The sequence below is a fragment of the Macrosteles quadrilineatus genome, unplaced genomic scaffold (genome assembly GCF_028750875.1).
Source record: "Macrosteles quadrilineatus isolate MER2022 unplaced genomic scaffold, UCM_ALF_1.0 Scaffold_1__1_contigs__length_201487025, whole genome shotgun sequence".
Lineage (NCBI taxonomy): Eukaryota > Metazoa > Arthropoda > Insecta > Hemiptera > Cicadellidae > Macrosteles > Macrosteles quadrilineatus.
In genome coordinates, this window is record NW_026542594.1 from 32,993,023 (window position 1) to 33,281,380 (window position 288,358).

At 35.7% G+C, this 288,358-nt stretch overlaps 3 protein-coding genes across 4 annotated transcripts; 1 reads left to right on the forward strand and 2 right to left on the reverse strand.

The window, feature by feature from the left end:
• Positions 1–4,991: 4,991 nt before the first annotated feature.
• LOC128982183 (protein pellino) lies at positions 4,992–142,095 on the forward strand. Of its 2 annotated transcripts, none has more exons than XM_054401249.1 (10): positions 4,992–5,086; positions 37,748–37,852; positions 44,457–44,586; positions 52,936–53,037; positions 70,841–71,035; positions 104,639–104,827; positions 110,079–110,177; positions 122,106–122,321; positions 139,383–139,501; positions 140,347–142,095. In XM_054401249.1, exons 1-10 carry the CDS (start codon positions 5,067–5,069, stop codon positions 140,459–140,461), a joined length of 1,290 nt encoding a protein of 429 aa, XP_054257224.1. In that variant the 5' UTR covers positions 4,992–5,066; the 3' UTR covers positions 140,462–142,095. The 2 variants fall into 2 exon arrangements, with proteins under 2 accessions (XP_054257224.1, XP_054257229.1); XM_054401254.1 differs by lacking the exon at positions 4,992–5,086 and adding an exon at positions 16,822–17,383.
• A 27,612-nt stretch (positions 142,096–169,707) lies between these two features.
• On the reverse strand, positions 169,708–172,022 carry LOC128995771 (uncharacterized protein K02A2.6-like). The gene is made up of 2 exons (XM_054420792.1): positions 171,803–172,022; positions 169,708–171,191 (listed from the first exon to the last, which is right to left on the reverse strand). Exons 1-2 carry the CDS (start codon positions 172,020–172,022, stop codon positions 169,708–169,710), a joined length of 1,704 nt encoding a protein of 567 aa, XP_054276767.1.
• A 23,011-nt stretch (positions 172,023–195,033) lies between these two features.
• Positions 195,034–195,750, reverse strand: LOC128995780 (uncharacterized). Its single transcript, XM_054420801.1, has one exon. The coding sequence runs from the start codon at positions 195,748–195,750 to the stop codon at positions 195,034–195,036; it is 717 nt and encodes a 238-aa protein (XP_054276776.1).
• Between the last annotated feature and the right edge of the window lie 92,608 nt (positions 195,751–288,358).

Here is a 288,358-nt window from a genome sequence, read left to right on the forward strand (position 1 = left end):
CAGAATATGTCTATTACCCCCCTCAGAAACCCCCCCCCCTTTTATCTATCCTATAACCAACACATAGGTGCATCAGTGTAAATTACGTTGACCCACGTCTAGATTAGCTGGAGATCTGAAATTAGGCACTATTGTAGGTCTTGCGTCCTTTTTGAAAAGTGACATTTTACAATAATCACCCCCCCCCCCCCCCCCCGTAATATTGAATTCTCCCTCCCCAATGTTATTATTACAGGTGCATCGGTCTAAATCACGTTTACTTAGGTACTTCTAGATTAGCTGGAGATTGGAATTTGGCACGATTGTAGGTCTTACGCACTTTTCGCAAAGTTACATTTTACAATAACCCCCCCCCCCCCCCCGAAATATCAAATTCCCTCCCCTCAGATATCAAATTGTGATTCTTATGGGGATTGCGGGACGATGTCGAAGTTGGACAACGTTAAACGTGGACTACGTTAAAAGCATACACCGCCTCAATCGGACAACGATAAAAGCAGAAAACGACAAACCTGAATGTGTCCAAGCTTAACGTTGCACGCAAACGACAATCCTGGAAACTTAATCTGTCCAACTTTAACGTTGTCTGCGTGTGTCGTTGTCCAAGTTCGGCGCGGTCCTGGAATAACCTCGTAAGTGACCGACTTTGGTAAGCGGATCTAAACCGTTTAGAAATGTACTAGAGACTTGGACAACTTTACATTAGTGTACAACTTCATCTTAAATTAGCCATTACATTTTCAAAAGTCCCATTTTAAATGTTCAACCCCTCAAAATCCAACATGGTGGACATCTGAAATAACATAACACTTGTTTTTAAACTTCTATAACTCAAAAACGGGTTTAGCAAATATTTGCTAGAATATTCATGGTCAGGAATTAAACTTACTACAAAACCCTTCTGGATATTTTCCGACAATCACACACCCCTTCAACCCCCCCCCCCCCCCAATAAAAACGCCCTACTTCTAAAGTTGTATGACATTCACATTCCTTGAAGTTTGAGGTGGTTTTATTTTTTTAAATTACCTTTTATAGTCCTACTTATAATTCTCTCAATTTTGATGGAAAATCCTAAAAAGACATTTTAAAACTCTTACACCCCTCAGAAAAAAAACTAAAATGGCGGGTTTTCCAAAGATTCTAAATTTCTTTTCTGAGCACTAGACCTACAGGTTTAAAGGTCAACTGTCACTCATTCATATACGTGCTAGAAGACATCTCATCTATATGGACCAGCTGTCCCCAATTTTTTACTAAAAACGAATGTAGGTGTGTGAGCCAGTCACAGATTGCGCTAGTGTCTAAAACTCTATTTTGTACCTTATTTTTCGTTACTGACATAGTTGCTGGGTCACACAGTTGCTATAGCTCATAATAAGTCATTCCATCAGTTTGACTTGGTAAAAACCATCATGTAATCGGCAGAAATCAGTAATTTAGATCAGCGCAATCTGTAGGTAGCTCACATCAACTAAGACAAATTTTATTAAAAACCTGGCTACAACTTTAACATGGGGATGAAGACATCTCATCTATATGGGACCAGCTGTCCCCAATTTTTTACTAAAAACGAATGTAGTTGTGTGAGCCAGTCACAGATTGCGCTAGTGTCTAAAACTCTATTTTGTACCTTATTTTTCGTTACTGACATAGTTGCTGGGTCACACAGTTGCTATAGCTCATAATAAGTCATTCCATCAGTTTGACTTGGTAAAAACCATCATGTAATCGGCAGAAATCAGTAATTTAGATCAGTGCAATCTGTAGGTGGCTCACATAAACTAAGACAAATTTTATTAAAAACCTGGCTACAACTTTAACATGGGGATGGAATGAGGTGCTAGATACTTGACATCGGGTAGGATAGCTAGACTGAGGTGCTAACACCCCATATACTACATTAAAGGAATTTAGCATTTTAAAATATGTACCCCCTCAACTATGAAATGAAATGAAATGAAATGAAATGATTTATTGTCGTTAAAACTATGTACAAAGTTCATGACAATCGTCAAAATAAAAACAAAACAATCAAGATTGCTCTGGCAACTAAAATATCTAAAACTCTAAACCAAAGTACTCTTCATGTTTATACAGGCAAGCCTGGGTTAGAGTAGTTTTTAAAACATGTTTGAATTTTAAAACACACGGGTTTTTGATGGATGCAGGCAAGAAATTGTACATTTTTACACCTTGGTACTCAAAACTATTTTGAGTGGCTGTATACTTATGCCTTAGTGTAGACAGATTATCTTTTGATCTAGTATAGTAGTTGTGCTGTTGTGCACATCAGATATCTTTTCAAAGTGAGAAATGTTTTCTTTTACATACAACAAACTTGCCAAAACATACAAAGATGGAAATGTGAGAATGTTAAGACCCACAAAAAGGGGCTTACAATGTGTTCTTCTATTCACACTACAAATTAACCTCACCGCCTTCTTTTGTAAAGTAAAGAGCAACCTGTTAGCATAAAAACTGTTGGGCCACAGTGAGGTACCATATAGGACAAATAGCTATGAATGTGACCATAATATATACAAATAAGGACATCAACTGAAACAGTGGATCTAAATAAGTGCTCTTATCATAAATATGCCTTTTACAATTTTAGAAGCTACAAAATCTACATGTGAAAACCACTTCAAGTTTGATTGCAAGTGAAAACCCAAAAACTTCAGAGTGTTTACATCATTACCATTACTGCTAAGACTATGCTAATAGTTAGGTCTTGAGTCTTATCAGCATTAAGACATAACTTGTTTGCATTACACCAGTCATTAATAACAGCAGATTTTGTATCCAATGTATCTGTAACCATTCATTCAAAGAGTTACCCCGTACACATAAGGCCAAGTCATCAGCAAAAAGAAAGCTTTTTACAGATAAGTCATTAATATTACAAGGTAAGTCATTTATATACAGTATAAACAGGGTAGGGCCCAATATAGAGCCTTGGGGCACTCCGTGGGGCACTCGACAGGTCTAGAATAAGTGCCGTTTAGATAGACTTTTTGCCATCTGTCACTGAGATAAGATTGAAAGAACCTAACCAAAACTGCAATCAAGGTTATAGCAAGAAAGCTTATCCACAAGGAGATCATGAGCCACTGTGTCAAAGGCCTTAGACATGTCGTACGATCTAAACACTATGCCACTTTTGGCCTCTAAACTTTGAAAGCAATTTGATATCAGTGCCTGGGTTGCTTGGACAGTGCTGTGTTTGGGCCTAAAGCCAAACTGACTACTTGCTAAAAGGTTACTATCCTCAAGATACTGAGAAAATCTACGATGTACGAGATGTTCCAAGACCTTCGACACTGCAGGGATAATAGATATAGGCCTAGTTAGCAATAAGATTTTTAGGCCCCTTTTTATGGACTGGTATAACCTTAGAAATCTTGAACTTGTTTTGGGTAGCAGCCTTGTGTTATACAGAGATAGGTATGTCAAAACTTCACTTATGTAACTAGAAGCTAACTTCAAGATGGGGACATTAATTCCGTAAATATCTAAACAAGAGCTAATGTTGAGACTGTTTGATGGCTGCATACACCTCTTCTACAGTAAATAGTTCAAGCCTAAAAGCATCGTTGTCCTCAATAGTCGGAAGAACGTTGCAAGAGGTCAAATTACTTTGATATTGCTCAGGACCATTAGAAGAGGTGGGAACATTACTTCTCAGGTTTTCAACACAGTCGACAAAAAGAGTTCAGTCCATCGGCAGTTAGGCAGTCAGGGATAGACAAAGGCTTACTATTACAGTTGCTTAACTCATTAATGATTGACCAGGATGTTTTAGAAATATTACTAGAGTTTTGCAATAAACTGTTGTTATGGTCAAGTTTGGCTTTCTTGATTTCTTTGCGGTACTGCAACTTTAATGAGTTGTACTTAGTTTTAATTTCAGCAGTCCCTGCATTACAAAACAAAAAATATAGCCGGTCCAGCTCATTTTTCATTTTTACAAGTCCTTGATGATACCACCTTTTGTTAGGTTTGTTGTTAGAACCGACTGTTTTCAAGGGAATCGAACTATTTATTTAAGGCCCACAACAGTTTGTCAAAAAACACTTTGAATTTAGCATTTAAGTCTAGGCTATGGTCATACAGTTCAAACCAATTCAACTGGCCAAGATAAAAATGTTAAAGAATTCTGAGGATTTAATTTCCTAGTAACTTTTCTCGGTAAAGAAATTGGATTAGATCTAATAATTGGACCCCCAACAGTTCTTGAACCACAGTCTCTCATCGTTGTAAGTACTTGAAATCTTTCTCAGTTACTAGTCATCGTTTTGAGATTTTCATGGACAAGATGTGAAATTTTCTACAAAACCTTCTAGAGTGTTTTCCAAAAATTGTACCTCTTCCTGCATTGTAAAAACTAAACTATAATCTCCTAATGACGACTAACAGCTAGGGGGCCTGGGGGCGGAGCCTCCAGCAAACCATAGGCGAGGTTTTATTTTTTTAAATTACCTTTTAGACTTATAATTCTCTCAATTTTGATGGAAAATCCCAAAAAAGACATTTTTAAACTCTTACACCCCTCAGAAAAAAAACTTTTAGTAGTTGGATTACAGGACGACGCCACCATCCCAGTCCATAGAAATTAAAACGCTACCATATCCAATCTATAGACTAAGCGAATTTCAATCTGCCCTGTCAGATTTTCAGTTTACTGTAAAATCGGAAGCATTCGGAAGCTTGTCTTTAAATGTGTAAAATGTGTTTTATGTTGGTGACGATTGTGCGCTAGTGTTGCCTTAATTTTCTTTACACTTATTTTAGTGTATGGGTTGTGATTCTGTGTTAGTATTTGCTTATAATACTGTACTGGATAAAAAAAACATTATACATTCTAATAAAATAATAAGTTAATAATTCAACTTTTATAGTGTATACTGAATAGATCACTCAAATTGGCTTCAACATGAATCCAAACTCCAAAGCACCACTCCACTGCACTGCCACTGACTGACACTGACTCGCACTGACAATCGAAGATGATGGTGGTGGACAATGTTGTCAAGCTGTTTTAATTCTTCATATGATAGGAGATTATGCCAAAATCCAAATACTTGTGAGTATTCTTCATTATATTTGAATAATATTAGAAGATAATTTGATATTATTTAAATTTTAAAATATAATATGAATTAAATGTGGATAATGTATTCTCATCAACAACAATTTTTATAGAAGCTTATAACTTAAGTAGCCTAGACCCTAGCTTGTGCATTGAAGTAAGTGGCTATTAACAGTTAATACCTCTGAGCTGATAAGTTCTTAACTTTAAACAGTAACTAGACAGATTACACCAGTCCTATTGGGTAGTTAAAAATTGTTTTTTTCACCTAGGCCTAACTTCAAGTTCATAACCTATTAAAAATATAAATTCTAACAGATTTAAAGAAACAAAGAAAACCGATTAGGCCTAGGCCTAACTTAGAGCCTTTAATCCTAGCAGTGGCCAATGTTAGAAGTGGGGAATGGCCAACCCATTTTGGCGATTTTGCAGACCATTTTTTGAAAATTCGTAAAAATTCAACTGTACAAGTAAACCTAGCCAACCTCATATTCATTTTGTTCGGAAAGAACAGGAAAATCTAGAAATAGTAATATCATAATGATTTAGTCAGTGTATTTTACCGGAAAAGTGGAAAAAATAAAAAAAATTTGATTTTTTTTGTGAAATTTCAAAAGCGGCCTCGGTAATTTTTTTCCTATGGATTTTTTATGGGAAATTTATTATACACATTTTGTAGACAATCTACCCTACATAGAAATATATAACATGTTAGGAAAATATTTTTACCTACGACCGTTTTTTAAAGTAGCCATTTCAGTCCAGTTCTTAGAATTGAAAAGTTTCACTTTACAGCTGTTTACTTTCATATCAGCATAGTTTCATTTCATATCAGCATACATTAGTTTCATTTCATATCAGCATAGTTTTTCTCATATCAACACAGGTAACGGACCAATGAGGTTCAAGTATTGAGAGAAAATAATTAACTTAAAATTGTAATGCTTCGAACGTCAACTAATCAGCTGATCAGTTGACCAATTTAATTGTTGATCCGACTTGTTCATGTTGATACTCACGTTTTCTTAATTAAGTTGGTGGAAGTCCAAAAATAAATGAAATATTTGCCGAATTGTACCTGATACAATATTATTTAGGGCCTATGGTAAGAATGCTGCTAGCAATGTAATATTTAACGAAGTTTAACAAACTTGTAATTACAGGAAATCAGCTGATTATACAACAAGTCGTTGCATCACTTTCGGTGGCAATGACAATACACGAAAACATGACCTCTCTAAAAAGTTATCAGTAGTGATTGTTAGTAATTAAATCCAGATTGATAGTAATTAAAAAACGGTCGTAGGTAAAGTAGTGTGACGCAACTCGCGTTAACAGTCTTTACGACACTCGTAGAAGTTTTGTGAAATTTCATAAATCACACAAACAGTTTGTGTGACTCGCCAAGGCTCGTGCCTTAAATTTTCTACTCGTGTCGTAAAGACTCACTTAACGCAATCGTTGCGTAAACTACTATTTTTTATAAGTTTTTGGGGCAAAATATAATGACAAACGGAGAACCAAAAAAATTGAAAACCGTTTAGTGTTAGTTTATGTTGTAAAAAGTTATATAATATATATGTATACTAATAATGATCTAGGCCTATACATGTTTGTAAAGCTAATGAAGTAAGGAATCAAAAAAAGTCATAAAGTTTATGGTAAAAATAATTTTTTACCTATAAACATATGTATAAAATAATGTTTTTATATTTTAGCGATTTCGTGAGAAAAAAAATTCACAGTATTTGGTATGTTGATACTCGCGGCCTACAACTACAACCTACAGGCCTACAACTTTTGTAGAAAATTTTTTTACTTCAAACCAACATAATAATCTCGTAGTGTATTCAATTACCTACATAAATATGTATAACATGTTGGAAATATTTTTTTTGTATGTAACAGGGATATATTAATAGGCTGGATATATTAGTATAACCGCAAATCCACAAAACAGTGTAAACTATACAGTGTTTGTGTTGTGAAACATTAGGCCTATGTAATATATGTATAAACTAATGATGATATGTACACATTTCTAAAGCTTAATGAAGTAAGTGTATAATGGTAAAAAGTTATTTTCACCTATGATTATGTGTCTATTTGAGAATGTTTTGAACTTTTTGCGCATTTTGAGAAAATGTAGTGTAGGCCTACAGTATTTACTATATAACTTTTTTACCAAATTTTTTACCCACAAACCAATATAAACATGTTGTAGTGTATTCATTTACCTTTATAAAAATGTATAACACCTTGGGTATAGGCCTATCATTATATAGCATATATAGCACGGCAAACTAAAGTCCGTCTCGTAGGACTACTACAATCTCTGAATGTCAGAACCGTCAATTTTGGACATGATGCTAACAAAATACAACCTTTTATGAACACTATTTCACACAATTCAGTAATATTTATGCATAATAAAATGCATGAAGATTACTGTTATACACACACACAAACTTCACTAACACTAACACTACAAACTAATAACGTATTTAGTAATAAATCGCCGATAACACGAGAACGAACACTCACCGGCAACAACACAAACAAACAATGGCGAATAGGCCTACAAGACAGCTGACAGACTGTAGCAGTAATGACTCACTTCCGTCGTCTTCATGCGAGCATACAGAAATAACCCTGAGTGCAGGGCTGCCACTCTCTGAATCTATATTTCTTCCTCTTCAAAATGACATACTATATGACTAGTAATAATAAATTACACTGTATGTAATTTGTATTTTCCATATCGTCACCTGACGACCATTGGCCATTTGTTAAAAATTTCAAAAACAGTACCGTCATAAAATCGTAAAATCGTATCGGTTGTGCCATCAATATTTCGTTCTAAATATCACTACCACAATGAAGATAAAATCAATGGCTATCCAGTGGTACCACCCGCAACATCCCAAGACAAAAATTACCCGAGCAGGGTAATGCCAAACAAGACGTGTTTTGCCAGTTCCCAAGTGTCGGCTGCAAAAGTTGTGCCGCGCCAAAAATTCATTTGATTTCTAATCGTCGTGACATTGTTATATACCTGCTACAGGGTTTGTTTATGTAATAAAATGAAAGTTCAGAATGTGATCTTTCGAATGATATATATATTATTCTCATCTGAGTTGATTAAAAGTGTTTTTTTACCGTTAAAAAAATTTTGGCCCATATCGTCACCAGACGACTTTGGCCATTCTAAGCATCAACGTCATATCGTCACCAGACGACGATTGGCCACTGCTAGGGTTAAAAGCACAGAGGAGTACAGACCCTATACGCAGAGATTGATCTTGAAACATTACTAGGGATAGACTTGCCACACTTAACTTACACAGATATATTATTAGTCCGGAGTGTGGGAACTGTTTATGACGATTAGATTAAGGTATCTACAATCTTAAAATACCATGGGAAGAGAGGGAATCAGGTCCGCGACGTAGGAAGAGGTGAAGGAAGTAGTAAGGTGAGCAGTGTGGAGTGTGGGAACTGGAAACTGTTTGTAGCAGTTATATTAATGTATCTGCTATGCTGAAATGCTATGATTAGGGATGGAAGCATGCCCACGACATAGGAAATGGTGAAAGAAGTAGTAAAGGCTAGCAGTGCGGAGTGTGGGGAATGTTTTGGCAATTTGATTAACGTATCTAAAATACTAAAATGCTATGTCAGGTAATTTCTTTTAAGTAATTTCAGGTAATTTTTTTTTTTTTTGCTCTTTGTTAATTTAGTAAGCCTTTGAAAAATCTTCGTAATCTAACCAAGGAAGGGCTTGTGATGATGAACCACAAATCAACAGCTCAGCTTTCTCATTATTTTAAGGTTTAGTGTTGGTTTCCATTAAAACCCAAGTTGAAACACTATCAATATAACAAAGAAACTAAATTGATTACTAATTCCCCTGTCCTGTCCACTTGCAAGCATTCAATTCAATAGCTTCTCTTGTCACCGGTACCGTTTAAACGTCGTCTGCATCTAGCGATTTTATTTTATCTGACAGTAATCATAGAGTAGTAAATTAAAGAAATGAGAGCCAAAAATGTGGATAACGCTCATTTAATGGCCTCTATGTCCACACAACGTTGTAATGAAACGGCTGCAACCAGCTGTTTGAAGCCAAGAAAGTAGGCCTAATTTTTTTGAAAATCTCAGTTTGAAAGAGGTTGTTTCACGTAAGGTTGAGGTTATGATAAAAATCACTATCTCAAACAAATGTTAATGTAGCGAGAAAAGTAGCTAAAATTCCGCTACAACTACTTTAAAAATGTAGCTAGCTACAGCTAAAGCTGGGAGCTGGAAACCGGTTGTAGCAGTTAGATTAATGTATCTGCAATGCTGAAATGCTATGAGAAGGGATGGAAGCATCCCCACGACATAGAAAATGGTGGAAGAAGTAGTAAAGGCTAGCAGTGCGGAGTGTGGGGAATGTTTGTGGCAATTTTATTAACGTATCTAAAATACTAAAATGCCATGGAAAGTGATGAAAACAGGTCCACGATGTAGGAAGTGGCTTAGGAAGTAGTATAGTATGAGCATAGTGTGAGAACCGTCTGTGGCAGATAGATAAATGTATCTTTAATCCTAAAATGCTTTGAGAAGGAAAGGAAACAGGCCCCACGACGTAGGAAGTGGTGAAGGAAGTAGTAAAGGCTGGCAATGCAGAGTGGGGGATCCGTTTGGGCAGTTAGATAAATGTATTTAATACTTAAATGCTATGAGAAGGGAAGGAAACAGGCCCCACGATGTAGGAAATGGTGAAGGAAGTAGTAAGGCTTGCAGGGCAGAGTGTGGGAACTGTCTTTGGCAATTACATTAATGTATCTGCAATCCTAAAATGCTATGGGAAGAGAGTGCAACATGTCCACGACGTAGGGGGTGGTGAAGCAAGTAGTAAAGGTAAGCAGTTTTGAGTGTGGGAATGGATTAATGTATCTGCAATGCTAAAATGCTATGGGAAGAGACTGTAGACTGTAGGTTAAAATGATTACGAAGCATGAATCGATACATATTTCGATACATGCAACCGTTTACAATATAAATTTACCCAGTTGACAACAGCTGATTTTTACTCCAAAGAGGCTAAAAACAATTTTTACTCCCTAAAGAGTAAAAATGCTACTTTAGACCAGCAACGCATGTATTAAAAACGACTGTTTTTACTGCAGTATGACAAAAACAATATAATATGAACCCTCGATGACTCCGCTCCCTGATAATTAGACCAATTTGTTACAAGGCAAAAATGTGGTTTGAATTCACCTATAAACTGTAGGCCCCTTAGTTGCCTTTGGCTGTATGGGCTAGTTATTAACAGCTGTGTCTAAGGAATATGTCCTTAGTCCCTTTCATAAGTAAAAGGTTGGGCCACTCATCCTACACTCATCTCCATTAATTCTTGGCTTAAAATACCTACATTGGTATGGTCGCCATTTCAAAGTAAAGTATTAATTTATTAGGTTAGTTTAATATTTGGTTATAATTAACTCATACACTAAAAGTTTGTTAATTTAATAGATTGTACTTTTATCACAGGTTAAAATAGCCTATTGCATTTTTTAATTTTATCTTTGTATGGATTTCAAGCTTTTTACTTACAACAAATGTCTTGAGTATTGGTTAATTTTGAGGTAAAATAAGATATGGGCTAACAAAAAATGTAAAATAATACAATATTAAAAGCCCCAGCCAACGTTCATGACTCCAGGCTCCAAAGTAACTTCTTAATGTTTCAAAATGTTTGCAGACGACTAAGCTGTGCACGAAATCACCGAGAAGTAAAATATTTCTCGGTGACGAATGTAAGATTGCATAATAATCAAAGACCCTCGTTATAACACGATAAATTTGTTACCCTAGTTCGTTATCATTGAAGAGGCGTCTAACGAAATTAAATGATAACAGATAACAACATATTATTAATGACATTAATGTTATTACTTGTTCAATACAATTATTGAATGATCGATAATACATTTAAATAGGAATGAGCCCCAATTTTCGGCCCCACTTGTCCCACGAGCCTCTCTGCTCACCGTTTCCCTCTCATAGGTTCGCGGGCCCTGCTGTTACGCCACTGGGGCCTGGGGCCAGATGTTTTTGGAAATGAGCAATAAAGACTCCCTTCTACACCCTCCGCCCTAGCGCGGCCGCGCGCCCAGACTAGCTGCGACTACTGTAAGCTGGCGTGATTCGATTTTGTTTTAACAGAACCTAAGCACAGAAAACATACTACTATAACCCAGATTGCCAACGGCATGGTTTAAAGTTTAAACCATTACGTGTTTTGAGAGAGCTTTGCCTGCCATTCCGTAGGCAGCGCCACCAGCGTTGCCATGCAATCCAGCTCCAGCATAGCAACGCTGGTTGCGTTGCCTACGGATTGACAGGCAAAGCTCGCTCAAAACACTTAATGGTTTATACCATGCGGTTGGCATTATGGGTTTATTGTAGTATGTTTTCTGTGACCTAAGGGAAGACTATGTTTTATCTATGAGTTAAAAGAAAATAGTGAGTTGTGGGTTAGGGATGAACATCGATCGATAGGTCAACCATCGATGTTTACCGTCGATGAACCGATAACATCGTTGCGAAAACATTGATTTTTTCAGTTTTTCGTCTTTTTTGTAATCTAATTGTAATCAATGGAAAACATCAATACCTTAATAAGTGGCCAAAACCACCCATGTTTGACGAAAACATCGATGTAACAAAAACAAAGGTAACCTACCATCGATGTAAAAAACATCGAATATCGATGTTCATCCCTGTGATGGATGATCTTGTTTGTACTTTATTTTGTTTGACTCGACGTTCTGTACCCACGAGCACCTCAGCTTCCACTTGCACAGAAGGCCTTGGAACAGTTCCTAGCATAACAGCTATTTGTGTAATAGCTTCACTGTATATCTTTATTGGACCTGGTTAGATAGTTGTTTCTTTCAACAGTTGCAGTTGCGGTTGCGAACTGAACGGTGCATTATTATTGTGATGTTGTAAAGGTGTTTGTTTACTTATGGATTTATTGGTTTTGACTTGAGCTGCCTTAAAGGTGTTTTATGATTATGAAAATTTGAGTGTGCTGAAGCTTATTTGTTATTAAGTATTGACAATTAAATGTTTTGCGTGCATGAACCATTTATGAAGTTTTAAATGTTCACTTAACCTATATTTTCGGATTCCTCAAAAAAGAGGATTTGGAGTTGGCGAAAATGGCGTCGAAAACCACGAAAACGGTCAAATAATAATACACATTCGAGATTTTTTCTTACCATGACCTTGATTGATTGCACCAAATTTTATTACTGATTATACTAGTATAGATGATTGTTTTTAATTTAAAAAATATAAATATATGCTGCGGGGTGGGGATCGCGTCATGTTGCATTATTTTTTTAATGCAACAGAACCCTGCATTACAGCCCAAAAGCATTTTTCAAATTACACATTTATCAATTCAGTTTCTTTAAACAAAATTATAGAGATTGGTTGAAATGCAAATAATTTAATTTAATAGATTGTACTTTTATCACAGGTTAAAATAGCCTATTGCATTTTTTAATTTTATCTTTGTATGGATTTCAAGCTTTTTACTTACAACAAATGTCTTGAGTATTGGTTAATTTTGAGGTAAAATAAGATATGGGCTAACAAAAAATGTAAAATAATACAATATTAAAAGCCCCAGCCAACGTTCATGACTCCAGGCTCCAAAGTAACTTCTTAATGTTTCAAAATGTTTGCAGACGACTAAGCTGTGCACGAAATCACCGAGAAGTAAAATATTTCTCGGTGACGAATGTAAGATTGCATAATAATCAAAGACCCTCGTTATAACACGATAAATTTGTTACCCTAGTTCGTTATCATTGAAGAGGCGTCTAACGAAATTAAATGATAACAGATAACAACATATTATTAATGACATTAATGTTATTACTTGTTCAATACAATTATTGAATGATCGATAATACATTTAAATAGGAATGAGCCCCAATTTTCGGCCCCACTTGTCCCACGAGCCTCTCTGCTCACCGTTTCCCTCTCATAGGTTCGCGGGCCCTGCTGTTACGCCACTGGGGCCTGGGGCCAGATGTTTTTGGAAATGAGCAATAAAGACTCCCTTCTACACCCTCCGCCCTAGCGCGGCCGCGCGCCCAGACTAGCTGCGACTACTGTAAGCTGGCGTGATTCGATTTTGTTTTAACAGAACCTAAGCACAGAAAACATACTACTATAACCCAGATTGCCAACGGCATGGTTTAAAGTTTAAACCATTACGTGTTTTGAGAGAGCTTTGCCTGCCATTCCGTAGGCAGCGCCACCAGCGTTGCCATGCAATCCAGCTCCAGCATAGCAACGCTGGTTGCGTTGCCTACGGATTGACAGGCAAAGCTCGCTCAAAACACTTAATGGTTTATACCATGCGGTTGGCATTATGGGTTTATTGTAGTATGTTTTCTGTGACCTAAGGGAAGACTATGTTTTATCTATGAGTTAAAAGAAAATAGTGAGTTGTGGGTTAGGGATGAACATCGATCGATAGGTCAACCATCGATGTTTACCGTCGATGAACCGATAACATCGTTGCGAAAACATTGATTTTTTCAGTTTTTCGTCTTTTTTGTAATCTAATTGTAATCAATGGAAAACATCAATACCTTAATAAGTGGCCAAAACCACCCATGTTTGACGAAAACATCGATGTAACAAAAACAAAGGTAACCTACCATCGATGTAAAAAACATCGAATATCGATGTTCATCCCTGTGATGGATGATCTTGTTTGTACTTTATTTTGTTTGACTCGACGTTCTGTACCCACGAGCACCTCAGCTTCCACTTGCACAGAAGGCCTTGGAACAGTTCCTAGCATAACAGCTATTTGTGTAATAGCTTCACTGTATATCTTTATTGGACCTGGTTAGATAGTTGTTTCTTTCAACAGTTGCAGTTGCGGTTGCGAACTGAACGGTGCATTATTATTGTGATGTTGTAAAGGTGTTTGTTTACTTATGGATTTATTGGTTTTGACTTGAGCTGCCTTAAAGGTGTTTTATGATTATGAAAATTTGAGTGTGCTGAAGCTTATTTGTTATTAAGTATTGACAATTAAATGTTTTGCGTGCATGAACCATTTATGAAGTTTTAAATGTTCACTTAACCTATATTTTCGGATTCCTCAAAAAAGAGGATTTGGAGTTGGCGAAAATGGCGTCGAAAACCACGAAAACGGTCAAATAATAATACACATTCGAGATTTTTTCTTACCATGACCTTGATTGATTGCACCAAATTTTATTACTGATTATACTAGTATAGATGATTGTTTTTAATTTAAAAAATATAAATATATGCTGCGGGGTGGGGATCGCGTCATGTTGCATTATTTTTTTAATGCAACAGAACCCTGCATTACAGCCCAAAAGCATTTTTCAAATTACACATTTATCAATTCAGTTTCTTTAAACAAAATTATAGAGATTGGTTGAAATGCAAATAATTTAATTTTTGAGATTGTAATTTTGTTTAATGTTTTTGAGCTGCCCTCTCCATTATGTGCTTCAGCGGGATATATAGACTACCAATATTAATATTTTCTTTGCTCTTATTTCATTATTGCATCATCCAGTGGTGATATTGCAGCATCTGAAACATAACTAAAGTATCTTTGATTATAATATACTATTTGTAAAAATCAAATTAAATAAGGTTTTTATAAGTATTTAAAGTTAAATTATTGTTTTCTTAAGTCAGTGTGTCAGAATGATTTATTGTAGTCCGTGATCCTTTGGAACATGAACAGCAGGCGGCTGGTAGCCCTGCTGAACACAGGGCCGTCGATGCTCTGTCGCTGCATGGTGATATATTATCATATTTTTTTATTAAAATCAATCATCTATTCTAGTATAATCAGTAATAAAATTTGGTGCAATCATTCGGGGTCATGGTAAGAAAAAATCTTAAATGTATAATATTATTTAACCATTTTCGTGAATTTGGTGACATTTTATGCCAACATCCTACACTTTTATTTCAATTATCATATTTTTTTATTAAAATCAATTATCCACTAGTACAATCAGTAATAAAATTTGGTGCAATCATTTGGGGTCATGGTAAGAAAAAATCTTAAATGTATAATATTATTTAACCATTTTCGTGGCTTTGGTGCCATTTTACGCCAACATCCTGCACTTTTATTTACAATTAGTAATACAATTTGGTGCAATGAATCGGGGTCATGGGAAGAAAAATAGTAATTGTGTCATATTATTTTACCATTTTTCTGGTTTTAGCGCCCTTTTCGCTAAGATCCTGTACTCTTTTTTCAATTTTCATACCTTATTAAGAGCAATCATGTTTCCTTATATTATCAATAATAAAATTTGGTCCAGTTTAAATAGGGTCAAGGTAAAAACACATTTCTTATTGATCACATTATTTGGCATTTGCGTAGTTTTTACCACCAGTCAAGATTACTTATATTTATGTTTTTATATTATTTTATTAATGCATTTTAATAATTACAAAGTAATTCTTATAATTAAATAGGTTATAACCTTTTTTTAAAGCTTAGAGTTTTAGAAAATATAAAGTACGGGATTTGGAGGTCTACTTGTGCAAAGCACTGACTACTTCGTAGGGGTAAACTCAAATGTCTGGTGGAGGGGGAAACTTTGGAGGGATGACAGTTGGTGATAGCTATCTTCACGGCCGTTACGGGATTACCATACGAGTCCGGTACACACTTTTTGGACGAGCTACGTACGATAGTTTACGCCATACTACTAATCTGTACAAATCCTTATATATTTCCTCCAACTAAAGGACCAAAAATCACTAGTCATAACCTCAAAGAAAGGTTATGTTAACCACTCATAGCCAACTAAATACAGTTTCAGTATAATCAGCTGATTGGTGTCCGGTAAAACTCATTGCAGTACAGTAGTACGCAATGAAACCCCATTTGAATAAGCTGGCGGCAAATAGCTGTTTTCTGGACTAATTCCTTGCGTGGGAAGTTCATCAAAATAATGTAGTGTGGCGTAAAACCTTTTACGCCACACTACATTATTTTGACGAACTTCCGACGCAAGGATTTAGTCCAGAAAACAGCTGTTTGCCGCCAGCTTATTCAAATGGGGTTTCATTGCGTACTACTGTGCTGCAATGAGTTTTGCCGGACACCAATCAGCTGATTATACTGTATTTAGGTGGCAGTGATTGGTTATAAACAAAAACATTTTGACTAGTGATTTATAGTCCTTTAGTTGGTGGAAATATATAAGGATTTGTACGGATTTAGTAGTATGGCGTAAACTATCGTACGTTACTCGTCCAAAATGTGTGTACCGGACTCGTATGGTAATCCCGTACTCGACTTCGTCTCGCACGGGAACGACCACACTCGTCCGGTAAACACTTATTTTCAGGACTAGTAACGTAATATACTATTACATATTCATAAATCTATCTGTTATTTTCATTTCCCCTTTTCTTAGGTTACAATGTCCAAGTTGAATTTATTATTTAAACCAATCACGTACTTCAAATAGGTACAGCTGACAACTGTAACAAACCACAACTTAGTTTAAGGAATGAATAACAGCTACAGCGAATAGCTGGGAGAAGCTAATACACATAGGAAGTAACAGTTACCTCGGACTGGAAAGTGCTCCAAGAGCTTTGCGCAAGCTGAGGTGCTCGCGGGTACATAACCAGAACGTCGAGTTTTTGTTTGTGACACGATTACTAGAAAAATACTTGTGACTTGTAAAATCGTAATTATTTATTGTGTGTTTAAACTTAAAGTCTCAATTTGTCTAGAGTGATTTGTCACTAATAATTATTTCATTAATTGTCATTGTCAAACTTTGGTGGCTCGACGAGTTAGCGTTTGTGTGCAGTGTTTTATCGTAATATTTAATTGTGTAAACATGTTGTGATGTTTATTAGAAGTGAAGGAGGTTAGTTATTGAATGAGGGAATAAAAGGGATAGAATATGCATCCATGTTCAAGATGTATAATCTTTAGTCAATGGTATTTAATGTTGGTGTAATCAATAATAGGTTAGGATACGTGAATTAAGTAAATGTTTTGTGTTTTACGTTAATAAGCTACCTAGCCTAGGCTAAGTTAGTTGAACTTCGGAGAACGACCTGAACGACGAGTCAATTCTTGGAAATCGAGCAGTCATTCACTTTCATAAGCCTTTGTGTCGGGTAGATTTTACACTGAAGTCATTCAAGCTATCCGGCTTTCATCAAAGCAATGGTCATAAGGTAAATATTTTCTTACAGTTTGACCATTGACTATGGGATACAGAAGTTGTTTTAAGTTATTAATAGTCAAAGGTTTGACTTAAGAATAACACATTGTCAACAATCATATTTAAGTTAGGCCCTAAGCTTAAGTTAATTTATAGGCCTAGCCTATAATGGTAATTATAATATTAAAATGTGAAAGTTTGTGCGTTTGCTTGGGGCTCAGTAGTAGAATAAGTAACAATGCCTAGCCTAGGCCTAAACTTACTGATCAGATTGGGCTGAAATTTGGTATGATGATAGTTCATAATTACCGATTAACATTTAAGTTAGGGTAGGCTTGGCCTATTCTTATCTCAAAAATCCTTTTAGGCTCCGCCCCAGTGGCTCAGGAGTTTCCCATGGTTAAGTTAGGTACCTTATGAATACCTAAGTTACCGGTAGGCCTAATCATAATATTTAGAAAGAATCAAAGAATCTTGACAGCTGATTAAGTAAAGTAGGCCTAACTTAATTAAAATAGGCCTAAGTTGTATTCCTATGTACGGTAAGTTATGTATGGGTTTCAAAAGCGCTCATTACTTAAAATATGGTAAACTGCCCAAATATCAAGACCTTAACGCTCCGAGTGTCCCTTGTTTTGGCCTTAATGTCTGCCTATTTTTTGCTCATTTGCAAGGTTTTATTAAAACGGATCTGAGAAGCTTGAAAACAATGTTAATTATACTGTTCTATATACCATTTTGTTTGGAAAATCATGGGCTTCAATATTATACATAGAACATAGCCTAAGGAACATTTGTTTAAAAAAAAATTTTTAGGTAAAAAAAATACTTAGGCTATTTTGGAAAATTTTCAAAAAAAATAAGTTTGCGCTCAATGAAATTGTATAAATTATAGGCCTATAAATATTTGAAAATAGCCACTTTGTTCTAAATTTTATGAGGATTACAAATAGGCCTATAGGCTATAATAATATAAGGAAGTAGATTTGCAAATAAATAAGTTATGGGCAAAAAACAGATTTCAGTACATAGCGTTTAGCTAAGAATGCATAGCCTAACCATAGCTAGGAATCTGGCTGATAATTTACATCAATATCACTAGGCCTACCTACTTCTTCAGGATCATCAACCAGCCCTTCAAAATCACTTAAATCTTCTTATAATGCACCACGTATATCACTACTTTTGATTTTTACCACTAAAACAATGATAAACGTAATAAAACACATTAGTCATTGGTCCGAGGTTAACCAAGCTGTTTACAAATACGCACGTCAGCTGTCTGCTACAATATTTTCGGAACTAAATTGAATAGCGCTTAGAGACAGACCTCCGGAGAAAGCTCTGAATCTGTCAAATGAAACGATACCTAACTCGATCCAGTTCAATCCGATTTTGTCAGTCATAGAGCCTTCGGCGTAAACAGTGTTTGTGAGTCGCTGCAGCGACACAAAACACTACACAAAGTGTGTTATGTGTCGCTGCAGCGACAAATAACACTCGGAGGGTTAAGAACGGTTCTCTTGAAAATGTCTTCTAGAGAACAAAAAAAATACGACTTCAGGAACTAATATTTCTTACCAATATAAGTAATTGTGTAGGCCTACAATTTTCTCAACAAAATAATGGTTTCAGGTTGTAGGCTATTATGACCAAAAAATGTATTTTCTACATCCTTTTTTTTATCCTTTTTTTATGAACACTCAATTTTCCTACTATATCCTAATTCCGTGATTCACGGAAAAATGTCCGTGATTTTTCAGTCAAAGTCCGTGATACAGCAATTTTGGGGCTAAAAGTTCCTAAAATGACCAGCAACTGTAATATTTAGGCCTAATATACATATAAATCTGAAAATATAACCTCAAACACTTTTAAATTGTACCAGCATATGACGATGACAGATGAAATTTAGGGATCGCCGGAAGACTGCCCCCCCGGACAACTACCCCCCCCAAGCAGGTTCCTACGTCATGTTGACGTCAGAGATCGAGGGGGCAGTTTTCCAGTCACGGACACTCAAGTTTCGTTGTAATACTGTTCTAAGCTAACCTAACCTAACCAACCAAACTTGCTATAAACGACACCCTCATACTTTTCAATGACAACGAGAGACAAATCAGCTTACTCCAGGCACACTTGAATAGATTCCACAAAAACCTACAGTTTGCCCTTGAAATTGAAAAAACTAAATCCATTAATTTCCTAGACGTCACCATTACCAGATACAACAGCCAATTGCAATTTAAAATCTACAGAAAACCAACCACCACAGATCAGACGATTCATTCATTACCTACCCACAAAAACAGCTGTATACAATAGTTTTGTCCACCGCTTACTCTCCATCCCAATGAGTACAACAGATTATAACGACGAAGTAAATACGTTAAAACATAGCAGTCGCCAATGGCTATAACAGTTTCCTGATCGACAAACTGATAAAAAAATGCAATAGAAATTATGATAAGCCACACGATAAGAGTAAAATATACGTAAGTGCGAACTACGGTGTCGTACTGAACCACACCTTGACTAAAGAATTGGCTAAGAATGATGTGGTCGTATCTTTCAAAACTAACAATAAACTGTCTACTATCGTCAAAGAACAACAACCGTCTAGAACTAATACAATGGACAAAACAGGAATTTACAAACTAAAATGTGACGATTGTCCCAATTTTTATGTAGGCCAAACATCAAGATCTTTTTCCACCAGATTTAAGGAACATATGCCAAAGAAAAATTCCAAATCAGCGTATGCAAACCACTTAATTTCGTCCAACCATAATTACACAAATATTGACAATAATTTATTAATTGTACAACTCTGCAATAAAGGACGATACATGGATACAGTTGAGGAGTTTGAAATCTACAAGGCGTCAAAAGAACAACCACAGAATATATTAAATGAACAATTATCATTTGAATCAAACATTATCTACAACACCGCTATTCATATACACAATAAACAGAAAACAAAGGAACGAGATAAGGATAACATTGGAGTAGGGGTAGGGGTCAACGCTGCCGGCACGTGACAGTTGCGACTCACCCTCAACCGGCGCCATATCACGAGTGTTGTTACCGTCGTCTGGTCGACCAATATTAAATGTTTCGTGTTTCCGTGTGTTATGTGTTTTGTTGTCTAGCCTATTTATTATTAAACTTTTGACGAACTCCACTGCGAGGAATATGAAGACTAGCCTACTTGACATTCTTCTGACCTGATGATGTGCTCCATTCGAAGCATGAAACAGCTGTAGTCTTACTAACTACAAAGGATCATTTTGACAAACCACTATATAGGCCCAGACTTGCTATAAAATTTCAAAATATTCCCCACATGACTTTTCTGCTATCAAACGGAACTAGGCTACTCGAATTAAAATTATAATTACATAGCATCACATTTTGCTGATGGGGGTAGTACTCCAGTCGCGGACACGGCTACCATATTGGTTAGTTGGCAGATTTGGTGACGTCACGTTTCACCTTTGGGGGGGGGGGGTGGTTTTCTGGGGGGTTGTATTCCGCATCCCCAAATTTAGATGTTTGTAAAGAGTAAGAAAGAGTAAAGATCATGCATCACGACCATAGAGGCTACACTCCAATAAACATATATTTTGTTGTTGCTTCAATTTTATTTAATAAATTACTTTTATCGAGATTAGAAAAGAAGGATTGTTGACTAAATAATATAACAAAACACAAGAAGCAAGTGTGAAACTAATTTATTGGGAAATCACCAATAACTTTGTCACCAAACGATAACTAAACAAATCACAGACAAGACCAAACTATATTGGATGAATAATTTTAAAATAGGTACCGGTAGCCCATTTAACAAGAAAATACATATGATACACTCCACTATAGAAAATACTATTTAAACATGAAATGCATAGCCACCAATGACTCATGTAGTAGGGAATTGGGGTGAGCTCTGGTATGTTGGGCGGAATTTTTTATTAGCCTACAACATCTTGAGTATTGGTTGGTATGCCACCAATGGTATGTGACTCATGTTGGGGGGAAATTGGGAACTTACTTTGTTTTTCTTTTGATGGCTCATCTACAGACCGAGACCTTTCTTTGGACACCTCTACCAAGTTTCTACGCCCAGGTGTTCTCTCAAATTAGTGGAGACAAAGTTTCCAATTAAATATTTAGATTCCCTTATGTTAATCTTATGGGAGAAAACCCAACTTTGATGGAAGATCCTGCCCAAACTAATAAAGATTTCAAAAAATTAAAAACTCTTTTTTGACACTTAAATAATCAAAATCGGTCTAAAAATGAGGGAGGAGTTTTTTTCACAAAAATCGGCTTAACGTATTATATATATATATATACTAGCTGTGTGCCAGTTCTACGCACGGGGATCTTATAGTAGTCAGTTGAAACCTTATTATATAAAGAACAGCAGTAGGTTTGCATATTTTCAGATGTACTCTGGCAAAACTATTATATATAAACCTAATATACATATAAAGAAAAAGCAAAACTTATACAGTAAGACATCAGTTAAATTGAATACTACTGTAATAAATAAGGTGCAACACTAACGATAACTAATTTGTTAATAGTTATGTGTTGGTACGTAAAAATTATTTTTGTTGATACTACCGGTTCTAAGGAAAAAACAGTACCAAAAGCCATCGTTTACAGTTAAGAACTATAGTATATCCGACCAATTAAATGTGTTAATCCAGTTCCGAGGCTATTGATCTCTCTTGGTTTTGGATTTTCTGACAACAAGTTGTCGAAAATCGAAGTTATTTCCCATTAATTGCATTATTTGTAAACAACTTTTAATGTAAACATTTTGGTGACAGTTTGAACAAAACAACCTCGTCCAAACAGCTTTTTGTTATTTAAAAGATTGCGTATTCTATAAACTATGTTTCGTATGTAAGTTAACATGAGAAGGAAATGTGAAAAAATCACACAATGTTGTGTTTTTCAACGTTTTTAATTTGATTTCCTAAGTAGGTAGGCCATGTATTGTAGGGAAAAGTACAGGTATCAAGGATCATTGTCGAATAGGTTGTCATGAATAATTGGGTAGGCCTACTACGTACCCAATATATAGTCTATCGGCTTTTTGGCTGTATGGTCCAGCGATTGCAGCACATAGCGGTGAGTGGAAACCGAAAGTGACACATTGGAAAAGCGAGTTTAGCATCATCCGTAAACCGGCAAACCTCTGTTACAATCATCCACTGAATTTATGATTTTTCACTTTACACTTTACACAACCACCATTGAAACGCCGTCAATGAGTGAAAACCTTGTTAGTAAGCTATTGGCGACGACGAGTTTATAAATGTAAGTTTCCAGCCCTATACAACACTGATTCGAGGTCTTTTTCCTAGTTATCAAAACTTCAGAACAATTTTATACACAAAGAATCTCTAATTTCATCTACGGTTACAATACACATTATTGAACTTTCGATTAATTAAATCCTTTATGTAAGGAAAATCGTTTTTAATCTCACTTGGTTTGGATTTTACTTTCAAAACGTTATTGGAAATGTTTGCGGTATTTGTAAACAACATTTAATGTAAACATATCAGTGACAGCTAGAAAAAACAATCTTGATCCCAACAGCTGTTTGTTATTTCATAGATGATTATGTGATGGATATTGGGAGAAAACTCGACAAAAATCGCATGAAATCGGGTTTTTAAACACCCGTCATTTTATTTTAAAAACAGTGAGGCCATATTTTAATGGCTAAAGACAATCTCGCCAATCCAGATGGATCTTGATAGGTACTCTCGTTTTTCAGGAGAAGGCCGTGTAAAATGCCTCTTGGGCCGTAACAGACAGACCGACAGACAGAAATTGAGATGAGACTTGTTTCGGCTTCTTAAATGTATAAAACGGAAAAATAATCTAAAAACTTATAGTACATGTACTGTACTATAATGTACTATATGTACTATACCATGTACATGTACTGTACATGTACATGTACTGTACATTTTGAGCAATGTACAGACAAAACTCTAATTTTATTTATATAGAGAAGACTAGCAGAGTACCCGTTCTTCGTACGGGGTTGGCTTATAAGAATAAAATGCTTATTGCAGTTATACTCTAGCTTTGCGTTTGCAATGGGGGAGGATAAGGCTTGAGAGAATTTGGTTCTTTATATTTACGGTATGCTATAGTTGGCTATTACAGAAATAGTATAGTATATACAGTAGCCTATAGTATTACACATCTACGACAGCCATTCTGTTCTACCCCTGCACCTGAACAATATAAAACCCCCGTATTCACATTACTTAGGGCTATACCTAGGGTTTGAGGCATTACCGCGGCATATTAAATCCATTGGTGTTTTGGCAAGATTTTAACCCAGGACCTCACAGACCAAAGTCCCATCTCTACCACTAGACCAGCTTGCTCCCCATAAACATGCAGATTTAAATAGCAAGATCCCCATAAATCCCCATAAATGCACTGAAGCAAAATTAATGTCAATCATCATTAGTTTGGTTTGATCAAAAGAGATTTTGTTACGATTCCTGGCTGTATAATTTTGTGAAGACTGTTATTTAGCCTACAACAAAAGTTGACAAAAATCTATATAAATCATCAATCCATCAAGACAAGGTGGAATGCACCTGGCACAAAGTTGTATAACTGGCTTGTATGGCTTCACGCGAGTAATGAAAGTGTTATGTAATCAAGTGATATTCATTTTGCTTATTTTTACTAACAAGTAAAATTAGTAGGCATAATCTTAATCTTTTAAATAACTAATAGCTCAAAAAATACTTAAGAAATGTTGCAGTTTTCAATCAGAAAGTGGTAGTCTATGTATTAATACGCAAGCAGTTTTCTTTTCACAGTCATAACTCAATAACGGCTTGATGGATTTTAAAGTTTGAGGTGTCAAATTAAAGGTATTTTCACGTAGATGTGCAAATACGTTTTAGAATATTTAGAAAGGGCACTTAAGTACACTTAAGGGCTAAAGTTTGGAAGGTGGCGCTCTCTGTTGACATTTAATCAAACTCATACCCCTTTGTTTACAAATAACATATGTACATAGTTTGAAATAGTTTTTAAGGTTAACCACAGACTGCTAGCTGCAGGACTGCAAAGCTGGAATTTATATTTTGTTTCAATCTGTTAACTAAGTCGGGTTCATAATGAAGAGTTTCCTATCAATACTAGACAACAAAGTGTTTAAGAATAAATATTTAATTCTTTTTGTCTATGGTTAAATTGATTTACCTAACATCGTATTTTACTGGTTATCATGTGGTTACAGTTCGATGTGATGAAGTGAATGTTTAAAAGTGATTATTCACAGGGCAGTTATCCGTTACATTACCATATTATCATGTAATTTACAATGTGTATCAAAATTACAATTCCTTTATAGTGTTTTCTGTTGTTTGGTTAACTTTCTTATTTCATTTCAATTTAAAATCAAATGCCGCCATTACGACGAAGAACTGTGAGTGGCTGGAGGGAACACGAACATGACCGCTTGCATCAACCTTTCAATTGAACATTTGATGGGTACATAGTGGTAGTACCACAGTTGTGATAGTCCAATCTCGGACAAATGTACGTTAAATGTTTACATTGTAGTGGCTTACATATTTTAAAGCAAGAAAAAACTGGCCGAGACAGTTAAGTTTTTACTCTTTATTGCCGTAAATGAAAGGTTCGTTTACCTCATTTGTGCAATTCACCATACCTTCAGGTTCTTATTGGAAACTCCCTATCTGAAAATAGGACTGTGAGACTTATATCCAGAAATATTTTGGATAAAGTTCGTCAATTCAATTCTGCCTTTACCATGGTCAGCTCCGAAGCTCATTAAGATGAGAAAGTTCCACAAAGGATCTAAAATTTTAAGATCCGTGACACGTTTTACCACTGAGTGGGTCCTCTAATTCCTCAAGAAGGTGATGATCCTGAATACGCACAGATATATAAGTAAGTACGAGATGTTACTAGAACCCAAAGGAGAATTAAGCACAATTTAAAAAAAAAATTCAATGAAAAAATATGCGGGAAATAGGGTCACAAGCCAACCCATTTGCAAATCTTTGAAGACTGTGGCAGACATTATCTAGGGGCGAGAGCTCCGAGGAGTCAAGTGAGATTCTTATGTACATAATAAGAGACAGAACAAGTGTCTTTCCTCACTACAATGGTGCTACCTGTGTAGATGTCGCAGCAATTTTTAAAGCTGAAAACAAAGCACCACCTGGCCAAATAAATCGTATAGGTTTTTCTAACACTAATAATGTTAAACCATATCCATTCTAGATCTGTCGTTAGATCCACTTGCTAACCCTCTTATGTTCCCAACCGGAGACTTGGGTTGGGACCCCTAATTTAAACACGCCTAAAAAAGAACACATCAAAGAAATAATTTAACAATGCTAGAATTTAATGCCAAAGTAGGGAGAGAGAGCATCTGGGAAGAAGTCACCAGGAAGGAGAGTCTACATGAGAGCAGCAATGATAATGGTGTGAGACTTTTGAGTCTTAGCAGTTGCGGGAGACATGAGAGTGATGAGTACGTCCTTCCCAAGAAAAGATATCCATAAAGTTACTTGGACGTCACCAGACAGAAACACAGCAAACCAGATTGATCATGTTCTCATTGATCGGAGACACTCGAGAAACATTACTAATGTACGAACCATAAGAAATGCAGAGATGGGCACAGACCACTACCTAGTCCTAGTTAATATATGCCAAAGAATAAGTGTTAAAAAAAAATAAAAAACAAAATAAAACTGTACAGAATGATACCGACAAACTTAAAGATAAGAAGATCGAAAGAGAATTTCAACTAAAACTAGCAAACCGCTTTGAGATATTAGAAATGTTAGAAGAAGAACGACAAGGAAAGGAAGTAATAGGAATAGAAAAAAGGTGGACTGACATTAAAAATACAATTCAGAAGAGCGTAGAAGAAGTATGTGGAAAAAAGAAAAGAATCAATAAACAGCCTTGGTTTGATGAAGAATATAACAGAGTGGTAGCAGAAAGAAGAGTAGCAAAAAGTGCATAGCTAAATAACCAAACAGAACAGACCAAAGAGACATACGTGTGTAAACACAGAGAAACTGTAAAAACTCTGAGACAGAAAAAACGGAAATGGATAAACAAAGTACTGGAAAAGGCAGAATCAGAATCCATTTATTGTCATTTGTCAACATTACATTGCTATAGACAACGTCAAAGAACATAAGAAATACAGTAATATGCAGTATAAAAAGAAATAGTACAATTTGTCAGACTAACAGATATAACAGAGTAAAACATAACAAATAAATAATTAACATTCAGCAATAAATTGTTATAAACTACGAAAATTAACAATAAATCAACTACAACCACTCACCAAAGCATCACTAAATTAAAGCTCATAACAGATCAAATTAAAATTTATATGAACAAAATTCATCAAGAGAATAAAAAGCTTTGCTTATAAACCAGTTTGACAGTTTCAATTTAAATTGTTGAATTTCGAGGTTTCTGATCTCTTGTGGCAATTTATTAAAACACTTAATTTGTAGATATTTATGACTGACTATTGTTTTCCGCAATCTAGAATAGGGTGGAACAATATCTTGTGCTCTTCTGGTGTTATAATCATGGACCTTGTCAAAACATATAAAGTCACTCTGGTTTTCCTTTACATGTACAAGATTTTGAAATATAAAAATGCAAGGGACAGTCATTATATTGTAGTTAATAAAGCATTGCTTGCAGTCATCTTGATAAGGTAAATTGGCCAAAATCCTTACTGCTTTTCTTTGCCAAGCAAAAACATGAAGAGCACCACTACTATTTCCCCAGAGCATTGTGGCATATAACAAATGGGAGTGAAAATCGCTAAAATAGGTATTTAACAACATATTTCTGCCAACACATTGTTGAAGCTTGCGTAATAAAAAACAGGCCCTTGAAAGTTTAGAAACTACTGAGTTGGTATGAGATTCCCATGTAAGCTTCTGATCTAGAGTGATACCCAGTAATTTAACAGGCTTACAATCTTCCTCTGAGTCTATTTTTTTTAAAGTAAAACAGATTGTTTCAGTCTTCTTGGCATTGACTGTAAGGCAGTTAGCATTAAACCAAGAACTGGCTAATTCCATTACTCTGTCACTGTGTGCTTTTACATTTTTTAACACTTTATCAGTAATTATAAAAGAAGTGTCATCCGCATATAAAATGGTTTTGCAAGGAATATTGCCGGGCAGATCATTGATATAGATTAGAAACAGTAGTGGACCCAGAACTGACCCCTGTGGAACCCCAGCAAGGACCTCCTGAAAAGAGGACTCAAAGCCTGCCGATGAAACCTTGTGCAATCTGCCACAGAGATAAGTTTTAAAGAATTGCATCTGCATATCATCTATACCATAAAATTTTAGTTTGTTAAGAAGTGTTTCATGTGATATACTATCAAAGGTTTTGCTGAGGTCCACAAGAGTCATATTAACATAATCACAATTTTCAAAGCTATTAATAATACCAGTTACAACTTCATTTAACGCCTTAGTTGTGGAACGTCCAGGTCAAAAACCAAATTGGCTAGTACTTAAAACATTATGTTGATCCAGAAATCCTAAAAGTTGGTTCTTTACACATGATTCTATTATTTTTGAAAATACAGATACAATACATATTGTTCTATAGTTATCAATACATGATCTGTCACCCTTTTTGAAAAGTGGTATACTCTTGGACATTTTTAAACAATCAGGAAAAAAGGAGCAACAGAAAGAAAGATTGATTAAATAAGTTAAAGGTGTAACAATATTAGCTGCAATATGTTTGATAACTCTGTTACTAAAACCAAAAACATCTTCACTTTTAGAAGGCTGTAGAGATCTCATTATTTTAAGCACTTCAAGCTCACTAACATAATGCAAGTTAACAATAACTTAAATTACCTGTATTTATTAATTTAGTACTATCATGTACTTTTTTTCCAATACTTATATAGTGATCATTAAATTCATTAGCTGAAATAGGTGGAATTGGATTTTCCCGCTGATAGTAGTTACCAGCTTCTGACTTAATTAGGCCTACCTGCCATGCAGCTGAACACTTATTCTTAGAACTTTTTATCCTGTTTTCATTATGCATGATTTTGGCCTCCTTGATTTTGGACCTATACAATTTCTTTTTTTCTATGTAGTAGTTTTTCAGTGTCATGTTATTTTTATAATTCGGTACCTTTAATAAATCCTGCAACAAGATTACTGTGCTTCTCATTCTTCTTAAGTTATGGTCAAACCATGAATGATTATGTCTAATTTGTTTCCTTTGTTGAACTTGTTTACTCTTTTTCGGACAAATGTTACTATACACTGTTGATAGTTTATTTACAAAGTATTCAAATGCAAGATTAACATCCTCAATACCATACAACAAGTCCCAATTTAATATGGAGGTTGCTTCATTAAACTCGTTCAAAGTATCATCATTAAGTTTCCTATATGAAATATTTACAGATTGGGGAACGAGGGAAGACACATTAAATTCAAAGTCAATAATTGAGTGATCTGAGATCATAACGTTCAATTTACATGATGTACATAGACTATTATCTAAATCAGTAACTATATTATCAATACAACTTTAGTTTCTTGTTGGGAATTTATTTACACATTGAAGGTTAAATGACTTTAAATGGTTAACAAACATTACAGTATCTTGGTCCACATCTTTTAAAATGTCAATATTAAAATCTCCCCAAGTACAATTTTGCATTTAGGTTTTTTTCCTTGCACGTAGCTTATAAGATTGTCAAAATAAGTCAGAAATGTTTTACAGTTAGAACTAGGAGTTCTGTAAACAGATATGAACACCACCTTATACATATTTACATATATACAAGCAGCTTCAAGGAAACCAACCTCCGTTAGATGAGCAATATTGATCACCTCAAAAGAAATGTCATCCTTAATAAGAATAGAGGCACCCCCATAAGCATTCTCTCTGCAAAATGAAGCAGCCAATTTAAAACCTACTGGAACATATAAGGAGACTTCCAATCTGTGCAACCAGTGCTCGTTAATGAGGGCAATATCACATTTAGTATAATCTAAAACAACAGCTAATTCATTCAATTTATTTCTTAGTGACTGAACATTTAAGTGCAAGACACGTACACTGGAATTAGTAGGTTTTGGTTTGGTTTTGTTTGAGATACCTGGTGATTTGCATACAGATCTGCTGTTTAAACTACTCTTAAAATTAGAGCTTAAGCTATCAACCTCATAATGCATCAAGTTGTTAGATGATGCACTTCCGGTGGAACGTTTCCCGATGTAGGTCCTTCTGTTGACTGCTTAGGACTTGCCATGACGTCTATCAGTGCTGGTTGCTTGCTGATGTCCTCGGTTCCCGGTGATGATGACGGAGTCTGTCTCGCCAATGAGGTTGCTGCTTCTTTTATCTTGTTTGCTAGCCAAATTTTTCCCTTATGGTTTAAGTGCATTCCATGTCTTGTATGGAGGTCTCTACTAGCTTTGCTGGCTTCCACCAGAGTAACATTATCAAAGTCTCCACAAATACCATTAAGAATCACATTGGTTTTTCTTGTTTCTACATTCACACAAGACCATTCTACCAAGTCATACCGATTAGGAAGGTCAACCAGGATAACTTTTCGTTCATGGTATTTTTTTAAAGTCTTAGTTATGGAGTCAATGGCCAAGTGTGCTTCGTTACAAGATACATCATTAGTGCCACAGAGGACTACTAAAAAATCATTTTCCCTCAAGTTTTCTCCATCGATGTTTTTAGGGTTTAAAACCTGTTCAGCTCTTCCCCCAGGTTTAACAAAGCCAACTGGTTCATATGGCTGTTTACTTTTGTTAATATACCATGCCAGATCCTTGCCATGGCTGTCCGAGCAAAGCAACATTCTTGGATGTGCAACTTTCTCAGCTTCATCATCAGTGTTGGTGGTATCAGTGGTGATGCTACTAGGTACTAGATCTTCCTCTACAAGAGAGAGAGCTGCAAAGGGATTTTTGGTTGCAAATGAAGGACTAGTAGTGTTTTTGATCACTGAAGTTTTCCTCTCTATCGATGTACCACTTTTTCAAGAGAAAAAAATCCCTTTGCAGCTCTCTCTCTTGTAGAGGAAGATCTAGTACCTAGTAGCATCACCACTGATACCACCAACACTGATGATGAAGCTGAGAAAGTTGCACATCCAAGAATGTTGCTTTGCTCGGACAGCCATGGCAAGGATCTGGCATGGTATATTAACAAAAGTAAACAGCCATATGACAACTTGACTGAAATCAGAATGAGAGTTGCTGGCCAAGTCTGATCTTGGAGTATGGGCCAGTGTGGTCTGAACCTTGTTGGTGAGTGTGGGAAAACATGTAAGACTTTTTGACAGCAAGTTCTCTTTAGCTTTTAATTTAGTTTGTAGTTCTGTGTTGTCTTTCTGTAGCACTTTCGTTACTTCCTCCAGACTTCTAATTGACGACAACATTTTGGACACTTCTTCCTTGTTAATTTTGCATGTCTTACAATGATTGTGATAATTAGCATTCTTTCTGTATTCTTCCCTTTCTTTGTCGCAGAGTTGAATAAGGTCGTCTTTCTGAGATTGTACTGTTTTTAGCCTAGCTTTTAAACCAACAATTTCTTCATTCAATTGTTTTTCTATATCATCGCATTTTTGTTTCAGTTCTTCTATTTCCTCGTCTTCATGCATAATTTTGTCCTCAAGCTCTAATTCGCGAGAAGATTTACTATTTTTTGTTTTGTGTAATTCTTGTTTTAAATCTTCATTTTCATTTAGAAGAGCTGTCCCAATTTCAGCAGCGATGGACAAAGAAACTTCTAAGTCAGTGTTTTCAACTTCTATAAGATCATTTTTATTTACCTCAGTGGACTCTTGCTTACAGGCTGGACATTTCCAGTTTTCCAACTCTTCTTTTTTTAGGTCTTTGACAACCGAATATGTCAAGTTAATACATCGCAAGTGCACCCAACCTTTACAAAGCCCTGTGCAATATATAGCACCATGACGAACGTACCTTCCACATTTACAACAGTTGTTATTATTATCAACCATTATTGCTGTTTTAGAAAACAAAATGGCAAAGTTGAAGTCTTAGAAATATATACCAGTTCCAAACACAAGAGTGAGATAAGACATATAGTAAATCTGTCCTGAGTCTGTTATCATAAAGTACACCTGGTCAAGGTTGTTATCTTATCGCTGGGCTGTGGATTTTCTGTGGTCTGTATAACAGGTTATGTCTAATGTCTATCTATACAGGTTTAGACAGTTTTCGTGTGTCTTGTTTGTGTTGGTTTTGTAATAAAGTAGTTCTGATTTTAAAGTTAAATAAACTAGTTTGTAGAAATTGTATTTAAACAGTAATATATTAAAACAATTTATTAATAAAAGTTTCTAAACCAGAAAACACATTTACGATAACACACTAGTTAGGTAAGTTCAATGTCAATGCTATACCATAAAAGTTCAATAGATTTTTAGGATTTTTTCAAAATTTAAATTGACTTACACTGGAGATTAATGGATTATTTCCTTTAAAACCTTTCCTTAAACGTTTTAAACACTATTTCAGTACATTTTAACTGCACAAAATAATAAATTCTTTGAAAACTGGGAGCTTAAAAACAGTGATGCTTCTAAAGGAGTAGTAATCTCCTCAGACATAGGCAGAACAAGATAGGACAGTAAATAATACAAGAGATTTCTATCGATCTATCAGATTCTTTAAAAAAGGCTACAAGCCAAATATCTATGGAATAAGAAACAAATTTGGAGAAATTATTATCCAAAAAGAGAAGGGCATGGAAGTATGGAGAGAATATTTCCAAGACCTCCTAAATGGAGAAGTACAAGAGAGAGATGAGGAATTGCAAGAGACCTATCAGAACGTCCAACCCCTGATAAACAACCCTACATTAGAAGAAGTGGCCAATGCAATAAAAGAGTTAAAAAACAATAAAGCACCAGGAGAGGATGGCATTAAAGACGTTTTTATTTATTTATTTATTTAAAGCAGAAGTGTTAAAAGCGGAGGGACAAGTTAAAGCGCAACAAGTTCACAAGTTAATAAATAGGGTATGGGAAGAAGAAGATACTCCAAGTGAGTGGAAAGAAGCCATTGTGGTGCCAATCCACAAAAAGGGGAGCAAAAACGACTGCACCAATTACAGAGGCATCTCCCTTTTAAACACAACTTATAAAATCCTATCGAAGATAATACAAATAAGATTAGAAGAATACACATCTACTATAATTGGTGAACACCAAGCTGGTTTCACAAAGGGAAAGTCAACAACAGATCAAATTTACATATTAAAAGAATCAATAGCCAAATATCACGAATACAAGCAGTCTTTCTATTGCATCTTCATAGATTTCACTAAAGCCTATGACAGCCTTGACAGGAATAGATTATGGGAGATAATGGAGAAACAGGGAATACCCAATAAGCTAATCAGACTCGCAATATTAAGTGTAAAGGATTCAAAATGTAAAGTTAAAGTAGAAGGACAGTTATCAAAGGACTTTAGTGTCAATACCGGCGTAAGGCAAGGAGATGGGATGTCACCAATGCTGTTTAATATCGCCTTAGAAGAAGCATTACAAAAAGTTAAATCCTCAGACATAGGCATAAAAATTGGAAAAACATTTAATATACTAGCTTTTGCAGATGATGTAGCCATAATGGCACACAAGAAGGATGATCTCAGAGAATTAATTAGAATATTAGTAGAAGAAACAGGAAAATTTGGCTTACAAATTAATGACAGTAAAACAAAATTCATGAAGTGCGGAAGATGGGATGGTAGAGAAGAAAATGATGAAGATGATGATGATATCTTACAGATAGAGAGCCACTCTTTTCAGTAAGTAAATAGTTTTCAGTATCTAGGAGTCCTATTATCAAACAACAATAATGAAGAATTGGAAGTAATAAACAGGTTAAATTCGGCTAACAGGTCCCTCCATGCATGCAATAGATTGTTAAGCTCAAAATTATTATCCCACAACACCAAATTACGTATTTATAAAACAATAATAAGACCGTTTTTACTGTATGGCTCAGAAACATGGGCAATGAGAAAAAAAAATAGAAAAGAAAATTATAACATTTGAAAACAAGGTTCTCAGGAAAATATATGGCCCGACGCTCGAAGATGGAATATGGAGAATGAGACACAACATCGAGATTAGAGAGCGCTATAAAGACCCTGACATCATAGCGGAAGTCAAGAGCAGAAGATTGAGATGGTTTGGTCATATTTCGAGAAGAGAGGAAGACTCCACTACGAGAAATATACTTGATAGAAACCCCGAAGGCAGGAGACCACGAGGCCGTCCCAAACTTAGATGGAAGGATCAAGTACAAAAAGATGTAAGAAGACTGGGAAGGAGTGAAAATTACACCAAAGACAGAGACATCTGGAGGCAGTGTGTGGGCGAGGCCAAGTACCTCTTAGGGTACCAGTGGCCACTCCAGTAAGTAAGTAAGTAAGAATAAGAGTATTGATGGTTGGCGTCAAGAGAGGAATTGAGCTACATTAGGTCAAAAGCTCACTTTACAGTGTGTGGTTGACATCTTCGTGCTCATAGAGTGCACCCGCCTACTATACATAAGAGATAACCAAAGCAGTATGAGAGTGAATGTAAATGTAAATATTGTAGATTACTTTTATTTTTTTAACATCATAATATTTTTATATTTCTATAATCAGTCATATACATTATTTTAGAGTGACTCTTTGATTAAGGTCTTGCTGTTTATGATTTTTGTTTATTTTTTTAATACAAGTTTCAGTTTTTGCTCGATTTTGAGCAACGGGTTATCTAGTTTAATTAAAAATCCTGTATGGTAGGTCTATAGCGATGTAAGAGAAAATAGATAAAAGGCGTCTTGTTAAAAATCTTATAGGCCTATGACATTATTTGTCTTTAGCTTTTTATTAATATACAAGAGGTTCTACCATAGACTAAGCAAGCAACACAAGTAGACTCCTCATCCCATTGTAAATTTTGAAGCTTGTTTTTTGTGTCTAGTTCATGTACGTCCACACTGATTGCTGGGGTAGACAACATTTTGTTTCTATTATTTTAGGGCTCTTTTCATGATTTGTGCTTTACTATTTGGTTATATAACTAGGAGACCAGTTATTATTTATGTATAAATCGTTTTATTTGGTTAAATGAGGTTTTAAATGACTAAAATAACAAGAAACAAATTGTAAACAAAACATAACCTCTACAGTTGGACGTACAGAACTAACAATAAAATTGGCTTCAGCTGTTCCATAAGGATGACAAATCTTCTAAGGGAGTATGATTTATCTATGGTTCTACCCACGAATTCACGGGTGAACAGAAGCCACCATTAAATTAATTTAATCAACTTTGACTTAATATTTCATTTAAAGGGCCCAAGTTCGATAAATTGTCATCTGAAAGGATGTTAAAAGCAGTGGAACCTTCATACCTTACGTCCTAAGGTGGCCGAGGTTGTACCTGAACTCGCAGCTCTCTTTCACGGCGTCTTTAATAATTTACTTTTCAATGAAATTGCGACCTGTTAAAGATCGGTGACAACCACTTGGAACGAACAACATATATGGTGTGTTAATCTCATATTCATCGTGTTTCGAACACCTTTAATCACTCACTTGTATCAAACCGCTAGAAATAGCTTCACTGTCCATTCGCCGCACTTCTTTTAAGAACATAAAAGTAAATAATAAAATAAGTAAACAAACATGTAAACAAACAAACTATATTGTCAATTGCATTGGCCAGCTGTTGTTCACTAAATTAATCGAATAATAATTTCCAAAACATGCAAGGCGTAGCCCTTTGGAAATCAGCCTGTGGGGCAGAGCCCTTAGGGAGTTCGTCCATATCAATACTTTTCCGCAAATCTACACACTCTAAGCTTCATTTTGATGTGCCATATGCCTATATTTCTATTTGGTAAATGGCCTTAACCGTTTACATAAAATTTGATTGTAGCACATTAATAGATTTCAAGACTCACATTGAAAAGTAATTAAATAATTTTGTCAGCTGATTTGACCAATAAAGTTATTCTATGATATTCAATAGCATTAAAAAGTTGAAAGGTTTACCAACAGGGTACAGCACTATTATATATTTTTCCATTGTGATTACAGCTAACTTGAAGTAAGCAGCATGAAAAAGCTGTGATACACTATGAGAACTGTCAAAGTAGGATTTTTTTACATTAATGTTTATGTTTTTAATTTAATACATAATTTGTGATATTGTGTGAATGCTTGATAATTTACTTTTTTATATGGTTCAGGTGCAGGGGTAGAACAGAATGGCTGTGGTAGGTGTGTAATACTATAGGCTACTGTATACACTATACTATTTCTGTAATAGCCTACTATAGCATACCGTAAATATAAATAACCAAATTCTCTCAAGCCTTATCCTCCCCCATTGCAAACGCAAAGCTAGAGTTTAACTGCATTAAGCATTTTATACTTATAAGCCAACCCCGTACAAAGAACGGGTACTCTGCTAGTCTTCTATACTTATATACCTAAACTTTCCGCCAACTGCCACTTATATTCCTAATATGCCTAGCCTATTATGGAGAACATGAAAACTGTTGTAGTTTACTTGTTTATGGATATATGTTGATAAAATTTGGCAAATTTATTTATTTCATCCTATACTATTGGCGTTTGGTCAAAAAACCCTTTTTACCTTCCCCGTAGCAGCAAACCTAAGCACTTGTTAAATCTAATGTTATTTAAATTGGTATATTGAACTGCTGATCATGAAGTTATTTATTTAAATTGGGAATAAATATGTCTTAATTATGGAAATATTTTGGAAATATTTTAGTAATAATGTAATCAGGCAAGTTGAAATTCGCTTAGTCTTCAGTTCAGTTCAAAGTTTTTACTTCATTTTTAAATGATAAAATCAAACCTAGACAAACAATAATTTACAACTCTTGGTTAATATTACGGTTTGAATTAAATAAAACATGTGATCTTGCTTCTAAAAAGCATTGCTCACTTAGCATTGATTATAAAAACATCTCATTATAAATACTATGTGAACAAACAAAAACATTAACACTCTTACTACTTAAACAAACAGAAACATACTTAGCCCTACTATTTATAGCTCCTACTATTCATGCACCAAAGGCAAGTGCATATACAACTTAGTTTTTTATTGTTGTTTTTAAATTGAAATAATTGTATATCAGATTAGAATTAGGAAATTTAACATCATTCAAACAATGTTTATGTCAAGGGTAGGCTAAGTTAAGAGGAGCTTGGTTGAAAATAATATAAATGTAATGACCATGAAACGCTCGTTAAAAGTTATTCATTATTAGAACATAATGTGAAATCTACAGGAAGTGTCAAAAGTTATAATATAGATATAGCCTAGTTATGAAATTATGATTTAAAAATTTGCTTAAAAAGGTAAATGGTGTGAACAATATTTCTCTCAAAATGGCAAAAAATATACAATTAATTATCTCCTTGAGAAAAAGTTTCAATTTTTAAGGTGTGTGTCCTACTCTAAACACATGTTAAGTGTTCAAAAATGTTAAAATGATTCAAGTAAATGTGAACCTTATAATTTCACAATTTTTTTAAACCAAAATCTTTCAAATACAATCATTCACATTAGCAAAATTTTAAATAATTAATTAGGGTTAGATACAGCAACATATATACAATCTCACTTATTTTATAAAATCAATAATCAATGAACCATCAAATATAAGAATAAATAAACATGTCACACGATTGTAGTGAACATTATATGCCTATTTATAAACCAGCTGAGGAATTGTGAATTAATGTGGTTTGACAGTTCAGCTTGTTTACATTTGGATGGCATAGCAAATTGCAAACATTGTATGTGTTCTCATGGCAGCCATGGAGACCAATCAATATTTACTTTTAAAATCCTCACCTCAGAACTTTTAAAGCCAAAGGGGCAAAGCCCACGGTCAGTATCAAAGTGTGAATAGTCCTATAATGGTCCTTGGTATGGTAGCTATTTTGTAAAATTTAAGCCCAGTCAGTTCAGTAGTTTATGCGCCTATTAGTAACACACATACAGACAGACACCACTAGATTTATATAATAGTATAGTAGTATAGATTGATTTTTCTTAGTTAACATGTTGTTGTTCACAATTTGTATTCGTGGTTAAAGTGTGTTCCTTATGTTATGTGCTTAATCTGTACCTTTAATATTAGTGAGTAAAGTGGTGTATAGATTTCATAACCATTATAACACGCTCTGTTGCTAGTTATTACTTATTTGTATTTTTCAGATCGGATGGCACAGAATCCCCTTTGTTGGAAGATCATCACAACTCAACACAACACGAAGATAAACCAAAACAACTAGTCAAGTATGGTGAACTTGTTATACTAGGGTGAGTAACTTATTAAATGTGTTTGCCAAACTATAAGTGTTTTACAAAATAACTCAGGTCAATATAACTGACTTAAAAAATATACAACAATTATGATACAAAAACAATGTGTATGACAAAACAAAATTATAGATTATATACAATATTTTACATCTTTTTCACGTTTCTTTTCAAAGCCAGGACCCCAGCTGTTTTAGGTCCAAGGGGAGATCATTGTAGGCCTACATCTTTGGGACAAAGTAAGAAAACCCTTTTATACCCACTTCTAGGCTTACTTTTGGAATCTGGAGCAAGGCGTTTTGCCGGGTCACACGCTGAGTCATCTCCCTACGTGCCATAAGCCTTTCCAGCAAGTACTTAGGCTCTTGCTGAACCAAGACTAGGGGTCTCAATCCAGGGATCCCGGCCTGAATTTTGATACCTAGAAATCCCGGGATTGGTGACTTTTAATCCAGGGATTAACGGGATTGCAAAACCTATGTTTATAATATTTTTTTTGTGAATTTGAGGACTTTTACTTACAGAAAATTAATAATACCCCCGCCGCAGCAAACCTGCAGACTTAGCGAATTTCCATTTGCCTGATTGGATTTACACTAAAATGTTTCCTTAAAAATATCACATTTGTTCCCTATTTAAACAGAATTAGTTTAACTAGTACTTAGGTTTGCTGCAACAGGGAGGGTAAACAAGTTTTTTTAAATGTAAAATTTTAAAAGGTACTGTAGTTTAGTAAGAAATTAATGTATTTTCCAAATTTTATCAAAATATGTTCATAACAAGCAAACTACAACAGTTGACTTATTTTCCATAAGAATAACATGGTAATTTTAAAATTACAATTTTTTTGAATTTTATCCGTAACAATTAGGCGCATAATAACGCTTCAATATACTAAATTATTTGTTTTTTTAAGCTCTACAAAATGGTTTAGAAAGAAATTGTGAAATTTTGTGTTTTTAGGGTCAAAAATGGGAAAAACCTATTTTTACCCCATAAAATCCCCCATAAACCCCCGTTCCCATAGTCCGATCATGCTGGTTCGCGAACTCATTCAAGTTTATCCCGCCTTACACCTTCAAACCAAATTTTATCAAAATCGGACAAAAATTAGTACTCAAGTTATCGTGTGGATGGACATATATATATATCTATATATAGATATATAAAAATTTGAACGAATGGGGTTTTGGCCTCTGGGGACATCAAAATGAAAAAGTAAATCGGTCCCGGGCCTAGGTCTTACCATGAGACCTACGGTAATAGCTACTTCCCTATAGGGAAATTCGCTAAAAATAGTACATTAAGAGGGTTCCCTACCCCCACCGAAAAACGTTAGAAAACCGCTTCGCGCGGTATCATATAGCGATTCTAGTTTTAACATTTAAATTGTGAACCAAACACCATTTTGTACATAAAGAGTGGTTCTACTAAGTTTGCTTTTAAAAAAATGTCTATGCTTACGCAATCAAGGGCACCGACTTGTCAAAGTTAGTGAACTTTAACTGTAAAGTTCACTAACTTTGACAAGTCGTTGCCCTTGATTGCGTAAGCATAGACATTTTTTTAAAAGCAAACTTAGTAGAACCACTCTTTATGTACAAAATGGTGTTTGGTTCACAATTTAAATGTTAAAACTAGAATCGCTATATGATACCGCGCGAAGCGGTTTTCTAACGTTTTTAGGCGGGGGTACGGAACCCTCTTAACACTTGAAACACATATACTATTTATTTTTAGGACGATTATATGAAATGGTATAAGTAATGATCTTTTTTTATTGGAAAATTTAATTATCATTAAACTCAATAGACGAACGAATGTAGGCCTAAATATATGTTTCAGTTTTTAGACGATTTGGATTTACTTTCTGTAAATGTTATTACATCAGTTAGAACTTAATTACAGTAGGCCTACAAGTTATTTCGAGTTTTACTTTTGACATTAAATGTAAACAACGCAATTCGTGTAGCAAACATAACATTGCAATCGGAAATTTAAGTATTATTTACATTGAAGCCATAAAATATAACTATAAACAAACGATTATAATCTCATTATTAAGATTGCTTATATTTAGGGTCTATAACTTTATCTTTGTATTTGGTTATTAGTGTGGTGATTAAATTTCTTACGATCTAAAATTACATTTTTCATACACACGCTATTACATAAGCAGATGGTTTGTTGTTTTACAGTATCTTTTTTGTTTTATTGCTGTCAGTCAAAATAACATTTTTACGCTGCTACTCGTGATTCTTCCCATTTTATCTTTTTCAAAATCTTCTATCTTCAAATTAAGAGTTAAGTGTATTATCATCAGCCCATAAATTTTTGTTCCAAGATGGTTCGGCTTTACTTTCTAGAGATAGCACCTTGTCACTAAGTACACTAATCTTACTTTTTGCAAGGGAAAGTGCTTCATTTAATTTAAACTATTGTTATGCTCATATAGTTTAATACTAGTTTCTTTTTCCGTTTTTAACTCACTTAAATCAGAGTTAGTGGCTAACTTCGCAGCCCTACATTGGAGTACTAGATCATGTAACTTGTTTTCTAAATTACTTATTTAATTTTTGAGAAGTGTAACTTCTTTTTCAACTTCGTCCTGAATTTTAAACGAGTTGTTCATCTCCTTCGCTCTCAGTTCTTGTTCAACGCCAAGTTTAGACTTTAACAAATGAACTTAAGCATTTGCAGATTCCAAGCTTTCATGTTGTACATCAAAATCTAAGCTAAGATTAGTTTTCTGCTTTAGCAACTATATACTAGAAACAAGGTCACTTAAGTCTAAATCAGGATGGTTAGCTGTAGAAAATTTTATTCAAAGGTAAGAATTATTATTACATTCTCCATATTGTCATCAAGTACATCCCTGGATTGATACCAACTTCTTGTCATTACCATTATGGAAAAAAACGAATGTAAACTCCCCTGCAGTTCCTCGAATAGTTGAATTTCCTAAGCGCCTTCCGTTTCTATGATGATGTAGAATTTCGACTGTGCGACGCTAGTAGCGTTTGCTAACTTGCAGGCAAAAGATCCGGCGGCAGTTATGCGCTTCCCCCATCGAAGTATATAACACAACTGGAATTTTAGGTCCGTGTTCACGAAAGTGCGCCGTTGTGGCAGCCTTCCCGCACCACCATGGGGGACCCAGCGGATTTTAGCCAATTCATCGAATAGTGCGCGAAGTTATTAACTCGCTCCTAGCATTCAACAACAAAGATAAAGTACAATAATGTTTATATATTCGTAATCTGCATTAAATGCAGAATCTAATGGTATAAATAAATTTTACTTTTGATTTAAAATAGAATTTCCATAGTTAAAATGAGTTATCAATTTTTACATTGCGACATGAAAAAGTCAGTATGCGAGGAAGTATTTTATTTTTGGGTCAGAAGAAAACTGTTAGCGACAAAGTTGTAGTTGAAGAGATGATTTTTAACATGTGATCGAGCAATTTGCAATTAAGTTTGTAGTTTGTTTGTAGTATAGTGATTAATAGCGCGACGAGGTTGATTTTATGTCCCACCAACCTCCTCAGTCCAGCAACATGTTTGTGCTACTCGATCATTGTAAAGCTAAATCAATTTTAACCTTTTTTAATAGTTGATATAAGTTAAAGAATACAACTAACTATTCTATTGATGTGATCATATATTTCATTTATTTGCAGAAGATAAATATCAATAGGGTCTACCCACACCGGGCTGCCGCCCATGAATGAAACTGTCAGGGACACAGTTTTACAAAGCCGTTTATTTCTCCAATGCTAGGGACATTATGAATGAATGTAACAAAAATAAGTTAGGTGTAAGGATTGAAGAAATTGGTTTTGTTTCACAACATGTAATGCAACCTTTGTACTATATTTAAGCACGATTGTGGGCAGTAAAACATATTCTTAAAAGTACTGTTTAGTATTATTAACCAAACCCTTTTCTCTTATGTGTGATGATATGAATTTTAAAACATACCTATACAGAATAACAATGACACTCAAAACACGTTTTACTAATCGTGTGTTTACAACATTATACAAATACTCATATTGTCAAAGGAACACGACTAACAATTTGATTTGTAAATTTATTATTCAATTTTTGTGATTGAAAAATACTTCCTAGGTCAATTATTTGATCTGAGCCTTAATATTTGAAATTTCTCATTAATTACCAAACAAAGCAGATAATACACGATCCCTTGTTACATTTAAAGAAAGGGGGATTACCAGTCCCTGTCCCTGTATCAATAGTCTACATTTTATATTTTAATTTACGGTAACATTGTATGTAAATAGTTTACCTAGAAGGTGATAATTCAGTATTTAGTTATGTGTTACCTGTAATAAAAATGAATTTAATATAACTATTGGTTGTACTCAAAACGTTTCTGGGAGTACCGTAAACGTAAAGATCAGCGGAACCAGTGAGAACGGCCCGCGGCACAATTTATAAATAACCTCTTTGCGTTACTAATTACTCCATTACACACGACTAGAAAATTTTATTTGAAATTGCTTGGTTATATGCTGGAGATCATCTCATCAGCTACAATTTTCTCGCTTGAAGTTTGTTTCTGACCAATACTGTCAGATTCTGCGTTTAATGCAGATTCCGAATTTATAACTTTAATTGCAGTCAACCTTTTGTATGCACGGCCAGGAGCGTATTAACAACCGCGTGCGTGGCTTGAGGAACTGACATATCTGCGTTGGGTCCCCCATAGTGGTGGAGGAAAGTTACCGAAACGGCGCGCTTTTTATCCCACATCTCCTATCTACCCGGTGTTCCAGTTGTGTTATATACTTCGATGGCTTCCCCCTGTGTCACAGGCGAGCGCCTTCAGATGTAGTTTGCAGCAAATCTCGATTGTATTCTATTCAGTATTCGCCTGAATTAAATTTGAGTCAATGAGTCTGAAGAGTGATTATATCCTGACAAGAAATTTAAGTTTAAGTTAAATCTTAGTAATTTTAATTTGTTTTGGAACAATTTGCAAATTTTAGAAAAAAGCATTTACTAAAATGTTAGATGGCGGTACATTAAGATACAACTTCAGATTTGTTTGTATAACCAAGTTCAAAGTTTTTATTTGTTTCAAAAATGTTCTATCATACCGTAGTGGATTAAATCAAACACTAAGTACCGGGAGTCTGAGCCTTGCTCGATTGTGGTTAACAATATTGTAAACATACATTTTATGATACACGACAAAAAACTTTATTACAAACTATAGACTTTTGATCGCTGAAATAATAACAACTCTGTAATGTATAAGAACTAGTGGTCGTCAAGTGGTCGAAAATTCGACCAAAAACATGTAATGTTCTTCTATTGACTATTGGATACTAAAGTAGACATCCCATCTATATGGACCAGCTGTCGCAATTTTTTTTAACACAGTTGTGTGAGCCAGTCACCGAATGCGTGTCTTAAATTCTATGTCCTACCTTATTTTTTGTTGCTGACAAAGTTGATGGGTCATAACAGTTGCTATAGCTCATAATAAGTCATTCCATAAGTTTGACTTGGTAAAAACAGGCTTCTACATTACAGGTACAGGCTTCTATATTTTCATCCCACGCTGTAAATAAAACATCTGATTGTAATTTCTTCCATTTGTTTTGATTTTCTGTTTATATTTCGTTGTTATTTCGTCGCCAACATGGCAACCCATAAAGCCCATGTTAATTTTTTAAATTTTCAAATCCATTTTTTGTGCTTATATTTGAGCCTATTTTAATTTTTTAATGGATTCTGCACTTCTACAAGAAAATATATTTCTAACGGTATGCATAGAATTTCCCTACGGTGGTGCACACGAGCTGAGGAAAAAGGTTTTAAAGAAACATGCTTGCCTATTAATATATAGATAGATGCAATTGAACAAAAATAAGATACACTTGCTTAAGTTTTAAGTGATACTCGCACAGAATGTTTCTCCCCTCTAATCATTGAAACCAGTTGTTTGACTTTTACGCTCACCAATGACAGCAGATGATATATAAACTAAATCATACTTCAATTGCTTTTAACAACAAATTTTTGCTTTATCGCTAATACTTTAAAGAAATTGAGATTTTGTCTTTTTTTTATTGGGATTTAGTATATGGTAATACAGTAGACTCCCTCTTATCCGGACACCTCGGGACCAAGGCCAGTCCGGATAACGGGTTTTCCGGTTAAGCCGATGTCCCCAAAAACTCGTTAAAACGGACTGTTTATGGTGTTATTCGACTTAAATTTAGGAAAGCACTGTATAGACATGTGATCACTGGTCTCATATCTTTCCCACGAGAACAGTAGTTTCAGTATCACCCACTTCCTGCCGATTTAGTCCGGTTAAACCAATGCGCTGATAAAAATTGTCCGGTTAAAGAGATGTAATTTCCGTCGAGTGTAGTCCGGTTAAACCGATGTCCGGTTAAAAGGTGTCCAGTTAAAAGGTGTCCGGATAAGAGGGAGTCTACTGTAGTTTGATGCCAATTAAAACCTTCAGATGTAATTAGTTATTACTTGGAATGTCTCAGTACTTCAGAAATTAAGTTCTGGTGGGATTTTAACTAAATAATATGTACCATTTATTATTTTTCTAGTTATAATGGATTCCTACCCAGTGGTGATAGAGGTCGGAGAAGAAGTAAATTTGTTCTTTATAAAAGAGCCACACCTAACGGGGTCAAAAGATCAAGACACTATGTGGTCAACACTCCACATTCATCACAGGTCTGTATCTCAGTCAATCAGCTTATAGTGTGGTGGCTTAGAGACAATATCGGCAAGGATCGTGACCTGATGGATTAAAGCTGCAGCTTTTGCACATTTCTTCCATACCCTAAATACAAACAATTTATGGGGGGGTGCCCGATTTTTAGGTCCGCCATCTTGAAATACGACGCCATCTTTGTTTTCTATAGAGGAATTGAATTATTCATTGAAAATGGCATAATATCACCCAAAAGGACACATTTACGCCATTTTGTATATAACATGTTTTGTTCACAATTAAATTTGCTATAAAATGAGATAAAAACCACTTCGATAACTTAAATAGTCTTGAAGATATAAACTGTTAAAGTTTAAAATTTGATATATTCCTCTACGCTACATGTAGTTTTTGCTATATATCACCCAAACGGTCAACGGTACGTATCTGTTATTATGATATATTTTATTCGTAATTAAATTTGCTACAAAATGAGATGAAAATCTCTAAATTAACTTAAATAGTTCGGAAGATATAAACCGTTGAAGTTATAAGCTTCTTTAATTTCTGTATGCAATAGGGCCGTGATTCTTAAAAGTCCCCGCGCTTTGTTTTTTCTGTACGTATTGCGTCAGAAGACTGCAGATTCACACATCAATACTGGACCTAAAATAGTACTTTTTAAAGTACTTCTTGACTTTTTTCGCCCAAGGGGGGTCGGCCCACAAGGAGTAAGTTGAAAATCTTAAATAAAAGCATAGGCCATGATGCATATCAAATTAAAGAGATTTACCTGTAGAACGCGTTACCACAAACTGCACTATAAAAGGACAAGTGGGTCAAAAGTTGTACAATTTTATAGTTTTGCTTATTTATTTATTAATTAATGGTCAACACCATTTCATCTCATCTTGATGAAGCTTGGAAAGTTCCCTCGGGGTCTTAAAAATGGTAATGTGCTGACCGTTTTCAAGAAAGGTGACCCATCCGTCAAAAGTTATCGTCCAGTGGTGGTACAACCTACATTGGCTAATATATTTCCAGCAATTCTACTTCATGGACTCTCTTCTTCTTTGAACAATGTCATCGTGCCCTATCAACATGGGTTCAATAAAGGGCGATCTACCTTGACCAATTTGGTTCTGTACCAGGATGACATAATGCAAGCCTTTTCTCGTAACCATAAGGACGATTCTGTCAATTTGAACCTATCCAAGGCTTTCGACCGTGTAAGTCACACTTATCTCGTGGCAAAGCTTGGTGGATTGGGGATCACTGAATCATACTCGTATGATTTGAGGACTATTTGTGGAATCACTTTTTAACAATGAAATTTGCTGGAGCGAAGTCTTGTAAGATTGAAGCTTCTTCTGGTGTACCTAAATGATCTCTACTGGGACCAATTTTATTTTCAATATTCATTAATATATGGCTGACGTTGTCAAAGATTCTTGACAACCGGGTTCATTCGCTCCTATTCCTCTGATAAGACCACCATTTTGAGAGAGATGCCTCAGGGCTCTGTTTTAGGACCTACCCTATTCCTGCTCTTCATTAACACCCTTCCATCTTGCATATCAACCGCCAAACCAACACTATTTTCTGATGACACCTCACTCTCCATTTCCAGCCGCACCATCAAAAGCTTGGAGTTCACTACCTTTCGGGAAGCAATTAGCTTAATCGAGTGGTTTGATTCCAACTTTATCTCCGTCAACGCCGAAAAAACCCAACTTTTGCACTTTTCTATTTCAAAGAGACTCTCTAATGGATTCAGCCTACTTCTGGATGACACAACAGTTCATCCAACTAACAGTGTTAGGTTTCTGGGACTGACACTATATAAACATTTTGATTTCTCAGATCACATTAAGCAGGTTTCAAAAAAGTCAGTTCTGGAATTTTTGTTCTACGTAGTTTAAAGAACACATCTACCTTCGAAGTTCTAATATCCGTATATTACAGACTAATATATCCTCATTTAGCGTATGATATAGCCTATTCCTATAGCGTATGCTATACCTATATGGGACTATAAAATTTTAAAAACTAAATTTCTATTTAAATTCCAAAAATCGGCTGTACGAACAGTTTTATCTCTGCCCAAACGCAAATCATGTAAAAAGTTTTTCTCAGAATCGAAATGCCCCCAGCAGAACATCAATGGAATTTCAATGTGGTTTATGCAAAATGGAATGCTTTTGAATGAATTCAAGTGAATGATAGTTTCATTCAACAGGACCCCAACAACCTCTCTTTTTAACTATTCAATAAATGGGAACTTATTAGATCCCCCCTTATTAGATTTGTGCACTTGTTAGATCCACCTCTGTCAACGACCTTGGAGTATCATTTACATCATATCTCAACCCTGATGATCAAGATAACAGGTTAACAAGGAAAGCAAACTCAGCCCTTGGTTTCATTCTGAGATTATCCAGAAATGGGTTCTCTGTGTGGGCTGTGCTCTCCTTGTTGGAATATTGTTCTCCTGTATGGTCCCCATTTATACAGTTGGTCGTTCACAGGACATCGAAAGAGTGCAGCTCTTGTTTTAGAATCGTAGGACTTCTTCTGGGATACCCATTCAGGGATGTACCCATTTGAGGATCTTCGACAGCATCTTCGGCCAAACCACTTGAGTTCTCGAAGGCGTATTACTGACCTGGTTATGAGGAAGAATCTCATTGCAGAACTTGACTCTCCTGATCTGCTGAGCAGGGTAAATTATCGATGCTCCAGACCATCCTGATCCCAGAACCTATTTGAAAGGGGATATCATTCTACAGCATATACCTACAACAGCACGCTACCAAGACTACATCGTTTGGGAAACAGTATTTATAAAAATCTCGAAATTTTCTCCTCAAGTTTTATTACTTTTAGGAAATAGCTGCTTGCTTGTTTCTCATAATCCTTGGTGGTCCATAATACAGTAGAGTGGTCCTATGATCCAGTTTGTTATTGAATTTCTTGTTTGCTTTCATATTTATTAAAATGTTGATACATGTTGATAGAATTTTTAAATATTATCACATTAAACCGATCGATTTATGGAATTCCAGATTTATTTACATCTTTTTATATTCAATTCTTGATAAGTTTGTTGTACGTTTATTCTTGTTGATCATTGTTTTGCTTGTTAATACTATTGTTTGTTATGTATGATCCTTGTTGTTAAGTTCCGTTACGTATGTTATATGATATGCAATGAGATGAAATGGTGTAGACCGTTAATTAATAAATAAATAAGCAAAACTATATTATTGTATAACTTTTGACCCACATGTCCTTTTATAGTGCAGTTTGTGGTAACGCGTTCTACAGGTAAATCTCTTTAATTTGATATGCATCATGGCCTATGCTTTTATTTAAGATTTTCAACTTACTCCTTGTGGGCCGACCCCCCTTGGGCGAAAAAAGTCAAGAAGTACTTTAAAAAGTACTATTTTAGGTCCAGTATTGATGTGTGAATCTGCAGTCTTCTGACGCAATACGTACAGAAAAAACAAAGCGCGGGGACTTTTAAGAATCACGGCCCTATTGCATACAGAAATTAAAGAAGCTTATAACTTCAACGGTTTATATCTTCCGAACTATTTAAGTTAATTTAGAGATTTTCATCTCATTTTGTAGCAAATTTAATTACGAATAAAATATATCATAATAACAGATACGTACCGTTGACCGTTTGGGTGATATATAGCAAAAACTACATGTAGCGTAGAGGAATATATCAAATTTTAAACTTTAACAGTTTATATCTTCAAGACTATTTAAGTTATCGAAGTGGTTTTTATCTCATTTTATAGCAAATTTAATTGTGAACAAAACATGTTAAATGCAAAATGGCGTAAATGTGTACTTTTGGGTGATATTATGCCATTTTCAATGAATAGTTCAATTCCTCTATAGAAAACAAAGATGGCATCGTATTTCAAGATTGCGGACCTAAAAATCGGGCACCCCCCCATAAATTGTTTGTATTTAGGGTATGGAAGAAATGTGCAAAAGCTGCAGCTTTAATCCATCCGGTCACGATCATTTTGCTAAGCCACCACACTATTACTTGAACATAACACAAGGAAAGTTATAACAACTGGGAACATGTAATTTTGTGAAATTTATAAGACGTTTTTGACTTGGGGTGAATTATTTGTTGTGAATCGTTTAGCCTCTAATTGCCGTGTGTCACAAATTTTAATAATGACATGTTTTATAAAGTTATTTGAATCCTTTGAAAATAAATTTAATTGATTAATGTAGTCTTAAATTTATTACAAATTGTATTGTAATTAGGGATGGACGGGTCCCGAAATTTCGGGAATTTTTCGGGAAAAAAATATTCCCGATTATCGGGACGGGATTACATTTGACTCGGGAATTTTTCGGGACGGGATTTGGTCCGATCGTCGGCGATTTTTCCGCTTCGCGAGTGCCGATAACGCCGTTATTGCGAGCGATAGGTCCGCGAACGCAGGAGACGAAGTCATTTCGACGATTACGCCGTGACCGCGGAGTCATAACGACGATCGCGCCGTGGCCGCGATTATTGGACCGACGATCGCACCGTGACCGCGAGTCATAACGACGATCGGGCTGTGACCACGGAGTCATACCGACAGTCACGCCGTGATCGCGAGTCATACCGACGATCATGCCGTGACCGCGAGTCAAACCGACGATAGCCCCGTGACCGCGAAGTCATACCGACGATCGCGCCGTGACCGCGAGTCATACCGACGATTGCGCCCTGACCGCAAGTCATGACGACGATCGCGCCGTGACCGCGAGTCATACCGACGATCGCGCCGTGACCGCGAGTCATGACGATGATCGCGCCGTGACCGTGGAGTCATAACGGCGATAACCCCGTGACCGCGGAGTCATACCGACGATCGCGCCGTGACCGCGAGTCATGACGACGATCGCACCGTGACCGCGAGTCATGACGACGATCGCGCCGTGACCGCGAGTCATGACGACGATCGCGCCGTGACCGCGGAGTCATACCGACGATCGCGCCGTGACCGCGAGTCATGACGACGATCGCGCCGTGACCGCGAGTCATACCGACGATCGCGCCGTGACCGCGAGTCATACCGACGATCGCGCCGTGACCGCGAGTCATGACGATGATCGCGCCGTGACCGTGGAGTCATACCGGCGATAACCCCGTGACCGCGGAGTCATACCGCCGATCGCGCCGTGACCGCGAGTCATGACGACGATCGCGCCGTGACCGTGAGTCATACAGACGATCACCCCGTGACCCGCGAGTCACAAGTTTCTATAGGTACCTGTAAATTGTTACCCATTTTTTGGTTTTTATAGATCAGTGCCACAAATGGTAAAAATTGATTTCGTATGTCTTTTTTGGTAACTGCAATACAGTACTTTCTTTTTATGCACAGAAAAAAATCCCGTCCCGTCCCGTCCCGAAAATCGGGAAGGAAATAAAAATCCCGTCCCGTCCCGTCCCGAACTAAAAATTCAATCCCGTCCATCCCTAATTGTAATTCAATTGTCTTCCCTTCTGCCTTGATGAACCCGTACTGAAGCCCCATCACAAGAATAACACTCTCATTGAATAGTCATTGAAAAGTCTTTAATTCAGTCTTTAAACAATACAGTATTGTTATTGACATCGCCATTATTATTGTAAAGAGATATAAGATGCAATACTTATATAATTAATAAATTAGACATTAAAAAAATCCAAAATGTAGACTGCCCTTCATTTAACAGGTTTAAAATAATTTAAAAATAGGCAAACTTAACAAACTTAAATTATGAATGACAGTGGGTCTTTTTTAAAAAAGGCTAATGGTTTTCACAGGTGTAACAATTAACATAGAGGGACAAAATTTCTATCATTAAATCACAGATGGAATATGAACTCTTCTCTTGAAGTCCACAAACAATCTCGATCCTAGACTCTTCATGAATATGTTATAGGTTACGTACCTTTTTGTGTCGTTAATCAATTATTTATTATAAAATGACTAGTTTCGTAGCGTTAAAGCTCAATTATCAAATCCCCAAAGATCGCCAAAATTGTCATAAACACATTTAAGCTTATTAACAATCTCTTAAACTGTAAAACAAAAATTTGTAACATTAGTTTTTTCACCATTATTGTTGTGAGAAATATTAAAACACTTTGTTCTGAATTGAAAGTGAGCTGTGTTTTCAAAATTCAGGACACAAATTCTTCCCACATAGGGAACATGCCTACGCACTACAGCAATGACCTCTTGGTTGTCTGCCAGGTTGGCACCAAATCTAATAAAAGTTGATACACAAAAGAAAATTGAACATCTTTCCTTTACCTAAACAATATATAAACACGATTTAAAAGTTAAGAAAAAAAGAACCATAAACAAAACCATTTGGTCTAAAATTATACATTTAAATCAATTTGTTTTTAGCAAATTTCTCTTATAGGGAATAAGCTATTACCGTAGGTCTCATGGTAAGACCTAGACCCGGGACCGATTTACTTTTTCGTTTGGAGGTCCTCATAGGCCAAAAACACCATCCGTTCAAATTCATATACAGGGTTGGGCAAATGTGTGGATACCCCTAGTTAACTTTTTAATGGGTGACACCAGGAAAACTAAACTCTACATACCTTCATAAAAAATAAAATGCACTTTTTGGACGGTATCCCAATTTTTCCCGGGACCCCAAAATGGGGTATTTCGGGGGCAGCTCAACAATGTTAAATGTAAAGCCCCATCGAGTGACACCTCATTTTAAAGGCCTTTATTAAAGAAGAATATCAGCGAAAACTAGAGGTCTCTATCTCAACCCAGTACGACATGGTGGTCATTTTAAATTTTCATCAGCCTGAGAGAACCCACTTAAATGTTGGCATCAATATCCCATATTAACTTTTTAGCGGGTTATACCAAGAAAACTAAACTCCGCATACCTTCATAAGAAACAAAAATGCACTTTTTGGTCGGTATCACAATTTTGACCGGGACCCCGAAATGGGGTATTTTGGGGGCAGCTCAACAATTTTAAATGTAATGCCCCATCGAGTGACACCTCATTTTAAAGGCCTTTATTAAAGAAGAATATCAGAGAAAACTATAGGTCTCCATCTCAACCCAGTACGACATGGCGGTCATTTGAAAATTCATCGTACAATTTAACCTCATTAAAAGTTTCTCTCAGGCTGATGAAAATTTAAAATGACTGCCATGTCGTACTGGGTTGAGAAAGAGACCTCTAGTTTTCGCTGATATTCTTCTTTAATAAAGGCCTTTAAAATGAGGTGTCACTCGATGGAGCTTTACATTTAAAATTGTTGAGCTGCCCCCGAAATACCCCATTTTGGGGTCCCGGGAAAAATTGGGATACCGTCCAAAAAGTGCAGTTTTATTTTGTATGAAGGTATGTAGAGTTTAGTTTTCCTGGTGTCACCCATTAAAAAGTTAACTAGGGGTATCCACACATTTGCCCAACCCTGTGTATATATATAGCCTATATATGTGTGTGTGTCCGTTAGCGTGATAACTTGAGCAAAAATGATCCGATTTTGATGAAATTTCAAACAAACGTGTAAACCTAGGTTTATTTGAACGAGTTTGCAAACCAGCATAATCGGACATTAGGACAGGGGTTTATGGGGGTTTTATGGGTTAAAAATGGGTTTTTTTCTCTTTTTTGACCCTAAAAACAAAAGATTTTGCAGTTTTTTTTCTAATCCATTTTGTGGAGCTTAAAAAAAGAAATAATTTAGTATATTGAAGCGCTGTTGTATGCCTAACGGTCACGAAGAAAATTTGAAAAAATTGTAATATAAAATTCTCATGTTATTCTTATGGAGGAAATGAAAACTGTTGTAGTTTACTTGTTTATGGATATAATGTTGATAAAATTTGGCAAAACTATTTATTTCATACTATACCATTGACACGGTCAAAAAACACTTTTTACCTTCCCCGTAGCAGCAAACCTAAGTACTCGTCAAATCTAATGTTATTAAAATTGGGAATAAATATGTCTTATTTAAGGAAATATTTTAGTAAAAATGTAACCAGACAAGTTGAAATTCGCTTAGTCTGCAGGTTTGCTGCGGCGGGGTTTTTTCTAGCGTTGATAAAAAAGAATCTGTTTAGAAGCTTCTTATAATAATCTATTTTTTATTATGTATTAAATTCTTGTATTGGGAACTCACATGATACAACTGCTAAGCAGCGCTTTAAAAAAAATGTACACACGCTCGCTTAGCAAATTAAACACTTTGGTTTAGTACTGAAGGGTTGTAACATCAAAATTTAACTGTAGCAAAATAAGTGTTAAAATAGTTTTCTCAACACATTAACTAATATTTCCTATGGTGGTAATTTTTACAGGCAATCTTGGATTCAAGACAACACTCAATATCATACACTCTGTCCAGAAATCAAGCCATTATTGTTGAGTACATGCCCGACGAGGAAACAGACATGTTTCAGGTAACATTTTTAATATTTCGATCAATATTAATCACAATTTTTAGTTTCTCCCCTATATGTATATATAATATGGAGAAAGTATAGTTTTGTCAAAATTTTTGAGTTTGAGTTTTGAGTGGATATATCGGTTTTGGGTCCCCCTGGGCCCCAAAATGTGGTTTTTGAAGTGATGTCTGTGCGAGTGTGTGTGATGGTGTGTGTGGATGTGACAGAGCTACAGACTACACCCATAGTACGATTTTGATGAAATTTGGTATGTGGTACTAATCCATGATATCTCCAGGTGTTTTTTTTCATTTTTTTGAAATTTTGATTTTTATTGGGATTTTCCCATAAAAACCCATAAAATAACAGAAAAATCAGATTTTCTCGGAAATGGCCCGAACGATTTTTATAAAGTTATAGTCCTTATATTCTGAACAAAATGGTACAAACCCCATTTCCGTAAAAATTACGGTTCAAAAGTTATTGTAACTTATGTTATTTTCCCATAAAAAAATTCCATTTTAATATAAAAAAAAATTAATTTTGGAAAAAAAACCCGGTTTTGATTAAAATTAATATGTAATGGCCCTTATAATTCTAAATTAAATAATACATCCCCCATTACTGCAACAATTACAGCTCAAAAGTAACCCTAGAGCAAGGTTATTTAAAAAAAAAGAGGTTGCCTCAGTCGCGCATATGACGTCCACCCGCCGCCTCGGACGGTGCTGCTTTTAATTCACACAGCTACCACCTGTCAAATTCTTTGTTATTGTTGTTAGTATTTGTGTAAGTTCCGTGCCATTAAATAAACGATTAAGTAAAAGCAAGTAAAAGTAAGCTAGCGGGCGGGAGTGTGACGTTATCCGCCAATCTGATCTATAGATTTGTTTACGCCACTACCACGGTTGTAAAAGTACAAAAATTATCGTTCATCTGGCAACTTTGATTGAAGTTTAAACTGGAACTGATCTATCTGCCAGTGCCAAGACCCGATGAGATTGCCATCGATGTTCCTTGCAATAACTTATCGGCTTCTAAAACTACAATGAACACCAATATGGATTCAAGTGAAAAAATATTACGCAATAATAGCTTATTTTTATTTGTTTACCTAACCCGCCATGTTAAACTTCCCTATCCTAAGCGTGATGTATACAACTTCCTTACTACTCGAGTGATGTAAAGTATCAAAAAACTCACTCGGTGATGTAATGAAACCCATTTAAATAACATTGAGTGGATAACTTAAAAAATATAACTCTATGGAGCCAACGACGTTTAACGCTAGAAATCAGCTGTGTGCTTGAATTTTATTGTTATTGTTATGTTTTGGAGAATTTTCCTAACCTAGCTTTTGTTTGTAAATGAACCTTACTGTTATAAGATGAGTGAAATGGGTAATGAAAAATATTGTTCGTAACCTCCTGTATATTGTCGGGTCAGGTAAAATCTTGTACGTTACACGTTACGCAAGAGCGTGTTTACATCACTTAGGTAAATTATGCAACTCGCTTCGCTCGTTGCACAACTTTCACCTGCGTGATGTAAAAACGCTCTTACTACACTTGTAATGTAAATAGCTATATTACCCTACTATATTTTGGTATAAAATATTTTGATGACAATTCAAAATAAATCTAATACTGTACTCTATAATATCTTCAAGAATCATCTGCCTATGATTTACTAGTCATGAGACTCCATTGTTGACTATCGACTAATGTAACTCGATGGATTCATTCAATGCTTTATTTTGTTTAACTTGCCGTATCGTTATCGAGACTTATTGTTGACTGTTGTATGTTTTAGGTAGAGGTGTGCGGATATCCGAAAAATCGGGTCGGATTCGGTTCGGGCCCAAATTCGATATCCGAAACTATCCGTTATATATCAGACTTTTTCGGATAGACAATATATTTTGACGTTTTGGACAGAAAACTAAATCTCCATAGCCACCATTAGTTTCCCGGGACAAAATTACAGCAATACGTTTCCAACGACCTAACAGCAAACAGCAAAGAAGCCGTATGATGCAATACTGATAACTAGTTTAGTCGTTATCGGCTGTTTTGCTTTACAATTAGATTCGTCTGGAACGAACAGACATAAAGCAGAAAAGAACTACCATGGTCAAATGAAAGTCAACTCGTGCTTGTCTCGCTCCTGATACTAGGGGCGCTGCGTAATAGTTTTTTTTACAGTACTGTTTCAAAGTAGAAAAATCTAGCCTACTACTGTGATGTTAGTAAACAATAGATTTAACGTTTCCCGAAAAAAAGTCAGAATAGAAACAATAGAAAGGTAACACAATAGAAGGGTGGGAGGGGTTGGGCAATGACCTCGAAAGGAGCGCGGGTATGAGTCAAGTAGGACCGGAGGGGGAAGGGGTGGGTAAGACCTTGAAGCTATATATAGACTTGCACTACTTCCCTACTTCCCTAAAGGACTGGCTGGTGAGTGGTATTCCAATCACAGGACAAGATACGTTGTTTTTTGGGTATTCATTGCCCGGTTTGACTTTGGATTGTCTTACTGTGTAGAAACTTTGAATAGTAAAAAATAAAGTTAGAACTAACCACGATTATTTAGCATTGATTGTGTACATATTAAATGATTAAACTATAGGGACCATGGATATATACAAACTTTTGTTGTGATTTTAATTTCAACATCAAAATACAATATTGCACAATCGTGATATTTTAGGTCATTGACCTTTAATATGCATCCGGTATTGCTGTTTCAGAAGTTGATAAATTATAAATTGATATTCCCGTAGTTAAAAAGAATTATTTTATAAACCTATAATAATAAAGCAAAATCATAAAATCTTACACAAAAGATAACAATAACGGAAATTGTAAAAAGGGTATAAAGATAACAACGTCGTTATTCTTTCTCTTTGTTCTTCTATTTCTTGGGTTTCCCTTCATCACGCATTCAACAAGTTGCCATGGTTACTAATCACCCATGTCGTTGTCAGCTTTTGTGACATAGCGCACAGCAGGGGGGTAAAACTTGACAAAAATCGGTTAATTTTTACCTATTATTTAATTACCAATGAATGTACTACTTTATTGGTATTTGGTACTGTATTAATAATCGGTCAAAATGGCTGATTTTTGTCAAATTTTACACCAAATTTATTGAAATTTCAAGGTTTTCAATAAAACAATTACAGTATTACCAAATATTTGTATTCATTTAAAAGATTGATTTGTGGTATTGGGTTCCCCACTGAGTGCAGCCGAGCGGCACTAATGAGGGTCGGACCTTCTTGGGGGTGAACAATAGACGGCTTATCAGACCCTCCCCTCCCCCGTGGTCTGGAGAAAGCTTGTAAACAAACTATTACACAAGCGTGAATTGACATTGGGCTGCTTCAACTATAATTTTGTCAAATGAACTGTGATGTTTCAAAATCAAAAACAATAATTTGGGACCATACTGCTTAACAATAATGGACTGCAATTATTGTTGAACATACAATCCATTTTTAACAAACTAAGATTATACGATTCAAATACAATTAGCTTCAACTATAATTTTGTCAAATGAACTGTGATGTTTCAAAATCAAAAACAATATGGGACCATTCAGGGTGTATACCAACCGGGAAAACCGGGAGAACCGGGAAATAACCTTGAATTTGAAGGGACCTGGAAAAAACCGGGAAAAAGCCGGGATTTTTGGACCGATTCCGTGATTTTTATTTTTGCCCCAGTAAAAGATTGTAGTCGTAAAATGCGTCTTGCCGTTATTGCGGGCGCCGACGATGACGTTTTCGTGACCGCGGGAGACGACGATGACGTTTCCGTGACCGCGGGAGACGACGATGACGTTGACATGGCCGCGGGAAATATTCATGATTTTACTGACGACGATGACGTTTCTCGATAACTTCTAGAGGCAATGATGATGTCTACACGGCCGCGGAAGATTTTCGTCATTTTCCGTGACCGCGAAAGACGACGATGATGATTTCTACACGGCCGCGTGATATGCTCATGATTTTGCCGTGATTGCGGCCGACGACGATGACGTTTCCGTGATTGCGGCCGACGATGATGACGTTTCCGTGATTGCGGCCGACGACGATGACGTTTCCGTGACCGCGGGAAACGACGATGACGTTTCCGTGACCGCGGGAAACGACGATGACGTTTCCGTGACCGCGAGATCAACGATGATGTTTACACTGCCGCGGGAAATATTCATTATTTTTCCGAGATCGCGGACGACGACGATGATGACGTTTCCGTGACTGCGGGAGGCAATGATGATGTCTACACGGCCGCGGAAGATATTCGTGATTTGCCGTGACCGCGAAAGACGACGATGATTATGTCTACACGGCCGCAGATGTTCATGATTTTGCCGCGATCGCGGACGACGACAATGACGTTTACGTGATCATCGATGATGTTTACACTGCCGCGGGAAATATTCATGATTTTGCCGAGATCGCGGACGACAACGATGACGTTCCCGTGACCGCGGGAGTCAATGATGGTGTCTACACGTCCTCGGAACATTTTCCTTATTTTGCCGTGATCGCGGACGATGATAATTACTTTTACGTGACCGCGGGAGTCGATGATGATGTCCACATGGCCGCGCAAGATTTTTGTGATTTTGCCGCGATCGCGGATGACGATGATTACGTTTCCGTGATCGCGAGAGACGGCGATAATGTATACATACCGCGGGAGATGTCCAGGATTTTTCTATGATAACGTAAGACTGTGATGACGTTTACGTCACTGTGGGAAGCGACCACACGACCGCAGGAAATACTCAGGATTTTGTCGCCGTAGATAATGTGTTCATAAAAAATTTAGATAATATTCAGGATTTTGCTGCTATCGAGAGAGACGATGTTTCCGGTAGCCTTAAGTAATGCTGATAATGAAAATTATTACTATAATAAGGATTATTATTTTTTCAACACTAGCTCACTGGACTTTGTTACAAATTTGATGTGTATTGTATACTTTAAGCTGCAAGTCTTAAATTGATTATAGTTTAAGTGGAACCAAACAGATACGCGGGAACCTGGAAAAACTTTGAAAAACCAGGAAAAAACCTGGAATTTCACTTTAATAAAATAGTATACACCCTGATACTGCTTAACAATAATGGACTGCAATTATTGTTGAACATACAATCCATTTTTAACAAACTAAGATTATACGATTCAAATACAATTATAAAAATTATCTTGGTATTTTACTTGGGGTAATGAAGTTATGTAGGCTAGTGTAATTCTCGGTTCATCAAGGTTCTACTGAATTATGTTTGGCAGTGAATAAGTGTAGAATGCAATTTATAAATTCAGGGATATACACCTTTTACACAGTTATAAAGTCTAATTTAATTGCCCAACATCAAATCGTGAGCTAGAGCCCATCTTAGTGCATAAGTGATGTTTTCTAAACTTGGCAAACCCGCAAAATGACACTTAAGGCCAATAATCCGTTCCAAAAACGTAAGGAAATACAATGTGAAAATAAACTTGAGATAGAACTCCTTGGCTTGTGAGAACCAGGAAACAAGATAAAACATAACCTCAAGTAAACAAGCCCAAACGTTTGACATCAGTCCTGCTGAGCTAAGGTGTTGTGTGAAGATTTCGGCTGTTAGTGTACTTAATTCAAGCAACCAACTTTTGAAAATAAATGTTGTGAATTGTGATTTTCAAGAGAGAGAAAACTGTGGACTTGGCTAATTTGAAATTCTATAGTTCAAAATCGTCATTTAAGTTTATTTACACAGCTTTACATTTTTTTATAGGTTAAAAATACATATGCAGCTTATTATTAACCGCGCCGAACTATCCGAATCCGAAAATATCCGAATCCGAACCTCCCAATATCCGATCCAATCCGAACCGAGCCTCAACTATCCGATCCGAAATGAAATTTCACTATCCGCACACCTCTAGTTTTAGGAAATTGAAAGTAGTAGTAGTCCTCTTGCTAGCTCTGCCGAATGACAATGTTTGTTTGTTGAACATTTGGTTTACACTGGACTAGCCTATATATGAAGTTAGATAGTTGTTTTTTGTAGGAACGGGGATTAAATAAGACATCAACACAAAAACAAATATCATTTATTAAATACGGGCGTAGAAAATCGTGAAGTGGCACTTATAACTACTTGACTCGAATTTTTGAGTGGGAAAAGGTAGAGTATTCGCCCACCCCTAATAATTTTCCTATTTAGATAGTCCTATTAGATAGATTTAGTAATTTTCCTATTAGATGGTCTAAGTCAAAAAATTATTGTTTTCTGACCTGATTGTTTCATCCGCTGCAAACACCACAAATTTTTTCTTTTCCATTTCCAAGTTGATATCTTCTATACATCTTTCATTTTAAAAAGATGTATAAAGTAAATTAAATTATTGCAACAAAATTTATTAGCACATGTGTTGAAACTCTCTATAAAACTTGGAATATAGGCTACTCATAAAGAATGAAAATAAACACCACAAAGAATATAAAAGAAAGTGAACAAAAAAAAATCTAAAGTTTTCTTGTAGGTATGAAGTTACATTGCTGCGTTAGTTTTCTTCTTTATTGAAGCCGTAGGTTAAACTAGGCTAATATAATTTTAGTCCTGATTCCACTAGCCAAGAATTACATATATGCTTTTACAGTAGAACCTCGCTAATCCGACCTCTGATGGTCCGACTCCTCGCTTGGTTTGACCGTGCCGCCAACACAATAGACATCCGCTAACATAACCTCATTGTCCAAGAAAAATACCCAGAAAACTTTATAAATTGTGTTTTTTTAGTCTAATGTGTTGAAATTCGTTGTATATTTAACCATGTCTGCCCATTATTAATATTAAGTAGGCTCCCACATTATTGTTTTTAGAAAACCACAGTTCATTTGACAAAAAATAAAATAGAAGCAAAACAAAGGAATGCTTATCAAAGCTTCAAGGTCAAGCTATCCGTTTTCACTGACAATCCTCTGCTGCTTAGGCCTACACACAACACATCTGTCTGCTGTGCGCTTCCTATGTCAAAAACATTTTGTGATTGGGTATTTGGTAATCATGAAATTTTTAGTAGCTGTGATTGGGGGTGTTTAGTAACCATGGCAACTTGTTGAATGGGTTGATGAAGTGAAACTTAAGAACGAATAGAAGAACAAAGAGAAAGAATAAGCTATGTTTTTATGTCATTGTTAACTTTATCGGTGTATTTTACGACTGTTGTTATGCTATAAGTAGGCTACTATTATTTTATACTCTTTTATGCGTTATCTAATTTTTTTTTTCGACATTGAAACAGCGTAGCAGTAGCCTATGACTGGCAGTAGCCTACGACTAGCAGTAGCTTACTAGACTTTCTAATGTTCGGTTCTTTATTTTGCTGTACAATGTTTGGCAATTTGTTTGCTTGAGTTAAAGTTTGAAAAAGCTGTGATTTTAAACATTACAGTTTTTATTACTGAACCAAGAATAATGACATAACATAATTATCATGACTGTGCAATAGCCTACTAATTGTATTTTTATACCAATTTTATTACCAATATGCAAATTATTATAAAACGGTTTAAGTACCTTTTGCGTCAAACGATCCTTTATGTAGTAAGTGATAACTACAGCTGTTTCATGCCGCTGGGGCACATCTTCAGGTTGTAGAGCGTCAAGATAAAATAGCTGTCATCCGTGGATGATTTTGTCAAAATAAATAATTACACAAAAAACACGAATAAGAAAACATTTAAATACACGAATTTAACAAATTGGTTTTTTAGGGATGGACGGGATTGAATTTTTAGTTCGGGACGGGGTTTTTATTTCCTTCCTGATTTTCGGGACCCGATAAAAGGGAGCGGAACTGTGTTCCTTCCTGATCCCTTTTTACAGCATTACAATAGATCATCTCACATTTTACTTCTTCAAGGTTAACTGATGCATGGACTGGGATTTCTTTTAATTCGCAAAAAGGTCTAAGTTGATCATCTAGAGAATGTTCAATGGTTTCAACATTAGAAACAATAGATGAAACCTGGTCATATGGCTGAGTTTTGCCATTAAGATCAATTGGACCCATCAAAACATATCCGAAACTACTTTGGTAAGGAACGGGGTAACCTTTTGGAGCAGGCATCCGCCCGCCATCTATTACCTCAGGGTGCAAGTCTGCACCCAACAAAAATTCAATTTTTCCTGGTACGTCAAAAGTAGGATCTGCAAGTTCTGAATGTTTGTATCCGTCTTTGATACATTCTGGAAGGGAGGTAGAAGGCATTTGAGATGTAATTTTCTTCAGAATCACAGCATTAGTCTGAAGGCGAAGTTCAGAATCAAAACGAGGTTTCAGAGTGCACGATACAACTCCTTTAGTAGATAAAACAGTAGATTCTGCAACACCAGATACATGTTCATTGAATTTCTTTCGAGGAAGGCACAGGGGCTGACAACAATCTTCAGTTATAAAGGAAGTCTGAGATCCAGAATCAATCAAAGTTCTAACTGGTTGGAATTGACCTGATCTATCCTTTATATGAATTAAAGCAGTTCCTAACTAAACTAAAGAAGACTGCTGCATGTATGCAAGGGACTTGACTTAAGTTTTTCAGCTGGTTGAATGGAATTTTCATTAGGACCTACTTTATTATTCTGCCTTACCCTAACCTGAGCCTTGTTGGTTAGGCCAATATCATCATTATGTAGTAAACTGTTGTGTCTTGCTCCACATTTAAAACAGCTAGTTTTTGAAGTACACTCATTTAGTTTATGCGAGATCCGTAAACAATTAAAATAAGCATTTTGTGTTTTAATCCAATCCCTACGCTGAGCAGGAGTTTTTCGTCCAAAACATTCACATTAGGGATGGACGAGATTGGATTTTTAGTTCGAGACGAGACGAGATTTTTTATTTCTCATAAAATTTTGAGACGAGATCGAGACGGGATTTCCCTTCTCATACTCAACGGGAAATGCACGTTCAAAATTTTTACCTGATTTTGTAACATTGTTAGATGACTGTTTAAATACAAAAATAATGATAATAGGCAAGAATATTTACAATCTTTTATTAAAAAACATCAGCATAAAATTTTTTTATTAATCACGCCTAACTTTTTAAAAATGCCTACGATTAGGAAACATAGTGATATCAGTTAGGATAGAGTTCAACTTATCCTAAAATAAAATAAATCATAAAACAAAAGCAATATTAATTTTTTATAAAATAGTTAGGTACTGTACTTGTTTTGACTTTTTACAGTAATAAAACATTCCTCACACTGCTTACACTTAACAAAACTTCTCAAATGTTATTAAAGTAATATTATTAAAATAGTTAAAGTAATATTTACATTTAAAGAATTAATTAAATAAGAACGCCTTCGCAAAGGAAACGCAACTACAACACGCTCCTGTATTGCGGGTATTGCATTGACTTTCTGCAGGCGTTTTTAATTTTTTTTTTTTTTTTAATTCTTGTCTTGATAAAAATCTCGGCCAAAACAAAATCTCGTCTCGTGTAACGAGATTTAAAATTTCCCGAAATTTCGAGACTTGACCATCCCTAGTTCACATTTATAAATTGTGTGAGCTTCCTTGCAAAATAAGCACTTTACTGCATTGAGATTAGATACACAGGCTCTGTGATGAAAATAAGGCTTATTATTAGTGTATTGCTTATACGGTTTATTTGTAAAAACTTCTGTCACAGAAGTTTGAACAGTTTCAAGAGCTTTACACTGTTCATCTAGAAAACTCAAAAATTGGTCAAAAGTAGGCAATTCAATATCAGAATGTTTGAGTTCAAAATCAGTGCGCATCTTATGATAGATTTTGCAAACAACAATGTGAAGCAAGAGAAAGCTCCATTGCTCAACAGGTAGGCCTAGTGTTTTTAAGTCACTTGTATTTTCAGATAAGGTATCAATGAAGTTTCTCAAAGCCTTTGGAGATTTTGAAGTTACTGGAGATATGTTTTGTATTTCATCCAAGTAACATGTAGCAAGTTTACGCTTATTTTGGAATCTAGATACAAAACTTTGCCAAGTAATGGTATAATTGACATCAGTTATGGGGAGATTCTTTGCTAACCTCAATGCATCATTTGTACATGAGCCAATAAGGTACATGAACCGCTCAATGTTTGACAGTGATTTATTTTCATGCACTAGTTGCCTAAATAAATCATAAAAGGTGGGCCATTCTTTGAAATTGCCAGAAAATGTTGGCAAACTAATTTTAGGTAACTTTGCTTGGCTTTGTACGGGCAAATGGTTAGTTTCAGATCTAGAACTAGGTGGTTGTACTTGTTCAATTTCGGGAGGGACAATCTTTGACATAACAGTTAAAATGTAGTAATATTTGTCACTAACATTATCAGAAAGCTCTTCTACTTACAATAGATGCTGTGCACAATAATTGCACAATAATTGCCATTTTTATCAATTTCTACAGTTTGAAGATTACTGTTTTTCACCAAGGAATCAACAGATTCACATTGTGCTGTTTTCCCATCCAGGAATCAACAAGTTACACAATCACAGTCTAAGCTTTGGGAAATTGGACCTGAATTTACATCTCTTATTCATTTTAATTAATCCGGCTCGAAGGACCATAATGTTTTTGATAAGTTGATAAAATGAGGTTTTGTTTGAAAGTAATAATTGTAAAATAAACTTTAACATTCACTCACTTCATTTATGTTCTTTATTTACATTATAATTCTTGTACTATTTGTTTTGGTTTATTTATAACATATGTTTCTATTTCAATGTTTCTATTTCTTCTTTGTACAGTATATTATAACTGTGTCTTGTACTGTATTGGGTTGATTATATATATATATCGATTGGGCCTTAACACAGCAACGCTTTTTTCATTTATACAGTCCACCACAAAAAATTACATCTATTTTAATTTGAATTTTATAGTACGCCGTGAGGAGCAGTTCAGGAGGCAAAAACATGGATTCATACATACAATATACTCTAAGTGCAGTAGTTCTATCAGATCCATGTTTTAATAATTAGGGTTTCTGTGTAGATAGTGGTTCTTTAAAGCAAAATGTAAGTAGTTAATAATAATAATAATAATAATAATAATAATCTTTATTGTCATTCAGCAACATAAAATTACAATAGACAACGTCAAAAGTCAGGACACAAATGTGACATCATGCTTAAATCTATACATCATCCTATGAAACATTGAACATTTTGTTGCATAAACTGTACATACAGGCCTAAATATTTAAATTTAAAATTCTAAGATTGAATGCTTTACACCAATTTTATACAAAACTTAAGTAAATAATGCTTCAAAACTAAACAATTTGTAAATATTCAGGAAATTTATAAAAAGATTTTTGGTCATGCAGGCTGCCTCCTAGTGGCCAATAGTGTTAAGAGTTCAGAGTAATTATTTGTGTTTAAAAAATCGTCTATAGAAAAAAAGGCTTTGCTAATTAGCCATCTTGATAATGTTGATTTGAAAAGGTTTATGTTATCAATTTCTCTAAATGGAATGGGAAGTTTATTGAAAAGTTGTAATTGTAAATATTTATGGCTTTTTGTGAATTTTGAAAGTCTAACTGGTGGGATGTACAGGTTGTTTGATTGTCTAGTTGAGTGGTTATGTATTGAGTGACATTTAGTAAAATTTGTAATGTTTTGTTTAACAAAGACTAAATTATTAAAAATATAAATACTTGAAAGTGTCATTATATTATTATTTATAAAGAAAGGTTTGCAGTTGACTTTATTTGGTATATCAAACATGATCCTCAGGGCTTTTCTTTGCCAAGTAAACACCCTGCTGGCCCCACAGCTATTTCCCCAGAGAATATTTCCATATAATAAGTGCGTATGAAATAAACTATGGTAAACAGAAAGAAGTGTGTGATTTGATACACAGTTTTTTAGTTTTCGCAATAAAAAACAAACTCGTGACAACTTAGATATTACATTGTTGGTATGTTCTTCCCAAGTTAATTTTTTATCTAAGAAAATACCTAGCAATTTAACAAAATCTGGATTTTCAATTTGGTTTCTACGTAGTGTAAAACATATTTTCTCTGTCTTATCACTATTAATTTCAAGAAAATTACTCTTAAACCAATTATTACCAATATCAATCATGTTATCAATTTCCATTTCTGTGTTAAGATTGTCAGAAGGCCAAATAAACGATGTGTCGTCTGCATATAGAACTGTTTTACAAGGCATAGCATTTGGCAAATCATTAATATATAATATAAACAATACTGGCCCAAGTACTGACCCCTGCGGCACCCCAGCAAGAACCTCTTTAAAAGCTGATGTTTGTTTGCCGGAAGCTACATATTGTTGTCTGCCACAAAGGTAGGTTTTAAAAAAATTTAGTTCCTGGTTTTTTATACCATAAAAATCCAATTTCTGCAAAAGTATGGTGTGCAGAACTGAGTCAAAGGCCCTGCTGAGATCCACAAGGGCCAGACTCAGATAGTTGCCAGATTCAAATGTATCCAGAATATCTGACACTATGGATTCAACAGCTAAAGTTGTGGAGTATCCGGGTCGAAAGCCAAATTGATTGCTATTCAGAATTTTATTATTTGTTAAAAAATCAAAAAGCTGTATTTTAACACAATTTTCAATTATTTTTGAAAAAACTGGAACCATTGAAATGGGACGATAATTGGAAACAGAAGATATATCTCCTTTCTTGAAAATTGGCACTGTTTTGCATATTTTCAGACAACTTGGAAATGTGGAATTTAATAAGGCAATATTAACTAAATAAGTTAAGGGTTCTAGAATGTATGGAGCTATATATTTGACAATTTTGTTAGAAAAGCCATAAAAATCTTCAGAGTTAGAGGAACTAAGTGATCTTATAACTTTTAAAATTTCAATTGATGTTACCGGATTCCAGGAAAAATTGGTATTAGAAACATTTTCCTTATCTAAAAAGTCGTAAAAATGTAACCCACTTCCCCCTCCATTAGAGAACTTGTCTAAAATTTGTTTTCCTACATCAATGTAATAGTCATTAAATTCGTCAGCTGTAATTGGTGGATCCGACTTTTCACTTTTAAAAAATAAACCACTTTCTGACTTAACAACTTTCCATGCAGCCTTACATTTGTTTTGTGAACTATTAATAAATTCCTCATTATATTCTATCTTAGCGGTTTTAATTCTAGTTTTATATTTGTTTTTGTAAGATGATAGATATTTTTTTAGGATGTCATTGTTTTGATAAGCTGGTATTTTAGTCAAATCCTTGAGGAGTAACAGAGTATCCTTCATTTTCTTAAGTGACTCATCAAACCACAGGTTATTTTTTGTACTAACTTTGTAGTCCTTTCTTACTCTCTTAGATAGTCTAGGACAGTGATAATTGTAACAATTCTGAATACAGTCAATGAAACATTTAAAAGCAACATTAACATCAGCAATCTGAAAAACCGGCTCCCAATTGATGACACTTAAACTATACAAAAACATATTAATCCTTTCTTTTGTTAACAATCTAAAAGAAACTTCTTTGACTATATCAGGCACATATAAACTACTTGAAAATGCAAAATGTAAAATAGGGTGATCAGATATTTGTTCTTTCAAAACTTTACACTGAAATAAGTTTGGCTCAATGTTAGTTGCAATATTGTCAATACATTTGTTCCCTTTGGTTGGGTATTTAAAGATATAATATAAATTGAAAGATTTTAAGACATTGACAAGCATTTTTGTGGGATTATCATTCTTTAAAAAATCAACATTAAAATCTGCTCCTAAAATTAATTTACAAGATGGTTTTTTTTGTAAAACAAATGTTAAAAGGCTCTCTAATTGATTAAAAAATAAATTACAATCAGAATCGGGGGTTCTGTACAGAGATATCAAAGTTAAATTGAAATCCTTAATGTAAGTACATGATGCTTCTAATGAGCCAGTGTGAACAAGGTGTGAAATATCTATCCTATCATATGAAATATTTGTACTTAAAATTATTGAAGAGCCTCCATGGGGATCATCCTCTCTGCAAAAGGAATCTGCGAGAGTATAACCTTGGGGAATGTACAGCCTAATTTCATCTCTAAGAAGCCAATGTTCATTCAATAATGCAATATTGCAATGGGATTCCTCTAATACTAAAGCCAATTCACTTAACTTATTCCTTAAAGATTGTACATTTACATGAATTAAATTTAAATTAAATTTATTGGAGCTACATCTGGCATTATTTGTGACAGGGCCTAATGCAGTGGAGGATCCCCTATTAGAGTATCTCCTAAAAAATGAGAATTTACATTTTCTAAAACACTAGCACTGGTTTCACTTTCATTGACACTTTCGGTACACAGTGACACAGAAGGTTGTTGAGGGGCTGTTGATGATGAAGTATCGGCTGCCTCTGTAGGTTGAGAGGAGGGGGTGTTGGATTTGCAGGGTGAAGTCACAGCTACAGTTACATCTTGCTTGGTTGTCATCGTCTGTGAATTATCAACCGCAGAACTTGGATTGTTGTTACAGGACGGCAGAGGAGGATATTCTTCCATTGACAGTAAATGTCCATTATCAGCCAAAAGGGGACGTCCGTTGCCACTAGGCATGCCTGTTTTGCCTCCAGAATCTTCATTTTGTCGTGCTGATTGAAGTGACACTATGAGTTTCCTAAGGTGTTTCACAAAGTCTCTATACGATAACTTATTATATAATTTCTCCGAAGCATTTTCATTGTAGGTAACAATTGTAATTGATGCCCCTGTTTCCTGTTTGAATTTCAACAGATTGTTGATGAAGTGGTGTGGTGAGATGCGGTCCCGTGTACATCCTAAAGGGGAGCATATCAGATTTTTTAGCTCTTTCCGTTTAAAGTCTTTGGCAAGCTGATCAAAAACTGCATCGTACGTAGCATTGTATTTATGGTAGTTTTTCGAGTTTTGGTAGTATTTTTGCTTTGTTACTAAGCTGTAGATTGTGGCTCCCTGTTTGGATTTTTGACAGGTCAGGTTTGAATCGCAGTAATCCGAGTGACTTGGCTTGCCAAACTTTTCTTTAAAGACTGTAGCGACACCTTGACTCATCTGTTTGTCACTATCAAAATCGGCGGAGATACAATGAGCAAAAGCGTTTTTGCTGTCACCTGAGTACAATTCGATCACAGTGTTCATGTCAGCTTCCAATAGCTGTACTCTAGGTTTTATTGATTGTAATTGTAACAGGTTACTTTGGAGATTAGTTGCAGATGACTTGCTATGCTGAGGTTGACTGGAAGTTCTGATGTGATTCATAATAAGTCTGGCTAGTTCTTTTTTCCCTTTATTATTTAAGTGTAGGCCGTGAGAAGTGTAGAATGACCTTCTCAGTACCTGAGTATCGATCAGATGGACATTTTTGAATCGTGAAACCAGTTCACTTAGGTAATTATTAATCCTTTGAATTTCTAAATGAATTGTACTGTTGTTAGGAGCATCATGTCTTTGCGGAATAGTGCAAAGTAAAACTTGTTTATCTTTGTCAAATTCTTGCAACTTTTTCTCTATGTTTTTATAAATATCCTTTGTTGTGTTGTTAAGGGTATTGTTAGTTCCTGCGAGTATAGCTATGACATCACTTCTTTGCTTTAATGCTACATCCACCACATGCAATAGTTCGGTATTTGGCATTACAAGTCCGGTTGTTAATATATCGCTGTTACTCATATAATGAATTACTTGAGACACCCCTCTACCCTGGCTGTCACTGACTATGGAGAGTTTCATATGATGTTTTGATATCTTCAAAGATTTTTGTCTTGTTGGTTGTGTACTGGAGTTTACTTTCCTGACAGTGAGATTTGTTTGAGGTGATACCTGTACGGCTTTTTCACAAAACGTAACTTTTGTTTTGTTAGCAATGAGCGAGGTAGCTTTAGCCTTGGAGTTAATCAGGTTTGGTTGGTGGGACACTTCATGATCATCAGATTTTTGGTTGGACTGGATGTCTAGCAATACATTATAAATGTTTTCTGTTGATATAACTGGTATGTTGTTTGTTTTTGGAGGACTGATAGAACCATTGTATTTAAATTTGGCTGATTTAACAGTTGACCATTCCACAGACCCCGTTTCACAAATGTTGTCACCTTTGTGATTTGTATTTGGAGGGTAAATCATTTTTCTTAGAGTTTCTTTGGACACGCTCATATATTGACCTTTGTGAAACCATAAAGCCAGTTGGGCTCTTCTTGTTAATATTATAGACTCAGGAAAAGGCTGTAGCATATTTTCCAATGATTCCAATGAAGGTGTTATACCTTGCATTACACTAGCAAGTACAGTGTCAGCTGCCAAAAGCATATGGATTCCACAATCATGATTGTTGGATTGCGGCGGGGTTTTCACTCTCTCAAATTGAAATAAAGCAGTTGACTTTAAAGAGGCATGCATTTTTTGTGCAACTGTTTGAGCATGACTGAGGTTATAGTCACCTTTTGAGTCCATATGAAAAAAATGGTTATTTCCTTTATCCCAGAGTAAAAGACTCCAGTGTGAGCCAGAACCTCCCACTCCTTGGACAGATGACGAGTCATTGACAGGAATAAATACTAAACTCTTGTCCTCAAGCTTAATAGGTTGTAAGATGTCCATGTAATCTTGTAAAACCTTGATCGCAAGTGTTATAACTGGGCTCATAAAGTGTATTTTTGGTTTTTCACTGCCTAGGGTTGAATTTAATATGTTAAAATAAACTTGAACCGCATCGTCAGTTACCCATTTAGATTCCAAAAGTGATAGGGAAATGTTTTCATTTAATTCTATTTTTGAGTTCTTTATGTTTTTAGTACAACTGTCATTGCTTAGATTCTCAGAAGATACATTATGAGTTGTAAATGAGGCCTCATCCAACAAGACTGCTGTAATCTCCATTCCACTATCCCTATCCATCATTAGATGGGGGTCACTAACTGTAATATTATTTTCTTCATCACATGATTCGCTAATACTAAGCATGCTTAAATTACTAGAGGGAGTGGTACTTGCTCCATTGGGCCCATCTCTATCCAAATTCAACAATATATTTGTATCAGAACTTTTGTCTAGTATGGAGGCTTGAGAACTAGCAGTGCTACTTTCATTCAAAATGGAATCATTTTTGGATTTTATTTTAATGGAACTAAAATTAAAATCTTCAATTTTCAAATTAAGTTTGTGGTCTTCTAAGTACTTGGATAACTCTTTTTTCGAACGAAAAACCTTACCTCTCGGTGATGTGATGTAAACATCAATTTTCCCAGCACTGAGACCTTTTTTCCTAACAACCTCCGCCCTCTTCCATCCAGAGGGAATTGTTTTATCCACATCAGAGTTCATATTCAGTTCCAATGTATGAACAAATAAAAATCCAAAACAAAATTATCTTTTTACAAATTCAGAGTGTAAACAATAAAATAATAAACAGACTTTATTTCCTAAAGGCTTCCATTCAAAACTGACAAAACTATATTACATATCCAATGCTGTTAGCAGCTTTAAAATAAAAATAAGTGGCTACTCAATTCACCACTAGTGCTAACTTTGTAATCAAAGTTATGGTGGAACAAGAATAGATAGAATATTTTGGAGTGGCAAGCAGGATGCTCATGCACATTATAAGCCTTCCCCACTACCACGCTTTTGTTATTTTGTACAGTCATCTAAAAAAACTGCTGTTGGATCTAATTTAATATTAGTACAGAGTTATGAAAGAGTGGTGGGGGAAGTATTTGTCACACACACACTACCCTCGCTTCACATCATCCTAATTGAAATTATCTTAAAGAGTCTAAATTAATCACCAATTTAAAATTGTTACAGATTGGGCGGTCGTCGGAAACACCCATTGACTTTGTAGTGATGGACACCATACCTGGTGACAAGACAGGGGAAAGCAAGGTTATGGCTAGCACAATATCACGCTTTGCCTGCCGTATCCTAGCTGACCGCTCCAACCCCCGTGTAGCTCGCATCTACGCTGCAGGCTTTGACTCCTCCAGGAACATATTCCTCGGTGTAAGTAGTGCATTGATAATTTGGTGTGATCAACCTAATATTAATATGATAAAATAAATCATCAAGACAACTAGTGATGGGTCAAAAGCAAATCTGCAAATCTCAAATAACATTTTGCCAAATAACCAAGATAACCAGTTAAACAGTTTCGGGATTTTATTAGCGAGTTTTGATATTTGACACGAAGTAGGTATTGTTAGTGTAAGTTGTTTGAAAAAAATGGCATGTTCTAGGAATAAAGTGTACTGCTGAGTAGAGGTGGGCCGATACCGATACTCGATACCAAAATACTCTCGATACCAGCAGTATCGAGGTATCGTCGATACTCGATACTTGCCTGTTTTGGGTTCGATACCGATACCGACACTGAACCACTGAATGCTACGAATCGGTGCGGATTTTCAGTCAGAGCGCCGAGCGGGTAAATTGCCGTTGCCGTTACGAATCCTAGCTGTTTGCCTACTTAGTTAAATATACTCGCAACTCAAGTCGAGTAGTAGAGGTTAAGCCGATTTCGTGGATATTTGACAAGAAAATAATAAGAGAGGAAAATGTTTGACTTTTATTTAATCCCTTAACCCCTTTCAATATTGACATACTAGGCCTAATAATAATCGGCAACCTAGACATCGCTTGCGTCATCCATTTCACTGACAGCGACAGCTGACACTGGGTGATAGTGATAGCATAGATAAAACATACTCCCTTAGTAGATTTATCATCCTAATGGAACAGCTGAAGACAATTTTATTGTTAGTTCTGTACGGTTTATGTAGAGGTCGTGTTTTGTTTATAATTTGTTTCCCGTTAATACAGTCATTTAAAACCTCGTTCAACCAAATAATACGATCTAATCATAAACAATAAATTGTCCCCTAGTTATTTAACCAAACAGTAAAGCACAAATCAAGAAATTAACCCTAAAATAATAGAAACAAAATTTCGTCAACACTAGCGCCCATGAACTAGACATGAAAAACGAGCTTCAAAATTTACAATGGGATGAGAAGTCTACTTGTGTTGGTTAGTCTATGGTGATAGGTAGTGGTGTGCAGCGAGTGCGATGGCGATGCATTGAAATTTCAATTCGATTCTAAAAAGGGATGTGTCGATTATCGTCATCGATACCACCGATGGACATTGGTATCGGTACCAAGACTCGATTGTCAAAAGTCGATTCCAATGACACAGACACCCGACAGGGATAAATATTTTATTTTAACATTTATTAACTTTATAGCTACAGTATTAGTTTTGTAATCACGGTTAACAATTTTCATAGCCAACTTAGAAACTATCTAACTTAGTTCAAAACAGCGACAGTGCCGGTGACATTGTTTAGTTTCCAGCTCATTGCACAGCACAATCTACATTTCAAGATGTCATACTCAACTCATGAGACAACCGGCGTGCGAATGTCCTGCCAACACGAAATTAATTATACTAAACAACGTCTGTATGAATAAGTCAGACATTTAGATGTATTATTTTTAGTGCAAAATAAATAACCTAAACACGTCAAAATGTTCACTTTCCTCCCTGCATTATATCAATCATTAGAAAAATTATATTCAACCATTAAACTTTAACATCGTCATCGTCGTATGGTTAGGCTTGCTTTATATTGCGCCAAAAAGTAGGTCCATATTTATCTGTACTATCTACCTGATTAAAAGTTTAGTGAAGTTTTAAGTGCTACTATGACACAATGCATTTATTGAAAAATATCATAAGCCTTAGTCCATGTAGATTTTGTAATGTTATAACGAATGGCGAATGTTGACAATAAAAGTATGTAACAACAGTTCTCATTGGCCAGGAGGCGACAATGCACTACCATGTCAGCCAATCGACTTTTGTGTTTCAATGGAGCAAATGACGATTGCTTGCTTAGACATCGTTATGTGCTTACTGCTTATTGTGGGTGGGAAGGGTATCGATAATTTATCGTGATTCGAGATCCGATATGTAGTACGTGTTCGTTTATGCATAATGAGTATTAAAGTACAGTATAAAAAAACTAAAATAGGTTAGTTACAGACAGGTCCAAAACATCGATTGTTCCGATCCATTTTTGACACCCCTACACGGAAGTTGTAGTGACGTCGTGCAAAAGGGCCAGGCAGGCCGGTTCACAGTGAATCCACTCTGCCGAACCTATAGTCTTGGTATCATCGGGAACATAGTCAAACACTTTTGTTACTAAATAAAACTATGGCATGTTTTATAAAAGCACTCTTTTGGAGATTCTAGTGCCAAAACATAATTTTTATTGTAGGCTAAAAGTATAACTTATCTATTGCCTCCACATACGTCGACTTATTCTACAATCTCTTTAAAAATACCAGGTTTCAGTCAAAATACTTTTGTAAAAATTGACAGTGTGCTGTTTTAACACAGTCAATTCTTGACCACGATCGTTTTTACTCACTATAGAGAAAATACTGTCCTTACAAAATGTATTTATAGGCCAAGATGTAAGTATGTAGTTTTTTTAAAAGTAGCCTATAACTGCAATTGCTTTTAAAAATAAATACAAAACCTGTCAAATGACTTAGATTATTAGGCCTAAGCCTATTTATAAATTAGAGGAAACTTTATTAGATCTCATCATAGTCAAATTCAAACATTTACAGTGTTTTAAAATAATTAACACTCAGAAACGTTTGTGTAGTGGAAATCTGCAAGCGACTGACGCCGAGGGTAAGGGAGGGCATGTGAACCAGGCTTTAGAGCAAACTTTCTCTTTTCCTACCCCATGTCCCGTTAGACGGTGGGCGGGGCTTCACACTAAATAAACACTCAGTTCATTCATTCACATTCCACACATTGACAGTAGAGCAGAGAATAGTTTTTGTGGCAGTGACGTATGTCTCTTGTCTGCTCTTCATAGCTCACACGTAGATTTCTTTCGAGAAATTATAAGTGATAATCTTTATTAAAAAAGATTATCTTTAAGTGAAAAAATGTTGACATTTTCAAGGAAGAAAAGTTAAGAAATAAAATTGTTAAAAATAAAAAGGTTGTTTGATTAGTTATTCTGTATTTCAAAAATATCCTCATTTATGAATGTGTTTTCAGCTAGACTTTGTGACATAGTTAAACAAATTTTGAAGATATATAACTGTTTTTCATACAACTAGTAACCTGTCATTATATAGGAAGTTCGTTTTTTACTCTCTTAGGGAAAAAACTAACAGAGTATTTGTAGGCCAAGATGTAATTTTTTTTAAATTTATAGCTTAATGAGTTAATTAAGACAATTGATGCAATTTCAAATAAATACAAAAACTGACAAATGACAGATAAATAGGCTACTTATATAGCCTAAGCCTATTTATAAATTAGAGGAAATTTTATTAAATCTCATGCTTTAGTCAAATTCAAACATTTACAGTAGGCCTATTTTAAAATAAACACCTAGTTCCATATTTTTGCAATTAATAATAAGCCTTTAACACAAAAATTTTGATACACATACATATTGTGTTTTTTATGGTATAACAGTTTATAATATTATTAGTGGAAAAAACTGTGCAAAAAAGATAGGTATCGGAAGTATCGGTATCATAAGACATAAGACATAAGACATTTATTCATCATTTTTACATATGTAATGCATAGACAGGTCAAATAGTTGGTAAATACATCTCGTATTCAGTCTTGAGTAAATAAATGTATAAATATATAAATAACAAGTAATTCAGTCAATACAGTCAATATAATACAAGAGTTAAAATTGAAATTGAGCGACGAGCAAATAAATACAAAAGTTACAGACCATGGCAAGAGATTAAAAATTTGACAGTAATAAATTAAAAATACCCCCGCCGCAGCAAACCTGCAGACTAAGCGAATTTCCATTTGACTGATTGTATTTACACTGAAATGTCTACTTAAAAATGTAACATTTATTCTTGATTTAAATAGAATTAGTTTAACAGGTACTTAGGTTTGCTGCATCAGGGAGGGTAAAACTGTTTTTTTTTTTTTTTTTTGTAAAATGTGAATAGTTAGTAAGAAATAAAAACATTTTCCAAATTTGATCAAAATATGTTCACAAACAAGCAAACTACAACAGTTTACTTATTCTCCATAAGAATAACATGGGAATTTTAAATTTACAATTTTTTGGAATTTTCTCCGTAACCATTAGGCGCATAATAACGCTTCAATATACTAAATTATTTGTTTTTTTAAGCTCTACAAAATGGTTTGGAAAGAAATTGCTAAATTTTATGTTTTTTAGGTCAAAAATGGGAAAAACCTATTTTTACCCCATAAAACCCCCCCGCAAACCCCCGTTCCCATGGTCCGATCATGCTGGATCGCGAACTCGTTCGAATAAACGTTCGTTTACACGTTTGTACCAAATTTCATCAAAATCGGATCATTTTTGCTCGAGTTATCGTGCTGACGGACACACATATATATATATAAATAAATAAATATATAAATATATCTATATATATATGAATTTGAACGGATGGTGTTTTTGGCCTCTAGGGACCACAAAACGAAAAAAAAAATCTGTCCCGCGTAGTGATGTAAAATACCCAGGTATTTAAAACTCGGGGTAAATACCCTGGGTATTTACCCGGGTAAATACCCAAAATCCATAAATACCCGGGTATTTTGGGTATTTATGAAATCAATTGAAATTCATTTATATTTACCCCTAAATATGTTATTGTTATTACATGATAAATTAGGGTAGTCTATTACACCTTTTACAGTAACTTCAAGCTTTGCTCGCTTAATGATTTAGCATTTTTTTTAATAATACACAAAGTTTCTAAATAAGCATGGGGTTTCGTGTCTTAAATCGAGTAACATCAGTTAAATTTAACTCACAAAAAAATAGTATATATTAAAAAAGTATAGTATATATTTCAATTTTTATAATTTCATAAATTTATAACCAATTAAATAACATAAACAAAATTATTTCAATTTATAAATATCCAGGAATTGTTGGGTACTTATGATGCACAATTTTTATTGTATAAATGGTTTAGAAGGCTAGACAGACCTAAGGCCTGATTGACATTAGGCAGAATGATAGAATACTTTTAAGTAATTAAACTTTTCTGTGTTACCGCGTAGTTGGAAACAATAATATATTTGGATAAACCTACTAAAGAAACGTATCTCCTGTTTTTTGGTCGAACCTAATATAATATTGAAAGATTTATTGTGCTATAGATTCAAATGTTTTGTATCACAAGTTTATGAAATTATTATTATTTTTTTTATACCATTGATACCAACAAAAGATCTGGAAACAAAAATATTATTAAATCCTGCCATCCTACAGATTGAATTTTAAAATTATTTTCTTAAGTTGTTTACACATAGGCCACTACTAGGTTAAATTTTCCTGTCTTTCTAAATAATAATTAATTACTTTGCAAATTTTTTTTTTTTTTCACTTTCAATAAAATAAATTCATCTATCTATCATAGAAATTAAAAAAATCATGTCAGGACCAGTGCAACCATGCGACCAGGGTATTTATGCCGATTTTCCCAGAAGTAAAATGCCAGTAGTGACCATATGAAATTTTGTTTAACACATTTTATCATCATTTTACTATCCTTACAAGGTAATAATTGCAAAAAAACATCTAAATCTTCTCTAACTTTAATAAAAATTATAAATACCCAGTTTTTGGGTATTTACCCGGGCCTGGGGTAAATACCCGGGTAAAAACCCAATTTATATTTACCTACCCACTGGGTATTTACCCGGCCCACATCACTACCCGCGTCCAGGTCTTACCATGAGTACTACGGTAATAGCTTATTCCCTATATGGGAAATTCGCTAATATTCCCTATATGGGAAATTCGCTAATATTCCCTATATGGGAAATTCGCTAAAATCGTGCAACTTATATCTAATTCACAGTTACATCCTATTTCAAATATTTTTTATTAACTTATCAGACATGCTAAAAAAATCTTCGATACGGTAGAGAGGGTTGTTTACTAGAAATAAAAACAGCCTTTTCTTAAAATTCTTAAAGTCTAAATCTGTCACAGCCAGAGGTAATTTATTTAATAGCCTGATACCCATGACAACATGTCCTGATCTTGTTTTTTCCAACCGTACCTGAGGCAGATCAATCTTTTTGCAGTTTCTGGTACTAATACTGTGCACTTCATTTCTCATTTTGTATTTAAAGCTATTCTTAAAAGTAAACAATAATAATTGATAAATGTATAAGTTAATGATGGTCAATATTTTTAATTCAATAAAAAGGGGTTTACAGTGTGCTTCACTATCCTCTTTACACATTATTCTGTAGGGGTCTGCGGGTCCCCGATTTTTTCGGGTCGGGTCGGGCCAGCGGAAGGCCCGAGAGACCGGGTCGGGTCAGAGATTTTTTCGGGCCAAGATCGGGTCGGGCCAAAAAAAAATTATTATTTTCAAAGTTATAATAAGTAATTTTCAAAGAAACACTCTTATATGTATTATTTCAGAGGAATTAAAACGTTAAAATTATAATTAAATATTAAGTTTGCTCACGTTTAAGAACAAAGACACAACAGAGCAAATGCCGTACTGTCACTAGCCAGAGCCAGTCGTCTACTGACAAAACAAAAGCCGTGACGCAACAGTGCAAAGAAAACAAAGTCAAAAGAAAGACTATTTATCCAGAGGTACCAGTTTAATTATTTATTGTTTATTCCATACCTAGTTTAAAATATATTTTAGTATTTTATTTACATAATAAATTATAAACAAAAGAAATATCTGATATAGTGTACAGATCTGTATCTTGTTCTTTTATTTTCCTGTGTCCTTTTTGTCATTCAGTAACAAAACAAAACAACACTTCTGATCGTCTGGTTCGGCATTGTATGGTCACCATTTAATTTTTTTTTAAGTATCAAGTATCAGCAAGTCTACAAAGAGGTTAGGCCTAAATATTTTATAATTTTATGAAAGTTTTTATCAGTAAAATTATTTTTTTCTTAAGTTAGATTGAGTTTCAAAAAAGATATTTCTAAGATCCAATACAATATTTACAAGACACAAACTACCATGAATTAATTTCTTTGGAAATTATCTGTAACAGTTTTATATTTTTGAATAAAGAAAATATATCTTTTTGTCTCTACTTCCTTGTTTCGTTACTTGCATTTTGTCAGCAATTGGAACAATCGGGTGGTGTAATAGGGGTGGGGGAGGGGGAGGGTCTATGACCTTGAGTGTCCCCGGGCCTGGCTCTGGTTGTGTAAGAGGGGCGTGGGGGGGTGGGGGAGGGTCTGTAACCTTGAGTGTCCCCGGGCCGGCTGTGAGAGTGATTCATGGTTTTTTGTTTACATTCTACTACCCTTCCCCCTTCCTTCCGAGAAAAAGACCCTACAGTTGCAAAAACATCGACTTACAGAATAAAAACATTGAGTTGTGTTGCTAATTAGGACACTATAATGTCTCTGCTGTCTGCTTATGTTGCCAAATTAGCATTTAACTTTCTTTTCTCTTGATTTAATATAATTTTCTATATATTAAGAGTTCCTTTTCAGGTACCTAATAATTGTGATATTGTTTGACTTGAGTTTATGGATTTTTAATTCTTTTCATTTATTAGCTAAAATCAGTTGTTTTAGGATTTTAATCTCTTGCAATACCTTAGGTCTATAACTGTGTATGACATGATATATGCAATTTTTACAGTCTTTACTATAACTAACTATACCATAAACAATGTATGTGTGTTATTTACTGTTTTAGAGTTTTTAAAGTGAATTAGTTTACACACAATCTTTTCTTCAATGAGTTCTCCACTTGTCATGTTGCTTAGTCTATTACTATTTTAGGCCCTATAAAAAATAATTCCTATGTAAAGCTGTAGGCCTAGTAATGCCAATAATAAATAATTCTTTATTTATGATGATGTAACTAATAATGCTATTGTAAGTGTGAGGTTTTTATACTTAGGAGGTTAGGAGGCAGGGAATGAATGATTCATATTGCATGGTGGAAACATAGAATTTTTATTTTCTTCTTGCTTGCAGTCTTTAAGCCAGTCCACAGGCCCTAAACTTGAGATAAGGTTAATTGATTTGTTTATGATCCTTTTATATTAAGTTCCATTACAAACTTGTTGTAATATAGCTGTTTAGATATTTCAACAGTTATGAAAATGGGAAAGAATGGCTTGATAAAAAAAATTATTTTCTTCTTTCTTGCAGTTGAGGCAACTCCTAAGCTGTAAATAAGTTATGAACATGAAATAATATACATAAATACAATCGTTTTTCATATGTTATTTTTAAGTAATATTATAAACACAGATAGGAGTTAAAAAAAGAAAAAAAATCTGGTAATTAATAATTTTTGGCCCGACCCGATTTTGGCCCGAAACCCGAGGACCAAAATTATCGGCCCGACCCGACCCGAACCAAAAAAGTCTGACCCGCAGACCCCTATTATTCTGATGATTTTTTTCTGAGATAGAAGTACCTCGTGGATTTTAGGAGAGCTACCATAATAAATTAAACCATATGAAGCAATTGACTGAAATAACGCAAAATAAGCAGATTTTACATATCAAAAGGGACACAGTGCACTAATCTAGAGAACAAGAAAACAATTCTTGAAAGCCTATTTGTTAGTTGATCAATCTGCTGTGACCAGGTTAACTGTTTATCAATCAAAACACCCAAAAACTTAACATAATCTTGTGAATCAAAAACATCAGGTACTTTTCTTAAGCTAAATATGACAGATTTTGTTTTTTCATTGTTCAAGAGAAAAGAGTTTGCTGCAAACCAGTCTGAAATGTTACCAACTACATCTTTAACATGCAAACTTAATAAATCTATATCAGAACCATGCACAAGAAAGGTCGAGTCATAAGTATATAAATAGGTATCACAGAGAACATTATTAGGCAAATCATTTATCAATACTAAAAATAGAAACGGCCCAAGTATGGACCCTTGCGGGACTCCGCATACTACATTAGACATAGCTGACCGCTCGCCCTTGATACAAACCACTTGTCTTCGGTTGCTTAAGTAAGAATTTAATAGGTTAAGGGCAGCCCCACCGACTCCGTAGTGCTGTATCTTGCCCAAAAGCATCCGATGGTCGACGCAATCGAAGGCCTTGCTAAGGTCGCAGAAGGTGACCCAAGCAAAGCCTCCGCCCTCAAGAACATCATGTATTTTAGCAATCAACGCCCCAACAGCGTCGGTGGTGCTGCGCAACCTCCTAAAACCGAATTGTGATTCAGAAAGAAGGCCCAAAGCCTCAAACTGGTCACTTACCTGACGAAAAATGATGTTTTCTAACACCTTTGACAGGGCAGGAACCAACGAGACTGGCCTATAATTTGCAGGGTTTTTCTTGTCACCCTTCTTATGGATTGGAGTTATTTTAGAAATCTTTAATAAATCAGGAAAAGTTTCTTCTTCAAAACATAGGTTAGTGGCAGTGACCAGCGGTGCAGCTATAATATCACCAACACTTTTAATGACGAAATTTGACATTCCGTAGAAGTCTAAAGCTTTGGAATTCTTTAAGTTACATATGACCTTTTTTACATCTACTTCATTCACAGGTTGGAAATAAAGTGCTTGAGTTGCACGAGGCACATTAAATAAATAGCTATCAGAAACAGTGTTAGGCTTAACTATACCAGATCTTATTACATTTACAGAATCAACAAAATAACTATTCAAAGTGTCAGGACTAATAGGTATATCACAGCAAGGACTAGAATCTTTGAAACTTTTTGATGTCATCATGTCATTTGGATGGTAAACTTGGTCTTATTTCAGTGCTCAGTTTTTTCTCTAATTTGTGAGTTTCTATACACCAGGCCTAATGGATAGATTGTACACATAACCTAAAACTTACTGTGAGTGTAGTGAATCATATCATAAGACATAAATTGCAACTTTAAGGCTGTGGTACACCCCTGCCACTCCGTGGAAATGCATAGCTTTCGTTTTACACTGATTGCATACGCTGTATATAAGTTAAGAACAAACTTAAGGTCTCGTTTGAAAGCTTAACAGTTTATCTACCTTTCCCTGTTTTTACAATTTCTTAAAATTACTAAGGGAAGTATAAAAGACGTATCAAATTGCATGGAAATTGGTACTTTTCAAAGTAGAATTAGAGGTGCAAAAATTTTTTTTTTTTTAATTTTTAAAACTAGAGAAAGGTAGATTCAAGTGTGCCCTTCAATAATAAGTTGAGTTAATTTTAATAACCTAATAGCCTAAATAAAAGCATTACGAGTGTAAAACGAACCGTCTGCAACCCAAAATTTTGCTGCCGTTTGGTGGTGCTCGTAGTGGCCAGACAGCGTAACTCTTGCGGCGCGCCCTACCCCTGCCTTTCCGTTTCCCCTCCACTGGTGAGGACACACGTGGTTGAATTGAAGCTTTGACATTTCGATACAGCTGTGTTTGTGAATAATTTATGGAAAACATGTTTATGTTATAACTAGCAACAGAGCCCGTTGTGGTTAAATACAACGATCTCTAGTAAAATAATGGTTGTGAAATCCATACACCACTTTACTCACTAATATTAAATATTAATGGTACATATTAAGCACATCAAATTAGAATCGCATACTTAACATAAGGAACTCACTTTAAACACAAATGCAAATTGTTAACAACATTTAATCAAAGAAAAATCTATTGAATAACAATATAACAATAAGCTGTTCATATGTGTCATCAAGCGTCATTATTAATTTATCTAATGTATTGCTAAACGAAAAAATATAAATTTGATTTTTTTTTTACTACAAATAAAGATGTACAGCTGGATGTATTCCAGCAGTTCTAATTACATTACCCTATATGTTTTGGTCTAAAAACCTTAAAAGAAATACCAGCTTTCATTTGAGCTATTGATTATTAAGATTAAGATCTTAATAATCCTACCTAAAGCACACTATTAAATCACGAACAACCCAAATTGTTTTAAAAATGGAGTTATTTATCATATATTTATAGTCAAACGGTTTTGCTTGCAACGTCAACAGCAACTGTCATTTGGCGGGTTTCACCTAGTAAATCTTTATAAAATCTAACTTTCATAATTATTTGCAAACTACACGAATTAGGCTTTCCAATGACCTACAATCGGTTTAGTAGAACTGTTTAATAGTACTAAGTTGAACAACAAAATCTTTAGTTCAGTATTTTCTCACCATTATAAATTTGGAGGTTGCTTAACATTTTTGCAAATAACTTTTAAGTGGTGAGGAAATCGACTAAAGTGGAAGGTGATATTCTGAAAAAAAATAAAATTTCCTTCAAATTGATACTATATACTTCTTGGAAACACTCAAGAAAGGCAGCCAAAAGTCTCACTCAAATAACAAGTGTGAAAAACACCGTTTTCAATGTATTTCTTATGGAAAACAATTTTTTTTAAATTTTTCACCATAAATCATAACAAAAACAAACTTTCATAATTATTTGCAAATCTACACGAATTAAGCTTTCTAACGACCCATTAATTAATAAAATCGGTCCAGTAGAACTCTACATTTAGCTGTACAAATATTTTTAAAACTGAATTATATATAGAATAGATTTTATTTTGTAAGTTGTTACGATGCTACCAACATGCAAAAAGAAAGGACTCTACCTCTCTTCAAAACGGAAGAAGAATTACGGAAACAATTTGAGAAAAAGTCCTAAGGATAATTGTGGAAATGTTTGGTAAGTTTACAACAATATCTTATAATTTGTAACGTTATTTAAATGTTTGAGTTTCACTTTGATAATTTGTTACTATAGTTGAAATTATACATTTCGTCTGAAGAAACCCCCAAAAAATCTAAAATTGTCTTACTAATTTACAGTGAAAAATGAGTAGGTAAGCAAATATCAGTGTCCCAGTGTTTGTATCAGTGGAGGTTCCAAAGGGCTAAATATATATTTTGAACAGCAAAATAAATTTCATTTGTATTTAATATAGGCCTATATATACATATATTTTTTTGTAAAATATGTTTTGCAACAAATTAAATTGATGGATTGGTTAGTATTTTACCCGTTACTTTTGACAAAATCCATACATTCACCCAAACTTTGAAACTTTTAATATTAGTAGGATTATATATTTCATGCATTACAGGTGACAGCGGTAACCAGTATTGGACAAAATTACAGTCAACTAGAAGATATTTGTTGTAGCCTAAACATGCCTTGTATGTCAAAGCAAAGGTTTACAAAGCACCAGGGGCTAGAAGACTCTGCTATCCATGATTGTTCATGGGAAAGTATGGAAGAAGCTGCCAAAGAAGAAGCTGAACTAGCAAAAGCTGAGGGCTCAGTTGACAGTGATGGGGTCCCTGAGATATCAGTTATTGTGGATGGAGCCCACACACTTGATCTTCAGTGTAGCCTCAAACGTGCTAAATTACATTGTCTTTTCGTACAAATTAAATGCAGAACACACTGACACGTGGCATGTTTTAAGGACATAATTAGTTGATAAAAAATAGAAACTAGACAGCACTAAGCCGCCTTATTAGGTTGGTCCAGACCTTGCACCTCGCTGCCGTACAGATATACACCGGCAGGGCACTTGGTTCACAATACCGTGTTGAGGGATGTATGTTCTATAATATATATTATATGGAGACCTATGACTGCGTCTCGGCTTACGCATCTCATACGTTTTGATTTCCACCGTGCTGTGCCAATGCACGCCGTGCTTGCACGGTGTTCACCACACACTTGCACGTTTCGTCAGTTTTTGGCAGGATTGTAAGTGCAATAATGTGTATTGTATGGCAATGAAACGGCGAGTATGCCAGTGCGCGTGAGTGCTGTTCGCTGTTCCTCTCCTGCTGGGCGCCACCGCCGACGCCGCGCCGCTTCTCTCTCTCATCCCATTTCCCACTCACTTGACCCCTCTCCCACTCCCCTCCGCTGTGCAGCGCTCTAAGCGTTTAAAAATGTTTGACCCTAAAACACAAAATTGTCAATTTCTTTCCAGACCAATTTGTAGAACTTAAAAAAGAAATAATTTTGTATATTGAAGCATTGTTGTATGCCTAACGGTTACGGAGATGATTAAAAAAACTATTTAAAATTCCCATGTTATTTTTATGGAGAATAAATAAACTGTTGCAGTTTGCTTGTTTATGGATATATTGTCATCAAACTTGGCAATTTTGTAAATTTTGTTTATTTTATACTAAGCTATCAACATTTGAAATAAAAACACACCTCAATACCTTCCCTAGAATTGTGTAATGCCTGCCATTTTGGCTAGGGGTGAGATATTCACCTCGGGTTTGCTTCATTGTGTTTCTTTTGACAAATCCTTCAAAATGAAGGGTCACTCAATAGGGGTTGCTATTTGAGAAAAATGAGTCACCCCCTCACCCCTACCCTGTTAGGGGGTTTTCAAAATATTTTTGATGTAAAAAATTGCGAAACCTTTGTTAACAATTATTACCACAAACAAAATATTTCTATCTATTTCTGTTTTAAAAATACAGATTTTCTTCAATACTTAATTTACACACTGTATAATAAATCGATAGATACCGTAGTTATACATATACAGGGTTAGTAAAAAGTGTGGAGATCCCCTGTTATTTTTTAACGGCCCATACTATAAAAACTAAACTCGGCACACCTTTATAGCATGTTATGAAGTACTTTTTGGACATAACCGCCACTTTGTGTACATCCCCAAAATGGGGGATTTTGTAGGAAGCTCAAAAATTTTAAATGGAAAGACCCATCGAGTGACCCCTCATTTTGAAGGTCCTGGTAAAAAGAAAACCAACAACGCAACTAGAGGTCTCTATCTCAATCCAGTGAAATGGCAGCCAATTTAAATTCTCAGTAGTTAAATTTAACTACTGAGAATTTCAATTGGCTACCATTTTTTTAAAAAAATAACCGGGGGTCTCCACACTTTTTACTAACCCTGTACATTAAATCTTACTTGTACATTGACATTTATTTATCCATTTACTTTCAAGGTAGGATAATAAAATTTGTAGTAAAATCAGCAAGCTTAAATGGAAGATATTAAGCTATAATATTTGAGATTTCATAAGTGGTGTAAGCACAATTAATAGTCAGTGGTCAGTGTGAGTAGCCAGCGGTTGCAGTGGCAGAGTTGAGCGCAGCATAAGCGAGCATTTGTTGTTGTGTACCGTGGCTGCCTCGAACCAGTACCAGTCCAGTCCAACCACTAACTAATCCGTTAATCCCCTCCACGGAGGCGGTGTCCCTTCCCCCTCACGCGCCTGGCCGAGGAGCGCGCCAAGCGGCAGTCGGTCGAACTGTGATGCGATTTTACCGTGCAGGTAGAGCGGACCCTTAACTTATAATATTTGTGTGGCTTTTTTATTTGCTCTTGTTTCTCATATTTCACAATTAACACGTTGGGTGCTGATGACGGGAATTCCCGCCATTGCTTAACATTGAAATAAATGCAATTTTCATGTTCAAACATGTCATCGGCACTTTAAGTGTTAAAGGTCAAATTTCATGTTTTAACATAACATAGCACTAAATTAACTCAATTGGATCATTTTTTTGGCTTCTATGATTTGACAATTGACAGTAGTAATGACAGTTGTTTTTTTTTGCATTGGCATGGATTAATATCTAGGCATATTTAGTTTGCATGTAGCCTTGTGGCACTTATTTAGCTGTGAACTATATAAAGTGGTCTCAACATAAGAATCAAAATGGTGTTACCTAAAGGATGGAAAAAAGAAATACACACAAGAAAAAAAGGATTGAGCATCGGTAAAATTGATGTTAGTATCAGATCCCCTAATGGGGCAGTTTTTCGCTCTAAAAAGGCACTTGCTACCTATATTGAAGAAAAAAGTTGCCCTTTTGTATTGAGGATTTTGATTTTACCAGCAAGAAAATAGGGGGTTCAATAAGTTTTCCTGGCACTAACTCGTCTATAGACTTGTCTAATAATAATATGAGCAATCTAGTCACATTAGATAACAGTGTTTTTATCTTTTGATGAGAATAAGTCTGATACTCAGTCTATCAACTCTTCAATTTCTTCAAACAATACTGCTACATCCTCAGTTCAAACTGACACTTCTTCTCCCATGATGGCTACATGTGGGGAACTACTATCTAAAAAATGGATATCAGATGACACCATACGACACTACTGCATTAACTTAATTTTGCATTAATTTTTTTGCTGTTAATTTTGGACTCTAAATTTCATCTGGATAATGCATCTTGTCACATTTTAAACCCAATTTTCAGTCATATAATTAAATACCCCCGCCGCAGCAAACCTGCAGACTAAGCGAATTTCCATTTGACTGATTGGATTTACACTGAAAAATCTACTTAAAAATATAACATTTATTCCCGATTTAAATAGAATTAGTTTAACAAGTACTTAGGTTTGCTGCATCAGGGAGGGTAAAATAGTTTTTTTTTTTGTAAAATGTTAATAGTTAGTAAAAAATAAAAACATTTTCCAAATTTGATCAAAATATGTTCATAAACAAGCAAACTACAACCGTTTACTTATTCTCCATAAGAATAACATGGGAATTTTAAATTTACAATTTTTTTGAATTTTCTCCGTAACCGTTAGGCGCATAATAACGCTTCAATATACTAAATTATTTGTTTTTTTAAGCTCTACAAAATGGTTTGGAAATAAATTGCAAAATTTTAAGTTTTTTGGGTCAAAAATGGGAAAAACCTATTTTTACCCCATAAAACCCCCCGTAAACACCCGTTCCCATGGTCCGATCATGCTGGATCGCGAACTCGTTCGAATAAACGTAGGTTTACACGTTTGTACCAAATTTAATCAAAATCGGATCATTTTTGCTTGAGTTATCGTGCTGACGGACACATATATATATATATATAAATATATAAATATATATATATGAATTTGAACGGATGGTGTTTTTGGCCTCTAGGGACCTCAAAACGAAAAAAAAAATCGGTCCCGCGTCCAGGTCTTACCATGAGTACTACGGTAATAGCTTATTCCCTATATGGGAACTTCGCTAAAATGTTATTGATTTTCAACACTTCTTGGATGGTCTGAGCCTTAAGAAATTTGATTACCTTGTGGTTCCTATAAATGATGCCACATCGTTCGACAAAGCTGGAGGCTCTCACTGGAGTTTGTTGTTTTTAGACAAGATTAAGAGAACTTTTGTCTATTTTGATTCATCCAAGCACCCTGTACTTCAGCATGCGCATACTGTGGCTGAGAAATTGACTGAATTCCTGGGTCTCAGCAGCTTAGATGTAGTGTTTTCTCAAGCCCCTTTCCCAACTCAAATAAACAACTACGACTGTGCTATTTACACAATATTAGCAATTGAGCAGTTGGTTCTTGGTATTATTAATGGCTCTGGACCGCAGGTCAACGACATTGGCAGGCTTAAAGTTGAGGAAGTTGACCTTGTAAGGAAACTATCATATGTGGCATATGTATTAAATAATAATGTTTTTACCGATAGTGACATCCTACTAACGATGATGAAGGAGTTCAAGCATGAAAATAATACCTTTGATTTACAAAATAAACGTATTTTAGAATTAGAGGAGGAATTAAATAATTTTCTTAAGCAACATAAAGATAAGGGTTTTTCTAAATTGGAAAGTAAAACTACTGAGTTAATAGATCTATGCAATGCAACTAATACAAAGATTTCTGAAGATTCATCAAGGAAATCACATAATCTGCCTTGGATTCTTACTGAAAATGGAAAGAAGAAATGTGGAAAAAATAAGGATAACGCCAATAAGCCTACCAAACAAACTCATCAGGGTCAACTTGTCTCAACCTCTAATCGATTTAATGTTTTAGCATGCAATGATGAGAGATATGATCCTGAGACCAGTAAGAAAGAAGTAATAACAAAGATTCCTTCTACCGAACTGCGAATGAACAATTCAAAGAAGTCTAAATTTTCAAGAAAATATGAAATTAAAAAAAGCTTTAACATCTCTGAGGACTTACTTACTTCAAAGAAAAATATTCTCAGATGCCCAAATATGAAGATCTCATTTTGCTCAGACAGTCAAGGGAAAGATCTGTTTAGATTTATTCATGAACATAGTGAGGGTAGGATTGATGCTTTCTGTCATGTAAAGGCTAATTCCTCTATGTTACAAGTCTTGGATTCTGTTTCCAGCTCAGAAAGCTCTCCACTAGTTGTGCTTGGTGGAACAAACAATAGCTTGGATGGTACTCTTCAAGATGTCTATGAGAATTTGGAGCCTAGATTGACTCAACTTAGAGCAGCTAGACCAGTTTTCATAGCCACCATACTGAGGAGACATGACCTTCCATTGAATCACCGTCATAATCAAGATCTCGTCAATGCGAATAACTATATTGCAGAATTGACACACCGCATGGAGAATATTTTTTGGATAAACTTGAATTCGATGAGAAGAATTCATTTTACAAGACATGGACTATACTTAAACAAGAGTGGCAAATCAAAGCTTGCTTATCTTATAGTGCGATCTCTCACTTCTTGGTCACTAGCTAAAAAAGTAAACAGATAAGGAAAAAACAGCATACAGGAAACTGGAACAATTCATATTACTAATATGGTTACAAATGATAATACACAAGATATTGTCATTGATCAGGCAGAAATGAAAGAGTACTTCAAAAGGTATGAAAATGATCCAAAAACTGCCTTTGCCCATACGATATCGAGGGATATTCACCACTACAGGAACATGACGGTGGGTATTGCTGTGGCTTTTCGCAAGTCCTTTGGCAGGCCTCAACTCTCTGACTGCCTAAGCCATTACTTGGCACGCCAGGTACATGGGAATGGTGCAACAGTGTGGAGCTTGATAACAAAACCAACATACTACAGCAAACCTCAACTTTCGGAGTATGATGAAGCGTTTAAACAACTAAAAACGCATTTCAAGAAAGGAAATTACACCAGACTTATATGCTCCCCCATGGGCTGTGTGAGGGACAATATTGATCCACAGCACTTTGCAGCCAGGATTGTTGACTTCCAAAGAAGTACCGGTGTGTCTGTGATCATCGTGAATAGTGATCAGAGCTCGAGTAGAAGATCCTTGTGGAAGGGACTAACTCCATCTAAGTTTGTCAACACTCTCCGAGAAGCTATTGATAGCTGCCGTCAGTCCCTGCAGAGTCAAGATGTGGTCACAGCAGATGATTCGCAATCTTCAGCGACAGCAGTTGATGGTAAATCTGATACTGTAAGCCCTGATGTTAGTTTCAGTTTTTTAGGCAGCCTGACTCAATTTCCACCACTGACGTAATTGGTGTAAATAGTTTAAGTTTAGATAGTGTCAGTAATAATGTTTGTAGTGCAGATGGAAGTAGGGTGAAATGTGGTGAGTTTCCTGACTCTGGAGATGTAACAAATTATTGTGACAGCAAACTTACCATATTTCATCAAAACGTTCGAAGTGTCTCAGCTAATTTAGGAAAATTACAACTAACTTTGGATCAGATAAAACCGGATATTATTGCATTAACTGAAGTTAATTTAGATGAAAGTAAATTTAATTATTTTAATATTGAAGGATACGGTATACTATTACTATCATTTTTTACGGAAAGAAACTTCAGGGGGAGGAGTAACGATTCTAGGACTTAATAATCTTACAAGTAAATCAGTTAAAATTAAGGCTGTGTCAGAGATTCTAGCTGAAAAAGAATTTGAATGTTGCCTGACTGAATTCAGGGTGGGGAATTTCATTTTTGTTCTGGCTTGTATTTATCGTAGTCCTCTGTATTGTTATATCCACCCATTTTTGGATAAATTAGAGATTCTTACTTATGAACTATGTAGAAGATATAAGCATGTAATTATAACTGGAGACATCAATATAAATGTTCTTAACAAAGATAATACTTACAAAAAGTTTAAAAACATCCTAAAAATGTGTAATTTAGATTATAAAATAGATTTTCCAACCAGGATCACAAAAAATTCAAAATCTGCAATAGACAACTTTATTACAAATGTAAATACTTATAGATTAGAAGTTAGAGGTGTGATAACTACTGTGTCTGATCATGATGCACAATGCCTTGATATATTTAATGTAGATAAAAAACATAAAAATAATATCAAAAAAGAAGGTAGGGTTTTCAATGTAGCTAATTATGAAAACTTCATGATGTACATTTCCAAAGAAACTTGGATTGAGGTATTCCAAGCACCAGTTGAAAGAAAGTATCATGTGTTTGATTCACTATTTAGATATTTTTTCGATTTATCTTTTCCTAAGGTGTTCATTTCTGAGAGGACTCAACCGGAGAGAAAATGGATAACCACAGAACTTAAAGCCATAAAACAAGATATAATTTATTTGGAAAGTTTGTTTAGGCAAACAACAAATCAGGCAATAAAAGAACACATTAAGCAGAAAAAAGTATTACTAAATCAGACTTTATTGAATACAACTAAAAGTCAAATAAGTAACAAAATTAAAAATTCTTCTAACAAGGTTAAAACTACATGGAATATAATAAATACTAAATTAGGAAAAAAAGAAAGTCTAAATAATAATATATGTTTGCATTACAATGATAGGTTAATTAATAAACCAATGGAAGTTAGCAGAGTCTTTAATGATTTCTTTGTTAATGCAGTGGAGAGATTTGTGGTTCCCAATATTCCCCCACTGCAACTGGAAGTTCCTCCTCTAAAAACTAATACTAAATTCAGATTCACACCAATTACAGAAGAGGAATTGCTGAAGGTAATTTCTTTATTTGACAATAAATATTCTACTGGTATCGATTGTATTCCTATGACCCTTATAAAAAAATCTTCACAATTTTTACTTAAACCCCTAGTTCATCTAATTAATTCATCTTTCATCTCAGGTCATTTCCCAGATAAATTAAAAATTTCAAAAGTTATCCCTATTTTTAAAAAAGGTGACCGTAAAGATATATCTTGTTATAGACCTGTTTCATTGCTATCATCCTTTTCAAAAATATTTGAAAAGATAGTATACAATCAGTTAGTAAACTTTTTAGAATCGAATAATTTGTTAGATAAAGAGCAGCATGGTTTTCGGCAAGGGAAGTCCACAATAACTGCTGCAGTTGAATTTATTGAAAACATAATTGATGCAGTTGATAAGGGTGAAAGGGTGGTGGGTATTTTCCTTGACCTCTCCCGTGCTTTTGACAGTGTGGCACACCCTGTTTTAATTGAAAGATTAAAATCACTGGGTATTCAAGGAAAAGAGTGTGCTTGGTTTTCCTCTTATTTATGTAATAGGCATCAGTTTGTTGAAATGAAATATCTAGATTATGGTAATTATTGTAATTATTTAAGAAGCTATGTCTGTGAAGCTCAGGTGATTAAGTATGGAGTACCTCAGGGATCCATCCTGGGTCCATTACTTTTTTTGTGTTACCTGGATGGTCTGCCTAAGAGTACCAGCTTCAGTTCGATGTCACTATATGCAGATGATGCTAATTTAATTGTTAAAGGAAATTCCAGTTCTGATATTGAGCTCTCAGCCAATTTGGACTTAATGAGTATTCAAAATTGTTTAAATCAAAATAACCTTCTATTAAATACAAGCAAATCAATGATAGTAAGTTTCTCCACAAAACAAAATAAAATAGCTCTGGATCCAAAAATCAAAGTTGGCAATAACATAATAAATAAAGCAAATCAGATAAAATTTTTAGGACTTTTCATTGATCGACATCTATCTTGGAATGATCATGTTGATAATGTAGAGAAAAAGATGTCATCAGGAATATATGCACTGTGGCAAATGTCAAAAATATCTGACCTTACAGTGCTGAAAACAATATATTATTCTTTAATACACTCTCATCTGGCATACGGAATTTGTATATATGGAGCTACCTCAATATATAATTTGGACAAAATTCTGATAAAACAAAAAAAGCAATACGAATCATGTTAGGTTTAAAAAGCACACAGAGTGTCGAAAACTTATTTAAAGATCTTAAAATTTTGACAGTTTACAGTCTTTATGTCTTAGAAACAATAAAGTATGTCAAAGAACATGAAAGTGATATATTTTTTGAATCCAAGCATCATTATGATACCCGAAATAAAATTATTTTTGATAAACATAATCTGCATTTTTATAAAAACAAAACTAAATATATGGGCACCAAATTTTTTACTCAGTTGCCAAATTTAATTAGAAATGAGCAAAATTACAATAAATTTAAAAAATTGCTGAAAGAATATCTTGTTAATAAAGCTCTCTATTCTTTTTCGGAGTTTCCTTAAATGAGGGCTCCACTACTGGTTGCCTGGGTTTTATATATAGTTTTAAATCTATTGTATTTTAGCTATATAGCATGAAAGTATGGGATTTTTTAGTTATATGTGACTCTATTCTGATGCTGTTATGTATTCATACGAATAAAGTTTATTTTGACTTTGACTTTGAATAACTGACCAGGCCCCCTTGCACTTGTTTTTGGAACTCTCTATTACATTAACATTGTGATTAAATTTAGCATCTTTAATTTTCTGTTTGTAGGTTTTCCTTAAGTTGCGATAAAGCAACCTATCTGCCTCTGAGCCAGTCATATGAAATATTTCCAGAGCAACATTAATTTCATATTTTAATTTAGCAAGATCTTCACTATACCAAGGATTTTTGAAATCTTTATGTTTGTTGGAACTATGCTTAGGCCTACACATTTGCAATGGAAAAGAATTCTGAAAAACTAAGTTAAAAGCGTTAAAAAAATATTCAAAATACATGTCAGCAAAACTAATTCTATTATCACAGCCCATTTTACTTAATACTAGATTAAAATCATTTACAACTAATTCATACAATTCCTCCCAGTTAATTAGAGAAAGTTCATGCTTGAAGGTTACCAAGTTTGCTTCAGAAAGATTCCTCCTGTAGATGGGTATGTTTTCCTCCGTCTGAGTCCTCCGCTCCGTCGAGTCTAGTACCAGGCGAAACCACAGCATCGAATGATCGGAGTAGTAGCAAGGTTGAACCTCAGAATAACAGTCATCCCTCTTTGCATTAGAGAAAACATTGTCCAAACATGATTTCTCCCGGGTAGGTTGGTAATTGGAACAATAAAAGTTGTATTCTTTTAACAACTTAACAAAACGTTCACTTGAGTTGCTAATCTGCGTAATATCAAATTTTTGAGTTAAAGTCACCCCCAAAAACAAAAGTATACGAGAACCATTTTGGTTGGTTAAAAAAATTAAGTATGCTATCTAAAGTCTCTAAAAAAATATTTCCATCAGCGTCAGGTGTGTGATAAATAACTACAACTACCAACTTCAGTTCATTTTCAACTAATGCGCAAGTTTCAAAGTGTTTCTCTTTGGCAAAGTGACTTAGGTCCAAAGGTTCACAGTTATATTTTTCTGAAGCATAGATAAGTGTTCCACCCCTACTGAGAGATTGTCTCTGGTAACTTGTAATTAATTTAAAACCATTTAGTTTCAATAAGTCAATATTAGGGTCAGTAATCCAGTGTTCTGAAAGACATACAAAATCACAACTATTACTAAAAACTGTTTCTTCTAGAATGTCCAACTTATCTGATAAACCCTGTATGTTAAGGTATAAAAAGGTAAAACAAACAAAGAATGAAGACTTGTTTACCTGTTTTGCCTTCATCACCATTATAGTTTCTCGTTTTTTGAATCCACTGACTCATTACCGGTATTCAACTGGCCAAGGCCTAGGCCAGAAACTTTATGATTCTGTACGTACTTCTTCTTAGGATAGTATTTCCCGATCATTACACCTGATGGCCAATTGGCTGGTTTCATGCACTCAGTCACTAAGTTTTTGTTGATACCAACCTTGAAGGAGCTGTACCTAGATTCAAGTTTTTCACACTTAATTTCCACAGCATCACTAAAAAAACTTAATACATGACTAGAAACTTCCTCATCTGTTACTTTTGGGCCGAGACTGGTAACGTAAATCCAGGACAGTCTATCTACAACGGCTAATTTAGAGCTATTATTTGCACTTCCCATAATCAGTTGATTCGAAGTTCTTTGTTTTCGGTTGTCGTTTGCACTTGATCTCAGTAGGCCTATCGATTTCCTCGGCTTCTTATATGACACTAAGTTAAAACCTTCAGCATCGACACTAACACCATTATTTGTAGAAATAGGCCTAGCTTCAGAAGCCACGCTGCCGCTGACGTCACCGTGGATGTTTCCCTTCATCTTAGCCTCGCCCTTATGTTGGCCTTGGCCATCTAGACCTAGCAAGTCACGTGACTCCGTTAAGCCTAGCCTACTCCCTGAATCAGTCACAATTTTATTAATTTGGGAAGATCCCTTATTTTTATCACCGTTTGAAGTCGCCACTGCTTCCTTATAGGTTTTCTTTTTTTATTTTCTTATCCTCATCTGCTCCGACAACGTCAACTATGATTGAAGATGAATTTGTTATCAATGTACTAACCTCGGCTTTCAACTTGGCGGTGTTATACTGCACCGAAAGTACATTTCCGACATAGTTATCAAATTTTCTGTAAGCTCAGAAATTTGGTCAGTCAGTATTTTAATGTAGCTAAAACAATCACAGCACAAATTTTCCTCTGTTTTCTTTAGCTTACTGTTGCTTGGTTTTACAACTTAGGGGAAATTCCTTAAAAAATATTAAATATTCCCTTCAGGTTCTAACGAGTAATTAAAATAAAAACCTCTTTTATTCACTTACTTATTCTTAAAAAATCATAACATCACTACTACTCTGTTTTGTTTACAAATCAGAAGAATAATTCAAACATATGAACATATGTTAGTTCCACATTGTACAGTAATTAATGAAACCAAAGTCTTTTAAATTGTGGGTATGAAAGCAAAGTCTATTAAATTCAATTCGTAACACACTCCCCACCTTTGTAAATTGAGGAGTTCGACAACAATTTACAAACACTTAATTCATAAAATAAGTAAACGTCACAATTCGTATAAAAGCATTCACATGTCTAGGATTTTCCGTGGTTTTATCTCTCGGCCACTTTGAGTTTTTACGTTGTTCTTTGTTGGACCTTGTGGTAACGAGATAGTTTCTTCCTGGTTCACAGTTAATCCACCAGTGTCAATTAATTGTAGTATTTGATGGTGTCATCTCAGGTTCGAAGTTCCCGTCAAAGTTGTCTTGAGATCCAATTTCTAAGGGATATAACCTCTGTACAGGTCGCAAAATTTCATCTTTGGCCGTTCTTAACTTGACAAGACGAACAATTCCATCTGATCCAGGAATCAACTCAGATACTCGTGCCAGGATCCATTCCAATCTTTTCTTTTCATTTTCTACCAAAACTAAATTACCTACTGATAATGTTTTATGTTGTTGATGTTTCTTTATGGTTCGTAAAAATCCCATATATTCTTTATGGAATCTGATCTGAAGTCCGTTTCGAAGCTTTTGTATAAAACGTAGTCTTTTCTGAATACTCATATTTTCAATCTCATCAAGGTCAGTCATTTCAGAGCTCGGAAGACTTGAAAGGAATAAGGAAGGGCTGAGAGGAGTAAGTTCATTTGGGTTGTCACTGACATAATTCAAGGGACGGCTGTTCATAAGATACTCACACTCACATAATAACGTCATCAGTTCTTTGTAACACAGTGAGTTTTGCTTAAGAAGGCCCTTTTGCTTAAAGTTTTGCCACAAGTATTAACCGCTTCCAATATCCTCCCCACCATGGAAATTTTAACCAGTCTCTAACATCAGGGCATACCGAAATCTGAAGAAATGCCTTTTCAATATCCGATGTGACACCAATAGCATTTTGTCTGAATTTAGTTAGAACAAGTGGTATTAGCTCAATTAAGTTAACCTTTTTCCATGAATTGTTCAAACTATGACCATTAGTGTCGACAGCGGATGCGTCAAACAATGGGCGCACCTTAGTTGTACAACTTTCCTTAAAAACAGCTCTATGGGGAAGGTTGTGTACATTAATATTATTTAACTCATCTTCGGGAACTTTCTCGATCGATTCAAGCTTAAGCCATGAATCAAACACAGAATCATAATCATCGTACTTGTTTTCACAGCAGCCAAATCATTACCTACTTTTACATACTCCGATGTAATCAATTTAGGCCAACTGTCAGCTCCAAGAAGCAACTGTATATCACTTACTTCTTCTGAGGATTCACAAAAATCTGACAAAATCACACCTTTTGCTTTGAGATTTTCATATATTTTGACATCCGACACTTTAGGTATGAATCAGCAGATACGAGGTGTGTCCAAAACTTTGAAATCCTCATTAAAACCATCAGTTGTGGATTGAAGTTTTACAGAATAAACTCCATGAGACCTTAAATTCGTTTTCTGTCCCCCAAACAACTCTTGACTCGTCACGGTTTTACCTATTCTCTTCAGTTTTAAATCAGTCGCACAAGATTTCAAAATGTAGCTTTTTTTGCTTCCAGAGTCGATCAACGCACGAACTGAGTGTTCTTGGGTTCCCACGACGTGCTTAGGTAAACCACTGTAGATTTACTAGTACTCGACACTAATGCTTGACTTGTACTGTCCTCAGAAATCGGTTTCTGTTCATCATATTTTTCAGTTTTATTTAAGGAAAGGGTAGTTTTCTTTTGAAGATCTTCACACATAATCGGATAGTGTTTTCTTAAACAAGCTGCACACTTTACCATAGCTTTACAGGAATTACTCATGTGTCGACCTTTTAAACACTTGAAACAAGACCCTTTCTTCATTAATATATCTTTTCGCTCAAGAAGAGTCATATCCAAAGCTTTCACGCAATCTTGAGATCTGTGGTTTTTATCACAAAACACACAAGTCAATGAATAAGTACCTTCCGTAGTCGATACAAGTGCCGCCGCCGAAGACTGTTTCTCAAAAGGCTTCCAATTGTTTTGCTTCTCAAAACCTTTATTTGTTTTGATAGAAGATCCCCACGAATCTTCAGAGGAACTTGAGGGATGTTTTACATTGTGTTTGGTACTTGCAAATCCAAACCCTTCCAATGCCATGGAGACTTTTTGTTCTCCCTCTACCTCGTTTTTAAGGAACGTCAACAGATTCTCCAGAACTTCTTTAGATGACCTTTCATGATTGTTCGAGTTATGGTTCGTTGTTCGCTGCCAAAGTTTGAGGATTTCTTCGGGCAGACTTGATGTTACCATTGGAAATAGCAGTGAGGCACAATGCTCTGAAGTCACTCCCAGTGCATTAAGATTCCTTGAGTGTGACTGGATCTTGTCATAAAGAACCGACAATGTTGGTTTTTCTTTACTTGTGACGTTCTGTATCGTTAGAGCCAACATTTGCCTCATGTAATACTCTTTCAAGAGATCGTCTCTTCCGAATCGACTCTTTAGAGCTTCAACAACTTCTTTGTACATTTCAGGCGTCGCAGGGTAGCTTTCAACCAAGTCACGGGCAGGCGATCCAACCGCAGTTGCCATTATAAGATACTGAATCTTATCTGCTGGGTCTACATACTGATCTTCGTCGATCTTCTTAAATTGAGACCAAAAGGGAGCCACTCGCCTAGTTCTCCGTTAAACTCTTTTAGTTTCAAATAAGGTAGCTTGTATGAGCGTCCTGCTTTACCCGATCCTGAGCCCTTTTGCGTTATTTCACTCCTTTCATCTTGATGTGAATTCATTTCATTAATTTTTAGATGTTCCACTTTCTTAGAAATAAGATGATATTGTACAATATATTCATTTTGCCCTTGAAGTTCTTCATCAATGTCTTCATCTCTCGCATCACCTTCTAATAATTGATCATATATTGATGAATTTAGGTCGTTGAGAGTGCAAAAATGATTATTTATTACTTCAAGCGGGTCCGCGGAATTGGCTAACTCTGGAACTCGCTAACCCCATGTTAAATGCCCTATCTTCAAATTTGGTCGATGAGAGGAACTCGCTAACTTGTTCGGTTTCGGAATTGGCTAACTCTGGAACCCGCTAACCCGCTCTAGAGCCGGGTTAGCGAATTCCGTCCTCGTACGGAAGTCGCTAACTCGGTCCCTCGGCGGAACTCGCTAACTCCCAATCAGAAGCCTCGCGGGCCGTCCAATGGGAGCCAAGCACGAATATTTTTGGCCAGTGTTGCCGAAAGTGTAGTACCTATATCGTATCGGCACCATAATGTCGTATCCTACGATTAATTAGGAGTAAGAGCAACGTAGTCGATAAAATAAATATATTTAGAAGTATGTTTAACCACAGAGAAGTTCTTATGATTATTAGGGTGGAAAATGCATTATAGTCTTACCATAGACTAACCAACACAAGTAAACTTTACATCCCATTGTAAACTGAAGCTCGTTTTTCGTGTCTAGTTCATGTCCGGTGACACTGATCGCTAGTGTCGACAAAATTGTGTTTCTATTATCTTATAGTTAACTTCATGATTTGTTCCTTACTGTTTGGTTATATAACTAGGGGACGTGTTATTAGTTGTGATTAGAACGTTTTATTTGGTTAAACGAGGTTTTAAATTACTGAAAACAAGAAACAATTGTAAACAAAACACGACCTCTAAAGACAGTACACCGGACAGAACTAACAATACAACTGTCTTCAGATCATCCATAAGGATGAGAAATGTACTAATATAAGGGAGTATGTTTTTTCTTACTTAAATAGTAGCTTATTGGTATGAAAAAGATAAAAATGCACATTTAATTTAGATCTATTACATGTTATGAAATATCTATTTTCGTAGTCCGCCATTTGTTTATTTTATTCGAATAAATACCATTTTGTGAACTTCTGCAAATAAAATTTTTGAGTTCGTATTTTATATACTGGGCTTGTTGTAACCTTAAATCATAAATCATAATAAAATTTACACGTTAAACGTCATTACAGAATTACATTGTAGTGGTTATGTATTTTTAAATAGAGCTATTGAATTTAAATAAATATTTATCAATACATTATAAAGTGGTAATGTATTCATGGATTGCATTAAAAGTTAGTCTATGCATAAATACAACTTGTAAATTTCTTTTATCGTAGGCTATTAGTGTAGAACCCGGGTCATCCTCTTAATTTTGTTGAATTAATATTAATTTTACGTCTTTCAGTAGGCTTACTTTTTAAAAGTCTGGAGTTTTTTTCCAGGCTGATTCTATCTTATCCAAAAACAAAGCTATTGTCTATTGTGTAGCTCAGCTCAGTACTGGGGAACGGTGAACCGAGCAATGGCTTGGTATAGTTTATATCGTTTGTGAAAGCAATATAAAGGAAACCCAACACTCAAATCAGGAAAATCCGACAATTAGTTTATTAAAAATCGTGAATTAAAATAACCCTGTCACGTTTTAATATGAATATTATATCTTCTCCTATTTTTTACTAGTGGTGCTTAGGTGTACAATCTAAAAACTGTTTTGAAACATGTAACATTATTGCTAAGAAATTCAACACATTTTAGAATTAGGCAACTATTTACTAGTAGGCCTACAATGCTTTGGTTCAAACTATTAGGCCTAGATAAAAACTTAGTCTATGTCATCATATTTGTACACGTAAGTTGGACGGTTCAACGACGAACATTTAATTTAAAATCTATGAATTAATTATGAAAGTTACGATGGTTGATGACTGTATTAATTAATGGTGTTTGTTTATTACGACATTACAATTAAATCTGTTTTCCGTGTTTAAGAACTTGCGTGTATTTTAGCTTATTTTCGTAGAGGTTTAATTATTTATTACCAATTAAACTAAATTTTGAATATTTTTCATATTCTATTATTTTCTTTTATACTGATGGCATTTATATTTAAGATCGAAATCATAAACATTTAACTGGCCATTGTACAGTTTAATAAAAAACACTTTTTCATGATTTTTTAATTGTCTTTTAATTACTTTGGGCTAGTTATCTGTTAAAAGTGGAATTGATAAAAAAATAACATTTACTGTATGATAGACACTGACATTTTGAAATACGGCAGTGTACCATTATTTTGTCGTACAAGGTTGGCAACGCTCCGAGCAGTGGGCGCGGCCGGGTTAGCGACTTCCAGAGTTAGCGAATTCCGCCGCGAGACAAAATCGAGTTAGCGGGTTCCGGAGTTAGCCAATTCCTGACTGAGACAGTTAGCCAGTTCCAGAGTTAGCCAGTTCCGCCACACGACCGAGTTAGTGAGTTCCTGAGTTAGCCAATTCCTACGTCTCCTTCAAGCTGTGCTGATACTTGTATAAAATCAACTATTTCTTCCTTTAAAATATCTTCAAGTTTTTTAACTGTCACAGTAAATGTCCTTCGAATAGCTGATCTTGATTTCTTTAGTTTTGTTAGTTCAGCCATGTTTTCCAATTCACTGTTTCAGTAATCAGTGTTCAATAAAACAGGGTCAAATTTACTCGTTATCAAGTCCTGTCACGGTCGCCATATTTTACAACTTAGGGGAAATTCCTTAAAAAATATTAAATATTCCCTTCAGGTTCTAACGAGTAATTAAAATAAGAAACCTCTTTTATTCACTTACTTATTCTTAAAAAATCATAACATCACTACTACTCTGTTTTGTTTACAAATCAGAAGAATAATTCAAACATATGAACATATGTTAGTTCCACATTGTACAGTAATTAATGAAACCAAAGTCTTTTAAATTGTGGGTATGAAAGCAAAGTCTATTAAATTCAATTCGTAACACTTGGAGTCTTCTTCGCTCGCTTAATGTCTTCTTTGCAGGTCTTACAAATCCACTCTACAGTATCCTTAATGTCATCAATCTTAAGATAATTTTCTTGAGAAACATTCACACAAGAAATATGGAACCATTTTTCGCAGTTCCCGTCACAAAATAATGCATCTTCAGTATCTAAAACATCATTTTTACACACACCACAAGTAACCTTTTTCTTCCCTCTCGCCATGTTGCTACGTCATTGCTATCGATAGGTATCGAGAGTACTTTGGTGGTATCGGTATCGGTATTGACAATTTTTGGTATCGGCCCATCTCTACTGCTGAGCCTATGTTATTCATATTAGACATATTATTATTTATACATAATTTGCCTCCAGGATTGATTTATTGAGATAAAATGAGGTTACTAACCTGTTGTAAATCAGTCCTATATTGTCGTGGATGACTATAGTTTCAGGGTAAAACCCCATTTTCAAATCTTCTCTTCAGTCGTCATATGTCAAACATATTCTCTTTCACAAGCCGTCATAAATAATAATACAGTAGAGTCCCGCAAACTTGGCGTAATGTGGACTGGAAGGGTGCCGAGTTTGTGAAATGCCGGGTTATCAGGAACAAGGGCTTAAAATAAGAAAAATACAATTTTTAAGCTTTTTAACCGCCTTTTTTATTTATATTTATATTGCAAGTCAATATTAAGTCATAAGATATAGTACGACAAATCCTTGGTATGGGTTGCGAATGATTTGACTTGTGCTGGCTTCAGTCCATTTTTAACTCGGACTCAAAAAATCACTAATTTTCTGAGCCAGGTGATGGCCGAATTATCCAGACTGCCGGGTTATGGAGAGCCGAGTTTGCGGGACTCTACTGTACATAATCATACATAATAATAAAATTTTATTATTAACCTCTATTTTTTGTAACCTTAAACAGGTTACAACGTTACAGGTTACTTACGGGAGGTATAAGTGAGGCAACGATGACATCTTAGTTTAGTTCAAAATTCCTCCGTGAACAGCATTGTAGTAGGGAGCACAGCGCGTAATTTTTACTTCACTATTAGGCCTAGTTAATTATAAAATTAAGAAAAATTATAAAATTAATCTTATACGGAGCCACCTGACACACTGCCAATCTGTCAATGGCTGCATGGAGATGTTTTTTTGTGGAGCGCATCATTTCAAGGAACGCTAACGTTGTTTGGCCCCCACAAGCTCCAGACCTCTCAGTGTGCGACTTCTTTCTATGGGGACATCTAAAGAGCGTTGTATACCTGACTAGGCCAAGAAATCTTATTGAGCTCAAGACTCAGATCGAAGAACACGTCGCCAACATCCCAGAGGACACATCGCGTCGCACAATACTAAGTCTTCAAAAACGATCAAATGAATAGGCCCAAAAAACAGCACTTAACTGATGTGATTTGTAAAATGTGATTTTTTAACTTTATACTCCTACTAACTGTACCCGCAGGCTTTGCCCCGTTTAACTTTATAAGTGAGCTCGTTCGCATGGCTCAATCACGTCCTGGTTGAAGTTCGTTCGCTACGCTCACTCAGTTTTAGGTTGGAGCTCGTTCGCTGCGCTCACTTGCATTCAGGTTAGCTCGTTCGCTACGCTAACTTGCCTCCAGGTTGAAGTTCGTTCGCTACGCACACTCACCTTTTGGTTGCAAATTAGCTGTTGTCATAACTGTAAAAGAAATAATAGTGCTGCACCCTGTTGGTAATCCTTGTAACTTTAATGCTATTGAACATCATAGAACAGAACCAACTTGTTTAATTGAAACAGCTGTTAAGATTCATTAATTCCATTTAAATATGAGTACTCATAAGGTTAACATGGGAAACTCCAGAGCCACTGGGGCGGAGCCCGAGAGTCCGATCAGAATAAAAACAGCTTAGTTTTCCTATTTAATGCCTAAAGAATCAGTGTACCAAATTTCAGCCTCCTAGGTAAATGGGAAGTAAGAGAATTAGTGATGACTGAGTGAGTGAGTCAGTGAGGGCTTTGCCTTTTATATATATAGACTAGCAGTACCCGCGGGCTTTGCCCCGTTTAACTTCTTAATTTTCAAGATGAGCTCGTTCGCATGGCTCAATCACGTCCTGGTTGAAGTTCGTTCGCTACGCTCACTCACCTTTAGGTTAGAGCTTGTTCGCTGCGCTCACTTGCCTTCAGGTTAGCTCGTTCGCTTTGCTAACTCGCCTCCAGGTTGAAGTTCGTTCGCTACGCTCACTCACCTTTTGGTTGCAAATTAGCTGTTGTCATAAATTAAAAAAAATCTTTAATGCTATTGAACATCATAGAACAGAACCAACTTGTTTAATTGAAACAGCTGTTAAGATTCATTAATTCTTTTTAAATATGAAAAATCATAAGGTTAACATCGGAAACTCCAGGGCCACTGGGGCGGAGCCCGAAAGCCCGATCAGAATAAAAACTACTTAGTTTTCCTATTTAATGCCCAAAGAATCGGTGTACCGAATTTCAGCCTCCTAGGTAAATGGGAAGTGGGAGAATTAGTGATGAGTGAGTGAGTGAAGGAGTGAGTCAGTCAGTGAATCAGTGAGGGCTTTGCCTTTTATAAGTATAGATTTCCAGTTTTCTTATGTATTTTCCACACCAGCCCAACACATTTTCACCATTAAAGATTCTTTGTACAATTTTCTTGGTTTAGGTATTATGATTATTTCAAAATGTGCCTAATGGTTACGGAGAAAATTCCAAAATATTGTAAATTCAAAATTTTTATGTTATTTTTTGGAGAATAAGTAACTCAGTTGTAGTTTGCTTGTTTATGAACATATTTTGATCAAATTTGGAAAATGCATTTATTTCAAAGAAATGTATAAATAATGCATTTTGTCAAAGCTCTTATTCTTGAAAAAAAGGTTTCTGATCTCACGCACCATTAGTTCTTTCTACTAAATGTTGTTCCTTGTCTTCCCATTTAACACTAGCCAACAATCTCGCAATTAGTTCTTCTTCATCCATTTTATAATGTCGCTAAATAAGGTTAAAAACACAAGGGCGCACCCGGAACTAGGCTCCGGGAAACCCCGTTGCATCACAGGGCGCTCACGGAAGCTACTTCCAGTAGTGACGCAAACCACTACCCAAGGTCGGCTGACAACTGGGAAAGGGGTAAGAGTATACAAAACCGACTCAGCAAAAGAGGTTCGTGAGGTAAATCAGACCACAGCCCTGCTAGACACATACTATGGTTTTTATAACGAAAAAAGTAGTTACCCGGAAATAACCTCCGTGATGCGCCCGATGGAAGGTTAAATAAGGAATAAATGTGATATTTTTAAGGAGACATTTTAATTTTAATCCAATCAGGCAAATGGAAATTCGCTTAGTCAAAAGGTTTGCTGCAGCGGGGGTATTTATAATATACTGTAGTATAAAGTTTTGTGTTTCTTGTGCCATTTTGGACTCTTGGAACCATACTATATACATGTACGCTTGTCATCCTCACTAAAAATCCTAAAAACATAGGCCCTAGTGCTATATCTTACATCCTTAACCCCAGTTACGGATACGTTATCTTTTTGACTTTCCTGAATGAAATGTAAGTTCCAAGTTTTTAGTGAAGAGACACTTTATTTAAATTAACTTAAACTTATTTTATTACTCGAGAATAGGTGTGAGAAAGGATAGGATAAGCAGGCTTACCTTAAAAAATGTAGGCATCCCACTTCATTCAACCTGAATGAAGTGGGATGCCTACATTTTACATTTTACAAGTGGGATGTCAGGTTGAATGAAGTGGGATGCCTACATTTTTTAAGGTAAGCCTGCTTATCCTATCCTTTCTCACACCTATTCTCAGGCAATTAGCCCTTTCTCTCCAAACCTTATTTTATTACTCATTAGTCCTTTGATAGCTATCCTCTTAACAGCCTTTGTGAATAAACTAATGCATGTTGCAGGAGAAGGCCACTAAGTGGGAGGAGGGCAGAGAGATTGATGGTTTGACCACCAACGGTGTGCTTGTCATGCATCCCCAAGGCAAGTTCTGTGGGGGAGATTCAGAGCCGGGGATGTGGAGAGAGGTATCTGTTGGAGGTGGAATATTCACACTTAGAGAATCTCGGTCTGCTCAAGTCAAGGGGGCTGAAGTAAGTATTAGTATATAATACTGTCCGCTAGTGATGGATTGGTACCACTTTTTCAATGTCGGTACCGGTACCGGTTCTTAACCAAAATCTGTTCTTGGTACCTCATTTTTAAATTAGGCTACAAAATATCCCTATTTCAATTTTTAAAACTGATTATTCTCAGGGTTCCCACTAAACCGTTAGAACCTTAAAACAAAATTACAACGTGTACAAAATGATTGGGTTCGAAGGCGTGATGACCACGTCACACCCTTTAATTGTAGCTACATCTTCCAGTTGCTTGTTTTAATCTTTGGTTACATTAGGAAATTCTACTCTAAATTAACTTTGTGTTATTGTCTCCTAATTTTGTACATATTAACTTTTAAATTATGTTTTTATTTAATATATAATTATTTTAAAGAAATAGTCACCCAGTATTATTGTTTATCCTCAATATTACAGATAGCAGATTTAGAACTCTTTTTCCGCACACGGGCTATGCCTATGCGGAAAAATATATTTCTTTATAATTTATATCTGTGCATTGTAGGGGTCTGCGGTACAGAAAATTTAAGGTCGGTACGGTTCGGTACGGTACAATATTTTGTACCTCGGTTCTCGGTACAAAATCGGTACGGTACGCGGCTACCCGTATTTTTGCGGTTTTCTTCTCAGAACTGTATCTAAACCATTATTTTTAGCTTTAATACATAGACATTACTATGAAAATGGATAGTATCCTACATTCATGGTTTTCTAACAACAATTACTGTACCACATATTATTAAAACAAAACCTTTTACTGCTACGAGGATTGTGTCAAGAAAAATCACAGTTGAGATAAAGGCTTTACCTATTTTACTCTGAGATACTTTGAATAGCCATGATAAAGTAGTTTAAAAATAGGATAAGAGTTTTTATGAATAAACATGTTTGAAACATTTATTGACAAGATAATTTCACAAAACTGGTAAATTATTTCCAACCAACACAATGTCTAGTTGTTTTTTATTTTATTTTAAAAACATATAAAAGCATTCAGTAGAAGACAGTGTAGTTTTGCCAGCTGTTCACAGCAGATGACAATGAAAAACTGGAGGTTATGATGAAGTAATGGCAAAGACCATTTTTTTTATCAGCTTCAAAACTAGTTAAGTTATAAGATGGATACAATTCTTGCAAAGTTTTTTCTGAAACTAAAATTTGGATTATCACAGAGTAAGATTTGATGTTGGGCAATTAGACTTTATAACTGTGTAAAAGGTGTGTATCCCTGAATTTATAAATTGCATTCTACACTTATTCACTGCCAAATATAATTCAGTAGAACCTTGATGAACCGAGAATTACACTAGCCTACATAACTTCATTACCCCAAGTAAAATACCAAGATAATTTTTATAATTGTATTTGAATCGTATAATCTTAGTTTGTTAAAAATGGATTGTATGTTCAACAATAATTGCAGTCCATTATTGTTAAGCAGTATGGTCCCAAATTATTGTTTTTGATTTTGAAACATCACAGTTCATTTGACAAAATTATAGTTGAAGCAGCTCAATGTCAAGTCACGCTTGTGCAATAGTTTGTTTACATGCTTTCTCCAGACCACGGGGGAGGGGAGGGTCTGATAAGCCGTCTATTGTTCACCCCCAAGAAGGTCCGACCCTCATTAGTGCCGCTCGGCTGCACTCAGTGGGGAACCCAATACCACAAATCAATCTTTTAAATGAATACAAATATTTGGTAATAATTGTTCTATTAATATTCACCTTAAAATTTCAATAAATTTGGTGTAAAATTTGACAAAAATCTGCCATTTGGACCGATTATTAACAATACCAAATACCAATAAAGTAGTACATTCATCGGTAATTAAATAATAGGTAAAAATTTACCGATTTTTGTAAAGTTTTACCCCCTGCTGTGCGCTATGTCACAAAAGCTGATAACGACATGGGTGATTAGTAACCATGGCAACTTGTTGAATGCGTGATGAAGGGAAACCCAAGAAATAGAAGAACAAAGAGAAAGAATGGGTGATTAGTAACCATGGCAACTTGTTGAATGCGTGATGAAGGGAAACCCAAGAAATAGTAGAACAAAGAGAAAGAATAACGACGTTGTTATCTTTATACCCTTTTTACAATTTCCGTTATTGTTATCTTTATGTAAGATTTTATGATTTTGTTTTATAGGTTTATAAAATAATTCTTTTTAACTACGGGAATATCAATTTATAATTTATCAACGTGCTTCTCTTCTGAAACAGCAATACCGGATGCATAATAAAGGTCAATGGCCTAAAATATCACGATTGTGCAATATTGTATTTTGATGTTGAAATTAAAATCACGACAAAAGTTTTTATATATCCATGGTCGTCAATAGAAAGATAAAATATCCATAACAAATATTTTAATTTATAAAATAAGATTGTAGATTAGTTACAAGTTTAATATGTAGCCATAAACAGTTTTATGGCAGTAGGCAATGGCCAGCGGCAAATTCAATATTCATGAAAATACTGATTAAGTTAGAGATAACATTTAACAGTCATCATAAAACTATTATTTTTATGATAAAACAGAATTGGGGAAAGTCGTAAAGAAATAAAAGTGATAAAACTCAACAGTTCTTGGAAGTACTTCAATACAACAATTATTGTCGTGATAAAATGTTAATGGATTTGGGACTGCTAATGGGTTTTTTATTGCATCATCACGCTAGTAATAAATTATGAAGATCGTAAACAAACATCTGATAAGACTTTTATGTGCTCGGAACCAACTGCCGTTGACTACGATAGTAAACTGAAAGTAATTTATTATTATAATAGGCTGAACCGATGACGGTAATTAAGCTTGTACCGTACCGACTTTTTCGGTGCACCGCAGACCCCTAGTGCATTGTATTGTTTAAATTTTGGAAATAAACAATTTGATTTGATTTGATTTATTACAGTAATGAATCAATTTTGAAATTAGAGGACATCAGAAAAATACGAATACATTCCATTACTCATTCAGTCATCAATCTTGGAATTCCAAATTATCTTGTAAAGAATTTTAAATTTTTGAACGGAAGAGGCGCAAGGGTATTGCTGGTATGCCGCTCTGGCTCGTCCACGCTTTGCATTCCTCAACACAGAACAACTTTTTATAATAAATCATTTTTATGATTTTAACAGCATGCCGCCTATGGAACTCCATACCTTTTCTCATCAAATCCATAGAAAACCGATCCCGACTGATGGTGGCGCTGAAAGAATATTACCTTGACCGGATGGCCGTGGCTTGGCGGGATGGCGTGCGTTAGGCCTAGATGCACCAGAACCCTCATTATAAAATATACCATGGATGAGCTGAAGTTAATTCTATGGTAGTTCCGTCTGGTGCATGTAGAATTATTTGATTCTCGTTACTTCAGTTTAAAACATCGTTTAACCAAATTGGACTGAGACGATCTAATCATAAACTATAACTCTTGCCGTAGGACCAAACTGTAAAGCTTGAATCATAAAATTAACCGTAAACTAAATTTCGACGACACTAGCGATCAGTGTCACCAACATGAACTAGACACGGGCTATGGTGTGGTCATCTCAGCAGACGCTATCCTTACCTACTGTCATTTGGCACCATGGCGAAGATAAGTTCGTATATACATTGATCTATTATTCTTCTGCTCAACCAGTTTATGTCCAGTACCATAAACACAACTATGTAACATAATTGCGCCTGTAAACAAACATTAAAACAAAAACAAAACAACTAGAATACAACAGCAAAAAAGGAACAAGGTTATAAAAACTTCACAACTACGAATATATTATTTATTGTTGAACTGACACAGCAGACTTCTCGATTCGATACCAGTTCGGAAATATTCACAATTTTCGAGATTTTTGTTATTTTCAAGAAAAATAACATAAAGTTGACCTTCAACACTAGCAACAGATTAAAAAATATATTAGCCTCAAAAACGACCGCAAAGGACATACATTGTAAAACTGGCATTTATAAACTGAAATGCGCTGAATGTCCTAGTATGTATGTTGGCCAAACAGGACGAAGTTTCAAAACAAGGTTTAAAGAGCACAGACCAGTTTCCAGCGTAACCAAACAAAAATCCACCTTCGCACAACATTTAATTGACTTCAATCATACAATGGGAAATATTGATGACATCTTGGAAATTCTACACACTTGCAGAAAAGGGAAAAAGATGGACACTCTAGAGGAGTATGAAATATACAAAAGTTTTAACAACGTTAACACCCGTGAGACTATACTAAAAACTACAGTTCAGTTCCCACACCATTTTTAATTCACTCATCAATAACTCCGTCCATCCTACAACAGCTGATCCTTGCCCAATATCTCTTTCTCTCTCACACAACTGCTAAGCATAAGCTGGTCTAGTCTGTCCCTTGCTACCAGTGCGGTCGGTCATCTTTGTTAGAACAGGCCTGTTTTTTTAAATGTTTAATTGTTTTATGTATTTATTCGTGTCCGTACTGTGTTTATCTTCTGACGATGTTAACAACTGATCAACTCTACACTATGTACCTGAAGCTGACGATGGTGTTTTAACACTGAAACATGTCCTGAATAGACATATTTTATTGAGCTGTGACGGGAATTACGTAAGTAATTTAGTCTTACATTAAATTCTGAATCAGACAACTGGCGTAGTTCATGCCTGCCCAAAATTATCGTGCGCTCTCAGTTATCCTATCCAAGTCTGATAAGTAAACGTAATCAGGGAACCTCTCTTGCTTTTTACAAAACGGTATAGTCTTAGACTGAAAACATCCAAATTGAGTTATCACTGGCACGGCAACTCTGCTAGAATAGAAAATCGACTCGCTGTAAAATGTTGTTATGTGGGTACCACTAAAAGAATCAACCAGCTCATTGGCTGTTGACTTAATTGCAATCTCACAATCTCCTAGTTCCAAAGTACTATTCCTCTAGTACAAAAGGCGGCAAACGTCTCGCTATTCTCCCATTCGCAGCTCTCCCATTTTATAGGTCCATTTACTAACTTGATTAAATAGAGAGCCTTATGAAAGAACTTTTTGATTACATTTGCATTTTTTATAGATTTTTGCACAAACTAGATAATGCATCAAACAGATTGTCCTTGATAGCAAGGACACGCTAAACTTTTTATGTTTGGTGTTATTTTAAGAGACTTTGTATACAATATTTTTACCATTCACTATTTCACAAGAAAGTTAAGTAAAATAGTAAACTAATTTCAGGTTGAAGGTGTAAGCAATGTTCTTCAAGATGGAACATTAATAGATCTATGTGGTGCTACTCTTCTGTGGCGATCTGCTGAGGGGCTAGCCAATTCACCTGTAAGTATGCATCATTTACTTCTCTAGAACAATTTTTAAAACAAAAGAGAGTTCTGTGTTTTATTGAATTTTGCAAAGCACTACCTAATTAAAAATCATATTACCCTTCCCGGACTATAGGCCATAGTCCATAGTGTTATAGTTGATTATAAATAACAACATTAATCTTCGTAAAAACTGTTTTTTATTCAACCAACCGATATCTTAAATCGATGTACTAGAAATTTTTTTCTAGAAGAATAAAAAATGTAACAAATTTTTTTTTAAATAAAATAATCACCCAAAAATACAAAAAAAAAAACAACAAAATTTTGGACAAAAGTGCGGTATTTACTCAGGGGAGGTATAGATGAGCTTACGATGACAGCTGTGGGCTTCTCATTAGCTGAGGGAACACCATTACCGTCACAATACGGTTTGCAGCCGTCGGCCTCGGTGGTCTAGTGGTTAGCGTGCCGGGCTGATATGCTGAGAGTCCGGGGTTCGAATTCCGCTAGTGGCACTAGCTTTTTGACTAAGATTTTTTCATTATCAGCAAGTTTGGTTGGTTTGGTTCGGTTATGACAGTTTAATTTTATTATTAAGTCATTATAAAATTTTAATTGAGCAATTTCTAGTTTTATTTAATGAACAGAATTTTCTATTAATAAACTTTTTTTATATTATTTCATTATCAGCAAGTTTGGTTAGTTCGGTTAGGTTATGATAGTAATTTTATAATAAAAAAATTATAAAAATTGAATTTGAGGCATTTATAATTTTATTTTATGAACAGAACTATTTTTGCGATTAGTAAACCTACATTGCCAAAATGCTCTCTACTACAGCGCTGTTCACGGAGGAATTTTGAACTAATGCCTCAATCGTACCTCCTCTAAGTCAGACCCCAAAAGTGCTGCATAGGTGAACTATTTACAAGGGGCTATGAAAAATGGCCACTGTATTCCAGGCAGAAGTTGTTGCCCTGTCCGAGTGTGTTTGAAGCGTGGTCTTACAGGCCACACTGTATACATGAACTCAGACAGCAAAGCAGCACTAATGGCACTTGACACTTTTGACTTTACCTCCAAGGCTGTATGGGACTGTCATCAGGCCATGAAAGCCCTGGGAAATAACAACAGCATCATCCTTAGTTGGGTTCCAACAAAGGTATTGCTGGCAATGAGGGAGCTGACAAGTGGACAAACAAAGGAGCTGAAAGCCCGCTCATGAGCCCAGAGCCGACATGTGGCATTGCTTACAGCACAGCACGGAGACCTGTTCGCCAGTGGATGGGCATAAAACATCGAAGGAGCTGGGAAAGCACAGAAGGCGATACAGTCAAAGAGAATGCTGCAGGCACCTACTGGTGCGATAGCAGCAGATGCTGTTGGGCTGAGTAGGAAGACCCTGCGGAAGGAGGTTGGCTTTATTAGCGGACATTGGGTATTCCGTGGACATCTACACAAGATGGGAATTCAAGTTGAAAGCCTCTTATGTAGGAAATGTGGAGAGGAGGAGGAGACAGCATTCCACGTGATATTTATGAGCCCATCCCTACCAGGGCTAGAGATATACAAGGGCTAGGCCATGCGAGCTCAGAAAGTGATGCCAGGTGGCTCCCCACCACTCCGCCGCTGTGACGTCACGGCGATACCTCGGGTGCCCGGCACCGTATATCATTGCCTGTGTGAGCGCTGGTATTACTGCACATTTAGCGTTTATTAAGCTCTATGTTGGACATTTTTTATTAGGTATTAATGTATTTTATAAAAGTAATTAATTTTAAAATAGGATTACGTATAACATCAATTTTAATAAGTAACAAATTAACTTTAGTAGATATTTAAGGATGGGAGTGGAATGTAAAGCGATGGCTAAGAATACTGAAGTTATTGATTCAATGCATTAAGTTACTGTGTAATATCTGTGTTCGTATTGCTCGAATTGCTTAATGTATGGATTATTAATTGTATTTATTTATAACTTATTCATACCTTTTAGGATTCATTGAGGTTATACTGTATAAAATGAGGTTGTATAAAAATACATTACCTATACTTAGTATTTTGTAACTTTTATAGGAAGGAAAAGAATTTCAATTAATCAATTACATTTTATTATAGGCCCTACATATTTTATTACATTAAAATAACATATAGTTGGAAAAATACTTTAAGTTGCCTGACTAACTAACCTCAATCTCTGTTGACCAATAACTAACAAGTCGGGTTTTGGTGTGATTTTACTTTATCAGTTTACATCGTGAATATACGTTGTAAATGTTTAGTTACAATATTATTTATTGTGCCTCGACTGTAATGTGACATTACTTTTAGAAACTTGAGACACTATTTTTTAGTCAGTTTTTGTGAACTTCATTGACTGTTTACCAACAACGAATATCGCGGGTTTGAATTTATCACTTTATCGTATTTATTATTTGTAAAAATTGTACTTGTTTGGTTTATAAACTGTTTTATGTCGATATACTTACTTAATTTGAGGTCTGGGACATTACATTTAGCCCGTTTTTGAAACATTTCGTCATAATTAACAAACGATTTAATCGCCAAATGAAAAAGGGCACAGCAGCATTTTATAGAAAAAAAACTAAAATATTTACTTTAGTATATTTGCCTTTATAACTATGTATATTCATGTATGGGAATAAGTTCACTTTCATTTTATGTAGTTGGTTTGTGGGGTTTTAAAAATAATGTATACGTGTAAATAACAAAATGTTTTTCTAGACAAATATAAACATTTATTAAAAGTCATAAACATCTATTGAAATGATCAGTATACATAAAAAGTTCTAACTTCATTTGATCTCCAATATTATTGCCTAAAAATGTTTACTTTTACTTTATCTCTTGATAATACATCTATTCTGTTTTATTTGAAATTTGTTGTGCAAAATCGTGAAAATTGCCGTTCTATTATTTTTGGGCCATAACTTTGTATATATGGTAATTGGAATCTTTTTACATTTCCATGTAGGGAAATAAATTCCAAACAATTTGTATATCTTATGAAACATGTTTGGTTCATGCAGCAATTTTTCTACCTACTGACAATATTTTCTACAATATTTTTAATATTAATCTTGTTTCCATTTTCAAATTCTTCATTTCATTACGAACACTTCAAGTTGGAAATAATAAATACGGTTCATAGGTTTGATCTGTTGGATTAGTTTATATGAATTTTCGAAAATATGACTGCAAAATCGCCAAAAATGCCTTGCCACTACAGAGTTTTCCCATTGCAAGTTGGAGGGTTAACGAAACCCGCTTTAAAAATCACACTATAAAGCTACATTATTATAAACACAATTATTAATATGCTGTGCTGCCGTGCTAGGCTACCGTCGCGCCGATGTATCTCCGCTCCGTCACTGAGGAGGGGCGGGGGAGGGGAAGTAGGATCAGGCGGCGACCGCTAACATCAAAGGAGTGAGCCAGCCCTTGTATATCTCTAGCCCTGCATCCCTACAAGGTCTGCGCATGAGATCCCTTGGCCTATGGACTGGAGATCGAAGGGAAGAACGGGTCACCATAGTCAAAAGGATCTCATGGTTCACAAAGGGCCTGGGATTTGACAAAGAATGAGTACCTGTGAATGAGGGTGCACAATAAGCTGTTCCAGCTGCGCTGCAATCCCATAATTACTTGTAAGTAGAGGTCTGCGGGTACCCGACCCGGACTTGAAAATCAGGTAATTTTGCACTACCCGAAGTTTCGGGCGGGTAGAAGAAATACCCGAATTTATTTCAAGCGGGTAATCCGGTAACCTATTATTGAAAATTTTAATGTTTAATTACACAATTTTCAGCTTTAAATGAAGATATTTTAATATTAAAATAAATAAAACCAAAATTGTGTGCTAAAAACTTTCCTATCCCCATATTTCAACACCATCCAGTGACTGCCAACTACTGACTAAATCATTTAAACATTATTGCCACCAGGACTGATGTAGAAAGATATGATAGGTTTATTTTAGGACTGACGACGGAATAAAAAAGGTACGTAACCTATCATATCTGACTAAATCAGTCAAATAAATGTTCTTCCATTCCTTATTTTTGGCTACATCAATATCGTCGTCGTCTGCTTGCTGGCACACCGTCTGCATTACATTAAGTACTATAGCACAATTAATTATTATCATATATAAAACTCAACTGGACAGTCACTGTCAAGAATGTTGGTATGGGACAAGAATATCATTAACTTAGCAAGAAATGCATCATCTGTGTGTGAATAATTACAAAAATTATACCTCTCTATTGTCAGAGCAGACACTACAATAAGTATTATCACAACTGCAAAGCTTCATGGTTGACAAGCATGACTAACTTTTAAGAGGATTATACTTCAGCTGAGCGTTGGCGTTCGGGCTTAGGGTCGGGCCCTGTCAGATTTAAGAGTTACAGTGTAGTTTTATCTGTTCATGACAAATTAATTATGGGTTAGAGTTACCTGTAAGGGAATTTGTACACTATTTACAAAAAGTCTCTGAAGTGCTTAGTCTATATTGGGGATAAATATAATAGAGGGTGGTTGACAGTCTAAAGATGCAACAATATCAAATTTAAGTAGGCCTAGGCCTAACTTAGCCTAAAGACACAGAGGTTTTATTTTGCCTCTGTGTAAAGTAGTAAAGTAAGGGTCTACTAACTTGCAATAGGCTATGTCAAAATATTAAGTTATTAAGTTTGTGTTTAATCTTGTGTTCAAATACTGATAGGTAAAATATTTCTAAGAGCAGACATGAAACATTAATTTGTTTGCTGAAATATCAATAAAAACCCGAAAAATACTCGAAAATTGAATTTTGGTAATTTTGAGCCCGACCCGAAAATTACCCGGACTTTGATCTTTTCAGTACCCGACCCGAACCTAATATTTCACTACCCGCAGACCCCTACTTGTAAGCCTTGTCCCTCTATAAAAAAAAAAAAAAAAAAAAAAAAAAACTATTTACAACATTCTAAAACTACAGATTTAAAAAAGATATTTTTTATTTCTTTTTATTTTTTTTTTATTAATTTTGGGTTTTACGGACGTCTTGAAATACAATGCAATAGTGCCAACGTCCGCTTAAACGGACGTGAGCACGGGCGTTCGAAAAGTCCCAACGTCCGTTTAACCGGACGTTGCTAGTTCCGGTAGAAAAATGCCAACGTCCGTTTATACGGACGTCTGATAAAAAGCCCATACATGGGTTAAAAATTACAAAAACTTCCACACCATTATAATTGTTGTTATCAGAAAGTAATGTTCTTTCGCATAACACCAAATATAGTATATATTTTCACAGTAATATCGCGATGGCAGTGTAACAAAGTTGCTCTATGTCAGATGGTGACGTCAGGACTATGACGCAATGTCAGCTGGTGGACGAGTTTGTTGTTTGTTGTTGTGTTGATTCTGTGTGTTTGTTTACCGAATCGTTGTGGTTATGTCTTTGCTGTGGTGAGTTAAAAATGGAAAGAAATCGGTCCAGGAGACCTTATAAGTGATGGAACAGTGGATAGATTAATTGACGAAGAGTATTTAGAAGATAATTTCATCACGGAAGTTGAAGAGAGTGAAATTGACTGTAGCTCAAGTAGCAGTAGTGTTGTAGACGACACGGACAGCGATCCCGATTATAACCTTAACACGTTCGCTACCGAGCGACGCACATTTGCGTCGGTCCGGTCACTCTTACAGACTAAAAGGAATGATCATGACGTTGCTTACAGACCAAGTGATATAGGAATAACATTGCCGACAGACCAAAAGAGAAATATCGTTTAAATGGACTAATTGACTTAATAATAACCTTAAGTGAATTAGTAAGCAATAAATATTGTTTTTATTTTTCGTTATGAGCGAATTTTAAAATGCCGCATATATGCGTCGGTCAGTCTATTTAACGAAATCCAGTTAAAAAGATTACATTTTCGTTTCAATAGACCAGGCGACGCACGTAAGCGTCGTTGTAAATTTGGTTGTTTCAAGCTTTTACATAAACAACTAAAGAAACTCCACTAAACACTAGCCAAAACTGCAAAGGTTATAACGTTTACATCTGTTCTGTGATGTCGCGGAATACACAATGTAAACAACAATGTTGCCAACTGTTGTGTGACGTAACCAATCGTCATATCCACGGACCAAGTGACGCACATTTGCGGCAGATATCCCTCTAGACCGATATGATAAAATCCGGGCTCTAAAATAGACCGTTGCTAAGAAATACGCTGTTTAATAACATTAGAATACCGACGCAAATGTGCGTCGTTAGTCCATTTCAATGTGACCAGCTGACGCAAATATGCGTCGGTGGTCTATTGTGAGAAACGAGTCGACGCACAATTGCGTCGCTGGTCTATGCGAACGTAAATTCCATATAATTGTGGTAGCGAACGTGTTAATGACCATAGCACTTCGAATGCTTATAGTTTTTTAAGAAATGCTCGACGGTTATATAGTGAGTCTTGTGAAGAGGAAGTGTATGATCCTGACCCCTTACCTCCACATAGGCCTCTTGTTTGTTTACGTCCTGTCACTCAAACAGTCGAAGCTTCTGCTCCTGGTTTAGAGCCTAGGCCTAGAGGAAGACCTCGTAATGAAGTAGGCCCAGTTACCGATGATGCTGAGGATGAAGAAGATGGTACAGGGTGGACGGAAGTAACAGAAGAAAATGATCCAGGTATCATGCATGATTTTGGTTTTCATGAGGTTTGTGGTGTGAAACATTGCCCTCCTAGAAATTCCCCTCCAGTAGAATATTTCAAGTTGTTTTTTACAGTTAATTTGATTAAGATGTTTGTCGAAAACACTAATAAGTATGCACAGAAATTTGTTGAAGAAAATAGAGATTGTATAAGAAGGTTTAGTAGAATTAACTCGTGGAAACCAGTGACATTTCTTGAGATGCAAGCTTTTCTTGCTGTGATTATCAATATGGGCCTAAATAAGAAACCAACTATTTTCAGCTACTGGAATACTGCTAATAGCCAATTTACACCATGGTTTCCTAGGATGTTTAACCGAAATCGGTTTCAGGCCATTTTACAGTTTTTTCATATGACAGACACGGCACAAATTGCAAAACCGTCCGAACCTGGATACGATCCTTGTGCTCGATTCAGTCCTTTAGTTGACCATTTTAATAGGGTTTCGAAGTTTCATTTCACACCAAACCAGAATATTTCAATAGATGAGAGCATGTTGAGCACCAAAGCACACTCACAACTTCTACAGTACATGCCAAAAAAGCGACATCGCTGGTGTGTCAAGCTGTGGTCGCTTTGCGATGCTGCTATACACTATTGCATGACATTCTTTGTCTACCGAGGTTCTAAAGGTTCTAGTGATGTGCGAGCACAGGTTTTTCAGGTCGAGTCGAGTAATTGGCAAAAGATTCGATTCTCGAGTTCGAGTTGAGTTTAAACCAAAAAGATCGAAGGATGTGTAAGTTTAATTAACTCCTTAGGCCTAGAGCATGTAACTTGTAAAACAACCTTGTTACAAGCTGAAGTATGATTGTAAATAAATAAATTATTCATAGTTGTGCAGTAACTTATCAATATAATGCATAGAAAATAATTTTAAAACAACAATAGAGCTCAAAAATGAACTTCTACTTCTGTGAAAATAGATAAGTGAGTATATATTTATTTATCTAAAAATTAAATACATTAATCCCTATTTAAGTAATATTGCATAATACTTGGCTAAAATTACTTAATACTTGCATCTATTAGCTATTAAGGTTGCAATTACAATATAAAGTTTAATAAAGAGATTTATTCTAAAACTTGAAATTTTGTTTCCTACCTTTTCACCTTTAGTTTTGTAAGTTTATTACCATTATTCTTAGTTGCTGTGGTTTTTGTAACAGTAGGCCTACAAAATTTCCAACAGTTTACAGTGGGTAAAAGAAAAATAAATTTTTAAATTAAAGAAAATTAAATTGTTTAATCTTGTATGTTAGTTAATTAAACAAACATTCTGTCAAAATACTTAAATTGTATGTTAAAAATAAAGTACTTAAATAGGCCTACAAGTAGCCTACCTAACTGTTGAACAAAAAAATTATTGTAGATTGAAAATTGTACTGAATAATGTAATAGGCTCATACAATAGTAGTTATAGAAATCAAATGAAACCTAGACTTAGGCCTAAAGGCGGTTTCACACGACGAAATTATCGTCCGCGGACGGATGAAATGATTCGGATGGATGCTACGCGCCCCCTTCACATTGCGAGCTACGTTTCAAACGTCCACTCATTCGCGCATGCGCATATGGAGTTGGCCATTCCTACTACAATCATAGATTAAACATACTTCCTCTTACAACTCAGTGAAGGTGTGCAAAATGTCTGAGCCTTCTGTCCCATGGTGTCAACCCGGATTTTCTGTTCTATGGCTTGATTCAAGTAGTGATGATAGTGACGACGAGGTTGTACTTTTGTACTCATTATCAAAAAGGAGAAAGTGGGTTCATCCAATTAACAGTAAGCGGCAGCGATTTGGTGAATCATTGTAATAATGCAAATAATCATAGTAATACAAATCTAATAATGATTTACTGTACAGTAATTCGTATAAATATACATGGTTATTGGTTAGGATACTTTATTCTCTTTGTAATCTCTGTGGAGTGTAGTCGCAATTTCCAACCAAATTTTATCTTTCTCTTGTTGATCTCTATAAATTTCTATAGTTGTATCCCAGATAACTGGGTAGGCACGGACAGCCTCAATTAATTCAGCCACAACAAACAACAAGGGAGGACACAAAACAACAACTAGATGAACACTATGACTGTAAACACAAACTACTGAACACTGTGATGCGAGTGACACATGCCTCGCTGAGAGCTACTGCTCTGTCTGCGCATGCGCGAGGGCGTGATCGTCCGCGGACGTTTTAGAAAAATCGCTCCCAGAGCGATTCCACCAAATCGTCCACGGACGAATTTCTGCATCCGCGGATGGGCGCTACGTTTCAATGGGCGGTGTGAACGGTCCCATCTGATAACATGGGCAGCGATTTATTTTTGCATCCGTCCGCGGACGAAGAAATCGTCCGCGGATGCCAGTGTGAAACCGCCTTAACTCACTATAATCAATTGTATTCCATGCACATTAGAACCCCAAGAAAAAATGGAAGAACGAAGAGAAAGTATAATGATATTTTTATGTTATTATCTTCAAATCCCTTTTTAGGAGTGCTACTATTGTCTTTATGAATGATTTAATACTTATTTATAAGTTATCTAATGTTTTACAAGTTAACAGAATAATTATTTTCAACCACGGGAACATCAATTTATAATTATAAACTTATAACAGATGCGTTATTAAGGTCAATGACCCAAAACATGATTGCGCAATGTTGTATTTTGACATAAAAATGCAAATCATGGTATTAACTCTAATTGAATAATATTTCTCCTGGTCCCTTGCAGATTGTATTATCAATGCTAAATAATTGTGGTTAATTCAAATTACATTTTTGATGATTCAATTCTCCTACACGAAAAGACAAAAGTCAAACCAGGCAAGGAAAAAACCTGCTATTATAATCCCCCTACCCCTACCCAGCCATTTGGGAAGTGGTGAAAGTCTAGTCTGGTCTAAATATAGCTCAAAGGTCTCACCCTCACGCTCACCCTCCCCTTCCCCCCAATCCCCCACACCACTCACTCAATGTTGTTGCTATGCCGGCTCATTTCTAGGTCATTGTACAACCCCTCCCTCCCTTCTATTGTTTTATTGTTCTATTGTTTGTTTGTTGTTTTGCTAGTGCTTCTATTCTGACTTTTTTAACCATAGATTTATTGCTTACGTAACAGTTCAGTAGTGGAATTTTCTATTGTGGAACAGTACTTAAAAAAACAAAATCACTACCGATCATGTCATTCTGTGTCAAGTCCAGATTATGCCATTGCCAGCCAGTCACCGGTTACTGCTTTGAGTTGACCTATTCTGTCGTGACAGCTATAAAAATAGGTTAGGACAACTACCTCTTGCTTATTTCTACACTGTAGAAATATTTGTATTATTGTAGAATCTACAGTAATAACACTGTAGAAATATTTGTATTATTGTAGAATCTACAGTAATACAAATTATAAAGCATTTTATGTAAACACAAGTTACATTTTAACAAATATTGATGTTTTACAATTTTAAACCAAACTCGACTAGAAACTGCCAAGTTCAAAGATAAGCTTGAGTTTCAAGTCCGTACTCGACTTGAACTCAAAATCTCGAGTACTCGCACATCTCTAAAAGGTTCTGATAAAAGGGAAATAAATAAAAAGTTTTAAAAAGGGACTGGGCTTCTATGTTGTTCAAAAGTTGTTAGAAATGACAAATTTAATTAACAAAGGCTACCATGTATTCATCGACTATTTCTTCACCTCACTAAAACTAGCCAAGTATTTGTACTCTCAACTTACATTCATATCTGGTACCCTAAGAAAATCCAGAAAAGGAGTTCCCCAAGCCATGAAAACTAAGTTTAATGTAGGAGAAACCAAATATTTGTAGAAAGATCAGATGACAATCGTTGGTTACAGGCAAAAAAAGTCTCAAAAAACCCAAGTTCTGCTTCTTACAACGAACGGAAAAGCAGAGAGTGAACGGCGAAGCAGAAGAGGTGTTACAGAAAATGTGTCGGTTAAACCTAAAATAATCAGGAATTATAATGACTTTATGGGGGGGGGGGTGGATGGTGGAGATCAGATGCTGTATGAGTATTTAGATGACAGGAGAACAAATTGATTCTGGAAAAAAGTAACATTCAACATCTTTTCTCGGATGTTGCTAAATTGCTACTTGTTGTATAAATTGAATACTGATAGGCCTATAACTAGATATCAGTTCATTATTTCGATTGTTGATGCTATATCAAAGGATTGGCTGGTCCAACAAAGTGGCAGTCCCAGTGTTATTGATATCATTAACATAACACCTCCAAGTCGGCCCCGAGGTGGGCCTTCAGGTGATTCTCCGGATCAATTTTTTGAGAAGATTCCTGATAAAAGAGAAAAAAAATTGTTGCGTTTGCAGTGTTAAGAGTACTCAAAGTGGAGGAAAAAGAAAGAAATCTACTTATATGTGTAGGAATTGCAAAAAAGGAATACATACAAAATGCTTCCCGTTTTTCATCCTTGTTGAGTTGTATATTAGGCCTATTTAGGCTATGTACATATTTAATTTTTTAGACTAAAAACAATTTGAACTTTTAATTTTTTATTGCTTTACATTTGTTTAGTGCATGCTTTAGGCCTAGGCCTAATATGTCTTGAAATATTTCAATAGCCTATAGGCCTAGTCAAGAAGAATCCTGAACTTTTTGCAAAATGCGACAAATGTGCGGAAAAAATTAGTGTTACATTTTTTTTTTGTATAAATCAGTTATTTTTTTTATTTAGAATGATGAAATTTCAAATCTAAGTAGAGATAGTAGTTGGAATTCAAATGACACATAAGAAGTTAAATAAAAAAAATTTTTAAGACTATGCGGACTATGCTGAATGAATTATTTACGGTTTTTTTCAAAGTAAGTATGTTATAAATGTAAATTTATAAAAATAAAGGTGTTACTTGCATGTGCATGTTATTTTTTACATTATATTTGGTGGTTTTATCATTAAAATAAAACTAATTTGGTTAAAATATCTTGTAAAATAACGAAGTCATATTTTTTTTTGTGAAATCTTGTAAAAATGCCCAAAATCGCATGAAATTTTTAGTGCGTTCATATGGAAAATATGTGGTATTTGGGTTGCGACTTTTTCTTGCATAGAAGGTATGTGTGGTAACAACTTAAAAAAAAAATTCTGGCACTAAAAGGGTTAATTTTTCAATCCTGTTTTTCCCAAAGCTAGACGTATAAAATGTATACATATAATCAAAGGTTTTTCTGTTCTAGACCAAAGATTACCTAGAAAAGCTGGTGGATCAAGTGAACGCAGGGCGACCAGTATGTCCTGTGGGGCTCAATACATTAGTCATTCCTCGAAAAAATACTCTGGATAATGAGAAACAACAACCTTACGTCTATCTCAACTGTGGTCACGTGCAGGGCCACCACGACTGGGGCCAAGAGAAGGACTCCAACTCTAGGTGTTGTCCAATGTGTCTCAAGGTACCTTTTGCAACATTTCATTTTTAAAGATATTTCCTTAAATTCCTGGTTTAGATGAAAAAGTGACCTAAAAAAAGTTGAAAAGTTATGTCACCTACTAACATTTTTTGTTTTGCAGAGAAACTTTGGATTATCAAATATACTATACAGTTTGCATTCAACTTTTAGCGAATTTCCCATATAGAGAATAAGCTATTACCGTAGTACTCATGGTAAGACCTGGACCCGGGACCGATTTAATTTTTCATTTCGAGGTCCCTAGAGGCCAAAAACACCATCCGTTAAAATCATATATATATATATATATATATATATATATATGTCCGTTAGCACGATAACTCGAGCAAAAATGATCCGATTTTGATCAAATTTGGTACAAACGTGTAAACGTACGTTTATTCAAACGAGTTTGCGATCCAGCATACTCGGACCATGGGAACGGGGGTTTATTGACAAAGAATTTTGCAATTTCTTTTTAAACCATTTTGTAGAGCTTAAAAAAAGAAATAATCTATATATATAAAAGGCAAAGCCCTCACTGACTGACTGACTGACTGACTGACTGACTCACTCACTCACTCACTCACTCACTCACTCACTCATCACTAATTCTCCCACTTCCCACTTACCTACGAGGCTGAAATTTGGTACACTGATTCTTTAGGTATTAAATAGGAAAACTAAGTGGTTTTTATTCTGATCGGACTCTCGGGCTCCGCCCCAGTGGCTCTGGAGTTTCCCATGTTAACCTAATGAGTACTCATATTTGAATGGAATTAATGAATCATAACAGCTGTTGGTTTTGTTCTATGATGTTCAATAGCATTAAAGTTACAAGAAGGGAGAGTGAGAGAGTTGATTGTTTGTTAAGCTTGGTGGTTTGCCACATTTTAAAACTACAAAGTCTCGGGATGACCTAGCCTTGACCACTTTATTTATTTATTTTGGGCCACCAGACTCCCCAAAGATGTTCATGTTAAAATTGAATCAACTATTCTTTAATAACACTCACACAATAATAACTTTTATTTACTTTTTTATCATAACAAAACTAGATATATAACATATGATTTTAAAAAACAGGTAATAAGTAAATTGTATGATGTTGTAACTCCAACACACCCTCTCAACATCATGCCTAGTAAAGTCCTAGGTAAAAGAGTGATCTTTTAAACACTTGCCCTAGAAGTGGCTTTGTTAAAAGGTCCGCTTGATTATTTTCACTTGGACAGTATTCCAGAAATACTTCGTTCTTACTTATCATTTCTCGGACGTAATGTTTTATTCTAGCACTCATCTTTTCATTTTCAATAAACTTGATACAGCTCTGATTGTCTTCAAATATTACTGTAGGATTTTCTTGGGGGAAGCCCATATCTTTCAACAATAGTCTTAAACACACTACTTCTTGAGTGGCTAAGCTTGCGGCCATGAATTCAGCTTCTGTTGAAGAAAGAGTGACATTGGTCTGTTTTTTGCTAATCCAGTTTATAGTGCTGTTTCCTAACTTGTACATCATTCCGCTGATTGATTTTCTATCTGCTAAGTCACCCCCCCAATCAGCATCTACATAGCATGACAATTTCAATTCTTTTTCCACCCCTAATTTTAATTTCTTGTCAATGGTACTTTTCAGATATCTTATTATTCGCTTTACAGCATTCCAATCACTTTGGGTGGGTTTTTCAACTCTTCTAGCTAGAATTCCAACAGCTGACAAAATATCCGGTCTTGATGTCACTGCAAGATAAAGAAGTGATCCTATTGCCTTCCTGTACATTTTGTTATCTGGCAGATCTGGTGACATAGCTGTTGAGTTGATAAATCCAACTTCCATTGGTGTTCTTGCTGGTTTACTGTTTTCCAGTCCATGTTCAATTATGACTTTATTTATTTTTCTTCTTTGGTGAATGTAAAAGTCTCCATCCATCTTATCAATTTCAACTCCTAAGTAGTTGTGAACAACTCCTAAGTCTTTCATTTCAAAGCATTGTGTCACTTTTTGAAATGTTTTCTTGACATTTTCAATTGATCCAACACACAAAATGTCATCAACATGAACCACTACATATGTATAATTTCCATCAGTATTACTCGTATATAAACAAGGGTCAGAATTGCTTTTTTCAAATCCCATGCTCATCATTGTTGTATTCAGTGTTTCATTCCAGGCCCGAGCTGCTTGTTTTAGCCCATAAATTGATTTCTTCAATTTATAAACTTTATCTTCATTATCAGATTTCACAAAACCTTCGGCCTGTTGCATATATATTTCTTCTTCTAACTTTCCATTTAAAAAGGCTGTTTTTACATCAAAATGATGCACAGTCAGATCTTTTGTCGCTGCTATTGTAACCTTTTTTTTTTAATTTTAATAGTTATAGGTTAATTGAACTAAGCCCAGGTTAACTCAGAGAAGGGGGGGGGGGGTTTGGTACTCAAAACTTTTAAAGAGTCACAATGACATAAGGGATCCTCTTCGGGAAGGCGCCACCTTGTTTACTGCAGAACGTCCACCGGCCAACAAGGAAGTCCAATGGCAGTACAGGGTTGAGATTAAAAGGTTTACCCTCGAGGACCACTTAACTTATCATTCAGACCCACTTACTCATTTACTTAGGCCTAGACAATTTAAGGTGTTAATATGGCTAATAGTAATTGCATGAGCGTGAGGAGCAAGATTAATTTGTAAGGAAGCGTCTAAAGTTGTTTTTAAACACAGTAGGAAATATTAATATAGTGAAAAAACAACAATTAAATTTAAATTACAATAGTTTAATAAGAAAAGTGAAATTTAAGAGGATTACACATCTGCAGATCTTAAAACAAAATTTAATGATTGTCAAACCTATTATAACAGTATGATAGGAAACAATAACTCAACGCTCAACAATGATGATTTAAAAAAACTTAATATTGGTGGCCACCTTAACTTGAGTCGAATAACTCTAAAATATAAATTAGGTAACTTACGGTTTCATAAAAAAATAAAACATGAATTCAACTAGAGACCTAGGCCTAACATGTCTACGCATAAATTAAAACAAATATCACAATTAAACAGAAAGAAAAGAAATACAAGTTAAAATATCAGTTATCGTTAAGGGATCAAATTGTCCGAAGAAAGAGAAATACAGAATAATGATTTATGATAGGTAACTTATTGATTGTCTACTTAGCGGTAAGGCGTATCAGGTCCTTCACAAAACTGTAAATGACGAGACGAAAAGAATTCCATTTTGGTTTGACTAGTAGGCTTAGTAGGTAGGCCTAGTCATCGGACGGTGAGCATGTCTCATCCAGCAGGTACGGACATCTCCCGAGCCAGCATTCCCCGTACATATCCCTAGAAAAGGGCCTCATGAATAGTAACAATCTTATAACACAACGGTATAGCAGTCTCACACACTGTCTTTGGTAAGTTAATATTTCACATCAGTCAATGACTGTCCATGTAACAATTATTAAATTCATTAACAGCTTTAAAATAACACAGCAAAAGTTCAGTCTTTTGAAATCACAAGCTATAAGGCACTAGAGTTTTGAACAATACTGTCTGTCTGAATGGCCTAAACTAACCTATCAAACTTGTTCTCAAGTCTTTGGTCCATAGTACATAATTATGCATAGCACCACACAATAAATTACATACATTAAATAAGATTCGTTAACAAATTAAATCCTAACATTCGACAATATTATACTTACAACATGGACCCAGCTCGTATAACCTAGAAACTAAACATTTTACACATAGTCTATTTAAACACTTTGAACGATAACACAGAATAATCCATAGGCCCTACATTTTAACAATTTCAGTGACTTTGTAGGCTACTTTGCCAAATTTAAGACAACTGAACTTAGGCCTAGCACAAGTTAAAGTCAAAAGGTTCGTTAAGCATCTTTAGCCTAGGCTTTAAGGCAAAATTACAAAATAGGCTAGTAACAGAATCAAATCTCAGAGTGAACGGGAAAGCCGTACTATCAGAACACATTTAAAAACAGACGTTACCAAATTTAAGTATAGACTTTAATAACAAACAATTTGAGAACAAATTTAATTTACTAACCTAAAGAGCTGGACCCAAAATGAGTCTGAATGACTGAGGTGGATTTTTGTAAGACAATGTGGGACATAGTATTAGCATACCCATCTCAAGAAAACCCTAAATAACAAAATGTTACAACATAATCCCCCAAAATATGTAATAAAAAGAAACCTTACCTCGAGGGTGATTTGATTTAAGTAAATTTAGTTGACACTTTAGTTGAAAACATCTTGAATTACAAAAAAAATCAACTTCTCATTTTTTTGTCTTCGTCACAAAATCATGGCTAGAGGAGAAGAGGGAGGAAGCGTCGGTTTCAGTCCACAAATCCATCGAGTTTCATTATTGAGTTCAACCACCAATCAGAGGTCTACAACTTTATCGATTGAGTGAAGATGGGATGTAGCAACCGTTGGAGCAAGAGTATGAAGTGGTAGAGGCGTACTATATAAAATATTTTACAGTGACGAAATGAAATTCAGAATGCGGTCAGGCAGTCGATGCGCGCTTAAAGACTGAGATGAAATATTTAGCGGGTGATCAGTCCGCTAGTCTGTATGTAGGCGTTACTGAATTTCAGAGCGTTACAAATACTCCCCCACTTTCCAGAAAATTTCTCAAATTTTCTCAACTTAGGCTACATACAACTTTAAATCAGACACATGCCAATTGCCTATGTTCTGGCCTTCGGAGTCCACTAAAGTATACACATTGTCTGATTTCTTCTCTGAAATGGTGTATGGTCCAACGAAGCGTGGCGTTAATTTTGAAGAGTAGAAGTTGGCGGCATTCGATTGTGTGAAGTTCCGCTTCCACACCAGTTGACCAACATTAAATCTCTCTGGACGTCTGCGGAGGTTGTAAGTCCTTTCATTTTGTTGATGGGCCTTCTCCAGACGTCTTTTTACATCCTCATAGATTTGTTTGAGTTTAGATATCTTCTCAGCATAGTCAGACTGATCTGTAGGTTCCAGTGGCAACTCAGAAAGTAGTTTGGAGTCCTCACACCCTGTTACTGACAACTCACGTCCAAAATTTAAGAAAGCTGGTGTGTAACCTGTGGTCTCATGCTTAGCTGTACGAAGAGCAAAACCTAAAGCAGGAATATTCTTATCCCATTCTCGGTGATTATCCTTCATGTAGGCTCTGATCATCGTAATGATGGTTCTGTTAGCTCTCTCTGTTGGATTTGCCTGTGGGTGCCTACTGGGGTTAAAAAGCATTTTAACTTGATATTGTGACATCAACTTCCGCATTTGTGCCCCGGTAAATTCTGACCCATTATCACATTTAAAATAGGAGGGGACACCATAAATCATAAATACTTGTTCCTCCAACACTTTGGATACTATAGTGGCGGTAGCAGCTCGAATCGGAAACAAAAGAGTATACTTAGAAAAGTTATCCACGACAACCAAAAGATATTTAAAGCCTTTTGTTGACCTTGGAAAAGGTCCCATTAAATCAGCGCTTATGGTGCACCAAGGTCGGGTTCCACCACGGCTCTGTCCAAGTAAACCAGCTGGTTTGGTTTGGTCATATTTTGTTTGTTGACAAACTTTACACTGCCGCAGATATTTCATGACATCTGGTCGGAGTTTGGGCCAATAATAACGTTGTTGTATACGGCTCAGAGTTTTATAACTACCTAAATGCCCTGCTGTTTCGGCATCATGATTCTCATGGAAAATTTTAAGGCGTTGGCCTTTCGGGACAACTAATTTCCAATCTTCAGCATCATGGTCCAAAGTGAATTTTCCAGGAATATGTTTCCACAGCTTACGGTTTTCTACCCTCCAAAGCGGATATTGATCTGGGTGGTTGGTAACTTCTTCAATCATACGGTCATACCATTTATCTACGCTAGGAGTGAGTTCTGCAATTGTTCCTTCGAGTTGTTCTGGCAAGGCACGGCTGAGGAGGTCTGGGACGACATGTTCCTTTCCTTTACGATGGATTAATTTAAAGTCGAAAGGTTGTAACCGTAATGCCCATCGAGCTAGGCGGCCTTGAGGATCCTTTAAATTATTCAACCAGAGGAGGCTGTAGTGATCAGTCACCACGGTAAAGTGGGTTCCTTCGATATATGGACGGAAACGCTCAATAGCCCAGATGACGGCCAGACACTCTCTTTCTGTCGCTGAAAATTTCATCTCACCTTTTGACAATGTACGACTAGCGTAGGCTATGACGGCTTCACCTTCCTCAGTAGGCTGTGAGAGTACTGCTCCGATTCCAACGCCACTAGCATCGCATGAAATTGTAAATTCTCTGGAGAAATCAGGACATGTCAAGATAGGAGATTTTATTAGGCAGCTGCGGATATCTAGAAAAGCCGCTTGAGCTTCTGGGGTCCAAATGAATTTCGAAGTCTTCTTTAACAGGCTGGTGAGTGGGTGTAGACGAGTAGCAAAGTTGGGTATGAACCGGCGATACCAGGAAGCCATTCCGCAGAATCTTCTCACTTCTTTTGTGGTCTTAGGTGTGGGGATATCCAGTATTGATTTCACCTTGTCGGGGTCCACTCTTAGTCCATTCTCGTCCACAACATACCCTAAGTACTTCAGTTCCGGTCGGCAGAATTTACATTTGTCCCGATTTACTGTTATTTTGGCTGCACTTAACCGTTTAAATATTTCTTCTAAAATTTCTAAATGTTTGTCGAAAGTTTGAGTCACAATCACAATGTCATCCAAATACACAAAAACGTGGGGTTCCAAGTCAGCACCCAATACATTATCAATAAAACGTTGCCAAGTCGCTGGAGCGTTGTGCAAGCCAAATGGCATGGTGATAAACTGGAAGAGACCTCGACCTGGAACAGTAAAAGCGGTCTTCTCCTTACTGTCAGCCGCCAATGGAATCTGCCAATAAGCGTGTTTCACATCTAGCGAGGATAAGTACTTAGCATCACGGAGACGATCTAGGATGTTAGTGACTTGGGGCAGAGGGTAAGCGTCCCGCTTCGTTACTTCATTAACCTTTCGCAGATCGACACATACTCGCAGACTACCATCGGGTTTCTCTAACATGAGTACTGGAGAACTCCACGCACTTTTTGAAGGTTCCACAACATTCAGTTTTAACATCCGATCTAATTCTTCATGCAAAATTTTGAGACGAGCCGGAGACATGTTGTAATACCGTTGTTTTATCGGCTTGGCAGTGCCAGTATCAATTTCGTGTTCGACTAAATTGGTGCGACCCAATGTAGAAGTTTCCTTGCCTAAACAAGTCTTCAGTAAATTTTCCAATCGTTGTTGTTGGTCTTGGTCCAGGTGTTCCGCAGCACAAATACCAGAAGTTCCGCTAAGTTCATAAATAGAATCAACATTAACACCAAACTCCCATGTTCTTTGAGACATATCTGTAATAATTTGCATACTAGTCCAGAAGTCAATACCCAAGATGAGTGTTTGCGGCAGAGTTGGAACCACCATGACAGTAATGAGCCGAGTGCGGTCCTCTAAAGTAACAGGTAACTGGATAGTTCCTTTAACCATGTGCCGTTTAGCGTCCGCAGTTTCTACAAAACGACCAGGTGTAGGACTAAGATGTTGTTCCAACTCTTTAAGAACAAATAAGCCTTGGTGGCCTAATACGGTTTGGGAGGCTCCAGAATCCAACAAACCTTTGATAACAACTCCATTAATATTTACAGTAACATAAGGCCTAGGGTCAAAATCACAAGAATCCAACACATACATAATTTTTCCACAAGACACATTACTATTAAAATTACTAAATATATCACAGTCAGAGCTTAAATTTGGTTTCCAGGTACAAGGGACATTAGTAGATTCAATGGTAAAGGTGGGTCTATTAACAAGGTCTGAATTCCTACTTTGACAGTTCTTTAAGGGGTCCACCAAAATTTCAGTAGCGGGCCCCGAGCTTATACGTTTTTTGGTCGGCACTTATTACAATTTACTTTACTGACTCCATGTGTTCCACAGGTGTAGCAAAACTTCTTGCGCGGGAGATTGCAGTTAGTGAACCTATGCCCTGTCTTTTGACAATTCCAACACAACATAGTTGAATCATCCAACCTTTGTGGTCTTTGACTATTTAACTCACTGCGGTTGTTGTTAGGTCTGTTCCGGTTACTGTCTGAAATGGTAGAGATCCTTCCGGGGTTGGAAAAAGGTTTTCGAACACCATTGGACCTGTATGGTGGAACTGAATATGCTAAATCTGGTTCTAAAACTTGACTTGATTTTGGAGGAGGTCGCTGCCTCATAGCCCTCATACGTCCTGCTTCTGCCTGACGACCAAAATAACGCAGATCTTCCATTGAAGTTATCTTGACTAGACATAATTTGCTCTGTAAGAAACCGTTGAGATTTTTCAAAACTTGTTTTAGTTTCTCTTTTTCGGTTACGCCTTCATTAAGTCGACTGTATAGACCTTCCATGGCTGCTAAGTATAGATCGATAGCTTCTTCCTCTCCCTGTGTCCTTTCTTTAATTTCTTGCAGTAGCCAATCATCGTAATCCGGATTCTGGAATACAGATTTTAATTCCTTGCACAATTCTTTCCATGAAGAAACACGTTGATGGGCTGAACGGTACCATATAAGTGCTTGTCCTGCGAATAAGTCCACCGCAGATTCAAAAAGTTCTTGTTCGGAAACTCCCCTTGCTCTTCTCAGCTCCTCGACTCGTACTAAGAATGCTCCGATGCTCACAGCTCCGTCATTATTAAATTTCAGGTTCCACTTGTAGACTGGTACAGACTTGGGACCGTATCCTTGATGTTTGGATGGTGTTTCTTTAATCGCCCTCGAGGGATTCAAGGTGATTTCCTGCATCTGATCATGCAAGGTATGAAGGTCATCAACAAGTGGGGTTTGTTTGCTTATCTCTGAGAAACTTACATCCGTAGACCTAACCGGTGTAGAAATCTCTTGAATATTATTGCCTAGTCCATGGTTGGTTTCAGGAGGATTAACACTCTTTAAAGGATCTTCTTTCTTCTCACACCCAGTGCCTTGGAAAAGATCAATAAATTCTTTAGTTTTATCCAATAGTTCTTGCTGTCGTTGCGTGGGACTGAGGTCCGAAGAAGGCGCAATCGGGATCCTCTCAACTCTATAAAACAAATGCCAAAGACGGGCAGTCAGTCTCAATGCCTCGCTATCTTTATAGTCACCATCATAGGCTTCAATCAAGAAAGCCAGGTCCGAAAGTTTCTCTTCACATGTTTCCAGTTCTTTCAGTTCATCTAGTCCATTGACTACAGCATTATCTATTGCAGTTTTGTTGGAAAAACACTGAGTCAAGCGTTTCCGCAAATCATTAGTATCTCCAGCCGTAGATACTCCTCTAATCGATAATTCATAAACAATTTCATCTTTTCTAAGTCTGTAGGAATTCATGTTTATGGAGTTAACACACAAAAAATCTTAATAAACAATATCACAATAGGCTATCCACAAAATGAGTACAGAGACCACCAATATTTGGGATAAGTAGGCCTATCTTCCTTTCTAATAATCCAGCCGAAGAAGAGTTTCAACAAACGATACTGTAATTACTTTCCGGCCCCACGTTACGGGCGCCATTTGTAACCTTTTTTTTTTAATTTTAATAGTTATAGGTTAATTGAACTAAGCCCAGGTTAACTCAGAGAAGGGGGGGGGGGGTTTGGTACTCAAAACTTTTAAAGAGTCACAATGACATAAGGGATCCTCTTCGGGAAGGCGCCACCTTGTTTACTGCAGAACGTCCACCGGCCAACAAGGAAGTCCAATGGCAGTACAGGGTTGAGATTAAAAGGTTTACCCTCGAGGACCACTTAACTTATCATTCAGACCCACTTACTCATTTACTTAGGCCTAGACAATTTAAGGTGTTAATATGGCTAATAGTAATTGCATGAGCGTGAGGAGCAAGATTAATTTGTAAGGAAGCGTCTAAAGTTGTTTTTAAACACAGTAGGAAATATTAATATAGTGAAAAAACAACAATTAAATTTAAATTACAATAGTTTAATAAGAAAAGTGAAATTTAAGAGGATTACACATCTGCAGATCTTAAAACAAAATTTAATGATTGTCAAACCTATTATAACAGTATGATAGGAAACAATAACTCAACGCTCAACAATGATGATTTAAAAAAACTTAATATTGGTGGCCACCTTAACTTGAGTCGAATAACTCTAAAATATAAATTAGGTAACTTACGGTTTCATAAAAAAATAAAACATGAATTCAACTAGAGACCTAGGCCTAACATGTCTACGCATAAATTAAAACAAATATCACAATTAAACAGAAAGAAAAGAAATACAAGTTAAAATATCAGTTATCGTTAAGGGATCAAATTGTCCGAAGAAAGAGAAATACAGAATAATGATTTATGATAGGTAACTTATTGATTGTCTACTTAGCGGTAAGGCGTATCAGGTCCTTCACAAAACTGTAAATGACGAGACGAAAAGAATTCCATTTTGGTTTGACTAGTAGGCTTAGTAGGTAGGCCTAGTCATCGGACGGTGAGCATGTCTCATCCAGCAGGTACGGACATCTCCCGAGCCAGCATTCCCCGTACATATCCCTAGAAAAGGGCCTCATGAATAGTAACAATCTTATAACACAACGGTATAGCAGTCTCACACACTGTCTTTGGTAAGTTAATATTTCACATCAGTCAATGACTGTCCATGTAACAATTATTAAATTCATTAACAGCTTTAAAATAACACAGCAAAAGTTCAGTCTTTTGAAATCACAAGCTATAAGGCACTAGAGTTTTGAACAATACTGTCTGTCTGAATGGCCTAAACTAACCTATCAAACTTGTTCTCAAGTCTTTGGTCCATAGTACATAATTATGCATAGCACCACACAATAAATTACATACATTAAATAAGATTCGTTAACAAATTAAATCCTAACATTCGACAATATTATACTTACAACATGGACCCAGCTCGTATAACCTAGAAACTAAACATTTTACACATAGTCTATTTAAACACTTTGAACGATAACACAGAATAATCCATAGGCCCTACATTTTAACAATTTCAGTGACTTTGTAGGCTACTTTGCCAAATTTAAGACAACTGAACTTAGGCCTAGCACAAGTTAAAGTCAAAAGGTTCGTTAAGCATCTTTAGCCTAGGCTTTAAGGCAAAATTACAAAATAGGCTAGTAACAGAATCAAATCTCAGAGTGAACGGGAAAGCCGTACTATCAGAACACATTTAAAAACAGACGTTACCAAATTTAAGTATAGACTTTAATAACAAACAATTTGAGAACAAATTTAATTTACTAACCTAAAGAGCTGGACCCAAAATGAGTCTGAATGACTGAGGTGGATTTTTGTAAGACAATGTGGGACATAGTATTAGCATACCCATCTCAAGAAAACCCTAAATAACAAAATGTTACAACATAATCCCCCAAAATATGTAATAAAAAGAAACCTTACCTCGAGGGTGATTTGATTTAAGTAAATTTAGTTGACACTTTAGTTGAAAACATCTTGAATTACAAAAAAAATCAACTTCTCATTTTTTTGTCTTCGTCACAAAATCATGGCTAGAGGAGAAGAGGGAGGAAGCGTCGGTTTCAGTCCACAAATCCATCGAGTTTCATTATTGAGTTCAACCACCAAATCAGAGGTCTACAACTTTATCGATTGAGTGAAGATGGGATGTAGCAACCGTTGGAGCAAGAGTATGAAGTGGTAGAGGCGTACTATATAAAATATTTTACAGTGACGAAATGAAATTCAGAATGCGGTCAGGCAGTCGATGCGCGCTTAAAGACTGAGATGAAATATTTAGCGGGTGATCAGTCCGCTAGTCTGTATGTAGGCGTTACTGAATTTCAGAGCGTTACACTATGGTTAGTAAAATTCTTACTGTTGTTGAATTAACAACAGGAGCAAATATTTCATCATAGTCTTCTCCATATTTCTGTGAGTAACCTTTGGCTACTAAACGTGCCTTATAGCGCTCAACCATACCGTCATCTCCATACTTTGCTTTAAATATCCATTTACATCCAACTGCTGTTTTCTGTGGAGGTAAATCTACAAGTTCCCATGTATCATTTTTTAATAAGGCTTCCATTTCTTCTTGAGCTGCTACAACCCATTGTTTTTTCTCAGGTTCAGACAATTTCTCCAATTGTTTCCAAGATTTTGGTTCAATCACATTTCCTTGAGCTATTAATGATAGTCTGTTAGGAGGAACACCTTTTGTTTTTCTTTCAGATTTTCTTACTTTCAAGTTAATATCATTGTTCTGATGATCATCTCCATTATTATCCCCATCAATCATATATGGCTCGTCATGTTCAATCTCTTCCATTTCATTTGACATATGTTCTTTAGTTTCATTTGTTGATGTTTGCCTATCATCAAGTACATTTTTCTCATCAGTACCTTTTGGTTGATCAACTTGAACACTTCTTTGATTTTCTTCGACCTTTTCATGTCTTTGGAGTAAACTGTCTACAGGCAATACCCTAAAGCTCGAATTAGTATGATTTGCATCGACATGTGGAAAGGAAGATGTGTCAAAAACTACATCTCGAGTTGTAATGATTTTCCTATCTTCGGGTAACCACATCCTCCAGCCCTTTGATACATCTGAGTAACCAACAAATATCCCTTCTTTTGCTCTTGATTGAAACTTGTCATTTGTCTTGTCTAGGATAAAACCTTTACAACCAAACTTTTTTAGATATGAAACATTTGGAATTTTCCTATACCATCTATGATATGGTAATACACCATCAATTGCATCTGATGGGCATCTATTCCTAACATGAGCTGCTGTTGCAACTGCTTCTGCCCAAAACGTTTGAGGAAGATTTGCTTCAATGAGCAAACATCTTGCCATGTCGTTTAATGTACGATTCATCCGTTCAGCCACTCCGTTTTGTTGAGGCGTTCCGCTACATGTTAATCTCCTCTGAATACCATTACAATTTAAAAATCCATCGAACTCTCTGTTAACATACTCTCCTCCATTGTCTGTTTGAAGATATTTAATTTTTCTTCCAGTAAAATTCTCTACTTTGTTCTTGTACTTTTTGAAAGAATCTAATGCATCACTTTTCTTCTTCAAAAAGTAAACTTCAACCCATCTTGAGCTATCATCAATAAAAGTAATGAAATATTGAGATTTTCCATGTGACTCAGTTTTCATTGGTCCACAGATGTCAGAGTGAATAATGTCCAACACTTCAGATGTTCTTTCACTTTTAGGAAAGGGTCTTTTTGTAAATTTTCCTTGAATACACACCTCACATTGTGGAATAAGCTCTTTTGTGTTCACTTTAATACCTTTAACCATATTTAAATTGATTATTCTTTTCAAGTCTCCAAAGTTCAAGTGTCCAAAATGTTGGTGCCAAGACAATAGACTTGATTTTTCACAGCTTATATTCATTTCTTCACTACTCTCTTGTACGTAATAAAGTCCATTTAACCTATTTGCATGGATCTTTGTCTGTCCATTCTGATCTATTATCAAAGCAGCATCTTTTTTAAACAAAACTTGATACCCATGGTCAGTAATTTTAGCTACAGACATCAGGTTTGTTCGAAGTTCTGGTACATACAAAGTGTCATACAAATTAACGCTTAAATTTGTACTCCCATTTAAAATGTTCATATGAACTGTTCCAACCCCTCTTGAATCAGTTGATGAATTGTTGGCAAGAGATATACTTCTTCCATTTGCAGGCTTGTACTTGGTAAATTTACTGTTCACATGAGTCATATGTGAAGTGCATCCACTGTCCAAACACCACTGTATATCTTTCATTGACAAGTTTCCAAAATAACTGTCATCTTGTACAGAAGAATTAAGTCCTACTTCTTCTAGTTTAGCAATCGCTACGTTTTGTTGATCTTTATTTGCTTTGGGACAAAATTTTGCTTTATGCCCGATCGCTTTACAAATAAAGCATCGAAACGGAAAATCAACAGATTCCGTTCTATTTCTATAAGAGTCTTTTGAAAATCTTCCTGGTTGAAATCTAACTTTGTTCTGAAATTTTCCTAGCAGGGCTTCACTACTCTCTTTCTTACCATGTTCTTTTCTCGCTTCCCACTCTTCTACAATTTTTATTTTTAAAGTTTCAGGAGAAGGCAGTGCATCTCTAGTTTCAATAGCAATTCTAAAGTTTTCAAATTCATCTGACAGGGAATACAAAAGAATAATTGTCAAAAGATCCTCATTAATATCGATTTCCATTCCTTTTAATTTGTCCACTACATCAAAAAACATATTCATGTAATCTCTGACATCATAATCAGGTGTCAGTTTTGCCAAAATTAGCTTCTTCAACAAAAAGGCTTTCCTTGCTGGTCCACTGGAATCATAAATGCCTTTTAATTTTTCCCATATCTCTGCTGAAGTGTTACATCCTTTCACTTGCTTTAATTCGCTTGGGCTGATAGAGAGGATTATATCTGCCTTTGCCTTTGCATCAGTGATTAGCCAAGCAGTCATTCTTTCACCTTCTTCTAGAGGCCTTTTAATGGTTCCTAACACATACCCAAGTAAATCATTTTTAACTAAAATTGCTTCCATCTGCATTTTCCATGTGTCATAATTATTTCTGTTCAAAAGTTCAATGTGATTACTCATATTTCTTTCCATATTCCTCACTTAATTGAGTCTCATAATCTGTTAAAATTGAATCAACTATTCTTTAATAACACTCACACAGTTCATATGTATATCAACTGGCCAGTTTACAATTCAATGCAACAGGGAACATTACGTAGTCCTGTGATCTACATCACTCCATTGTTGATTAATGCAACGGGGCCAATCGACTACTGAGTCGATTAATTGACGACTTTTATTTAATATTTACACTTTATGAATTTAATGGGAGTCTATCCTCATGACCCTTTTCAACCCTAGCCTTCGACCGAGCACTTTGTTTCCCCCATTTACTTTACACAATCAAACTCTCACTAATAAAAAATGCGATACTCTGATCAAAAATATTAAAATACTGTACAAGAAAATACAAAATGTTAAGAATAGTAATACTGACGATAGAATTTGATCCTTTACATAAAACACAAAAATAATAAATATCACAGATAATCTTTGCTCTTAAAATTAATAGACCATTTCAATTTAATTTAATAAATAATTTTCATTTGACTATAATTTCCAATGTAACTAAAATTCTTTGCATGACATGATAAATTCAATTAAATACTTCTCATCCTGAATTGCGACCATATGCTCTAAGCAGACCAAGTGAAACATGATATTTTCAGACCAAATATGGCATGATTTCTGAATGGTAAAAATGACTTGTACATGTGGAAAAATGGCAGATTGGCAGGACTACGTTAATACTAAAACACAAATAACACAAAACATTTACTTACGTACACATGTCGACACATACACATACACTCTCACACGGACGGAACATATAAAAACTGACTCGTGGTGATCTGTGACTTTGTCTGACCGAGCGGAATATCACGACACGGTTTTTTCTGGTGTAGGACTTATTAATTCTTGTTTTTTCGAGCTGGCGTTTTGATGATTCAATTGAAAATACCGTCACGACGACCCGCGATTCGCTAGAAACTGACATTTGCTATCGATATGATGCATGTACGAATTTTCATCACGAACGCGAACAATCAATCCGGCATCTCAACTGTCTCGACTTAATACTAATAAAACACACCCCCAAATGCAATTCGGCGAAATTTTGACAATTGCGATCATTTGATGCACGTACAATTTTCGCCCGAACGCGAATTTCCGAGCTACGAATGAAGATATTAATAAATTCGTCCTACACCAGCGACTTCACATGTTGACTACGCGATTACTGAGCCACGAGTGACGAGGACGAGACGCTTTGCACACAGCCCGGTTCCCAACGGTCGTTGTATCCTTCCGCGTTACGTCATGGTTGGACTGACTTGTCCATTGCCTGGCACGGATTTTAAATCTTTTGATTTAAAAATCGGCACATTTCTCGGCACGTGATTTGTCCCGATCACCAGCGATTTCAGGGCATCGCAAGTGACGATGATGGCGTTTCCTTGATTGCTAAAATATCGTCGGTATTGCGGCTGACAATAATGTTATTTCCGTGATAAGCGGATCTTTACGCTTGCACCGTTAACACGAGACAAGTTGTGCGGTGTATTTATATTAGAGAGGAAAAAGTCGATAGGTTTGGTATAAAAGACATATAAAATTAATACAAAAAACAAAGGCAACTTGACTGAACACAAGTCAAAGATGGTGCCACTGACGCGGGATATATTGACGACGTTGCCGTGACCGCGGGACATGTTGACGTGCCCGTGGGACATGTTGACGATGTTGCCGTGCCTGTGGGACAGGTTGACGATAGTGTCTTGACTGCGGGGCATGTTGACGATGTTGCTATGACCACGGGACAAGGTGACGATGCTGCCATGACCTGCAAGATATTTTGACAATTTATTTATCAAACTATATGTCGGTACATAAAAATAACAGGATATATTTTCAATGTTTAAATAAAGACTTAAAACTAATACAACTGTATTTACACAAAAACAACAGAATATTCCTAAAATGTAACATTGTTACATGACAAAAATTGAGCTAGAAGGAGTGGAGTTATTTTTATACCTAATTCCAGCAGTCCTCTAAATAAACACGATGTTACCTTGACCGTATGTTGACGATTATGCCGTAACCATTACATATGCTGATGATGGTGCTGTGACCGCGACATATGTTTACAATGGTTCCGTAACCGCGACATATGTTGACAATAGTACTATGACCGCAAGACGGAAAAAGATGTACTTTGTTCAGTAATAACATAAAAGCCCAGAATCGACGTCCACCTCTTAGATGCCCATATGGCCACCTTTTGAGTAACTCCTGAAAATATAGATTTTTCTTCTAGGAATCCAGATTGGCAGTAGGCCTAACGATATCACATTTTTAGAGCACTGTATACTATTTCTTCATATGGTTATTTTCTTCTTCACAGGTTGGCCCAGTGCAGAAACTGTGTATGGGGATAGAACCAGCATTCTATGTTGATTCTGGTCCTCCAGACTTCTTTGCATTCAATCCATGTGGGCATATGGCTACTGAGAAAACTGTCAAGTAAGTAATATATTTGAAAACAGTAACACCCCTTTTAACCGCAACTCGGAAAACCAAAACCGGTTTGGTTAATGAAAAATAATGGATCAGAAGGCGACACGGATCTCATACTGTTCCGCGATAAAGATCAAGTTTAGAAAGAATCAAAAAGCATTTTAAAAAACATATCTTGTTTATACAGTTGTAGATTTGAAAATGAAAATAATTAAAGTAATTTAAAAATACTGTAATGGTATCAGCAGTCTGACACATAATTTCTCCCATCAGCTTATCTTCAACCATTATCATAGACAAGCATATTAGAAGTAACTATGATATTTTATGGGAAACGTCACAAAAGTTGCAATCACTTTTGAACCGTCATTTTTACAGCGTTGGGAGTTATACCATTTTGTTTATTGAATTAAAATGAACATATGCTCAATTGCTCATGTACGTAACATACTGAATTTCAATCAAAATCAATCGAGTGGTTTCTTTGTAAATCTGATTTTTCCATTATTGCTTTTACGGCTTCTATTTTTCTGGTGTTTGTCTAATTTAAAACTTCATACGTATAATAGAAGTGAGATTATATATTTTTTTAATTTAAAGATTTCCTTTAATTACTACGCCACAAACTGTGTCGATTTAGTGGTACTGCATTTTATGAGTTTCTAGAAGGAGAAGGCCAAAAAATGAGGCTGAGGCCTAGCTTTCTATACCTCGCTTTTATGATACTTTATTGCCTGAAGAAACAAGCCATTACAAGCCTACTTTTGAGTAAACCAAGATCCTTTCATAACTTATTTATTATTTTCACCATATGTAAATTTAACCTCAAATAATGTGTATTTGTTTTGCAGGTACTGGGCAAACGTTGCTATACCACATGGAACCAATGGCTTTTATGCTTTCTGTCCATTCTGTGCCACCCCTCTGGAAGGAAATCCAGGATATGTGCGTCTTATATTTAATTAGAGTGTTATGGAGATTGTGGTTGTTTTCATTGTTTTTAAGACTAAACTATCTTTAAGTACTTAAAATAATGAAGATGCCTTGTACTTTTGTGATTCAACATGAATTAGCCAATTCATATCATTTTTATAAGAATGAAACAGTTAGGGGTTTTTTTTTTATAAGAATGTAATATTGTAATTTTCCTGGGGGTTTAAATTGATATTTGTAAATGAATGAATGAGACTATATCACTATTGTTCAATGTAATTGAAAAAATATCAAACTCCATAGAAAATAGGTCACCAATATTAAGGTCTATGTTTAAATTCTAAGACGTTTCTTCCCAATGCGATAACAGATGGCATTTTTGATGAAGTTCTATGGAAGTAAACTTACATATTTGAACTATTTGTTTATTAATTTGTTAGTTTATTGCTCACTGTGTAAACCAATCTTTCTTTGATGTTGCCTTTTTATTGTGCTCAAGGAAAGTTCTGGCGTGCAGACACTTCATGGATATACTTCATGGTATAGCTTGTAACGTCTCGTAACTATAACGGAGACCAGAGTTAATCTTGACTAAGGGTTGAAATAACTTTATATATTTCTTATTTGTTTAAAATAGCTATGATCTGTGATTATTACCAAACCAATAAGTGAAAAGTAACAGTTGTTTGTATTTTTTTGACTGATGTTTTTTTTGAACAAATTTGTTTATGCTATTTAAAACCTTAGTTTAAACATTTACGTATTGAAACATTTCCATTGTAATAACCTTTTATGTTATATGTTATTTTATATTTATTCATGTATATGTATTTATGTGTAAAATGTATGTTGCTTGTGTACGTGATCTCTTTTATTAGTGTTTTGTTGTGGCACTTGTACGATTGTGTTATTTATTTTTACCAACATTGTTTAATCTTAACAGAAAGGTGCATGTGTTTGTCTATAATGCTACATTAATTAATTTTAAAGTGACATGTACCCCTCAGGATTTATCTTGTCATTGAAACAACCACAATCAGATTAAGACGAATGTTTGATTTGAAGGCAATCTGATCATTCATTATGTCTACAGCATGTTATAAAGTTAGTTTAAATCACTAACTTCTCCAAAACTTGAAAATATGTTTTTAAAATGATTTATCAAAAAAAAGTTAATTAATGTTTAACGTTTTTTCATATTTCACTAATGTCATTTAGGCAAATCTCAGCTTTTAGATCACCGTATATGCCTTAAGTTTCTAAATTAATACTCATACTTTTGTATTATGATTTTTAGTTTTTATTTACAAAGTCTGTCTATTTACTTTGATCAGATTACCTACAATGCCGTGTTGCAGCCTTAGCCCTGACCAGTCTAATGTTGGGCAACCAAAAGACTGTTACTGTACAGTTGTACATAAAAATACAGTATGATAGTGTCTGTCTGTGTGTGTGGGTGCGTGTGTCAGAGTGTGTAAATAAGTGTCCAGGTCTTAAGTTCCAAACTGTTTAAGCACTCTTCTGTCCTCTTCATGTATATAATCTGCAATTATTTATACTTAAAATATGAAAATGGTTAAATTTAGGAAATATAATTTAATAATTTTAATGTTGACAAATTTAGTCTGTATATTTATTACACTTGAAAAAAATTTATGTGCAAATTATTTTTGTATTTCATTTGTTCAATCCTATTGCTTATATTGTGACGTTCATGCAAGAAGGTCATGTCAAAATTTAATACTTCTTTTATTGTTAACTAAAGCTAATTTGGAATGATAAACTACTTGACGAAAATGGAATTTAAATTCTTCATTTTTACTCCCAGTGCAAAACCGCTGGATCGAAAAGTAGCATAAAGACACGAGGATAAGTTGTTGATTTACACCCTTCTAGAGCTCCAAACTGCCCCAAGCCTCTCGGTTGGCGTCATACATGTCACACAGAATGCTGACACCTAGTGTCAGCAGCAATCAGGCCACACTTTCCATGCAACAACCAAACTTTTGAATGTGATGTAGCAACGCATATTAGTCCAGGACCTGACTAGGGTTCTGTGTGCATGTCATGTATAGAGAATTTTGCTTTTGCATTTCAATATAGGTGTCTTAGGAAGTGTTTTCCACTTGGGTGTCAAGTTCGCACCTGGTACGTTTTCGAGTTATGATGTCATCAAGATGGTGGCTCGGCAATTTTTAAATGCGTATATTTCGCAAACCGTTTAACGGATCGGGATGATTCTTTTTTTGTTTGAAAGATATTTTTACAAACAATATTTTTTGTAAACTTAATATTCACCCCACAATATTTAAAAACGTTGTTTTTATTGTTATTATATTTATTGTTTTGCTTATAACTTCTTAACCGCTGATAAAATCAAATACCACCCGTTGCAAAAGTTGCAGATAATTCTATACCCTTTCCAATGATACCAAACAATATGTGATTAGACCTAAAAATAAAGCAAAGAGATTGAATAAACCGTAAAAAACACTGAAAGTGGTGTACGGACCGGGAAAGATTTAGTCCTGGACATGACTAGAGTTCTGTGTGCATGTCATGTATAGAGAATTTTGCTTTTGCATTTCAATATAGGTGTCTTAGAAAGTGTTTTCCACTCGGGTGTCAAGTCCGAACCTTTTACGTTTTCTAGCTATGACGTCATCAAAATGGCGGCTAGGGCAATTTTTAAATTTGTATATTTCGCATACCGTTTAACGGATTGGGGTGATTCTTTTTTTGTTTCAAAGATAATTTTACAGGGAATATTTTTTGTATTTACATTTTTGTTGTAAACTTAATGTTTATCTCACTATATTAAAAAACGTGGTTTTTAATATCAATGTTTTTGAATTTTTCCTCATAACTTGTTAAACGCTTATAGAATGAAATAACTACCCGTTACAAAAGTTGTAGATAATTTTATGCCCTTTCCAACGATACCAAACAATTATTGTTTGAAACTAAAATTAAAGCCAAGAGATTAAATATCTGTTAACTAACAGTTAACATGGTAGAAAGACTGGAAAATATTGCGGCTGGAACAATTCTTCAAATGCGTTTATTTCACATACCGTTTAACGAACCGGGATGATTCTTTTTTTGTTTGTAAGATATTTTTTAAGCCTATTTTTTTTTTGTATCAACACTTTTGTTGTTAACCTACTATTTGTCCCACAATATTAATAAATGTACATTTAATTGTTGTTTTTATTTTACTTTTGCTTATAACTTTTTGACAGCCTATAAATTAAAATCCAACTTCTTACTAAAGTTGTAGATAATGTTTATACCCTTTCCAATGACACCAAACAATATGGGTTTGTAAATAAATATAAAGCCAAAAATTTAATAAACAATACATAAACACTGAACAAGGCACAACGTCCAGGAATGATTTCGTCCGGTTTCATTATTATGATATTTCTCCCGTTTATTCTACTAGTGCAAAATCGATTATCTTTAATAATATACATTTAACCACCTTTTTATATGTTTGTAATAATCATCAAAGTATTGAGCTAACGTGCATCCACTTTCTTAAGTTGCAGCACGAATTATTAGTTACTCAAGTAACAAAAACTTAATACTAAATCCAAACACATATACATTGACAAATGTGTATATTATTTCAACTATAATTATTTGCAAATTCAATTATTAAAACACCAAGATGTAATCTAAAAACTCCAAGATGTAAACAATTTATTAAATTAAATCCATTACACTAAATTGATTTAAGCTGTACATGTATTACATTTAATGTTTTTCTCTTATTGAGTTAGTTTCTGCATAGGCCTACTGCATTCAAAATTGAACTGCATCTGCAAAAAGCACAGCATGGGACTTGTTGTCTTTTGCAAATACATGATAATTTAGCACATTTAAGGCAGTTGCAAGGTCCGATGAAAGTTGTTGGTTTTTAATTTATGGGCTGTCAAAAAGTTATAAGCAAAAGTAAAAAAAAAAACAACAATTAAATGCACATGTATTAATATTGTGGGATAAATAGTAGGTTATCAACAAAAGTGTAAATACAAAAAAGATAGGCTAAAAAAATATCTTACAAACAAAAAAAGAATCATCCCGGTTCGTTAAACGGTATGTGAAATATACGCATTTGAAGAATTGTTCCAGCCGCAATATTTTTCGGACTTTCTACCATGTTAAGTGTTAGTGTTGGGTATCTGCGTTGCATTGAATTAAAGGTTGAAAATAAACTTATGATAAAAAATGACTAAAGAGCTATGTGGACTGTAAAATTGTGTATGTATATTTTGGAGAAACAATGAATTGAATATAACAGATGTTAATTAAATCAGCATAAAACAAATGTTATAGAGGAAACAAGCAATATGATTATTTGACAAAGAGTATCAAACAGTTAGTTAACAGTTTATTTAATCTCTTGGCTTTAATTTTACTTAATCATTAATTGTTTGGTATCGTTGGAAAGGGCATAAGATTATCTACAACTTTTGTAATGGGTAGTTATTGTGGCATAATTATATGCACACTTTGGTGATCTGGTCATGTGATTTATGATTCCGACCAAATCGTTCATGTTGGAAACGATAACTAGGCACATTATTTTAATCAGAGGAGACAATTTACCGCAATTCACAGGCCCTAAGAGCCAGCTTTGATGACTGTTGATTGATTAAACCATTATAACATCGAAATACGTGGATTGTTCAACATATTGAATATTTAGTATATAGATCGATTGGACACAACAACAACTAACATTTGAATAAGTGATCAATTATAAATGACATAATAAATGATCTGCTAACTGCTAACTGCAAGGTCATGCCGATTCAGCACAATACATTAGACGGGTCTTAACAGACCTCGTTTTGACCGATAATCGGATTATCCGCCCTCGCTTGTAAAATATTACAGGTTGTTTCAACCAATCTTGTTTCGAGAGCAGTTGCATTTAACCGCCACTTTCTAAGTCTATAGGTATTTCCGCTCCCACGCTTGGCAATTGGATCAATATGCTGAACTCTACATGATGTTATTAACCCTTACCACGCTACAGATATGATTGATTTTGTAGGGGCGGACCTTGTCCTGTTGCACGTCAGCCACTGATGGGCTTTTTGCGCTCCCCACATGGTACTTCAGAGTCCGTCAAACCTGAGTTGTTTAATGAACTTCAGCATCCTATCTTTGAGCTCCTCCTGAGGAAGGTGTCTGCCCCTTGTCATTGCACCAAGACTACTGTCCCTTACCTCATTCAGAGCTGTGCAGTTGTAGAGTAGGTGATCAGCAGTCTCCTCTGATTGCCCACATTTCCTACACGCAGTGTCACCATTGTGGATCCTCAAGCGATGCAGGTGCAATTTCAGGAAGCCATGTCCAGTGACCATTCCTGTGATCTGTCTGAGTTGCCTCCTGTCTAAACGTAGAGCATTGGAGGCAACCGTCTGGGAAGGGGAGAAGAGGGTGAGCTTACTTACCCTATGGTGCTGAAGCCTAACCCGTCTTTTCCTGTGTTCCTCCTGAGCCCATGAAATGACTGAGTGACATGCATGCCCACGAGAGATTCCACAGAAAGGCTGTGGTCCCACGAAGTCTGAGGCTGACACGACATTTGCTAGCCTGTCAGCCACCTCATTCCCTTCTATCCCTGAGTGCCCAGGAACCCAACAGAGTGTTACCTTGTTGCGCCTGCCCAGGTCACATACCGCAGAAAGGCAGTCCCAGACCACCTTATAATTGAATTCATAGGAGTCAAGCGCTTTGAGCGCAGCCTGGCTGTCTGTAAAAATGGAAATGTTGATGTCCCTGAAGCCTAGCCTCAGGGTTTCCCTAGCACATACCATTTTCGCAGTCATTTCGGCCCGGAACACAGTTGGGTGAGTACCCATAGGAAGACAAATGTCCACCCCGTTCTGCACTCCATGAATTCCAGCCCCAGTCCCAATTTTTACCTTTGAACCATCAGTATACCATTCATGGTCGCCTTGTGGAAGAGGATTCTCACCGGACATCCACTCATCCCTGGATGGAAGAAGGACAGTGAATGGTCCGTCGAAGAAGAATCGAGTCGGCATGTGGTTCGAAGGCATGTCCATTACCTCCCCTCTTACCTGCTGAGTGATCCGAGAGTGACCTGACCTCGGGATCCTACAACATCCAACCAAAGGTTTTCACACTGGAGTCTGTAGGCAGTCCTCCTCGCAGTGACCTTGACATGCAGGTCAACTGGAGTGAGGTTGAGAAGGCAGTCTAGTGAGGCTCCCGGACAGCTGCTCATTGTGCCCGTGATGATGAGACAGGCGAGTCTTTGGACGGCAGCCAGATCTCTCACCGGCGACACCGAGTCCATCTTGGGCCACCACACGAGTGAGCCATATGTCATGGCGGGCCTTACCACAGAGACAAATAGCCAGTGCATGAGCACCGGCTTGAGCCCCCAGGTTCCTACCACCACGAGGTATGCATGCCATGAGTGACCACTTACCTCAATCAATGACCTTTTGGAGTTGTGGTCCCCATTGCAGCTTTCGGTCCAATACCACATCCAGGTACTTTACCTGATTCTGCATTTCAAGCACTGTGTCTTGTAGTCTCAGAGGTCATATGCCATTTAGATCGCACCTCCTCGTGAAGGGGATAACCGCCACTTTGGAGGGGTTGATAGAAAGGCCTACCTCTGTGCACCATTGTCCAACTGACCTCAAGGCTGTGTTCATGGGGTCGGAGACTGTGTTATTGAATTTACCCATAACCAGTTTCACAATGTCGTCCGCGTATCCTTGAACGAATACACCACTGTCACTGAGAGATCTAATTAAGTCATCCACAACAAGGTTCCAGAGAAGAGGAGAGAGTACACCACCCTGTGGACACCCTCGTGTGGTCCTGGCCTCCAGAACCTCATTGTGAAGAGAGACTCTACCCACCTGCACACCACCTCATGGAATCCACGAGCTCTGGCAGCATTGATGACAGCCTGGGTTTCAGTGTTGTCAAAGGCGCCCTGGATGTCAAGGAACGCCACGAGGGCAATCTCCTTGAACTCAAACGCCTTGTCGATTCTGCTTACCAGGTGATGTCGGGCAGAGTCACAGGATCTTCCTGGGGTATAGGCATGCTGATTTCTACGTAGGGGATTGACTCTGAGGACTGTGTCCCCCACATACCTAAGCACCAATTTCTCTAGGGTCCTCAGAGAGATGGGAAGGAAGGACTTGGAATCCGTGTAACTAGCATTACCAGGTTTAGGGATGAAGACCACAAGGTCCAGCGTGTTGGCGTGTCTGACCCAAGGGAACTGTGTGTCAAAGCATTCAATGCGCTCTTTAAGAGTTGATCCACACATATCCCAATCCGCCTTTCTGGGATTCCTGAACGCTATCTTTTCCAAGGAAAAGTTGCCAATGTTGAACATGATATGTCTGTGGTCAGAGAGGGAAGTAGGTTCCTGGGATACCCTCCAATCCAGAATTCTGTGACTGATCCCCTCATTGGTTATAGTAAGATCTATTACAGATTCCCCAACTATGAAAAGTTGGTTCTGAACCGACATTAGCAATCATTAGACAACTAGAGGCTAAGTATTCAAGAAGGGCCTTACCTCTTACATTATTATCCCTACATCCCCAAGCAGTGTTATTGGAATTGGTGTCACAGCCCAGCACAAGTTCGTCACCGGTTCTGGCCGAGTACTCGACCAGCTTCCTGACTTCTTCTTGCGGAGGCTGCGTGGGCTCGTCTTAAGGCATATACACTGATGCAAGTAGAAGACGCCGTCCTTGCATTTGGTCTCAACCGTCGTGATGTTTTTGGAACAAAATTCCAGAACCGGCACACAAATGGTGTCATTACTAGTCCAAATGCAGGTTCTAGGATTGCGGACCTGAGCCGAGATTACCTGGCCCCTAGAGACCCTCATTCCCGTTATTTGCCATCTCTTACCCAGGGTTCCTGGATAAGGCCAAAGTCAAGAGCCCCACCCGCTGTACTCGCACAGAGTACTGCAGTGGCAGCCTTACTGTGCTGTAGGTTCGCCTGCAGTATTCTGATCGTCATCAGGAGCACCTGAAAGTAGGGGTCTGCGGGTCCCCGATTTTTTCGGGTCGGGTCGGGTCAGAGATTTATTCGAGCCAAGATCGGGTTGGGCAAAAAAAAATCAAAGAAACACTCTTATATATATTATTACAGGAGGAATTAAAACGTTAAAATTAGAATTAAATATTAAGTTTGTTCACGACATTTAAGAACAAAGACACGACAGAGCAATTGCCGTACTGCCACTAGCCAGAGCCAGTGGTCTACTGACTGACAATAGCCATGACGCAACAGTGCAAAGAAAACGAAGTCAAAAGAAAGACTATTTATCCAGAGGTAGGTACCAGTTTAATTATTTCTTGTTTATTCCATACCTAGTTTAAAATATATTCTAGTATTTTAAATAATAAATTATAAACAAAAGAAATATCTGATATAGTGTACAGATCTGTATCTTGTTCTTTTATTTTCCTATTGTCCTTTTTGTCATTCAGCAAAAAAAAAAAAAAAAAAAAAAAAAAAAAAACACTTCTAAACGTCTGGTTCGGCATTGTAATGGTCACCATTTCATTTTTTTTTTAAGTATCAAGTATCAGGAAGTCTACAAAGAGGTTAGGCCTAAATATTTTATAATTTTATGAAATCTTTCATCAGTAAAATTATTTTTTTCTTAAATTAGATTGAGTTTCAAATGAGACATTTCTAAGACCCAATACAACATTTACAAGACACAAACTACCATGAATTAATTTCTTTGGAAATTATCTGTAACAGTTTTATATTTTTGAACAAAGAAATATATCTTTTTTTCCCTACTTCCTTGTTTTGTTACTTGCATTTTGTAAGCAATTGGAACAACTGGGTGGTGTAAGAGGGTGGGGGTCTATGACCATGAGTGTCCCTGGGCCTGGCTCGGGTTGTGTAAGAGGGGTGGGGAGGGGGAGGGTCTGTAACCTTGAGTGTCCCCTGGCCCGGACCTGGCTGTGAGGGAGCGTTTCATAAACTCCAAATTTCACAAACTCCAACGCTTAAAATATTAAATAAACAGAGCGGTTCATAACCTCCAAATTTCATAAGCTCCAAATCTATAACATTCAATAATCACTGTTTCACAATGTCCAAGTTTCACAAACTCCAAGGTTTAAATATTAAATAAACAGAGCGGTTCATAATGTCCAAATTTCATAACCTCCAACGGTACAGTCTGGGCCAGAAGTCTCTCTAGTGGTTGCCACAGTCAGATAGCAGGCACCGCTCGCCAGCGCTCAACTGATTATACTGATTATACGTACATTTTAATGATTGAAGAACACTCAGATGTCTTAGCACACAATGTGCAAATCAAATTTACATTTTAGCGAATTTCTCCTATAGGGAATAAGCTATTGCCGTAGTACTCATGGTAAGACCTGGTCCCGGGACCGATTTACTTTTACGTTTTGAGGTCCCTAGAGACCAAAAACACCATCAGTTATATATATATTTATATGTGTGTCCGTTAGCGCGATAACTCGAGCAAAAATCATCCGATTTTGATGAAATTTGGTACAAACGTGTAAACCTACGTTTATTCGAACGAGTTCGCGAACCAGCATGATCGGACTATGGGAACTCTTAAGAATATATACTTATACTCTTAAGAAAGCAATTATGGAGCAACAATGATACTTCGTGTTACACCGCTACAACAGTAGAACGTGTAGCGCCTACATACCGAACCACGGCAACCTCTGCAGCGACTTCTGGCAGAGACTGTACCGTTGGAGCTTATGAAACTTGGAGGTTATGAACCGCTCTGTTTATTTGATATTTAAACGTTGGAGTTTGTGAAATTTGGACATTGTGAATCGGTGATTATTTGAAAGTTATAGTTTTGGAGTTTATGAAATTTGGAGGTTATGAAACGCACTGTTTATTTAATATTTTAGACGTTGGAGTTTGTAAAATTTGGACATTATGAACCTCACCGTGAGAGTGATTCATGGTTTATTGTTTACATTCTACTACCCTTCCTTCCGAGAAAAAGACCCTACAGTTTCAAAAACATTGACTTACAGTATAAAAACATTGAGTTGTGTTGTGTTGCTTATTAGGGCACTACTATAATGTCTCTGCTGTCTGCTTATGTTGCCAAATTAGCATTTAACTTTCTTTTGTATTGATTTATTATAATTTTCTATATATTATGAGTTCCTTTTCGGGTACCTAATTAATTGTGATATTGTTTGACTTGAGTTTATGGATTTTTAATTTTTTTTTCATTAATTGCTACCAAAATCAGTTGTTTTAGGTTTTTAATCTCTTGCAATACCTAAGGTCTATAGCCTAATACTGTGTATGACATGATGTGCAATTTTTACAGTCTTTACTATAACTATATCATAAGCAATGTATATGTGTTATTTACTGTTTTAGAGTTTTATAGTAAATTGGTTTACACAGTATCTTTTCTTCAAATGAGTTCTCCACTTGTCATGTTGCTTATAGCCTATTACTATTTTAGGCCCTAAAAAAAATAATTCCTATGTAAAGCTGTAGGCCTACTATTGCCAATAATAGATAATTCTTTATTTATGATGATGTAACTAATAATGCTATTGTAAGTGTGAGGTTTTTGTTTTTATACTTAAGAAGTTAGGAGGCAGGGAATGAATCTATCTATATATATAATACGTGAAGCCGTATTTTGTTAACGCAACTCCTCCCTTATTTGTGGACCAATTTCAACGTTTGAGGTGTTAAAAGATTCGTCTCAATATGTAGTTTTGCAATAAGGTTTTAGAACTTTAAAATGTCTACTCTTAAGGGCGTGAGACCCTCTCAAAGGTCGGGTTTTCCCCCATAAGAAATACATAGAACAAATTTAAAAACAGCTGTTTATAAAAAGAAAATCATTAGCTTTTTGGGGAGTAAATATTAATGTTTTAATATTCAGTAGGTTAAGACCAAGTTAAACAGTTAATCAGTTTTGTTGGAAGTACGGAAAATGTCTGAAGTCCAAAGAAGAAATATTGAAAACGGGAGGAGGAGACAATTAATAATAAGGTATCTTATGCGTATAAGGAGAGTAGAGAAAGAGAGGCCTGGTCTAACAGATACACATCCATATACACATTCACTTTGTGAGATGAATAATGTTTGCCAGTTCTGCTATGCAACTTATTTTGGAAGTGAACAAATATACGAAGCACATAGTGTTGTCACGGTGGTAAAATAAACTTGCCTAATGTCAGATCAAATGAATGTATGCAAGAAATTTTTACTTATGACACTGACAGATCGAGATATTTCAAAACATTTAGTAGAAACCATAATAATACCTTGAGTTGATAAGTTCAAGAAGTAAGATTATACCAAATCTTGGCGGACCTTATGTTTTAGCGAATTTCCCTATAGGGAAGTAGCTATTACCGTAGGTGGCACGGTAAGACCTAGACCCGGGACCGATTTACTTTTTCATTTTGATGTCCCCAGAGGCCAAAAACACCATTCGTTCAAATTTATATATATATATAGACATATATATATATATACATATACGTCCGTGAACGCGATAACTTGAGTAATTTTTGTCCGATTTTGATGAAACTTGGTTTAAAGGTGTAAAGCGGAATAAACTTGAATGAGTTCGCGAACCAGCACGATCGGACCATGGGAACGGGGCTTTACGGGGGGTTTTATGGGGTAAAAATTGGTTTTTCTCACTTTTGACCCTCAAAACACAAAATTTCCCGATTTCTCTTTAGACCTTTTTAAAGAGCTTAAAAAAACAAATAATTTAGTATATAAAAGTATTTTTGTTCGATTATTAGTAACGGAGAAAATTAAAAAAATTGTAAATTTAAAATTCCCATGTTATTCTTATGGAGAATATTGTCAAATGTTGTAGTTTGCTTGTTTATGGATATATTTTGATCAAACTTGGCAAATTTATTTATTTTGTACTAAGCTATCAATATTTTACTCAAAAACACACTTTATTAGTTTCCTTGTAGCAGCAAACCTAAGTACTCGTTAAACCTAATGTTATTAAAATATATTTAACTGAAAATCAATGGAACAAATGAAACAAATGGAAATTCGCCTAGTCGGCAGGTTTGCTGCAGCGGGGGTATTTATTGTAAACTTTTGTATTACTCGCTCTACTTTAATTGAGGAAAAACACAAATGTATTGTTTACTTCTAGGTTATATTGCCAGTTCCTCGGGCAAAGTTAAAAAAAAGTTTTTTGACTGAATTTTAGTGGCAATATTAGACATAAGTGAAGGAATTAGTGTTTATGTGTTCAACGATCGAGTATTTATGGTCAAGTTTATTTTTATTATTCAGGAGAGGCAAATAATATACGCTGTTCAAAAAGAGAAAATGAACATTTCCCAAGCTCTCCAACCTTTTTCTTCAAATGAATCCATACTTTAAAAACTTTGGGACAGGTAGCTTATTAAGAGAAACCCCACTGAACAACGTGAGAACGTTCTGATGCGGGGCATATACTGGGACTAACTCACAACACGTTAAAATACGTTAACAGACTATCAATGGTGTTGCTGCTTTAGTCTATTCAACGCAGATTATGGCTTTCCAGTTGATAATCCAGAGTTTGTGGGTAAAAAATGGAGCACATTACACGGTTGATATCACTCCACTTTTCAGGATTCTCTACAGAGAAAATTAGTTTGATTAGGGGGATGTCGAGGCAACAGTTTTCTTCAATTCTCAATGCTGGAAAAACTTTTTTGCAGCATGTTAGCTCGAATGGAAGCAGATCGTTTAGCACTCATTAGAAGTTATCAGTTAAAACTGAGAGCAGAAATAATGTAGGTGAACTTTGACGACGCAAATAGAGATATTTAAAATTAGTTTCTAACAAGTGTTTAAACAACTCTTAAGATGTAACTAGAATTAATCGAATTTAAGCATAACGTTTTCCCCGGCGTTATGTTTCATACTATGCGGCTCATTGAGCCGCTCGGGTTCTCTAGTGATTCATATTGCATGGTGGAAACATAGAATTTTTATTTTCTTGTTTGCAGTCTTGAAGCCAGTCCACAGGCCCTAAACTTGTGATAAGGTTAATTGATTTGTTTATGATCCTTTTATATTAAGTTCCATTAAAAACTTGTTGTAATATAGCTATTTAGATATTTCAACAGTTATGAAGATGGGAAAGAATGGCTTGATAAAAAAAATTATTTTCCTCTTTCTTGCAGTTGAGGCAACTCCTAAGCTGTAAATAAGTTATGAACATGAAATAATATTCTTAAATACAATATTTTTTCAAATTTTATTTTCAAGTAATATTATAAATACAGATAGGAGTTAAAAGAAAACAATTAATTCCGGTAATTAATAATTTTTGGCCCGAAACCCGAGGACCAAAATTATCGGCCCGACCCGACCCGACCCGAACCAAAAAAGTCTGACCCGCAGGAAAGAACCTTGAGCTGAACCCTAGTTATGCCCAAGAAAATCCTCCAGCCCCTGTCCCTCAGGAACTTGGCACTCCTGCAGTCAATCGCCAGAACCAGAGTTTGGTGTTCTACCTCTCGCCTGCAACTGACCACTCTCCAGTCTCTGGTTGACAGGCCAGGTTTCAGCTTCTGGACAAACTCAAAGATTTTAGGATCCTTCCTGGTCAGGATCCAGTCGGTATGAAGAAGGACCTTGGTGGTACGCAGGAGATCTTTATGATCCCCACGATCACACTCGGCCCCCCCCCCACGCCCACCGGACCCAGACCAACAGCCACCTCCTTGAGCCAATCTCTGGTCTCCTCGTTTCCGCACAAAACTGCGAGGGCACCTTTGTCATTGTAGGTTTTCAGGATCTGCTGAGGAGTGGCGGCCATAATCAACATCTCAAACAGTTTCTCCTGTAACAAGCAAAATTGTTCGTCAGTGAACCTAGCATCAGGATAGTTGTCCGGAACAATCGCCATCTTCCAGCCCAAAAGTTGGTCCTTGAAAGTCAAGTCCTTGCTGGCATTGCCATCTGCAGTGCTCCTTGGTGGCGGGGGTGGGACATCCCACCTTCTCGGCCGCTTTGGAGTCTGCTGAGTCTGATGCTGCTGCGGTGGACCTGAAACTCTACGCATAGGAGAAATACCGGAAGCCCCTTCTCCAGCAGGACTAGGACTTTCGGCCTATGCCTTTTCTTCTTGGGCATGTTGCCATACCCATGGATTTCTTGTACGCAGCTTTTGAAAGCTACGTACCTTCGGCCTCCTTCCTTGCCCTAACCTGTGTCCTCCACACACTAGGGGGTAAAGATGGTCGTTGTCTTCTCTCCTGTCCTGAACACTTGCACATGCCTGGGTCTTTACGCTCAGATCAGGTGTTGCCACCTCAGAGGTAGAGCCCAGGGTTAGATTAGAATGAGTGCTTGAGTCAGCCACACTATTCGCCAAAGCCCTGTGTGCTTCCTCAAGCATTTGAATGTCGTTACCAAAATTTGGAGGAGATTTTTCAATGAGGGAGCTCCTGGCGAAAGCCTCTTCGCTCCCCTCCACCCTCGTCACTCTGAAAGGTCACTCGTCACACCACGTCTCTGAAACTTTGTCTGTTAATTTGCCCTCCCCAGAATCCATGGGCAAGCCCTCCATGATGGAGTTGTGGGATTCACGCCTAGGCGCTGACCCACCTGGGGTAGTTTCTGGTTTTCGTCGTTTTATTACCAGACATAATAGCTTCTGAAACATACCATAGATAAAAGGAGTATAGACACAGATACCCTACGCAATGTTAATATGTGTTAACAATTTTTGGCCGAAAAACCGACTAGATCCTAGGCGGCGCTAGTCTCGAAACCGACTAAGCGCGGTTGCCATGTCGTGCAACTCAGTCGGTCGACCGGCCAACTCAGCCGGCTGGGAGAGATTCCCTCGCCTCGCACCCGCAACGCACTTCACTCACGCTCTTCTGCTGCTCTGTCCAGTGATGAGCTTCAATGAAATACTGTACGTTTTCTTCTGAAAATTTTAAAGACTTTGTGTAATAAACATAACATTAATTGGTTGAATATTGTTGTACGTTTACCATAAACTAAAAAAATGTTATATACTCAATTTAAAATGTAATATATATTTGTTTTCCATTTAAAAAATTAAATTTAAGACTGAGAAAATATATATTTAAATTATTGTTTTTTAGTTTTTATATGCAGGAGTCTAAGCAATATGTAACCTAGGCATTAAAACGTGGAGGATTTTTTTAAATATTTGAAACATTCCAAACAGAGAATAAGTGCTATTCAGGGTGTCTTGTACACATATGAACAAACTTTGTCACGTTATTCAGCTGTTAAAAGAAACAAAAAATGTAATATTGTCCTATGTGATTTTTACAAAAACATTCATAACTCACCGTTTGAGCTACAGCGTTGAAATTCTGTATGGCTATCTTATTGACCTCAATCTTAATACATGCGCAAAATATGAATAAAAACTCTTGAATTATATTTAAAACCAAGGATCACGTTATCTATAATTGAAACGATATATATGTATATAACAACAACCGAAGTCAACAGAGATACGTTTTATACAAAGATAAAATTGTGTACAAAGATATCCATCTTGAAAATAAAAAAATGTAATTCTTTGTTTTCTTTTAGATATTACAATAATTTGTTTTATATTTTGAGCTTTTTAGGGACTTATGTCCCTAAATTCATTCAACTAGTTTAAACATAAATAAATATCCACTATACCAATGATTTTCAGCGGGGAGGGGATACACAATTTTAAAAATACCCCCTAAATCAATTACACAGTTTGATTAAATAAACCTACTACATGGCTGTGGGCTGTACACAGCCATGAGGTAAGCCAAATAAATAATTAAGCAAATCAGAGTTTAGATATGGTTTACGAATTCAAAGCATACAATTATTAGGTGTCAATTGTCTTTGCCCTACATGTTCTTTTTGATGCCTTCTGTATATTGTTTCATATCTAAATTATAAAGTTGGGAAAGTTATTTCACAAAATGAGAGTATTAGTTTTTGGCTTTTTAAAGGTAGTTCAATATTTTCGTTTCTCGAATATATCTATTAAAATTGTCCGTAAACAAGTGTGAGTACATGTAATAAGAGATTTATCTACTTTCAATTAAGATATTATAGTTTGTATATTGGCAATTAATGTTCTTTTCAATACTCTACAGGCGAAAGTAAACTTTTTTTCTGTTATTACATTGTTTACTATGGCAATAGTATATTTCGTACCTAGGGCCGAAAATGAGGGTTTGCCGGCTCGGGGTTTTTAAGTTCGAGACCAAGTCGAGAACTATCGAGAGCTGCAAAACCATTTTTGGTCCGTGGTACGAACACTATTTTTCACCACACTACTAATATTCAAACAACTATACAACAACTAAACAACTATACAAACGCAACTTTAAGGTTATGTGAAGAAGTAATTTAAGGAATCAGCAAAAATAATTGTTCAGACTGTAACAACTATGTTTGATTTTTTTATTGTTTACTTTATATTGTATTTGTATATAAATTGTTACAAAAAATAATGGTTTGGTTTTCAATTATTTTGTTTGTTGTTTGTCTGTCTATCTTGTAGTTTGACGTGATTTTTTTCTTAAATACTCCTCTTTTGTTGTTCATCATAAATATTCTGTAAATAAGTAGGCATAGTAAATTATACAGTCGTTCCAATAGTGGTACGGTTTAGAGTTTGATTGAAAATAAATTGAAAACTTTGCATTTTGTTTGTTGTCTATACCAAAACGTTTTGATATTGCAAGTAAAATTACGAATATTCATGATTAAGCCCTGGTTTTTAATGCTCAAATTATCAAACGGTTCAAACTGTATATACATTTTTTTATGTTTCATTATATCATGATACAGTTTGATTTACGAATATAAAAATAGTTAGTTAGTTGTTAAAAACGTGAGTTTCCTTTATATTGCTTCTAAATCGAGACATATTTCTCGTTTGCAGGTTGAAATATAATTAAAAAATGAACGGATTTCATATTTTGTATTCAGAGTGAGTAGCTCAAATGCTATGGACACAAGTCGTATCAGGTGTAGTGTCAACTGTAGAGAGGGCCGCTACGACGCATACTACTGCTGCGCGCCACTGCCATTCAGTCTGTCTCTCTCACTCCGTGGGAAACTGGGAGAATTTCCGTCCCTGCGCCATCGATATAAACAACTCATGGATCGCTGGCTCAGTGTTGGCCGCGCGGTCGAGCTTCCCCCACCATCGACTGGCAGAAGCCGACGCAGCCCATACATTCACCATTATAAAACACACTTTTTATTTGCTGCTCTGTTGAAATTTATAGGGATAAAATATTGCTAACGCTTGTCAAACTCTTTTTACTAGTTAAACCTTTTATGTCTGTTATGTTTCTTGCAGAAAATAGCCCATCTGAATTTTTTTAAACTACAAATTCACTAAACCCGTTTTGTAGATGTTTTTAGACGACTGATATTGCTAGTTCCAAATTGTATATGGTTAAATAATAAGTTATTACAAAAGAGAAATAGAAAGTACAATATTTGTAATTGAAATTCTATTTTATTAATCGAAAAAATAGTACATAAACATTTTGAATAATTTTGCTAAGTTTTTGCCGCAGTGGTAACGTTATGTTTGACGTAAACGCGATATTTTTTTCTTTCAATGTTTAATGAAAATGTATCTTACAAAATAGGTCATAAAAAAGTATGCTTATCACGTTAATGTCAAGCATAGATTTGCGGTAAAAACTGGACAAATGTAGTAGGGTTTTTAAGAGTTCAAATGTGTTATTTTCTGCAAGAAAAGAAGAAGACATAAAGTTTAGAATAGTAAAACGTGTTTGGCATGCATTAGCAATATTTTACATCTATATATTTAAACAGAGCAGCAACTTAAAAAGGTGCGTTTTACAATGGTGTGAGTATGGGATGCGTCGGCTACTGCCAGTAGATGGTGGGGGGAGCTAGACCGAAAACAGCGCCCGCAGTGCTACTGAGAGCGCAATCCAGTAGTTTTTACATCGTTGCCCTGCGCTGCACGAACTGGCAACGCTGCGGGCCTGAAACGCCAAAACAGCGACTGCACTAGCTCAAATACAGCGTTCGCGACTTCCCTATCTCGTGGGGTATCTGTGTCTATACTCCTTTTATCTATGAACATACTAAGTTAGCAGTTTAAAGACCGTACCGTGTTCCATACACTCCGCCCATCAATACCTACTCAAGCACCGCTGCACACATACCAGAACTGGAGGGCAGTGCATCAGCCTTACCGTGATCCATTCACTCCGCCTGCTGCTCAATTGACACTGAGCCCGGACCGGTGTCCATCACCTCGGCCTCAGGTCATACTAGTGTCGCTGCTCCCCGACCCTAGGGCAGACATTCACTCTGCCACCATAGATCCGCTGCCTTTAGTGATAACAGTGGCACCCCATGTAGGCTGTGACTAAAGGACACAGTACAGATTAACTGACTCACAGCGGTCTTGAGGGAAGGGTAGACACAAGGGCCCACATTCCCCGGGGGTCTTACGCTTATCTCTCGCCTACAGATATGTTGGGTGGCCTTGACCGTAACGCTACATGTACCTATAAAATATTTGTTCTAAATGTCAAGGCTGATTTTTTTATAGATAATTATAATAATATGACAACAATAAAACCTATATAATAGCGAACGCAGCGGAGAACGAAGTTTCCCGTGGTCTGCTAGTTAACTAAATACTTGCGAGTATAGTCCTTCCACATCGCTGGCATCTCTCATAGCAGAGACCGGCAATAGTGTTCATAGTAGCATGTGTTCATAATAAGCCAACTACCCACAGTATACTAGCAAATTACAAATACAGTACAAAAGGGAAAGCATCACTTGTTACTATTGAGCAAAGATTATACTGAAGATTGCTCGATATATTGTAGGCCTAGTAAAGGCAAGCAGTACGAAGTGTGGGATCTGTTTATGACGATTAGATTAAGGTTATCTGCAATCCTAAAATGCTATAGGAAGGGAAGGAAACAGGTCTGCGACGTAGGAAGTGGTGAAGGAAGTAGTAAAGGAACATTGTCCGGAGTGTTGGATCTGTTTATGACAATTAGATTAAGGTATGCAATCATAAAATGCTATGGGAAGGGAGGGAAACAGGTCCGTGACGTATGAAGTGATGAAGGAAGTAGTAAAGGCGAAAAGTCCAAAATGTAGGAACTGTTTATGACGACAAGATTAGGGTATCTGCAATCCTATAATGTTTTGGGAAGGGACGGAAACAGGTCCGCGACGTAGGAAGTGGTGAAGGAAGTAGTCAAGGCGAGCTGTCTGGAGTGTGGGAACACTGGGAACTGTTTATGACGATTAGATTATGGTATTTGAAATCCTAAAATGCTATGGGAAGGGAGGAAAACAGGTCCGCGACGTAGGAAGGGGTGAAGGAAGTAGTCAAGGCGAGTAGTCCGGAGTGTGGGAACTGTTTATGACGATTAGATTAAGGTATATGCAATCCTAAAATGCTATGGGGAGGGAAGAAAACAGGTACGCGTCGTAGGCAGTGGTAAAGGAAGTATTCAAGGCGAGCTGGTCGGAGTGTGGGAACTGTTTATGACGATTAGATTAAGGTATTTCCAATCCTAAAATGCTATGGGAATGGAGGGAAACAGGTCCGTGACGTAGGAAGTGGTAAAGGAAGCAGTCAAGCGGAGTTGTCCGGAGTGTGGGAACTGTTTATGACAATTAGATTAAGGTATCTGCAATCTTTAAATGCAATGGGAAGGGAGGAAAACCGCTTCTTTCGTAGGAAGTGGTGGAGGAAGTAGTAAGGCTAGCAGTGCAGAGTGTGGGGACTGTCTGTGGCAATTACATTATTGTATCTGCAATCCTAACATGCAATGGGAAGGGAGAGAAACAGGTCCACGACGAAGGGAGTGCTGAATGAATAAGTAAAGGCGAGCAGTGTGGAGTTTGGGAATGGATTTAGGTATCTGCAATACTAAGACTGCTTTCAGAGTAAACTAATGGTTTTCTCCGAGCAAAGCTTGGTCCCTAGGTACTCAATGAAAAGAGAGTAGTTGTTTCCCAAGCTCTAATTTAAAGAGAGGGAAAACAATCAACTTATTTTCTCCTCGCTCTAGTTTACTCCCATTTACCCGCTACGCACGCTAGTGTTTGGTTACGGTTTATTCAAATGATTTACCGTATATCAGCTGTTTTCATTTTTGCACAATCTAAATGTATACAGAAACAGATCTTAGTTTGTTTTTCTGCGTTTTTAGTATCGTACATGTTTTAAATTGTTCAAAATATGTCAACATTCCTGATAATTTGACGATGGTACAAAGTACAACATGTTGAACCAAATAAAACGTATTGAAAATAGCTCTCACATACTCGGCTTTGCATCGCACGTGAAATTTGGTTTATCTGTGTTCGGCCATGCCTCACACATAAAACTTAAGGGCGCGTCAGAAAATTTCACTTTCTGTCCTAGTACTGTAATGAAATATACTATTACGCGATCGTTGCGTGAACTAATAGTTTCATTTTGTGTTTGCTTACTCCACATTCGCAAACAACTGCGGTGCAATGCATCGTTATTTTACTTATTTCCAAATTACTGTAAAAAGTTTTATAATTTATATTGAACCCCCTTCTTCATCCGTCATGAAAATAATAAATCAAAAGTGCAACATTGCCAACATTAGACTACACTTACTGAGCAAATAAAGGAGTGTAAATTATTCCAATGATGCATTTTATGTACCCTCATTTAATTGCACTTTTACTGGTCCAAAAGATTTAATACCTTATCTGTTTTTGCCTAAGCAGAAAGATCTAAAAAAAATAAATATTACCTACCATACATGTCGGCCTTGCCAATAACAATTTTGAAGATATTTTTAAGTAAAAATGTTTAAGTTAAATCCAATATGCAAAGAGAAAACCTACTGAGAAATTTAAAATTAAACACAGGTGAAGACACGGGTGGTTACTTAATTATAGCCAAAAGGGTCTGTAGTCACTACATTGCCTTGTCTTAAATCTGCTAATTCCGTATAATTATCACAAGGTCCAAACTTTCATCTAGCCAATAGCTAATTACATAGCTTGCCTCGTTACTTCAGTATTTACAAGGCATTTCGATGTTTGCTTCGTGTGACATTACTGTATCATGTAAATAAATAATTTTTCTATCAACAAAATGGCGTTTGTAGGCTTTAATTGATTGTATTAGTATTGTATATGTATAGTTACTACGTTAGGTGAAATTCTAGATATTAATACCTGCTTGGTTTTTTTTCATAATCCTTTTAGGTAATCTATATTTAACAGAAGCAATGTACACAGTTTGTTTTAATTACTAATCCTATACTCTAATACGAGCAATGTATGTATGTATGTATGCATGTATGTATGTATGTATGTATGTATGTTTGCACAAAGATCTCGAAAACGGCTCCGACGATTTTCTTCAAATGTTGTAAATAGTTTATTCCTAGGCCTAAAAACGAGTTTACTACAGTTAGAACTGCCAACAAAAATCTAATTACGTAGAAAAATGAAACGGAAAGTCATTTTTTAACATTAGGCTTATGGGTTGCTAAGTAACCATCTTGGCTGAACTAAATAACAAGTAAAAGATAACAAAAGACTCGTATGTTGTCAATCCACAGAATACTACCAAATTACAAAATACAGTTCTAAAGGAAAATCATCAGTTGTTGCTATTGAGCAAAGATTATACTGAAGATTACTCGATACATTGTAGTCAAGGGTAGTAGTGTGGAGTGTGGGATCTGTTTATGACGATTAGATTACGGTATCTGCAATCCTTAAATTCCATGGCAAGGGAGGAAAACAGGTCCGCGACGTTGGAATTGGTGAAGGAAGTAGTCAAGGCGAGCAGTCTGGAGTGTGGGAACTGTTTATGACGATTAGATTAAGATATCTGCAATGCTAAAATGCAACCCAAAGTGAGAGTACCCAGTGACATTTCCCCATCCAGGTTATGGGGGGTGTTCAGCTCTGCAAGAGGTGGAAGTGCGCCACCAATCTATCATCTGTAGCCTTCCTGGAGGTGAAATCGGGCAAGTACCCGTCAGTTCACGGGGACACTCTAGGGGAACGTAACTTTCCGCAGTGTGAGGGCAACGGCTGGGCGCACTCCATCAGCCAATCCCTGTCTCTGAAAAAGAAAGAAAGAAAGAAAGAAATCTGTTTATTTTCCATATTTACAAATTGTACATACAAGTTTTACAAACATTTGTGGAAAATATAGGTACCTCTTTAGGGGGGACCCTGTGTTGAGGTTACCATCACTTAATTATACACTATTAAGATTAAGTTCATCCAGTGCAAAAAACTAATTTTGTAACACAAAAACATACATTTAAAATAAAAATAAAAAGAACTCTTGCGAGCATCAGAAACAAAGAAAGATACTGTAACATCAAAAAAAAAATCAAAAGAAGATACTTTTATTTAGTTAAACTTAACTACTAGAGACGCAAAATAATAAGTAATTGGTATGTTTAATACTATTTTTCTAAGACGCTTAAATAAACAATATTGAACAAGATTTAGATTCTCTAAGAGTCGAAACATAATATATCTTTCACATCATTTATTGTAAATAACATGTTTTTTACCCTTTTCGAGAATATGGAAGCATTTAGGGCTGTCTTAATATTTTCAGGCAAATTGTTAAATATTCTTGGAGCGATATATGAGAAAGAATTACTAAAACATGTTCTCCTAGACCTTGGAATACAATAAGACAACCCAGAACGTAAACCATCTCTATTAATTCTAATTGGCATATTTCCACTTCTGCAGTAGAACATATTTAATACCTTATAAATGTACAAATGTCTTAAGGGTAAAATCTTTAAACTAAAAAATAAAGGCCATGAATGTTCAGATTTACTTTTTTTCAAAATTAATCTAATAAACCTTTTTTGTGCAACCTGTAAACATGTTAAATTGGACACATAAGCAGCTCCCCAACAAATAATGGCATATTCCAGTCTACTTTGTACCATAGAAAAATATAATTTTCTAGACGTCTCCAAAGGAACTATATCATTGAGAAAATAAAATATTCTTAGGACAGAATTCAATTTTTTCTGTAGCTGCGAAATGTGGGCCTTCCATGAAAATAGCTCGTCCAAATATAAACCTAGATACTTTGTAGAGTTGACTCTTTTCACAGAAGAACAATTACTACAATTTGTTAACTGAGCAGTACAGTTAGTACACCTATAAACTACTTCATCAAAAGTATTTTCATTAGGCCTCAAAGAAAAATTAATAAAGTTAGTTTTTACGATACTTAAGACCATTCTATTTTTAGAAAACCACATATTTAATTTCACCAAATCTTCCTCTATGGCAGACTTATTTTGGTCAAAATTTGTACTTATATATGTTAAGGCAGTGTCGTCAGCAAATGAAAATAATCTGCCTTTGAATTTACCATTGCAAAGACTATTTACATACACTAAGAAAAGGATAGGGCCTAATACTGTGCCTTGGGGCACCCCATGTTTAATTTCCATCCACTCACTCATATAATCACCCAACTTTACACACTGCTTGCGTCCTATCAGATATGTCTCAAACCATTTGTGAGCTACACCTCTAACACCACTGTTCAGCAACAACTCTAATAGAATTGAGTGTTGAACACTGTCAAACGCTTTAGAGATGTCTAAAAAAAGGCTGCCAACTTTTTTTCCTTGATTGAGATTTTGCATGCCAAAATTCACAAAATCTATCAACGTATCTTCTGTTCTTTTGCCCTCTCTAAAGCCATATTGGAAAGGACTAAAGAAATTATTTTTATTAAAAAAATGTATTAGTTTAATCTTTATACACTTTTCAAATACCTTGGCAAATACGGATGTCAATGAAATTGGCCTATAGTTAGAAATTTCCTTCTTTTCTCCCTTCTTAAATAAAGGAATTACAACTGCCAGTTTTAATGCCTCTGGAAACCGACCAGTATTGAAGCTTAGATTAATTAGGTGTATCAAAATATCCACCAAAGATGTAAAACACTCTTTTAATAAGCTTGAACTTATTCCATCATTGCCTGGAGCTTTATTATTCTTTAGGGAATTTACAACTCCTTTAATCTCCTCAAAAGATACAGGTTCCAGAAATATCGAGTTTAAGTAAGATCCAAAATTAAAAGTATGTTGATAAAGTCTGTCGTCATTAGGCACATGATTACTGCTATTTTTTATCGTTTGTTCGACAATGTTTACAAAGTAATTATTAAAACTGTTTGCTATCATTAGTTTATTAGATATGTTATCTCCATTAACAATAATACTATCGATGTCGTGTCTCGACTTTTTCTGACCCGTCAATTCATTTACTACCTTCCACTCAAGTTTTGAATTACCATTACATTTATTAAACAAATTGGAATAGTAATTCTTTTTTGTTTCTTTAATTTCAAAATTAGTTTTATTTTTAAGCAAAGTGTAGTAGTTTAATAGTTTTTTATCATTGGGGGATTTCAACGTTTTCTTATAAATAATCTCTCTTCTCTTGATTTTGCTACACAGTAATGAATTAATCCATGGCTTTAAAAACTTATATTTACATTTCTTTAATTTTACTTCTTTGCACAAATTAATGTAATGATTTAAAATGTCAATAAAAATATCAAAAGCAATTGAAACATTCGTCTGATTAAGAACGAGTGACCAGTCAACCGTGGCTAACATCTCATTGAGCTTATCGTAGTTGATAAGCGTGCGGACCTCTTCAAGGTCGTGCGACGTGTCGTCTGTGTCGTCCGAGCCCCAGGACAGGCCTACACTGGTCATACTGTGGTCAGTCAAACCACAGTGAATTACACCTGAATATACATCAAAACTCGACCTATTCTTTATTCTCAAAAACACATGATCTATACACGACTGAGAAATACCAGAAATGCGTGTCGGCTCGTTAATAAACGATTCAAAACCATAACTACCTACTCATTGTCACCAAATACTCGTTAACAATTGATGAGTCTTCTAATAAATTCAAATTCATATCTCCAACTACAATACAGTTGTGTCTTTCAATACATTCAAAATAGGTTTTTAAATTTTTTATAAAAACACTCTTATCAACACTATGCAATCTATAAACTGATAACAAGATAAAGTTAAATTGATTTAAGGTACAATGTAAAACGTCAGAGTTAAAAATATTATTTATGCTACCTACATCAAAAGCAATTACACTATTTATATAAACCAAAATGCCTCCAGCTTTGTTTTGATCATTACAGTTTTCTACTAACACGTAATTTTCATACATGGAAGCTTCATTTTTATGAATCCATACTTCAGTAAGAACAATGATATGAGGCTGGGGTGTAGTAATACTTGACAACCATGTTAAAAAACTATCAAAGTTGGTTCTAACGCTTCTAATGTTTTGCTGAATTATTACCAGCTGACTACTAAAAATACGATTAAAGTCATTTTCCATTATAAACTATTTAAACTAAATATATAAGTAATTAGATTGCATGAGATAGACATGATAATAGATGATACATAGACAAAATAACAGTTGTAATTAAAAAAAAAACAAAAAAAAACACAGTTGTCAGATTGAAATTGAGTAACGAGTAACGTAACGTGATTGAATCATAATGTAAACACACCTTACAGTGAAGCCAGGTCGCGGTGACACGCTACTGATATCACTGGACCACCGTCGGACTTTCTGAGCAGAATTTTCCCGCCTCGCAGCCATATGTATTTGTAATGTTTGTCCTTTTTGATCTGTCGGGCCTGACCGTAGAGTTTCCGACGCGACGGACACAGGGACTCGTTCACATACACGGGACGGTCGGTGCCGAGATTCATATGACGAGTAGACAAGTCTTTTTTTCCTCGTTTTTTAGCGAGGAAATTTTCTTTATCCATCCGACGGACAAATTTTACAATAATTCCTGCCGGACGTTCCTGAGAAGATTTACCTAGACGATGACAATTGTCCAACATCGAGTCTGTCACTTCAAAGTCTATTGCAGCTCCTACCTTCTTAACAATATCCACGACGTTTTCACCGCTCGTGTTGGGGACTCCATGAATTTCGATGCAGTTAGCCCTGGTATATTGCTCGGTTTCCTCGATGCGTGTCCGGGCATCCTCCAGTTCCAGACGGAGTTTCCGATTCTCAGCTTCTAGGTTCTCAGTTCGTTCGATATAGGACTCGAATAAATTCCGCTGGGATTCAACAACATTCTTCAACTCATCAATCCTTTCAAAAATTGTATCCGTGGTTTTATTAAAATCTTTCACCGAGTCTCTCTGCGATTTTTTCAACTCCAAAATTTCTTTCATGATATCGTCCAAAGTCGCACCGCCAGACGCGGTAGACGACTCAAAACGCATACTTTTTCGCCGCTCTGACGCACATTCTTGACACCGCCATTCAAGATTTTCACTCACCAATGCATCTAGGTCAGTTTTCGTCATGTTCATACATTTTAAGTGAAAACATTTGTTACACTCGACACACGTTATTTTAAGCGACTGTTGGGACAGTATACCATTACACCGACTACAATTAGGCATTTTGATAATTTTTTAGAGTGGAAATATTAAAATAATGATACTATAATTGCGATAACCAAATTAAAACCTAAGTAAAAGCACATGGGATCACAATAGCGAAATTAAAACTCCGCCAATTCTGATGCCCGCACTATCACAAAATACTCGCACTGGGGACGATGTGCACTCGGTGAACTCTGAACCATGACTGGAAAGTATGGTTATCTAGAGTGTGGGGGGTTCTCCCTGGAACCTCAATTGAGCAAAGGGTGTCGCCACCTTTGGTGGATAGGTTCATCCGGGTGGGACCCACTTCTATTCCTGCCTCCTTTTGGGAAACCCTGACGGCCTGGCAGTGATGTTGGGCTTGATGGGCAAATGAAGTAGATCGGGTGCTGGGTTCAAGCCCGCTGGGGGTGTTCAGGGATCTATCGCCTTGGTCACCTCTGGTTTCCCAGCAACTGGGTAAGGCCTCGATCGGGTAGTGGTGTAAATTGGTGGTTGGGGTTCCCCCCATCAGCTTGCTGGTGGTCCCCTTCTTCCTGGCTTTGATGGCGGGTTTTGCCTGTCAGGGATTGGATAGGTCCCGAGTGTTACTTGCACTAAATGCGTCAGGGCATTTCACTATGGTCCTTCTGGGTTCCGTACCTGGGGGAACCCAGGTGAAGTGACGCTTAAAAAAGTAGCCGGTATCCCTGGTTAGGATTGAGGGGCAACCCTCTTTCCGAAGGGTTGCTTCGGCAGCCGGTGAGCTTGATGACCTTAAGTCATCCTCCCATGGTGTACCAAAGGTCGGTGCGAAAGCTTCGGCCTACATCATGGGGCCCGGGTATGTTTAATTATAGGTACCGGGTTAGCAGTCAGGGAGTTTCTTGCTCTCATGACAAAACAAAATGGAAATGGAAAAAAAATGGAATGGAATCCTAAAATGCTATAGGAAAGGAGGAAAACAGGTCCGCGACGTAGGAAGGGGTGAAGGAAGACGTAAGGCCGAGCAGTCCAGAGTGTGGGAACTGTTTATGACGATTAGATTAAGGTATCTTCAATCCTAAAATATTATGGGAAGGGAAGAAAATAGGTCCGCGACGTATGAAGAGATGAAGGAAGTAGTCAACTATCTGCAATACTAAACTGCTTTCAGAGTAAACTAACGATTTTCCCCGAGCAAATCTCGGTCCCCAAGTACTTATACTTAACTAGTTGTTACCCACGACCTTCACCCAGTTTGGCTTCAAGTAATAATAAAACTATTGATTGGTTAAGTTAAGCTGAAATAAACAAACAGAATACAGTAATACAAACAAATAATTACACATGAAAGAACAACAAACAAATAAGTACAGCAAAGGTATTTTTAACATTAGGTATATGGAAAGTTCCCTTTAGAAAGTAATTCTTAAAGGGCAATTTATGAAATAATGGATAGTTTTGCGCAAGGTTTCTTGTGATGACTTGAAGTTTTCTCAAAAGTTCATGGGTACCTACTTTGGATTTGTATATGGATAGTAAAAAATTGTTTTATGTAAACATAAAGTGGCTTTAAAAGTACGCGCCAGCCTGAATTTCAATTCAAGATGGCGGAATATATGGATTGAAATATAGTTTGGGATTGAACATGCTTCTATTGTAAAAGCTCTCAACGCTTTTAAACTAATCTGTCTCCAACGATTTTAAATTTGTGTGCTCTTAAAATATCAGAGCTTGCAATGGATGGAGAAAATTAATTTGTAACTATTATTTAAAAGTTGAAATCACATGTGAAAAAAGACTGATTTACGGATTTTCAAAATGATTTTGTAAATACAGTACTTAAAGAAACAATTGCGAAGTTTCAGTTCATCCAGTGCATAGTTTGGATTTTAGTGAATATTTTACAGTTCATTTCAACTCGATAAACACTTTAATAATGCCACGAGGTTCTTTTTTGTAGGACCATTAACGGATAACAAATCACGGGGGGAATCATCTGTCAGGTAATTTATGACCTTTGAGCTCACCCTGGGCCAGGGACAATTATTTTCAATGTCTGAAGGAAAAAATTCACTGATAAAGTCAATAGTTATTGTTACTTAATGTTTGAACCATTACCAAAAACCTTCAGTAGTGGCAATAGGACAAAGAGTTGTCACTTGGGGCGTTTTTTCCCATAAGAATAACATGGCGAGCTTTTTATTGGCCATTTTTTTTAAAAAATCCAGCTCTCTCTCAGCCTATAAAAACCTATATAAATGTCCAATACCATTGTATAGCTCTATTAACATTTCAAATCCACATCCATTCACATGTATATTCTCAAAATCGAGCGAGGTTTGTGTAGTGTTATCGTAAGTTGAATTAAAATGTAGTTTTAATAAGACAAATACTTTATTAGGTAGCTCTTACAATAAATCCCGATCCAGAATGTTTACCAACAAAAACTAAACAAATAATATTCTAACACCATATGTTTTTAAACACATATGAATAACAACACATCTCCCCTTTAAAGATCGAACCTCCGGGTAGGTTTGACTTGTCTTGATGATCTTCTTAGATTTGCTAAAGGATTTGTCTGCGATGCCATTGCAGGATGATCGAAAGGTTCTGATCTTCTCAGGTGTTTTGAAGGACTGGTCTGCAGTGCTGGTTCAGTGTGATCAGAAGGCATAGTAGTGCTAAATCTTTGCAGTGATCTTCTGTTCCTCCGCAAACAACCATCTTGCGTTTGAATTATATAGGATCGAGGTGCAGGATGTTTAATATAGTTCTTCCTTGATTCCTGTCCTTTATATGGACTTGAGCTCCATCAGGTAGAGTAGGCAATTCTTTGACTCTATGTCTTTTGTCAAAATAAATCTTTTGACAATCAATTCTTGCTTCTTCCTTTTCCCTTAACTTTTCAGCGTCTACCAGATAGGGTCTTAGTTGATCAGACATTATTGGAACATAAGTGCGGATCCTTCTCCCGAAAAGTAATTCCGCTGGACTTTTCCCATTTTCTAGAGGGGTTGCTCTTAACATAAGTAGCATTTTGTAGGGATCATCACTTTTTTCTAAGTGGTACTTAAAGTTTTTTACTTGCGCTTCGATGAAGCCGTTGCTTTGTGGAAATTTTGGGCTTGATGTAATCAATTTAAATCCATAATCACGACCAAGTTGTTTGAATTGACAGCAGTCAAATTGAGAACCACAGTCTGCTCTCACTGTCTCAGGTACACCATGACGTGCGAAGATGGACTTTGTATATGTCACAATAGTGCCCATTTTTAAGTCATTTAGTCTAGCAATTTCCATAAACCTGGAATAATAGTCTGAGATTAAGAGATACCAGTGACCTTTGCACTTCAGCAAATCGGCCCCCACTATTTGCCAAGGTCTGTCCGGGTAAGGGGTTGGTATCAGCGGCTCTGCTCTCGTAGCACGATTTTCTGCACATATCTTGCAATTTTCTACTAGTTCTTTGATTTGTTGAGAAAGACGAGGCCACCACACAGTCAATTTTGCAAAAGATCTACATTTTGTTATGCCTTGATGTCCTTCATGAATACTTCTTAGTACATTAGCTCTTAGAGAATTTGGTATTATAATACGACTTCCAAAGAGAAGTATACCATTTTGCTCACTTATATCTTCTCTATGATACCAGTAGGGCAATACATCCTCTGGAATCTTAGATTTTTCCGGCCAACCTTTCACACAATACTGAGACACATGTTTTAGAGTTTCATCTTTCATGGTTTCTTGATTTATTTCTCGCAACTTTTCATCCGAAACTGATGGTAGAGTAGTGTCAATATTTTGTATATATGCAAGGATTTCCTCTGTAAGTTCCCATTCTTCTTCAGAGTTCTCTGTGTCTCGAGACAGTGCATCAGCCAAAATCAACTGTTTACCGGGCGTGTAGGTAATATCATATGTATATCTCATCAGTCGGAGTCGTATTCTCTGAAGCCTGGGAGTAATATTGTCCAAGTCCTTTATCTTGAATATGGAGAGCAAGGGCTTATGGTCTGTCTCAATATGCAAATGCAACCCTAAAATGAGGTGTTCAAATCGTTCACACCCCCATGCAATCGCTAGAGCTTCTTTTTCTATTTGAGCCCAATTACGTTCGGCTGATGTCAAACTTCTCGAAGCATAGGCCACAGGACGTTTAGTTCCATCTTCTTGAAGCTGAAGTAGTGCAACTCCAATACCGTATGACGAGGAATCCGCTGAGAGAAAGGTTTCTTTAGATATGCTGTATAAAGCGAGACACGGTTCGGACATCAATGACAGTTTAATATTTTCCAAAGCTTGGTCTTGATCAGGCCCCCAAACAAATTCTGTATTTCTTTGCAGTAAAGCATGTAGTGGATGAACTATGGTCGACAAATTATGAATAAACTTTGCTACGTAATTGACAACACCTAGAATTCTCCTTAGTTTTTTAACATTAGTTGGCGTCTTGAGTTTTTGGATAGCCTCAACACGAGAGGGATCTGGCTTAATACCATTTTTAGTTACAAGGTGGCCTAGTAAACTGATACTGTCATGCCGGAACACACATTTTGATCTATTAAGTGTCCAGCCCTTTTCCTGGAGCCTACACAAAACACTATGTAAATTTTTGTCATGTCTTCCATATCTTTCCCGTATATAGTTATGTCATCGAAATGGCAAACAACACCTTGAAGCCCTTCAAGTGATTCAGACATTTGACGCTGGAATACTTCTGAACCAGTGGAAATCCCGAAAGGAAGTAGTAAAAATCTGAACCTTCCAAAAGGTGTGATGAAAGTAGTCAAATATGAAGCTTCTTCTGTTATGGGTATTTGCCAATAACCCGAGTTAGCATCTAGTTTCGAGAACACCTTAGCACCATCTAATTGTCCCAGAGTGTAGTCTACAGAAGACACAGGATATAGTTCTCGTTTCACACTCTCATTAAGTTTAGTAAAATCTACGCAAAGTCTTATTGAATTGTCCTTTTTAGGGACAATGACAAGAGGTGAACACCAGTCAGTCGGAGTGTCTACTCTCACGATAACACCTTTATCCAACATTGTATCCAGTTCTTTTTTTACAGCGTCTTTATAGGGTAGGGGAACACGCCTTGGAACTTTGAGAGAGTACGGTTCAGCGTTTGGCTTTAATTTTATATTATAATGAGCTTGTGTATCACCAAGACCGCTGAAAAGTTTAGGGTATGATGTAAAGGGATAAAATGAGCCAGTTGAGTTGACTCGAAACATCCTTTTAACTAGACCCAATTTTTCACTAACTTCGTTGCTCAAAAGGGTTCTATCAGCACCAGATATTACATAAAACTGAGACTTACAATATTGATTCTTGTACTGGATTGTACCCTCGAATACGCCTAAGATATTAAGGACAGATCCGTTAGGCCCAATTAAAACTTTGTTACTTGAATTTAGTGGGTACATAAATAATTTCAACTTATAAAGTGATTGGGGCAAAACACAAACGTCAGCTCCAGTGTCTATCTTAGCTTGAGTACATACTCCATTTAGTTTAACTTCAGCAGACCATTTTGCTTAAGATTCTTTTGAGGATTAATAGACAAAAAACAAATTTGTCATTCTTAATAACTTCATCTTGAAGAGGATTTGAATTTATTTCCTTGACATTTTTGAACTGGCAACATTTAGCAAAATGGCCCTTCCTGTTACAGTTTCGACAGAAAATATTCCGGGCAGGACATTTTGGTCGTTCATGTTCAGCGTTACCACACCACTGACATTGATTGTAGTAATTGTTACTGGACGAATAGGAATCAACTGGAGGTTTCTGACCAAATTTAGTGCCCCAAGTCCTTGAAGTGACTTTATCTGCAGTTAGTGCATGTTCAGAAGACCTGGACCTCATAAACGATTGTTGCATTTTAATCGATTCGGCTTGCTTAACATTTGAGACAGCAGAATTAAGTGTTAGATCTGCATTCATTTGTAGTTTTTCAGATAAACTTTTGTCTCTAATCGCTACAACAAGTTGATCTCGTATAGCCTCATCTTTATAAGAAGCAGGAAAATCGCATCTAGAAGCCATCTCATGAAGATCATGAATCAAACTTTCAACACGCTCTTCCTCATGTTGAACCCTAGTATGAAACATGTACCTCTCATAGATTACATTTTTAGAAGGAGCGAAATATGTATCAAATTTTGTTAAAACAGTTTTGAAACTTTTACTTTCCTCAGATGTCAAATTAAATGATTCAAATATGCTTTCGGCCTTTTCGCCCATCATATATAGTAAGGTGTTTACCTGATACGGTTCGTCTTCATTGGTGAGGCCAAATACCGCATGAAAGCGCAAGAAACGGTTTTTCCATTTAGACCAGTTTTCTCCTTTAAAATCAAAATGTTCTGGGGAAGGAACACTAAAACTTTTCATCTTTATGTACTGTATTGCTAAAACAATAAAAAACCCGCTGCCACCATGTAGTGTTATCGTAAGTTGAATTAAAATGTAGTTTTAATAAGACAAATACTTTATTAGGTAGCTCTTACAATAAATCCCGATCCAGAATGTTTACCAACAAAAACTAAACAAATAATATTCTAACACCATATGTTTTTAAACACATATGAATAACAACACAGTTTGCACGTGAACTCGGGTGCGCTCCCCGTCGCGGGTACAGCCACACGGGCCAAGTGAAGTGGTCATGAGACTGGGGAATCCCCAGGTGGTGACGTCACCGGGGACGAGTCTATATATAGAAGTGACATCCGCATGATATTTCATTATCGAGCATGATGCCGACCTGTACACTGTGCCCAGTGTCGCTCTCCAAGAAGAGCAATTTGGTCCGCCACTACAAGTTAATACATCAAATGAAGGTGAAACTGTGCAAGGTTTGTGATTTAATCTGTGATAATAACATGGCTCTAAAATCGCATATATTACAAAGTAATAAGAATTGTAATTTTTGTAAGAAAAATGTTGTTGGTTATTTTAAAAGATATGTCAATTCATGCAATAATTGTCCATATACAATGATTGAATTTGTTGGTGAATCGATTAGAATTGAACTTAAAAATACTCTTCAGTCTTGTCCTCTGCCGATAAAATGGACTTTAGTAAGGAGAATCAAATTTATAAAACACATAATTAATGAAAATGGAAAATTAATTAATGAAAAAGAATGTATTGCAGATTTTAGAAGCCTTACCACCTTAACTATTGAGAAAAGATATTTAATACCCCAAATTGACAATGCTCGGTACTTTCCTGTTAAAGGGAACATTCATTATTATTGATGATTTTTTCTCGATATATCGATATTTTTGTTTTCCTTTACGATACATTACAAGTTGACAGCTTATCTTTAGGCTAAAATATCCTATACTCTAATACGAGCAATGTTTGCTTGTATGTATGTATGCTTGCACAAAGATCTCGAAAACGGCTCCAACGATTTTCTTCAAATGTTGTAAATAGTTTATTCCTGGCCTAAAAACGAGTTTACTGCAGTTGGAACTGCCAACAAAAATCTAATTACGTAGAAATATGAAACAAAAAAATTCAAATTTTTTTTACATTAGTCTTATGGGTTGCTAAGTAACCATCTTGGCTGAATTAAATAACAACGAAAAGGTAAACAAAAGGCTTGGTAAGTTGTCTGTCCACAGTATACTAGCAAATTAAAAATACAGTACAAAAGAAAAACCTTAGTTGTTACTATTTAACAAAGATTATACTAAAGATTACTCGATACATTGTAGTCAAGGGTAGCAGTGTGGAGTGTGGGATCTGTTTATAACGATTAGATTACGGTATCTGCAATCCTGAAATGTTCCCAAGGAAAGAGGTCCGCCACATAGGAAGTGATGAAGGAAGTAGTAAAGGCAAGCAGTTCAGTGTGAGAACTGTTTATGACGATTAGATTAAGGAATATGCAATCCTAATATGCTATGTAAAGGGAGGGAAACAGGTCCGCGACGTTTGTGACGAAGTGATGAAGGAAGTAGTAAAGGTGAGAGGTCCAGAGTGTGGGAACTGTTTATGACGATTAGATTAAGGAATATGCAATCCTAAAATGCTATGTGAAGGGAGGGAAACAGGTCCGCGACGTAGGAAGTGATGACGGAAGTCCTAAAAATATTTTATACATTTTAATATTATTTTTAAAATATATTTTTTTTAATTTTTACTTTCTCCCCCTATACCACAGTATATGGAGAAAGTATTGTTTTCGTCAAAATTTTCGAGTTTGAGTTTTGAGTGGATATATTCGTTTTGGGCCCCCCTGGATCCAAAAAAAGTGGTTTTCGAAGTGATGTCTGTGTGTGAGTGTCTGTGTGTCTGGATGTGTACAGAGCTAGGGACTACACCTGTGGTCCGATTTCGATGAAATTTGGTATGTAGGTTCCAATCCATGGTATCTACAGAAGTTTTTTCATTTTTTTTTAAATTTTGATTTTCAATGGGAATTTTCCCCTCAAAAACCTATAAAAACCCGGAAAAATCGAATTTTATCGAAAATAGCCCGAACGATTTAGATACAAATTTAGTATGTTGTAGCCCTTTAAATTCTGAACAAAATGGTACAAATCCCATTTCTGTAAATATTACGGTTCAAAAGTAATGGTAAATTAGGTTATTTTCCCATAAAAACCCCATAAAAAAACGAAAATCAGGATTTTAGGAAAAAATCCGGTTTTATTTTAACATAGTATGTTATGGTCCTTTAAGTTTTGATAGTTTTTTTCATAAAAAAAATTATTTTTAATGGGAGTTTTCCCACAAAACCCTATAAAATAACGGAAAAATAGGATTTTCCCAAAAACGGTGTATGTTTTAGTCCTTTATATTCCGAAAAAAATTGTACAAATCCCATTTCTGTAAAAATTATGGTTCAAAAGTTATGGTGAATTATGTTATTTTCCCATAAAAACCCCATAAAATAACGGAAAATCGGATTTTCCCAAATTGGCCCGAACGATGTTGATAAAAATTTAGTATGTAGTCCTTTAAATTCTGAACAAAATTGTACTAACCCCATTTCCGTATATTTACTCTCACCGCTTACACATGATAAAGGTTGTTGACAAACTTATGGGAGAAAGTATGTGTCAGAATGCTGATACCGTTTATTTAATAATATGTTAACATAATAGTTTCAAAATATTTTAAAATCATTTTTTAATGGTCTAAAAAATATTTTTTTTTGATATTTTTTATTTTTCGGTTGAATATATTTACAAAATATTTTTAATATAATAAGACAAAATAATTAAGTTTTTGTATGTAAAATATATTTTTTAAATATTTTATTCACCTAAAAATATAGCTTTTAAGAATATTTATAGAATTGTAACTGTAAAAATAAATATTTTATAAATAGCCTGTTTAAGTTTTAAAACTATATTTTGGTAATTTGTTTCAACCGAGCTGGGTAAAATATATTGTTTACACATTTTAAAAATATATTTTGACTGCAAATTTCTTGTTCCTTAAAGAATTGTTTTAGGGCCATGACTAAAAGACTTTTAAAAATAATTCAAGTAGCCTATACTAAAAATTGCATTTATATTAAAGTTGTTTTAAAATCACTCCAAAAATAATACATTTTTCCCAAAACAGTTAAACAAAAAGGTTTAGAATATGTCGTAAAAGTAAACTTAAAATACCGGATGTCCGCCCAAGTAGCACACATTATTGTTATTGTTGGCTCAATGTTGGGAAATGGTCGGCATGGTTGGGGTCTATAGAAAATTGGATCTATATGTAGTCAGATGATGTTGTGATAGTTGTGATACTAGATACAGTGGGGAACACCTGCTTAACATGTAACAATTATACTAATGTAAATTTGTTTCAATTAATATTCTTTAACTAATTTGAGCTAGTTTTTTAATAGGTGGTTAAACAATTTAAGAAGAAAGATTAATTAATCTTATAAGAATCAATTATAATAACATTACTAATCTAATGGTAATTAAATAATCTATATTCAAATACCAGTATCCTCTCTAACTCCCATAAAAACAAGTCAAGTACTTGATGGCCAAACAGATAAACAGAATCATATTCAAAAATAAACGGTATCAGCATTCTGACACATACTTTCTCCCATAAGTTTGTCAACAACCTTTATCATGTGTAAGCGGTGAGAGTAAATATACGGAAATGGGATTTGTATAATTTTCTTCAGAATTTAAAGGACTATAACATACTAAATTTTTATCAAAATCGTTCCAGCCAATTTTGGGAAAATCTGATTTTCCGTTATTTTATGGGGTTTTTATGGGAAAATAACATAATTTACAATCACTTTTGAACCGCAATTTTTACAGAGAGTCAAGAGTCAAGACTCAAGAGTGTTTATTCCATTGATCTATAGCAATACAGAAATAGGAAAAGTCAAATATTCTTACTAAATGCTAATACATTAAATTAAAATTAACTAAAAACTATGTACAACAGGTTAAAACTTAACATTAAACTCTGACATTTCGAATTCATCAAACAAATAAAAAGGGTTTTCAACTAGCCAATTTTTTATAGTTTTTTTGTAATGATTAAATGAGATGAGTTTTGCTGTTTGGGGGAGCCTATTAAAAACCTAACACTCAACAGCTGTTTCATTAAAAAGTATTATCCACATGGCCAAAATGTAAACAAATTTGTCGAGGTATCTTTAAAGGCTTCTGGGGCAGAGCCCTAAGGGAATTTACTTCGTGTTTCTTTTGATAACACAGATGACTACAGATGATTTTTGATTTTTGATTTTGACTACAGACCAAGGCCTTTCTTTGGAGACCTCTACCAAGTTTTTACGTCCAGCTGTTCTCTCAAATTAGTGGAGACAATGTTTCCAATTAAATATTTAGATTTCTCCATGTTAATCTTATGGAAGAAAACCCAGCTTTGATTGAAGATCCTGCCCAAACTAATAAAGATTTCAAAAAACCAAAAACACTTTGAAAAACTACAGTTCAGGGCAATTTTTTTGACACTTTAATCATCAAAATCGGTCCAAAAATGTGGGAGGAGTTCTGTTTACAAAAATCGGCTTAGCGTATTATATATACGAGGTGTTAGCCCGTCCTACGTACGGTAATTCAGTAATCAGTTAAAACCGTGGACAATTCAGATCAGCTAATTTACACATATAAAGACAAAGTTTCTTGCAGTTTTAATGTGAAAAATCATCTTGTAAACAAATGTTGTGTGACCAAATATGTTTTTATTCCATCATAGGCTTATACGATATGCATTTTAAATCCGATAATTTTACAATAAAACAGCAATTCTGCAATTTTTACGATGTGAAAAGCGTTGAAGTGAGATTTGCAGCCGATTCGCACAGACGCACACTGATTATAAGTAACCTACAGTAGAGAGAGTAATAGTCAATTGAGAAGTGTATAGACCTAATCAACGATACCACCTTCCATAGCATACCTCCCTCTTTCATAATTATTATCATCACAATACAACTACTATACACAATTTCCAGTAGGTCTGAATAGAAACGACCTAAAATAAAACGATAGTATCCAATAAAATTCACAGTACAAATAATTTAACTTTGGTGTCCTAACATCAAAACTAATCGTCACACCTATCCTTTATATCAATTTCACTGCATTAATTGCTAAATAAATAAGCGTAAACAAAGAAAAGTAAAAACAATAACAGTTTGTTTTGAAACAGCTGTTTGGTTCAAATAACATTCATTTGAAAAAAGAACTTCTACATGTGTAGCAGGAATATAAAAAGTAAACACGCTACGCTAGTAAAGCTAATGACGTAATTGTCAATGTTAATTATCCATACCGTTATCAGTTCTATCCTTGATAATTACCCACCCTCATTGAATAAATGTACATCGCTATAATTTCTCATATTAGTTAATTTAAACTACAATATATTCATAGTTGAGCGCCCCCAAACGTAACCACAACTGAACACGATTTCATAAAAGGATGGTTTGTCTAATTGCAGTATCCTAGGTCAATGTTGATGTTGTGTTCAATCTATGTCATCCATCTGTTTATCTTTGTATAAAACCCGGCTGAGGTTGTGGTGGTAATTTAAAATCGTGATTCCTGATTATTCTTGATCTTCTTTTTATAATTTCTTTTTTGATAATTGATTGATTGATTGATTGATTGATAATTGATTTAACTTTGTTTGGATTTGGCCCGGAAATATTGATGTCATAAAAAGAAGATCAATAATAATCAGGAATCACGATTTTAAATTACCACCACAACCTCAGCCAAGTTTTATACAAAGATTGAACACAACGTCAACATTGACCTAGGATACTGCAATTAGACAAACCATCCTTTTATGAAATCGTGTTCAGTGTGGTTACGTTTGGGGGTGCCTATCAGCGCCCCCAAAGGTGAAAGTATCACTTTTATTACAACTATGAATATATTGTAGTTTAAATTAACTAATATGGGAAATTACGATGTACACTTACTCAATGAGGGTGGGTAATTATTAAGGATAGAACTTATAACGGTATGGATAATAAACATTGACAATTACGTCATTAGCTTTACTAGCGTGTTTGCTTCTTATATTCCTGCTACATGTGACCAGTTCTTTTAGTAATCGTGGGTTCTTTTTTTTCAAATGAATGTTATTTGAACCAAACAGCTGTTTCAACAAACTGTTATTGTTTTTACTTTTCTTTGTTTACACTTATTTATTTAGCAATTAATGCAGTGAAATTGATTTAAAGGATAGGTGTGACGATTTATGTGTACTGTGAATTTTATTGGATATTATCGTTTTATTTTAGGTCGTTTCTATTCAGACCTACTGGGAATTGTGTATAGTAGTTGTATTGTGGTGATAATAATTATGGAAGAGGCAGGTATGCTATGAAAGGTGGTATCGTTGACTAAGTCTATACACTTCTCAATTGACTATTACTCTCTCTACTGTAGGCTACTTATAATCAGTGTGCGGCTGTGCGAATCGGCTACCAATCTCACTTCAACGCTTTTCACATCGTAAAAATTGCAGAATTGCTGTTTTATTGTAAAATTATCGGATTTAAAATGCATATCGTATAGGCCTATGATGGAATAAAAACATATTTGGTCACACAACATTTGTTTACAAGATGATTTTTCACATTAAAACTGCAAGAAACTTTGTCTTTATATGTGTAAACTAGCCGATCTGAATGGTACACGGTTTTAACTGACTACTGAATGTACGTAGGACGGGCTAACACCTCGTTTTCTATTAATAAAAATGGAAGATTTTTTAGATGTTACAGGGAAATCCCAATTCGACGATAGTGTGGTTGAAATTACAAATCACTCCTATGTTCCCCACAACACTTTGGCAATAAATAATTCTGATGAAATTCGAATATGTATTAATAATCAAGATTTGCTAACTTTCCTGTGTAGGAGTTATCTGTATATTAAGGGAGAAATGAGAATCATGATAAAGGTAATTCTATAAATAATGCATTTGCATTCTTATTTGATGAAATTAGATACGAAGTTGCAGGTAAAGAAATTGACATTGTAAGAAACCCAGGAATTTCTAGTCTTATGAAAATATTGAGCTCTTACAATAAAACTACTAAATTGTTAAATGTGGCATTTGATTCTGACACAAATTTAAAAGAGTTCCATAAAGGTGGCAGGTTTAGTATATGTTTGCCATTAGAGCTGTTAATGGGCGTGTTTGAGGATTTTAATAAGGTTTTAGTAAATGTCAAACAAGAATTGGTGTTGAAAGGATCCAAAAAATGATTTAAATTGTATATTAACAACCACTAGTGCTCCAGCCAGTGGCACTGCTGATACGATTCCCAAAATTACACTTAACTCAATTCAATGGGTGATGCTACATGTGATACCATCAGATGGGGGAGAGGTTACAATTACAAAAGATGTTATTGCAAAATAAAAATTTGCAAATTGCATTTGGAAGTTTAGAGCTGCATGAACTTCCATCATATCCCAATACCTATTCTTACGTTAACAATTTTCTTCCGATTTCTAGTGCCCCCTGAGGAGAAAGCGTATAATAGCAATGTAAATTAAATGAATCTTTGAACAACTGTCGTTTTGCGCAGGATCAACCTTTTGAAGTGTGGTTTGTGGCATTGTATTCTACTAAAAAAGACTTTTAATTTGATGTGCATATTGACCTATGCTTCCATTTAAGATTTTCTTCTGACTCCTTGTGGGACGTCCCCCTGAAAAGTTATTGAGTCACTGAATATGTGTTAAAATATAGTTTTATGCCCTGTAACTTTGTACCAAGTATTTTAGCTCTATCTGCATTATTTTTTAAAATATTAAACCGTTCCGGGACTTTTCAATCACACTGTATATATATACAGGGTGTTGAAAATGTCTGGAACCAACATTATATCTGGTGAGTGGTTAAAGAAAAACAACTGATATTTTGTGTACGGATATACTATGGTTTTACCTATCTTTTGGTGCCTTATGCAATTTTTTACCACTTATAGGGAACGTCCTGTGGAGGATGCAGTAAAAAGTTTTAATGGAAGCCTATGGTAAATGATACATCATTTTAAAGGCTATTTTTTTCTGAGTAAGGAGCCACAAGTTTCATCTCAAAAGGACCACCCTAGCAAAAATGGCGACTGTTTGAAATTTAATAAACCCACTTATAGGGAACGTCCTTTGGAGGATGCAGTAAAAGGTTTTAATGGAAGCCTATGGTAAATGATACATCATTTTAAAGGCCATTTTTTTCTGAGTAAGGAGCCACAAGTTTCATCTCAAAAGGACCACCCTAGCAAAAATGGCGACTGTTTGAAATTTAAACCATTGCTATTTAATTATAGCAACATCTTTCAATTATTTTCAAAAACTTCAAACAGTCGCCATTTTTGCTAGGGTGGTCCTTTTGAGATGAAACTTGTGGCTCCTTACTCAGAAAAAAATGGCCTTTAAAATGATGTATCATTTACCATAGGCTTCCATTAAAACCTTTTACTGCATCCTCCAAAGGACGTTCCCTATAAGTTGGTTTTTTAAATTTCAAACAGTCGCCATTTTTGCTAGGGTGGTCCTTTTGAGATGAAACTTGTGGCTCCTTACTCAGAAAAAATAGCCTTTAAAATTATGTACCATTTACCATAGGCTTCCATTAAAACTTTTTACTGCATCCTCCACAGGACGTTCCCTATAAGTGGTAAAAAATTGCATAAGGCAACAAAAGATAGGTAAAACTATAGTATATCCGTACACAAAATATCAGTTGTTTTTCTTTAACCACTCACCAGATATAATGTTGGTTCCAGACATTTTCAACACCCTGTATATATATCTATATGAATTTGAACGGATGGTGTTTTTGGCCTCTAGGGACCTCAAAACGGAAACGTAAATCGGTCCCAGGTCCAGGTCTTACCATGAGTACTACGGTAATAGCTTATTCCCTAAATGGGAAACTCGCTAAAAGAGTTCTAGTGGTTGAGTGTAATTCCAAATCGCTTAAGTAATATCTTGGATCGAAGGACCATTAAATAATGTAGAGTGTTTGTGTGTAATAAATGAAAATTATGAGAGAAAAATGAGTAAGCCATGTTAACAAGAAGAACCAGAATAGCATAATGTTTATTTGTACAATATTATGAATTATTTAAAAATCATCAGCTGTTGTAATTAATTTTAAACAGGCTAAAGAGAAATTTTAGGTAAAAGAACTGAACATTATGAGTATGGACAAAGCTAGGGTATTTTATGAGTAAAATAATTAACTAATTTGGTTTTAAATAATGAATTAGTTAGTTAGGCTATTTTTGAGATGACGCGGTCTGAGACCACGCGACGACTGTACACGTCATAGTCGATCTCTACCACTACAACGGACTAATTATTATGGCATTAATGGGCAGAAGACTAAAATCTTTACTTCCGCTTCCTCGATTGCTATTCTATAAACCAGGATCCATAAAGTGACGCTAACTGTTTCTAATGGTAAATTGTTTGTATCGAATCCTACAGCTTATGTTCATTAAATACCCTTTTAATATCACGAAACTGCAGTTAAATTTTAACATCCATAAAACCTGCTTGACTATTTTGTTGTCACTAGTAGTGGTGAACCCAGAATATGACGCCACTTTCGGCACGTTTTTCCCATGTTATTCTTATGGGGATCATTTTTTGGCCAACAAACCTGATCTTTGCCTATACATCCCCTATACTACTGTACAACTCCATTAACATTACAAATCAACATATATTTTCAAATCATGTGAGATTTGCAGCAGAACTTAAGCGCGCTCCCGGCCCATGCTTCTCATCTCCAGCGGTGTATAGTAGTATAGGTTGTCGAGGACGTTTTTTAGGGAGCGGGGTTTTTGGGCTAACTCCCCCCCTCCCCCTGCCATTCCCTTTCCAGTTGTTTGATATGTTGATATATTATATTTTCTGTCTTATCATTCTCAAAATCATGCGTGGTTTGCACGCGAACTCGGGCGCGCTCCCGGGTCATGGCGCGCTCCCTTGGACATACTTAGTGGAAATCCATGAATTCTGGCTACTTGGGAACCCAAGCCATTTGACATACAACAAAAGACCCTTTCTCCTAATTACCTTATCTACTGAATACATGTCTTTATACTTGGTCTTTAACAACTCCTCTGTATAGAATCCTCCTCTGATTATATTACCATTTTCATCTTTCAAGATATAAGTCACAGGCTTTGTATTCTTAACTTCTGCTATTGTAAATAGCTCCCCTATCCAATTTGGGGTATATCCTTTACTAAAAACATGTTTATACTTGGAAATTCTCACGCTATCACCTACCTTATATCTTGGTTTTTAACTTGCACTACTTTAGAAGTCAACCTCTCATGCACATATTTACTATTCTTAATATTCACTTAGTTAGGCTTAATACCTATAGATCTATGCACCTTATTATTATATTTTAGAATTAACTTTGGAAGTAAATCCAACCATTTATAACTTCCCTGAGCACTAAATTCGCTATATAACCAATTCTTTAAAGTTCTCTGAAACCTCTCCACAATTGCAGCCTTAGTTGTAGAAAATGTGTGATAGTGATCAATATTTAATTTTTTCATTAGTTTGCTAAAATATTGTTTAAAAAAATTCTTTTCCATTGTCAGAATGAATGTTTTTAACCCCCTTAGGTAGAATAGTTTTAATGGCTTCTGTAACCACCAACCCTGTCTTATTTTTTAGCGGAGCAGCATAAGCTTTTTTAGAAAATGTATCTATTACGTTAAAATATTATTTATTGCCAGAATTTTCTCTAGCATAGTTTTGCATATCAATTAAATCTATTTGTACGGTTTCATTTATACCCAATACTTTAAAAGACCTTCTAATGAAATTCTTTCTTGCAGGCTTATGAAGTTCGTATGCAATTTCATTCATTTTTTATAACATCACACTTTCCTTTAACTGTAAATTTATTACCATTAGCCCCCATCAATAGATAATCTTCCATTCTTTTAAATACATAGTTTTCTGGTATATATGGTCTATTATCTATATACTTAAATCCACTCAAAGATGTTGGGTCAGCAACTAATAAATCAGGATTGTATTCCATCAAATTAAATTTTTTTTTCTCCATACACAGATTTCGATCCATCATAATGCATAGCTTGTGACATTAGACAAATATCAACCGAATGTTCCCCATTCTGGTAGATTCCTTAAAAATATTTTTTTTTCCATCCCAACAATTATGTTTTTTATTAAAAACTATAGTCTGTTCTTTTGTAACACAGTCAGTGTCATCAATGGCAGGTTTAACACGTACTAACCTTTTATTATTAAAATTCCAATAGCCTGTTTCCATTTTTGGAACTTGTGAAACATTCACAGCATCCTTACTATCTGTACCTTCCATCAAATTGCTAAGTTTCTGTTTCTTAGAATTCCAAACACCATTCTCTGATTCTAAAAATTCATAATTATTATCGTCTTGTACAAATTTACCATCTTCTTTTCGTATTAAAGTCTGTTGTAGAGTGGGCACATCATCTAAACTTTCACCTTTTTCCACATTAGTAATTTTCTGTTTTTTTGCATTCCAATTTTTATTCTTTGATTCTAAAAACTCATATTTAGTTTTACCTTGTAAAAAGACATCACCTTTTCTAGTTAATGTCTATCCCAAAGTTGACACATCATCTAGAAACTCTCCATCTTTAACATTGCCAATTTTACGGTTTAAACAATTCCAGCTATCGTCTTGTAAATATAAAGTAGGTTAACTACTAGCCCTGGGTTCTGCAGGCTTGTTATATGGATTATATAAACGATAAAATTTATCTATAAACATTTTTTTTGTTTAATAAATAATTCCACTTTCTCTCAACTCTTCAATAATGGAATCTATTTCATTATCCACTCCTGAGTTACCAGCTTTGCGACTTAGCCAAAGAAGTCTTAACCTATCTACAAGCTCATTAGGATCATCCCAATAAATATAGTCTATTTTATTACCAGTCACTTGTCTCAAACCTTCACCAACAGATTTAAAAAGAGGTTTAATTATATTAAGATATTTAGTATGTCTATTACTTGAAATTGGTGCACCATCTTTGTAACTCTTTAAATGTCCATTTGTAGCTTCCAAAATCTCTTTATAATTTTGCAAATCAGCCGGAGTATAATCCTCGGGTTCTTTTAAAGTTAACAATTCCCACAAACCTTTTGTCCCCTTGTAGGTTTTATTTGCAACTGTAACATCATCATTGGCAATTTTAACTTCCTTATTTCCAATAAAAAAATTATTTGCTTCTCGTCTAATACCATATGTAGTGTCTGTCATTCTACTTTTACTGAGGTAATTTCCTAAATAGTCTGATGCTAAAAGACCAAAATCTAATTTCTGTGGGGTGGATGTAATCTGTGGTTGTAATGGTTGTATTATTGGTATTCTAGATGGAGTCATTGGGAGAATCTCCATTCGAGGCCTCTCTGTTTTGGCGATTTTTTAAATTCTTGTAATGGCTCTATTAAAGGTTGGAATGTTTGGAACATCCAACAACACCCACAGACCTCTCTGTGTGTGTGAGGTTTGTAGACCTCTCTTCAGCCTCTAGAAACTTACCACGTTTTAAAGCTCTATATTTCTCTCGTATTTGATTTGCAAAGTCCACCAATTCTTGTTGAATGTATTTCATCTTTTATTTACATTTTATTCATCTTATTTGACAAAGAATTGTACTCAAACACTTTATCGTGTATTATCAAACAATATGCAGATGTATTTGCTGGCACATTTTATGCGGGTTCAATCTCTAATTTAATATCAACAATTCCTTCCTTCACTGTTTCGTTCTGTCTAGAACAGTCTATTAAAATTAGTGGATATTTCTTCATAAACTCAGCCCTACTAATCATAGGATATGGGATAGTATTATAGTAAGTCTCTCTAAACCTCATAAACATCTCATAAGCTTTAGAGACATCTCCATTTTCAAAGTAGAGATTTAAATCGCTATAAGGATAATATTCAGAGTTTAGAAATACTTTGAGATTTTTTAATTTGCAGTGATCAAATTCATTAGTTTTTTTCGTGCACTATTCTCCCTAGCTGTTTGGAAACCAAATATAATATACCTAGGCTTCTCCAAACTGGAAGATGTCTTTACTGACCATGTATGTCTTGTGGTATTGGGATATGATGGAAGTTCATGCAACTCTAAACTTCTAAATGCAATTTGCAAAATTTTACTTTGCAATAACATCTTTTGTAATTGTAACTTCTCCCCATCTGATGGTATCACATGTGGCATCACCCATTGAATTGAGTTAAGTGTAATTTTGGGAATCATATCAGCAGTGCCACTGGCTGGAGCACTAGTGGTTGTTAACATACAATTCAAATCATTTTTCAACACCAATTCTTGTTTGACATTTACTAATACCTTATTAAAATCCTCAAATACACCCATTAACAGCTCTAATGGCAAACATGTACTAAACTTGCCACCTTTATGGAACTCTTTTAAATTTGTGTCAGAATCAAATGCTACATTTGACAATTTAGTAGTTTTGTTGTAAGAGTTCAATATTTTCATAAGACTAGAAATTCCTGGGTTTCTTACAATGTCTTATTTCTTTACCTGCGACTTCATATCGAATTTCATCAAATAAGAACGCAAATGCATTATTTATAAAATGACCTTTATCATGATTTTCAATTTCACCCTTAATATACAGATAACTCCTACATGGGAGAGTTAGCAAATCTTGATTATTAATACATATTCGAATTTCATCAGAATTATTTATTGCCGAAGTGTTGTGGGGAACATAGGAGTGATTTGTAATTTCAACCACACTATCGTCGAATTGGGATTTCCCTGTAACGTCTAGAAAATCTTCCATTTTTATTAATAGAAAATTTTAACTTTAGTCCTATTGACTTTAGGAACCTAGCATTTTGTACACTTATAGATAGCTGCCCACTCTTATAAATTCTCATATCTTTTTTATATGACAAGTAATTGTAGTTTCTTCTCCGTTAAAGTCAATTGCCTTGTCGTGCTGATCGGCAAATGTAATACTGACAACATCTAAACTTCTCTTATTTACAGGAAAATATATAATGTTTCTTGGAACTTCAATAATGTTGTAGCCAGGAGGAGCTTCTGGATAAAAGCTATGTATGGTGTGTGTTTGTTGCAATTTAAATAGGACCCGTTTGCAATATTACATTTTACTCTAATCACATTTACATTATTAATGTTTATTTTATTTGTAGATTCAAACTGAACACCAGGAGTAGAAACACCTTTAAATCCCAATAAAACAGACCCTAAACATGGTTTTATAAAATCAAACACGTGGCTAGAAAGTAGTGTCGCTTTCATAGTTTTATTATTAGCTGTAAGGAAAAAGTCTGGGATTTGCTTTTGAATTTCCTTTGCAAGCTCAACCACCTCATATGTTCCTTCAGAAATTTCTATTGTAACTAGAGCATTGTGGTCATAATAGAAAACATCATCACATTCTCTAATGGTTAATTTGTTGCCTTTAAGTTGATTTAATTTTGGAATAAGCCCTTTGAATAAAAGTTTGGATTTAGTATAAATTAATGCTTCTCCATTTTTATCTATTATAACTTTAAGTTTACCATTTAATAACTGGTTTAAATCATCAACTGAGATCTCTCCTTTTGGTAATATTAGTTTCTCTACTTTGTAATATGTTAAAGTATTTAGAGGTTTTTTTAACATTAAATATAGAATTATAACTTTGAAAATCTACTAATCCAATTACATAATCATCATTTAATTCTATGGGAGGAAAGAACACATGATTTTAGCTCTGGCTCTGTACCTGAAAATGTTATAGTAAATGAATCCATTTTTATAAAGAATATAAAAATGATAAACATAAAATTCCACAAATAGAACTATTTAAATCTTGCATTTGATCGGTTGTATAGAAGATTTTATATCGCTCAAAATATTTAATTACTTCTTTTGGAGGTTGGATTTCAAATGGGTCAAAATAAATTACAATATCTTTATTTTTACGATATGCTGTCCAATGTGTGCCAGATGAGCTATCTAAATTAACTATTCCGCATTCTTTTACTCTTGGTGTTAGATTTTTTAGCTTGTTTTTTAGGTAAACCCCTCTGAAGTGAGGCACGTCTTTTGCGGCCTCTAACAGCTGGTAGTTGTCCATCTTTTTTATTAAATTTTAATCCCATTCCCATTTTTGCTTTTGCCTTCATCAAATTTGTCATGGCATAAGCATTAGCTTTTTCAGCGAGACTTGCATCCTTGGCCGTAACTCTAGTCCAAGCTAAGTCTGCTAATCTCATGTCTGCTTTGTTCCGAGCAGCAGTATCGGGAGTATTCATGTAGAATATGTCATGCTCTTTACAATAAGAGTCTAGTTTATTTTTTCGAGGTACATTTTTGGCTAGATTTTTACGTATATTCCAGGTCCACAGATCCGATATGATGGTATGTGAAGTGGGAATGGAAGGTTATTTATAAGAGTATTCAATAACCCTCGACCCCTGTAAGGCTTTAGGAATAAACCTTTGCCCTTTTTACATGTTTTCTTATCATTTTTTACCATTTTTATTATATAAAAAATGTCTTTTATTTAACAAAAACATAAATTTAAAATAGTACATACTAAGGAAAATATACCAAAGAAGTTGGGTCTATTTCCTACCAATATTTGATGTGTTATTTGTTGTCTAAGTGGAAGTGGGAAGACGGTTGTAATTTACAATTTAATTGTAAGAAAGGAAGGATTAAAATTTACAAACTTATATTTAATATCTAAATCTTTAGAACAAGAAAAATATAAAAAAAATAATTGAAATATTTAGTTTGTGTAAAGAAGTGAAATTACACACGTTTACTGACTGTGAAATCACACCAAATGATGTAAAATCACAGTCAGTTGTTGTATTTAATGACATAAATAGTCAAAATATTACAAAATGTTTCTCAATGGGTCGACATAAAAATATTAACTGGTTTTACTTGTGTCAATCTTACAGCAAAGTACACAAACATTTACGTGATACTGTAAATTTCCTAATATTATTTAAACAAGAAGATTTAAATTTAAAACATGTATATAAAAATCATATTGGTAATGACTTTTCATTTAACCAATTTAGAAATCTCTGCCACCAATGTTGGGATAAAACTACATATGGCTTTTTTGTAATAGACAAAGAAAGGTCAAAGAATAATGGCAAATATAAATTTATGTTTGATCAATTTTATAATGACCAAGAGCAAGGGTGTTGATGCCATTTTCTAGAATAAACCTCTTGTCATCGTCAAATGATAGTACTTTCTTATTCATGGTCAAGGTTTGAAGGTGATGATTTGTAGATTTAATTATTGTCACATTCTCATAGTAATCTTGCCCAGTTGCAAGACAGTTCAAATAATGTTGATGTCTAAGGAGATGTTTAACTGTAGCACCATCAGCTCCTTTATCTTTTTTTACCTCTAAAGCTTCATATAACCATTTTAGAGGAATGTAAGAGTATAACTTTGGTCTTAAACCACAATATTCATACATAATATGACCATCTAATTCGTCTTTAAACTTTCCAGTGACTTTTTTATTTTTATCAGAGTATAAGAAATGGTCTTTACTATATCCAGAGGTATCAAAATAGTGCAAGTCACATTCTATTTCCTTGTAAAAGTTCTCTGTAACTATAGCATACATTAAAGAATCTGTATCTGTCATTAGAAATCTTTTATTCTTAAATTTTGACATATAATTATAGTGGAAATCATACATTATTACTTTACTAATATCCAAAATGGTCATTCCCAAATATATTGGTTTATTAAACTTTACAACTAATTTATTTAAATGTATAGCATGTAAATTGTTATCAAACTTTTTGCTACAATCAAACCTTGGATTAGTGACATATTTAGTTAATAGTGACTCATCTTTGAGATATATATCACGAAACTTTCGTTGATTCATAATTGTTCGACCAAAGAGACTATTATTTAACAATTTGTAAAAGTCTTTTTCGAAATCATTTTTAGCCCATTTTAGTTTTTCAATATTAAAATTAATATAGGGCGCAAGCCATTTTGACTGTCTAAATTTTAAAATTCTATGGTATTTTGTAACAACCAAACCTAATTCCTCATATTTTTGTAATGCTTTGTAATGTAAAATATATTTAGTTTTGTTATTTAAATTAGGTATTAATTTGCCATTCATTTTCTCTGGTGCTAATGGATAGTCGTTATGTAAATCATGTAAGCTTTTATCATATTTAAAATCAACTTCTAAAATGTATCCAAACTCATCATTTTCATTATTTTTGTATATTTTGTAGTCTATCTCATTAGTCCAACGAAATCCATCCACGGGCAGTGGCTCACACATAGCTGTGGAGTATAGCGAGTTACAATCTAAATATATTAAATACACACTCTCTTGATTGGGATCATAGTGTTCGCCCATATATCTATTATTGGCTTTAGCGTAACGTGTGGAAATCATACTGACTCCTCCTCTAATCGCACTTTCTATGAACAAATGCATGTCAATATCTTGAAATAATCGTAATTTTATACCAGTTATTCTAAGACAGGCCTCCCATGTTAGTCCAGGGAGTGAATACATATGTACGGGGTCAAGTTTGTAATCTTTTAAACACAGGTCTCTAAATGTCTCAAAGACATCAGCCAGTAGCAATACATCTGTTTTAAGATATAAATCATGATATTCTTGTAAATTATTTATATTAAATTGAGTCCAGACATTTTTAGCATGTTCGTATTCGTTGGAAGAGATATGTTCTTTAGTTAGAGTACTATAGAATGCATCAATTGGGGGTAGAGACTCTGTAAACTAATCTGGTCCCGTCATATATTCATAGGGAAATACGCCTTTACGTTGTAGTAGTGGATTGTCTATGAATTTAAATGTATTTAAATTGGAAGCTAATTTGTATAATGGAAGGGACAGAAAGTTATAGGAATCCAAAAATACTAAATCATCAACTGAGAATGAAATTTACTTTTCCATTTCCTTGGCTATGCAATTTAATTTACGATCTAACTTTGCATATTTTCCCAAGTGTTGCATTATTAAATGCCCATCATAATTTTTCAAGTTATGGAAGAATACTGGTATTTTCTTTGTTAATTTATAGTTTAAATTACAATCATTGTGGGCATCTCCACGGTATTGGCCATTTGAATGACAATGATCACGTACCCTATCAAAATATAGAGGCTTTTCACAAATGTGACAATGTGTTGAGTTTTGGAAAGATGCCTCTTGCTCTAGAGTCATTACTAAAGGAATATATATCGACATTTTGACTTTTAATGAAGTCATAAGTCTCAAATAACCTTTTGAAAAACACATCCATAACATTTGCACCACTGTATAACTCTTCAGAAATAATTGTAGAATCTTTTACTACAACGAATGCAAATCCAGATGGAATATGGTTGTTAGAGTTTATAAAACATTCAAAATCTGCATAAATCACAAATGGGGCTTTAAGTTGATATATATAATTTTTAAATTGTAATGTATCTTGTTTAGGCATTTCCACTCGTTGGGCATCAAAGTTTTTACAATATGTCGTGTGACGTTCTAATATATCATTAGTATAAAAATGTTGCAAACACAACTTGCGAAAATGCTTCTTATGGTCATATTTTGTAGACCGCAGCATTAACTTATTAAAATCACGAATTAAACAGTAATATGATTTATGACCTTTTTGTAATAATAATAAATCTATGTGAGTATTTCTATTTAGTTTGGTTGTTCTTAATGGATATACACATTTCTGGTCTTCAACTCCAAATACATTAACACTTATATTATTTTGTGTTTCAAATTTATCCATATCAGATATTTTCACTGGATATTTTATATTTGTCATATTTAACTGACCTACGTAGGGTACATAATTAGAGACCCTTTCAGCATGTTCATTAGAGTTCCTTGGATGTAAAGCTGCTAAAATTGACCAAAGAAAGCATTTATTATCAGCATTTTTTTATATTTAAAACTGCATGTTTCGATTTAATACTCTCTGGTGTCGGAATGTATGACTTTGGAGTTAGGGGCTTTTACTTGCAAACATGTAACTGCCAATATTTAGTATGGTCATATATCCATCCACTGCCTTGGGCTTGATATTTATGAATCGACGCGTCAATCTTTAAAAGTGCATTTTCTATTTGAGACGTTAAATCTCTCTTCTCAATGTTTAGGATGGTAAGGCTTCTAAAATCTGCAATACATTCTTTTTCATTAACTAATTTGCCATTTTGATCTATTGTATATTTAATAAATTTGATTCTCCTTATTAAAGTCCATTTTATTGGCAGAGGACAAGAGTGAAGAGTCTTTTTAAGTTTAGTTTTAATCGATTCACCAACAAATTTAATGGTTGTATATGGACATTTGTTGCAAGAATTTACATGTCTTTTAAAATGACCAACATTTCTTTTACAGAAACTACAAGTCTTGTGAGTTTGTAATATATGAGATTTTAGAGCTATGTTACTATCACAGATTAAACTACAAACTTTGCACAGTTTTACCTTCATTTGATATTTTAACTTGTAGTGACGAATCGTTTTGCCTTTTTGGAAAGCGACACAGAGCAATGTTGAATGTAGTCTTCATTTTATATATGTAACTAAAAACCTAGGTTGGCATCTTCTATATAGTAGAAATTACATTTTGACAATTTCAATTAATGAAAAATAATAATTTAAATCAGAATTCTAAATTTAAATATATATTTTAATATTCAAAACAATTTTATACAATAAGATTTAACAATTGCAATTTTCAAAATCAAAACTAAATCTTAAAAGTTAAATTTGTTAAATAAAAAATACTTTTTAGCAATTCAGAATGTTGAGTCTACATTTATACAGTGTGTGTGCTATAGAAAAGACTACCTATGTTATCTATGTTGCCTCAGTGAGTGAAATTTGGCTAAGTTTTTAAAAATCAGGACTTAAGAAATTTTTGTATAGTAGAAGTCACATGAAAAACGACTAAGTGTAATTGGAGAAAAATAATCTAAGTTTAAAAAAAAACTTTGTAACATTTTTCTAAGTTCAAAAATTGGGACTTTAATGTTTAAGTTTCACTATCACAATTATATTGAGAAATACTCTAAGTTTCTAATAATAAATACACAAACAGGCAGTCACTTAACTAAGTGTCATTTCCACAAGAGCAAACGAGGAAGTGTTGAGACCATTTCAGTTAATTATACAAACAGCTCATTTCCAGACATTCTATTGGATGCCAGGACAGGGGCGTGGCGCCGGATGTCTAGACAGGTCCACGGTGCCGACGCCTTCCACTAGCCCAGCCTGCATGTGTAAAAAAACTTACCAGAGAGGAGAGCAGATCAAGATGGCTGCGCTGGCTGCGATGGAAGGGGACTGACTGAAGGAACCGGTTTTCCCCACCTTTTATACAATACCCGATGGCTGAATTCTCTACAATTCATGAAATAATTTTTACAATTGCAGTGTAATTGTTAAATTTATTTTAACAATTTCTGGTGAAAGTAAAAATCCAATTTAACTCCTGTCACCTGTCGTCAAATCAATCAGGTCAATGTGTCTGTCGCCAGGGACCTGTCTAGACATGTGTCGCCACTCACTCCCGCACCACGTTATCTCTCTCTCTTTCAATACCCCCCCCCTCTCGACATTGAATAGAACACCTGAGACTGGTCTGTCTGTATAATTAATTGCAGTGGTGTGGACGCTTCGTCGCTTGCTTGTTTGGGTTCACCGAACCTTGGCGGAGGTGCCCGAAGTAGCCTTGATGTGTTGTCAGTTTCGCTGTTGATGGCGAGAAGACCGGTCGCGCTCAAGGCCAGGAGCATGCCTGAGTTCAAGGTTAGTAGAGAGAGGTTAGTCTCTCTACTAACCTTGGCCCGAGTTCGCGTACAAACCTCGCACTGTCAAGTTGATGATTTTGAGAATATACTTGTGAATGCATGTGGATTTGAAATAGTAATGAAGTTGTACAATGGTATTGAACATTAATATAGGCTTGTATAGGTCGAGAGCAGGATTTTTGGAATTGGTGGCTAAAAAAAGCTCACCATGTTATTCTTATGGGGAAAACGTGCCTAAAGTGGGGTCTCTTTGCTAGTTCGCCACTACTTTTATTTTATTTTATTTTGTTTCCAATGGTCCAAACAAACCAATTTACAAATATTGTTTACAATAAATATTTAATGTTACTAATATCTAAGGGACAAGCCAAACATGCAATGGGACGTATTTATATTACTTAACAGAAAAATCTTGACAAGAACAACAAATTAAAACCTGAGCAAATGTAGACTAACAATGATAAATTTTTTAATAGTTAACATAGAATAAAATTGTTTAGCCAAAAATATAACAAAAATAATAACAACAACAAGCAACAACAGTAACAAATGCAATGACAATAATAAATAACAATAATAATAAACTACAATAGAAATAAATAACATTTGTAATAAATAAATAACTGATATATAACTTATAACTTGCAGACAACAAATCAAGGCAGCACCTCACAGACCAACAAGTAATAACCTGTTTTTTATCGACTCGCCACTGGTGTAGAAGAGGTCGATATCATTCGGTAAGCTGTTGGCCAAGAGTTGGATGCGGGGAAAAGTGCTGTGGAACATGTACTGGGTAGAGTATTGACGTCTAGTGAACGGATGAGTTTGGCGCAGGTGGCGGGATGTGCGGAAGTCCAACTTATAAAGTAAATCTGGTGCATCAATGTCCGAGTTAATAAGCTTCCTCATTAACAGTATGTCATTGATTACCCGTCGAGTAAGTTGTGGCCTCAAGTTCAATTGAAGTTGTAAATCCTGGATAGGAACAGTGCGGTAGTCAAAACCCATCAGCACACCAACCAAACGAATAAAATGGCTCTGCACGTTCTCAAGACTCTCGATCTGCCCAATCAGGTAAGGGCTCCAAACAGGTGACGAAAATTTAAGTAAAGGCCTGACTAGATGTTTGTAGAGGGTTCTCAATGCATTGATAGAGAACATGTTGCGACTGTTCCTTATAATGAAATATAGGGCAGAATTAGCTCTCTTGCAGATATAATTTATATGGTCTTGAGGATTTAAATTTGGAGAAAGTATGACGCCAAGGTCCTTGATCCTGAAAGAACGTGGGAGGGGTTGACCGTCAAGTAAGTAGGGGAAGATGATGGGTGTGCTAGATCTGGAAAAGGACATCACAGAACATTTTGAAATATTCAGGGTCATGTCATTATCACAGCACTACTTCATCAGTGAATCAATACCGTTCTGTAGAGTTTGGCAATCATCCAGGGTTTTAATTGTTTTAAAGAATTTAGCATCATCAGCAAAGAGCAAAATGTTCGACCCCTGAGTATGCTGCACCAGGTCATTAATAAATATTGAGAATAGAACTGGGCCTAAAAGTGATCCCTGAGGCACCCCGGAGACAGCAGAGAAAGGTTGAGACAGACAGCCAGCAACCCGTACCTGAAGAAAACGATTATGGAGATAACTTCTTAGCCACATCAAGAGGCACCCGCCAAGTCCAATAGCCTCAAGTTTGGCCACCAGGTGATTGTGACTTACACGATCAAATGCCTTCGAGAAGTCAGTGTATATGGCGTCCACCTGATGAGAATTCATAAAGGCAGTTAGAATGTGATCCTGGAAGGCGAGTAGGTTGGTAGTAGTCGAGCGTCCCTTAATAAAGCCATGTTGTTCAGTACATATTACACTCTTAAGATGGAATGTCAATCTTTTCAGAACCAGGGATTCGAAAATCTTGGCAACCGTTGACTGTATAACCACTGGGCGATAATTTTTGACATCAGTGGTGGAACCAGACTTGAAGATAGGTGTTATATAGCCCAACTTGAGATTGGTGGGGAAGATGCCAGGTCCATCTCCAAAGCAGGATGACATTCAGCATGAAGAAGAGGGTCTATGGCGTTGTGGACGCGCAAATGTATAGAAGAGAAGACCAGATCAAGAAGAACACCTCGATCATTGTGGCAGCCATGAGCAGGTTGAAATATACGGTAAGGTGAGGAGTTAAAACGCCACTGCAGTATTTCAAAACCAAAGGGGAAATGTCGTCAGGGCCAGCTCCCTTATTCACATCAAGTGAGTTCAACTCATCTTCAACCTCTACACAGCTCACATAGCAAGAGGAGATTGTGGTACATGCCTTGAAGTCATATTGTGGTGGAGAAGAAGTCGGAGACTTGTATACAGAGAAGAAGAACTTTGAAAACAGGTTAGAGATGTCTTGAGGGTTTTCAGCAGATCCATTATCAAGCAGCATTCGGGAAGGAAGTGATGAGGTCTTCTTAGACGAATTGACATAACTCCAGAAGATACGAATGTTACTATTCAGAGATGAGTCAATAGATTGAATGTAAGCTGAGTAACATTTCCTTGTAAGTCTACTGCATGCCGCTTGAATACCACGGAATTGATTATACAGACGGTCATCAAGATTCTGCTTGTAGCGCTTATGTAGGTGCTTTTTCTTGATAATCATAGATTTGAGCTCAGGGGAGAACCAAACAGGAAATGATCGTTTACCAATGTATTTAGATGGGCATGCACTCCTTATAGTATGAGTAAGTTGGAAACAAAATTCAGAAAACAAGTCTTCAACGGGCACAATATTATCCAAAACAGGGTAGTTAAGGTGTTGAACCCATTCGAACACATGGGCGAGATCACACTTCCTTAGGTTAGGAACAAAGGCACTATAGTTGAGGTCTTCTGAAGGATTGATGTCCAGGTCCATCTCCAAAGCAGGATGACATTCAGCATGAAGAAGAGGGTCTATGGCGTTGTGGACGCGCAAATGTATAGAAGAGAAGACCAGATCAAGAAGAACACCTCGATCATTGTAGACATTGTTGTACTGCTTTAGATTGAGAAAATTCATAATATCACAAATAGATTGGGCTGATGTATTGAGGTGGCTAGAAGGACTGGACCAGTCAACGTTCGGTAAGTTGAAATCCCCAATAATCAAAAAAGAATTTATGTCTTGCACTGTAACTGATAGCTCCTCAAGAATTGATGCAAATTCAATATACTGAGTAGAATTTTGATTAGGAGGCAGATAGACACCATCCAGGACAAATAAAGAGTTCTTGAGTTTCAAGGCTGCAAAGACGCATTTAATGTTAAGAGAAGAAGGGGAGAGTTCCCAAGAATCAAACTTGTCACGGATCGCCACGATAACCCCACCACCACTGATTTTCTGGCTCGATTCAATAGATCTACCACACCTGTATACTCTATAATTGATGAAACCCAATTCCATGCTGCTTATATCTTCTGAAAGATTAGTTTCCACCAGTATAATCACATCATACACTGAATGACTAAGGGCTTGACGCAGCGTTACAAGTTTGGAACGTAAACCATTGATGTTCTGAAAAAATACACTTATTTTGTTTGGACCGTTGGAGTTTAGGCGTTTTTTGGTTTCGACTTAGAAATGGAGGGAATACCATTAATGTATCTTATAGTAAGGTCACTCTCACCACCTTTCTTCCTCACTTCAAGCTCATCTCTAAGTTTCTTAAGATGATTCCGCTCCCTAACTGTGCGATCTCTAGACATACTAATTCCGTCATCATCCTCAGCATACTTTTCAGAGAAACGCTTGGAGAAGATCCGAGCTTGGTCAGCATTAGGAAAAATTAACTTTATAGGTCTGGGATTACTTTTCTTGCGGTCCCCAATTCTAAAGAATCTGATAGTATCAAGATTAGCCTCCTGGTACACTTCACACAAAAGATGTTTTATATGGTGACTGTCATGTTTCTTTTTAGATTCAATGTTTGAGTTGGAACTTTCGGAGATACCGTGATACATTACACTGACGTTTATTACGTTCAGTAATCTCCATTAGAGTTTCCTCAAAAGTATTACAGTCCGCTAATTTCGTTTCAACTCTACCCTCAATATCAGAGACCCTGTGCTCAAGTCGCTCAATTCGTGGTTCAAGCTGTTCAAATTTGTCATGGATAGCCTTCACATCATCCTGAATCAATTTTACATTATCTGGTAAATCATTGAGACGATCAACTTTGGCAGAAAAATCGTCTATCTTTTGTGAAAGTGCTGTAAGAATGGAATTCAAACTTGGCAAAGAAGGAGCGTTATCACAATCTACGCGTGAGCATAACCATTTAACTGTATCATCAGTTGCAATTTTCATATATTCTGCTTTAGATATCCCAACGCAAGAACGATGGAACCACCGATCACAGGGGCCGCCACACTGGAGTCCCTCGTCTGTATTTAAAACCTTTTTACAACAGGGAACGCAGGTCGTCTTTATTATATCTGAGTCCATGGTTGAATAATCGCTCAAATTAGGGCTACTCAGTTCACCCTGATATAATAACAAAAACAGATAGCCAAATAAATTGATTTGAGTGGTAGAATTAGTTATAGTATCACTTGAAGAATCAGGTTGAAGGGCGAACGATCTAGAAGGCTGTGGAATGAAAATTTGACGCAGATTCCTCTATGTATGACGTATGAGCAGTGACCAATGACGGGTGTTATTGACTGACGAAAACTGCAATGAAGTTGGTTGAATCCTGTTTGATATTGTTAGTCAGTTTCTGGGGTTCAGGAAATTAATTTATCTTGAGGGTAAATTACGAGTTAACGTGGTTAAGTCAAGTGTCTAAACTTAACTCACAGAAATTGACGATCTCACAATGATCGGGTAGGGCATTAGCTGAGGTAAAATAAGCACAGAATAACAGTAACAATCGGACCAGAAGTATCAACGAATTTCAATATCAGCCATCTTGAAGAAGAAAAAACAAACAAACTAGTCTATATACAAACAAGTAGGCTGTATACACATCAGTTAAAAAAATCAAATTAAAAAATACAATTTTAAAAACATCTATTTACATATAAACAACTCTTTACCTTTGAAAACTGTGGCATGCTGGTTACAAGTTCATAACCTTTGGTTTGTAAATGTTCTACTTACTAGTAAATTAAATACTTAAAGTAAATTAAATTTCCTATTGAATGGTTTCAATCATTTCTATAAAAAATATTATTTATTATTTACTAGCAGAGTACCCGTCCATCGTACGGGATTGGCATATGAGTATAAAATGCTTATTGCAGTTATGCTCAAGCTTTGCGTTTTTCAATGAAGGAGGACAAAGTTTGATACAATTTGCGTCTTTAAATTTACGGTATACTATAGTATTAATTACACATCTACCGTAACCATAATGTTCAACCACTTCAAATAAACAATAGAGAAAAAATATTAAAGAGTTGCAAAATATCAGAAATTATTCATGAAACTAAAACATAAACATAAATTTTAAAAATCATACTTTGACAGTTCTCATTGCGTATCAATTTTTTGTTGTTGCTTGGTTCAAATTAGAAGTTTTCATATGTTTTCATGTATGAAAAAAAATAATACTGCTTCACCCTGTTGGTAAATCATATGACTTTTAATGCTTTTGCACATCATAGAACCAACATTTTTATTTGAAACAGCTGAGTAAATTCTTGAATTCCCTGTAAATATGAATACGCATAATGCAATCGTTTACAACCGAAATTTACAACTGAGTTGACAACAGCTGATTTTTACTCCATAGAGGCTAAAAACGATTTTTACTCCCTAAAGAGTAAAAATGCTACCATTGACTATTGAATACAGAAGTTGTATTAATAGTCAAAGATACTACTTTAGACCCGCAACGCATGCATTAAAAACGACTGTTATTACTGCAGTATGACAAAAACAATATAATATGAACCCTTGATGACTCCGCTCAATTTTGTGGATGCCTCTGCGAACGCCACCTAGTAAGTAATTTCCCTCCCCTGTAATTTGTTCCTAAGTCAATATTACAGAGTTATCCTTTGGGTGGTCATGCAACATTGGCAGGAAGTTTCATAATACGATTTTGAAAATTTTGAGCGTCGTCCAAAAAGGGGGGATTTAGGGCACAACTCAAGCATTTCAAACGTAAACCCCTTCAAGTGACACCTAATTTTAAAGTGTTTACAAAATTTAAATAACCATATAAACCAGACTTTGCTATCTCTGCCCTATCCAAAATGGTAGCCAAAAATGAGAAAATAAATGTAATGAATGTAATCAATGTAATAATTGACTTCCATTTTGGATAGAGAAGAGATAGTAAACTCTGGTTTTCACATTCTATAAGATTTTGTAAACACTTAATAATGAATTGTCACTTGATAGGGGTTTACGTTTAAAATTTTTGAGTTTCCCCCAAAATCCCCCCTTTTTGGGGGACACTCAATATTTTCAAAATCATAAAATGAAACTTCCTGCCAAGCTAGATGACCACCCAAAGGATAATTCTGTAATATTGATTTAGGAACAAATTAGATTCCAGGAGGGAAATCTATATATTTAATACGATAAGCATATATTTGTCATAATTGTTTTGGAGCGGTGGTGCTACCGATCACCATGTTAGTCCAATTTGTCGTTAGAAAGGTCTTAGCACGTAGTTTTGCCATCTAACAAAAAAACTTTGGAATTCCATCAGGGCTCTGCCCCAGCGACCTTCAAAGTTCCCATACTATTCTTAGGGAGAAAATGTTTGTTTATACATTTGAACAGATAAATATTTAGAAATTGACACTAATATTTAAAACAGCTGGTTATACTAAAATTGAAGACATGTGCTATGATTTATTAGATTAATTGAAAAGATTGATGTTTCACTGTTTTAAACCAGTTTTTATTTGCACAAAATCGAATTTCCCCTATAGGGAAGTAGCTATTACCGTAGGTGTCATGGTAAGACCTAGGCCCGGGACCGATTTACTTTTTCATTTTGATGTCCCCAGAGGCCAAAAACACCATTCGTTCAAATTTTTATATATCTAATATATAAAATTCTCGTGTCACAGTGTTTGTCTGCAAACTCCTCCGGAACGACTTCACCGATCGTTATGAAATTTGGTGTGTAAATTCTGTAGGTATGCGAATCGGACGTAAACTATTTCCCGTTTCGAAATTCTTAAAAGGGCTCCGCCCCAGTGGCTCTGGAGTTTCCCATGTTAACCTTATGAGAAATGGAATTAATGAATCTTAACAGCTGTTTCAATTAAACAAGTTGGTTCTGTTCTATGATGTTCAATAGCATTAAAGTTACAAGGATTACCAACAGGGTGCAGCACTATTATTTCTTTTACATTTATGACAACAGCTAATTTGCAACCAAAAGGTGAGTGAGCGTAGCGAACGAACTTCAACCTGGAGGCGAGTTAGCGTAGCGAACGAGCTAACCCGAAGGCAAGTGAGCGCAGCGAACGAGCTCCAACCTAAAGGTGAGTGAGCGTAGCGAACGAGCTCCAACTCAAAGGTGAGTGAGCGTAGCGAACGAACTTCAACCAGGACGTGATTGAGCGATGCGAACGAGAAAATTAAAACATCTTGAAAATTAAACGTAACGGTACTTTCTTTCCATCGGTCTGTCTTAGGGGAAACCTATAACTTAGGCGATACGAAGTTCGCCGGGTCAGCTAGTGTATATATATATATATATATGTCCGTCCGGACGATAACTTGAGTAATTTTTGCCCGATTTTTATAAAATTTGGTTTTGAAGGTGTAAGGCGGGATGAACTTGAATGAGTTCGCGAACCAGCATGATCGGACCATGAGAACGGGGTTTAAAACGGGGGGTTTTATGGGGTTAAAATGGGGTTTTCTCATTTTTACCCTTAAAAAACAAAATTTATAAATTCTTCTCCAGACTTTATTAAAGAGCTTAAAACAAATAATTTAGTATATCAAAGTGTTTTTGCACGGTGATTGGTTACGGAGAAAATTCAAAAAATTGTTAATTTAAAATTCCCATGTTCTTAGTAGGCAGGTTTGCTCCAGCAGGGGTCTTTTTTAGGGAGAGGTGGGAAAATGCATTTATGCACACAGGTGGCTAGCCTGTAGCACAGAAAACGTACTACTATAACCCAGAATGCCAACCGCATGGTAAAAAGCATTAAGCGGTTTGAGAGAGCTTTGCCTGTCAATCCGTAGGCAGCGCCACCAGCGTTGCTATGCTATTGCATGGCAACGCTGGTGGCGCTGCCTACGGATTGACAGGCAAAGCTCTCTCAAACCGCTTAATGCTTTTTACCATGCGGTTGGCATTCTGGGTTATAGTAGTACGTTTTCTGTGCCTGTAGCGTGGTACTCCAACGGGTTTAAGGCCCAGAGACTACCCACTAAAAACCTCCCCTACTCTTTGGACGCTAGCCTGGGAACACTTGTCGCACTTCATCAGAACTAGGCCGAGTTTGCCTACGCCCGAGGGGCTTACGCCATGAACTTTGACTGGTAGACACGAAAGAAATACAAAAAATACTATTGTCGTTGATAGCCGAATGCTATGTTAACATTTTAAAGGTTAACGTTCGGATATATACCTAACATCAGAAAGAGACTGGAACAAGATTGGGAGATGGGCCATTATGAAACGCAGTTTGTTACAGGACATGGAAAATTTCAAGGTGAATTTGTGGAGATTTCACCTGTTGGAAGAGGAAGTATGTAGATGTGGAGAAATAAAAACCACGAGTCACGTATTTATAAATAGTTCACTTCAGGAGACAAATAGGAGAGAATTGGAAGAAGTCTTGGATGAGAGAGGTCTAGAGATGAGAAAATAAAACAAGATGAGTGACAGGAAAACAATTGAGACGTTTAGAATAGCTAAGGAAAAACCAGGGATACTACTAGATTTTTATTTAAAAAAAAGAAACAAAAAAAAACTAAGAAAGAAAAGGAATGAAAACCCTCCCATGAAGGGGAGAGGAAAGGTTAGAGCGAATCTCAATGATCCCTATTGTTTAGGGCGAAATGGGGAAGGGAGTCGTGCTGTTAGGCTTTTGGAAACATAATGTGTCTGGACAAGGATTGAAAGTGGCTGAAGCAAAAAAAAGATATTTTCACGGGGAATTGGCCTGGCAAATAAGTCCCAGACTTAAGCTTTGGTGTTGGGAACGAGGAGTTTGCTACAAACATTTACTGACTTGGTTGAAATGAAATATTTACTATTTAAATTTGGGTTGGCGTAAATATTACAATGGAAAAAATCGAGAGACCCTGGATAGTTTGGTATACTAAAAATACAACTGAATTAACACTGTGCTGCATTTCTTGGTAATCATTGAAAGAGTCGATTTGCAAACTATGGAAACATAGGAAAGTCATAGAACACCACCAAGGAGAAGAAATAGAAATAATGTATTTTTTTAGAATTTATAATCGTTATTATGGACAACCTACTGCGGCTATGAGTAAGGCTATTTGTAGAAAACACTATTTACAAGAATGTTGATTATATCGATCCGTTATGTAAATTTTGAGTATTTCCATAATCTTTGAGTTGAATCTTTTAAAGTCATCAGACATTATGACTGTTATTCGTTTTAAAATAGCGCCTGTAATACTTAGCAATTGCTCGAATTCGAAAGGTACATTAGTTACTTTTTATTACACAAGAAAATTAACGTAACAGTAGACGCCATTAAACTTTTGACGGGCTACTATTTTGGATAGAGAAGAGATAGCGAACTCTGATTTTCACCATTCTTTAAGTTTTTGTAAACACTTCAAAATGAGGTATCACTTAAAGGGGGTTTACATTTAAAATTTTGAGTTGCCCCCAAAATCCTCCCTTTTTGGGAGACACTCAACAATTTCAAAATCATACAATAAAACTTCCTGCTAAGATTGCACGACCACCAAAAGGATAACTCTGTATATTTACTTAGAAAAATATTGGATAGGGGTCTTGAATTTTTATTCACCCTGTATAATACTTTATAATAAGGTTAAAGAGAGGGCTGCCTATTAGAAAATTAGGCTAAACATGATATCCTAACTAAAAGGAGATCCTGCGGGAATAGTATTATAGTAAAAAACGTGTGTAGGTTGTTGCAGAGCGAGTATTCCAAAATGTCTGTGGAAGGACAGTAGTTGATGATAAAAATGAAGAAGTTATTCCTTAGTTTAGCTTCAGTAGTCACACATGTAAAAATGTTGTGACTACATGTTAATGGATGTAATTAAATTACAAATGATCGTCAGATTTCATCCATAGACCCTAAAGGGTTTTATTATTTTTATTTGATAGGATAAAACGTTTGCGCTTTAATTTCACTCGCAGAGAGCAAATGTTAGACTGGGTATCTATCTATCTATATATTAATAGGCAAGCATGTTTCTTTAAAACCTTTTTTCTCAGCTCGTGTGCATCATATCGAAAATCTACGCATACTGTTAGAAAGATATTTTTCTGTAGGTGTGCAGAATCCCTTTATAAATTAAATAGGCTAAAAAAATAAGAACAAACGGTGTATGACGATTATATATCTACAATCCTAAAATGCATTGGGAAGGGAGAGAAACAGGTCCGCGACGTAGGAAATGGCGAAGGAAGTAGTACAGGTGAGTAGTCCGGAGTGTGGGAACTGTTTATGACGATTAGATTAAGGTTTCTACAATCCTAAAATGCTATGGGAAGGAAGGGAAACAGGTCCGAGGCGTAAGAAGTGGTGAAGGAAGTAGTAAAGGCGAGTAGTCCGGAGTGTGGGTACTGTTAATGACGATTAGATTAAGTTATCTGTTATCTTAAATGCTATGGGAAGGGAGGGAAACAGGTCCGCGACGTAGGAAGTGGTGATGGAAGTAGTAAAAGGTGAGTAGTCCGGAGTGTAGGAACTGTTTATGACGATTAAATTAAGGTATCTACAATTCTAAAATGCTATGGGAAGGAAGGGAAACAGGTCCGCGACGTAGAAAGTGGTAAAGGAAGTGGTAAAGGCGAGTAGTCTGGAGTGTGGGAACTGTTAATGACGATTATATTAAGGTATCTACAATCTTAAAATGCTATGGGAAGGGAGAAAAACAGGCCCGAAACGTAGGAAGTGGTAAAGGAAATAGTCAAGGCGAGCAGTCCGGAGTGTGGGAACTGTTTATAAGGATTAGATTAAGGTGTCTGCAATCTTAAAATGCAATGGGAAGGGAGAGAAACAGTTTTGCGACGTAGGAAGAGGTGAAGGAAGTAGTAAAGGCGAGCAGTGTGGAGTCTGGGAACTGGAAACCAATATGTAACAGTTCGATTTATGTATCTGAAATTGAAATACTGAAATGTTATGAGATGGGATGGAAAGATGTCCAAGACATAGGAAATGGTTAAAGAATTAGTAAATGCTAGCAGTGCGGAGTGTGGGAAATGTTGGTGGCAATTAGATTAATGTATTTAAAATACTAAAATGCTATGGAAAGAGGTGACAACTTGTCTACGACGTAGGAAGTAGTAAAGTGTAGCATTGCAGAGTGTGGGAACAGTTTGTGGCAGTTAGATTAATGTATCTGTAATACTTAAATGCTATGAGAAGGGAAGGAAACAGGTCCATGACGTAGGAAATGGTGAAGGAAGTAGTAAAGGCTGGCATCGCAGAGTGGGGGAATGATTTTCCCCGAGCAAAGCTTGGTTTCCTGGTACTTAGTTTATAAACAGTAAAAGAGAGTATTCAAATTGAAAACTATAGAAACTGTATTTCTGAAGCAGGAATTCAGTATTTTCAAAAATATTATTAACGGTAGCCTATCCTATATAAATACAGCGATTTGCTGGGCTTGCACAATGTTGTCAATGTTGTTGGTATTCTGGATTTAATGTAGTCCAGTTGCGACTACAATAAATAAATAATTACCTAGGATTTTATAGAAGACCACTAAGACCACCGTGTAAATAATTGGTTAGGCTTGTACAGTTACGATTACGATGCGTAGGCCTAATGCCTAGACTGCTAGGCCTATATACAGAAGTTCAGTTTAGCTATTTATTATAATTAAATAAATATTTAACTAAACTTGTTAACTTGTGTTAGCTTGTGTTGTTCAATTTATAACTTATAAGTGTGGAAATAATTTTCTCTGAGCAGTTATACAGACAAAGTTACAATTACACATGCCAATGTTGTAAATATATGTTTATTTATTCTTTCAACGGTAACACCATTTTTACATTGGAATATACATTAAATAGGATTAATCACTTTATAAACATAGCGTAATTAGGTAATAAATATGAGCAATAACAAGAATAAATTAGAAAGCAAACATGAAATGCAAAAGACATAACCAGTATAAAGAGAACAAAAATACATTTCTTAGGCTGAAACATTTCAATTGTAAGACATACATAAACATAGCAAATTTGGTAAAGGCTACTAAAATACTTACAATAAAAAAAGAATGAAAGTGGAAAGCAGGCATAAAATGCAAAAGACATAACCAGCAAATAATAAGGCGCATAGATAACAACAACAGGTAAAATATGAAGTGCAAAAACATAACAACAACAATATTTAACAATATGCAACCGAGACATAACAACAACGAGAAAAAAAGGAAACAACAGATACAATACCGGTAGGCTAACAAAATAAATAATAAATATATGTACAAAACAACAGCCATAAATTAATTTAACAAACGCAAACACAACAGGAAACTTATTAAGTAAACAAACAGGAAACACCAACTGGACACAGATGTGGCCCTTTAAAGGCACCACCAAAAAATAACTGAACTTACTGAGGCCCTTAGGCAGCCACTAGTTAAAAAAGGCACTGGCACACCTTTTAAAAACAGGAGCTGAAGTGCTGAAGAAGTCCACATGAACAGCCACCACAGCGCCCTCACGCAGTAGCCGAGACAAGCCGCTGTTGTACGCATATGATGTGGGATGGAATCTGCACTGGAAAATTGCTCTGGAGTGAGTGCCTCTCGGGACAATAAGGTCAATGTTGAAAAGCAGACCGGGGCTGTCCAGAAGACCATTAACCAGCTTGTACAGCAACACAAGATCAGCCAGTCTACGTCTTATCCCAGATAGCAAAAAATACTTGATTAAAGCTTGAAACAAGTTTGATTTGTCAAATCTGCAAACTTGAATCAAGTTTGCTCGGATGGGTCCGTAAACTTGATTCAAGTTAATATCATGCGTCGAAGTTCCCGCTCTTCCAGTTTGAATAAAACTTGAAACATCTAATTTGAATAAAACTTGAAATTTCTAATTTAAATAAAAATTGAAACATCTAATTTGAATAACACTTGAACTATCTAATCTAAATATAAATTGAAAAAATACTTGATTCAAGCTTGAAATAAGTTTGGTTTGTCAAATCTGCAAACTTGAAGGATCGGGTTTGTAAACTTTTTTTAGCCACTTACAAGCTCTTTTTTATTTCTGAAAATTTAATTCATATGCTTTTACCAGGATTCACACAGTCTTACATGTAATAAAAATTTCATATTTTTTAGGTTGAGATGCATAGCACAATATAATCTTCCAATATTTCAGATACTTTTTCACAATCACAACATAATCTAATAACTACAATGCCATAATCTAATAACTTATAGTTGTTACATGCTAAGACACTTCTCTAAATAAAAAAGCGAGATACCATCTAAAAACTTTTTTTTATAAAAGAGCAGGAAAACATGAGTTATTATAGTTTTCAACCCTACAATTTTACATATTATTACTATTCAGTACGTAGAATTCAGAATTCTTTGAAATTAAAAATAAAACACAAGAGATCATTTGTCTAAATAGATTTATATTGAAGATTTACATAACACATTCACATTTGAAAATGCCTCGTATCTTTAACTTTCAACAAACAGTTCCTTAAAAAATTCCTCATTTTACGATTACTTAAATAATACAGAGTAAGTTATCTATTCAACAAGATCTTCATCCCCATTGAGTGGAACTTCTTCCCCACTGTCCACAGTGGCAGGTTTTTTTCCCTCTGAAAAGTCAAAACAAATAGAATCAATATTAAATTTAAGGATAATCAACCAAAATGATTAATTTTGTATCTGGTATAAAAAAATAGGCAAGTAAGCAACATTTTAAACTAACGCAGTTTAACTCACAACCAGTGTAGGCCTGTTTAGTGAAAATTAATTTATTCATACAATGATATACAAATACAATTTATGATCTTCCCAATAATATTAGTATTAATTATTAATATGTATAAAACACAATTACATTTTGATTGTCAAAAAATGCTAAACACAAGCCCAGGATTGTTTTCACATTACTTCAGGCAAAACCTAGGCGTTGCGGCATTATCACTTCGATAAAATAATTAGGTGAATCTGTGGGATTTTGTATTTTACGGTTTAAGTATAAAACTAGTTGAGGGAAGCTCACTTTCCCTCACTTTGTAACTTCTTTGTAAGAGCATCAGAATGTAATGGCTTGACCAATTGATATGAAATTTGGCCAACAGCTAAAGAATACTGAGCACAATGTTTAGGTAAAAAATATTTGCAAATTTCCTTCTGGATTTTATTTTACGCGTCACGCAATTTCGCTTGTTATTTTAATATAAGTTGAAAGAAAAATTATATTGGGTCTATGACATATGGGTTTATCTCGTTTCATTTAATTAGATAAACATATGGTTATTGTTTGTAACTGTTTTGTTTACATTTCAATGTTTACTTTCATCCTAGGTTAAAGTTGGAATGTAACAGTTTATCAATGGAAGTAACAGTTTTGCTATATTTGTTTTGAGCATGCCTCAAAGGCCACGTCGTAATATTGGTCGACGCACCAATAACGCAAATATTGTAAGAGAGTGGCGTCGTGAACAAGAAGAACCAGATGAAGCAGTGGCGGAAGAAGCTGATAATGATAGGCAGTTAGCTAATCAATTCCAACATGAATTAGATGTACTAAAATTTTACATTTGCACTAACTGTCATCGCCAACAACTAACAGCTTCAAGCAATTTTTTGGTGTTCAAACCAATCACCGATTTGTTCGCGTTGTCGTTCAAATGCAACTAAATTCACATCGTTAAATAATATGGATGTGTCAAGTGTCCCGAACGAATGAACTGACCTGACTATTGTAGAACAAATGTTGATTGCACGAGTACATCCCGCTATGCGCATTTACAAAGTAGAAGCAAATGGTCAGGCTTTTATCAATTCTTATTCTTAACTAAATAAATGAACTATCAGATAAATTTGTCATTCTTTAGAACCTAAATAATATCGGGCAAACAAACGGTGAATCTGTTGAAAGGGAACATATTGTAGGTTGTTAGCTGCTTTAGCCATTCAAATAAAGCTTCACTCATTTATGCGTCTAAAGTGTAACGGCAGAACACCCTAGTGATAGTTCTTTGGTTGGTTATCCTAAATATAGCCAAGATATTTGTTACAAATCTTGCTCATACTTTACAAATATATATAAGCTTTAATTTACTGTATAAATTAATCCAGGTAAGCCCAGCATTGCTATGAAACATGAAAACCCCTCTACAAGAATAAAAATACTAGCATTTTTCTTTTGGCGAATTTCCCTATAGGAAAAAATCTATTACCGTAGGTGGCATGGTAAGACCTAGGCCCGGAACCGATTAAATTTTTCATTTTGATGTCCCCAGAGCCCAATAACACCATTTGTTCACATTTTTATACTGTATATGTATATATAGATTATATGTTCGTTAACACGATACCTTGTGTAGGCTAAGTTAATTTTTGTCCGATTTTGATGAAATTTGGTTTGAAGGTGTAAGGCGGGATAAACTTAAATAAGTTTGCAAACCAGCATGATCGGACCATGGGAACGGGGTTTTATGGGGTAAAAATGGGTTTTTCTAATTTTTGACCCTTTAATAACAAAATTTCCCAATTTCTCTCCAAACCTTTTTAAAGAGCTTAAAAAAACAAATGATTTAGTATATCAAAGTGTTTTTGTACAATTAATGGTTACGGAGAAAAAAATATATATATTTTAAAATTCCCATGTTATTCTTATGGAGAATATTGTAAAATGTCGTAGTTTGCTTGTTTTTGACCAAACTTGGTAAATTTATTTATTTGATACTAAGTAATTAATATTTTACTAAAAAACACACTTTTAGCGAATTTCCCATATAGGGAATAAGATATTACCGTAGTACTCATGGTAAGACCTGGACGTGGGACCGATTTTTATTTTCGTTTTGAGGTCCCTAGAGGCCAAAAACACCATCCGTTCAAATTCATATATATATATATATATGTGTCCGTCAGCACGATAACTCGAGCAAAAATTATCCGATTTTGATGAAATGATGAAATTTGGTACAAACGTGTAAACGTACATTTATTCGAACGAGTTCGCGATCCAGCATGATCGGACCATGGGAACGGGGGTTTACGGGGGGTTTTATGGGGTAAAAATAGGTTTTTCCCATTTTTGACCCAAAAAACATAAAATTTAGGAATTTCTTTCCAAACCATTTTGTAGAGATTAAAAAAACAAATAATTTAGTATATTGAAGCGTTATTATGCGCCTAATGGTTACGGAGAAAATTCCAAAAAATTGTAAATTTAAAATTCCCATGTTATTCTTATGGAGAATAAGTAAACTGTTGTAGTTTGCTTGTTTGTGAACATATCTTGATCAAATTTGGAAAATGTTTTTATTTCTTACTAACTATTCACATTTTACAAAAAAAAGCAGTTTTACCCTCCCTGATGCAGCAAACCTAAGTACTTGTTAAACTAATTCTATTTAAATCAAGAATAAATGTTATATTTGTAAGTAGACATTTCAGTGTAAATCCAATCAGTCAAATGGAAATTCGCTTAGTCTGCAGGTTTGCTGTGGCGGGGGTATTTTACCCTCCTTGTAGCAGCAAGCCTATGTACTCATTTAAGCTAATGTTAATTAAATACATTTAATTGAAAATCAATTCAGGCAAATGGAAATTCACTTAGTCGACAGGTTTGCTGCGGCTGGGGTATTTTTTAGCTTATACAGTACTTGAGTAATCAATCATAATGATAAACAATAAAAAACATTTTTATGAAAAACCATTATGCAGTAGACTCCTTTTTACCCGAACACCTAGTAACCAGACTGCACTCAGCAGATATAATTCTTAAACCAGACAATTTTTATCAGTACGGTTTAACCACCCTGGATCGGCAGGAAGTGAGCGGTGCTGAAATAACTTGTCTTGTAGGATAGATTTGAGACCATTCATCACATGCCTAAAGATTAAAATATTTAAAAGGTATAAAGTCTTGGCATCTTGTGTTTTGTTTACAGAAATTATCCCAAAGTGTCTATAGTTTGGCTATTTTTACAGAATTAACATTATTGGCTTAAATATATTTTGCATTAGACTTTAATCATGTAACAAGTATGAGGGCACGTCAGTTTCAAGTGTCTCCTTCCCTGTATAATTGAGTCCACTGTACAGTATTATTAGGCTACCAATGGAATTCTATTAATGATGAGTTGAATAGTTAGTTAGTGACAATTTTTTATCCTTACCTTCTTTCACGTCTGGTTTTGGCTTGTTGAAGCCACTTAGCAACAACGCTTGTAACTTTGGCTTCCGTGACTTCACTTATGCCCAACATTTTCTGTGCAGCAGCTAAAACAAGAAAATACTTAAAATGAACTTAATACAGAATAGTAGCCTACATTTAACCCCTAAGACCTAAAGTTTGTCTTCCCATTTCAAACATGGGGTTAAGTTTAATTTCTGAAGTTCAAGATTTTACTTTCATATTAGGTATCCTTAATATTTTAATAAACCAATTGTTTAACAAGTTCGCTACTGATCTGTACATGCGCCGGTAGGGCGATCAAAATAGACCGATCCTAATATTCAACGTCACTGATGGACTAAAGGTAGTAAATTAGTCAGTAGCGATTAGTAATAGCGATTATCAGTAGCGATTATCAGCAAGTTTGGTTAGTAAGGTTAGGTTATGACAGTTTAATTTTTATATTACACAAATTATACATTTTTTTATTTTTTTACTCTCATTTTGTCCGTATTAAAATTCCGCAGGTGAAATAAAAATTGTGCCACCCCTACAGTGCCTATCTTAACCGCTTCTGGTTAAAAATAATCCAGCTGTAGGCCGATGCGTATAACTTTATTTGGAAGATCTTTATTACATAGCCTGTGAAACTTAAGCCTAGACCTAAGTTATTTTAGTTATAAAATATTTATATTATTTATGGTAAAACACCCAGGTACAGTTCTGCAAGAAACCTACAAAAGGCCTATTTTATATCATCAGATGCAACTTTTAACTTACGTAACCTTAAAATATTAACTTAAGTTAAGTTAGGATTATGTTATTTTCCCATAAAATACTTAAGTAAAGTTATAACTTGAAATGTTTGACTAAGATTAAAATGTTTCATTCGATGTAAATTATTAAGTTTAACTTAGGTCAGAGTTTCTCAAGGTGTGGTCCGCAAGCATTTTTTTGTAGGGTCCACGAAAAACATTTTAATCAAATTTATTTACAAACTAGCCTACAGTTTTCTATTTATATCCTAAATAATGATATCTAGTGACACGTATCCGTTCCAAACCCTATCACTCACTCCTATCCTATCCTATCACTATGTATTTTCTATCGATCGTCTATTAATACTTCCCCTAGGGTCAAGTAGAGCCTCGTCTTCTAACTCCTCCCTGAGGAGATAGTTTAAAAAGTTATAACACGCACTCATGACCTCACCATTGTGAGTGCTGATGAAAAATCGTACGACGACCGTAAATCAATCGCTCTAAGCAAAACGGTCGCCGTAACAGCGATAGTAACTGAGCGATAATCGCTGTGCGACTATCGCTACAGTTGCTCCAAGCAAAATAGGCCTTAAGTTAAGTGGACTAAATCAAAGTAAGTTAACCTAACTTACTGCCAATTTTAGTTTAATGGAGAAGAAATTTTGTAGCCTACCTATATCAGAAACTATTCGCCTGAAAGCTGACCAGACTCTTACTGCGATTAAACGTAGGTTACTGCATTTTATCTGACAGTGTCACTAACAAAGTAGCTGCTTAAATACTTATCGAGTAGGCTACTGAAGTAATTTAGCTTTAAGTCCCTAGCCCTAAGTTATAAGTTACCTACACATTAAAATATCATGGTATAAAATATGGCATTAAGTTCAGTCTAAAGCCGGGTTTTCCTAGACGCGGAAGAGGAGCGTGGAGAGCGGAAAATCAATTAACATGGCATTCCGCTCTGCTTCCTAGGAAAACAGTACCGGTAACATTAAACTATTTAAGACAAGAGGAGTTCACTCTCCACGCTACTCTCTCCCCGCCTAGAAAAACCCAGCTTTATAGAATAGTCTACAACGTAACTTAGGCCCATTATGGCTAATCTAGGCTATGCTATAACCTACCATAGTCTATACTATGAACAGTGAAGACAATGCCTAGGCCTAAGTTAGACCATACCAGTGCCACAATCCTAAGTATCTTACATGGAGAACTTGATATCCAAGCTGGTAAAAAAAATGTGTTTTTATGCATACAAACAACTCAAAGTTAGGCCGATAAGTTGACAACATTTATTTTTTAGGTTAGGCTACTCATTGCACGTAGGCTTACCAACTCAAAAGTGGCTGGCTTTAGGCTATAACTTACTTGGCTCTTTCAAAATTTTCACTGATTTTGAGTTTACTTAATTTCTTCCTAGGCTATTCTTGTAATTAACTTAAGACGATTTGATTTTGTTAGTCACAAGCCTTGAGTTTACTTAGTTTGTGCTAATAAGAACTTACCTTGATGGATAAGAAGAAATAGGCCTAAATGAAACTTAATAAAAAATCAGCTTTAACAATATAATATAATAACTTGAACAACTCAGCACCACAATATCGATATTCTCAACTCAATGAGAGAGATTGAGAATGAATCACTCACAAATACACAATAAACAAAACAAAGCAATATGGCCGATGGCGTCTTCAAGTGTCGGTCCCACCGTTAGCGTCGTTCCCACTCGGAATTGTGGGTAACTTACACTCGATTCCAATTCGAATCCAACGTGATACTTAAAAGCTGTAATTTCAAATCAACGTAAGCGTAATGGAAGTGCATTGTGGGTAATATTACACTCGACTCGGATTCGAATCTAATGTGATATTTCAAAGCTGTTAATACAAGCAAATGCAAGCGTAATAGTAGTGTGTTGTGTATACTCGAATCCAGTTTGAATCTAATGTGACATTTCAAAGCTGTTAATTCAATCCACTGTAAGCGTAATTCAAGTGTGTTACACGAAGTTGACATTTGACTCGAGTTTGAATCTAAAGTGACAAATCAAAGCTGTCATTTCAAGTAAAAGCAAGCGCAATTCAAGGCTTGAATCAAGCTTACGTGCTATCTGGGATGTGAAGAGGTTGGATACCAAAGATCTTCTGAAGTTCTTCAATTGGTACATCGATATATGCATAACCAATCCGGATACCCAACATCCGAATGAAGCGAGCTTGGATTCGAGACAGCAAATCAATATGACCCAGCTGATGAGGCGACTATATCACAGAGCCATACTCCAGTATAGGACGGACCAAGGTCTTGTACAGCAACACAAGTGACCGAGGATCTTGAAAGTTCCTAGTAGACCTGAAGACAAACCCCAGAAGTGCATGCGCCCTTGATGTGATGTGGACAATGTGGTCAAATGGGCTGAGTGAAGGCGTCAAGAATATTCCAAGGTCCTTCACTTTATCCATAGACGGAAGAGTGCTCCCATTGATGTAGTATTCCGACTTGTGAATGTTCAGTCCTCTCTTGAAAGTCATAACCTGGCACTTAGATACATTTAAGTACATGGAGTTGTTTTTGCATCACCCAACGACATTACCTATGGATCTCTGAAGGTTTTCTTGATCAGACACGGAGTGGATTTCCGAGAAAATCTTTATGTCGTCAGCAAACATGATGTAGTTGGTGGTCAAGACCGTTCCAATATCGTTGATGAACAGATCAAAAAGTAAGGGTCCGATGTGAGAACCTTGGGGGACACCAGAGATTACAGGAAATGGTTTAGAAGTAGCTCCTTCACACTTAACGATGATATATCTCTCTTTCAAGTAGCTCTCCACCCACCTGAGCAACGAACCACCGACACCATAGGCAGCCAGTTTTGCTACCAAAAGGCGATGTTGAACACTGTCGAAAGCCTTAGAAAAGTCCAAGTACACACAGGCGACCTGACTAGAGCTACCGAAGGCTGACATTACAAATTCTTGGAAACACAGGAGATTAGTGATGGTTGATTTTCCATCAAGAAAACCATGCTGCTTAGGTACAATGTACTTCTTGAGGTTAAAATATAAATGTTCCAGGACAATACTTTCAAAAACCTTAGCAATCGTAGGTTGAATCACAATAGGTCTATAGTTTTTTGCATTACACCTATTGCCAGATTTGATAATGGGCACAACATAACTAAGTTTTAAAAATGATGGGAAAATGCTCTCTTTAATTAACGCATTGAAAAGCACAGCCAGGTGAGGGGCAAGTACAGGGGCACAGAACTTTAGTACAAGTGGAGGGATATTATCCGGACCTGCACTCTTATTGTGGTCAAGAGCATTCAACTTCTCTTCAACAACAGTAACCGAGATTGAGCAATGGGAGACGGTGTCGTTTAATCCAAAATCAAATGCAGAAACAGGAAAGTCAGCATTGCAAAATACAGATGAAAAATGTTTCGCAAAAAGTTCACATTTGTCAACACAATCAGTCGCCACCATAGAGTCAAGTTTAAGACTTGGAGGAACAGTAGACGTTTGCTTGAGATTCTCAATATGCGACCAGAATGACTTTATATTGGATGGAATCGTCTCCTCAATGTTGGCTATATACGCATCGTAGCACTCACGAGTCATCTCCTTGCATCTAGTTCTATGTTCAGTAATTTATGTCTGTTTGTTTGGATGTATATATTTTTTATTTGAAAGTCTGACACCATCAATCCCTTTTGGGTAAAAGATGAAGATAATAAGGTAATAATTACAAAAAGTAGAGCCTAGACTGCTTGGCCTGTACGGGAGTCCAGTTATAAAATAAGCGTGATATAATATTCCTATTTTTTCCGTAATACTATAAGATGAATTATTACAGCTATCAGAACAGCATTTTGGCATTTTTATGTCAGGTTGAAAATTTAGTACAACCCAATAAATAGGCTTTACATCAACACAGTGCAGGTTCAACAACTCAAATCAAATTGCCATAGCCTAATATAAAAACGTCTTTTATATTTGATTTTAATAATTTTGTTGTAGGTACAGTAGTTTATTATGCATATACAGTATTTTGCTTAATCATGCTGTAATTTAGCATGAGGAATAAAAACATTCTTGTTTTATTCATCAATTCTCTATCCAGTGCCGTGTTTAAAATCTAATAGTAGGCCTATTTTGGCAACGGGGCGGAGCTAGCGCAAACTAATTCAATGCCAATAGCGTCGCGGTAACCACCATCTTTTTCAGGGTATCGTCAGCTCGTGAAATTAGCCACGCCTTATTTCCTGTGGTGACCATTGGCTATGGTATTGCTATATATAGTCACCTTCTTCTGTCATTCTGTTCGCTGAGCAAAGTCGACTAATTGGCTAAATGTTTTTGTTGGAGAAAATGAGAAGGAAGCCTATAGGCCTATTACATAAATGGGAGCTTAACAAACATTAGGATATTGACAAAATAATACTTATCTTTATGCTATTACAAACACACAGTTTTACTATTACTCATATATACAAGTAAAAATCAATGATCTAATAGAAACAGCTGACTGGATTCATATTTCCTTCAACTCTTTCAACCAACCACGAGAATTCAATTGGATTGTTGCTATGGTGATGTAATCATGTATTCAATTTGAATCATGTAATAGCTATTTACCTTACAAGTGTAGTAAGAGCGTTTTTACATCACGCAGGTGAATGTTGTACAACGAGCGGAAGCGAGTTGCATAATTAACCGAAGTGATGTAAACACGCTCTTGCGTAACGTGTAGCGTACAAGATTTTACCTGACCCGACAATATACAGAAGGTTACGAACAATATTTTTCATTATCCATTTCACTCATCTTCTAACAGTAACGTTTATTTACAAACAAAAGCTAGGGTAGGAAAATTCTTCAAAACATAACAATAAAATTCAAGCGCACAGCTGATTTCTAGCGTTGAACGTCGTTGGCTCCATAGAGGTATATTTTTTAAGTTAAGCACTCAATGTTATTTAAATAGGTTTCATTACATCACCGAGTGAGTTTTTTTCAACTTTACATCACTCGAGAAGTAACGAAGTTATATACATCACGCTTGGGATAGGGAAGTTTAACATGGCGGGTTAGGTAAACAAATTAAAGTTATTTGTTTATATCAAAGCTTGCTTACTCCGCTCAATTGGCGGACCTGAGGCCGCATGCCTAGTATTTTTATTTACCATTCGTTCCTGCGTTATATTATAAGCGTTAAAATGACACCTTAGGCGAAAGTATCGGCTGAAAATGGATGTTACAGGCACAACCCTAATAGTATTTGGAAGATATATCGAAAATAAAATGTTTTAATTCAAATTACACGGGCTTTAATCTATATAATTAATACGCTACATGAAACTTTGTCGGTTGAACTCCTCCGCCATTTCTTAACCGATTTTATCCATTGACGTCTCATTGGAAAGACCGTGTCGCGTAGATTTGCAAACTGGCCTTACTTTTTTTGAAAAAGTCCCTTGGGCTTTTCCCTAGTGGCTTTTAAAGTTCCCATGTTATCCTTATGAAGAACATAGTTGTTTACATTTTGATCAGCTGTATAGTTTAATTGCTGTTATTTATTTTTCAATCCTATGAAACGCACTGAGTACATTTATTTACTGTTTGAGTTTGTGTAAACATAACCCCCAAGACGGATCGTGTTAGTATGGTTGTATCTTAAATTTGTGTATTTATCGTGGTTTTGTGTCGCTATGACGGATCGTGTTAACATGATTATTACTTAAATTTGTGCATTTATCGTTGTTTGTGTAGCTATAATTTGTTGAGCGGAGCGAGCGAAGCGAGCGAAGCGAGCGAAGCGAGCGAAGCTCTTATACGTCGACTCTTATGCATTTCGTAATACGCAAACTCCTCCTAGACGGATGAATCAATCGTTTTCAAATTTTGCATGGTGATAGAGACCATATCGGTGAGTGCCAACATCTATATGGCGTTAAAAAAGTCTCTCAGGAATCCGCCCCACTGGGTCTCAAAGTTTCAATGTAATCCTTTATGGAAGCAGTATTTGACACATAAACAAAAACATATGATCAGCTGTTGACTTTTGAATGCAGTAGAAAAGAAATAGCTGATAGCATTAATCCACAGATATTAGAACAGAAACGGTATGGATCATAAATATAATCAAATGACGACACTAGCTTGAGGTCCGTGACGTAGGAAGTGGTGAAGGAAGTAGTAAAGGAGAGCAGTCTGGAGTGTGGAAACTGTTTATGACGATTAGATTTAGGTATCTACATTCCTAAAATTTTATAGGAAGGGAGGAAAACTGGTCCGAGACGTAGGAAGTAGTAAAGGAAGTAGTCAAGACGAGCTGTAGGGAGTGTGGACTGTTTATGACGATTATATTAAGGTCTCTGCAATCCTAAAATGCTATTAGAAGGGAGGGAAACAGGTTCGCAACGTAGTGAAGTGGCGAAGGAAGTAGTAAAGGCGAGCTGTTCGGGATATGGAATCTGTTTATGACCCTTAGATAAAGGTATTTGCAATCCTAAAATGCTATGGGAAGGGTGGAAAACAGGTCCGCGACGTAGGAAGTGATGAATGAAATAGTCAAGGCGAGCTGTCCGGAGTGTGAAAACTGTTTATGACGATTAGATTAAGGTACCTGCAATCCTAAAATGCTATGGGAAGGGTGGAAACAGGTCCGCGACGTAGGAAGTGATGAATGAAGTAGTCAAGGCGAGGTGTCCGGAGTGTGTAAACTGTTTAAGGCGATTAGATTAAGGTATTTGCAATCCTAAAATGCTATGGGAAGGGTGGAAAACAGGTCCGCAAGGTAGGAAGTGATGAATGAAGTAGTCAAGGCGAGCTGTCCGGAGTGTGGAAACTGTTTATGACGATTAGATTTAGGTATCTGCATTCCTAAAATTTTATAGGAAGGGAGGAAAACTGGTCCGCGACGTAGGAAGTGGTAAAGGAAGTAGTCAAGGCGAGCTGTCCAGAGTGTGGGGACTGTTTATAACGATTAGATAAAGGTAATATTAAAGACATTCCTAAAATTCTATTGGAAGGGAGGAAAAGGGGTCCGCGACGTAGGAATTGGTGAAGGAAATAGTCAAGGCGAGCTGTAGGGAGTGTGGACTGTTTATGACGATTATATTAAGGTATCTGCAATCCTAAAATGCTATTAGAAGGGAGGAAAACAGGTCCGTGACGAAGGAAGTGGTGAATGAAGTAGTAAAGGCGTGTTGTCTGGAGTGTTGGATCTGTTTATGACCAATAGATTAAGGTATCTACAAACCTAAAATGCTATGGGAAGGGAGGAAAACAGGTCCGTGACGTATGAAGTGGCGGAGGAAGTAGTCAAGGCGAGTTTTTCGGAGTGTGGCAACTGTTTATGACGATTAGTTTAAGGTATCTGTAATCCTAAAATGTTATGGAAAGGGAGGGAAACGGGTCGTGACGTAGGAAGTGGTGAAGGAAGTAGTGAAGGCGAGTTGTCCGGAGTTTGGGAACTGTTTATGACGATTAGATTAAGGTATCTGCAATCCTAAAATGCTATGGAAAGGGAGGGAAACAGGTCCGTGACGTAGGAGATGGTGAAGGAAGCAGTAAATGTGAGCTGTCCGGAGTGAGGGAACTGTTTATGCCGATTAGATTAAGGTATATGCAATCCTAAAATGCTATGGAAAGGGAGGGAATCAGGTCGGTGACGTAGGAAGTTGCGAAGGAAGTAGTAAAGGAAATGTTGTTCAGAGTGTGGGATATGTTTATAACCAATAGATTAAGGTATTTGCAATCCAATAATGCTAAGGGTAGGGAGGGAAACAGGTCCGAGACGTAGGAGGTGGTGAAGGAAGCAGTAAATGTGAGCTGTCCGGAGTGTGGGAACTGTTTATGACGATTAGATTAAGGTATCTACAATCTTAAAATTCTATGGGAATAGAGAGAAACAGGCCCGCGACGTAAGAAGAGGTGAAGGAAATAGTAAGGTGAGCAGTGTGGAGTGTGGGAACTGGGAACCCTTTGTAGCAGTTAGATTAACTTATCTGCAATGCTGAAATGCTATGAGAAGGGATGGAAGCATGCCCACGACATAGAAAATGGTGAAAGAAGTAGTAAAGGCTAGCGGTGTGAAGTGTGGGCAATGTTTGTGGCAATTATATTAACGTATCTAAAATACTAAAATGCTATGGAAAGTGATGAAAACAGGTCCACGATGTAGGAAGTAGCTTAGGAAGTAGTAAAGTATGAGCATAATGTGAGAACCGTCTGTGGCAGTTAGATTAATGTATCTTCAATCCTAAAATGCTAAGAGAAGAGAAGGAAACAGGCCCTACGACGTAGGAAGTGGTGAAGGAAATTTTAAAGGCTGGCAGTGGAGAGTGGGGGAACCGTTTGGGCAGTTAGATAAATGTATCTAATACCATTATATAGTCAATATACCAATATATAGTCAATTCTAATACTTAAATGCTACGAGAAGGGAAGGAAACAGGTCTATGGCGTAGGAAATGGTGAAGGAAGTAGTAAGGCTTGCAGTGCAGAGTGTGGGAACTGCCTTTGGCAATTACATTAATGTATCTGCAATCCTAAAATGCTATGGGAAGAGAGGGAAACAGGTCCACGACGTAGGGGGTAATGAAGGAAGTATTAAAGGTGAGCAGTGTTGAGTGTGGGAATGGATTAATGTATCTGCAATGCTAAAATGCTATGGGAAGAGACTGTAGGTTAAAATGATTACAAAGCACAAATTGATACATATTTCGATACATGCAATCGTTTACAATAGAAATTTACAACTGAGTTGTCAACAACTGATTATTACTCCATAGAGGCTAAAAACGATCTTTACTCCCTAAAGAGTAAAAATGCTACTTTAGACCCGCAACGCATGCATTAAAAACGACTGTTTTTACTGCAGTATGACAAAAACAATATAGTATGAACCCCTGATGACTCCGCTCAATTTTGTGGATGCCTCTGCAAACGCCACCTAGTTTATTTGTTGTTTTTTTTCTTTTAAATGCCTCCGACGTGACGACAACGAAACATAGACAGGAGGCGCAATCGTGATAACGACCGCAGCTACAGAACGGTGGCGCGTAATAGGCTTAAAGTCAGCACCTGACCCTGGACAATCTCAACTATTAGGTTAAACATGCGCCGGCCCTAATACTACCCCAAACGACTTTACGTTTTCAATTGGCCCTCTATCAATGACCTGTGTTGCCTGTACAGGGAGGCATTTTGAGAAGGAGAAAACCGGCCGGAATGCTTTAGGTTTATCAATAACGAAGATAAACATAGTTTGAGTTACACACCGGTGATCTTTGAGTTGACTCTTTTAAACTCATTGTAAATATGACTGTTATTCTTTTTTAAATAACTCCTGTAATGCTTTAGAATTTTTTGAATTCGAGCAACATGTACACTAGTCCATATTAATCCGGCAATGATTATGGTTCTTGTTATTTGATTGAATTTCATTCCAATTATAACGCTTTGATTTTATACTGGCTTTAGAAGAACGTTCACTAATCTTATCTAGGTTTGTCTTATCTTCACTCTTCCTTTCTTTATCTTTTTTCTTATCCTTGTCTTTGGATTTTCTGGGAGACTTGGATATGTCCTTTTGCGATCTTGACTTTGATTTGGACCTAGATCTCCTTCTAGACCTGGATCTCTTTGAGCGCTTACTTTTGGAGCGAGATCTAGAGCGACTCCTCTTCCGATCTCTTGACCTGCGCTTTTTGTCTCGTGATCGAGACCTTCTTGAACGAGAGAGTTTAGATCTTGACCTTGATCTTCTAGATTTTGATCTTGATCTTCGGTGATGTCTAGACCGATGGCGGGATCGTGATCGAGATCGGCGATGGCGTCTTCTTCCTCGGGATCTTGATCGTGATCTTCTAGTCTTGGAATCTTGGATCCACTTCGACTACACTTCTTGTCCTTGGAAAGGATTCCAATAACAGGATCAATTGCAGCTGATATGAAACTTTGAGCTTCCTTTACCCTTGTCATAGCCTCTTCAATTTCTCTTTGAGCTGCTTCATTGGTTTTGCAATTGCTTGAGTTGCATGGTATTCTTGTATAATTTTTCCAGCCAGGAATTATGCTGCTTTGTTCAGAGAATTCAAGCAGAGCATACCAGTTACTGACATTGTCCCTGGTACAGAAGCGCACATATTTAACATCCCCAGCAGTGCTAAAAAAAATCGATCAGCTGCTGCGCTGAAATAGAGTTATCGACGTTAATCACCAAAAGTGTTCTTCGTATTTCTTCTATCCTATGAGCATCATATGTAACTGGGAGGATAAGGGGGCATACCATTAGAAGCTAAAAGGGGATCATGAGTTGTTATCACCTGATTTGGAGGCATACCTTAAATCCTTATATATAATACCATAGATAAAAGGAGTATAGACATGTCTATACTCCTTTTATCTATGATAATACGTGAAGGCGATTTCTACGAAACACTACTCCTCCTTTAATAATGGACGGATTTTTACAAACGACGTGTCAAAATAAAGCATTTTTTGTGTAGACGCCCCCTTTCACCAATTCCTGCAATAAAAATCCTCGAGCTTTGCCCCACAGGCCATCAAAGTTGGAGTTTCTCCCATAAGATTAACATGGGGGAATCTAAATCTTTAATTGGAAAATTTGTCCCCACTAATTTGAGAGAACGGCTGGGCGTAGAAACTTGGTAGGGGAGTCCAAAGAAAGGTCCTAGTCTACAGATGAGTTATCAAAAGAAAAACTATACAAAATCCCTTAGGGCTCTGCCCCAGAAGCCTTTAAAGATCCCTCCACAGATTTTGGCCATAAGAATAATACTTCTTAATGAAGCAGTTGTTCATTTTTAAATTGTTTTTCAAACAAAACCTATGTATTGGGAGTTACTGAATTCTACCAAATTAGTATTCGCAATGTTATTTTCTGATTTTTATATTGATTTTCTTCTTTATCATGTCATGTTTTGCACGTAATCAGTAGAAAATCCTTTTATCACAGCAATTCTTAAATTATTTCTTATTGAACTATCTTATATCTATTGTACGGGATGGTGTCTGCCTTTTTCACCACTTTTGCCTACATTTAATCATACGATTCTACACATATAAAATATTTATGTAGAAATATCTGCTATTATCGTGTCTAATAAAATCCAAACATATAACCTTGCCTAAAATGGTACCCATCTTGACAAATTATTTGCACCTGCCTATATTACGAACTTTGGCGCTCTGGGTAGGTAATATTATTGAAAATAACACGACATTTTGGTTGTAAAATATGGTACAAAGAGAAAATACTATCTAAGCAGCTACTGTCATGACAGAAATGTCATATTTCTTTCAAACTAGATCACATAATCCGTTATAAGATACGTTGATTAACAATATGTAAACGTCTTATACGTAACAGCTAATTTTCAGTATTTTTTTCTTTTTGGAAATGTCCCATTGCTATGTCATTTGCATTATTTGTTGCCAATGAAGCCGCAAGACCATATGAACTAGGAGGCCCCTAACAGTTCAAGAATAAAAGCCAACTTCACTTCAAGTATTCCACTACACCTAACATTCCGTAGAGAGATTATATTGACAACTTTATGTTATTGATAAGGCTCAGAAAACTAACTGACATCCCCCATGTCAAGGAATTCCAGCTTTAACAATAACCCATTAATACATTTCTCAAAATTATGCTAGAGGGTTCATTCATTGGCACAGAAGTACGATATGAATTTACGTGACGTGACGAATGAAAAATCAAAACTTACACTGTAACGGATATACCTCCCTTTGAAGTTAGAATATGTCTTCCCAAAAAATATTTTATTTTGAAATAAAATCATATTACACAGATGAAATCACGGAAGTGTTTAACTACAAAAGATCCACCAATACGATGTTAATACTATTTAAAGGTGCTTCCAAAGGAAGAGTTACCATATAACATACTAATATTAATTCCGATGACGAACGGTATGGGTAATATTTTATTCATTTAGTGATCAACCACATTTGGCAACTGACGCAATACGCAATTAATATCATTATTGTTTTTACACTTATTACTCTTTAAACAATGCTAAATGCTCAAAATATGTATATTTCACCCAATTTATCGCAATTAGATGAATTAACATAAGCCTTGAACGTAACCGTCGATTTCGACGGGTTTCGCCTAGTCTGATTTGTAACACGAGGCTCTGCCCCCGAGTCTTCAAAGGAAATGTTTACAAATTATTTTTCTGTATAACTCCATTTTTTTTTTCAATTTTGGATGTTTGTGATTTAGCAGTGTGCTTTAGGTAGTCCGATCTCAATAATCAATATTTCTAATGGAATTATTCACTGAAGCAATTATTTCACTGGTATTTCACTGAAGGTTCTTAGGTCAAAACAAATAGGATAACGTAGTAGAATTGAGTAGCCTAAATAGGTATATCTAAAACTAAATTCCATATCCAAGATATAAACAAATTTATGTTTTCTGATTGAGCGATACAGTATCTTGAACTTAAATAATTGAAACTATCAATATCTCAAATGAAAGCCTTTATTTCTAGAAGTTTTTTAAGACCAAGGCATATAAAATAACTAAAATAAAAATAGACTTACGGAACACTGATTGCAGATAGGTACTAAAACGATTATAATTATTGTTGATTCATGATTCAGCAGTTTGCTTTAGGCATCGATATAAAAACACAATGTTTGTTATATATCGATGGCTTTAGGTAGTCCGATCTTAATAATCAATAACTCAAATGAAAGCTAGTATTTCACTAAAGGTTTTTAGACCAAAACATGTACAACTACAGTTGTTTGAGTTGTGTTGTGTGAGTTGTTTTTTGTGATTCGGTAATTAAATGTAACGGGCTCTGTTGCTAGTATTAAACATAATACCCCCGCCGCAGCAAACCTGCAGACAAAGCGAATTTCCATTTGCCTGACTGGATTTACACTAAAATGTCTCCTTAAAAATATCACATTTATTCCCTACTAGCTGGCCCGACAGACGTCGTCGTGTCCTAATGTGGTTTTATGTCAAATGCTCGTTTATTTTCAAGATGAGCTCGTTCGCATGGCTCAATCACGTCCTGTTTGAAGTTCGTTCGCTACGCTCACGCACCTTTAGGTCGGAGCACGTTCGCTGCGCTCACTTGCCTTCAGGTGAGCTCGTTCGCTACGCTAACTCGCATCCAGGTTGAAGTTCGTTCGCTACGCTAACTCGCATCCAGGTTGAAGTTCGTTCGCTACGACCACTCACTTTTAGCGAATAGGGAAGTAGCTATTACCGTAGGTGGCACGGTAAGACCTAGACCCGGGACCGATTTACTTTTTCATTTTTATGTCCCCAGAGGCCAAAAACACCATTCGTTCAAATTTTTATATATGTATATATATATAGACTTATATATATATATATATATATATACTAGCTGTAACCCGCGGGCTTTGCCCCGTTTAACTTCTTAATTTTCAAGATAATCTCGTTCGCATGGCTCAATCACGTCCTGGTTGAAGTTCGTTCGCTACGCTCACTCACCTTTAGGTTGGAGCTCGTTCGCTACGCTCACTCACCTTTAGGTTGGTGCTCGTTCGCTGCGCTCACTTGCCTTCAGTTAGCTCGTTCGCTACGCTCACTTGCCTTCAGGTTAGCTCGTTCACTACGCTCACTCACCTTTTGGTTGCAAATTAGCTTTTGTCATAAATGTAAAAGAAATAATAGTGCTGCACCCTGTTGGTAATCCTTGTAACTTTAATGCTATTGAACATCATAGAACAGAACCAACTTGTTTAATTGAAACAGCTGTTAAGATTCATTAATTCCATTTCTCATAAGGTTAACATGGGAAACTCCAGAGCCACTGGGGCGGAGCCTATTGGACGGATCACGAAATTGATGGTGTATAAACCTATTCCATGAAATTCTACACGTATGTACCAAGTTTTGTGGCAATCGGTTCAGCGGTGTCTGAGTTTATCACTGCCAAACAAACAAACATATATATATATACAAACATCCTCTTTTATAGTTATAGATATACGTCCGTGAACGCGATAACTTGAGTAATTTTTGTTCGATTTTGATGAAATTTGGTTTAAAGGTGTACAGCGGGATAAACTTGAATGAGTTCGCGAACCAGCACGATCGGACCATGGGAACGGGGCTTTACGGGGGGTTTTATGGGGTAAAAATTGGTTTTTCTCACTTTTGACGCTCAAAACTCAAAATTTTCCGATTTCTCTTTAGACCTTTTTAAAGAGCTTAAAAAAACAAATAGTTTAGTATATAAAAGTATTTTTGTTCGATTATTAGTAACGGAGAAAATAAAAAAAATTGTAAATTTAAAATTCCCATGTTATTCTTATGGAGAATATTGTCAAATGTTGTAGTTTGCTTGTTTATGGATATATTTTGATAAAACTTGCCAAATTTATTTATTTTGTACTAAGCTATCAATATTTTACTCAAAAACACACTATTAGTTTCCTTATAGCAGCAAACCTAGGTACTCGTTAAACCTAATGTTATTAAAATATATTTAGAGCTGAAAATCAATTCGACAAATGGAAATTCGCTTAGTCGGCAGGTTTGCTGCGGCGGGGGTATTTGGTTGCAAATTAGCTTTTGTCATAAATTTAAAAAGAATAATAGTGCTGCACCCTGTTGGTAAACCTATTAACTTTTTAATGCTATTGAACGTCTAGAATCAAATTGTTTAGTTGAACCAGCTGTTAAGATTCTTTAATTATATTTAAATATGAGTACTCATAAGGTTAACACGGGAAACTCCAGAGCCACTGGGGCGGAGCCCTTTTGGCGGATCTGCACCAAACTTCACACAAACCATCCTTGAATAATGGTTAATAATGCCTGAAAGTTTCAGTACAATCTGTCGAGCGGTTTCGGAGTCCATAAAGGACAAACAAACAAACATACATTGGATTTTCTATAAGTATAAAAGAGGATGTTTGTATATATATATATATATATATATACTAGCTGGCCCGACAGACGTCGTCCTGTCCTATTGTGGTTTTATGTCACGTGCTCGTTCATTTTCAAGATGAGCTCGTTCGCATGGCTCAATCACGTCCTGGTTGAAGTTCGTTCGCTTCGCTCACTCACCTTTAGGTTGGGGCTCGTTCGCTGCGCTCACTTGCCTTCAGGTTAGCTCGTTCGCTACGCTAACTCGCCTCCAGGTTGAAGTTCGTTCGCTACGCTCACTCACCTTTTGGTTGCAAATTAGCTGTTCTCATAAATTAAAAATAAATATAGTGCTGCACCCTGTTGGTAAACCTATTAACTTTTTAATGCTATTGAACATCACAGAATCAAATTGTTTAGTTGCACCAGCTGTTAAGATTCTTTAATTCCATTTAAATATGAGTACTCATAAGGTTAACATGGGAAACTCCAGAGCCACTGGGGCGGAGCCCTATTGACGGATCTGCACCAAACTTCACACAAACCATCCTTGAATAATACTTAATAATGCCTGAAAGTTTCATTACAATCTGTCGAGCGGTTTTGGAGTCCATAGAGGACAAACATACAAATATACAAACATACAAATATACAAACATACAAATATACAAACATACAAATATACAAACATACAAATATACAAATATACAAACATACATTGGATTTTATACAGGGTGACAAAAAAGTCTGGAAACGGCTTAATATCTTTTTAACTAAATCCGTTAGAAAAGTCAAACTTTTAACATCAACTTACATGTATAAAAACTACTTTTTCCAAGCATTTTCATGTTTTTACCTCCACCAGGGGACGACCCGTAAGGAGTAGGTACAAAATCTTTAATGTAAGCATAGGTTGATATGCACACTATTTTAAAGGTCTGTTCAAGTGGAGTTCATTGCCGGAAACCACATCTCAAAAGGTTCATTCGTTACAAAATGGTGGCATTTCAAAGTTCTCGTGGAATATACCTTTACAGGCCTTAATATTGGTAAATACTCGTATTAAACATTATCTTGAGAGCTGAAATTGTATTTTAAAGTCAACTAGCCCATAGACTAAGTTTATTCAATCTTCAAAACAAATTTAAACGGGTTTCAGATTTCCCGGCTTATTTTGACTATGAGTATTTACCATTACTAAGGCCTGTGCAGGTATATTCCACAAGAACTTTGAAATGCCGCCATTTTGTAACGAATGAACCTTTTTTGACGCGGTTTCCGGCAATAAACTCCACTTGACCAGACCTTTAAAATGGTGTGCATATCAACCTATGCTTACATTAAAGATTATGTACCTACTCCTCGTGGGCCGTCCCCTGGTGAAGGTAAAAAAATGGTAATACTTGCAAAAAGTAGTTTTCATACATATAAGTTGATGTGAAAGGTTTGAATTTTCTAACGAATTTAGTTAAAAAGATATCAAGCCGTTTCCAGACTTTTTTGTCACCCTGTATATATAGATATATATATTTGGCAGGGATAAACTCAGACACCGCTGAACCGATTGCCACAAAACTTGGTACATACGTGTAGAATTTCATGGAATAGGTTTATACACCATCAATTTCGTGATCCGTCCAATTGGCTCCGCCCCAGTGGCTCTGACAACAGCTAATTTGCAACCAAAAGGTGAGAGAGCATAGCGAACGAACTTCAACCTGGAGGCGAGTTAGCGTAGTGAACGAGCTAACCTGAAGGCAAGTGAGCGTAGCGAACGAGCTAACCTGATGGCAAGTGAACGCAGCGAACGAGCTCCAACCTAAAGGTGAGTGAGCGTAGCGATCGAGCTCCAAGCTAACCAGGACGTGATTGAGCCATGCGAACGAGATCATCTTGAAAATTAAGAAGTTAAACGGGGCAAAGCCCGTGGGTTACAGCTAGTATATATATAGATTTAAAAAACATTAGTTTAACGAGTACTTTTGCTGCTCGCACCAAGAGCTTTTACAGTTCTTAAAATCTCTTTCAAGAGCTTTTTACAGGGAGGGTAAAAAGGTATTTTTTTTTGTAAAATGTAATGGTTTAGTTTGAAATGGATGCATTTTCCAAATTTGATCAAAATATGTTCATAAACAAGCAAACTACAGCAGTTTACTTATTCTCCGTAAGAATAACATTGGGAATTTTCAATTTACAGATTTTTAAAATTTTCTCCGTTACCATTAGGCGCAAAATAACGCTTCAATATACTAAATTATTAGTTTTTTAACCTCTACAAAATAGTTTGAAAAGAAATTGCAAAATTGGATAGGACTTAAATAAAAATACATAAGTATTTTGGCCGTGATATCTAGCGATTACATTTTGAAAGCCACTTGCTATTCCTACATATTGGATTTTAATCTAGGAAAATAAATAAGTTAACTCAATTTAGGTAACATCCGTACAAACAGCGCGGGTTTGAATCCACGTTAACACCTAAACAATGTTAAGAGTCAAGAAATTTCTCCAAAACAGTTTGTTATATTGTGTGTGCTATATTCAGTCTCGTTGTTACTACACAACCCTTGGCTTTCTCCCGCTTCAATTACAGTTGTAGCTAGCTGTACAGGTTACTTTATGGTTCATTTCTCACTTTTCACTACAAGTTCCAAAAGCATAACAGTTCGTTGGAGCATAAAATTGAGGTTATACCAACGCCTGTATAGTAAGCTATACAATCCACAGATTCGTTACAATCATCACCATTATTATGAAATTAATGTGACAACGCTTCTAAATGTATTAACTTAAAATGTAAGTATAAAAGATTTGTTTCCATGGCATAGAAACGAGTGTTATCAAAGTGGGAATAGCATCATTGCCAGTTTTCCATTAACACAGAAGCGACAGTGTTTGTTTGTTTTTGGTAATTATTGTTTACAACACTTTTATCGCAGACTGTCGCTAGGGTAACTTTAGCTAAATTGGATTTGACGTATTTTAGGAAATTCAATTTGTAGCGTAGCAATAAAACAGTACTAACGTGTAATAAGTCTTCAAATGCATCAACATTCCAACTAGATTATTTTCTTCTTCAAACTTACTCGTTTAGGAGCTAAAGGATGCAGAATGTTTTACACAGCAAGGAACCTTTTTCCAATGTGTGACAGTGACACGCTGTAGGTCCTATATGAGTACCTAGCTTAAGAAAAGAGTTGATGAGTAAACACGTTTTTAAATTGTATTTACATTCCAAAACAATCATTACCAACCTTGTATAGGTTAAACCTAAGTAGATTTAATATTACATAATTAGATTTAATGTTAGTTACCATTATTGAAAAACTAGAATTCTTATTGTTTTATGTCATAAGAAAGTAGATGAAGTAGGCTAAAGTTATCCATTTACAATGCTTTATTTAGAGCGATTAGTTTCCGAGATTCAAATGGTGACACAGTTAAGTGGTTCACCCTGTATAATATATATTATATACTTGGCATTATGTGCTATAGCTATGTATTAAGCTATTAAGCTTTTTACTTTTTACTACTCCCTATACGTTAAAAATCAGGTAGGACTAGGTACACTATTAGTTTCGTCTATACATTTGAGGTCAATCTTTTGATAGATATAATATTTTTTCTGTTATACCATAGGGTTATACGGTCTTAAAAGTGGCCTTTTGAGTGATATCTGATGATCATTAATAAAATATCGTTGTAACAAATATTCCCATTCATACTCATAAAATTGCCTTACATTTCCTTGAAATAGGATCGTAGTTAAAGAAAGAGAACAAAAATGCCAGTTTCTGATACGTTTTACTTTTAAACATACGTTTAATGTTTTCTTTACGTCCCTGAGACTCCGGCTGCATAATCTCTGTCTCTCTGTCAAGCTGTCACTGTCAGTTTAATCCTGTATGGATCAATCTACGGCCTGTCATGTACGTCACTCAATGTGTGACATACTAAAGAGAAGATCAGTCAACCAAAAACATCCTGATCATATTCACCTATACGGTAAAATACATACATTTGACAAAGTATTGTGTACATTAAACCATAATACCCCCGCCCCAGCAAACCTGCAGACTAAGCGTATTTCCATTTGCCTGACTGGATTTACACTATAATATTTCATTAAAAATGTTATATTTATTCCCTATGTAAATAACATTAGTTTAACAAGTACCTAGGTTTGCTGCAACAAGGAGGGTAAGAGTATTTTTTTAAATAGTTTTGTATGAAATAAATGCATTTTCCAAATGTAATCAAAATATGTTTATCAACAAGCAATCTAAACAGTTAACTTATTCTCCATAAGAATAACATTTGATATTTAAAATTTGTGTAATTTTCTCCGTAACTATTAGGCGCATAACAACGCTTCAATATACTTAATTATTTGTTTTTTTAGCTCTACAAAATGCTTTGGAAAGAAATTGCAACATTTTATGTTTTTAGGGTCAAAAATGGGAAAACCCAATTTTTACCCCATAAAACCCCTCATAAACCACCGTTCCCATAGCCCTATCGTGCTGGTTCGCGGTCAAGGTGAACAACTTAACTGTGCACTACTGGTAACACATAAACTATTAGATTTAGAGAGAACATTAAATGGGGAACATCAACTAGTTTTTAATTATATAAAAAAATATGAATTCCAATGTTTCAAAAATGGCCACCATTTTATTCTAGATAGATTCTAGATACAATTCAAAGACTTCAAATTCAAACATCATTTATTCCATGAATCAAAATATACAACAGTAATTCTAACAAAAATGGATCCTCCCCACATAGGCAAAGCCTGTGCGTGGGGAAACGAGTTAATCAGTCATCCATATTCTACAATCTATAATCTAACATAATCTATAATCTAATTTACAAAAAAGGGAAAAACAATTTTACTAGGAAGCCACAGCGGATAACTGAAATATTATGGAAATAACTAAAAGGTGTAAAAAAGGGAAAGGGAAGGGACTTTTTTACTCATGGCATTTTCTCTCTAAGCCTTCTTGTTTAGGAGCTACAGTGTGTTAAACTTTGAAAAATTAGCTTGCCGTGTGGTTATAATCATTATGTCATTAGCTTTTTTCAAAGCTACGAATAGGTTTAGAGAGAAAATGCCAAGAGCTGTACGTATGTTTTAACACCACGCACCATCGACGCATTTAAAAGAATTTCCCAAAAAGGCGTTAAGCTATTACCGTAGGTGTCATGGTGGTGACTCGAATAAAAATCATAAACTTGTTATGAAATTTGGTACAGACGTGTACAGATGAACCATTTACTCGAAATAGTTCATGATCCGGCAATACCGGAATAAGGGAATATGAGTTTATATGGGGTTTAATGGGGGTACAAAAAGGAATTTTTTTATTTCTGATACTAAAAACATTGACTTTTTGCAGATTTTACCAAACAATTTTGTATAGCACATTATGGAGTGTAACTCGGATTTACTCATTTGATGCCTCCAGTGTCGGTGTAGTTTGATGTTTTGCCACCAGAGGCAGCACCATCACCTACATTACCGTATATATTTCGTAAGGAATGTCGTTTACTTTAGTCTATCATTTGCCTTTGCTGTGGTTAGACGTGTTTTGAACTCTTTACTTATCCATAGACAATTATATCATGAAGTCCTGTGACGGAGTTTGCCAAAAAGGTCCTCATAAATCGACCGGTCCCGTTAGTTTTATCGACGAAAACAGAACATTTGTGCCAAAGTTTAGGCTTTATGGATGGAAAACTACCTTTAAATTTACTGAACCTCCGGAAGGTGTATCTGAATTAGAGTGGATACGCAGGGGCCTTGAGCAAATAGTAGAACAATCTAAACACGACTGTTCACCAACTAACTACTTAGGGTTTACTCTTACCTCTATTAATTTGAAATCTAAAGAACCTGGGTATGTTGTTCCACAACTAGCCTCCGAGGTTACAGCTGATTCATTATGGGCTATTTTTGGGGGTATCATTCAAAGTAACTCAGAGTCAATTACTAGTAGTGATACATTTACAGTAAGTGCTTCTAGAGTTAATGTTCCTGTAGGCAAGGGCAGAGTGCGTCCGGGAATGTATAATTCATTCAACGAAGAATGCAAGGCCCGAAGGGGAATGGTAGTTATAAATAACACTGACAACTTATGTCTAGCTAGAGCAATAGTGGTAGGTAAAGCATATGCAAAAATGGATCCTCAGATTTATGGAATTCGTAAAGACAAGTGTTTGTGGCAGACAATTAGGGCAAAGAAACTTATAGCTAAAGCTAGAGTTGAAATGCCTGAAGAGGGGTCAGGTATCCCTAAACTTGAAAAGTTCCAGGCACACTTAAAGAAATATAGAATAACTGTGTATAATTACGATAGCAAAGGCCGGAATGTATATTTCTCTGGTGGTAATAGTGAAGCAAAGTTTAAAATCAACTTATTGTACCATGATAACCATTATAATGTAATTACAAACTTAACAGCCGCTTTTGCCTGCAGTTACTTTTGTGACGCATGTCACATACCCTATGATCATAAAGGTGAGCACCGCTGCTCGAACATCTGTCCATCTTGTCACACCTTCTCACCTCCTTGTGTAGAGGAAGATGGCGGTATATCTTGCCGCCATTGTAACAGATTTTTCAAAAATGAACGGTGTTTTATTGCCCACCAAAGACAAATTTGTAAAACAATTAAGTTCTGCCGAGGATGTGAAAAAATGATATTCCCGACTAAACGTAAATCGGCTCATGTGTGGAGAGGTGTATTGTCACCCTTGTGGTACATTTAAAGATCCTAATCATAAATGCTACATTCAGATAGATAAAAAAAGCCCAAAAGACCGTGACTACCTATTTATTTTCTTTGATCTGGAAACACGCCAGGATGAGTCCCTACCCTCAGATCCCGAGACTAAGTTACATAAAGTGAATTTATGTGTTTCACAACAGTTTTGTTTCAAATGCATTAATGGGGGTGAATGTGAATCTTGTTCGGAACGTTATAAAATATTTGATAGCAATCCTGTTAGACAGTTCATGAACTATGTAATGGAAGCCCGCAAACATTTCAAAAACGTCTGTGTAATTGCACACAACGGACAAGGGTTCGACTTTCAGTTTATACTTAGGTATATCCTTAAAGAAACAAAATTCACACCAAACATCATCCCAAGAGGAACTAAAATTATTTTGATGGAGGTGGCTAACGTTAGATTTATTGACTCCCTTAGCTACTTCCCCATGTCCTTATCTGCCTTACCAAAAGCTTTTGACTTACCACCTGAAAAGAAGAAAGGTTACTTCCCACATTTGTTCAATACAGTAGCAAATCAAAATTACATAGGCCCTATGCCTGATAAAAAATACTACTGTCCCGAATCCATGTTTGAGAAATCCCATAATGACTTTGACAAATGGTACAGTGAACAGGTTGCTAAAATGTATGAATTTAATTTAAAAAAAGAATTATTAGAATATTGCATGTCAGACGTTGACATTTTAGCTCAAGCATGTATCAAATTTAGATCATGCTACTTGAACAATGTAATGTAGATCCATTTCTTGAGTCCGTAACAATTGCTAGTGCCTGCAATCTAGCCTTTCGCCGTAACTTTCTAAAACCAAATACAATCGGTCTGATCCCTAAAAACGGTTATCGGTCTTCTACCCAATCAGCTGTTGCTCTACAGTGGCTTACCTGGGAGGAGGAAAGACGTGGGGTAACAATCAATCATGCTGGACGTAGTAAAGAGGTTGTTATAAAGGGTATGAAAGTAGATGGGTTTGACGGCGAAAACATATACGAGTTCCACGGATGTTACTGGCACGGATGCCCTAAATGCTTCCCCTATAATCGTAATACCCCACTAAAAGAGGACCCTTCTGATTCACTTCATCTCCGTTACGAGAGAACCAAAGCTAAAATTGAAAAGCTCGGAGAAGTGGTGCAGATGTGGGAATGTGAATTCCATAAGATGAAAAAGGATCAAAAACTCAACCATCTAGACAAATTACCAATTTTAAGTACACTTCCATTAAATCCTAGAGACGCATTCTTTGGAGGTAGAACAGGAAACGCGAAAACTTACCATAAATGCGGCCCTGGAGAAACCATTCAATACGTCGATGTATGCTCACTATATCCTTTTGTAAATAAATACTGTAAATATTCTATAGGTCATCCGTCTATATATGTTGGTAATAAGGAATGTAGAAAGAGAGGTATGGAAGTAGATGGACTGTTAAAATGCAAAATCTTACCTCCTTTCAACTTGTATCATCCAGTTTTACCAACACGTGTTCATGATAAATTGATGTTTGTTCTATGCAGAACATGTGGGGAAATGATGTACCAGGGGGATTGTTTTCATGAGAGTGAAGATAGAGCGTTGGTTGGAACGTGGACAATGGATGAAATTAGGAAGGCTGTAGAGAAAGGCTACATTATACAGGATATGTATGAGCTGTGGGAGTATGAGGTAGTCACATATGAGAAAGGAGGGCTATTCACTGAGTTTATTGATAAATTTTTAAAACTAAAGCAGGAGGCATCTGGATACCCTGGGTGGTGTAAAACAGAGGAGGATAAGAAACAGTACATTACAAAATTTCTTGAACGTGAAGGTATAGAAATGACAAAAGAGCATATTGTTAAAAATGGGGGCTTAAGATCAGTAGCAAAATTGATGCTAAACAGTTTTTGGGGTAAATTTGGACAAAGAGAAAATATGATGAAAACATCAATCATCCGAGATTCTAAAGAGTTCTTTCGACTGTTAACCAATCCTGAGGGTAAGTTAAAATACTTTCAGGCTATTAACCAGGATGTTGTGCTAGTAAATTGGCAAAATATTGAAGAGGCTAGTGAGTCTTTAAGAACTGTAAATGTAGTTATGGCAGCCTTCACTACTGCTCACGCTAGACTAAAGTTGTATGAACACCTTGAACCTTAGGAGATCAAGTACTATATTGGGATACAAATAGTATTATATATTACTACCGCGAAGGGTTGTATAGGGTGCCTTCAGGAGATTATCTCGGCGAAATGACCGATGAATTGGTAGAGTATGGACCCGGCTCATACATTACTGAGCTTGTCTCTGGGGGGCCTAAAACATACGCGTACCCTGTCTGGTCGACAAATCAACAGAAATTTATCCCGGTTTGTAAAATCAAGGGGCTTACTCTCAATATTAAAACATCAAAAATCTTGAATTTCGAGAAACTAAAAGAAATGGTTTTAGGTGAAGCTTCTAAAATCATTGAAATTGATGAGCACAGAATTAGACGAACAAAATATAGAGATATTGTAACAACAGAGGAGGTTAAACAGTTTAAGGTAACTGGTCCAAAGAGAAAGTACGAAGGAGATCATGACACTCTACCCTATGGATACAAAAGACAAAAGCATTAACCCTTATATAGGTGGATGTCATGGTATGTTTTAATCACTTTACCATTAACAGTCAACGAGAACAGACACATCACTGGTGCTCTCCTCACTTGTAATGGCTGTATTTCTCAGATTTCTGTCAAAAAAAGATATAATTGAAAACAAGAGGTTTAGTATTAAAACTTCAGAGTTTCAGTTTTTTCTTACTGATTCAATAGATGTGCTGGACTGGCCTACAGCTTTTTCAGAGTACATTATAGAGACAATTACAGAAGACACACTTCCCTCGTGTTCTTCTATTGGGTTGTTATTAACATATAAAGACACATCTGGTAATATACCATTTATTCCTATCACAACACTTACACCTGCATCATTCTCTAATTACTTTGACAGTATATTTGCCAAAATAGAATCAATGACTGGTGTTTTAAAAATTGAAGTGACAACCATTTCTATACCAAGCAAGTATCGTTGATACATAAAACCCTAATTCGTTTAACCTAAAAATAGAATATTTATCAAAGTAAAGTAAATTGAGACAATAAAATCTATAATAATTCATAAACAGATTATGGGCCCATTCCTTGTGTGTATGTGTGTGTGTATACATTGAGGCGTTCAGATTAGAAAGAACCTGTGCTACTCCTTGTACTTGTGTGAATGTGTGTGTGTATGTGTATGCTCAACAGGCTGGGGGTTGGCCTAAAAAACCATAAAACCATGTTGTGTTACCCTCCATGTCACCAACCCTAACCCCTTTCCTTCAGGACCTTAATCTGATAACAATATTCCTTCATTCCTAATAAATCATAAACTAAAATAAACAATACACCCTGTAATCAGCTTCATTAATTTTAAAATAAACACAACAAGAATGAAATGTACTAAAAATAAACCGGACCCCTAATAAATATAATTTAAAAGATACACAACACAGGTTAACATAAAATATAGGTGGTAGTAAATCTGTTATAGAATAACTACTACCATAATAGTGAGAATAGGCCTCCAGGGGAAACTCACTTAAATCAAAAACGCGCCAAGACCCGTACGGCCAAGCCTAAAGGCTTACCGTGGTGTGGAAATTTGGGTCATCTAAGCTATTTTAAGATTTGACAGTTACATACAGTTGAAATTAAATTAAAAAGGTTGCAGCTATAGTTTGACTGTATGTTTAGGTAGCATACTCCTCCTTCTTTCCCTCCTCCTCCTCCTCCTTCCTTCTTCCTCTCATCCTCTTCTTTCTCCTCCTGCTCCTCCTCCTTTTCATCCTCCTTCTCCTCTGCTCCTTCAAGTAAAGTATATGCATAGTAAAGTATACAACAACGGTTTTAGTTTTTCTCCTCTGATATTTATTTATCCTTATCATGAGGAATTCATTCAATTCATTAAAATAAGCAGTACAATTAAATTGTTCCTCTATAATCCCTAGTAGGTATGTAACCTTTTTACTGTAAATTTAAACAGCCATTTTAACTAATTCTCATCTATACTCTATCCTTTGACTATAGCATTCATCTAGACAATTAGGCACAGACATTAACAATAGGTAATCAGCATTGTAGACTGTATCCATAGAAAATAATCATTAGCAACATACAGAAATGACTATATGTATACACTATTAACCAGAAATAATACACATCAGTATAAAAAAGATACGTTAGAGGTTGTATACTAAAAAATCTAAACATAAATCTATTATCAGTACATTAGAATCAGAAACTTAAGTCAACATACATTCTAAGCTCTCCATTGTTAGGATATAACAAGGTGAAGAAACATAGTAAATAGAAATACACAGATAACACTCATCAGGTAGTTACAGTAGCATGTTCACAGTTACAAAAAAAAGACATAGACAGTAAATTTAAACAGTTAACAAAACCTTGATATAATGTGGTTAGCTAAACAAAAAACTGTTAATACACAATGGTTAGAACAGGTTTTAATGTAGGTAGCAACAAGGTATACAGTAAACACTTGAAGTGTTGCATAGATGTGTTTGTTGATCCCTAAAAAGTAGTTGTCAACAAAAATTCAAACCAGAAACCGCAATCGGTGGTGATAAGGTCAACACATATCAGTATAGCTGTCAGATATACAACTCTATAAAAGTAATAACATATTAGAACACTACAAGTATAATACAATACAGTACATATGTAATACAGTATAGTACAAGTATAATATAGTACAGTACAAGTGTAGTACAAATGTAATAGGTACAGTATTGTACAAGTTTAATACAATGCAGTAGATGTGTAATACTATACCGGTTTCAAGTACCAAAGATACAGGTAAGCCATTGAAATCAGTTACATTCATTACTATAAACTTGATAAACTGCCCAATTTATTTCTTGTTATTCAACACATCAATAAGTACTAAATAAAACTTCATCGACACTAAGTTAACTAAAAAAACTTGTTTTGAACTGTATACATAACTAAGGTCCAACGTTAAGGTTATATCACAATTTGGTGGAACATATTACACAGAAAATACCAGGTATAAAACAGTTGGGTTGAACAGAATTGAACTCAATCATGTTAAAATTAAACTCAATTGGGATAGAATTAAACTCAAAAGTGTTAGTATTAAACTCAATTGGGTTAAAATTGAACTCAAATGTGCTAGAATTGAACTCAAATGTGTTAGAATTAAACTCAATTGGGTTAGAATTGAACTCAATCGGGTTAGAATTGAACTCAATCGAGTTAGAATCAAACCCATGAACCTACAACGCTAACCCCAACCGGTAAATTTAATGCTCAACAGTTTCAAGCCTACAACCATCTGGGATCACATTCAAACAGTTAACTACTCCCACATACTAAAACTCAGAGTGACAAATATAAAACCATTAGCAACTGTTAGAATTCAAACCCATAACCTTAGGCTTCCATAGTCACACATTTAACTACAAAACAACAAAATTCCAAAACTGAAAATATCACTCTAACACAACAGTCAGTTATTGGTAAGGATTGTACCCTAAAACCTCTAGGGTCAAAAATTTCCACTACTCCCGCTACAACACAACACCATACAAAAAAACATCCTAACCAGAAATAAAACATTTAGTGTTTGGTAAGGAATGAACCCGTGAACCTCTAGGGCCATAGGTTCGTATACAAGCAGTTAACTATAATACAACACCATACCAACAAAAAAAACACCCTAACCGGAAATAATAAGTTTGGTAAGGATCGAATCCGTGAACCTCTAACTCATACACAGCTTCATACACAACCAACCATTAGAAAGAAACATAATTTCAGACCTCCCATCATCCCAAGAGTACATAACATCTATAAAATATAAATTTTACATCCAACATTTGATGGCTTTTACAAAGGCCGTTTTTTATAATCTACGGTAAAGTTTCGGTTAAGCCTTCTTTCAGTCGTTTTAAGTGGTGGATACATGAATTATCATTTGTTTCACATTTATTATAAACTAAAGCATATATAAAATAAAATGTTTTTTTTTACAAAGGATTGAACCTATGAACCTCTAGCATAGGTTAGGATTGAACCCGTAAACCTCTAAACTAGGTGACGTCACATGATCAGCTGAAATAAACAGTTGTGGTTGGTTAGAATTAAACCCATAAACCTCCAACCAAGACAAGATTGAACCCGTGAACCTCTAACACAGGTTAGATTCAAACGCATAAACCTCTAATGATAGGTTAGGATTAAACCCATAGCATAAGTTAGGATCAAACCCGTGAACCTCTAACTATAATACCAGAAATGATAGGTTAGATTCGAGCCCGTGAACCTCTAACATAGGTTAGATTCAAACGCATAAACCTCTAATGATAGGTTAGGATTAAACCCATAGCATAAGTTAGGATTGAACCCATGAACCTCTAGTATAGGGTTAGGTTTCAACTCATAGACCTCTAAATGATAGGTTAGATTCGAACCCGTGAACCTCCAATGATAGGTTAAAATCAAACCTCCAATACACACCCTGTATATATTACATATGTTATATAGGTACAAAGTATCATTTGCCACTATAAACTCTATACCCATAACTGCTGTTGTAGCTCAACCAGCTAACGCGTACAACTACCAATAAAAAACCCCGAGTTCGATCCTCGGTCAAGCCAACACTTTTTATCCATAATAAATTAATAATTTATTTAATACAAACACCTACTGACGTCACGTGGTCAACTAATGTCAACAGCTAATCAGTTGTGGTTAGACCAGCTGAGAGTACCCTACCTAGAGCATGCGCAATATCAATTTTGGGCCCGATCTGGGCTACGACTACTACCCTGTATAGATGTTATATACATTAGTTAAAATATATAAACATTAAAAATAAATTATAGCTTATACAGTTACACCTACTAACATATAATACAGTGTCAGTATACAGTTATTAAATATAAAATTTACTCAAAAACAAAAATAGCAGTTTATTTATGTTAGGTTTCTATTCCCCATAAGAGCCCATGTTAGACCTCAAGTGCCGGCCCTAACTACTCATACCGTACGTCATCGGAGTTATTATTAGTATGTTATATGGTATATCTTCCTTTGGAAGAACGTTTAAATAGTATTAAAATCGTATTGATGGATCTTTTGTAGTTAAACACTTTCGTGATTTCATCAGTGTAATATGATTTTATTTCAAAAGAAAATATTTTTTTGGGAAGACATATTTTAACTTCAAAGGGAGGTATATCCATTACAGCGTAAGTTTGATTTTTCCTTCGTCACGTCGCGTCAGTTCATATCGTACTTCGGTGCCAATCAATGATCCCTTAGCATATTTTTGAGAAATTATTGATTGTGGGGTTACTGTTAAAGCTGGAATTCCTTGACATGGGGGATGTCAGTTCGTTGTCTGAGCCTTATCAATAACATAAAGTTGTCAATATAATCTCTCTCTTGAAGTGAAGTTGGCTTTTATTCTTGAACTGTTAGGGGCCTCCTAGTTCATATGGTCTTGCGGCTTTGGCAACAAATAATGCAAATGACATAGCAATGGGACATTTCCAAAAAGAAAAAAATACTGAAAATTAGCTGTTACGTATATTGACGTTTACATATTGTTAATCAACGTATCTTATAATGGATTATGTGATCTAGTTTGAAAGGAATATGACATTTCTGTCATGACAGTAGCTGCTTAGATAGTATTTTCTCTTTGTACCATATTTTACAACCAAAATGTCGTGTTATTTTCAATAATGTTACCTACCCAGAGCGCCAAAGTTCGTAATATAGGCAGGTGCAAATAATTTGTCAACATGGGTACCATTTTAGGCAAGGTTATATGTTTGGATTTTATTAGACACGATAATAGCAGATATTTCTACATAAATATTTTATATGTGTAGAATAATATGATAAAATGTAGACAAAAGTGGTGAAAAAGTCAGACACCAATAGCCTACGGGTGTACAATAGATATAAAATAGTTCAATAAGAAATAATTTAAGAATCGCTGTGATAAAAGGATTTTCCACTGATTTCGTAATGGAAAGTTATATTGCAAAACATGACATGATAAAGAAGAAAATCAATTTTAAAATCAGAAAATAACATTGCAAATACTTATTTGGTTTAATTCACTTTGTTGTTTGAAATACAATTTAAAAATGAACAGCTGTTTCATTAAAAAGTATTATTCACATGGCCAAAATGTAAACAACTCTGTGGAGGGATCTTTAAAGGCTTCTGGGGCAGAGTCCTAAAGGATTTTGATTAGTTTTTCTTTTGATAACTCATCTACAGACCAAGACCTTTCTTTGGACACCTCTACCAAGTTTCTACGCCCAGCCGTTCTTTCAAATTAGTGAGAACAAAGTTTCCAATTAAATATTTAGATTCCCCCATGTTAATCTTATGGGAGAAACTCCCACTTTGATGGCCTGTGGGGCAAAGCCCGAGATTTTTACTACATGAATTGGTAAAAGGGGGCGTCTACACAACAAAGCTTTATTTTGACACGTCGTTTGTAAAAATCCGTCATTATTAACGGAGGAATAGTGTTTTGTAGAAATCGCCTTCACGTATTATATATAAGGATATATTTATTTATTTATTTATTTGATGTATTTGACAGTATTCACTGTACCACCAATGTACATGAGAATTTGAATATGAATCTTAATATCTAGTATATTGTTGATAGAATCTGTATTTTACACCTTATTAAGGCCTTCAAATAAACTAATCACTTCGCTTCCGAGCTATTATAGCCTGTATGATGGAACGTTTCTACTGGCCGTTCGACTACCGGAAACTAGCAATGTTTAAGGTCGGGCTAGCCTCAGATAGACGAAGGGTTCCATCATACTGACTATAACTACTGAGCCCCATCACGTCCCGCCTACGCTACGGTGTCTGTGTATCGACGCGTGTCTACTCGACTGTAGCTATTGTGCATCTCATTTGTTCGGGTTTCTAGTCATCCAAAGGCATTTAGTCTATCAATAAATACGCTGGGGCCGATTGCATTTAAAAGAATAAATAGAAAAACCTCTGAAATTACAACAAAATTGTAGCAGAATAACATAAAATATCAAAATATAGTTTGTAATAACATTTTTTTGCAGTCATTAATTTATTTGTACCAATATACAAGGTACATAGGAATGGACAAAAAATAAAACTATTCGAAAAATTGAAAATGAAATAGATACAAATGGTGCATCGATGTGTGCCTTCATAAGTAAGTGATGCGTTATTGAGACACTTACAAAGATGGATGATCAAGTGCAAGTTAAATACTACCACTCAAAGAGTGCCACAGGTCGGTTGAATGGAGCATGATTTTATAGCTATCGTTAATAAATAATAAGAGTTATTCTTTATTAAGAATGCCGATACTTTAAAGCCTGGACATCAGATGCATGTTTAATTTACATAGAGGGTGAACATGTTTTTCGATTTTCCGTCCACTAATTTAAATAATCTATCTTTTTTTAATGTAGTATTTATACAAAAGTAACACGATATCACAGACAAGGGAAACAAAGTTAGTTTCCTTAATCAATGACGATATACAAAAGTCGAAAGCATATACTCAAGTCCCATATGTGGTTTATTATTAATTTTTTTAAGTGCCTGATTTACACAACCAATAAAAGTATAAATACGAGGAAAATTCAAGTAATACAAAGATTCTTTGACCTCTAAGATGCAAAAAAGGAAATTTCAATTTCCCTCGGAATTTTCAATCTTGTACAAAAGATCTTTGTTTTGCTTGCTTGTACATTCAATCCAAACGACTGGCCGAAGTCGTATTCATTTATCCTTTTATCTAAACCTATTAATGGATAAATAAAAACATCAATTTATACACTTTTTAGAAGTACTTAAATCGAGTTATAATTGGAATGAACTTCAATCAAATAAAAAGAACCATAATCATTGCCAAATTAATATGGATGTCCCGTGTAATTTGAATGAAAACATTTTATTTTCGATATATCTTCCAAATATTATTAGGGGTGTGCCTGTAACATCCATTTTCAGCCGATACTTTCGCCTAGGTGTCATTTTAGCGAATTTCCCATATAGGGAATAAGCTATTACCGTAGTACTCATGGTAAGACCTGGACCCGGGACCGATTTTTTTTTCGCTTTGATGTCCCTAGAGGCCAAAAACACCATCCGTTCAAATTCACATATATATATATATGTATATATATATATATTTATATATATATTTATATATATATATATGTGTCCGTTGGCGCGATAACTCGAGCAAAAATTATCCGACTTTGATGAAATTTGGTACAAACGTGTAAACCTACGTTTATTCGAACGAGTTCGCGAACCAGCATAATCGGACCATGGGAACGGGGGTTTATGGGGGATTTTATAGGGTAAAAATGGGTTTTTCCCATTTTTGACCCAAAAAACATAAAATTTTGCAATTTCTTTCTAAACTATTTTGTAGAGCTTAAAAAAACAAATAATTTAGTATATTGAAGCGTTATAATGTGCCTAATGGTTACGGAGAAAATTCCAAAAAATTGTAAATTTAAAATTCCCATGTTATTCTTATGGAGAATAAGTAAACTGTTGTAGTTTGCTTGTTTATTAACATAAATTTTGCCCAAATTTGGAAAATGTTTTTATTTCTTACTAACTATTAACATTTTACATAAAAAAACACTTTTACCCTCCCTGTTGCAGCAAACCTAAGTATGTTTTAAACTGATTCTTTTTAAATAGGGAATAAATGTGATATTTTTAAGGAGACATTTTAGTGTAAATCCATTCAGGGAAATGGAAATTCGCTTAGTCTGCAGGTTTGCTGCGGCGGGGGTATTAAGGCTTATAATATAACGCAGGAACGAATGGTAATTAAAAATACCAGGCATGCGGCCTCAGGTCCGCCAATTGAGCGGAGTAAGCAAGCTTTGATATAAACAAATAACTTTAATTTGTTTTCATGATTTGGCGAAGATGTGATTCCTGCACATCAGTTTGGTTTCAGACGGAAACACAGTACCATAGAACAGGTTCACCGAGTTGTTGACGTGATACGTCAATGTATGGAAGATAAAAAGTTTTGTTCAGCTGCCTTCTTGGATGTTAGCCAGGCATTCGATAAGGTGTGGCATGTTGGCTTGTTATATAAAGTAAAAAAGTTTTTACCCCATTCAATTTATAGCATTTTAAAATCCTACCTTCAAAACAGGACTTTCCAAATTAAATATCAAGACGTCCTCACTAACCTACGTCCAATTGAATCTGGGATTCCTCAAGGAAGTGTCCTCGGGCCGTTTTTGTATATTCTCTACACAGCAGATCTCCCAGAAAATGAGTTGGTAGAAATTGCTACATTTGCGGATGATACTGCGGTTTTGTCTGTTCATCGTGATCCATTTCAAGCTTCTCTAAATTTACAGCAAAATCTGAACATAATTACTGATTGGTTTAAGACATGGAGGTTCAAAATTAATGAAACTAAATCTGTCCACATTACTTTTACTCTAAATCAAAATTCTTGTCCTCCTGTCACAATAAACAACACCCAACTTCCCGAAGTAACTGAGGTTAAATACTTAGGTATCCATTTAGATAGGAAGTTAACTTGGAAAACACACATTTGGAGAAAACGGCAACAACTAAATTTAAAATCTAATCAGTTAAATTGGCTCATCGGAAGAAAATCAAAACTTAGTCTAGAAAATAAATTATTGCTATATAAAACTATATTGAAACCAATCTGGACATATGGAGTGCAACTATGGGGCTCAGCGAGTACTTCTAATATAGAAATTCTCGAAAGATACCAATCGACAATGCTGAGGAAGATAACAAATGCACCATGGTATGTCAGCAATAGGACACTACATCAAGACCTTAAGATGCCTACAGTTAAGGACGAAATCATGAACATAAGTGAACGATATATTACGAAATTGGAATCTCATCAAAATCATTTAGCTCTTAACTTATTAAACAACGTGGATACAATTTACAGACTTAAGAGGCCATCGATTCTCGACCTGCCCTACAGATTTTTGTAAAGTGTTTTTATTGAAAAAATTGTTGTTGAGAGTGCTCAACAGCTATTTTTAATGTTCCAAAGTCAATTTTTCGTATTACATAGTATTTACTTATTGTTCAATATATATTAGAACAGATTGTAAAGTAAATAAATAAATAAAAAAAAAAAAAAAAAAAAAAAAAAAAATGATTCAAATTGAATACATGATGACATTACCATAGCAACAATCCAATTGAATTCTCGTGGTTGGTTGAAAGAGTTGAAGGAAATATAAATCCAGTCAGCTGTTTCTATTAGGTCATTGATTTTTACTTGTATATATGAGTAAGGATTTTATTGTATTGTATATTATTGGTATTGTTACATTTAACTAAACAGAAATCATAAAGTAGAAAGGTTATTAATAATTTGCCTTAGTAACACTAGAAAATGGGTTTCCTTCGATTGTATGACTATGCAAAAAATATTATGACATAGATTTGTAAAAATCATACAGATATTACATACAAAAATTAAGCCTAACAACTAGCAGAGCAGAGTGATGACGGCTCTAATTGTCGCGTGACGCCTTCAAACTACGAATAGGCCGGAGCTCAGGGGACTTCTTTACTCTCGCGGACATACAGTCCGTTTACACAGTATAATTGTTCTATTTCTAATTTAAGAATATTAAACACACATCTTGTTTCAACAAACTCTATTTCCAAACTAAACCAATGTTTACAAAAATCATCTGTCAACAAAAGATATTTAAACACAAATAAATCATATGACTAAAAGAACAGACTTAATACAACATCCCGCCTCAAGATGTCTACATCTTCATGAAGCTCGGTATCGCCTCGGTATCTTGATGGACCTTCCGTAACGGGTAACTGTGCTAGCGTCTGGACGATCACGTGAGTTAGATGGACAATTAAGGACCGTAGATGAACAGTTTGAAAGAATACAATCTTCTCCTTAGTATGGTGCAGGAACTAAGAACTTCCGGTTTCGTCGAATGGTTCTCTTGTCAGTGTCCACAAGGTAGGAACGTGGTTCGTTCAATTTCCTGACTACTTTACCATGTCTACGTAGATCTGTGATCCATACCATGCTTCCCTCTTCTAATTCACTTAAACCACTCGCTCCATGTCGTTTATCAAATTGCATCTTATACTTCGACTGGTACTTATTCTCCCTCTCAAAAAAGTCTTTATTTTCCACAGGATTTCCAACCAAAGTAGATGGAAGATTGTCTCTTATTTTCCCTCCAAACATAAGTTCTGGAATCAATGGTTCACTGTGATTAGTTGAGTTCTGAATACACACTGGACACAATTTGATTTTTCTTTCTATTTCTTGAGAAATTCCAGGCCACCACATGGTTCCCACACCTTGTTTTTGTGATTCCCAGATGTCCACTGTGAAGCCTCTCGAGCATTTCCGCTTGTAGTTCCTGAGGTATTATCATCCGAGTTTCTCGAAGCAATAACCCATCAATACAACTTAACTCGTCTTTTACGTTAAAGTATTCTTGAATCTCATTAGGTAAACTTGATTTTCCAGGCCATTCGTCTAAAATTTTTAACTTGAGTTGTGCACGAATATGTGTTATTTGCCACCAGTGTCATTTGCCACCACTCTAGGATTTGTGTCATTTGCCACCACTTTATACCTGGCTGGATGAGTCATCAGCTCCAACCCTAGTCCGTGGGTCATCATCCCTCTAGGCACCGGCCGATGGACCAAGGAATACCTATAGTTCACACTATCACCCTCTCTTGCAACATTTTTATGGTAAAAATTCCAACACTCTCTGTAGGAGTAGGGAAATACATGACGGAAACGCTCATTCCTATCTGTGGTTTTGTAGTGTTACGACATAGTTAGTGCTGTTCTCACCAAGTTTTACAAAGTGTTAGTCTAATTTATTTATTTATTAATTCGCTAAAAACTTTCATAATTATTTGCAAATCTACATGAGTTAAGCTTTCCAATGACCCACCAATTAATAAATCGGTCCAGTAGAACTCTAGATTTAGTTGTACAAAGATTTTCAAAGTTGAATTATATATAAGTAGATGAATTTGCACAAGAATGACATCACAGTTAAATGAATCTTTAATACAAACTATATCTAAAGCGGCTAAATTAAAATGTAAACTAATAACGTACTAAATAAAACCACATTCAATCAACAAATTAATTTAGCCGATAGACAGACTTGGTTAACATAAATGTTTTATAAGAAGTTATCAGGCAGAATTTTACACAACCTAATACCGACATATGAAGGATTCTTTCCAAAGAACTTCAAGATAACTTATGATAACAAAACACAGTTTTTAGGTCTGTTGTTTATACCATAACTGTTACATGCACCTAACGTCTCAAAGGAATAATTTCAATATATTTTATGATTTTTTTAGAATGTAGGTGTAATTTAAAAACATTTATAATTTATTCTTTGCACTTTTTCTCCAAACTTACTCGTTTAGGAGCTATATCATGCTGAATGTAACCAAAACCTACTTTAATCTAAACTAGATAACCCGTTGCTCGAAATCGAGCAAAACTGAAGCTTGTATTAAAAAAATGAACAAAAACATAAACAGCAAGCAAGACCATTATCAAAGAGTCACTCTAAAATAATTTATATCACTGATTATAGAAATATAAAAATATTATGATGTAAAAAATATAAAAGTAATCTACAATATTTAAATTTACATTCACTCTCTTATGCTCTCTTTGTACTGCTTTGGTTATCTCTTATGTATAGTAGACGGGTGCACTCTATGAGCATGTAGACAATATGTTTTCTGTGACGTAGATGACAACCACACACTGTAAAGTGAGCTTTCGACCTAATGTAGCTCAATTCCTCTCTTGACGCAAACTATCGCTACTCTTATTCTGGCATTGTTAAATTATTTCTTTGATGTGTTCTGTTTTAGGCGTGTTTAAATTAGAGGGGCCCCAACCCAAGTCTCCGGTTGAGAACGTAAGAGTTAAGCAAGTGGATTTAACGACAGATCTAGAATGGATACGCCTTTAACATTATTAGTGTTGGAAAAAACTATTGGCCAGGTGGTGCTTTGTTTTCAGCTTTAAAAATTGTTGCCACACCTACACAGGTAGCACCATTGTACCGAGGGAAGACACTTCTTCTGTCTCTTATTATGTACATAAGAATCCCACTTGACTCCTCGGAGCTCTCGTCCCTAAATAATGTCTGCCACAGTCTTCAAAGATTTGCATATGGGTATGGCATTATGACCCTATTTTCCGCATATTTTTTCATTGAATTTTTTGTTTGAATTGTGTTTAATTCTCCTTTGGGTTCTAGTGACATTCTCGTACTTACTTATATCTGTGTGTATTCAGGATCATCATCTTCTTGAGGAATTAGAGGACCCACTCGGTTGTAAAACATGTCACCGATCTTAAAATTGTAGATCCCCTATGGAACTTTCTGATCTTAATGAGCTTCAAAGCTGATCATGGTAAAGGCAGAATTGAATTGACAAACTTTATACAAATAATTTCTGGATATAAGTCTCACAGTCCTATTTTCGGATTGGGCGTTTCCAATAAGAATCTGAAGATACCTTCAGGTGAATTGCATAAATGAGGTAATCGAACCTTTATTATGGAAACAAAGAGTAAAAACTTAACCGTCTCGGGCAGCATTCTCTTGCTTAAAAATAAGTAAGCCACTACAATGTAAACATTTAACGTTCATTTGTCCGAGATTGGACTATCACAACGGTGGTACTGCCCACCGAATGTACCCATCAAATGTTCAATTGAGAGGTTGATCCAAGCGATCATGTTCGCGTTCCCTCCAGCCACTCACATTCTTCGTCGTAGCCTACTGGCGGCATTTGATTTTAAATTGAAATGAAATAAGAAAGATAACCAAACGGCAGAAAACACTATAAAGGAATTGGAATGTTGATACACATTGTAAATCACATGACAATATGGTAATGTAACGGATAACTGCTCTGTGAATAATTACTTTTAAACATTCAATTCATCAAATCGAACTGTAACTACATGATAATCAGTAAAATACAATGGAAGGTAAATCAATTTAACCATAGACAAAAAGAATTAAATATTTATTAAATATTTATTCTTAAACACTTTGTTGTCTAGTATTGATAGAAAACTCTTCATTATGAACCAGACTTAGTTAACAGATTGAAACAAAATATAAATTCCAGCTTTGCTCTGGAAGTTTTCAGTCCTGCAGTCTGTGGTTGGTTAACCTTAAAAACTATTTCAAACTACGTCCATATGTTATTTGTAAACAACGGGAAATGAGTTTGATCAAATGTCAACAGATAGCGCCGCCTTCCAAACTTTAGCCCTTAAGTGTACTTAAGTGGTGCCCTTTCTAAATAATCTGAGACGTATTTGCATCTACATGAAAATACCTTTAATTTGACACCTCAAACGTTAAAATCCGTCAAGCCGTTATCGAGTTATGACTGTGAAAAGAAACCTGCTTGCGTATTAATATATAGATATTTTACACGCTGTAACTCCTTTACGTAGCTTTATAGAAAAAATTAAACTGAAAACGTTTTTAAAATTACAGTCTAAAGTCGTCATAAAATACAAGGTGTCGGATAAGAAATTTTTAAGTTAAATATTGAATATATCGGACTTTGAAGGAAGAGAATTCATATTTTTGAATGTCATAAGATAGTAGTTGAAATTCCTCATACCCTATAATGTTTTCTCTAAATCGAATAGTTTCTGAGATTGCAAAGGTGGTACATTTAAGTTCTTCACTCTGTATATTCGCAGAATACTAAACACTGAAACTGCGTATTTTCAAGTATTTTAACGGGATTTAATCTCATTGATGCGTTGTATACTGTGCCAAATGTTATTTTTGTATTATTTATCTAATCTTAGGCCATGTAAGGAATATTCAAATAGCATAAAATACCTTAACATAGATAGGCCTATACTGTTTAACCTGCGAGTATGTGATTTTTGACTCAAAATGTGCGTTTTATTTTGCCGAATAAGATGGTAAAATTAATTTTCACAATTCACAGTTGTAACTGGAGTTATAAACATTTATTTAATATCCAAAAAAATTATAAGTAGGTACATCTACATGGTTATGACTCATAGGAACGGCCACGGTGGGAATTCCAGGAACTGACCCTACTGGTGGCAAACGACACTGGTGGCAAATAGTAGGACACCGTTGTGCACATATTGGATCCCTCATTTGTGAGTGAAGTACTTTTGTCACATTTTCGTCTGTATTGTTTTTATACTAATCATACTGATTTAATGGACGAGGGCTTCCACTTCTTCTGTCAATTCGCCATCTTCATTAGCCGGAATAGGACTTCTCGATAGCAGATCTGCTATGGCAAGGTCTTTTCTTGGGGTCCAGGTCATGCGATAATCGTATCTCATCATACGCATTCGGAATCGCTGTAGCCTCGGTGAGAGCTCGTCCAAACTTTGTCTTTTGAAAATTGAGACAAGCGGTTTGTGGTCGCTCTCAATTGTGTACATTTTACCCATCAGGAAACATTTTAAACGGTCACTTGCCCATGTGCACGCAGGCGCTTCTCTCTCAATGTTACTGTAGTTTTCTTTAGCAGGCGTTAGAGTCCGAGATATATATGCCACAGGTTTCTTGTTTTCTCCTTCAACTTGTAGTAAAACCGCTCCAAGACCTTTTTTTGAAGCATCACAAGAAAGAATCGAGGGCTTTTCCGGATCGTAAACAGTTAAACATGGCTCTGATGATAAAATCTGTTTTACTGCGACAAAAGCTTTTTCCTGAGTTGGTCCCCAAAAGAAATCGTTTTTAGTCTTTAACAAGCTCGTAATTGGCTCTAAAATCTCACTGCAGTTCGGAATAAATTTAGCCAGAAAAGTTATCATGCCCATTAATCTCTGGACTTCATTAGCATTACTTGGGGCTGGTAAGTCCACAACTGCTTGTACCTTGCTTGGATCAGGCTTGATTCCTTCCTTAGACAGCACAAACCCCAAAAATGTCACAGTCTTCTTGCAGAACTCAGACTTCTGCTTATTCAAAGCGATTCCATTAGCTTGCACTCTCTCTAGAACGGCTCTAAGACACTCGTCGTGTTCCTCTTTCGTTCTTCCCCATATCAAACAGTCATCAATGTGCACTAAACAGTTCTTTGCCCCTTCTAAAGCTTTTGACATACGGTGCTGAAACTCTTCATGAGCAGATGTAATTCCAAAAGGTAACTTACAGATTTTATACCTCCCGAAAGGGGTGATAAATGTTGTGTAATCTTGTGACTCCTCTGCAAGGTTCAGTTGCCAGAAACCGGAATTCGCATCGATCTTGCTGAAGTACTTGGCTCCCGCGATCTCGGACAATGAAAGTTCAATCTTTGGAATAGGATAAAACCGACGTTTCACACTGTTGTTGAGTTTGGATAGGTCCACGCAGATCGTAACCCCACCTCTCTTTTTTGCGTGAACTACCATTGGTGCGCACCAATCAGTCCTGTGTTCAACTGGGACAATCACTCCTTTTTCGAGCATATTCTCTAACTGCTCTTTCACCTTGCTTTTTAAAGGTATTGGTACAACCCTGGGGGTAGATATAGCATAAGGAACTGCATTCTCCTTCATTTCTATCTTGTACTCTCCTTTCATATTTCCCAATCCTTGAAATAAATTAGGGTACTTAGTAACCCAGTCAATATCTGATGAATCTACAGAAAAGATCTTCTTCACCAGGTTTAGCTCTTCACAGGAACGTCTGCTAAGAAGTGGAACAGTGATCTCCTCAGAATATACGCATGATCATAAACCGATACACCCTTATGTTCAAGCTTCAGCCTTAAAGTTCCCAAAATATTGATTCGTTCTTTCTTCTTTGCACTGAACACTGAACACAGGGGATTTGCACTTTCCTAGAGGCAGAGTCTTAATAAAATCACCAAGAACTCCTACTGGAATCATGGTTACATCAGCGGCTGTGTCTAGTTTAAATTTTATAAGCACTAACACTTGGTTTCCACAGCTTGCTTTTACCTCCTGGGCCCAGGCTCTGTTATTGTTTTCTATATCCCGCTGAAAATCTCAGGAACCTGTAGATCTCCACAGTCTGAAACTTGCTGTTCGATTTCTTTAACGACGTTTTTGTTTTTTTTCTCATCCACTTTTCGCGGTAGGGACAGCATCGAAAAAATGTCCAATCTCGGAACATTTGTCACATTTGGCTTTCCTAGCAGGACATTCGGCCAGTGATCCGTGCCAATTATAACCACATTTCCTGCACTTCTTTGTATTTTCTGCGTCCTCGGATGTATTTCTGGTCACAAACTCCTTCAGTCCGATTCGGTTTACCGTTTTGAACTGACGTTTTATTTACAAAAAAAAAAAAAAAATAGTATTGGCGAGTTCACGTTTTGGCGTTCTAGCTCCTAATGTTAACGCAAGGTATTAATTGCTATTTTTTTGTTAATATTTTTGTTGTTATCATTAGTTTTTTAGAGGTTAACTGTAAGAAAGGACCATGAGGTCCTAAGTTCGCCTCAATAAAGAAGGATTTTCATTTAATTTCATTTCATTTCATTTCATTTCATTTCATTTCATTGCTTTCTCCAGAGTCAGTTGAGAGTCCAGCTGGAGTCTATCACTTAGAGCCTCATCTTGCATACCAATAATGAGGACGAGAAGCATCATCTCATCATTTAGTTCACCCCATGCTAATTTTTTCGCAAGGCCATGCAAATCTGTTATAAATTTTTCAGATGGATCACTCCCTGGCTTGTGTCTCAAAAATTTTGATCTCTCAAAAATTATATTCCGTCTTGGCACAAAGTATTCATCAAAGGCCCGAAGAGCCTCGTCATAAGTATTAGGTTTTGGTGGAAAACGAATCGAAAATATCTTCACTTCTACTACTCATTGTAAACAAAAGTACATCGATTTGCCGAGCGTCAGAAGTGCTATCCAGACCACAACCCCGTCTGTACCTTTTAAAGCGATTCCTCCAGGAATGCCACTCATTCGGAGTAAAAGAGAACGTTTCCGGAGTTGGTAGCGTGATATTGATCATCGGAGTAGTAGTACACAAAACTGCATTATTTTCTCGGTTCGTATGTACCAATGCAAAACCTCGTGACTCATCTTTAGTCTTTCTAGAGTCCCTTTCTGAAACGTAGTTGAGTTCACTTTGGGTGTTGTCCTCACCGTTGTCCTCATACCTTTGCCTCCGAGTATTTAGTTTTTTCTGCCCTTACTTGACATTATGTGTGGTTTTAGACTTTCAGTTCGATAAAAATCCACTAAGCTGCCACCATGTTCTATTTCTAATTTAAGAATAGTAAACACACATCTTGTTTCAACAAACTCTATTTCCAAACTAAACCAATGTTTACAAAAACATGTTTACAAAAATCATCTGTCGACAAAAGATATTTAAACACAAATAAATTATATGACTAAAAGAACAGACTTAATCCTACTACTAATATTATAAATGAGAAAGTTTGGATGTATGGATGTATGGATGGATGTATGGATGGATGTATGGATGTATGTTTGTGACAAGTGAACGCGAAAAATACTGGTCAGATTGGGCTGAAATTTGGCATGATGATAGCTCACATTCCTGATTAACATATAGGCATATTCTTATTTCAAAAATCCTTTCGGGCACCGCCCCAGTGGCTCTGGAGTTTCCCATGTTAACCTTATGAGAAATGGAATTATTGAATCTTAACAGCTGTTTCAATTAAACAAGTTGGTTCTGTTCTATGATGTTCAATAGCATTAAAGTTACAAGGATTACCAACAGGGTGCAGCACTATTATTTCTTTTACATTTATGACAACAGCTAATTTGCAACCAAAAGGTGAGTGAGCGTAGCGAACGAACTTCAACCTGGAGGCGAGTTAGCGTAGCGAACGAGCTAACCTGAAGGCAAGTGAGCGCAGCGAACGAGCTCCAACCTAAAGGTGAGTGAGCGTAGCGAACGAGCTCCAACCTAAAGGCGAGTGAGCGTAGCGAACAAACTTCAACCAGGACCTGATTGAGCCATGCGAACGAGATAATCTTGAAAATTAAGAAGTTAAACGGGGCAAAGCCCGCGGGTTACAGCTAGTACAACAATAATCATACAATACCTAACTGAAAAAGATGATTTCACCACGGCTGATGTCAGAATTCAACCATGTTTTTGTTACCGTTTTCAGTAATTTCTAGTTTAGTAGGATCCCTTTTTTATTTTTTTTGAATATATTACTATAGACTTTCTTATTTGTTCAAATCAAATTAAGGTTTCCTTTCTAATACCTATTCAATTTATAAAGGTTTTTGTCTTTTAGCGAATTTCCCATATATGGAATAAGCTATTACCGTAGTACTCATGGTAAGACCTGGACGCGGGACCGATTTTTTTTTCGTTTTGAGGTCCCTAGAGGCCAAAAACACCATCCGTTCAAATTCATATATATATATATATATATATTTATATATATATGTGTCAGTTAGCGCGATAACTCGAGCAAATATGGTCCGATTTTGATGAAATTTGGTACAAATGTGTAAACCTACATTTATTCGAACGAGTTCGCTATCCAGCATAATCGGACCATGGGAACAGGGGTTAATGGGGGGTTTTATGGGGTAAAAATAGGTTTTTCCCATTTTTGACCCTAAAAACATAAAACTTTAGAATTTCTTTCCCAACCATTTTGTAGAGCTTAAAAAAAGAAATAATTTAGTATATTGAAGCATTGTTGTATGCCTAACGGTCACGGAGAAAATTCAAAAAAATGCAAATTTAAAATTCCCATGTTATTCTTATGGAGAAAATGAAAACTGTTGTAGTTTACTTGTTTATGGATATATGTTGATCAAATTTGGCAAACTTATTTATTTTATCCTATACTATTGACGTTTGGTCATAAAACACTGTTTACCTTCCCCGTAGCAGCAAACCTAAGCACTCGTTATAGCTTATCTAATGTTATTTAAATTGGGAATAAATATGTGTTATTTATGGAAGTATTTTAGTAAATATGTAATCAGACAAGTTGCAATTCGCTTAGTCTGCAGGTTTGCTGCGGCGGGGGTATTTTAATTCCTAGTAGTTGTAGGTATTAGTATCGAACAAATTTTCAATACTTTGTATATTGCCTAACAATGGTTTACAAGAACTCTTCCCCCGATTACAGATCAACAGTCTATCCGGTGGAATAATTCCATGTAATGTATTGTTCTAATACTGTACTGTTTAATTTTTGGAATAAAAGTATTTTGATTTGATTTGATTGATTTGATTGATTTGATTGATTTGATTGATTTGATTGATCCTTTAATTCTTCCTACCTCGCGGACCTGTTTCCTTCCCTTCACACGGCATTTTAGGATCGCATATACCTAAAACTCATTAACCTCATTAATATAATCCTCATTAACAGTTCCCACATTCCGGACAGCTCGCCTTTACTACTTCCTTTACCACTTCCTACGTCGCGGACCTGTTTCCCTTTCTTCCCATAGCATTTTACGATTGTAGATACCTTAATATAATCCTCATTCACAGTTCCCACATTCCGGACAGCTCGCCTTTACTACTTCCTTCAGAACTTCCTAGTCGTGGACCTGTTTTCCTCCCGTCCCATTGCATTTTAAGATTACATATACCTTAATCTAATCGTTATAAACAGTTCCCACACTCCGGACAGCTCGCCTTGACGACTTCCTTCACAACTTCCTACGTCGTGGACCTGTTTCCCCCCCTTCCCATAGCATTTTAGGATTGCAGATACCTAATCAAATCGTCAGAGCCGTTTTCGAGATCTTGGTGCAAGCAAACATTGCTCATATTAGAGTATAGGATTTGGTCACGCAACATTTGTTTACAAGATGATTTTTGACATTAAAACTGAAATGAAATCTGTCTTTATACGTGTAAACTAGCTGTTCTGAATTATACACAGTTTTAACTGACAACTCGATTCCCGTACGTATGACGAGCTAACACCTCGTGACCCATTAATTAATAAAATCGGTCCGGTAGAGCTCTAGATTTAGTTGTACAAAGATTTTTAAAACTGAATTAATTACCCATAAAAATATATAAGTAGAAGACCAATAAAAACCAATAAAAATATCAGATTAATTAATTGTTTTTTTTTTTACTAATTGGTGGGTTTATTATTTCTAATGCTGTGTCATTTGGTGTTATTTATGGTAGGACATGGGTATTCTATTTTTTAATGAAACAGATGAACTATTCAATATAATTTAAGTTCAATAAATTATTACTGTAACATTTTGTTATGAAAAGGAAAGATTTTACAGTACTAGGTAAAAAGGGGAATTTTGGACTAGGACTAGGACGAGGGAAATTTGTTGTTAACCAGGGGTAACCAGAACAAGTAATCAGTGCTCCAGTTTATTTTAAATATTTTAAAGAATACTTTATTCGTTAGTGCATAACCTTATTGTTTCCTTCCCTTCACACGGCATTTTAGGATCGCATATACCTAAAACTCATTAACCTCATTAATATAATGTGAGCGTAGCGAACAAACTTCAACCAGGACCTGATTGAGCCATGCGAACGAGATAATCTTGAATATATAATCATACAATACCTAACTGAAAAAGATGATTTCACCACGGCTGATGTCAGAATTCAACCATGTTTTTGTTACCGTTTTCAGTAATTTCTAGTTTAGTAGGATCCCTTTTTTATTTTTTTTGAATATATTACTATAGACTTTCTTATTTGTTCAAATCAAATTAAGGTTTCCTTTCTAATACCTATTCAATTTATAAAGGTTTTTGTCTTTTAGCGAATTTCCCATATATGGAATAAGCTATTACCGTAGTACTCATGGTAAGACCTGGACGCGGGACCGATTTTTTTTTCGTTTTGAGGTCCCTAGAGGCCAAAAACACCATCCGTTCAAATTCATATATATTGACATTAAAACTGAAATGAAATCTGTCTTTATACGTGTAAACTAGCTGTTCTGAATTATACACAGTTTTAACTGACAACTCGATTCCCGTACGTATGACGAGCTAACACCTCGTGACCCATTAATTAATAAAATCGGTCCGGTAGAGCTCTAGATTTAGTTGTACAAAGATTTTTAAAACTGAATTAATTACCCATAAAAATATATAAGTAGAAGACCAATAAAAACCAATAAAAATATCAGATTAATTAATTGTTTTTTTTTTTACTAATTGGTGGGTTTATTATTTCTAATGCTGTGTCATTTGGTGTTATTTATGGTAGGACATGGGTATTCTATTTTTTAATGAAACAGATGAACTATTCAATATAATTTAAGTTCAATAAATTATTACTGTAACATTTTGTTATGAAAAGGAAAGATTTTACAGTACTAGGTAAAAAGGGGAATTTTGGACTAGGACTAGGACGAATAAATAATAAAAGTTCCACCTGGACAAGAAAAGTTTGGTAAAGTATTTAGTATTTATAAAAACGTTAAATTTAGAAAACTTTCATAAATTAAAATAAATATTCAAAGTTAAACTTTACCTTCATTTTTTTCTGTGGACTAATCACATGGATTTTCACTGCACCATTTTAACTACACTATTCACTTTATAATTAATATTTGGCACTGTTCCACGTGAATATATTTAATAGAAGACAAAAAACCATTGTTTTGATTCAATATTTTCAGTTGATTTATTACAAAATATAAAAAAATATGACTAAAGTAGTTATTTCCTGTAGAGGACTGCATGAATAGATACAACTGGTTCAATAAACTGGTTTTAAGTCCAAGAAACAACTGACTGGAACAGTGTTGTTGCCCACAAGGAGTGAGTGAGAGGGAAATACTGAGTGATAAGGGACGAGATTCTAGTGAATGACAATGCTGGAACTTCCAGTTGGACTATGAACATTCATTGTTGATGTTAGCCTTTTAATATGTCTGTTTAAATAGAAGATTTTATTCATATTGTTTTATTAATTTACTTGACTGCATTTTATATGAGACAGATTTATAATTTCTAACCAAATGATTAAAATTATAAACATTACTTGCCAATATATAGAATAAAAATCTGAAGGTGCTTGCTTATTTATTATGAGTTACATTGGAACCTACAAATAGCCATGGACTTTGAAATTAAGGAAACTGAAAATGGGAAACCAAATATTATATTAATAATTATAAATATAGGCAAAACTATGTGGCCAAAAATGGTGAAATCACTTGGCGCTGCCTTGGAAGGAATTGCAACTTAACTATTAAGACTGATACAAATAAATCAGCAATCTTTTCAACAGTTAATAAACACACAGGCCCTCATCCCGTCACAATGAGGTCGCTTCTATCCCCAAAGACTTCAAGTCAAGAGTCCTCTACTCAGTCATCACCATGTGACAAATACTCTTTTGAAACATCAACACCATCACAGTTGTGCACTCCTACAGCAGAGTCTTCTACAAAAGCAGCTTAATTATGCACATGACACTACTTCCCCTGCAGTAGTGGTACTACACGAAGAGAATAAGAGACTTAAAGAGCACAATGCAACTCTCGAGAAGCAACTTAAATGTGTTCTTGATCACTCCAACGAGTCTGACACCCGTCTATTGGAATTCACTGAAGAGATATTTCCCATTCCCGATTATTTACCTAAAACATATGCACCGCAAATGATAGAATGTGCTGTCCAGTGTGAACCTCAGACAGCTACTTCTTCTACATCCACGTGTGATCTGGCTCAACCTACACAGGCTGATGTTTAAACTATTCGATCTTTGGAGACCAAAACAGATGTTGCATCCAATAATAAATCATTAATTATGTCAGAATTTTTAGGAGAATCGTGTATATCAGATTTGACCCTTCAGCCCTACTTGGATATGTAAAAATAATCAAACTTTAGCTTCAACATCTTGTGTGATAATTAATCAATTGGTAGTTCACGATGTGAAAGACAAGAAGTTAATTATCATGCCCATAAACGATTCTGTAGATTTGTGTGGAGTAGTTAGCGGAACTCATTGGAGCGTGTTAATCTTAGAAAGAGATGAAAATAAATTTTTGTACTTTGATTCTCTCAGTGACTTTAACCTCAGTTCTGCAAAAAAGTCGCCCACAAGTTATCCGACTACTTGGGTGGGGAGGTATCTTCAGCATGTTTTAGATCACTGAATGGACCACAGCAGCCTAACAGTTTTTTTGATTGTGGCATCTACTGCTGTTGGATTATTGAGTCACTGGTACAGGATGTTGTTACTACTGGTTCATTGAATATTAACTAAATACAAAATAAAAAACTATCAGAACAGGAAGTTATACTAAAGCGCTCACGTTTGGCTTACTTCATACAAAACTTACCAGCTCTAAACAAAAATCTTTTCTACTCCCTCATGATTGAAAAGGAGGGAAAATCATATGTTTCTGTCACTAGAACTAACAGTAAGGAAATTGTAACGGCTAAATCTATAGGATGGACTGAAGTAACGTCTAAATCAAAGAATCTAAAATTCACCAACATGGATCCTGTTATTACAACAAACAAATCTGAGGTATTACAGAATCTCAAAAAATCTTATGTGACCCATAATAGTCTAAAACTGGCGCTGTCTAAGTCCAAGGACCCTCAAGTTAACCACTCCAACTTAAGCATCAAGAACCCTGCTAAAAAGTAAAAAAAAAAAAAAAAAACAGTAAAAAGGACTAACGGACGGATTTTAATTCTTGCTGATAGCCATGGTACACATCTTAGGTCAAACATAACAAAGATAGGATAATGAATATGACATTGACTGTTTATTTAAGCCAAATGCAACAATGGAAAATGTAATAAAGGATGTTAAAGGCCTTACAAGTTCATTTTCCAAAGCTGATACACTTATTGTGCTGGGGGCATCCAACAATGTAATTGAACGCACAGAGAAGAGGTATTGTGAAACCGTTAAATGGCTGATGGAGAGCCCTAAACACACTAATGTAGTGATGTCAGCAATCCCTTACCGACATCACACTCCTGGTCTAAATAATATAATATATTACATAAACATGGACATTGAAGCACTTGTGTCAGAGTATAACCAATAACCATGCTACCTTTTTGGCTATAAATGAACTATCTCGTCAGTCTTATACACAACATGGACTACACTTTAACAAGCAAGGAAAATTACAAATATCAAAAATGATTAATGAAATATTTGTTCCAATGATTAAAACTGTTGTTGGATCTAAAGAACAAACACAGTCTGCTTACATAAAAAAAATAATATTAATGTCATTGAAGCTTACATGTGGGATGTGATTAATGCTAACAAAAAAGCCCCTACCACAGCATTTGCGCATAACATATCAAGAGATATCCAACACCACAGAAACATGTCTGCTGGTGTAGCGGTTGTGTTTCGTAAGATATTTGGTAGGCCTAAGGACACAGACTTCATCAACACAAGATTGACTAGCCAGACTGAATCAGGGGGTGCCACAGTCTACAGTCTTGTCACAAAGGAAGAATATAGAGGAAAGCCAAAACTACCAACGTATGATGAGGCGTTTGAACACTTGATTGAGGATTTTAAAGTAAAGAAATTCGATACTTTAATATGTTCTCCTATGGGCTGTGTGCGTGACTTAATACCTCTCAACCACTTTGCAAAAAATATTGTAAAGCTACACAAAGTGACTAATGCTACAATATATGTGGTGTCATGTGATCAACCAGCTGCTCAGCGAAAATTGTGGAATGGGCTATCACATACTGCATTTCTGGATCAGCTAAGGAAGACAATTGACAGTTGTAGCTAAAGAGTTGAATCTTTTGGATCATATTTTTAAAAAAATTTAGCTGGTGTAGTTTGGTTGTAATTTAAATTGTAATATAGAGGCTACCCGCCGCACCGCTTGCGTCATGCGGGCAGATTCAGCCTACAACCTCATTTGAAATACAGTTTAGATACTCAAGTTTTGAGCTATACAGAAAAGATACTAAACTAATTAGAAAAACACGGAGTACATACAAATGTTCTTCGATTTATTTTTTGTATTAATCTAAATTGTATTTCATCTTGTGACTTTCAAAATTCTTACATTGTAAACCAAACGCCAGAACTTTATCAAACTTTAATACGATATAGATACATATATTGTAAATTAATTTGTAGCTTTTCAGAATTTTTTTCGCCCAAAAGGTCTTTGTTGTTAATTATGTAAACTAACTTTTTCTAAGAAACGGTTAACGCTAGAAAACAAATTAAAAGTGTATTTTGAAGGTCATTGTGTTATTAATAGAAATGTTTATAGTACAAAGGCGTATTGTCACGGATATCATTGATATAAACTAACATTTAATTAGTTGCGCCCGCTATTAGGGGATCCGAGATGCCTGAGGAAACTGTCAACTAGGGTATGCAGATGACGTTGCGGCTTTAATAGCTGCACGTAGCATTGACCTTGCCCAGCTGAAACTAAATCGAGTCATGCGAACCATTAACGCATGGATGGCAGAACATGGTCTCTCGCTCGCTCTGAGCAAAACTGAGATTGTGATTCTGACTAAAAAGAGGATTGACACCATCGTGCCTTTGATGGTGGGGAACGTTGAAGTCCAAACCACTCGTGCCGCAAAGTACCTTGGGGTCATGGTGGACAGCAAGCTCAGCTGGCGAGACCAGATCACCCGTACGGCGGACAAGGCCGCTAAAATGGTTTCTTCTCTTAGTCGGTTAATGGCCAATGTAGGAGGTCCGCGGTCCAGCCGCAGAAGGCTGTTGATGTCTGCGGTCCAGTCCGTGCTCCTGTACGGTGCGGAAGTCTGGGCAGACGCTTTCAATAAGGAGATATATAGGATGCGGCTCGTCCGAGTGCAGCGTCAGGCAGCACTAAGGGTAGCATCTGCCTATCGAACAGTGTCCGAACCCGCCGTTCTGGTGGTTGCTGGAGTCATCCCCGTCAAACTTTTGGCGGCGGAGAGGAAGGCAATTTATCAGCGCCGTGGGGAGGACCAGGCAAGAATTGAGGAACGCACCCGGACCTTCCAGCTGTGGCAGGAGAGCTGGTAATAGGAGACAAGGGGGCTCTGGACCAGGCGACTGATACAACAGGTCCAACCTTGGGTTAATCGGCGGTGCGGAGAGGTGACCTCACCCAATTTCTGACGGGTCACGGCTTTTTCCGGTCGTACTTGTTCAAGATGGGCAAAGCCGTGTCACCCGATTGCATATACTGCCCAGGCATTCCCGATGACGTGGAACACACTTTCTTCCACTGCCAGCATTGGGAAAGGCCCCGCCTAGAGGCTCAACAGTTCGTAGGACTGCTGTCGGTGGACACGGTCATACCGATGATGATGGAGGGTGGGGACAATTGGACCTGTGTGTCACTTTACATCCAGGGTGTTCTCCGCGCCAAGAAGCTTGACCTCGACCGGGATGCGGTGTAGGTCAAAAAAATAAATAATGCCAGAAACGGTGCGAGCCCTGTGGGCTTAGGTCACATGTTGGCCTGACTTGAAGTAATGTGACAAACAATTCCAGGTCTGTGTCCAACAGAGTAGAGGGGGTTTTTTAGTGAGTAGTCTGTGATAGACTCAGGAGTCTCACACTACAGGCTGGCTACCTGTGCGTGAAAGCATTTTCCCTCCTCACCCTTAAAAAAAAAAAAAAAAAAAAAAAAAAATTAGGGCTCAACACAGCCGAGAGCCGCCATCTTGCGTCGTCAGGAGCCCGTGGCGCGGCCCCAAATTTTGTTATTGAAAAAGAACGTACCGTAGTTGTTTGAGCCAGTCATAGAATGCTCTAGTGTCTGAAATTTTATTTTATACCTTATTTTTTGTTGCTGGCCAGGTTTCACTACCATCACTAACTCTAACTATCTCTAACTATCTCATAACAGTTGCTACAACTCATCATAAGTCATTCCCTAAGTTTGTCTTGGTAAAAAAGATCGTGTATTTGACAGAATTTAGTAATTTAGGTCAGTGCAATCTGTAGGTGGCTCACATACACTACGACGATTTTGATAAAAAAATCTGTCTACAAATTTGGGGATGGAATGTCTAGTTGTATTAATAGTCAAATGTTTGAACTAAACCTTTTAAGGAATAGGTATATTTACTTTAGATTATTAGGTACATACAGTATTAGTGTTAAATGTGTTCAATATCAAATTAAAGATTAAGAATGAAACGTGGAAAACCTTCGAAGTGAAATTATACACAGAACCTGCAAGGGAGAGAAGCTAAGCCAGTCCCAACCAGCTTATACATTTTACCAAAATAATGTCGCAGAACCTCGGCCAAGTTGCGCATGGAAGAACAAAAGCAGAGAAAAAATTTCAGATCTTATAGCCGAGCAATATGATAAACAACATGCCGATCATCTTGAGCAGGAGCATCGGCGAATCGCTGCTGGACGTTAGGAAGAACTGACTGAATTTCCTTTACAGTAAAAACTGTACCTCAATCCTATAAAATCGCCCTGTCGCTGAAGGAAAGATATACTTGAAAAAGCATTTGCGCCCATATTGCAAGCGGAAAATTCGAAGATTTGAAATACCATGCTATCCTTGCTCCACCTAAAGCTGAAATTGGAATTGGAAAGGTGACACACAACAATATTATCCAAATGATACCGGGCAATGGGAAGGTTTACAACAGTTTCGATTCAATTGGATAGCTAGCAGAAACCACCCTACAATTTCCGCTCGAATTCATGAACTACTTTGATATTGGCAATTTCCAGCCTTATAAATAATATTTCAATGAGAACACCATCATAATGCTATTTATGGTTATGTTTATGTTTTTATTTTAATGAATAATTTGTAATATTATGCGAATTTTTGATGAGTTTTTTTTTTCTATTGTTTAGGAGCAATGGTAGAACATTATGGCTATGGTAGGTGTGTTATACTATAGCATACCATACATTTAAAGAACCAAATTTTACCAAACTGTGTCCCCCCCATTGCAAACACAAAGCTTTAGTATAACTGCAATAGCGTTTTATACTTATACGCCAACTCCGTACGGGTACTCTGCTAGTGGATTTATAAAGTAGTATTATAATGTTTTATTTTAATAATCTAAAATCTGTTCACTATGATTACATAATAGATCTGTTTAAATTAAGCTAATTATCTTATCTAAAACATTTTAAACTCAATTCGAGCAAAGCTCGGTCTCCCAGTACTAACCATTTTACGACACAATTATTTTAAATCGTCTTAAAGTTGTCGTTTAGGCATTGTGAGACAATCTTATAAAGAAGCAGCTAAAAGACGAATACAAGTTTCTTTAATTGACTTTCGAAGCTAAGCAATTTAACTTCACTTCCACAACAACTCCTTAAATTTAAAATTATTTCATTGTTTCTCGCTATTGTCTCTCCTTTTAACTTAAAATATATATTGCATAACGCACAACGAAATCTCGTTCATTGTAGCCTACATAAGTTGACTATCAACTTCAACCCAAACCGAATACCATGGTAATGGTATGGTGGGCAATTTAAATCTGCTAAGTCACACATTAGTAATTTAGATATGGATTGCACAAGTACGGGATTCGAACCCGCGCGTGAGGAAAAGATCACATAGACGTCGCCAGTGTCTCTGTTTACTTGCAGAGTCACCGGAGTAAATAGTTCGATTGAGTAAGTAGGCCTGTCAAAACAAATTGATGATGAAGCTATGGAAGATCTCGTAAAGGTATACATTTAAGGAGAAAATGTAGAAAACAGGTAGGGGTTTAAAAATAAAAAAAATAATAAAAACTTTAAAATGGGAGGAGAAACCATAACATTTAGGCGTCTTAGATAAAAACCTCTTTGTATAAAATTAAGAAGTAAATTATGTATCATTCACCAATTCATTAGTTATCCCTGTGGAAGTGGCAGACAGTCACGGATGAGGGCGGGGGTCTGAGATCACGCGAGCTGAGTGACGACTGAGTACACGATCGATCTCTTCCTCCACATCTACTGTTGACGTTGACACTACCATCTCTGCCATCACTACCTCTAACTCCACATGTACTGTTGACACCACTATCACTACCATCACTACCTCAGACCATCTCTACCTCCACATCTAATGTTGACACTACTATCACTACCACACTACCTCAGACCATCTCTACCTCCACATATACTGTTGACACTATCACTACTAACACTACCTCAGACCATCTCTACCTCCACATCTAATGTTGACACTACTATCACTACCACACTACCTCAGATCATCTCTACCTCCACATATACTGTTGACACTACTATCACTACCATCACTACCTCTTACTATCTCTACCTCCACATCTAATGTTGACACTACTATCACTACCACACTACCTCAGACCATCTCTACCTCCACATATACTGTTGACACTACTATTACTACCACACTACCTCAGACCATCTCTACCTCCACATGTAATGTTGACACTACTATCACTACCTCACTACCTCAGACCATCTGTACCTCCACATCTAATGTTGACACTACTATCACTACTAACACTACCTCAGACCATCTCTACCTCCACATCTAATGTTGACACTACTATCACTACCACACTACCTCAGACCATCTCTACCTCCACATCTAATGTTGACACTACTATCACTACCATCACTACCTCTTACTATCTCTACCTCCACATCTAATGTTGACACTACTATCACTACCACACTACCTCAGACCATCTCTATCTCCACATCTAATGTTGACACTACTATCACTACCACACTACCTCAGACCATCTCTACCTCCACATCTAATGTTGAACTACTATCACTACCACACTACCTCAGACCATCTCTACCTCCACATCTAATGTTGACACTACTATCACTACTAACACTACCTCAGACCATCTCTACCTCCACATCTAATGTTGACACTACTATCACTACCACACTACCTCAGACCATCTCTACCTCCACATATACTGTTGACAATACTATCACTACCATCACTACCTCAGACCATCTCTACCTCCACATCTAATGTTGACAATACTATCACTACCACACTATCTCAGACCATCTCTACCTCCACATCTAATGTTGACACTACTATCACTACCACACTACCTCAGACCATCTCTACCTCCACCTATACTGTTGACACTACTATCACTACCACACTACCTCAGACCATCTCTACCTCCACATCTAATGTTGACACTACTATCACTACCATCACTACCTCTTACTATCTCTACCTCCACATCTAATGTTGACACTACTATCACTACCACACTACCTCAGACCATCTCTACCTCCACATCTAATGTTGACACTACTATCACTACCACACTACCTCAGACCATCTCTACCTCCACATCTAATGTTGACACTACTATCACTACCACACTACCTCAGACCATCTCTACCTCCACATCTAATGTTGACACTACTATCACTACTAACACTACCTCAGACCATCTCTACCTCCACATCTAATGTTGACACTACTATCACTACCACACTACCTCAGACCATCTCTACCTCCACCTATACTGTTGACACTACTATCACTACCACACTACCTCTTACTATCTCTACCTCCACATTGATGAGTCGGTGGCTCAGTCGGTACCGTCATGGACTTCGGGCCTAAGGCAGCGATGTCGTGGGTTCGGATCCTGGTCACTGCCGAAAACATTTTATCAGTACAGTTCACCTTTGTACTGTACCGGCTCACCCCTTGCTTTGCTGGATACGTTCCACGCACGGGCAGTTAGTCTATGTGGACGGGCAAATGCGAGGTTAAAAGAGGCCACCAACCTCTTAAAAAAAATTTAATGTTGAAACTACTATCACTACCTCAGACCATCTCTACCTCCACATTATACAGTTGACACTACTTGACCACTATCACTACCTCTATCTACCTTTACATCTACTGTTGACACTAATATCACTACCTCTAACTATGTATACCGCTATGTATTTTACCACCTTTAATTTATCACTCAAACTGTATCTCTAAACTTGGGATAAACAGCGAAAAAGCATCTTCAAAATTATGTTCAATGTTAAAACATGAAAAGGGAATGACGATTTTAATTTTTAACAACGTACCCTGAATGAATTGAAAAATATAAATAAATTATAGGCCTACATTGAACCGATGTTTCATGAAAAGCATGATATGTTACTGATTTCATGTATTCATGTTATAATATTGAACATAATTTTGAAGATGCTTTTTATATTTACCTATAATTAATTATCTTATCTTTACCTATACATGAAATAATTAAATTATAAATTCTTACTTGTAAAATTAATATTTTGACTCGTAGTATTATGTATGATAATAAATGTTGTTATAGTAACACAACGCAGTGCCTTTTCTTTTTAATTTGTAAATATGATAAAACAGATAGGTGAAATGTTTGGATTACAAAAGGTCATCTACAATTAATAATGTAAATTCCATGAAAGAGTTTGTCTTAGGAAGATAAGTTTAAAAGTTTTCAAGTTTCAAGGCAGTTGGCAGGCACTTAGCAAACTGATTTATCGAACTTTGAGCTAAAGAATTACTTAAATTAATACTTTTTTTCGTTATATGAGTATGGGTAAGAATTTTTATTCATCCATCCAATTTTTAATTTTAAGTTTTCTATTGTAAAATGTTAATACTATGGCCATTAAATCGTTAATTTGGTTGTATACAGTTTATTCTTTCTAAACACAGTAGTCTAATAGTAATTCTGGATCCTTATAAATTAACTAAGCTAAATATAAGGCTTATTACGAGGTCAAGTTCATATATTGCGTTTCATAGCTTTGATTGCAGCAAAACCTATTGAATGACAGTAGGTTCGGCATTTTCAACTTAATGCTCAATGATATACAAGTACTTATCGGCCACTAAAACTTTGGGAATGATTTTCTTGGTACATAACATATTTTAGCTACGGTACGTCATATACACATTAGTCCTATTGTCCTCAGTTTTCCTGTATAAACCAAATGGGAGGATATCGCTTTTAGCAAAGTCCATCCATATGAATCGGACGTCGGAAGTGGTTTTGTCTGGTTTCCAATTAAGTTGCGTTTCATATACTCAATTGATGATTTATGGCTTTTGTTTTCTCATGATATTTCTTACCTGAAAGTCATATGGTAATTTACTTATTTATTATTTACATTTCTATTTACCTATTTACTATTTGTTCATAACAGTGATCATGGCCTAAGAGCCGAAACATGTTAGTTATTCAATAAATTAATAGCTTAAAGGGTACTAAATGTTATTATTTATTTAATTTACTAATAATAATAGTAGCCCTCAATATTGAACGATATATATATAAATATCTAATATATATATATATAAATATATATATATATATGTATATATATATATATATATATATATATGTATGTGTGTGTGTGTGTGTGTGTGTGTGTGTGTGTGTGTGTGTGTGTGTGTGTTTGTATTCACCGAATAGTGGCATCCTTCACAGGCACACGGCCGTACTGTGGCACCTTCAAAAATTGTGGCACCTTTTTCAGGGTGCCACAGCTAATTCGATCATTTTTGAGGTTTTCCAGCATTATTACGTCGTTTAAACATCACATGCCACAATTGAGTATTTTTGAACTCGTTGATGTGAGTTTAAGTAGCGCAGGTACACACCGAATTGTGGAACACTAAACCACACAGGTAGCTAGCGCGCCCCGCGCCGTCCGCCGGAACTATAACTTTCCTAATGCTACGTTGCCAATTCTCGCGCCAGCCACACTCGAAATAGTGGCACCATGCCACAATTCAGTATATATCAACAGTGTGTGGACAGGATGCCTCTTAATGAGCTGTAGAGCTTGAGCAGTGTGTAGAACAGTGCAACAAGCAACTAATAAACTAATAATACTATACTGCCACGTACTATAAAACAATTTAAGTACCATAAATAATATACTTTTGCTCCGAGTGGTGAACAATGTTTTACATTACAAATAATTTGTGTAGTAAATAATAATTTAAATTGATTTACCTAACCCGACATGTTAAACTTCCCTATCCCAAGCGTGATGTATACAACTTCCTTACTTCTCGAGTGATGTAAAGTATCAAAAACTCACTCGGTGATGTAAAGAAACCCATTTAAATAACATTGAGTGCTTAACTTAAAAAATATAACTCTATGGAGCCAACGATGTTCAACGCTAGAAATCAGCTGTGCGCTTGAATGTTATTACTGTATTATGCTTTAAAGTATTTTCCTACCTAACCTAGCTTTTGTTAGTAAAAGAACGTTACTGATAGAAGATGAGTGAAATGGATAATGAAAAATATTGTACGTAAACCCATGTTTATTGTCGGGTCAGGTAAAATCTTGTACGTTACACGTTACGCAAGAGCGTGCTGTTTACATCACTTAGGTGAATTATGCAACTCGCTTCCGCTCGTTGCACAACATTCACCTGCGTGAAGTAAAAACGCTCTTACTACACTTGTAATGTAAATAGCTATTACGCAACCATTAAAAAATTGATTTTTGTTTACAAACATAAATTGGTAACGTAGTTATTTTGTATCAATTGAATTTGTACACTGAAACGATAACAATGTTTGAGGTTAGAACGCTATATAAGTTGTCCTAGACTGTTTTTTTTATCTTACAAACTATTTCGTGCTGATACATCTATTTTTTTTTACATTTTAGTCATGTTGACAAAATATTTTGCAATTACATTTCTGAATCAGTCAGTAAAGGTAGATTTCGATGCATCATTGCTGAAAGTTATGTTTTGCTTCTCACTCTCAGAGTATTCCAAAGACATCTAATGTTTCAATCCATGTTCAAATGTTATATGAGGTAAACATATAACCGAATCAATTAAAGTACTTAAATTAAAATGCATATTATTATCAACACGCATAATCTAGTTCAGATTATAATATCATCTCACAATCATATTTGTAAAACCTACTGTGGTGTTTTAACCAGTCCCCACTAACAAAAGCATAAAATGAAAGGTCCTAAAGAGGTTAACATTGAGTCATAACAAAAGTAGTTTAAAAGTTGTAACCGTGATACTGTAAATAATTTGATATTGTTAGATATTATACGATCGTTTTACAATTTTGTCAATCTATCTGTTACTTTCATACAAATGTATTTTCATTATTAAATGTTTTGTTTTGTAGAACCTTTAGTATTCTCAACTTTATTAATAACTAGTAGAATACCCGACCTTCGTACGGGGTTGGCATATAAGTAGAACATGATCATTGCAGTGATGGGAGAGGAAACGGTCTAAGAAAATATGGTCTTTTAATTTATACGGTATCCTATAGTGTGGCACACATATACCTATAATAAAAGAATGTGTTTAATGGTATGCAATGTAAACGAAAACCTATCACAATAGTTCCAACCATGTTAATAGGGCAATTTTCTAACATATTTTAGTGAAATTATAATCAGGCAAACGGGAATTGGCTCAGTCTATAGGTTTGCTGGGGCAGGGGGATTATATTACTGTTTACAAACAAATAAATCAAAAGAATATACCCCATAACTCAGGATAAGGGCCTAGGTTGATAGGGAAATATAGAATGTTGATTATTTCCTTTATCCATTGAATGATTTATTTTAAAATGAATTATTATAAAAATAAATAAATAATATTACAACATTTCACAAATATTATAACAGACTCAGTATAGTTAGATCATAAACAAATGAAGTACTGTAACTGAAACAATCCTATAATAATGAAATTACATTAACATATGGTTTGACAGCTCCTTTAGGTAATGTTAAATAAATTCAGGCTAGTGACATCATTATTTTAAATTTATAATCCTTACCCTCTCTGTTCTAATATTCGTGCAGTATTTAATAAGGTTTGAACCAGCTGTGTTGAATTGAGAAATCGAAATCAATTTGACAGTTAGTTCTGCTTGTTTACATTTTTAAACTTACTAGGTTTGTTCTTTGTTACCATGGATACCATCAATCAATATTTACTTTTAAATCTCTCATCTCAGATTTTTGAAAGCCCACGGGGCAAAGCCCTAGGTGAATATCGAAGCGGTAATAGTTCTATATGTATCCTAGGAGCTGTAGCTTCATTTGTGTGCAGTTTGAGCATAGTCGGATCAGTATTTTTTGAGATTAGCTCATACAAACACACACACAGACACCCCCTCTTCTTTATAATAGTACTAGCTGTAACCCGCGGGCTTTGCCCCGTTTAACTTCTTAATTTTCAAGATTATCTCGTTCGCATGGCTCAATCACGTCCTGGTTGAAGTTTGTTCGCTACGCTCACTCACCTTTAGGTTGGAGCTCGTTCGCTACGCTCACTCACCTTCAGGTTGCAGCTCGTTCGCTGCGCTCACTCACCTTTAGGTTGGAGCTCGTTCGCTGCGCTCACTTGCCTTCAGGTTAGCTCGTTCGCTACGCTAACTCGCCTCCAGGTTGAAGTTCGTTCGCTACGCTCACTCACCTTTTGGTTGCAAATTAGCTGTTGTCATAAATGTAAAAGAAATAATAGTGCTGCACCCTGTTGGTAATCCTTGTAACTTTAATGCTATTGAACATCATAGAACAGAACCAACTTGTTTAATTGAAACAGCTGTTAAGATTCAATAATTCCATTTCTCATAAGGTTAACATGGGAAATTTCAGAGCCACTGGGGCGGAGCCCGAAAGGATTTTTGAAATAAGAATATGCCTATATGTTAATCGGGAATGTGAGCTATCATCATGCCAAATTTCAGCCCAATCCGACCAGTATTTTTCGAGTTTACTTTTCCCATACACACATACACACATACAGCAACCACCTCTTTTTTATAATAGTATAGATAGATAGAATAGAATATAGAATAGAATAGATAGATAGATAAACCTATTTCAACGTACAATATCAGTTTTAGGAAATTCCTAGTAAGGTTGTTAGAAGTATATTGGCATCCGTGAAGTTTGTGTAATGTTTTTTTAAAATCACTGTGGGATATATTTAACTTCACTTATTATTTATTTAATATGTTTCTACTTCTTGAAATTCTCAGTTAACTGGGAGGCGGAGCAAACAGTTTGTTCTAAAATGAACTTGAAAATTTTAAACAATCTTTTTCTGTTGGTTTACTTAAAGTATATAATGTTCTACTATGAATGCAAATCTTTAATATAGTCTAAATTTCCAGTCCCACCCTCAAAAACTATGATATTTAACAGTTGAATCTTTATAACGTATAAACACATTATTTTTAATCGGTCATCAAACTGATTCTTGAATTAGTAGTTGCAAGAGTACGCAAAACTGCAGAGTCCTTGAAAATGCTTGTGCAATGATATAGTTTTAAATTATAAAAGAAACCCTTCAAAAAATTGTATTAACAGGACCAGAGGACCAATATGCACATGGTATTTCATTTGTATAAGGCAAAAAGTTCAAATCATATTAACTTATGATTGCCAATATATTTTGGGTTTCCTTAAAACAATTATATAAAACTGTCTGCAAATGTCAGTAAAACTGATTTTATAAGAAGTTGTAGATTCTTCTGTTGCTCTGTAGGTGACCATTTTGGTCACACAAGGAAGTCCAAACTTATATCTTAGTTTGAACAACGTCATCTTGATTTTACATTGCTCAAGATACATAATCGACACATAGGCTTTCAAAAAAAAAATAAGTAAAGAAAGTAACTAGTGATGGACCGCGCAGACATAGGAACAGTCTAGACTTGCCTCTTACTGACGTTTTCCAAACGAATATAGAAGTTGGATCTACATTCTTCATTTTAGGCTTGAAATAAATTTGTTTGTGGGTAAGAGCGAATGAGTAAGCATGAACAATAACCCTTCTCCCCGACACGCTACCATACCACAGCATCTTACTAGCAGAGCTCAAGGTCATTGACGTAATTGTAATGAACTAAATTTAGACTTCCACCCCCCAATGTCACCAATGGGCCCTAAAGGTTGGTATGTAACAATTCATGACGGTTGAACAATGGCCTTTAAAATACGCTTTTAATTTGTTTCCTAGCGTTTACCGTATCTTAGAAAAAGTTAGTTAACAATAATTACAAAAAGTTGTTGGGCGAAAGAAAAATTCTAAAAAGCTACAAATTAATTTATAATATATGTATCTATATCGTATTAAAGTGTGTTAAAGGTTTAGCATTTGGTTTACAATGTAAAAATTTTCAAAGTCACAAGATGGTTTCTGAAACTCTTTATACAACTCTCCTTTATAAAAATTAAAAAAAAAATATTATCCAAGAAATTGAGCTCTTTAGCCACAAAATCCACCGTTTTTTTACTTACCTGACGAAGAAATAAAAACAGTAGCAGCCGACGAACTTTGTTATGTCATATTTAAAAACTCATTTAAGAGTACCGACTTTATTTCAAGATTTAAAATAGAAAATATAAACTTTTGAGCTTTTAATTAGAACCAATAGTGTCCTAGACTAATTGACATCTTTCACACGAAGTGTCAACGATTTACCTTTAGTCTAAATGTCAAGTTATTTTGAAGCTGGACATTGAGTTTTGGTGCCGTTTTCATTGGCATCTACCACTTCTAACCTGCACTAAGATGGCGGACCTGGCTTCAACTGCTTGTATGTTAGTTATATAGATGTGCTCCATCTATTGGTCTTATGTGATCGTTGATTTAAACTAACGGAATTCTGATGAAAATTTGATCATGAATTATTAGCAGTTTTGCAGGATGATTAACAATATTTTTTTTTTTTTTTAATTTAAATTGCTTGTTAGTTGGCAACAAATCTTAGAGATGTGTATACATTTTTTAGGACAAAATTGAATTAGCAAATGCCATGGTAAAGAAGCGTACTAGAAAAAGTTACTGTCGCCTCATCCAATTTTTACAGCAGTCAGCTGTTGACATGCTAGGCGAGCAACCGCGACAGTGAGGACGGGGAACAGCTGATTTCATGTTCCTAGTTGGCAAATTGTCTGCTAGCTACTAACGTACACATGCATAAGCCATCAGCGGTAGCACCAGTAGCCTCAATGAATATATAAACACTTGTGTTAAGGTTTAAATACAGTAGTCAATGTTATTACTGAATTTGATACTATACATATTGTTACTAATATATGAAATGGAGAAAAACTTTACCTTAAAAATACAAAATTTCCCAATTTATATCCAGACCTTTTTAAATAGCTTAGAAAACAAATAATTTAGTATATCAAAGTGTTTTTGTACGGTTATTGGTAACAGGACAAATTCAAAAATTGTAAATTTAAAATTCCCTTGTTATTCATATAAAGAATATTGTAAAATGTTGTAGTTTGCTTGTTTATGGATATATTTTGATCAAACTTGGCAAATTTATTCAAACAATTACAAAACTATTTGGATCATGAACGGTACTCTAGTTATCCCAAGGTAGGACACGTGAATTGGAATTTTTGCGTTACAGGCACAATGACAGTAAGAATCAAACAAACGTACAGATATATACACAAGACTCGTTTCGGCTATCTTATTATATACAACGTAGAAATAACCAAACACTTCATGAGTCTACGCAATGTACAGACAAAACAGTAAAGACTTTATAATCTTATAACTAACTATCTGCCCATGCTTCGCAACGGGGTGAGAATCTTTGGGTCTCTAATTCCACTGTAAAAAAATAGTATATTTCGTACCTAGGGCCTAAAGTGAGGTTTTGCTGACTCGATATCGGGTTTTAAGTTCGGGACGAAGTCGAGAACGTGAAACGATCGAGAGCTGCAAACCCATTTTGGCTCGTGGTACGAGCGGTTTTTTTTACCCAAGTATGTTTTGCAATATAACGTCCCTCTTATTTATGTGAAATATTTTGAGGAATCAGCAAAATCAAAAATAACAATAAATAGTTGTCTAGGCAGCTGTGACAAAAAACAAGTCTATTGCAATGCCATGGATACAGCTTGTGCATTTAATATACATTAATGTTTTAAGTAAATAGGCGAACAAGTGATTTTGCGGCCCTAGGGATGTAAACCCCTGCTCGGTCTCCATATGACGATGACAGCTGGCATTGCCATCAAAACGTAACTTTCAGCCACCAATATAAACCAGCTAAACGTATGTAAAACATCAAAAAACATCATAGTGAGGTGAAAAATTCGTTGCGCATACTTTTACATTACCATGAATTAATTATATGCATACAGAAAAAACGGAGTCATACTTATTGCGTATTTTAATGTAAACTAGTGGCTTGTAGGGACATAGTCCCTAAAAAGCTACGGAATAGGAATTGTTGTTGGAATATTTAAACAAACTCAGAATCAAATTATCTATATGTCAGGATAGGCCTAGATATCCCACTACAACATATCTTTTGTGCAAAAAAAACAAAACAGTTTGTTGTTTGTCTTTGTTTGCTTTTGTTGATAACGTTATGTTCAATAAAGAATTTGAATGATTCCTGAGTTTAACTGCTAAAGGCAGCAAACATGTTTATGAATAAATATTGGTTTATTAAGGTAGCTTTGGTTTTTTGGTCAATGCTGATAACAAGGCTTCCCCGATTGAAATACAGTATTGGAAATTGTCTTCGTCAAATAAGAAAAGGCAAAAAATGGTGTGTTGAGATACCCTACCCAGTTATTATTTCTAAGTCTATGCTCATTTTGTAAAGGTTTAACAAAATTATTCTTAAGTAAAGGCATCCCATTGACAGAACTTGGACCTAAATTTGTTTGTGATCAACATTAAAAAACCACTATTAGCCTAGTGTAAGTATGTGGTGTTAATCCTCCTAAAGGTGCGATTGATTTACATATTCAACCAAAAAAGGGCCTAGTCAACGTCTAATTACCAACTATTTTGCGGCTAGTTAGGGTTCCATTACCCAGTTATCGAAACTAATCACGACATAAATATTTTTGGTTCGTTTAAATACCTGTACGAACCTACTTCATCTCTATTCCCAAATTGTTTTCTAAGAGTAACTGTTGAGGTTATTCCACTTCATACAAAATATTGATTAAACACTACAATAAATCTCAAATATAAATGTTAGTAAATTAAAAAGAAAATTGGAATAAATCTTTTACATATGTTTTGAAATAAAAACAAAGAAGATCTTCTTTTAATCTTGAATCGTTTCTTAAATCTTGAAAACAATTTATTTCAACTTTGACATAACTAAAAAGTCTTGATTATTAAAGGTAACGTTATCCCTTTATATAGTTGGTTTTATATAGTATACATTACATTGCAGAGTAATCCAAATGTAAGCTTACTTGCTAATGATAAAATCACGATCAGCTGGATTGAAGTAAACAAAAATCAGCAGTAATACCTTCTAATGCTATTCTTATGGAGAACATTGTACGTTATATCTAATTTTGTGTTAAGATTTTGGGAATTTCACTATTTTTCCCGCCGTCACGGGATAAAGACCTTTAATTTGAGCCCACTCACGTCGTTCTACGACTTCCCAGTCGCCCACAATTTTGACGCAAAGAATCGGCTTACGTAATTAATATATAGATTCCCATGAAACTGATAATTTACCCAGCACATTAAGGCCTTTATTCCAAGTATCTCAGTTCGTAAACCATACATACAATGTGACGATAAAATATCAACAAAGTAGCATGTAGTTTTATGTAATCCTCACGACATTTCATTTGGTCCATTGACTTTAAATCCAATGATTGTAAAAATTATTGGAGCTTTGAAAAACACTTCATATAAAATCCTTACACTAATAAAAGACGACGTCATGAGCGCGGGAAATGAGCTACAGCGGCTAGGGCATAGCCACATGAATACAGAACGGAATGAAGGAACTAGAACGGAGAACTGGCAACAGCGCACGCGAGAAGTAGGGGGGGCGCACACACCGCTCAAGCACTACAACGCATTAGTGGCATCCTGTCCACACACTGTTGATATATACCGATTTGTGGCATGGTGCCACAATTTAAAAACTGGAATGTTAGATGTTAAAATGGAGTGTTCATTAAAAATATCGATGCAGACATGTTTCTACCACCTTCCTTCATCCACTGGTGGCCGCAGGTTGAAAGATGCCACAATTAGGTGTTTGCGAGTATTCGGTAAAACCCCGTATGTGTGTGTGTGCCCGTTAGCACGATAACTCGAGCAAAAATTATCCGATTTTGATAAAATTTGATATAAACGTGTAAACCTACATGATCGGACCATGGGAACGGGGGTTTTTGGGGGGTTTTATGGGGTAAAAATTGGGTTTTCTCATTTTTGACCCTAAAACCCTAATTTAGCAATGTCTTTCCTAACCATTTTGTAGAGCTTTAAGTAATTTAGTAAATTGAAGCGTCATTATGCGCCTAATGGTTACGGAGAAAATTAAAAAAAAAATTAAATTTTAAATTCCAATGTTATTTTTATGGAGAATAAGTAAGCTGTTGTTGTTTAATGTTTGCTTGTTTATGCGCATATTTTGATCACATTTGGAAAATGTATTTATTTAATATTAAACTATGAAAAAAAAAACTTTTTTACCCTCCCTGTTGCAGCAAACCTAGAGTACTCCTTAAGCTAATGCTATTTAATCTATATCTATAAAAGAGGAACTATGTATGTATTGCGAGTCCCATGCCTCACTTCAAGTTTAAATTTCCTAAAATGATACACACTCGCTTAGCTTAGTCAAGAGGTGTTAGGTTAATGAGACATGAGACTGCTTAAGGGTGTTACTCAACGTGTAATGAAAAAAATTTAAATTTAGAAAAACAACAAAAGTAACAAAGTGTTACTACAGCAAAAGAAAACTTAGAAAAGGCAAAAATCAACAATAATAAGATAAATTAATTTACAACGTTAAATTTACAAGAAAAGAAAATCAATTGAAAATTTAAAAGAATTAGTTACTGACAAATTACATGACTTGTATGTTTGACAAAACTTTAGTTATATATTTTATTCTTTTTACATACTGTTAATTGTCCCAGAACCACACGCACCGATACACGCACTCCCAAACTCCCGATCTTCTTTCTCCCGTGGCCCGTGGTGATCTCCTCGATTGTCCTCTCCAGGTCCTCCAGCTCCAGAACTCGTCACCCCTCCATCTTCTTCATTAGCCCTTCTCATTGGCTGATTACCGATAGGGTGTGTGGCTTATAGGTTAACGATGTTTCTTGGAAGTCAGCCCTACCGGTCATCGCCTAGCTCACATCAGCTGGGAAAGGAATTTGTAAGGTATTTGTTGTTGTTGTAGGAATTTGGGGGTGTGAGAGGTACCGGGATTGTTACCCGGCGCCTCCACCATGCGAGTCCCATGCCTCACTTCAAGTTTAAGTTTCCTAAAATGATACACACTCGCTTAGCTTAGTCAAGAGGTGTTAGGTTAATGAGACATGAGACTGCTTAAGGGTGTTACTCAACGTGTAATGAACAAAAATTTAAATTTAGAAAAACAACAAAAGTAACAAAGTGTTACTACAGCAAAAGAAAACTTAGAAAAGGCAAAAATCAACAATAATAAGATAAATTAATTTACAACGTTAAATTTACAAGAAAAGAAAATCAATTGAAAATTTAAAAGAATTAGTTACTTACAAATTACATGACTTGTATGTTTGACAAAACTTTAGTTATATATTTTATTCTTTTTACATACTGTTAATTGTCCCAGAAGCACACGCACCGATACACGCACTCCCAAACTCCCGATCTTCTTTCTCCCGTGGCCCGTGGTGATCTCCTCGATTGTCCTCTCCAGGTCCTCCAGCTCCAAGACTCGTCACCCCTCCATCTTCTTCATTAGCCCTTCTCATTGGCTGATTACCGATAGGGTGTGTGGCTTATAGGTTAACGATGTTTCTTGGAAGTCAGCCCTACCGGTCATCGCCTAGCTCACATCAGCTGGGAAAGGAATTTGTAAATCGATGCTCATGCTACTGTTCAACTCTGTTCACACCTAGGAGGATTAAACATTAAGGAGAGGGCACGCGAATAGGAATACACGTGTTGCGGTGAAGCCAGCTTTAGCAGAACACTAGAGGGGCACGCGGAGCCGTAGAGTGGCAAAAAGCCTGGGCTATAACATGGGAGAGATAGGGAAAAACGCGACGCGCGCTGTTTCGAATTAAAATTGTCGCTAAACTAAAACACCTGTGTTATTCAGCGATGGCATTCTTAAAGTAAATTAAATTTCCTATCGAATGGTGTAAATCATTTCTATGAAAACTATTATTTATTATTTATTATTGAAGATCAAAGTTGAAAGAATTGACCTGGACTTTAAACATATGATTACTATAATTACGTTTTTGAAAAAAATATGATGTATCTACACAAATTAACAATTTATTCGTGTTCCTTAAGAGTTTCTCGAAATAAAAAATATATATTTACCTATATTTAAAAGTGGTATTTAGAAAAATAATTACAATAAAGTTTTATTTTTATTTTTCCAGTTTATAAAACAATCTTACTAATAATAGGTTAAAATGCAAATTTTAATTCGGGTGGTGAAATACATTTTAAATTTGTATTTTTCATAGTTTTCTCGATTTGTTAATATCATATTTTACTAGTTTTAAGTCATTTATGTGCTAGGCAGGTGATTTTAAATAGCCAAAGTTAAGAAAAAATGCAAAGCCGCTCTAACTTTTTTTTACACCAACAGCCGTTACAATTAAATTACAATCATAAAAAGTAAAACAATTTCTTGGCAATCAAATTCTTGATTTTTTAATATCATATTGAACTATATTTGATCTGTTTGCCCAAAGAAACTTCGAGTAAAAAGGGTAAATGTTCAACAATCATCGCGTCTTCTGATGCCAAAGTGCGTTTATCATTCTTTTAAAGGATTAAAACATATTTTATTTCTCTTTAAGAAAATGTTCAAATACACATACAGTACTACTCATGATTTGAGTTTTAATTTATGAACAGTAAAATCCATTGGTGATATGGCGGGATTTGAACCCGGGCCCCATGAACCGGAGTCCCGCGCTCTGGTTAGAGTATTATAAATAATACACAATACAAGTATGGCAAAAAATAAAAACAAGGACAAACAAATTTTAAAATACAAGTCGTCCTTGTGTAAATTACCCACCTTTGAACTTACTATTGGTAAATAAATATGACTTTCCTCTTAATAGGTTCCTAATATTACTGTTAGAATTTAACTTTTTAATTTTCGTAGCATGATGAAGTCTAATTTTTAAATAGTCAATTGATATTTCTGTTACCAAATCTTCCAGTAACGCATACAACGCAGTATGAGAGGGGGCGGGAGAGTAGGGCTGCCTCCCCCCCTCCCCAGTACGCTGGCTTCAACGAAACTACAGCGTGTCCTCTCCTTAATGTTTAATCCTCCTAGGTTCACACCAACTGGTCGACTAAGTGTAATGTGAACAGAGTGTCTGCATAGATGAGCACCGTGGGTACGGGGTTAATCCCCTTTCTTACAGTATATACATATGTGTATATACGTTATGGACTCCGAAACCGCTCGATAGATTGTAATGAAACTTTCAGGCATTATTAAGCATCTTTCAAGGATGGTTCGAGTAAAGTTTGGTGCAGATCCGTCAAAAGGGCTCTGCCCCAGAGGGTTTTAAGTGGGCCAATGTCAGACTTTTTGATCTAGAATGTTTACAAATAAATCCTTATATATAATACGTGAAGGCGATTTCTTGAAAACACTACTCCTCCGTTAATAATGGACGGATTTTTACAAACGACGTGCCAAAATAAAATATTTTTTGTGTAGACACCCCCTTTCACCAATTCATGTAGTAAAAATCCTCGGGCTTTGCCCCACAGGCCATCAAAGTTGGAGTTTCTCCCATAAGATTAACATGGGGGAATCTAAATATTTGATTGGAAACTTTGTCCCCACTAATTTGAGAGAACGGTTGGGCATAGAAACTTGGTAGAGGTGTCCAAAGAAAGGTCTTGGTCTGTAGATGAGTTATGAAAAGAAAAACTAAGCAAAATCCCTTAGGACTCTGCCCCAGAAGCCTTTAAAGATCCCTCCACAGAGTTGTTTACATTTTGGCCATGAGAATAATACTTTTTAATGAAACAGCTGTTCATTTTTAAATTGTATTTCAAACAACACATATTTATTGGGAGTTGAATTCTACCAAATAAGTATTTGCAATGTTATTTTCTGATTTTAAAATTGATTTTCTTCTTTATCATGCCATGTTTTGCAATATAACGTTCCATTACGAAATCAGTGGAAAATCCTTTTATCACAGCAATTCTTAAATTCTATCTTATTGAACTATCTTATATATATTGTACGGGTTGGTATGTGCCTTTTTCGCCACTTTTGCCTACATTTTATCATATTATTCTACAAAATATCAAATATTTATGTAGAAATATCTGCTCTTATTGTGTCTAATAAAATCCAAACTTAGAAACATTGCCTAAAATGGTACCTATCTTGACAAATAATTTGCACCTGCCTATATTACGGACTTTGGTGCACTGAATTAGTAACATTATTGAAAATAACACGACATTTTGGCTGTAAAATATGGTACAAAGAGAAAATACTATTTAAGCAGCTACTGTCATGACAGAAAGGTCATATTATTTTTAAACTAGATCACATAATCCTTTGACTGGGACGGGTGGCGTCGTCCTGTAATCCAGCTACTAGGAGGTCACGAATTGTGGATATTTATAGGAATGCACTGTGGATGCGATACTCCCTGGTGTGGATTAACGTCCGCACGAGTGAGTACTACGACTACCCGCAGTGCTATCCTGATAATTATACTAATTCATAAATACCAATGCAAAAAAAAATTGGTTCCAATTCAACTATAAACTGTATATCCCTTGGTTGCCATTCGCTGTATGGGCTATTAATTAACAGCTGTATCTAAGGAATGTCGGCCTTAGTAACTAACAACACTTCAAGATCGCGCCACTCTTCCTACACTCATCTCCATTCATACTTGGCTTACCTACTATGAATGGTCACCATAAAAAAAACGTATTAAAGGATTAAAGTATTTATCATATACGTTGATTAACAATATGTAAACGTCAATATATACGTAACAGCCATTTTACAGTATTTTTGCTTTTTGGAAATGTTCAATTGCTATGTCATTTGCATTATTTATTGCCAATGAACCCGCCAAGATCATATGAACTAGGAGGCCCCTAACAGTTCAAGAATAAAAGCCAACTTTACTTCATGTATTCCACTACACCTAACATTCCGTAGAGAGATTATATTGACAACTTTATGTTATTGATAAGGCCGAGAGAGACAACTAACTGACATCCCCCATGTCAAGGAATTCCAGCTTTATCAGTAACCCCACAGTCAATTTCTCAAAACTATGCTAGAGGGTTCATTCATTGGCACAGAAGTACCATATGAACTGACGCGACGTGACGAAGGAAAATCAAACTTACACTGTAACGGATATACCTCCCTTTGAAGTTAGAACGTGTCTTCTCAACAAACATATATTTTTTCTCAAACACTGATGAAATCACGGAAGTGTTTAGCTGCAAAAGATCCACCAATACGATTTAAATACTATTTAAAGGTTCTACCAAAGGAAGAGATACCATATAACATACTAATAATAACTCCGATGACGTACAGGATAGGAAATATTTTAATCATTGAATGAACAACCAAATTTGGCAACTAACGCAATATTGTTATTGTTTTTACACTTACTCTTTGAACAATGTTAAATGCTCAAAATATGTATATTTCACCCAATTCATCGCAGTTAGATGAATTAACGTAAGCCTTGAAAGTAACCGTCGATTTCGACGGGTTTCCCCTAGTATAATTTAAAAGCAGATGTTTACTTTCACCAACTGTTTTGTACGTTTGAATAACTACAACATTCTGTATTAGCATTAGTCATGATTTGAAATAGTGCCACAGTGTTTCTACAGATTGCAGCACAGAAAACTATTTTACTTTTGAATAAGTCCAAATGTATTAAACCCCAATCGCAGCACACCTGTGCACGTAACAACGTTTAAATTCTCCAATGTTAAATATTAAAACATAAAAACCTTTATAAAAGTACTGTATTATAAACAATAAAAGGGATGACTTTTTTAAATGTATGACAACAGCTAATTTGCTACCAAAAGGTGAGTGAGCGTAGCGAATGAACATCAACCTGGAGGCGAGTAAGCGTAGCGAACGAGCTAACCTGAAAACAAGTGAGCGCACAGAACGACTTCCAACTTGAAGGTGAGTGAGCGTAGCGAACGAACTTCAACCAGGACGTGATTGAGCCATGCGAATACTTATGAAGTTAAGCGGGGCAAAGCCCGCGGGTACAGCTAGTAGGGAATAAATGTGATATTTTTAAGCCACGTTTACACCAAAATTGACAACCAGGTTGTCGACTAGTTTCGGAAACTTGTTGCTTTTTCTACTAAATGCAGCAACTTTTTCCGTCGTCAACTAGTGGAGCAACAACTTTTCCACTAAATTTTGGTTTCCCGCGGAGAGTTGGTAAGATAAAAAAAGTTGACAACAAAATGTTGAAGACTAGTTGCTACGCGCTATCCGCAAGCAGCTTGTTGAAAACTAGTGGAGAACTATTCCCCTACCCTTATTGTACACATATTGTAAATGTGTATTATTGAATTATTTTAATTATTATAATAGGGTAAATGTTACGGTAGCTATCTTTCTAACTTATTTAAATATCTTAATTTTGCCTAATAACTCTGGATGTGTACAGAGCTACAGATTTTGATAAAAATTTGTATGTAGGTACTAATCCATGATATCTCTAGGTATTTTAGAATTTTTTTGAGATTTTGATTTTTAATGGTGATTTTCCCATAAAAAGACGGAAAATTAGATTTTTTCGGAAATGGCCGAAACGACTTTAGTAAGATTTAGTATGTTGTAGCCACCCTTGAATTACTACCTTTGAGGTCCTTGTAGTTCTAAACAATATACAGTTGTGCAGCCCCCCCCCACTAATGCTGCAGCCTGATTGCTGTAAAAGTTACGATTCCAAAGTTAATGTGACTTTTGTAATTTTACCTAATATCATAGTAACATAGTTACTAAATACCTATTAAATATCATTACTACTCTAATCACTTATCCATGATAATGGTTGTTGACAAGCTAATGGGAGATAGTATGTGTCAGATTGCTGATTCAATAATGTAACTAAAGTAAACATTATTTTCTGTTTAGGAATGATTGCGTCTTCTTCGTCCGACGACATCCTTGACTCACTGTACTGATTATTACGCGCCTATTCTTTGGTAACAAGTTTTCCACTAGTTGCTCTTAATTAGTAAGGAGCAACATTTAGTTGTCAACTTTTAGTTGTCAACTTTTGGTTGTAAACTTTTGGTTCTCAGCTTTTGGTTGTCAACTTTGGTGTAAACGCGGCTTTAAGGAGACATTTTAGTGTAAATCCAATTAGGCAAATGGAAATTCGTTTAGTCTGCAGGTTTACTGCGGCAGGGGTATTTAAATATCTAGCAATAAAAATAGTCTCAACAGAGTTATCTTGAGGATTCAACTTCCTGGAACACTAAAATCTTTCCAGATTAAACTTTTCCTTCAAATTCTTGAAATATTCCCAACAGTTTAGAAACATATTAATGTCATCAATTACATATCTGTCACTATGTTTACCTTATGGTACTAAGTGGGAAAATGTAAAAGCAATATAACCTATTAAAATAACTGGTTTGTATATAATGTTGTTGATATGTCTCTACAATCAGAGATGCAATGAAACATATACTGTATTTTCTACTAGCTGTTTGCCCGTTCTACGTACGGGAATCTTGTAGTATGTTGAAACCTTATATTCAGAACAGGAGTTGGTTTGCATATTTAGTGTGAATTTCTCCAGATATGCTGGCTAAACTATTACTGTATAGGAATACATATAAACCTTCACAAATACAATATATGACAGTTTCAAAGCCAAAACGAATGCTTCGTAATTAAATGTCACCGATCGTGTTAGTTAATATTTTATATCTAACGATAAAAGGAATTGCTTTATAGATCTATGAGGCATACTCGTAGCCCTAAGGTAGGCCTGTAATTGAAAGTTACTTTTCACACTGGTTAAAAGTAGTTAAAATACTACCTCAACCTCACTTCTGCACACTTTTTTGGGTTTAAATTTTCATTAACAAAGGTGCTCTTGTCTTTTCCACGAAACACTGAGAAATAAGGACATTAATTAGTTACCAACAGACATACACACACAAATACATAATTGAATTAGGGGATTTGTTACGCTTTAACCAAAGCAAATTACAAACAAAATAATTGTTTGAAAGTTTTGATAGTGTCATCAAATTTTTTGATAATCGTTTTTAGGCCTAATCAAACTGTAAAATCGGCGTAAATTGGTTGGCAAATATATAAATAAGTAAATAAATACCTACAAAGGCCACAAAACATTTATACTTTAACAACGCCAAGCTACTTTACCAAGCTTGAAAAATTCATGATGGATTGCTAAAAAAATCTTTCACTAATGTTTTATAATTTTCATAGCATAAATTAACATTTTGGAGTCTAGACAGAAAACGCAAAAATTATACAGTAAGACATCAATTAAATTTAATAAGAAATAAGGTGTAGCACTAACGATAACTATAGTTGTAAATAGTGATGTGTTTGAACGTAAAAATGATTCTTACTGCCACCGCCGGTTCTAAGGAAAAGTTGCAGTACCAAACCCCAACGTTTACATTTAAGAATAGAACCCAGGGAGCACAGAATCAAAAAACGCACAAATCTGGGGTTTTGGACGTTTGTAGTTTTACTTCCTAAGGCGGGCGCACACCTGATGCGGCACGGCACGGCACGGCGCGACGTTTTGCCTTAAGGCGCCTTATGCGACTAGATTTCTATTATTTCAAATGGGGGTGCCGCACACATCATCGGGCACGGCAAGGCAAGGCAAAACAGCTCCGTGCGGCGCTTTGTTCTGCCTTTTGGCCGCCGCACACCTGATACAGCACGGCACGGCAAGGCGAGGCGAGACGTCTTTGCATCGCCTTGCCGTGCCCGATGGAGATTTGAGATGCATACGGCACGGCACGACAAGGCGACTTGAGCACCCACATGGTCGATCCCATGGTTTCAGTAAAGTGAGATACTGTGTGTTATGAGGTTGTTTGTACATTTTGTGACACTTTGTACTACACATTTTGTGAGAATGGATGCAGAAGGCGAAGAAGAGGCTGCTGCCATCGCTGCTATATGGTACCATTGACTGTTGTGTTTATATAGTCAATGATGGTACCTAATGAATGTAATGGATGATCTCCCTAACAGAGAATCGTTGGTGCATCCCATCAACCAAAAAAGGACTTGAAACCATTCATTGCAGAACTAAGAGCAGATCCGGAAAAATTCATAATTACTAATCGTTGGAAGTGCACACTGATTTTGACAGGGGCTGTCACTGCGCTGAACGTGGTGTCGATCCTCGCGCATGCGCACATCGTTTTGCCTCAAGCCTTTTGCCCGAAAGACGAAAATTGAAAAGGCAGAACAAAGCGCCGTACGGCGCTGTTTTGCCTTGCCTTGCCGTGCCCGATGATGTGTGCGGCACCCCCATTTGAAATAATAGAAATCTAGTCGCATAAGGCGCCTTAAGGCAAAACGTCGCGCCGTGCCGTGCCGTGCCGCATCAGGTGTGCGCCCGGCCTTTCAATTTTAGTCTTTCGGGCAAAATGCTTGAGGCAAAACGATGTGCGCATGCGCGAGGATCGACACCACGTTCAGTGCAGTGACAGCCCCTGTCAAAATCAGTGTGCACTTCCAACGATTAGTAATTATGATTTTTTCCGGATCTGCTCTTAGTTCTGCAATGAATGGTTTCAAGTCCTTTTTTGGTTGATGGGATGCACCAACGA

Excerpts from the sequence above, each read along its gene's own strand:
- LOC128982183 (XM_054401249.1), top strand. The coding sequence starts at position 5,067 with ATGCCAAAATCCAAATACTT. Across the intron at positions 37,853-44,456 it reads GGTGAACTTGTTATACTAGG|TTATAATGGATTCCTACCCA; the intron begins GTGAGTAACTTA and ends TTATTTTTCTAG. Across the intron at positions 110,178-122,105 it reads AGGGGCTAGCCAATTCACCT|ACCAAAGATTACCTAGAAAA; the intron begins GTAAGTATGCAT and ends TTTCTGTTCTAG.
- LOC128995771 (XM_054420792.1), bottom strand. The coding sequence starts at position 172,022 with ATGTTGGATAAAGGTGTTATCGTGAGAGTAGACACTCCGACTGACTGG. Across the intron at positions 171,192-171,802 it reads GAAACTAGATGCTAACTCGG|CGGATTCCTCGTCATACGGT; the intron begins GTTATTGGCAAA and ends CCTTTCTCTCAG.
- LOC128995780 (XM_054420801.1), bottom strand. The coding sequence starts at position 195,750 with ATGACCCTGAATATTTCAAAATGTTCTGTGATGTCCTTTTCCAGATCT.